The 288358-nt window shown below is 40.7% G+C and overlaps 1 protein-coding gene across 1 annotated transcript; it reads right to left on the bottom strand.

The window, feature by feature from the left end:
• Window positions 1-21604: 21604 nt before the first annotated feature.
• Window positions 21605-194430, bottom strand: DAAM1 (dishevelled associated activator of morphogenesis 1). The gene is made up of 25 exons (XM_068544676.1): window positions 194317-194430; window positions 134939-135157; window positions 115529-115618; window positions 90053-90124; window positions 84196-84290; window positions 81888-82221; window positions 80811-80921; window positions 80585-80688; window positions 79347-79413; window positions 79005-79122; window positions 78445-78583; window positions 78098-78156; window positions 74657-74844; window positions 73851-74150; window positions 73439-73546; window positions 65411-65517; window positions 52583-52667; window positions 47498-47604; window positions 45607-45695; window positions 44589-44757; window positions 40753-40860; window positions 38742-38802; window positions 28160-28291; window positions 25305-25475; window positions 21605-24311 (listed from the first exon to the last, which is right to left on the bottom strand). The coding sequence occupies exons 2-25, from the start codon at window positions 135119-135121 to the stop codon at window positions 24102-24104; spliced, it is 3207 nt and encodes a 1068-aa protein (XP_068400777.1). The 5' UTR covers window positions 135122-135157; window positions 194317-194430; the 3' UTR covers window positions 21605-24101.
• Between the last annotated feature and the right edge of the window lie 93928 nt (window positions 194431-288358).

Here is a 288358-nt window from a genome sequence, read left to right on the forward strand (position 1 = left end):
CACGACTCGGCACCAAACCATCTTAGTGCTCGTGCATGAGGCTGGAGAGGGGAGAGATGACCAGCTAACGTCTCTGTACCATCCTGACGAACTACAATTGTGAACACTTAAAGACATCCACCCCGGTGCTGGACCGAAAGCTAGGCAGGTCGGAGCAGCACATCATTCAAGTGTAGGTGTCCCTTTTAAAATAGAGCAAAATAATCATTATAATATAGTGAAACTGCTCAGAGTGGATTCCTCTTGGAAAGAGCAATACTGGAGTACTTTCCTGAGATAAGATAAGCTTGGGTTTATAGGGTTGGCCCTCCAGAGATGCTCTTCCCCTGCTTTAGTTAACTATTTCCCCAAGTGAGGTCCTAGGCCACTGATGGTGGACTCACATGGGGTTCTTTTGTTTTTTAATTTATTTATTTATTTTTGGTTGCACTAGGTCTTGGTTGCTGTGCACGGGCTTCTCATTGTGGTGGCTTCTCTTGTGGCAGAGCACGGGCTCTAGGCAAGTGGGCTTCAGTAGTTGTGGCTCACTGGCTTCAGTAGTTGTGGCTCGCAGGCTCTAGAGCACAGGCTCAGTAGTTGTGGCACATGGGCTTAGTTGCTCCACGGCATGTGGGATCTTCCCAGACCAGGGATTGAACCCATTCCCCTGCACTGGCAGGGGGATTCTTAACCACTGCGCCACCAGGGAAGCCCTCGCGTGGGGTTCTTAACTAAGCTCCTCTGCACCTCGTGATGACTGAATTGGGATCTCTGGGTGAACATAGGAAAAGGAATTTTAATTTTGCCTGTGTTATTCTTACCCAAACATGTGCAAACCACTGATTAACTGTGTGGAAATGTAGGAGAGGCACTGCAGGTGAGTGATTTCTGCTTGGACTGTGGCCTCGTGATCCCCTCAGCCTTTCCATGGGTGTGGTTCACGGAGACTCAGACTGACAGTCACAATGACCAGGTACCAAGGACCCAGCTCTTGACTCACACTCCAGGGCTCTGCCCACAACTCCAATTGCTCTGTCTTCCTTATCCCTTTATTCTTTGAAGTCACAGCTTGGATCGTCCCTAATTTAAAAAAGAAAAGTACTTGAAAGTTTCCTAATCCTGAAATGACTCAGTGTTGATGGTGGTGCAGTCAGTAGAAGGGAAATATCACACCCAACTCCTGGGAATGTAAACTGGTACCATCACTTCCAGAGGGCGTGTTAGCAATGTGTAGTGAGAAACTATGAATTCTATTTCCAGAAATGAACCCAAGGGCAAACTGATTCTGTCTAAGACTATACACAAGAATATTGATCAGAGCCTTGTTTGTAATAGTGATGAATGTTCAACAGATAGGATACTTGTCAAAAAACTTGTCATAAAATTAAAATATTAAGTAGTCACTTAAAACTCTGTTGTCACAAAATACCTAACATGTGGGGAAATACATTTTATTAAGTTAAAAAAAGTAGGGTAAAAATATCTCTATGAATATAATAATTCCAATTCTCCCTCCCCCTGCCATACACACACACAAATTTCTCTGTTTCTATCTGAAGAGAAATATACATAGTTGTTAAAGATGATTATCTTTAGGTCAGGGGCTTCCACAGGGAGTTAAAAGGGCAGAACCCTGAGGATGGCGTCACCCAAGTATTCCGTGAACTCGCATTAATCCATTGCCTTCATCTTCACTTGAGCTGATTTGGAGTGGAGGAGGAAGTAGGCAATTAGAAACCGAAACGGTTAGTGCAGTGGCTCTCAAACCTCACTGTGTAAAAGGATCACCTGGGGAGCTGGGTTAAAATGCATATTCCTTCTAGAAAGTCACCACTTACAGAAATTTCTATGTAAGAGATGGGGCTTAGTCATCTTCATTTTAATAAGTCCCTGATGTCATTTTGCTGCAGGTGACTTGAGGGTAGTAGTACCTGGAGGACGAATAAGCCAGAGAGAGAACCCCAGAGGAGGCCTAGGGAAGCAAAGCGTGCTGGGAAGCTAGGGTGAGGGGCAAAGAAAGAGGCATCAGGTTTTAACATGTTCCTTTCAGTTCCATATAAACCAGGACTATTTACTGTAGTGCCAGGGCTATTAGAACAGTCTGAAAGCCCTTTGTAGGCTAACCTTGAGGACGTGGTTATCATTTTAAACATGATTTCTAATGGAAAATGTGTTTCAAGTTTTCTAACTCCCATCTGAGCTTTTGGAACTCAATTTGTTCCGTTTCCTGAGGACTCTCTGTTGTAACCACCATTGCCATAAGCCTCCCAACCCCGATGTAACTCTTTAGATGCCCTTCCATTTTTCACATTGATTTTAGCTCATTTATCAAAACAGAAAAAAGGATAAATCTATTTTTGACAGAAAAAAAAAACCCCAGATATTCACTGTTAAATATAAGATTACATTCAATCCCAAGCCAAAAAACTGTGAGTTAGATTTGAGCCTCTATTTTTCCCTTTTGCAAAGAGCCTTAGATTTTTGCCTTTTTGGAAAGAGATAGTATGAGGAATAGGGAGGAATGTAGCTTAAAAATTCTGATCAGCTTCTTTAGATTTAGTCTTGAATTTGGAATCGTTCCTTAAAATTTTATAAATTTCAGATTCAATAACTCTAAAGAATAAATTATTGAACAAATCCCTTTTGACAGACATGGAGTAGGAAATAATAAAAACTGCCAACGCTGAATGTGTACACAAAGAATGTGCTGTTGTACAATTTGGTGGTAATAACAAGTTGTTTAAAGGAAAGTTCAGATGTGATTTGGAAACAGGTTTGAAGGTGCTGGCAATGGGGTGAGTTAGGACGGCAGTTGTTCCCACGTCTGTCTTGATTGTGTACAAATGGTGGTGAGATTAAAGAGGCTCCTAAGGTGCCACCCTCTCCTCACGTTTTAATTCATTTGCAGAATAAATGAGTATAAAAATCAAAATTATAGGCTCCAAGAGCTGAACTAGATGGTCACAGTTTGAACTACCAAGGACAAAGGGAGCTTAGATGACATTTATGATGCTTCAAACTTTAAAAACACAAAACCCTTGGTTCAAACAACCCTTTGCTGAAGCAGAAGCAGAGTCCTGGCCCCTCAGTCCTTTGAACACACCCAATTAGACATTTGTATCAGGATTCTTCAGTTCCAAGCAACAGAATCTGACTCTGGCCAGTTTTCAGAATTGCTGGGAAAGCTGAAGAGCTAAGCTTCAGAAAGGACTGGACCCAGGGAAGCTCCTGAGTTCTGGGAAGCAAGGACTAATGGCAGTCTCTTCAGGGATTGTCACTGGAACCAGGCTTGGTGTTCCTCAGCTCTGATTTGCCTTGCTTGGGTCACATGACCATCCCTTGAACTAGGGGTATGGGAACATTCTGATTGACCTTCTGGTGGAAGAGGATGGTTAGCAGAAGAAAGGGGAGTTGATAGTAAGAAACTAAAATGTGTGTCCACTACAATAGTCCTTTGAGGTCTCCTCCAGTCACAGGATTCTAGGACTACTGTTCCATTATCAGAAAATTCCACTTGCAACAGTGAGCCAAAATGACCCCAGGGAGCTAGCTGCAGGCTCTGTTATAATTTCAATTTTTAATCTCAGAGAATAGCATCACCAACATAGGAAAAAAAAATTAGGTGGATAATAGCAGTGTCTTGCAAATTTTTTAAATGGAATATTTGTTAAGGTCTCAGACTTTTTGGTCAGATTATAGTTGAATTTTGTGTAACCTTGGGTAAATTTCTTTTCCTGAGCCTAGATTTCCTCCTCTGTAAAATATATGAGTCATTTATTGGGTTTTTATTGGGTTGTTTTTATGACAAGTGCTTATTACAGGGCCTAGCCTTAATAAATGGTATTTATTATTATTCTAAAATGAATTTCCTCTCAAATGTTAATCATGAAAATTTATACAGTCATATTTTAATGAGTTCATTTTCATAAATTCGTTAAAGCTTAGAGACATGGTAAACAGATATTCTTGATTCTCAACAACCAAGCCCAAGGGGACTAATGAAATGAATGGTAGCAATTCACTGATTCACTAAAGCTGCAGATTTGTTTTCCATGAACACAGACATGTCATAGGGATTGTGTCCAGGTATGTAGATGGTATTTATATTTGACAGCAACTCGGGCAACATGGTATAAATATTATAAATATTACAAATCCTCACTCCAGGCTTCGACATAATGGCATGGAGACCACATTTCTATAGAATTTTGATATAGAATCAAAATCCTGTCTATCCTCTGTCCTTTGGCAAATGGGAGAGGTTGCTGTGACTCTTTGGTACGTCACTGTGATGACTAAAGCACAGATGCTTTTCAAGCCAACCATGTGTCCTGGGAGTTATGAAACCACATGCTTCCGGAAGCAGCTCTCTAAGAAGGATTTTAAAACAAAGAGGTGCTGAAGTCTGGGGAGAGAATTCCACTCACTTAGTTCATCACAAGCACCTTATTAGGAATGGGAAATGGGGAAAGGAACTGTTTCTAATGCAGATTTACAAATTATCCTGGTGTGACTAGAATTATGTCTGAGAGAGAGAGATTCCTGCACCTCCACTGAACACACTTCCTTCCTCTGGAGAGTGTGAGTTGGAAAGTTTACCCTTCCCTCCCAGAAACAAATGCCAGTGTTCAAAAGCTCAGCATTAACCCTCCAGAATTGCCCCATCCTATTATTTCTAAAACCAATGAACCAAAAACATTTGTTGGCCATGTACCTACCTATCTTTTTATGTATCACCTTGCTGCCCACTTGAGCGCTCAGAAGAAAAGGGTGATTCAACACTTCTAGTCTCCTTGGGAAGACATGGAAACACATGAAATGGTAAGACCAAGCAAAAATCAGTATAAAATAAAACCTCATCTCTGCAGCTCACAGGCCCGGTGGGGCTAGACAACTTTGTGAATTTTGCTGCATGCGTGGCCAAACCCCTTGCTCAGCTGGAGGAGATTTCAATCAGCAAGCTTATCTGTGCCTAACGGAACAGTGTCCAAATTTGTCACCAGGCCGTGCTCAAAGGAACAGGCAATTTGTTGAAGTCATTTCGGATGCAGGAAATCCTGTGTTTACTACCTAGGAAATACTACACAAAGGTTGGGATTTTTTTCCCCTTGTAATGCTCTTTCGAATTGAAATTTGGCAACAGAGACTCTGCTGATAAGGAGAACGTTGCTCAGGAAATGACAATACGGTGATAGCCGATCATACACAATAGGCCTTACTTCTTTGTCCTGGTTCTCAAAGTTAGTTGATAGAATCGTTTCCTTCAGGGTGTCCAGTCACTCACACGTTCATGTTTTGAGTGCTGATGCCTTCAGGGAGGCACTGTCATCTCCCTAATCGTGTCTAAAAGGATGTAGGAGAGAAATGCCTTGAAAATACTGGACTCCTCTGCAAAGTTGATGGAGAATGTATAAGAGGGACAGTGAGAATCACTAGGTCTCAGTGAATCCAATTAAATCAACTAAATGGACATGAAGTAGGCCCTTTCTAAAGTCACCAGCTTATGCAATAACGTCTATACTTGTGACTGAAGAGCTTCCTCTAGTCAGAACATCGGGGGCTGCAGACAAAATCTGACAGACGTTACACAGCATGACAAAGATGTGTGGTAGTATATTTAAAGGAAAAAGACATCAATAGAAGCCAGAGATAGGGCACCCAGAAAAGGGGTGAGTAGATGTAGCGTCATTAGAGTGTATCCAGCACTACCCAGGAATTAAAGGTCTTGAAGATTATAGTCCCACCAGCAAGGCTGTAACTAGAGTGGGCAAGAGTTCCTCCTTTAATTAACTTAGCTGTGAGGCATCCCTTTAGATTGTTAATTTTGTTTTCTTTCGGTTTATTTTGTTGTTTTCTCATGTTTAAGTTAAACTTGTAGTTCATTTTTAGTCATTTCTGTTGTTAAGAAATGAAGGCATGGGACTTCCCTGGCGGTCCAGTGGTTAAGACTTTGCCTTCCAGTGCAGGGGGTGCGGGTTCAATCCCTGATGGTGGAGCTAGGATCCCACATGCCTCATGGCCAAAAAAACCAAAATGTAAAACAGAAGCAATATTGTAACAAATTCAATAAAGACAAAAAAAAAAGTCTACATCAAAAAAATCTTAAAAAAGAAATGAAGGCATCAACAGACATAACTTTGCCTTGGAGTACAGTTTGGGCTGTATTCCGTGTGTAGTAGCTATAGTTTTATATGTAGCAATGTTATCTTCATTATTTTATAGAGTTGCCACATTTAGCTAGTAGAATATTAATATCCCCAGTTAAATTTCAATTTCAGATAAACAGATAAATTTTTGGTGTGTGTCTCAAATATTGCATGGGATATACTTATACTAAAAAAATGATTATTATCTGAAATTATAATTTAACTGGGTATCCTGTATTTTATCTGGCAGCCCTATTATAAAGAGATCTTAGATGTAGTTTTGGTTAACTTTTGACCCAGTATTTCTTGGAAGATTTTCTCCCCAAATGATTGTGATATTTTTTGTTTTAACTTTTATTATTAAATTCTGCTCTTTTTGTGTATGTATGGCTTAATTTTAGGAATGTAACCATAGATGAGTGGGTCTCCACTGGGAGAGATTTTACTCCCCAGGGGACCCTTAGCAATGTCTGGAGACATTTTTGGTTGTCACAACTTGGGAAGGTGTGCTAATAGGTAGAGGCCGGGGATGCCGCTAAATATACTACAATGCACACAACAGTCCCCACGACGAAGAATTATTTGGCACAAAATGTAATAGTTGCTATTGAGAAACACTGTCAACTGTTTGAAAAGAGAGTTGATCTTTTCAAATATACCTTTGTTTAAAATATATCAATTAAATCATCCTCATCAATTGCATTATTCATGTCATCTCTATTTTTTGCATATTCAATCTATCAAAGAGAGTGGTATACTGAAGTCATTCATTCAATTTGAAATACATCATTGAGATCCTCTAGTATGTCAGAACTTGTTCCAGATGCTGGGAATCCTCAGTGAGCAAAACAGAGTAACATCTCTGACTTCATGGAGCTTTTATTCCAATGGGTGGGGTCAGATCAGGAGACATAATAAACAAATAGTATATAAAATATATGATGATAAATGTTATGAAGGAGAGCAGAGAATAGGGATGGGTGCTGGGATAGGCATAGGTTGCAATCGTAAATTGAGTGGCAAGAAGGTTACATTAGAAGAAAGACCTCAAGAAGATGACAGAGAAAGTGATGTGATATCTTAGGAAAGAGTGTTTTAGGCAAAGGAAACAGAAGCGCAAAGACTCGGATGTAGGTCAGCGCTTGGTATGATCAAGGAAGAAGAGGAAGCAAAGGGAGGAATAAGGAAAGTAGTGGTGATGGATGAGGTCAGAGGCGTGATGGTGCTGGGCTGGCGTCCAGACCATTTAGGGCCAAAGATGCCACTGTGAGAACTGTTGCATTTATTTCTAAGTGAGATAGGAAGTCAGAGCTTCGGTAGACTTGCTAGAATTTTACATACATTTTGAAAGCATCACTTCGGCTGTTGTGTTGAGAATAGATTATGGGGTGAAAATGCTGAAGCAAAGAGACTAGTTAGGAGGCTACTGCCATAATCCAGGAGAGAGATGAAGGTGTTTGTTGTGAGGTGGAGGGAGCGGGGGAGAGGGGTGGGTAACAGTGAAGATTGTGAGAACTGATTGAATCCATTAGGCACACCTACACGCAGCTGGAGAGAATGCAAAATGGTACAACCCCTATGAGGGGAATTTAACAGTCTTTAATAAAGTGACCTAGGTGTCTACTCTTCAACCCAGTGATACCACTTCTAGGAATTTATACTGGAAATATACCTCCAACAATAATTAATAGAGATGCATAAGGTTATTTATTGCAATGTTATATGTAACTGGAGGGTATTGGAGATTGGTTGAATAAACTATGTTTATTCAGTACACACAATGAATGCTATGCAGCTGTAAAAAAACAATGCGGCTGAAAATCTGTATGAATCAATATGGAGTAATTTCCAGCAGATATTAAGTGTAAAAGGCTCACTGCAAAAGAGCATATGTAGTTTGCTACCTTTTGTGCAAAAAAGAAGGAAAAATATATTTATCATTATAAAAGGAAATGTTAAAGTTGGGTACCTACAAGATAGCGTGGGGTGAAAGGGACACAGGGAAGAGTGACACTTCCAAGTGTACCTTTTTGTAGAGTTTTGACTTTGAAAGTATGTGAGTGACTACATATTCAAAAAACAAAATTAAATCAAGAAGAATGGGAAGGGGACAAAACCTAACTAAAACTGAAAGAAAATGGAAGCAAATGAATCTAAGTGTATTTCAAATGATTACTATAACTATACCGAAGGGGGAGAAAAAGCCAATCCAAGTTATTTATGAACACAGTTTTTGATTATCTTTCTCAGTCTGGAACAGAGTAGGATGTGGGGAGGGGAAGTAGAAGAGAGAAGTATATACAAATTCTGTACTCTTTAGTAGGTTTGTTTTTGGTAGTGTTATGTAAGAAGCAATTTTGAAGCTCTTTTATATTCAATATAGGATTGAATAAATGTGTTGGTATGGTTGGGAGTTAAGGTTCACACTGTGGAAGCAGGGACATAGAAATACAGAACAGGAGGGAAGGAGGACCCTGTGGGGATGGAGTAGAACTTGAGGTGTTGGTGTGAAGTCATCATTTCTAAAACATCTTATGTATATACTTGTTTTTGTGCACATGTATATTTGTGTATATGTGTGTTATATGGGTATATACATGTATACATTTCCTCACCCTGTCTGTGGAAAGGGTCAAGAAGCAAAATAAATCTTGGTCTCTAATACTATTCCCACTAAAAGGCACCAGAGTTCCTTGGAGAAATGTCTCACTCCAAGGCTGGGGCAGGGTAGGTAGAAGATAAACCTGGAAACTGTGGTTTTGTTAGAAAATTAAGAATTTTTTTTAAAAATAGGATATATTACAAGGACACAGGAGCAAGCTTGAGGGGGCTCCCCTTGGTCAAATCTAGAACAATTTGAGCATAAAAAATTATAAACCACCAGGCAAAATAGGACTTTATGAGTCCATATTGATCACAAAAAATTAACAACGGAGGAGGTGGGAGGGATCTTGCTTACAGTAGAATACTGAGGCCAACTGGTAAATGTGGAAAGAGTATTGGAGCTGAACTATATAATCATTTTGCAATTATTGTAGTAAAGATTGGTTCAGCCAAAAATCATTGAAGAATGCTAAACCTATGGGGATATTTTGATGAGGAGCAGACTGCTTATTAATTGCAAGAGAGAACAAAACACTGTACTTACACAGAGAAGAAACTGGGTGACACGTTGGCTGGGTGATCAAAATTTATGTCACTTATGAGGGATGGACAAACATTGTGTGCCTCCAGATGTGATTTCTTGATACCACCTATGATATATTCCAGCTGAGAATGTATAACTTCATTCTAAAAAAAAAATCAGTCAAACACAAAAAAGGGAAAACTATAGTTAAAAGAAGTAGGTGGGGGGATGTGTATTCCTTGGCTGGTGGCCCCCTTCCATCTTCAAAGACAGAAGTCACATAACTCTAACCTCTGCTTCTGTCCTCACATCTTCTCTGATCCTCCTGCATCTTTCTTATGACCCTTGTGATTACATTGGCCCCACCTGGATGACCCAGGATAAACTTCCTATCTCAAGATCCTTAATCACATCTGCAAAGCCCTCTTTGCCATGTAAGGTAACATATTCATAGGTTCTGGGGACTAGAACATGGCCATCTTTGTGGCAGCCATTATTCTGCCATCCACAGGACTATTGTTCAAAAACATCAATGTCATAAAAGACAAAGGCTGAAGAGTGTAAGAGGCTAAAGAGATATGACAACTACATGCAATATATGAATCTTGGACTAGATCCTTTTCCGGAGGGGAGTAATGCTATAAAGGGCATTCATTATTATGTCAGCTGACAAAACTGGAACATGGATGGTTGATTAGATATAAGTATCAGTATAAATTTATAAAGTTGACAAATGTAGTGAAGTAATGTAAGAATATATCTCTATTCTTAGGAAATGCACACTTGAGTATGTAAGAATTAAGGGCCATGATACCTGCAATTTACCCTCAAATGGTTCAGGGAAAAACACATGTGTACACACCACACATACAAAGAGCAAGAGAACAAACGAAGCAAAATGGGGCAAAATGTTAACGATAAGTGAATCTGGGAAAAAGGGGAAAGGGTGTTCTCCATGATATTTTTATTCTTGCAGTTAGGTGTGAAATTATTTCCAAATAAAAAAAATTTTTAAATCATTTTTCTAACCTGCCATTTGATCCTAAACTTCTGACAACTTCCCTCATGGGATGAATGGTCATTCAGTCTAGAGATTTGAATGCCTCTAAGGATAGTTGGACTCAGTATCTAATGAGGCAGCCTGTCCAATTGCTGTTAAAGGAGCTTTGAGGTTCTCTATAGGTTAGGAAAAGTGAAATCAGTGTGTGGGTGACTTTCACCTGTTGGTTGCAGCCCTGTCTTCTGGTGAAATACAGAATGTCTTCTCCCTCTTCAAATATTTGAGGCCAGCTGTTGTATCTCCTTCATAATTTGTTTTGCGAGCTAAAAGGTTCTTGTCAGTGGATGCTTCTGAGCCAGTTTTTAAACCTCCTTACCGGGATGTGTTTTTGTTGCGTGTATGTATGTATGTATTTATTTATTTATTTTTGGTTGTGTTGGGTCTTCGTTTCTGTGCGAGGGCTTTCTCTAGTTGCGGCAAGTGGGGGCCACTCTTCATCGCGGTGCGCGGGCCTCTCACTATCGCGGCCTCTCTTGTTGCGGAGCACAGGCTCCAGACGCACAGGCTCAGTAACTGTGGCTCACGGGCCTAGTTGCTCCGCGGCATGTGGGATCCTCCCAGACCAGGGCTCGAACCCGTGTCCCCTGCATTAGCAGGCAGATTCTCAACCACTGCGCCACCAGGGAAGCCCCTTTGTTGCATTTAAAATGCAGTGTCTGGGCAAACACAGCACTCCAGCTGTGGCCACTCCCGTGAAGAGAGCAGTGGGCCCATCCAGTGAGTTTGATTTGTTCCTTCCTCCTCTTCCACTTCACTCTTCCTAGATCACCGAAACCTGTACAGGGAAAAGCCACGTCAATGGTATAGACTGACTTCATGACTAAATCAATGCATGTGGTTTTGGTGTAGCCCTGATGGGGCTCTGAGGATCCGCGTTACCATGGTTGCCTGTAAAACAAAAGGAAACCCTGGAATGAGCCTTTTTGCTACTGAAACGTAATCTGCTCTAAGCAATTGCGTGACTGCTGGACAGTGCAATCAGGACAGTGTGTTTAATTCTAGTTAGTAAGTCGGTGGCATTGAATCCCCGGCACACAGGGACAAGGCTTTCTGAGGCAGGACCACGCGTCCCGCTATGGGAAGTTGTAGAACTGCTCTGCCTAGCTCCCGAAAAGGGAAGTGAAGGCGTTGAGGAGGTTCATGAGGCTCCTAGCTCATGGACGCTGGCAACGGACAACTCAGAGTGATCAGGTTCCAGAGTGTCGCTTAGAAATCGGGGCAAGGAAGCTTGGGAGCAGCCTTCTGTGGGGCGTACTTTAATGTTTAAATTTTAACTGTCGCAGGAATGATCAGGGTCACCTGCGCCACATGCTAGTGAGGGCAAGTCAACGCCAGGTGCCCTCGAAGCATCATTTCTCCAGATCGTGGGGTAGAGGCTTCTCTTCCCTGTTGCATTCATCCTTTAGCAGCGACCCAGTGAGACAGGGCCGGCCTGACCCCTCCTAGCTGTGCCTCTAGCCATAGAACTCACCAGCCATAAAAATGTCAGGTCACTAAACAGCTGCTGCATTTCAGGGTTAAATATCTCACATTCAAGGCGATAGGAGAGGAGTGTTTTCTGCAAAAGGCTTTTAAGAGAATTCCAAATAATGAGGCCTTTATGGTGGTGGAGTGACTAATGAAACTGGTTTGAGGGAAGGAAGAAAGGGAACGAGGCAGGGCAGGCTCTTCCTGTGAGCCTTCTAATGACAGTCAACCTGAAGAAACGGTCTTAATCTGGAAATCCTGTTTATGGTCTAAACTGCCTAAGCGTGACTAGTTCACTAGTGACCAACCCTTCCTTTTGTTTCTTCCCCCCTCCACCCCTGGCTTCTAAGGAGCTGAGACATGGACAGCAAGGTCCTATTGGTCTAAGAGTTAATCCCGAGCTTTTAGAGACTGGGCTGAAGTCTCAAAAGGTGTTTTTTTGGAGATACACCCAGACGTGAATAAACTGGGGAAGTCAGAGGGCACCATAAGTTAACCAAGGGAGTTTAGCTGAGGGGGTGTGTTCAAGGGAGGAGGGCAGCCTCAGCCGGTTTGGTAGGGAAATGTGTGGCCAGGCATACAGGGGCTTTTCTCTTTTTAAGCAGTTGGTAGAGACACCTCCTTCTCTCCCCTGTCCTGTCTTCCTGAGTCATTGCTCGGCATCACAATCGCCGAGTCTCCAGGCACCCCTCCCATCCCTGGAGAGTCAGGGTTGCCCCCTAATCTCATTAGACTTAGGAAGGTTTCTTTACACTGCAGGCAGAGTGGGAGGTTGGGGACAAGGACACTAAGAGATGCTCACCACTAGGGGATTGCCACTTCCTTTGCCACAGAAATGTCCCCACATGACCATAATGGGTGTAAATGAAATGGGAGATGGTACCGAAGGTCAGTATAGAACCATTGCCTTTTTTCCACCTCCCAGTGAAAGGAACCACAGGCAGAGAAGCAGAGAGAACACATGCTTTATTTAAGTGACATGGGAAAATTATACTTTGGAATCTTTCTCTTTCTCATGGAAAACAAAAACATATCAAGGTTTGATTAAAATAATGATCTCCATTGTCAAAACCCCCTAGTGTGCAATCTTGTGTTCATGTTGTTTGTTTGATACCATGGAAACACACAGTTGATTGCAGTGGACAAAAAGCATGTCAGGGAAGAGGCCAAAAGGTTAGATCTGATGTTTTCCGGACAAGTTGAATGAAAAGTAATTGACTGGTCTTCGCTATGGAAAACATGAAATCCTTATAAATTTCCTTCCTCCAGGGGTTCCAAGCTTTCTCCAAGATAAAGAATTTATAGATTTTAAGCCATTTCTTAATAATGGACTCAAAAGTTTTTAGACTTCAGTAGAGTTCCTATTAATAGGGGGAACAGGGATATAGAGATATAAGCCAATATACAGACCACATGGAGAAAATGAGCACGTAACTCAACATAGTGATGGTCCATGAATGACCCCAATGCAAAAAGAACCCTGACTTTAAATCTCTCCATACAAAGTTCAATGGTTCTAGAAGCTAGTGCTTATGGAAATGAATGGTATCAAGTAGCTGTTAAACCTTGGGAGGTCTTTTTTTAACATCTTTATTGGAGTATAATTGCTTTACAATGGTGTGTTAGTTTCTGCTTTATAACAAAGTGAATCAGCTATACATATACATACATCCCCATATCCCCTCCCTCTTGCATCTCCCTGCCTCCCACGCTCCCTATCCCACCCCTCTGGGTAGTCACAAAGCACCGAGCTGATATCCCTGTGCTATGCAGCTGCTTCCCACTAGCTATCAGTTTTATATTTGGTAATGCATATATGTCCATGCCACTCTCTCACTTTGTCCCAGCTTACCCTTACCCCTCCCTGTGTCCTCAAGTCCATTCTCTAGTAGGGCTGTGTCTTTATTCCCGTCCTGCCCCTAGGTTCTTCATGACTACTTTTTTTTCCTTTAGATTCCATACATATGTGTTAGCATATGGTATTTGTTTTTCTGACTTACTTCACTCTGTATGACAGACTCTAGGTCCATCCACCTCACTACAAATAACTCAATTTCGTTTCTTTTTATGGCTGAGTAATATTCCATTTTATATATGTGCCACATCTTCGTTATCCATTCGTCTGTCGATGGACACTTAGGTTGCTTCCATGTCCCGGCTATTGTAAATAGTGCTGCAATGAACATTGTGGTACATGACACTTTTTGAATTATGGTTTTCTCAGGGTATATGCCCAGTAGTGGGATTGCTGGGTCGTATGGTAGTTCTGTTTTTAGTTTTTTAAGGAACCTCCATACTGTTCTCCATAGTGGCTGTATCAATTTGCATTCCCACCAGCAGTGCAAGAGGGTTCCCTTTTCTCCACACCCTCTCTAGCATTTATTGTTTGTAGATTTTTTGATGATGGCCATTCTGACCAGTGTGAGATGATATCTCATTGTAGTTTTGATTTGCATTTCTCTAATGATTACTGATGTTGAACATTCTTTCCTGTGTTTGTTGGGAATCTGTATATCTTCTTTGGAGAAATGTCTATTTAGATCTTGTGCCCATTTTTGGATTGGGTTGTTTGTTTCTTTGATATTGAGCTGCATAAGCTGCTTATAAATTTTGGATATTAATCCTTTGTCAGTTGCTTCATTTGCAAATATTTTCTCCCATTCTGAGGGTTGTCTTTTGGTCTTGTTTATGGTTTCCTTTGCTGTGCAAAAGCTTTTAAGTTTCATTAGGTCCCATTTGTTTATTTCCATTTCTCTAGGAGGTGGGTCAAAAAGAATCTTACTGTGATTTATGTCATAGAGTGTTCTGCCTAAGTTTTCCTCTAAGAGTTTTATAGTGTCTGGCCTTACATTTAGGACTTTAATCCATTTTGAGTTTATTTTTGTGTATGGTGTTAGGGAGTGTTCAAATTGCATTCTTTTACATGTAGCTGACCAGTTTTCCCAGCACCACTTATTGAAGAGGCTGTCTTTTCTCCATTGTATACTCTTGCCTCCTTTATCAAAGATAAGATGACCATACGTGTGTGGGTTTATCTCTGGGCTTTCTATCCTGTTCCATTGATCTATATTTCTGTTTTTGTGCCAGTATCATACTGTCTTGATTACTGTAACTTTGTAGTATAGTCTGAAGTCAGGGAGCCTGATTCCTCCAGCTCCGTTTTTCTTTCTCAAGATTGCTTTGGCTATTCGGGGTCTTTTGTGTTTCCATGCAAATTGTGAAATTTTTTGTTCTAGTTCTGTGAAAAATGCCAGTGGTAGTTTGATAGGGATTGCATTGAATCTGTAGATTGCTTTGTGTATTAGAGTCATTTTCACAATGTTGAATTTTCCAATCCAAGAACATGGTACATCTCTCCATCTGTTTGTATCATCTTTAATTCCTTTCATCAGTGTCTTATAGTTTTCTGCATACAGGTCCCTTGTCTCCTTAGGTAGGTTTATTCCTAGATATTTTATTCTTTTTGTTGCAATGGTAAATGGGAGTGTTTCCTTAATTTCAATTTCAGATTTTTCATCATTAGTGTATAGGAATGCTAGAGATTTCTGTGCATTAATTTTGTATCCTGCTACTTTACCAAATTCATTGATTAGCTTTAGTAGTTTTCTGGTGGCATCTTTAGGATTCTCTATGTATAGTGTCATGTCATCTGCAAACAGTGACAGCTTTACTTCTTCTTTTCCGATTTGGATTCCTTTGATTTCATTTTCTTCTCTGATTGCTGTGGCTAAAACTTCCAAAACAATGTTGAATAATAGTGGTGAGAGTGGGCAACCTTGTCTTGTTCCTGATCTTACTGGAAATGGTTTCAGTTTTTCACCATTGAGGATGATGTTGGCTGTGGGTTTTTCACATATGGCGTTTATTATGTTAAGTTCCCTCTATGCCTACTTTCTGCAGAGTTTTTATCATAAATGGGTGTTGAATTTCATCAAAAGCTTATTCTGCATCTATTGAGATGATCATATGGTTTTTCTCCTTCAATTTGTTAATATGGTGTATCACATTGATTGATTTGTGTATATTGAAGAATACTTGCATTTCTGGGATAAACCCCACTTGATCATGGTGTATGATCCTTTTACTGTGCTGTTGGATTCTGTTTGCTAGTATTTTGCTGAGGATTTTGGTATCCATGTTCATCAGTGATATTGGCCTGTAGTTTTCTTTCTTTGTGACATCTTTGTCTGGTTTTGGTATCAGGGTGATGGTGGCCTTGTAGAATGAGTTTGGGAGTGTTCCTCCCTCTGCTATATTTTGCAAGAGTTAGAGAAGGATAGGTGTTAGCTCTTCTCTAAATGTTTGGTAGAATTCACCTGTGAAACCACCTGGTCCTGGGCTTTTGTTTGTTGGAAGATTTTTAATCACAGTTTCAATTTCAGTGCTTGTGATTGGTCTGTTTATATTTTCTATTTCTTTCTGGTTCAGTCTCAGAAGGTTGTGCTTTTCTAAGAATTTGTGCATTTGTTCCAGGTTGTCTATTTTATTGGCATACAGTTGCTTGTAGTAATCTCTCATGATCCTTTGTATTTCTGCAGTGCCAGTTGTTACTTCTCCTTTTTCATTTCTAATTCTATTGATTAGTCTTCTCCCTTCTTTTTTTTGATGAGTCTGGCTAATGGTGTATCAATTTTGTTTATCTTCTCAAAGAACCAGCTTTTAGTTTTACTGATCTTTGCTATTGTTTCCTTCATTTCTCTTTCATTTATTTCTGATCTGATCTTTATGATTTCTTTCCTTCTGCTAACTTTGGGGTTTTTTGGTTCTTCTTTCTCTAATTGCTTTAGGTGTAAGGTTAGGTTGTTTATTTGAGATGTTTCTTGTTTCTTAAGGTAGGACTGTATTGCTATAAACTTCCTTCTTAGAACTGCTTTTGCTGCATCCCTTAGTTTTGGGTCGTCGTGTTTTCATTGTCATCTGTTCCTACGTATTTTTTGATTTCTTCAGTGATCTCTTGCTTATTAAGTAGTGTATTGTTTAGCCTCCATGTGTTTGTAATTTTTACAGATGTTTTTCTGTAATTGATATCTAGTCTCATAGCGTTGTGGTCAGAAAAGATACTTGATACGATTTCAATTTTCTGAAATTTACCAAGGCTTGATTTGTGACCCTAGATGTGATCTATTCTGGAGAATGTTCCATGAGCACTTGAGAAGAAAGTGTATTCTGTTGTTTTGGGATGGAATGTCCTATAAATATCAGTTAAGTCCATCTTGTTTAATGTATTATTTAAAGCTTGTGTTTCCTTATTTATTTTCATTTTGGATGATCTTTCCACTGGTGAAAGAGGGGTGTTGAAGTCCCCTACTATGATTGTGTTACTGTCGATTTCCCCTTCTATGGCAGTTAACATTTACCTTATGTATTGAGGTGCTCCTATGTTGGGTGCATAAATATTTACAATTGTTATATCTTCTTCTTGGATTGATCCCTTGATCATTATGTAGTGTCCTTCTTTGTTTCTTGTAATAGTCTTTGTTTTAAAGTCTATTTTGTTTGATATGAAAATTGCTACTCCAGCTTTCTTTTGACTTCCATTTGCATGGAATATCTTTTTCCATCCCCTCACTTTCAGTCTGTACGTGTCCCTAGGTCTGAAGTGGGCCTCTTGTAGACTGCATATATATGGGTCTTGTTTTTGTATCCATTCAGCCAGTCCATGTCTTTTGGTTGGAGCATTTAAACCATTTACCTTTACGGTAATTATCGATATGTATATTCCTATTACCATTTTCTTAATTGTTTTGGGTTTGTTATTGTAGGTCTTTTCCTTCTCTTGTGTTTCCTGCCTGGAGAAGTTCCTTTAGCATTTGTTGTAAAGCTGGTTTGGTGGTGCTGAATTCTCTTCGCATTTGCTTCTCTGTAAAGGTTTTAATTTCTCTGTGGAATCTGAATGAGATCCTTGCTGGGTAATCTTGGTTGTAGGTTTTTCCCTTTCTTCACTGTAAATATGTCCTGCCACTCCCTTTTGGCTTGCAGAGTTTCTGCTGAAAGATCAGCTCTTAACCTTATGGGGATTCCCTTGTATGTTATTTGTTGTTTTTCCCTTGCTGCTTTTAATATTTTTTCTTTGTATTTAATTTTTGATAGTTTGATTAATATGTGGCTTGGCGTGTGTGTTCTTGGATTTATCCTGTATGGGGCTCTCTGTGCTTCCTGGGCTTGATTAACTATTTCCTTTCCCATATTAGGGAAGTTTTCAACTATAATCTCTTCAAATATTTTCTCAGTCCCTTTCTTTTTCTCTTCTTCTGGGACCCCTATAATTTGAATGTTGGTGTGTTTAATGTTTTCCCAGAGGTCTCTGAGACTGTCCTCAATTCTTTTCATTCTTTTTTCTTTATTCTGCTCTGCTGTAGTTATTTCCACTATTTTATCTTCCAGGTCACTTATCCGTTCTTCTGCATCAGTTATTCTGCTATTGATCCCTTCTAGAGAATTTTTAACTTCATTTATTGTGTTGTTCATCATTGTTTGTTTGCTCTTTAGTTCTTCTAGGTCCTTGTTAAACGTTTCTTGTATTTTCTCTATTCTATTTCCAAGATTTTGGATCATCTTTACTATCATTATTCTGAATTCTTTTTCAGGTAGACTGCCTATTTCCTCTTCATTTGTTAGGTCTGGTGGGTTTTTACCTTGCTCCTTCATCTGCTGCATGTTTCTCTGTCTTCTCATTTTGCTTAACTTACTGTGTTTGGGCTCTCCTTTTCGCAGGCTGCAGGTTCATAGTTCCCGTTGTTTTTGGTGTCTGCCCCCAGTGGCTAAGGTTGGTTCAGTGGGTTGTGTAGGCTTCCTGGTGGAGGGGACTAGTGCCTGTGTTCTGGTGGATGAGGCTGGATCTTTTCTCTCTGGTGGGCAGGGCCGAGTCCAGTGGTGTGTTTTGGGATGTCTGTAAACTTATTATGATTTTAGGCAGCCTCTCTGCTAATGGGTGGGGTTGTGTTCCTGTCTTGCTAGTTGTTTGGCATAGGGTGTCCAGCACTGTAGCTTGCTGGTCGTTGGGTGGAGCTGGGTCTTGGCGTTGAGATGGAGATCTCTGGGAGATTTTTGCTGTCTGATGTTGCGTGGAGCTGGGAGGTCTCTGGTGGACCAATGTCCTGAACTCGACTCTCCCACCTCAGAGGCACAGGCCTGACGCCCAGCTGGAGCACCAAGACCCTGTCATCCACATGGCTCAGAATAAAAGGGAGAAAAAAAGAAAGAAAAAAAAATAGAATACAGTTATTAAAATAAAAAGTAATTATTAAAAATAAAAAAATTTTTTTAAAGTAATAAAAAAAAAAGAAAGAATAGAGCAACCAAACAAAAAAACAAATCCACCAATGATAACAAGCGATAAAAACTATACTAAAAAACAAAAAGCAAAAAAACTGACAGAACCCTAGGACAAATGGTAAAAGCAAAGCTATACAGACAAAATCATACACGGAAGCATACACATACACACTCACAAAAAGAGAAAAAGGAAAAAAAAAAATATATCTTTGATCCCAAAGTCCACTGCCTCAATTTAGGGATGATTTGTTGTCTATTCAAGTATTCCACAGATGCAGGGTACATCAAGTTGATTGTGGGGATTTAATCTGCTGCTCCTGAAGCTGCTGGGAGAGATTTCCCTTTCTCTTCTTTGTTCGCACAGCTCCCGGGGTTCAGCTTTGGATTTGGACTCGCCTCTGCGTGTAGGTTGCCTGAGGGCGTCTTTTCTTCCCTCAGACAGGACGGGGTTAAAGGAGCAGCTGATTTGGGGGCTCTGGCTCACTCAGGCCGGGGGGGAGGGAGGGGTACAAAATGTGGGGCGAGCCTGCAGCGGCAGAGGCTGGCATGACATTGCAACAGCCTGAGGTGCACCGTGTGTTCTCCCGGGGAAGTTGTCCCTGGATCACAGGACCCGGGCAGTGGCAGGCTGCACAGGCTCCCAGGAGGGGAGGTGTGGAGAGTGACCTGTGCTTGCACACAGGCTTCTTGGTGGTGGCAGCAGCAGCCTTAGCGTCTTGCGCCCGTCTCTGGGGTCCGTGCTGATAGCCACAGCTTGCGCCCGTCTCTGGAGCTCGTTTAGGCGGCGCTCTTAATCCCCTCTCCTTGCACACCCCGAAACAAAGAGGCATGAAAAAGTCTCTTGCCTCTTCGGCAGCTCCAGACTTTTTCCCGGACTCCCTCCTGGCTAGCTGTGGTGCACTAGCCCCCTTCAGGCAGTGTCCACGCCGCCAACCCCAGTCCTCTCCCTGCGATCCGACCGAAGCCCGAGCCTCAGCTCCCAGCCCCGCCCGCCCTGGCGGGTGAGCAGACAAGCCTCTCAGGCTGGTGAGTGCTGCTCAGCGCCGAGCCTCTGTGAGGGAATCTCTCCTCTTTGCCCTCTGCACCCCTGTTGCTGCACTCCCCTCAATGGCTCCGAAGCTCCCCCCTCCACCACCTGCAGTCTCCACCCGTGAAGGGGCTTCCTAGTGTGTGGAAACCTTTCCTCCTTCATAGTTCCCTCCCAGAGGTGCAGGTCCCGTCCCTATTCTTTCGTCCCTGTTTTTTCTTTTTACTTTTGCCCTACCCAGGTACGTGGGGAGTTTCTTGCCTTTTGGGGTGTCTCAGGTATTCTGCCAGCTTTCAGTAGGTGTTCTGTAGGAGTTGTTCCACATGTAGATGTATTTCTGATGTATTTGTGGGGAGGAAGGTGATCTCCACGTCTTACTCTTCCGCCATCTTGAAGCTCCTCCAAACCGTGGGGGGGCGGTGTCTTAAGTTAGGTTTTCTATATGATTAGGAAACAGGTGGTGTTTGTTGTTTAAAAAAAAGTCACAGAAAATTCCCCCTTTCAGAGCTTGACCTTTTAAAGAATTGTGTCCAAACTAGTTTATTAAAGATTATCCTTTTGCCTGACAAACCTGTGTTAAGCGTAGGAAAGGGGCAGAATCCTGGAGGGTTTGAACAGCTTTACTGCCTGACAGAAGCACATTTTCCCCAGTGATGATTTTCTGGGGAAAAGTGAAGACGTACAAATAAGCATAATGATCTGCAAGTTTCAGGTTTTACCCTGTTTCTATCAATACACCAAGGGCTGCTGAGGGTCTAGATGGTTCTGTATGTAGGTCCCCATGTTTGTAGGGAGGAATATAAAATTTGCTGACCATGCAGCAGGCTCTCTCCCTTCTGGATGCCAGTGTAAAAGAACAAAGTAGCCTTTGGATACTATGTAGTATCCAGGGACTAGATAGAAAAAAACAAGATGGTTAGCAATTGTAAGAACATTATGAGTCCACTCTCAAGATCAGAAGTGCTTGGATTCTCAAGCAACCACTAGGATAATTTGTTTTCAGCTTGACTTCGAATTGGGTAGAGGATGGCCAGGAAACTGAAGTGATGTGGGGCTGAGAGAGAGTCCCAATTTTCAGAGAACAGAATACGCATTCCTTCTTCCATATGGTGACGCTTCCCATATTGACCTATATCATAAATTAATTTTTTTAAAAGGAAATGCTTCAAAATGAAACAGATTTTGATTGTAGAGATTAGAGATTCTTTTCTGTATCCCCAGTTGAATAATTTCACCAGTAGCTCCACCATGAAACTGTTCAATGCATACAGAGTTATAACAAAAACATGTTACAGAAGGAGGTAGTATATGGTAGTCTGTGGACGTGCTGAACACTGCCATAGCAGAAAACTATACTTCTCTAGGCCCAGTATGTACAGGTTTAAAAAAATGTATCATTTCTGATTTAGTAAACAACTTGCAATATTTCAATTTAATGGTGGAAAGTGCAAAGAAGTTTGATAATGCTGTTTTAATAACTCATAGAAAGCATATACATAACACCTAATGAATTCATCTCTTTATTGCATGTTGCTATTTAAAAAAAATTTACAGTCTCATAACACAACATTTTTTCTTGGTACTATAACAACAGTCTCGCGCCTAAAGACTAAGTGGTTCCAACTACTAAGCTAATAAGATACAAGACATACAATTAAGTTTACAAATTATAATGCTTTTTCTTTTTGGCATTAATTTAAAAAAACAAACAAACAAAAAACTTTTAAAATACACATCCAAGAGAGGAAAAAGTGGCTACTTACACCAGCACCAATCTAAAAAGTAGGGTTTTTTTTTCAACAATGGCACACGGAATTACCTGCACACAGCTTTCGGGGAAAGAAACGAAAAATGGAAATGGCAAAGAAGGCCTACCAGGATGGCCATATCAAAATGAGGATGATGAAAAAGGGCGAGAGGAACATGCTACACAAACTTGCTCCTTTATGTGACTCTCCCTCCACTTGTCCATTCCTTAAACTGTAAAACAAAGCCATTTTCAAAAGACAGTTCCAAACTTGAGCCAGATCAAATTTCCCCTGCTCTAAATAGAAAGGAATATATATAGAGGCACTTTAGTTAAGGAATAGACAAACCCACTAGCACATCCCACTCCTCCTCACCGCCAAGCTTTTTTGAGCAAAGTCTCGTCTGCACCTTTAATGTGGTGTACTTGCAGACCTTGGTACATAGGAGCTGGGGGAGCGCGACGTCTGCTGTGTATTTGTGACTGTTTTATTTGCTAGAGTCATCCATATAATGTGTAGAAAGTTGCTAAGTTTGCAGTGAGGGGGGGAAAAAACGTAAAACCATGGCTCTTGCCAACTCTTAGAGCACTATTTCACAGCTTTCATGTAGCGCAGAGACCTTGCCATCTGCGCTAGGCATTATAGTTTATACAAATTATTTTTAAATAGCACGATTCCTGTACAGCACACGCATCGGTATTCTGTTTGCCCCTTAACTGTCCCCATTAAAGCATAAGCTCCTTGGGGGCAGGGGCTCTGTCTTGCTTACCACTGTAGCCCTACTATGCCTGGCACATAGTAGGTGTTTCAATAAATATTTGTTAATTAATTGACTGAAAAACTCAATTTAGTGAGTAAGTAACGTTCTAGTGCAATAGGACAAACTACTCTCTCCACAGGAAACCCAACCACAACAGGATCGATGGAAAGAAAACAGAGAACCTTAGCTCCCCTCCCCAACTACTAATAAATAAAGCAAAGCAAAAAAAAAAAAGTAACAGTCCTCTTTATATATCATATAATTTAAGGATATTAAGAGTTGGTAGGTTAATGGTAAGCATCTATATTTTATTTTCTAATGTTCATTGTTTTTATTCATTTCTCCCTGAGAGCTTTATCTTTTGGACTGAAATTTTACAGGTAGCGTTACTGACACACAATTTAAAATGACAACATATAAACAGCAAACCACATCAAACATACTTAGAGATAAATAGCTCTTGGCATCTCTGTTGGTGGTATTGACATTTTGTGCATTCACTAAATGTCCTTTAGTCCAGACCTATATTTACAGAAGATGCAGCTTGTCCTACAAAACAGAAAATACCAAAAAAAAAAAAAAATGCACCCCATAAAATTTTTTTAAAAATAATTTTTATCCCTTCAGAGAATTCCTCCTTGTAGGTCTTGGGTGGGAAATTTTATTTTTAAAGTTTATAGGTCTATGTTGTTAGGAAAACAAGCACATTATGGTAATTTTGTTCTTTAACAAGAGCATGGATTGCATTTAGATAGTGTTCTTTCCAAAAGCAATGTAAAGAAATCATCAAGAGTGCTTGGCAGAGAACTCGATGAAATTAGGGGGGAAAAAATTGATGTCCAAGTTTTAAACGTATAAAAGAACTCTGATTGATTGACATTCTACATAATTCAGATTGTGCCAGATGTTCTCAATAAACATTTACAGACTGCATCCCCACACCAATGTCAGAAATTCTAAGCTGGTCCTATCAACCACTGATGCGATGCGCCAGCATCATACTGTCTGTCAACTATCAAAAACCATTTTAAATCTATATTTTTCCTACACCAGTTTCACCAGTGAAAATAATTTCAAAGTATATATCAAGCTTGGAAACCATAAAATATTTCTCAAGCTTTATTTTTTTTCTTTTGTTTTTCTTTTTACTCTAGGGAATGTCTCTGTATCTCTTTGAGGAGATAGTATTGTGCTTCTGAACAGTCATGGTGTTCAGGGGAAGAAGATGAGCCACACTCAATATGAATGCATACACAAATGGGTTCTGAGCACATACATAAACATAGATTTTTTTTTTTAACCAGACATATAGGTCTCCAGACAACGCTCAGATTTCTATATACATTTCTTCATATATACACACACATACATTTACATACACACACATTCACGCATTCACTCGCAGATGAAAGGAGAAATTGCCACTGTTTGGATTGCAAGGCAGTGTAATGAAAAGTTCTAGTCACTTCAAAGGGCCGCTAATGAGCTTTCTAAAAAAGTATTCAAGGGAAATTAGAAATTAAGTTTTGTGACCGGTCTCTCCCGGCTGCTGTCCGTCATCTGGTTGGTAATGCGCTTGCGATTCCGTTTCAGTTTAGAAAGGTCTTTGTCAAACACTTCTCCTGACCGCAAAGCGGAAACCAGGTCATCAAACTCTCCGCCTTCTTCACTGTTCTCTTTCGCTTTCCTCATTTTCCGTTCCCTTTCACGTTGTTCCTTGAGCTGCAAATGGAAAGTGACCTCTTAGAGAAGTGTCAAAATAATATTGTATTTTGTATTGAGTGGAGATGAATTCTGTGGAACATGATGGTGCGTCAGTCACACTGAGCCACGTTTGTTGACAGCTGCCAGCCCCCTTGGATGTCATGAGAGAGCATGACTGGGACATGAGGGCTCATCAGAGAAGCAAGGAACAATGAAAAAAATGACCACCGCTTTGTGATTAGACTCTTGCCGTCTAGAATCTGGGTAAACCCCATGATATTCTAGTTAAAAAGCGAGCAATTAAGGCTACTCATATTTCTGATGGAATAAGAAAGTTATCACTATTAAATAGACCCCAAATATTGGTTTCTTTGATAGTATAGAGACACTAAAGCAAAATGCTCATTAGGCCACGTTCCTGACATCAAAGGCTAAGCCTGTATCTACTGTGGACGCCTGGAACCTGCTATGCAAAAGTTACTATTATTAAGAGCCAAATAATATACACACATTATAGAAAATTTAGATATCCTTAAATAATTAAGGATAATTTTTCCCCTTTTGTTTATCAAGAGATAACCATTGTTATCTAAGCTTTCTCACATCATTAAATATTCTTTAAAGACATGACTTTTAAGGACTGCATAAACAGTCCACTATGTAGCTATTACATCATTTAGAACTAATGCCCAGTCGGTAAACGTTTAGGTTGTTCCAGGTTAGGGCTTATCATAAAGACTGCTGCTCTCTTTGTGCGCATGTATGATTATTTCTTTAGAATGATTTCTAAGAAGTGGAACTCCAGATCAAAGGAAGGGGATATATTTTTTTAGGCTTTGGATATAGACTGCCACATTGCCCAAGAGAAACTTTCTACCGAATGAAACTCCCAGCAGCCTTCTAGAGAGGACTTTGATGCCCTCCTTCTTGCCAGCATGGCAGAGCACTTCCTAAAAACCAAGGAGATGCAGCAGCAGAACTTTCCGGGGGTGGAACTGGCCACCCACTTACCTGAGCCTCCATTCGAGCTCGGCGCTCTTCTTCCTCCTTCTTCTTTCTCATGTTTTCATTCTCTTGTTTGGCTTCTGACACAGCCTGAAGAAACTGATCAAAAATGCCAAAGAACTCATCTGGCTGTATTTTGCCAGCCTCTTCCCCAAAGTGTTTCACTGCTTTAGTAAACTGGAAAAAAGAAGGTTTTAAGAAGTTCAGTCTTCCAAGAGAACGCCATGATCACATAAATATCAATCTCTCTCTCAAGGGGCTAAAGGTCAAACTGAGTCAAATAAAACTCGCTGGATTTATCTTTGGCTGCTGAACATGTCTATCAATTGCTTCTAAAGGAAAAAATGTAATACTCCACGACTTGCGAAACCATTTATCCTTGTCCACCTCATTTCAGCTTAACATCTATGATTACATCCTATGACTCTTTATTAACTAAACAGTGGTAAAAACAAGAAAGCAGAATATCACAGGGCAGAGCACTCAGGACATAAAACTAAGAGCAAACTCAGCAGGGGTAAGGAAACTTGTACTTTTAACTTTTCTTTGAAGTAGTTTAGTATCATTTATTGGTGCCATGTGGTTAGTATCAAAAGCAAATAGGATACAGTGTTTCTTAGCTGCTTTTACTAATCATAAATAATATTGGTATTACTGTACTTCCTGGGCCTCGATTAGCAAACACTCACTGATTATGGAATCATTAAGGCAACCCAAAATTCATAACTGAGAATACAATTTTATTCTAAATCCTTTGTTTTAGAACCCCTTTCAAGCCAAATCTTTTAAAAACAGATAAAATGCAAAATATTAAGGGCGAATTTTTAAAAATTAAATTAAAAAATGTATAGGGTAACAAAATAGCACAGCCAGTCTTTTTAGTTTAACATTTCTGTTTTTAGTTCTTCTGGTTGTTATCTTCACAACTCGAGATAGTATGCTTTCAAGTGTCTTAGCATTATTATGACCATCCAAATACTGTTCAATGCCAGTCAAGTTGTTTTTTTAGAACTATATCTCCTTCTGTAAGGATCTAATGCTCTTACGTCTAAGCTACAACGGACGGTGTTTCTAACTTCAAGGTCAAACAAATTCTTACTCCCTATGCCTAATCAACTACTTCAAAATTTCCAGGTCTTTCATTTTCTTCACAGTTTGAAACTCTTAGGTTGGGGAGGACGGCATAAATACTTCATGGTCTAATTGCTTTTATCTTTCTTGCACTACTTGTCTTTAGTATATTGTTAAGTTTTCCTGACATTTTGGCAATCCCATCTCTGTAAAGGAAATATTTTCAACATTTATTCTTAAATAAGACAATTTTCAATTGTTTTACATATATATTTCATATCTTTAAATTTATAATAATGCTTTTTTACCATTTTTCTCTTCATCGAGGCGTTCTCAATCTTTTACTTATTTGGAAATATTTTATTAGAAACTAAGCTCTTTAGGGAAAAATACGACATTCTTCATACACCACATGCAGCGCTTCAGTTGCTCCATGGTTTTATAAGCTAATTTCTAAAAGTTCTGGTATGAACAAAACAGCAACAGATAGCCTACAATTGAGTTTCTAAAACATTCAAGTTCAGGCACTTCAAAGCCATCCTGAATGATCTTTTTATCTAGGAATTCTAGTGATGATGAAGTCATGTATATTTTAGTGTTAGAAATCTGAACAAAACTAGTCCCAGACTAAAGTTCCCACACTAAAATTGAAGAAAAAAAAAAAAAAAGTAGAGTGTGTATAAATCAAAAATTAACTATTCAGTTGATTCTTAGAAAAATGTTTGAGCCCGTGATGAAGTAGGTACTGTATTGCCTGGATTGAGGTGGCGGCCATCACAGGGGAGGCTGCTGACATCAGTTCACTGATTTCAATCAGGGGTACCAGGGGCTGGACCTCTACCAGCGGTCATTCAAACATATCTTGTCTTCCATTTATTTAGTAACATTGGAGGTGGGGTTTCATGTTGAGATTAGCTAGTGTATCTTAACACAGTCCACTTCTGAACTTTGAGTATGTGTGTACACTTACATATACAATCATCCATATCTACAACTGAACAGGGGACCACAGAAAAATGAGATTCATTACTCAAGTTTCAAAGGAAAGATTCAAGTTAAAGCAAAAGAGTGTTGTCACAACTGAGAGATGGGCAGTGTGGAGGAACTCAGTAGGGTGGATAGCAGCTTAATGACATTTGTTAACAATGAGAAGGGGATAAGAGAATGTGCACATGTATATGAATGTGTATGAATTTTGGAAGAGGAAATAACCAGAGAGAGACACAGAGAGATGGGGCAGGGGGATTTTAAGGTGTTTGTTGGTTATTTGCCAATGAAAACTCTTCCCTTACAGGAAAACAAGATTTTGTAATAGCAAAATTCATTTTTAAAAAAAGTCTTATTAAAAATATGCCTCTTGCAATGAGGCTCTGAATTAAAGTGCCTATCATTTAGTAAGTTCTTCTAGAGATTTAAAGAGGGAATATCCTGCCCTCCTAAGTCTCTATCTCAGGTGAGCACCTTACAAGTTTCTGAAGCACAAGGCCTCAGTCATACCTTGATCTCACATTTCATCCTGCCCTTGGTTTTCATAATCTATTCTTTTCTGTTTCCCAGAGATAATTACTTTGATCCAATAACAATCAAGAGAAAAACTATCGAAGTATTTAAAACTGTCAAAGTATTTACTTGTTTTACACCATTCAGATACTTCAAGGTCTTACTAACCTAAAGGCCAGTTAGAGAGCATGTGTTTCAACTGATCACAGCCCTAGAAATGAAAGTATACTTGTAACATCTGAAAGTACCAGCTCTGTCAAGCAACATTCAGTGCGCAAGGGGAAATTTACCAGGTCTTTAGCTTCTGCTAGAAGATCTTCAACGTCAGAGAAGCTGAAGCTGGCTACCGTGATGAACTGGCTGACAACAGACACAAACTTATCTCCAGGCCGTGAGGGCTGAGACTTCTGATATTCCAGCTCCTTAAACACAGGAAATGGATAATGTCAATGTAGGCTTCAAACACAGACACCCCTTTGTCTCATTTTCCTTATGCCTCAAATTTAATAAGTCAGAATGGCAAACCCATCAAAATTAGTGTGAAACATTTTATGATAGTCCAGTTCCCCCTGCCCTTCCACCAACCCTGCCAGAGCCAAGCCCATGTGCCCACACACAGTTGCAAAATGCAATTTAACCAGTCATCTGAGTACTTTATTGGTGTGATTTTGTATACTGGCTTTAGAATGTAAGGAGATTAGCATTTGGATAAAATTAAGAGAAGTTAAACAAATAATGGAGAGCAAATTGGATTCAAAAGGTGTGTGACTGAAAGCAAGAGAATTTGATTGTTGATATTCTGTGCTCAGATCTCTGGTACTTTTGATTTTTTCCTTCTCTCCATCTCTGCCAAGTCTACTTATTTCCTAAACTGTAATATCTAGGTCAGTAGAATTTCAACTGCAGCGTTTGGCACCATAACGCCATTTTTCTTCTCATCCATACCATTTGGATGTTGTGAGCAGACAGGTAGGAGTATTAGTGTCTCATTAATCATCCATATTCTCCATTACCATGGTGATGAACACAGATTATTCAAATCAATTTCAGTAATAATTTCAACCATTGCCAGATGCATTTTCTTATTTCATCCCACAAAGCCTCTATGAGTGAGGCATTATTATCCCAATTGTACAGACACATAAATTGAGGTTCAGAGGGATTAAATTCTTTGCTCAAAGTCAAGTAGCTGATAAGTGATAGAACCAAAATTTGAACTCACGTCTGCCTGACTCCAGGGTCTCAGTGACAACTATTCTGTGTACCTACTGACCTAATCTGGATCTCTATTTTCTTCCATACCTGAATTGGCAGAGATTCTAACAAGCAGGGCAGTAGAGGTCACAGGCTAGGGGTTCTGATTCAGTTCTACCACTGATTTGGTACTTATCCATGGCAAGTAGCCTGGGCCTTAGTTTCTTCACTCATAAAAGGAGGGCAGGGAGCTTCAAGATGGCTGAAGAGTAAGACGCAGAGATCACCTTCCTCCCCACAAATACAGGAGAAATACATCTACATGTGGAACAGCTCCTACAGAACACCTATTGAACGCTGGCAGAAGACCTCAGACCTCCCAAAAGGCAAGAAACTCCCCACATACCTGGGTAGGGCAAAAGAAAAAAGAAAAAACAGACAAAAGAATAGGGACAGGACCTGCACCTCTGGGAGGGAGCTGTGAAGGAGGAAAGGTTTCCACACACTAGGAAGCCCCTTCACGGGCAGAGACGGGGGGCCGGCGGGGGGGAAGCTTCAGAGCCACGGAGGAAAGCGCAGCCACAGGGGTGCGCAGGGCAAAGCGGAGAGATTCCTGCACAGAGGATTGGTGCCGAGCAGCCCTCACCAGCCCGAGAGGCTTGTCTGCTCACCCGCTGGGGTGGGCGGGGGCTGGGAGCTGAGGCTCCGGCTTCGGTCGGATCCCAGGGAGAGGACTGGGGTTGGCGGCATGAACACAGCCTGAAGGGGTTAGCGCACCACAGCTAGCCGGGAGGGAGTCCGGGGAAAAGTCTGGAGCTGCCAAAGAGGCAAGAGACTTTTTCTTCCCTCTTTGTTTTGGGGTGCGCGAGGAGAGGGGATTAAGAGCGCCGCTTAAAGGAGCTCCAGACATGGGCGCGAGCCACGGCTATCAGCACGGACCCCAGAGATGGGCATGAGACACTAAGGCTGCTGCTGCTGCCACCAAGAAGCCTGTGTGCAAGCACAGGTCACTCTCCACACCTCCCCTCCCGGGAGCCTGTGCAGCCCGCCACTGCCAGGGTCCCGTGATCCAGGGACAACTTCCCCGGGAGAACACACTGCACGCCTCAGGCTGGTGCAACATCACGTGGGCCTCTGCCGCCGGAGGCTTGCCACGCATCCGTACCCCTCCCTCCCCCCGGCCTGAGTGAGTCAGAGCCCCCAAATCAGCTGCTCCTTTAACCCCGTCCTTTCTGAGCAAAGAACAGACGCCCTCAGGTGACCTACACACAGAGGCGGGTCCAAATCCAAAGCTGAACCCAGGAGCTGTGCGAACAAAGAAGAGAAAGGAAAATTTCTCCCAGCAGCCTCAGGAGCAGCGGATTAAATCTCCACAATCAACTTAACGTACCCTGCATCTGTGGAATACCTGAATAGACAACGAATCATCCCAAATTGAAGAGGTGGGCTTTGCAAGCAAAGGATATATTTTTTTCCACCTTTTTCTCTTTTTGTGAGTGTGTACGTGTATGCTTCTGTGTGTGATTTTGTCTGTATAGCTTTGCTTTTACCATTTGTCCTAGGGTTCTGTCCATCCGCTTTTTTTTTTTTTAACTTTAAAAAATTTATTTCTTAATAATTATTTTTTATTTTAATTACTTTTTTAAATTTTAGTTTATCTCCTTCCTTCCTTCCCTCCTTCCTTCCTCTCTTTCTTTCTTTCTTCCCTCCTTCCTCTCTTTCTCTCTTTCCTTCCTTCCTTCTTCCTTTCTTCCTTTCTTTTTCTTTCTCTCTTTCTACTTTCTCCCTTTTATTCTGAGCCATGTGGATGAAAGGCTCTTGGTGCTCCAGCCAGGCGTCACAGCTGTGCCTCTGAGGTGGGAGAGCCAACTTCAGAACACTGGTCCACAGAGACCTCCCAGCTCCACGTAATACCAAACAGAAAAAATCTCCCAGAGATCTCAATCTCAATGCCAAGACCCAGCTTCACTCAACGACCAGCAAGCTACAGTGCTGGACAACCTATGCCAAACAACTAGCAAGACAGGAACACAGACCCATCCATTAGCGGAGAGGCTGCCTAAAATCATAATAAGGCCAGACACCCCAAAACACACCACCAGATGTGGACGTGCCCACCAGAGAGAAAAGATCCAGCCTCATCCACCAGAACACAGGCACTAGTGCCCTCCACCAGGAAGCCTACACAACCCACTGAACCAACCTTAGCCACTGGGGACAGACACCAAAAACAACGGGAACTATGAACCTGCAGCCTGCGAAAAGGAGACCCCAAACACAGTAAGCTAAGCAAAATGAGAAGAAAAACACGCAGCAGATGAAGGCGCAAGGTAAAAACCCACCAGACCTAACAAATGAAGAGGAAATAGGCAATACCTGAAAAAGAATTCAGAATAATGATAGTAAAGATGATCCAAAATCTTGGAAATAGAGTAAATACAAGAAACGTTTAACAAGGACTTAGAAGAACTAAAGAGCAAACAAACAATGATGAACAACACAATAAATGGAATTAAAAATTCTCTACAAGGGGTGAATAGCAGAATAACTGAGGCAGAAGAACAGATAAGTGGGCTGGAAGATAAAATAGTGGAAATAACTACTGCAGAGCAGAATAAAGAAAAAAGAATGAAAAGAATTGAGGACAGCCTCAGAGACCTCTGGGACAACATTAAATGCAACAACATTCGGATTATAGGGGTCCCAGAAGAAGAAGAGAAAAAGAAAGGGTCTGAGAAAATATTTGAAGAGCTTATAGTTGAAAACTTCCCTAATATGGGAAAGGAAAAAGTTAATCAAACCCAGGAAGCACAGAGAATCCCATACAAGATAAATCCAAGGAGAAACATGCCAAGACACATATTAACCAAACTATCAAAAATTAAATACAAAGAAAAAATAATAAAAGCAGCAGGGGAAAAACAACAAATAACACATAAGGGAATTCCCATAAGTTTAACAGCTGATCTTTCAGCAGAAACTCTGCAAGCCAGAAGGGAGTGGCAGCACATATTTAAAGTGATGAAGGAGAAAAACCTACAACCAAGATTACTCTACCCAGCAAGGATCTCATTCAGATTTGAAGGAGAAATTAAAACCTTTACAGACAAGCAATAGCTAAGAGAATTCAGCACCACCAAACCAGCTCTACAACAAATGCTAAAGGAAATTCTCTAGGCAGGAAACACAACAGAAGGAAAAGACCTACAATAACAAACCCAAAACAATTAAGAAACTGGGAATAGGAACATATGTATTGATAATTACCTTAAATGTAAATGGATTAAATGCTCCAACCAAAAGACACAGACTGGCTGAATGGATACAAAAACAATACCTGTATATATGCTGTCTACAAGAGACCCACTTCAGACCTAGGGACACATACAGACTGAAAGTGAGGGGATGGAAAAAGATACTCCATGCAAATGGAAATCAAAAGAAAGCTGGAGTAGTAATTCTCATATCAGACAAAATAGACTTTAAAATAAAGACTATTACAAGAGACAAAGAAGGACACTACATAATGATCAAGGGAACAATCCAAGAAGAAGATATAACAATTGTAAACATTTATGCACCCAACATAGGAGCACCTCAATACCTAAGGCAAATACTAACAGACATAAAAGGGGAAATCGACAGTAACACAATCATAGTAGGGGACTTTAACACCCCACTTTCACCAATGGACAGATCATCCAAAATGAAAATAAATAAGGAAACACAAGCTTTAAATGATACATTAAAGAAGATGGACTTAATTGATATTTATAGGACATTCCATCCAAAAACAACAGAATACACATTCTTCTCAAGTGCTCATGGAACATTCTCCAGGATAGATCATATCTTGGGTCACAAATCAAGCCTTGGTAAATTTAAGAAAATTGAAATCGTATCAAGTATCTATTCTGACCACAACACTATGAGACTAGGTATCGATTACAGGAAAAAATCTGTAAAAAATACAAGCACATGGAGGCTAAACAATACACTACTTAATAACCAAGAGATCACTGAAGAAATCAAAGAGGAAATCAAAAAATACCTAGAAACAAATGACAATGAAAACACGACGACCCAAAACCTACGGGACACAGCAAAAGCAGTTCTAAGAGGGAAGTTTATAGCCATACAATTCTACCTTAAGAAACAAGAAACATCTCAAATAAACAACCTACCCTTACACCTAAAGCAATTAGAGAAGGAAGAACAAAAAAACCCCAAAGTTAGCAGAAGGAAAGAAATCATAAAGATCAGATCAGAAATAAATGAAAAAGAAATGAAGGAAACGATACCAAAGATCAATAAAACTAAAAGCTGGTTCTTTGAGAAGATAAACAAAATTGATAAACCATTAGCCAGACTCATCAAGAAAAAAAAGGAGAAGACTCTAATCAATAGAATTAGAAATGAAAAAGGAGAAGTAACAACTGACACTGCAGAAATACAAAGGATCATGAGAGATTACTACAAGCAAGTATATGCCAATAAAATGGACAACCTGGAAGAAATGGGCAAATTCTTAGAAAAGCACAGCCTTCTGAGACTGAACCAGGAAGAAATAGAAAATATGAACAGACCAATCACAAGCACTGAAACTGCAACTGTGATTAAAAATCTTGCAACAAACAAAAGCCCAGGACCAGATGGCTTCACAGGTGAATTCTATCAAACACTTAGAGATGAGCTAACAACTATCCTTCTCAAACTCTTCCAAAATATAGCAGAGGGAGGAACACCCCCAAACTCATTCTATGAGGCCACCATCAACACCCTGATACCAAAACCAGACAAAGATGCCACAAAAAAAAAAAAAACTACAGGCCAATATCACTGATGAACATAGATACAAAAATCCTCAACAAAATACTAGCAAACAGAATCCAACAGCACAGTAAAAGGATCAAACACCATGATCAAGTGGGGTTTATCCCAGGAATGCAAGGATTCTTCAATATATGCAAAACAATCAATGTGATACAGCATACTAACAAATTGAAGAATGAAAACCATATGATCATCGATTCAGAGAAAGCTTTCGACAATTCAACACCCATTTATGATAAAAACTCTGCAGAAAGTAGGCATAGAGGGAAATTTCCTCAACATAATAAAGGCCATATATGACAAACCCACAGCCAACATCGTCCTCAATGGTGAAAAACTGAAACCATTTCCACTAAGATCAGAAACAAGACAAGGTTGCCCACTCTCACCACTATTATTCAACATTGTTTTGGAAGTTTTAGCCACAGCAATCAGAGAAGAAAAAGAAATAAAAGGAATCCAAATCGGAAAAGAAGAAGTAAAGCTGTCACTGTTTGCAGATGACGTGATCCTATACATGGAGAATCCTAAAGATGCCACCAGAAAACTACTAGAGCTAATCAATGAATTTGGTAGAGTAGCGGGATATAAAATTAATGCACAGAAATCTCTAGCATTCCTATACACTAATGATGAAAAATCTGAAAGTGAAATTAAGAAAACACTCCCATTTACCATTGCAACAAAAAGAATAAAATATCTAGGAATAAACCTGCCTAAGGAGACAAAAGACCTGTATGCAGAAAAGTATAAGACACTGATGAAAGAAATTAAAGATGATACAAATAGGTGGAGAGATATACCATGTTCTTGGATTGGAAGAATCAACATTGTGAAAATGACTCTACTACACAAAGCAATCTACAGATTCAGTGCAATCCCTATCAAACTACCACTGGCATTTTTCACAGAACTAGAACAAAAAATTTCACAATTTGTATGGAAACGCAAAAGACCCTGAATAGCCAAAGCAATCTTGAGGAAAAAAACGGAGCTGGAGGAATCAGGCACCCCGACTTCAGACTATACTACAAAGATACAGTAATGAAGACAGTATGGTACTGGCACAAAACAGAAATATAGATCAATGGAACAGGATAGAAAGCCCAGAGAGAAACCCACGCACATATGGTCACCTTATCTTTGATAAAGGAGGCAAGAATATACAGTTGAGAAAAGACAGCCTCTTCAATAAGTGGTGCTGGGAAAACTGGACAGGTACATGTAAAAGTATGAAATTAGAACACTCCCTAACACCATACACAAAAATAAACTCAAAATGGATTAAAGACCTAAATGTAAGGCCAGACACTATCAAACTCTTAGAGGAAAACATAGGCAGAACACTCTATGACATAAATCACAGCAAGATCTTTTTTGACCCACTTCCTAGAGAAATGGAAATAAAAACAAAAATAAACAAATGGGACCTAATGAAACTTAAAAGCTTTTGCACAGCAAAGGAAACCATAAACAAGACCAAAAGACAACCCTCAGAATGGGAAAAAATATTTGCAAATGAAGCAACTGACAAAGGATTAATCTCCAAAATTTACAAGCAGCTCATGCAGCTCAATATCAAAAAAACAAACAACCCAATCCAAAAATGGGCAGAAGACCTAAATAGACATTTCTCCAAAGAAGATGTACAGACTGTCAGCAAACACATGAAAGAATGCTCAACATCACTAATCATTAGTGAAAGGCAAATCAAAACTACAATGAGATATCATCTCACACCGGTCAGAATGGCCATCATCAAAAAATCTACAAACAGTAAATGCTGGAGAGGGTGTGGAGAAAAGGGAACACTCTTGCACTGTTGGTGGGAACGTAAATTGATACAGCCACTATGGAGAACAGTATGGAGGTTCCTGAAAAAACTAAAAATAGAACTACCATACGACCCAGCAATCCCACTACTGGGCGTATACCCTGAGAAAACCATAATTCAAAAAGAGTCATGTACCAAAATGTTCATTGCAGCTCTATTTACAATCGCCAGGACATGGAAGCAACCTAAGTGTCCATCATCGGATGAATGGATAAAGAAGATGTGGCACATATATACAATGGAATATTACTCAGCCATAAAAAGAAACGAAATGGAGTTATTTGTAGTGAGGTGGATGGACCTAGAGTCTGTCACACAGAGTGAAGTAAGGCAGAAAGAGAAAAACAATTACCGTATGCTAACACATAGATATGGAATCTAAGGGGAAAAAAATAAAAAGGTCATGAAGGACCTAGGGGCAAGACAGGAATAAAGACACAGACTTACTAGAGAATGGACTTGAGGATATGGGGATGGGGAAGGGTAAGCTGTGACAAAGTGAGAGAGTGGCATGGACATATATACACTACCAAATGTAAAATAGATAGCTAGTGGGAAGCAGCCGCATAGCACAGGGAGATCAGCTTGGTGCTTTGTGACCACCTAGAGGGGTGGGATAGGGAGAGTGGGAGGGAGGGAGACTCAAGAGGGAAGAGATATGGGAACATATGTATATGTATAACTGATTCACTTTTTTATAAAACAGAAACTAACACACCATTGTAAAGCAATTATACTCCAATAAAGATGTTTAAAAATAAACAAACAAACAAACAAACAAATAAATAAATAAATATAGGAGGGTAATATACACATCATCATGGGAATCAAATGAAAGAAAAGAAGTGGAAACTCTTATAAATCATGAGACTTGCTCTGATTAAAAGAAATTGCCACAATCCTAGTTCTCTGACCTGGAAAGGGAGTGTATGTATGTGTGTGAGGTACAGAGATGTGAAAGCAATTTTAAAGTGTTTCATGAATGTATAATTCCATAAGAATTCTGTCTTTGATACCTTCAAGCAATGTAATCGATTTGTGCAAAGCACAACTGGGACACACGAATGTTTGGATGGATTCAAGTCTGCCTCCCAATATTTCCTTCCTCTTAACATTTAAGCTGCCAGAGGGAGGGGGAGGCCTCTGTAGCCCCTTTCCTGTGAAGAGTGTGTTACGTTGTACGTGACCCAGGGGCTGGAGAGATTTCAGCAACACAACCTTTAATAAACCCCCCAAACACATAACTTCCTTGGGACCCCTCTCTCATGCCTTGCTCTGAACTAGCTCAGATGCAGGGGTCAGAGCCTCCATTGTCAGGCTTTAGGACTGTCAGTCACTGCCATGCTAGTCTCAAGAAAGCTTTCCACTGGGAGGCAATGGCCTCAGAGTGAAGGCTGTAACACAAGCCTCGTCCCAAACTGCCCTTATCCAGTTTGGCCTCTGAAAGCCGAGGACCGTCCTCCACGCGCACTCACAGTCTCTCAGCCCACAGGGGCTGGAAAAAAGAATATCTCTTGCTCTTTTTAAACAGCGACCCACCCCTACCCCCCTCCCCCAAAATAAGGAAAAAAAGAAAACCTTACATGCTCCTTAATTTATTAAAAATAGAAAAGGTTAGACACTGTGACTCTAACTTTTATTAGAGCTATTTCTTTAATGAAGTCAACTACTTTCTATGGCACAGTTTTACGATTATAAGAAGGAGGAGGTGGGACCTCCCTGGAGGCGCAGTGGTTAAGAATCTGCCTGCCAATGCAGGGGTCATGGGTTTGAGCCCTGGTCCGGGAAGATCCCACATGCCGTGGAGCAACTAAGCCCACGAGCCACAACTACTGAAGCCCACGTGCCACAACCACTGAAGCCCGGGTGCCACAACTACTGAAGCCCGCGCACTTAGAGCCCGTGCTCCGCAACAAGATAAGCCACCGCACTGAGAAGCCTGCGCACCTCAACTAGAGAAAGCCGGCAAGTGGCAACGAAGACCCAATGCAAACAAAATAAAAAATAAATAGATAAATTTATTTTAAAAAAAGGAGGAGGGTCCTCCTGGCGTTACTAATAAATGATCTGTGGGGCACCTTCCCGACCTGCCTGCAGACCAGCCTCCTTCACCAAGTGCCAGGCCAGAGTTCTGCTCTCCCGAGCGAGGCTTCTCCCCCTGACCCGCCCCCGTCCTGTCAGCAGCCCTCGTGCAGTACCCACGGGGCACTGCGCCCTCACAGTCTGCGTTAGTTCCACCGGCTCCTCTGCCTCCGGCACGCTGACCTGCTTTCCTTCCATGGAGCCCGGGCCCAGGTCATCTCGTATAGCTGGGACAGCCTCCCTCCTCTGTACCTAAGTTCACCCTACCCTCCTTCTAAGCCACAGCTCAAAGTTCATCTCGTCCAGAGGAGAAGCTTCCTCTCACACACGCCAGCCATTCCCAAAGCCTCGGGCTAACCTAAATCCCCGATCCTCCTCAAGGCACCTTTGTCATCACTTAGGAGGTGAACTGGACTGACTGCTCCTGGCCACTGTAACACCTGGAGGGTAAGGATTCTGAGTCATCGTGATCCCCTCGCCTTGAGAATGGACTGTACCCCCAACGTGCTCAAAAACTACTCCCCAAGCGACCGACTCAAAGACAACAGAGAAGTTCCATTGCTCTGAGAATAAACGTCATTTATAAAGAGAACAGAAACACCGAGAAGACCTTGAAGACTCTCTAGCCAATCCACTTTCATGAGTCCTGCCTCACAGGTAGGAAAGTGGTGGAACTCTGGGTCCAATTTCCCAGTTCCTGCTCCCATGATGCCCCCATGACATCCAGCTGCCTGCCACTGCATCGCCAGGCTAAACACAGCCTGCCTTTGCTTCTTCGTTGTTGCATTTTTTTTTCTTTTTTTTCAACAATAAATGTTTATCCTGAGCATATGAGCATGCCAAGGCAACCAGCAACTCCTCCGCTGGACACCATCACCAGCACCAGAGAGAGTGAAGGGACCGGGAATTAGAACAGTAAACATACTCACCATCTCTACTGCTTTCAGGCCACTTCTCAAGGTGCTTATTTCTTTGTCCAGCTCAGTCATGCTGTTGTAAATGGCAACATTTTAGTAACCAACGTGGGACTTACGCTTATTGTATTAAATATACGATGAGTTTAAATATTTCATGCTTGGAAGTCCACACTACTTCATTTTAAATGTTTAAAATTCCCTTCAGTGTTCATATCTCACAGAAAGACAGCAACATTTTAAACTTATGAAATTTAGGTATGGAATTATGTTTTTTTTTGTTTTCCACAGCCAGCAGGTATAATTTTTATAGGTTAAAAAGGGCAGAATAGAAATATGTCATGTTTCAATCTCACAAAAATCTCACTTAAGCAAATTACGGTATGTGGAAATGAATTTCTTGCCATGCGTGGCTCCCTTTGGACAAGGAAAAGAAACAGCTGATCCACAATCGTGTGTGTTGTGCTCTTCATTATTATTATACTGCTTTTCATGAATGCTCTGGCAGTATGAATATTACAAGGTGATGGCCTACATTTCAATCAACGATTGTTCTTAAAGTTTTACTAATTAGTTTTCATTTTCATTGACTGTTTTTTTTAAACAGAGAAAGTTTCCTGAGCTTCTCCCATAATGCTTTTTGTCTGACAGCTTTGAAACATTAGAGATTACAACTTAATTCTCGCAGAGAATTCACATGTAAACAAATTCACTGACACTTCATTTACGTCAACATTTTAATTTCATGTCTTACATGGTACATTTCTACCAAACTCTACAGAGGGAAAAAATTAGCCTGCTCGTCAGGCTTTTTAAAATCACTGCAAAAAGATGCAGTTTAAATATGTTTTTAAAAAAGGGGAGGGGGGTATTTCCCTGGTGGCACAGTGGTTAAGAATCCGCCTGCCAATGCAGGGGACACGGGTTCGAGCCCTGGTTGGGGAAGATCCCACGTGCCGCGGAGCAACTAAGCCCGTGCGCCACAACTACTGAGCCTGTGCTCTAGAGCCCGCGAGCCACAACTACTGAGCCCACGCACCTGGAACCCGTGCTCCACCACTGCAATGAGAAGCCTGCGTACCGCAACGAAGGGTAGTCCCCTATTGCCACAACTAGAGAAAGCCTGCGCGGGACAACCAAGACCCAACGCAGCCAAAAATAAATAAATAAATAAACTTTTAAAAAAGGCGGGGTGGGGGCAAAAGGAAGCAGGAAGAACAGCAAGGAAAAGTGCCTGCCCCTCATGAGGTCTCTGAAAAGTGGTGTGAAGTTTGTGGGGAAAGTTTAGTGACTTTCCACTTTATTTTTAGTTCCTTCATTTGCATAAAGACTGCTTTCTATTAAAAGGTTGCTTGGTTTCTGGGAGTGTGTACACATGGGAAAATTACTAGCAACACCCTGACCTGCAGGACTTCCATTTGCTTAACGACGTATCCTCATATCCTCATTTACCTAAGGGTGCTCCCACCTGTATTTTAAGAGAACCACCCTTTCCAACTACTAGTGAAACCACACTGCTTCCCTAGACTCGTCGTAACTCAGAAAATTAGGTTTTGTAGAAGTTAGAAACTGCATCCAGGAATATTCCGAAACAGCTAGAACAAGTATACAGTGACCCTTGAACAACACAGGTGTGAACTGTGCGGGTCCACTTATACGCAGATTTTTTTTCAATAATTATGTACTACATGATCTGTGGTTGACTGAATCCTCAGATGTGGGACCATGGGTATTGAGGAACCCCGCACAGGAAGGGTCAGTTAGGAAGTTATACGTTGGATTTTCAGCTGTGCAGTGGGGATTCGGGGGGTGTCGGCACCCTTAACTCCCCCGTTCAAGAGTCAACCATATATTCAAACTCATGTAACACATCTGAGTGACTTGGATACGATTCAAACTTTACTTCATACACTGTTCAGGGGAAAGCAAACAGAAGGACCCTCTTCATGCAACGCTAACTATCTCAACGGCTAAACCACAGTCCAATGGATTAAAAAAACTGAAACAATTCACTCTAAGTACTTACTTTACTTTTGCTGCTTGAGGAATGTCCCGCAGCTCCTCATTTAGATTGAGAACCTTGGGGTATTTATTTTCCACAATAGTTATGAGATAGTGCAAAAGTGTAATGTTCCTACAATTACAGAAGGAGAGAGTATTAAACATGGTTAATATCTGCATATGATTTGTATATTCAAGTGATTCCTTCCACAAGAATGCTATATCCCTGCATTACTTTCAAAATGTGTAGGTTCCTGAAAGGCAGGCATTCTTAAGAGAAAGGGAGAAGAGGAGAGCCTTCATGGGATTTACAAAAATATATGTCAAAAGAAGCATACATCTTCTGAAAGGGAAGGGCAGGGGATAAGAATTACGTTTTTGGCCCATAATGGGGATCCTTCAAAATGCGATGGGTGATGGAAATGAGTCTGAACCATTGCCAAAGGGGACATCCCTTCACAGTGCATCCACCCAAAGACGAGGCCTTCCCTGCAAGTTCCTAACAAGCAGGGTGGGGTGGGGAGTGAGGGATGTTTAATCCACTAGAGAGGACAGCTAATTTTCAAGTCTGAAAGTACAGAGCAGCAACTCACTGATGAAAATTACTGACAATTCTCATTTAAGGGTTTCTTTCGACTGGGTGATAACATTTTTCCCTTCTGACTCATTTGTTTTGCTGTGGCAGCAAAGGATGGCTGGAAAGTTAGAAGGCCCCCTATTTCAGGGCAGGGCCTGGAAATGGGCCAGGACTGTGCCATCATGGATATGATACCCTCGCAGCCTAATTTTAGCAACACTTCAGCTCCTAACTGCACAACCAGCTCCCTCTTTGGTGGTGACAGGGCTGAACCCTGACTGACCTGGGTTGAAAACGCGGGCATCTGATAACACTATCTATGAGGCCACGCTGTGGTAGTCTGGTCCCCTGGTCCCCTGGTCCCCGACTCTGATGCACATTACAATCACCTGGACCCCAGATGCCTGGGCCAACCTGAGATTTAGTCATTGGAATGAGGTGGGACCAGGTGTGGGTGTTTTTTAAAACTCCCCACTGAGACAAACAGCCAAGATCAAGAACCACTTATGCTACTGAAAGTTAGCATAATCAGGAGGACACAAATGCATTTCTTTAAAAACATTTCCATAATTTTTAGGCAGTTTGCTAATTCACAAGGCTAAGTACCCACCCTCCCAACAAAAGTAAAGCAGAGCTGCCAAACAATTTTTTCCCCATAGCAATGCAAACCATTTCTGGTTACCCTTGCAGCTTTCTAGAAGTCAATGCAATCCTATTCCTCTGAGCCAACTGGCCCACACGGAAAAAAATTTCCCCTTATTTTTCTTGCGCTAATAATTAGAAAACCATTGCTCAGCAAAGTAAAACAGTGGCTAATAGTTCTGGCCACTTATTTTGCAGGTGTTCAGCTGTATTGTTCCACTTCAATTTTGCCTTTCACAGAATCTATGTGTCTGCCATGTGCCGGCTGCATGAGAGGCAAAATCCCAGCGACCATCGCGAGAAAGAGTAATGCCATTTTCCTTCATTATTTCAGAGAAATGCTTTGTTAGTCAGAGAAATTTATTTAATTAACCATATATGCCTTTTTTAGTGTAGAAAGACTTAAAACCAGATCACATTTTGATAGCAAACCACATTTGTTTGCTATCCAAATAACACCTCATATGAGTGAATATAAATTCCTGAATAATAAAAACAACTAAACAGCCTCACATTTGACTACTCTCTGGTCATTACCAGAAACAAGCCTTTAATGCAGAGTGAAGAGGGAAAAGAAGAAGATCAGAAATGTTTTTAATTTATTGTTTTGAAAAGGCTTATTGTGTATTGGAAAAATTTTATATCATTAACTAGCAGATAATCATGTAGTAAGTGCCAGATTATCAGTAAGTTGGAAGGTGGGGGGCAAATGTGTGTGTGTGAGTGTGTGTGAGTGAGTGAGGGGAGGGAGAGAGAGAGAGAGAGAGAAAGAGAATAGGACTGACTGGTGGTGAGGATTTCCTTCCTCCCCAACCTGCAAGCCCAGTTGAAGAGAATACCCTTCCTTAAAAGATGGCTGCTCTTTATATGCAAGTAAGATGCTGCAGTTACCTACTGCAACCTCCAAATAAAATCAGTCTGTTGGTAGAGGAGAGCTGTGGGCAGACCACTAGAACAACTGTCAAATACCTGTAAGGCCAAACACCTTGCTGGTTGTGACCTCAGACAAGCTAAATGAGCCACCTGACCCTGCCTCAGTTTTTTTTCTGACAACAGGCGATACAACACTTGGCCTGGGGACTTCACAGGTTGTTGTGACAATGAAATGTGAACGGGCTCTGAAAGGATCAAGTACTTACATTAAAAATAAGGTGGTGTTCAGAGAAAACCATAATTCAAAAAGACACATGCACCCCAATGTTCACTGCAGCACTATTTACAATAGCCAGGTCATGGAAGCAACCTAAATGCCCATCGACAGACGAATGGATAAAGAAGATGTGGTACGTATATACAATGGAATATTACTCAGCCATAAAACGGAATGAAATTGGGTCATTTGTAGAGACGCAGATGGACCTAGAGACATACAGAGTGAAGTAAGAAAAAGAAAAACAAATATCATATATTAACACATATATGTGGAATCTAGAAAAATGGTACAGGTGAACTGCTTTGCAGGGCAGAAAGTGAGACACAGATGTAGAGAACAAACGTATGGACACCAAGGGGGGAAAGTGGGGGTGGGGGGGTGGGGGGGGGTGGTGTGATGAATTGGGCGATTGGAATTGACATATATACACTGATGTGTATAAAACAGATAACTAATAAGAACCTGCTGTATAAAAAATAAGAAAATTCAAAAAAAAATAAGGTGGTGTTGATAGAACGTATCAGCTGTGCTTTGTTAATCTATTTCTACACAATGCAAAAATAAGGTTTAGCCCCACAACTGAACACACTGCTTGTTTCTTATATGATGGATTCAGGGTTGCCATAATGCTATGCTTCACTAACCCTATAGAAAATATAGAGTAAAAAGTCTCACTGGTTGGGAATAATTAGGGTGAACAGCCTATACTTCTAAAAATAATTCGGGTTACAGAGAAGTTTACCTTAGAAACAAATTCCTTCCAAGTCAGGGGGAAACACAGCTCTCAGGGAAGCTAGAGTTAATACGCCTAATGTCCTTACCTGGAAATGACACTAGCACATTTTCACCGTCTGGTGTCTCTAACAGGAATCTGTTCACCTAAAACACACTTTCTAGGAAGCATTTTAATGAGTCTTGGGGTGATCAGCTGAATACCAACAGCCAAAATGCATTTATACACTGTCATTTTTTCATATAGCTGCTAGCTTCCAGGTACCAAGGAAACCATAACCTAAAAAGCCAACACACTTCACATTCTATCATCAGCTGTCAGTTTTTTATCTCTGTGGAGGAGCAGCAATTAGGTGAGGTCGTGAGGAGGCTACTAGGATGTTGGTAAGGTTCTGTTTCTTGAACTGGGCACTAGTTATACAGATGTGTTCAATTTGTGAAAAGTCATCAAGCTGTACCTTTACGGTGAGTGAACTTGTCTTTCATGTATTACACTGTAATAAGTTTACCCGCGAAAACCCCAAACACAAAAAACTTGGACTAGATGATATCTTTGTGGAATGAAAATGAAGGATAACTGGCCCAGTGGGAACTTGGGGATACGTGTGGTCATGAGACAGGAAGCGGGGGTCAATGGAGAAGGAAAGAGCGGGAGAAGGAGAAGCGCAGACCAGACACTTCGGGATGAGGAGGCCCAGGAGGACCAGAGGGTACAAAGTTGAGCCCCGACCTAAGCGCCCAGATCTTCCATACTTACTTATCAATACTGGATTTTGTGTCAGCAATCTTATTTAGGCTGGATATCTTGAATCCATATGCATTGCCTCTTTGGCCTTTATTCATGTAATTTCCAAATGCCAAAACCACTTCTAGCAACTGCTTCAGGGCACTGCTCCTAAACACCTCTTCTGAACCAGAACGAATGGCTTCAAAACAAAATACATAAGACTATTACAACAAGACTTTTCAATGATACCCATCCTAAATCCACACACCTGATAACAGATACTGAAGATGTAAGATAGGGCTGTTAGACTACCAGGGAGCACTTTCCGAACACCTTTACCAGAAGCCAAGAGCAAGGGGGCAAGGAGAGCCAGCTCAAGTTGTTCAAGAGACCCAGAGATAGGTGCACAATCCTAGCCTTTCTCAGTCTTTCTCTTGGCTGACTCACCGACCATAAGCAGTTAGGAATATATAGAGCAGCAATTGCATTTTCCACATTCCTTTGCAAACCCTTTCTTGCCTGGTGTGAGTCAGATCACAGGACAATTGATCAATTCCACTGATAGAAAAACTGGGCAAACGTGTGACATGTCACAGCTGGCAGGTGTCATCAGGATCCCAAAGTCAGCCTGCACTCTGTGGCTGTGCTCTTCAGTTGCCCACATTTCAAACACCTAAAAGTTTAGCAGCCTCAAAATCAAACCATATATCAGCCTCAAATCTTCCCTCAGAAAAATCCAGTAAGGCCCCGTTACAAGAAAGCTAACTGTAGGTTTAATGCCAGTAGTGATCAAATAAATTCCTCACCAACACCCAGATAGCAAAAGCCCAGTTCTGCAGAGGAGTCCAGGGAGTGTGCTGTGAGTTCCAGAACCCAGGCTAGGCCATCAAGCCAAGGACAGACCTTAAGTAATTATCTGCCAGAATTCCAACAGATTTCAAGCAAAAAAATCACCAAAGGGATCCAGTTTACTATATGCACTTGCATTGCACTTGTAAATGGGCACTTGAGATGAACATCATTGCCAGTCTGGGCAGCTTGACTTTACCTTCTACTTTGGGTTTCACTTCTGCCACACGCTCTGCAAACTTCTTTTTGAAGTACAGCGACTGCAATCTTTGCTGATAATGATTAATTCTGTAAGAGCAAGCATCAACCAATGAACATGTACTTAATACACCTACGTTCACTCAATGAATATGGAGGTGATGGTACCTTAGAGCACTCCCACCCCAACACGCACACGCACGCAGAGTTCCTCTCCTGGACAGGAGCACAGGGCCTGAGGCCAACTGCACCTGGAGAGCCCGTTTCCCGGTGCCCTACAGGGAGTGTTCGGGCAAGTGCAGCAGGGCCTCAGCTCCAATCAGCTTATGCAATTGCTAAAAGAAAGTGAGATCTAACTGCCGTTGACTAAAGCCCCCTTCACTTCCTCAGAGTCCTAGTAGCTCTTGAGAACAGAAAAGCGATAAAAAGGAAAATGTAAAGACTCCCCGCTTCTGCTGCAAATGAAGGGCAGTTGCCTGCACTCCTGCCGTGGTACTTCACTTGCCACAGAGTCTGCCTTGCAGAACTGTAGGGTAAAACTTGTCTCCAGCATTCTCTCCTCACACCACCCTCTCCCCACTCACATCCCCAAAGCTTCCTCTTTCTTCACAGTTAGGTCCCTAGCTGCACCCCTCAGGGCTGGAAAGCTCTGCCTTCCAGGATAGCGACTAGTGACTAGAGATAACAGGGAACTGGCCTGTGATCACCACCAAGACAGGCTGCTTGGTGTTTCTGAGCGGGTGAGGGTGGGCATACCTGCCCAGGCCTTCTGAAATCGCTGCCTAACCTGCTCTCTGGTGGAAACTTCAGTCCAGTAGGACTAGCGATCAGCCCTCATCCAAAACTATACCATATGATCAGACAGATGCAGGCCAGGTTCTGCTCTTATTAGGTGACCTTGGGCAGGAACCTTAACTCCTCCAGTTGCTGGCAGAGAATACCTCCCTGCCTGACAGCCCTCCTGGCAGGGCTGATAGCAGGATTAAGATGCATGCAAAGATCTAGACAGTTACTAAGGGGCAGTTATTGCAGGTGGTCATGTATTTGTCCACACGAAGGGTTGCTGGGCACACGTGTCAAAATTTCAAAACCATCCTTTGTTCTACAGTAGTATACAAAATGGCAAGTTGAGGTGAAACAACAAAAATAAGTCCAGATATGGCAGAAATGTAGAGTGGCATGTTCACCTTGGTCACCATGTAGGTCATTGGCACTCAGGGGAGGAGCTCTGCCCTGGGGTTGACTGAGAGTTTCAGGATCACTGGTCCTTGTCTAATGCAGAATCAATTCGCTAGGCCTGGGATGGCAAAGCAACTCAGCTCACATGCCAAACTCAATTACAGAGCGGCAGCTGCTGCGGGGCTTTCTGGAGAAGGGTTGAGAAAGTTTGACAAGGTTCCGTGGGAAGAGTGCCACGATTGATTAGTGATGTCTGCGTGTGTCGTGATTTGACATCCAGACCCTGGCTATTTCGTTATGTGGGCTCTACGTTGATACCTCTGAGTCTGCCCATTTTTTTCTATTTTACAACAACCTTGAGATGTTGAGGTATAAGGAGGAGTGAGCTAGAATCCCAAGGGATCAAAGTGCTGAGGAGAATGACACTGACTGGAACCCAGAAAAGTTATGACTTGATTAGGTACATGAGCCAAAGAGGCCCAGAAATAGAGATAACTGCGAAGAAACTCTGACCCTGGCTCACCCATGGGCGAAAACTCACATGAACAAAACAATCAAGTTCCACACAACTCAGACTTGAGGAGATTTGGGGATTTAAAAAGGCTTCAAGTTAAGGCAGGTTAACTGGCCCAGATAATTCAACAGGAATCAAAAGATTCACTTCCTTAGAAAGGCCAGGGGCATCTTTGCTCTTTAAACATTTTCAAACTCACCTGCTCATCTCGAAAAGGAATCTGTCAGCCTTGGCCATCCGATCCAGTTCATGTTTATGTTCCTCCAACAGATCAATGTCACCTTTTTCAGGAACAAATTTCAAGAGCTAAAAAGTACATGCAAATATTAAAACCGAGGTTTATAATTTAAATTCTTGTCCTCATTTTTCACGCTTTCAGTTAAATTTGTCCCAAGATGAAATTTTAACTTTTAATTTATAAGCTCTCCTCACAGGTGACTGTTCAGATACAATGAAGTGATTAAATCTTTCCATTTAGGTGGCCAAAAGGTACAAACTTCCAGTTACAAGATAAATCGGTAACGGGGATGTAGTGTACAACATCATGGTTATAATTAACACTGCTGCTTGATATATATGAAAGTTATTAAGACAGTAAATCCTAAGAGTTCTCATCAGAAAGGAAAAAAAAGGTTGTTTTGGTTTTTTGCCTTTAAAAAACTTTTATCTGTATGAGATGACGGGTGCTAACTAAACTTATTGTGGAAATCATTTCACATTTGTAAGTCAAACCATTCTGCCACACACCTTAAATTTATAGTGATGTATGTCAATTATATTTCAATAAAATGGGAAAAAAACCTTTCTATTTTTACTTGAAAGTAGTTAAACTGGTGTAAGATTCATTTCTGGTACCTATCTGTTCTATAGTGCCCCTAGGACCCACTTTACATAGTCCATTAGAGAGGCCTTGGAGATTCAACCTTCTCATGAGAAGATGCTACAACTGAGGTCCAGAGAGATTAGGTCACTCACCCAGGATTATAAAGCAAGTGTGTGTGATCTTCAGAAATAGAACCTGGGTCTCGACTTCCAGCTCTCTGTTTTTTTCCTATTACATCATGCTGAAATGAGTACTTTTATGTGTATTTTCTAATCAATTTGCTTATTTCTTTGGCTTATCTAATTCCATCTCATTTTTTGCTCCATGTAGAGTTAGGTGAGAGGAAAACAATGGGATGTGAAGTTTTTGATTCCATATTTTATTTTGGAGGAAGAAATGAGCATGGAATGTGGAAGAGATAGCAATAATACTTAAAGTAGAAAAAGCACTTCTGTATGTGTCTAATTTTCTTTAAAGGCACAAACGTGTATGTGTATGCCCAGGGCTGTGCTTGTGTGCAATTTTCTAGATCAAATATTCTTGGACTTTTTAAAAAAAAATTACACTGAGCCTCTGGACCCTGAGATCCTCCCTATAAACTTGATGCTGGCATTGGGTGGTCCATTTAGCAGGTTTTCAAATGTTTGTTGGATTTAATTAAGGGACCTCAGAAAAGGTAGTCAGTCTGGGTACCACCAGCAGAGAAAGAGAATTGGAACTACAGGGAAGGAGATGAACGGTTTGAGGTTGGAAATATATTCCAGGCAGAGTGCTTATCATGCTGGGTTCTGGAAGGGGCAGGGCAGCACTTACACAGGAGGAAGAGCGGCCATCACAGCAGTGGGGGAGGGCAGCAGTGGGCAAGGTCAGGGAGGAGCAAGGCCCTTGTAAAAAATTCAGTCTTTATTTTGAGGGCATGGGATGTAACTTAAAATCTCAAGTAGGGGAATGAGTTTGCACTTTAAAAAGATCACTCTGCCTGCAGAATGGAGAAAGACTTAGAAAGGATCAAAAGTATTGGGGGTTGTGATTAGATTGTTGATGCAGTAATCCAGGTGAGAGACGGTGGTGGCCTGGAACGGGTAGTGGACAGGTTCTAGAGCTATTTATGGGGTTTGAACTGGCCTGACTTGTCAACTGTGGTAGATGAGGGTCAAAAGGCTGAGGTCCAGGCTTCCGGCTTAGGCAATGATGTACGCAGAGTGTAACAGGGAACCCTGTTCCCTGAAGGTTGGAGGAGGGTGGGTGAGGAGAAGGTGAACTTAGTGTTTGAAATACTGGCAAGAGAACCAAGTCGTGATTTCTAGTAGGCAGGTGGACAAATGGGTCTGAAATCCCAAAGAAATCTGGAAGACAAAGCTTTGGTGTGGGTTACAACATGCATGGATGTGAGTAAGGTAATCAGGGGGCCCATCAAGAGAAAAAAGCAGGGCTGGAGAGAAGCTGGCATTGACGGGATGAGAACAAGAAGAGGAACCTTCCTAGAAGGCAGCGGAGGGGCCTATGTGGAATCACAGGGCCAAGGGAAGAAGTGTTTCACCATGGGGCAAGTGGCAATCAGTGTCACATGCCACCAATACATCAAGGAAGATAAGGACTGCAGAGTACTCCCTGGCTTTGTCAACAAGAAAGTTCGTACCCTTAGTGAGAACAGCTTAAGGGAGGTGAGGAGGACGGACTGCAGTGAGGTGAGGAAGAGTGAACAAGCTTTCAAGAACTGGCTGTGTCAAAAAAGAGAGAGGACAGTAGCACATGGGGATGTGCGGTCTTAAGAGGTGTGTGTGGGAAGGGCTGGGACCTGAACAAGTTACATGTCGAGAGGGCAAGGTGGAAGACCTTGAGGAGAGGGGCAGGGCCCTCTGGGCGAGGTCCCTGAGCACAAGGAAAGGATGGGCCAGAGCAGAAGCCCGGACACCCCTCTCTCCTAATGGGGTGGAAGGCGGAAAGACAGAAGTAGATGCCAGGGGATTCACAGGTCTGGTGGCCTGAGAGCTTCTAGGCATGGATGTTCCCATGTTCAAATGGTAACACTGGACAAGTGTCCTCTTGTTCGTCCTCAGTGCTGCAGGGAAGGTAGTAGGGCAAGGGAAGGAAAGAGGAAGAGAGAGGACAAGGCTTATTTTTTCCCCCGAGTTTGGATTTTTACCTTCCGGACAAGGAAATTCAGTTCTAGTTTCAGGGGTCCCCCCATACCTGCGCTGCTGAGCCTACAGGCCCCTGTTCAGGATAACACAGACACCATCTGTCTCTCGTTACTCACAAGAGCACAGTGAGAGGCACAGGCTAAAGGCTCAGGCCGTCTCAAGTCAGAGTCAAGAACAGACTGTGTTTGGACAGTTTTGAGAGGAATGAAGAGCCAGACAAACACCTGGAGATAAGGAGAAAGGTGTGCAGCCCAAGAAAGAGGAGTGTATGGATCTCATCTGAGATCTGATCTCAGTGGCTAAAAGCAGCAGGAGAGGAGGGGTGGAATGTGGCTCAAATGCAGATCATAACGAGTAGTAAAGGACGCTGTGTGAAGGCACAGGAAGCAGAGGAAGGGGGGTAGAATAAGGAGGAAAAGAAAGAGCCTGGGAGATGAGCAGAGAGCAAGACACTCAGAACTATGGGGAGAGGCCAGGTCGGAAGTATCCCACTCGGCCAGATTCTGCTTCAGTAGACTGATTTTCGTACTTGTATTTACTTGAAGTACGTTCTATGTGCACTACAAGCCCTTTTGGCAAGATTCTGAAATCCTTTCCCTCAAGGAGGAATTTTGCTGGTTGCAATTTCACAGTAAACAGATCTTGTGGAATTTTAAGCATACGACCTTATCGATAGAGGCTGAAGACCTAAGGACTAAAGCAGCTTTCTGCTTAGTTCTTCACTCTGGGTGAAGCAATTTTTGATGCAGGCATTTGGAGCGCAGGGTCACCTGGGGGCCAGGGAGGGACAGAGGGCAGCTGGGCTCCACTCTCTTGGGGCAGAGGCTCTATTTTGACTGGTATTCAGCGAGGGAGGGAAGAGCGGGCAGAGGAGCTAAAAATGCTCGAAAAAAGGAATACGTTTAAACTATTTATACACAGAGCATCCTAACAGACTTGGAAACATAGTCATTAGCTATTTTGGGAACTAAATCAAAACTTAAAAGGACAGCAAGATAAGTTTCTCCACTGCTAAGTGTGACGGTTTTCACCCGGGATGACTGCAGCTGCAGAGGTTTCAGGGAGGGGCGGGTCCGTGGAGGTGTGGTGATACCACACACATCACTCCTCCCTGCCCGGTATCTGAGGCCTTCTGGGAAATCAGTGAGAACCGTGGAAAATGCACACACATACAGGCACTCCACTGGGATCCTGTTAGCGGAGCAAAATATCCATTTCTTCTTCTCCTGGGAGCTGAGCGTGCCTACAGGTGACACCTCAAGTTCAGCCTGGAATCATGATCACCTGTGTCCACTGTTGACCTTAAGTGGTCCTGGCTCTAACAAATGGAGGCCTCCTGACCAAAATCTCTCAAAATATGATTCTGTTGCAGGGACAAGGAGACAGAACAGGCTTAGAGCATTCAGAGACTGTCCCCACAATGCACAGAAAAATTTAGGGCCAGACTGAGAGATAGGTAACCATCCCTGGGGCATCTGCTAGTACAGTATCATCAACAGTATCATTTGGGAGATAACTGAACCAAGCTGCTGACAACACACAACACAGCTGGAGTGGCTGCACGGAGCATGTTATGGAAACACCGCATGACGAGAGGCTAGGGCACCACATCCAACTTGTGGCCTGGACATAAAAAATACAAATTATCTTCAAATACCACGGACAAGGATGTATACTGATTGTGTATAAATCTACGCCATACTTACGATCCCCAGCATTTGAATTTCCTGCCATTTACAATGCAAGAAGAGTGTCATACAACTTACGGAGACAAGGCCCAGCCCCAAGAAGTTTACACCCCACCTTATGACACATACGAGTGTTTTGATGAAGATGACAGTGCTAGGGGGTTAACAGTGGCTTTTGTGGTTGTGGGAACAGTGAGCCAAGACCAAGACACAAATTGTGTCAGGGATTAAGCAATGACTCAGTTTATGCAGTGCAGCCTGTGACCTCACAGCGCTGAGATTCTCAATATTCCAGTGAAACAGACATTTTCTACTAAAGCTAGTAGATTTCTATGACCGGCTAAGGAGTAACAACTTGATGGCAGGCAGCATGAGAGACAGATGCCAGCATCGAGGGTCCCAGGCATTTGACAAATTCTGGACCGTCCTTCTCGCCCATCATTTTGGAAACAAGGGAAGAATCAAGTCCTAGAGGCTTCTGACAGAGCTGTGTGGAAGCTTGGTTCAACCTCCTCAATTCAGAGATGAGGAAATCATCTACCAGCAACAACCAGATTTCTTTCCTCAGTACCCGCTCCCTGCTGAGAGTCCGGTGTCACCTGCGCTCTGAGCGTTGCCCGGCAGCTCACCTGTTCCAACATGTCCTTGGGCAGGTCCTCCTGCTCATCCATGGTTAGAATTGCTCGTTTGATTTCATCGTTGGATAATTTCAACCTGGAGAAAGAGTATTTTACTTGTTGTTAACGATATTGGCTTGAGCCATAAAAATTTAATACAAGGTAACTCATTTTGCTATCCCAGCTGCTGATCTTCAAGTGCCGTTTTTCTCCAAATCTCTCAGTGAAAGCTTATTTCCTGACAATGTTGCACCTAAAAATAGTATTTTGAAAGGGCCTTAACATTCTTCCAGGGCTTTCTAATGCTCTGCTGACACAGAGAACAAAGCTGTTATGTTCTACCATTTAGTTTCCTTAAACAAGGGATTGGAAGATGAGAAATAGGGAAAACACCCACACACACCTGTTTTCTTTAATATACAGTATCCACAAATTAAAGGTGAAAGGGGAAAAGTAACTTTTTGACTTATGTGTCAGGAGTGTTTAAAGTTCGCTCTCATATTAAAAATGGATTTTGAGAAGGTTAGCAGGATCTATGTTATTGTTAAAAAACGGAATAGTTGATATACAAAATAAAATGTATAGCTGAGGAGTTTTCATGTGTATTATTTCATTTGGCATTCAAATTAACTGTGATGATTTTTTTTAATTGAGGGAGAAACTGAGGCTCAGAATGGCTAAGTGATTTGCCCAAGGTCAAACATATACAAAGGGGCAGTATCTAACACAAATCCAAGACTTTTGATTGCTAATCCCAAATTCTTTTTACAAATAATGCTTATCTAGTTAATATCTCATAGGGAAGGATTTAAGCAAAAACCCAAATCTGTTTTCTGTTTTTCTGTCTACCATTAATTCATATGATTTACTAATTTATATTAAGGATTTATGTCTTGATTCTGGCAGGACAACAAAGTACTGACTGTGAAAAGAGTTGAAATTAAAACATACTTGTAAAAATATGTTTTTATTACATACAACCAAAAGTCTTAAGCAGGGCAAAAAATCTTAATCAGATTATTAGCTGTAACAATAGGGTCATTCTTTTGTTCTACTTGTAAGCATCAGACCCAGACTTATTTAAAAAATCTTACTTCCTTATAAGCTACCACTAACGTGTTATAGTACAATTATTCGATCTGTTCTTCTAGTTTATGATCTTCAAGAAGAATGACATTTAGGACTGGGAATAAAGACATGAACACACAAATATAGAGCAAGGCATACAGCCTTCATGTGTAACATTTGAAGGAAGGGACTTTGGCATCAGACAGGCTGTGCCTGGCTCTGACACTTCTTGGTCAGTGTCAGAAAAATTGGAAAAATTTTTTTCTTCAGCCTCAGTTTCTTCATCTATAAAATAGAGATAATGACAACCTATGTAAACAAAAAAGATTTTTGTATGTGTATAAAGTGAAATAATGCATGAGACATGTGTAGCATAGTGTCTGGCCATAGAAAGGGCTCAATAAACTATATGTATACTCTGCAAGGCAGACTTTTCCACCCAGAAAAAAAAAAGCAGCAGTACTTATGTAACATTAATATTCAAGGGCAGCTATTTGATAAATAAACAGCGTTAAGTAGGGTTATCATGAAACTTCCCAAAGTGCTCTCATACCCATTGTTTCATCAGAGTTTCCTCTCTGTATAGAGCACCCATTAGACCTGGGAGAATTAAAAAATAATTAGAAGACATGGTGCTTATTTTAAAGGTGGTTATAATGTTTGAGAGAATCTAATGATAAGCTGAAACACTCCACACAAGGGTACATGAAGCGTACATGGTCAGCTGTGCTCTCCCAGGTAAACGAGAGGGTTGGATGAGTGCAGGGGTGGCCACAAAGCCCATGAAGGAGGCAAGAACCCACTCTGGACACCTCTGGCTTGTCCTGTTTCTCCAGATTTTGACACGATCTTGTTAAAACCATCCATCCTGCTATTGAAACTGAATGTTGTTTCATGTACCAATAAGTAGGCCAGGGAAGGAACAGATTTGGGAATCCTATTGTACAAATATCATTCTCTTCTGTTTCATGCTTTCAAACCCAAACAGAGCACCTAGGCAACATGCCAAATTGTCCATGTTCTAGAATAAGACCCATTCTCTTCCCTAGTCCAAGCTGTAGCACCATAATAACTCCTGGGCTGTGGAGAGCGACTCTGGATCTGGGCAGACGTCTCTAGATTGATTTAGTCATTCTGGAGTCAGTCATTTCCCATGAATATGTTCACTAGAACATCATAATGGAAAACTCCCAAACTTAAATGGAACAATTTAGCCAAGTTGGCATGGGTAAAAACATATGACGGGAAAAACTGTATCCCGGCATCAAGGTCTCTACCATATGGGCCCTGGGTAGCCCTAGATTCCAGGACACTAAAGGCTCTAGAGTCAAGTAAGGGCAAACACCATGGTGTAGCCATGCAAGGCCAGAGAAGTGGGACATTAAGTAAGGTTGAAACTGCCACTGATGAAAACCAGCTGGCTGTGGAAATGTCTAGTTACCACGAGAAAAGCTCCACGTATTTAAAAAAAAAAAAAAAGATTAGTTCTGTGTCCTTTTCACATGGAGTTGAAGAAACCACTTTATGGTGTCTTTCTGCTGAGTCCTTCTGTTTTGCATTTAAGAGAAAAGGAGTTGAACATCAGAGTGAGAACAATACTTGAAGTATCAGATTTGCATTTCATTAGCTCCCCATATGGAGTGCAGAACTTCTTGCTTTTGAAATTGTATATATTTATGCTGCTCAATCCCCAGAGGCTGTCTGGACCAAACACTAGCTCTAATTCATAACAATTTTGGTTTCTCTTCATGTGGCCCACAAAGAGACTTGAGACTTTAATGGCTAGTACTTAAGAAAATCTACCTGTCAACATCCCGCCTTGCACGTGGTCTGCGGGAGCAGACAAAAAAGCTGTACCTTTGGGGAAAGAGGAGAAGGGTACACGGCCCTCTGGGAGGCTTCTATAGGTTGCCAAAGAGTTCTTAGTATCGTCTGTCATCCACAGATTGAGTCACTAATCTCTGTAATTTAAGGACCCTACCAATCCTAACCTTTTAATTGCTTTTAAAGCTTGGCAGTGTTCTGGTGTGCAGGAGGGTGGCAACTTGTGAGACATCCACTTCGACTTTCTTTGCAAGGCAGGAAACAAACCAGCCATTTAAAACCAGTATTTAACTCCACCTTGCTCTACTCAGGTATTTCAAAAATTTGCCCAGAGAACTGGAACATCCAGGCGTAATTAAACTAAGTTAAGGATGGATGGCTAGATCAGCTTTAGCTCTGCTTCAGTGGATTTAAGCCAAATCCCTCTCCTTTAAAGTAGCCTTTTGTGGTTTACTACACCCCGGCTGTCATGTTAAGTGAGCATCTGGAAAAAAAGAATGGCAGAACACTTCATAAAAGTGTATTTTAGGTGGGTTCATTTTGCAATATAAGCCAGCTTCCAAATTTCTTTCTCTCTTTCTTTTTCTTTTTTTTTTTAACAGAAGGGAGAGGTCTGTTTTAGGGAATAAAGCAGAGTGAATCTTAAGTTGCCCCATGTCGCCCACATACACACAGCAGAGAAGTTGTTGCTGGCTCTTCCAGGGGCCTGACGAACGGGTCTCATTCTCGGGTACCTTGTGTCCATTCTACTCACTTCTCAAGTCTGTAAAAGGCAGGGTCCCTGGTGGCTTGGAGTGTCACACCTTCCAGACAGCCTCTTTTCTGGGCGCTGTGAGGGACGCTGGCCTCTTATGCTGTGAGCACATGAAAAGGGCCTGTACTTCCTCCCCTGCTCGGCCCCTGGGTTGAGAAGGCCTTTCCTTCCGGCTGCCTTCTCGGCTCCAGGCAAGGCTGTGGCAGGTGCCCCTGGCCAAAGGGTCTGCGAACTTTCGCGGTATGGGGGTAAGAAAGAGCTTTTAAAGATAACCAAGCGCTGCAGACACGTGTGCATCACAATACCGCCCATGGAACATGCCACGGGCTTTCACCGGGGTGGAATCTGGTGTAATGACTGCGTGGCTGGTAATTAAATTCCTAGTCAGCAAGGTAAGACACAGAGAGGGTCGCCAGTCTTTGGGAATGAAATAAGCAGAAAAGAAGAAAGACACTAAGTGTGGAAAGGTAGGAAATCTTGACTTCAACTTGGAAATATTCCTACTCATTGTCCCCAGGCAGAAAATCAGTCTCCAAACGCTAGTGACAGGTTTTGTCTCTCTCCAGTCTGTCCCTCATCAGGTCTGAGCTGGGCAATAGAAAGAGCTCCCTATCTGAGAGCAGCCTGTGCCTCCAGCTCCGACCCCTCCAGCCTATCCTGCGAACCTGTCAGAGATCAAACTCAAAACCTCATTAAGACAGTACTGTTCTCTGGAACAAATGGCACCAATTCCGGATCCCCCGGGTACACAAACGGGCCATTAACTGAGCAGCTGCCACATACAGGCACTCTGTCAATGCTTCTCACACGCTGGGTCTCATTCTTACAAGCCCACTGCTTTCATTACCTCCATTTTATAGACTGACCCTGGGCTGACTCGGGCCCTGACAAAGGCACCAGGCCTGGATCTCAGGCCCTCCTGCCTGGTCTCATTTAATCCAAGTGATAATCATCTGCTGCAATTACAGGGCTCTCTCTATAGCTCCGCCTGTACCCACTCCGGTGCCTCTGCTCCTGCTGCACCCTTGGAACTGCCTCCACTCCCCTGCCGGTGTAACTGTTAATGGCCCTCGAGGCCCACTTTCTCAGGGACACCCTGCTGCTGCCCCCTCGCCCCCTTGGCTGGGCTCCCCATCCCCTTCCATCCAGACCAGTCTAAGGCCTGAATTGTTCACAGGTCATCTCTCCTGTGTCACTGTTCTCCAATTAGCCATGCGCTGCTAAAGGCAACAGTGCTACCTTAAGTCTTGGGACATCCTATGGCACCCAGCACAGTGCCAGGCAAACAAACACTCCAAAGCGATAACTCTAAGCAAAAAGTATCAAAGCAAAGTATCACAGCTCTCCCCTCCTTTAAGCCCCTGGCTCCTTTTGTGTGTACTCATGCACTGCCAACGAAAAGGGGAGAGTGAAAGCAAGGTAAACCAACCGCTGACTGGTTAAACAACTAAATAAAAACAAATTAGTTCTGCTTAATTTCTTTTACCTTTAGCCCTGTGCTTTCCTGATGAGAGAGTAAAACCACTGACCACTGAGCAGACAAGCATGTGGTACTGAATCCTCTGTGGCAGAGAAGGTTTTAGACCCTGATCAATAAGGCCCAATTACCATAAGGTTAACTGCATCTCAAAATCACCTTGTTATACATAATACATTTTTAAATTATGCTCATTGTAATACTTATCCATTAAATTGGATATTAATAGATAATTTAACAGATACGAGGCAAATTCTTAAAATTATCTTCTAGAGAGTTTGGACACATTCACATTCTAAGTCACCTTAGCCTCTGACACTTTTGATGTAATGAGGGAATGATATACCACAATATGAAACAATTCCTCCAATAATGGGATGGGAAATTTGCCAGAAGAAGTTGTAACCTTATCTATAACTAGTGTAATTACCCTTGGTGGCATCTTGTACTGAGAATAATCTGTCTATGAGAAACTGGGTCACAGCTAGAGCACTTAAATTACTATAGAAATTCAGAGTGATAGCTCCCTTTGCCAAGTTGTTTTTAAAGTGCTCCTCTAGACTGCAAAAGTGCAAAATAGAGGGGGAAATTCTAGGGTTTTAAAAGAAAAACTGCCCAAATTTTCATTTAATTTTGCTATTAAGTAAAAACATTATTTGTAAAAAGAAGTTTTAACAAAACAATTTGTATAGACTATAGAAAAAAAATATGTAGCCCTTCAAAACTATTTTCAGTGGTGTCTTCTTGAACAAAAGCAGGGATAAACACAGGGCCTGGCCACTTACACAGCTTCCAGCCAGAGGCAGAAATTAAATGCTAACAGGATGGTTCATGTTACCTTACTAAGTTGTATTAAAATTCAGGAGTCTTGACAAATTTCAATTTCTCTTTCACTAAAAGAAACATTTGCTCCATAAAGTAATATATGTCTGGCTATCAATCAAACTTCTATGCTGCAAACCAAGCAGCAGTGCTGTGTGTTAAACTCTAAGACCATGTGAAAAATAAGAACTACTACAACTACTACTTTCCGTCTTCACTCTCCCTGAAAGTCACCTTATGCCAGCCTTGATACATATATAACATTCTTTCCAGAATGTAACCAATGTGACTTATACATAATGCCTCAAAATTCAGAATTCTTTATATTTTCCTTCCCTTCGTCAGCACGAGGTATCTGTCTAATGTGAAAGTCCCTTTTAGAGAAAGAAGAAACTAGATTCAGAAAAACTACTTGAAATGCCCAGGACGACCTGACACATTGCCTGAAGCTATAATCAGATTCCAGGTTCCCGAATTTTCTTTCTTCTTTTCAAGCTCCAAGGCCATGATGGTTCACTAATTATGAGAAATACTTCTGAAAGGGCTGGACTGGATGAATTAGCATTTCACTGAGGTTTGAGTTTTACATATTTTTTAGTCATAAAAATGTTCACAAACAGCATGAAATAATATAATCTTGAAGTATAAAAAGGTGACTTTGGAAAGCAAAATGAAACAAAGAGCCTTCATGCCTTCAGCGTGGATGCTGATTCTGTGACAGTGTTACTTCAATGGCTAAAGAATCTCTAAAGCTGAGAGGTATAAATAACAGTAAAGTCCATTTTATAGGCTCTCTGGAAAAACAAAACAAAACATTGATTTGAGATGTTCTGCTCTTTATGATTTAAGAGTCTGTGGAAATTAAACTGCAAGAAATAGGCATCCAGCTGTGACATATTCCACGAGGGAAAGGAGGCACTAACGGTCCTCTTCACGTCAGACAAAAGAAACTCGGAGAACTGACCCTCAGCAGAGTCCAGGTAAAAGGACGAGTCCAAACATGTGGTTTGGAGCCACATGATAGAAAAGTTGGTCCTGATAGCCTCATCCATCAGAGGGCAGAGAGCAGAAGCAAGAAGAACTACAATTCTGCAGCCTGTGGGACGAAAACCATGTTCACAGAAAGACAGACAAAATGAAAAGGCAGAGGGCTATGTACCAGATGAAGGAACAAGATGAAACCCCAGAAAAACAATTAAATGAAGTGGAGATAGGCAACCTTCCAGAGAGAGAATTCAGAATAATGATAGTGAAGATGATCCAGGACCTCGGAAAAAGAACGGAGGCAAAGATTGAGAAGATGCAAGAAATGTTTAAAAAAGACCTAGAAGAATTAAAGAACAAACAAACAGAGATGAACAATACAATAACTGAAATGAAAAAATACACTAGAAGGAATCAGTCGCAGCATAACTGAGGCGGAAGAACAGATAAGTGACCTGGAAGACAGAATGGTGGAATTCACTGCCATGGAACAGAATAAAGAAAAAAGAATGAAAAGAAATGAAGACAGCCTAAGAGACCTCTGAGACAACATTAAATGCAACAACATTCGCATTATAGGGGTGCCAGAAGGAGAAGAGAGAAAGGACCTGAGAAAATATGTGAAGAGATTACAGTCAAAAACTTCCCTAACGTGGGAAAGGAAATAGCTACCCAAGTCCAGGAAGTGCAGAGAGTCCCAGGCAGAATAAGCCCAAGGAGAAACATGCCGAGACACATAGTAATCAAATTGACTTTAGTAATCAAAAGACAAAGAAAAATTAGTAATCAAAAGACAAAGAAAAATTACTAAAAGCAACAAGGGAAAAATGACAAATGACATACAAGGGAACTCCTATAACATTAACAGCTTATTTCTCAGCAGAAACTCTACAAGCTAGAAGGGAGTGGCACGATATATTTAAAGTGATGAAAGGGAAGAAACTACAACCAAGATTACTCTACCTGGCAAGGATCTCATTCAGATTTGACAGAGAAATCAAAAGCTTTACAGACAAGCAAAAGCTAAGAGAATTCAGCACCACCAAACCAGCTCTACAACAAATGGTAAAGGAACTTCTTTAGGCAGGAAACACAAGAGAAGAAAAGGACCTACAAAAACAAACCCAAAACAATTAAGGAAATGGTAATAGGGGGTTTTCCTGGTGGCGCAGTGGATAGGAATCTGCCTGCCAATGCAGGGGACACGGGTTTGATCCCTGGTCTGGAAGGATCCCACATGCCGTGGAGCAACTACTGAGCCTGTGCTCTGGAGCCTGCGAGCCACAACTACTGAAGCCCATGCATCTAGAGCCCGTGCTCCACGGCAAGAGAGGCCACTGCAGTGAGAAGCCCGTGCACAGCAACAAAGAGTGGCCCCCGCTTGCTGCAATTAGAGAAAGCCCATGTGCAGCAACAAAGACCCAACACAGCCAAAAATAAATAAAATAAAAATAAAAATAAATTTTTTAAGAAAATAGTAATAGGAACATACATATCAATAATTACCTTAAATGTGAATGGATTAAATGCTCCAACCAAAAGACACAGGCTTGCTGAATGGATATAAAAACAAGACCCATATATATGCTGTCTACAAGAGACCCACTTCAGACCTAGGGACACATACAGACTGAAAGTGAGGGGATGGAAAAAGATATTCCATGCAAATGGAAATCCAAAGAAAGCTGGAGTAGCTATACTCATATCAGACAAAATAGACTTTAAAATAAAGAATGTTACAAGAGACAAGGAAGGACACTACATAATGATCAAGGGATCAATCCAAGAAGAAGATATAACAATTATAAATATATATGCACCCAACATAGGAGCACCTCAATACATAAGGCAAATGCTAACAGCTATAAAAGAGTAAATCAACAGTAACGCAATAATAGTGGGGGACTTTAACACCTCACTTACACTAATGGACAGATCATCCAAAATGAAAATAAATAAGGAAACAGAAGCTTTAAATGACACAATAGACCAGAGAGATTTAATTGATATTAATAGGACATTCCATCCGAAAACAGCAGATTACACTTTCTTCTCAAGTGCACATGGAACATTCTCCAGGATAGATCACATCTAGGGTCACAAATCAAGCCTCAGTAAATTTAAGAAAATTGAAATCATATCAAGCATCCTTTCTGATCACAGTGCTATGAGATCAGAAATCAATTACAGGGAAGAAAACGTAAAAAACACAAACACATGGAGGTTAAACAATACGTTACTAAATAACCAAGAGATCACTGAAGAAATCAAAGAGGAAATCAAAAAATACCTAGAGACAAATGACAACGAAAACACGACGACCCAAAACCTATGGGACGCAGCAAAAGCAGTTCTAAGAGGGAAGTTTATATCAATACAATCCCACCTCAGGAAACAAGAAAAATCTCAAATAAACATTCTAACCTTACACCTAAAGGAACTAGAGAAAGAAAAACAAACAAAATGCAAAGTTAGTAGAAGGAAAGAAATCATAAAGATCAGAGCAGAAATAAATGAAATAGAAATGAAGAAAACAATAGCAAAGATCAATAAAACTAAAAGCTGGTTCTTTGAGAAGATAAACAAAATTGATAAACCTTTAGCCAGACTCATCGAGAAAAAGAGGGAGAGGACTCAAATCAATAAAATTAGATATGAAAAAGGAGAAGTTATAACAGACACTGCAGAAATACAAAGCATCCTAAGAGACTACTACAAGCAACTCTATGCCAATAAAATGGACAACCTGGAATAAATGGACAAATTCTTAGAAAAGCACAACCTTCCAAGACTGAACCAGGAAGAAATAGAACACATGAACAGACGAATCACAAGTAATGAGATTGAAACTGTGATTTAAAATCTTCCAACAAACAAAAGTTCAGGACCAGATGGCTTCACAGGTGAATTTTATCAAACATTTAAAGAAAAGCTAACACCCATCCTTCTCAAACTCTTCCAAAAAATATCAGAGGAAGGAACACTCCCAAACTCATTCTACGAGGCCACCATTACCCTGATACCAAAACCAGAGAAAGATACTACAAGAAAAGAAAATTACAGACCAATATTACTGATGAAAATAGATGCAAAAATCCTCAACAAAATCCTGGCAAACAGAATCCAACAACGCATTAAAAGGATCATACACCATGATCAAGTGGGATTTAACCCAGGGATGCAAGGATTCTTCAATATAGGCAAATCAATCAATGTGATACATGATAATAACAAATTGAAGGATAAAAACCATATGATCATTTCAATAGATGCAGAAAAAGCTTTTGCCAAAATTCAACACCCATTTATGATAAAAACCTCCAGAAAGTGAGCATAGAGGGAATCTACCTCAACATAATAAAGGCCATATACAACAAACCCCACAGCAAACCTCATTCTCAATGGTGAAAAACTGAAAGCATTTCCTCTAAGATCAGGAACAAGACAAGGATGTCCACTCTCGCCACTATTATTCAACATAGTTTTGAAGGTCCTAGCCACAGCAATCAGAGAAGAAAAAGAAATAAAAGGAATACAAATTGGAAAAAAAGAAGTAAAACTGTCACTGTTTGCAGATTACTGTACATAGATAATCCTAAAGATGACACTGGAAAACTACTAGAGCTGATCAATGAATTTGGTAAAGTTGCAGGATACAAAATTAATGCACAGACATCTCTTGCATTCCTATACACTAACAATGAAAGATCAGAAAGAGAAATTAAGGAAACAGTCCCATTCACCATTGCAACAAAAAGAATAAAATACCTAGGAATTTTACCTAAAGAGACAAAAGACCTGTACCCAGAAAACTATAAGACAACTGATGAAAGAAATCAAAGATGACACAAACAGATGGAGAGATATACCATGTTCTTGGATTGGAAGAATCAATATTGTGAAAATGGCTATACTACCCAAAGCAAACTACAGATTCAATGCAATCCCTATCAAATTACCAATGGCATTTTTCACAGAACTAGAACAAAAAAAATCTTAAAATTTGTATGGAGACACGAAAGACCCCAAATAGCTAAAGCAATCTTGAGGGGAAAAAACGGAGCTGGAGGAATCAGGCTCCCAGACCTCAGACTATACTACAAAGCTACAGTAAACAAGACAATATGATACTGGCACAAAAACAGAAATATAGATTAATGGAACAGGATAGAAAGTGCAGAGATAAACCCACACACCTATGGTCAACTAATCTATGACAAAGGAGGCAAGGATATGCAATGGAGAAAAGACAGCCTCTTCAATAAGAGTGCTGGGAAAACTGGACAGCTACATGTAAAAGAATGAAATTAGAACACTCCCTAGCACCATACACAAAAATAAACTCAAAATGGATTTGAGACCTAAGTGTAAGACTGGACACTATAAAACTCTTAGAGGAAAACAGGAAGAACATGCTTTGGCATAAATCACAGCAAGATCTTTTTTGACCCACCTCCTAGAGTAATGGAAATAAAAACAAAAATAAACAAGTGGGACCTAATGAAACTTAAAAGCTTTTGCACAGTAAAGGAAACTATAAACAGGATGAAAGGACAACCCTCAGAATGGGAGAAAATATTTGCAAATGAATCAATGGACAAAGGATTAATCTCCAAAATATATAAACAGCTCATGAAGCTCAATATTAAAGAAACAAACAACCCAATCAAAAAATGGGCAGAAGACCTAAATAGACATTTCTCCGAAGAAGACATACAGATGGCCAAGAAGCACATGAAAAGCTGCTCAACATCACTAATTATTAGAGAAATGCAAATCAAAACTACAATGAGGTGCCACCTCACATCAGTTAGAATGGGCTTCATCAGAAAATCTACAAACAACAAATGCTGGAGAGGGTGTGGAGAAAAGGGAACCCTCTTGCACTGTTGGTGGGAATGTAAACTGATACAGCCACTATGGAGAACAGTATGGAGGTTCCTTAAAAAACTAAGAATAGAATTACCATATGATCCAGCAATCCTACTACTGGGCATATACCCTGAGAAAACCATAATTCAAAAAGACACACGCAGGACTTCCCTGGTGGTGCAGTGGTTAAGAATCCACCTGCCAATACAGGGGACACAGGTTCACGCCCCGGTCTGGGAAGATCCCACATGCCGCAGAGCAACTAAGCCCGTGTGCCACAACTACTGAGCCTGCACTCTAGAGCCCATGAGCCACAACTACTGAAGCCCGTGTGCGTAGAGCCTGTGCTCTGCAACAAGAAAAGCCACCGCAATGAGAAGCCCATGCACCACAACGAAGAGTAGTCCCTGCTCGCCACAACTAGAGAAAGCCCACGTGCAGCAGCGAAGACCCAACACAGCCAAAAATAAAAAATATAAATAAATACAATTTATAAAAAAAAAAAAAACACACAAAAAGACACATGCACTCCAATGTTCATTGCAGCACTATTTACAATAGCCAGGCCATGGAAGCAACCTCAATATCCATCAACAGATGAATGGATAAAGAAGATGTGGTACATATATACAATGGAATATTACTCAGCCATAGAAAGGAATAAAATTGGGTCATTTGTAGAGATGCGGATGGACCTAGAAACTTCACTCATACAGAGTGAAGTAAGTCAGAAAGAGAAAAACAAATATCATATATTAACGCATATATGTGGAATCTAGAAAAATGGTACAGATGAACTGGTTTGCAAGGCAGAAATAGAGACACAGATGTAGAGAACAAACGTATAGACACCAAGGGGGGAAAGCGGGGGCGAGGGGTGGTGAGATGAATTGGCAGATTGGGATTGACATATATACACTAATATGTTTAAAACAGATAACTAATAAGAACCTGCTGTATGAAAATATAAAATTAAATTTAAAAAAAAAAAAAAGGAAAGTTGGTCCTAGCAGAAATGTTTAGACAACATCAACAATACCTCGATAGAAGGATGTTGCAATTCTGAGCTCTCCGACCATCAATCACCGAAAGCTCTCTGACTTTAAGTTTGGAGCCCAGTGTGTCATCAATGGCATCTGCTTCTTTCTATAAAGAGCATGAAAGAAATCCATCAAAGTCAAACAAGGACATTCTGACTTCGGATACACAGTTTTCCTTTATATTTGCTGTACACACACACACACACACACACAGATGCAAAGCCGAGGCAGTAAGCAGGGGAATGTATGGAGGTGGTGGAATTGAAACAAAGGCTAAAATCTAGTTGACAAAGGAAAATAAGAAAAGCTGACCACCCACATTTGAAAAAGCATTATCTGGAAGAACAAAGTGCTTCTAAGTTGAAGATGCATAAATTATCAACGAACGGTACCCTCCTTTTGTCCCCCAAATCCCGATGGAGAGCAGACAGAAGGACTGTCACTATGAATCAAGCTCAGCTGAAACGTGCCACTGCTGGTCCAGCCATTTACAGGGCCCATTCACCCCAGAACCATTTGCATCCTGAACACTCAGAAAGCTGAACAATAAAACCTCCCAAACGTCTTCATGTGCAACAGGAAGCTCCCAAGCCCAGATGGTACCTTTCATTACCCTGGAGCCTGATGGACAACGGGGAGGGCGCAGTTCAAGGCATTGGTTCGATTTACCTCAATTAACAATAAAACACTACTTGCACACTCTACTGCTGTACAGAGAGCTGTAAGCAATGAGGGCCAGTCATAATTTATGGAGGAAGAGGCATAAAACAATCATACATAAAATACTGTTTGAGTAAACTGGGCATCAAGGTGAAAACATAGATTGACTTGATAAATAGCAAGTTTGATTTTGTTAAAGGTCAGGATCAATTTAAAAAACAGATCATGCCATTTAAAAAATGAAAGAAGGGAAAGCAGACGTAGAGAATGGACGTGCAAGATTGGGACTGACATATGTGCTCTGCCATGTGTAAAACAGATAGCTAGTGGGAACCTGCTGTATAGCGCAGGGAGCTCAGCTCGGTGCCCTGTGGTGACCTAGATGGGCAGGATGGGATCGCAGGGGCGGGGTAGGGGGGTGGTGGAAGGCAGGTCCAAGGTGGGGGGATATGGGGATATATGTATATGTATAGCTAATTCACTTCGTTATACAGCAGAAACTAACACAACATTGTAAAGCAACTATACCCCAATTTAAAAAATAAAAAAGATTAAAAAATAGGGAACTCTGGCCAAAAAAAAAAAAAAAGTAAGGAAACCAAAGAGTTCTAGAACTGGATAACAGTTTAGGAAACAAAGACAACATGGAGTTTATAATAAGAGGCACCGTGTGACCAAACTTTAACTGTTTCGTATTATGCTGAGATTTCAGGCATACCTCTCAATATTCAGTTAAGAGTTGAAACCCAATGTGAAATTAAGTAGGCATTGCATTACACTATCAGAAAAAAAAAAAACCCAGGAAAACCAAGACATTTTGAGCTTATAGTAAGCCAAGGAGTTACATTAAGCAAGGTGTGGGTTTTAGCTCACTTACCTGCTTGGAGTTACTGTTCACAAAGAAATCCTACAGCCATGGCAGAGGCATGGAAAAGGCAAATCAGATACATGCAGTTCAGAAATCACAGCAACCAACAGGGGAAGGTCAAGGAGATCAGTGACACAGGGTAAGAGATGATTTATGCTCCCAGGAGCAGCAATGAGAGTTGATGAAGATGAGAGTCTGGCTGAAGATACACTGAAGAGCAGGGTACTAAGCGTTCAGGGTAGAGAGAGAAGATGGCATGTGCTGTACACAATTTTCAATGGTGGCAAATCAAATTCAGAAACGAAAGGGCTTAAAACACCCCCGAAAGACTCAAAGTGGTGAAGGAACAAACCCTCTTTGAAAGGACCACTGGGCTCCACGTATTCAACATGAAACAGATTTCACGGTTTTCCCTTGAAGCAGAAAATATCAATCAACTCTACTAACTTGAGGGAACTACTCCCATTGTCATGTGCTACCAGCAAAATATGCTTTTTTGAGGGGATGGAATAATCTCCTATCTTCTTGTGTCATTAGGAAGGATTAAGAAAAGAAAAATGACAAGTTCAACAATATAGGTCAGTAAAACCAACACTCAGTACTCCCCGAGAGTCCAAACAATGTCTGTGGGCGCTCTGGGTAGGTATGAGGAAAAACAACTTGCAATTAAGAGACAATAAGTGATTCATGTGCTGTGCAGCCATTGGTGGTCCTGTCCCCACTGCCCTGGGGCTGTTCATGCATACAAGGTCAACAGCCTCTGTTGAAAATAGCTCATAGAAAAGACCTGGAGTGAGGAAGGGAAAGAGGAAGCAGTAATTGACATGTTATGAGAAAGTCACAGCTTTCTTTGCATATTTTTGCCGTGATGGCAGGAATAAAGCTTCAGTGTGCAAAACACACCCCAGCTTTCGGGCCAACTACTTACACAATCAGCGTTTACTTAGCAGATTCCTTAAGGCCTCACTGGTCCCGGCAGCACTGCCAAGGCCAAGTTTACACAGATGAGCTGTTTCACATCATTCTTCGAATGGGAAACAAAACGTATCCTCCCCTTGCTCCACCCATACAAGGGGGGATTACTTTTCTGGAATGGCTTTTAAAAAATAAAGTGATAACCACATGAAACTTTTCTTTCCTCTGATGTCACAGTTTTCTTTTGTCCCTGTTGTAACTGTCAAGTTTTTTACCCTGAAACTCCTTAGCACTCTTCCCCTGTAAAAGCAGTTTCTCCTTTCAAGGGCAGAAAAAACTTTGGTGAAGTGAACTCCATGAGGTCATCTTACCCTACTTTTCTCTCTTAAAGAGACAAGTTGCAAGTTGAATTTAGACCCTGCTCTCCCTGTCTGGCCTTCAAGGAAGAAACTTGTACGAAGGTGTCTGGCAACTCATTCTCCCTAAGTTCCCACTGTGTGGAAATTAATCTCTACTGTAGTGGTCTATGGAACCAGGCCACAAGCATTTACTAGGGATGTGACTTGGGGCTCAGTTTCACTATCTGTAAAATGAAGTAAACAACCAGATTTTTATTGTGAGTATTAAATGTGATATGCATGTAAAGCATTTTGTACAGTACCTGTCACATATTTATGAGCTCCATACTTGGAAGCTATCACACATTACAATCATTGTATCTTTCAAGCCAATGATCAAGTCCATTTTTTTGCCTATTGCCCTGCTTTTCAGTTGAGTTGAAGCACAGCTGGTCAAGATCTCCCATTTGTAACCAGCAGCAGCACTAAGTGTAACAGTTAATAGCTAAGTAATGTATCTTATCTTTTGAGAGGTGAGGATGAGGAATGCCATGTGAGAGTTAGGTTAATTGGAGATCTTGAGATTCCCCTATTTTAAGAGTCCTTTAATCATCACATTTTAAATAAAATCACAAAGCTTATTAGATGGGGAATGTTAAAAACACTGATGCTTCCAGGTCTATTTCAAATAAGTTAACATTCTTTTTGAAACTTTAAATTATTCACTAATTGGCTTGGGCCAAACATGATAGAATTGCCTACATCTGGCTCCACCTAACAGGATGTCTGATTTTTCCAGATGATTTTTGGTGTAGGGCTTAGGGTTTGGAAAATAAATAGGAAGTTGGGGCTTGCATTTTCAGGAGCCAGGGCTGATAAATTCCTATAGATAGGGTTTCACCATGAAATAATGACTCAACATTTCATAGACAATGACAACCTTTATATGGACGGTTCTTAATCTTTTTGAGGTTGAGATCCCATTGTAAATCTGATAAAAGCTGGAGATCCCTCTCCAGAGAAATGCACGCACTAATATTTATATAAAACCCTGTATTTGATTAACTATTACCATGTTGTCCAGCTATATAGAACCTGTACGTTATACTTTGGTACTAAGAAAAACCACTATTTACAATTTTTATCTCCTGTCTTCATATGCCATGACTAAGGACAAAGCTTATTGAAATCAATGTCCTAAATCACATAATTGTTCAATGTAAAAACTAGATATACAGAATAACAAAAAACATAAAAAGAATAAAAAAAGAAATTTCTTTGGCCATTCATTAAAATTCAGAAGAGACCATTGACTATTCCAAATGGGACGCCAAGAATGACTTGTATATGACATGTTAGCAGAGAGTTGGATTCTGGAGCCTAGGATAGTTATCCTTTGTAACTATTTCAAAGCAGAGAGGCTTTGAAATGTTCTATCACGTGCTGATAATAGGACCTAAAAAGAAGGGGTGTCCCCAGGCAAAGAGTGGGGAAGAGGAATGGAGATAACCAGCTGTTCATTTGTTGCTACAGAGATATGTGTGCCTTTAGGTAAATGTAGTACCTTTAGTTCATTTTCTCTCTGTCCAAATTGCATGTATAGGGAGAATGAATTTATAACATCTTGAGATGAAAATTTCCCACAAAACAAATATGAATGTTGTTTAATTGTAACTGAGATAGTACTACTATGCAACGTGCTACATTATGTATTAAAATAAGTCTCTTGTGGCTGGCCTAGAGATCATGTATAGTACAGTTTCAATGAGGAAAAGAGGTTCTGAGATTCAAAACACTGACTTTCAAATGAACTTTTGTAATGTGTGCAGGGGAATAACTGTATGCTATTAAATTCCATTTCTTGTGGCACATAAGCTTACATAATCAGCTCTGCACACCTTTGATATCCACACTGGAAAAAAAAAAAGAATCCCGAATAGAAATGATCTTGTTCTTAAAACTGGAGTTAAAGAAAATCCTTTACAAAGTCTAACCTTCATAATCAATAAAGCCATCAATAAGAACAAAGTGAAACTGAGAATTATGCCACTTGTACATCTGTCTGGACACTGAGTACATACTGAGCCATATTTTTATTATCTGTGACATAGGAATACTACTCACCTCAAAGAGTTGGTGTGAAGATTAAATGAACAAATAAGTATCAGTTCCTTGAGAACTAAAAATTAGGGTTGATGAGATTGGGGCTGTATATATTATATTCAGCACCAAAAATGTAATGGATACTTAATATTGATTATCATCTTTTAGTCTATATTCTGGTTATCTGCAGATTTTCCTCATCTCTGCTTTAATACTATAAGCTGCATTATAGACCTGTGCAATAGTTGAACACATTTGTGTCCTTTGACATACTGTATATGCAAAGCAGACAGTAAAAATATCTGTTGTTTTTAATGATTCAATATTTCTCATATCAACAGGGCACATCTTGTGTGTGTGTACATTTACTTATATCAAATCTCTCCTACATGTCATTAATCAGTGTTCACCTAAATTATACTAATCTGAAGCTTGAAATTTTTTTCAAAATCTTACTCTGTGTAGTGTTCCTGTTGCATGCACACAGACAATGGTATTCATGGGTTCTTTGCCTCTCTGAGAAATTTACTTGGCCACACAACTGGCTGAAATCCAGAGAGTTTGACCAGGGTTTTATAACTATGGAGGGAAGAAAGAGGAGAAATCATTGAAATGAAGGGTTCCTGGTATTCATTTGGGAGTAGAAAAGAGAGCAATTCAAGTGTAACAATAATTATATAGAGCATTGCCAAGACTAAAATGAAAATGCATAGGTCTTGACGATGCCATTAGTTACGAGACTAGCGGACACAATGACAGGCACCCCGTTTCCTTTAGTCTATCCTATATGTTCCTACTAGTCTGTCTTCATCTTTCGATTTTCTGTCTCAAAACTCAATAAATTCAATGGAATGGCTCAAATTACCTTCATTTGGGAAACACCTTTATGGTTTAAAAATTCTCATCTCACGTTCTTACACCAAGAGGGGAGACACACTTGAGTCAAGCTGAGCGGGTGTGCTGAAATTTTTCTCCGGGAAGTACTACTGCAAATGTCACAAATGATTCTACTTACCAGTCTACTACTTAGTGTTAAGTGCGACCGAAATGTTCTGGTTTATCCTGACTGGCATGACTACTGATTACTTAAACAGCAATTGGTTGCTAGGAGACAATTACCCAGTTGCTAGGCTTTCTGCAACCCTGTCTCCTGGAGCTCTTGAGAACTGTCCACATGTTTGTCCCAGAGCATTTTGGCAGCATCCTTCTGCACCTTCTACTGAAAGCCAGTTAATTATGAGTCTTGTAAACCTGGGTCTTTCAACCATCTGCCTTCATAATAAATGTAACCCACAAGCTCAGACTTGAATAGCATCATTTGGAATAACTGCTGTTTTCTCTTCCTTTTATTTACTTCTCTAAGTTCCCAAACCTTCATCTTAGGCAACTAGAATGGACCAGTATTAGTGACTGAAACTGAAGTAGGAAATCAGCAGGACGTGTAATTAGGTCAGAAGATTATTTGAATCTACCAGGAAACTGGCTAAAATGTCCTACTTCACGTTAAGGCCCAGAGGAAACTTTCGTGGGACAGGAGAGAGAGGAGGCCTGTTGTGGCCATCCAGGAATGAATCTGGTCCAAGTACTTGCCATACAAGAGCTCTCAACACATCTTTTGTTTGTCCTTTGAAAGATAAGGTATCTTGCTTTCAACTGGACAACGTCCTACCTTCTTTTTCTTCATTTTCCTTTATTTGGTATTTATGACATTGTACAAGTTTGCCGTCATACTTTTGGGGGGGGGGGTCCCAGCTGAGTGCTCCTATCTTACAGTCATTCTGCCACGGCAGGTAACCACCTGCATTTTTGTACTTTATTAAAATAGCGTTAAGGGCACTGCGGAGAAATATTCTCTCACTTAAGGGAAAATATTCTGGCTAAAAGATGTACTACTTTTTCTTTTCAATTTTAGTTGCATCAAAGGCCATTTTGAAAAAGAAAACCCTCAGCTGTTTTTTCTCCCCAGCCTCAGTCCATCTTCTCCCTTGGTGCCTGGCAGTTCTGTTCTGAGACACTCTTTCTTGGGAACCAAGCCAAGCCTAAGCAGACTAGGAAGTCTGCTGCTTGTCTGAGGATGCTCCACCCTGGGAATGATTCACACGGGAGTTAAGGGCCTCCCAGCAAAACCCAAGGAAAGCCCCTACGCAGATGCCTGGCATCTGCCTGTTCCTGTTCCTTAAGACACACTCTGCTCTCATCATTTCTCTCCCTCAGTCACCCTTTGAACTTTTCCCCTTACTCTCTGAGACTCACTTTTTCCCTCCCAGACCTCCGATTGACTGTTGAACACCCCACTCCACCTCTTCCTTGTTCTTCTGAGACTCTCTGCACCAAGCCACTTTGCTGTGAACTCTACTAAGATGCCCTCTCGAGGGGTGAGAGGTACCGCACCGATGTGACCAAGCTCACAAAGTGACGCTGACTGCTTGGCCAGGTTAGCAAGCACCAAATCAAACCGCATGTTCTCATACTATCATGTTGCTCACTTTTCAGAAGCTCCTCGGGTCCTATTTGTTCCACTGCCATCCCCACACTTGCCCAGCCTTCACAGCCCCACTTCTGAGTCGATCATGTTCAGGACAGAGCAAAAACTTCTTTCTAGGTTCTATCTAGCTGCCAACTTATAGTAATTTACCAACCCCCATACTTCAAAAGGTTCCATTTACTTCAAATAAGCAGTCCACGTCTGATAATAACCATCTGAGATATAAATATTATAACTAAAATAGCTTCAGAAACAAACACTGTGGGGTGACAGTACAAGTTAGGTAACTCTCCTACTATTTTCCCCTGGTGGCCCCTTTGACTAAGCACAAGTGACAATAAGATACAGAGCTCCTTCCACCAGCGGAGACGGTGTTGTGGAAAGACACCAGAGCATGAAGCTCCCTAACAAGGAGCTTGTATACCTTCAACATGTACACACACACACACGCGTGCGCACGCACACACACACACAGACAGGAACCTAAACACACATGCAGACCCACACGCCATGCTGTTTGCAGGAACATAATAGGCTAGACCAGACAGCCTAGAATTAAGATGCCTATCATATCATGGTTATGGCAGATGGCCCAGGGATCCTGCACAAGAACATGACTCCTTAATTATTTTAGCATCTGGAGGGCACATGCTCTTACCTGCTGTCTTTGGTAAGCAGAGAAAGTTCTTTCCAGGTCTTCAAGATCTAGAACTTTGAAGACTTTTGTATCATCAATTTCGGTCCACACTGTTCCTTCCAGTTTGTTCTGCAAACATCAAGTTAAGAAGCGCTGGGGTTTATAGTTAGACACAAAAAGCACAGATGTAGTTATTTTTTACAAAGTGCTGCTATCCCAAATTTTTCACTCTACCAGATGCTCAGAATGAGCTGGCTTCAAAAATTGGGCCCCTTGTTTCAGAAGCTTTATCATTTGAATATCTGAGCTAGTGAGAATCCTGAGTCCACACTAGAAAATGAAATCACTGGACAGCCAGGGCGGCCCGGTCAGAGACAACACAGTGGGCTGCTAATGCTATCCGTTACAGGGAAAGTTGGAACAAATGGCTCACCTCAGGCAGCTTAGACCAGTTGAAGGATTTCAGGGCGTTCGTGGGCTGAGGAATGTTCTTCTTCTTGAGTGCCAGACCCAGGGGGGCACCAGGAGGTGGCATGACTCCTCCCAAGGGAGGAGGCCCTGGGGGAGGGGGGGGCCCCCCCGGGGGGAGGGGAGGGGGTGGAGGAGGAAGCGCTCCACCAGGCAGAGGCGGGGGTGGTGGGGGAGGGAGGAGGGGCCCGGGCACAGAGGAAGGAAAGGGCCCCCCGGGGGCTCCAGGCGAGGCTCCACCGGGGAGTGAAGAGCAGACGGCCCTCTGAAAAATAAAAATAGGAAAAGAGGACATGAACGGAAGAAGTAAATGCACTGGATGATTTTTAGGGTCTGAAACTTTGCCTAACATGTGTATTATAGAGAAATTCACACATCTGAGAATGTGGGCTTAAAGGCGCAGTAAGTTGAGTGGCCTCGTGTGTGGCACTCCAGTGCTCGTTTGCAAAGGGCTCACGTGTCTCTCACTTCTGGTACCATCCTCCAGTTTGGTTTTCATGAAATCAGTTTTCATGTTAAGAAGCTAATGTGATTTCCTTGCTCTTGTGAGAGGATCTGCATTGGAGAACAAACACACACCTCCAACCACCCCTGCTAACGTGCACGGTAAGCAGAGGGAACAGGTCGCACAACCACCGTGATGGGTCAGGAGACGGTTCAGGCTCTACTGCCCCCAGCAGAGCTGTCTACTTAAGGATGGGGGCTCCGGGATAAGGAGGCCTCGGCAGCTGCCCAGCAATGGGAGACCCAGCCCGGGGCTCGTGAGCTCACCCTGCTGAGCTCGTGGAGCTGGGCCGTGAGGTCCGCCACCTGCTGCTTCACTTGCTTGTGCTCAGTGGTCTCCTTTTCAAGTTTCTCTTTCATTTTATTCAAGGTCTGCATCATCTCTTCCTTCTCCTGGGTCTTGGCATCGCATTCTCGCTCTTTCTTTTCCAACTTCTGTTGTAACTCATTGTGCTCTACACAGGAAAACAACTGGACATGAAAACGGTGAACTCTTCAAAGCTGAAGCATGTTCTCTAAACAGAAGATCGACTGAGGGTGATTGTGAGGCTCTTTATTAGGTAAATATCATTCCTCTTCTCCATCAAAGGGAGCAACTCATGGGCTCAACGGTGCTTGTGCTTGGAGGGGGCTTCAGATGAACAACTTTATCAACTACATTCTGTAAAAGGCTGAAGAGGCCCTCCAGTCGCAGTTCCAAAGCTGGAACACAGGCGTGAGCAACGATTTGTGGAGGTGAATGGTGCCTGCTTGGTATGTAATTCAGAATCCTGTCCTAGAAATGGCCCTTTAGCCACACTAGGGAAAATGACTATTAACAGGGCCTCTTTTCACAACTTAGAAATGAGAACTAGGCAAGTCCAGCGTTCATTAGCTAGGTTTGCTGGCTCAGGTCCCACTAGCAGAGGGGCTGAAAGGGAGGACCCTGCCCTGGGAGGAAGTGCTGCTGCCGGACCCAGGGTTTGTCCCAGTGTGGAGCCATTGCTCCCACTCCCCTCAGAGGGCCCCTTGGACTTGAAGTGTTTTATGCGCTGGCAAACAATTATTAAAACTTGCGAAAGCAAATGTTATTATCTCAGCATTAAACACCTTAAGGGCAGTAGTACCTGCTGAGCATGAGAATCACGATAATACGAGGTGAAAAATATTAGCTCTCAGCTGTAGTTGCACTCACTCCCCCAATCCTGCTATAACGGAAAAAGGCATCCCATTTAGCATAATGCTTACTTATGTTGCCAACACATCTGCTGACTCTAGCACTTACAGGAGTAATACTCTTTGGAAAAGAGGACTAATGAAGTTTAGCCTGCAGATTTTCATTTCAAATACTTGGCCCCAATCCCTAGTCTTTTTATACCAATAAACCCACTAGAGATAGAACCTACTGGGGCAGAGCTATACAGAGTTGGTCTCTATTTCTGAATTTGATAACATTTAAATTCTAGCTTTCTCTGTCTTTTACTCTCTTCTGAGCTCTCCAAAATCAGAGTTTGCAGAGAAGGGTTCAAGTCACTAAAATCCTTGGATTTTACCAGCCTTGGAGTTAAGACAACCGTCAACCCGCTTCTACCACTCTGTGGATGCTTCCCTGACTTCTTCAGAGACATCTAAAAACTACCCCACTGCCTCCCACTTTCTTTCTTCTATCTCCGTTTCATTCCTCTTTGACAATGTAAGACCTGACTTCCTATTATCGGTCATTAGACTTTGACAAATCTGGCCAAGCCTCAGAACCACCTGAGAAATTCTGACATTCCAGGACTCACAGACCACATTGCAGGGAGTCTGTGCTATAGATCAGGGGCAGGGTTCAGGAACCTGTGGCTTTCAAATGCTCCTTAGAGGATTCTGATAAAGTGCCCGGTATGGGAAGCTCCAGCCTAAAGGGTTATCTCCACAAATGGTCTCCATGTGCTAAGCTTTTATTTAGTACTCACTGGGTATGTGAAACTAGAGAGAATTCTCCCCAGATATTCTCCACTTTTCAGGTCCATAGTACTTCCTGTCTCCTCACAGCCTCCACCCTCTGAGAAATTCATCAACAGGTACCCTATTTCATAGAACTTTGCTACTTGACACTCCCAGAGAAGAATTAATTTTACCGACAATATCTCCTTTTTTGCACTCTATGCATGACCTCACTTTAAACCATCCTATTCCTCCAGCTGATCTCGGCCATTTCCTCTTGTACCACCTCAACTGCCTAAATGCTACAAAACTTTCTACCATTTACTAGGCAGCTAATAAATGCCAGGTACTATGCTAAAGTCCTAATATTTGTCATCTACTCTTCACAACAACCCTGTGAGTTAGATGTAATCTTCACTTTGCAGAGGCAAAGACTGGAGGGGTAAAGGACATGACTTAGCCTACCCACACAGTCAGACAGGGGCAGAGCTGAGACCCAGACCCAGGCCCAGCACCGTGCCTGCCCCATGCAGCCATTCAGTACATACCCACTGCATGAAGGACTGAAATGACCACCAAAGCTTATGTCCTAAGTACTCTCTTCAACTTGCACACCTGAGTCTCCATGCTCTAGGGTATATCCCTAAAGTACCACTCATTGACCATCTTCTCGGGTATAATTCTCTCTTTACCCTAACTTGTTGTCAGTGTCTCTATTCTTTCTATAGCAGTTTCTGGAATTAATTTATAAAAATGTATGTGCAACCTCACTTATTTGAGACCTATCTGAATTCATACGAGGAACCCATAATATAACAGAACTTCATTTTCGGTATTTTCCGGTATCAGTGGTGAGCCTGCTTTTCTGCTCAATGGACAAAATGTGATGAGAGGAAAGGAAATGCTTCAGCATCTCTTGGACCATCTTTTCAACACACTGAATACTATGGTGAGTGCTACTGTACGTCACTGGCTGTGACTGAGTCACTTGGACAGGGAAAAGGAAGTCAGTTAACCAGCATAGTGAAAGAGTAGTGGCCGGGAGTATGACTGTTTTCTCAAAGGGTCCAACTTTAATTTGCTAATATTTTGAAGGAGGGGAAGAGTTATACTTATTCTGTGAGTGGTTTGGCATGGTGACAGGCACAAATGACCCCCCCCCCAAGTCATTTGATGCTGAGTGTTGATATCAAAGACATACTGAGATACTCACCAATGGCTGGTCTGTTAATGTTTTATAACATGTACATCTCCAATGGTCAGTGATTTTCTGCATGATTTCTCTTTTTATAACTGGTGCCAAATTAAGGTCACGTGGAGAATTGGGCTGCTGAAGCCAAGTTGCCTGTGCTTCTCTTTTAAAATTCTGGGTAATCCCTGGTGTCCCTGATTATAGTTCTTAAAATCTAGTGTGCTTTAAAGAGCACTTATGGGGAAGGCTGGGATGAACGGTAGTTAAGAAAATTTGAATTAATGAATATTGAACAGCAAATGCTTCAAAAATGCTTCAAAAAATGAACGGTGGTTTAGAAAATTTGAATTAATGAACATTGAACAGCAAATGCTTCAAAAAATGATTATAATGAAAGGATAAAATATTTGGGAATCAACATGACAACTAAGATAGTCTGATTCAAGAAAAACCAGGCAAAATGCCCTGAAAACATGGGGGAGGGGAAAGGCTGTTTATACACCAAAGTCAATGAGAAGCATCAATGCAAATTTCTAAAATATACAGTAAGGAGAGTTGTCCAATAACAGTAACATGACCTCTTCTCTTGTCAGGACCTCATCATTTACCTTTTCTCATTTTTTCTGCTTGTTCTTTCCACTGCTTAACTTCATTTTCATTAACCAACCTGTATAATAGTTAAAGGAGTATTCATTACAAAAAGTGTAAAAGACCCACTGCTAAATGCATGCTCTCTAGGTAGAAAAATTGTTTAATGCAGACAAAGTCCTCAGCATGCTTGAAACCCATTTTAAACCCAGATGTTACATACATATATTACATGTATACATATAGGAACTCATATCTGACCTCTAGAACATTTCAGTTATCCCAGCTGCTACTTTGAAGTAGGATAATACAAATGTCTTATATTGGTGCTATTATCTCAAGGGTAGCAAAATAAGAAGAAACTTACATCCGTACGACATTTTTAATATTAAAGTTTTCCAAGGGCGTGGAGTCAGGGTCCTGACCTTTGTCATTCTGAATAACTATTTGCTGTATAATTCTATCTAGGAGTAGCCAGTACTGAACGGTGTTGCCACTTCTCTTGTCTAAAAAAGAAAAGAACAGTGGAGATACTTCAACTGGTTTCAAAACTTGAACGAATATTTTTGAACAGTGCTCACCCGCCAGAGCCACAAAACCAGACAGATGTTTACAACCCTTCCCAACGTTTCTGGAATTCTGACACACGACGATCATTTACGTGACTGACAGGCACTTTCTACCCCCTTCTAAATGTGTTGTAAGGCATATATTTATTTTTAAAATCAAAGCGAGTTATAATTCATTTCATTTTGAGAACTTCACAACACCCCTTAAGCTGTGCAGAGACACACTGGGCTGTCACAAAACTAAGGTTTGGAATCCCTGGTGTGCACCCAACCTAAGCCACACTGTTCAGAAGAGAGAGCCCTTTGGATGATGTCCAAACATTCACAAACACACGCGTTAAGTCACAAACACACTCACAAGGCATTTGGAGGCAGTGGTGCAGGATGGACATGAAGTGAGGGTAAGCTTCACTGTGGGTCAGCCTCTTCCTGGTCAGCTCAAACATCTGAGTAGCACTTTTTGTGTCTATGTGAACCTGTTTCATATGAAAAAGAAATCTAAGTCAAACATCCAAGTTCTTCAATTCTTGCAAGGTAAGGTAAGCAATTCCAAGGCAAATAGAAGCTAACCCTGCCACTTAGATAGCAAAACAGAAATCTGACTTTGCTCTTAGGTTACATGTCATCTCTATGACACACATTACAACAGGGACATTCGTGAGCTGCTGAGTCAAATTAGAATAATTGTAAGCACACGTACCAGTTCAAATCTTTTGGCAAATTCTAGTTCATCTTCATTTCGGAGCATTTCAAAAAAATCTAAATGCCTGAAAGACAATTTAAGAAAAGCTATTAAAAGTTGAACATCCTACAAACACAGGCACGTAGGAATCAGGACATAAATTCTAAGGCCTTTCCTAAAATTTCAGAGAAATCTCTAAAGGAAGTGCAACAACAAAATTTGAATGCCTTCTCTTAACTATGTTCTAAGGAAAAAAGACATCATCTGACTGAAATGACATCACTACAAGAGACATATCTGAAAGCCTAGGATGCGCAGCACATAGAAGACAATTCATGAAAGTTTATCAAATCCGAACACAAGCAAATCCAGATTCTACTCATGGAATCGCTTTATGGAAAAACAAGCCCATATAACTAACTTGACTGACCACTGAATTAAAGATTACAAAAGAAATGTTCATGCCTTTCACTTATTCATTCAAATACTTATTGAGCCCCTATTATTGACTGGGGAATGATAAGTTCTGTGAAGACAAATCCAACTGCATAAAGGGGATAGAGAATGATGGGAGGTGAGGTGAGGTGAAGAGTATGAACACAGTGGCTGGAAAAGGTCTCTGCATGGGAAGAAGGGAACAAGCGATTTGGACATCTGTGGGAAGATCTTTTAATGTTGAGGAAATAGCAGGTGCAAAGGCTCTGAGGCAAGTGTATTTTGACATGTTCATAGACTATCAATGAGAAAAGCATGGTGGAGTGTGTGAATGAGTGAGAAGCGTGGTAGAAGGAAAGATCTGAAAGCTGGTAGGATATGTTAGAAATCGTAAAATGACTGCAGACAAGAGCAAATGAACAGGAAAGTGGAAATTAACATTCATGGAATGTCTATCAAAGGTGTCATGTGATTCCACATGTTTTATAGTCAGCTTTCATAACAGCCCTGCAGAATAGTGTTATCATCATCATCACTATTTCTTTATGTATAAAAACAGTAAGGTTAAGAAAAATTGAGTAACTTGACCAGAACACATAGCAGGTAAGCGGCAGGACTAGGATATGGATTCAAGTCTAATGCCAAAACCTACACTAAGTTCTCTACACAAGTGCTGCTTCTTTCATCGAGAAAGTCTTACTATAAAAACATCATTACCTGGTCTAACATTTTGGTACAAGTTCCTTAGGTCACAAGTAGTTCATAGACGGGCACTATACACATGGAAAACACATGAACTATCTCATAATAGTGTGACTTACCTATCTAATGTTGAATTTTCATGTTCCCTTAATTTATCTATTACAGGTTGAATTCCCAACATCAGAAATTCATAGCGAAGATGAAGTCTAAAGTCCAAACTTTCCTGAAAGTAAAAGGGTGATGGAATACATTTTTAAGCTCTTTAGACTACACAGTTGGTAATCTTTTTAAAAAAATTATTCTTTAATAATATATGTTTTAAATTGTGGTACAGAAGGCTCTTACCACTCCTGCGCCTTGGCTTAGCACTGCATTGATGAAGGACATGATGGCAGTCTTGAGACTCACTTCATCTCGATACCGCCCCGTGCTTTTATCCAAGTCATTAATTAACGTCTACCAAGGATACAGATGTAAAAACAAAGGACTGAATAGTTACTAACCTTACACTCATTTTATTAATTTTTTAATACTCAGAAGTTAATTTTTAAAAGCTTGTGTTTAGTCAGAATTACACTGATCCATAGAAAGCTACCTTTTTTTCCTTAAGATTAGTCCTAAAAACTCTACTTTCAAAATTCTTACATCATACATGTTTACATACACATGTATACAAAGTACAAAAGACTGTGCTTCGTTAACTCTGCTTACTTTTTATATTTGAGAAAAACAATGTGGTGACATAATCTCACTGTTTATATTGATCCTAAATCAAGACTGGCAATCTATAAAATTTTCAGGGACCACCCATTTAGTGGATCGAAAAGTGTTTTATATAATGTGTACGAAGCAGAGCTACATTTTTAAGTTCAGTACAATAGTCTCCCCTTATTCACAGGGGATATGTTCCAACATCCCCAGTGGATGCCTGAGACCATGGATAGTACTGAATCCTATACATACTCCTATGTAGACTATATTTTTCCTACATTAATGGCTGGGTGTTGTATACAGTGTGGGTATCTAGAGAAAGGGATGATTCACATCCTGGGAGGTACTGAGCAGGATGGCACGAGATTTCATCATGTTACTCAGAACAGCTGCACAATTTAAAGCTTATGAATTGTTTATTTCTGGAATTTTCCATTTAATATTTTTTAACCCCAGTTGACCTCGGGTAATTAGCACTGTGGAAAGCAAAACTGCAGTTAAGGGGGGGGGGGCACTACTGTAAATCCACAACCCCAGATTGATCAACTACAGAAAGAACATTCTACTCTCTACCTAAGAAGAAGGAAATGCTTGAAGTCCCACCGTGAATGCTCACCACAGGGGGAAATCTCAAGTTAACATTCCCCCTTCGGGGCCAGCAAAGGCACTGGTCTGAAGGCAGGAATGAAGAAGTGGCGAGGAAGCACCCACCTGAAAGCGGGTTCTCTCGCTGGCGTACTTCTGGTAGTGCAGCATGGCCTGCAGAACCTTCTTGTGGCCCCCGGGAACCAGGCACACAGCGCCCAAGATTTCCAGCACAGCCACCTTCGTCTTAATGTTCTCTGTGCTCAGACTCTGAGCAATTACATTAATACTCTCAGAATGAGCCAGGACGTGAGCCCGACCTTGAGAGTTGTTCATTAGCGCCTTTATACATCCAATGAGAGAGGTATGTATTCGAGACTCCGAGGTCTCGTAGTCCATGGTCTTTAGAAAGTTGAGAATACATGACAGGCCATCCAAGTCAATGAATCGGGTTACAAACCTGTCACGAGGAGAAGGTTAAAATGTATCAGACTTAAGTCTTTTTGGAATATTTTAATAGCCCCTAACAGAAAAGTTTAGGGAGCTGGTGGGCAGGAGAAAGTAAGAAGACGTAGTTCCTAAAGTACCCAAAGGCTTACATGAAGTCTTCTTAATTGGGGGCCTCCTCCTTGGCCCAGACCCAACGGTCAGGTCTAACCAGAAGTGTGAAAAAAATCTCCATTTGAGTTAAAAAGATCTTAACTGATATGAATAACCAATTAACAGATCTTATAACCACAGAAAACCAGGAACAAGAAGAAGTTCAGAATATCCACCTTAGGTTAAAGTCGTCTGCTGATCCTGTGTTATGATAGCATCCAGTCCCCATGCATGTTTAAGTGTTGACCACTGACCCAGGCATGCCCCAAACCAATGAAAGTCAAAGAGCATCCTTAAACACCAGGATATTTACTTGCCAAACAAATGATAATCTATCTCCTTAGTTTTATAGCAAAAACCTTCTTTTGTATGGCATGCTATATGGAATCCCAATATATAAAACAAATAAAAGCAATACTTTATTACTGTACATTAATTTTTTGGATATTTATAGCACTTATTTACTGTAAAGTCAATCAATGAGAATAATTCACAATACGTATCTGTAGGTTAAGACTCTGAAAAGTTCAGAAGTAACATAACCTGTTGATGTGACTACTCCAGAATTTTCCAAACTTATTTAGCCTTGGATAACCATTAACATCTGAGAATGCAGAACACACATACAGAGGGAAACAGTGATCTCGTTAGGATAGACTAGAAAACTTCTGATATACAACTGTATATGATTTTTGAGGAATCAGTACATTTTTTCCTAGCATTTTATAGTCAAATATAGGGAATTTTATTTCCCAGCTATTTCATCCAACCACATCACCCAGATCTAGCCAAGCTTCATTCATAGCACTAGTGCTGATGAAATGCACCTGAAAGCACCCCCATATCCCACCAAACCTTAGAGGATTAATGGAAAATGAAGGTGTGGGAGGCACACAGTAGAAGCTGATTGCTCATCCATTTCTTTTACAACAGTTTTATTGAGATATAACTCACATGCCATAAAATTCACACTTTCAAATGTGTAATTCAGTGATTTTTAATATATTCACAGAGTTGTGCAACCATGGTCACTATCTGATTTTAGAACACTTTAATTATCCCCAAAAGACCATTTTCCTCTCTCCCTAACCCCAGGCAACCACTTATCTTTCTGTTTCTATGGATTGGCCTTTTCTGGATATTTCATATAAATGGAATCATACAATACATGGTCCCCTGTGTCTGGCTTCTTTCGCTCTGCATAAATATTTTCAAGGCTCATCCATGTTGTAGCATGTATCAGTACTCCATTCCTTTTTAGGGTTGAAAAATATTCTGTTTTATAGATATGTCACATTTTATTTATCAATTCATCAGTTGATAGAATTTGGGTGTTTCCTGTTTCTGGCTATTATAAATAATGCTAATATTCGCACACAAGGTTTTAGGGACATGTTTTCATTTCCCTTGGGCTATATATCGAGAAGTAGAATTGTTGGGTCATATGGCAACACTGTGTTTAATATTCTGCGGAAATGTCCAACTGTTTTCCAAAATGGTTGCACCATTTTACATTCCCCCCAGCAATGAATGAGGGTTACAATCTCTCCACATCTGCACCAACACTTATTAGTTTCTGCCTTTTTGTATTTTAGCCACCTTCATGGATGTCCGCATATCTTTTAACTGAAGAAAAACAATTTATTGAATGTTCAATGATTAAAGTATTTCATCCTCGGTTCAATTACATGTTTTTAATTTAAGACTTCCTCAAGAGTTTGGCTATTGCAGAAAAATAAAGAAGAAAGGAAGGGAAAAGAGAAGGGAAGAAGAAAGTAGAAAAGAAGAAAAAGAAAAGAGACAAGTAGTACACGCTCCCCAGTATAAAAATTACCTCATTGGTTTCGTCCTTAGTGCTGTCTTCAAACTCTCTATAGTTTTACTTCTCTCTTCTTCCTCTTCCTTCTCTAAAGCCAGCAGAGATTTTCTCTATGCAAAGAAAACTAAAGTTACTTCTTCAATTTTTGTTTTAATTAGAGTACAAGCAAGACAAGCCCACAGATTCCATGCTATCACTTTTAATACAAATAATCAATAACATTATGACCAAGATTTACTACAAGCCAAAATGTAGACCAAAAGCACCAAGAATTCCACAAATTCATTCTCTGTACTACAAGTTCGTTCTTTTGAATTTAAATAAAGTTTTAAGAAAATGTTGAGAAATCTTAGTAGAGATTAAGTGGTCCAAACACTTGTGTAACTACTCTATAACTACACTCTGATGAAGATTACTATTTATATTTGATAGAAAGAAGATTAGACCTATAGTTAAATACAACAATCTGACAATTAACGTTAACATTATCACACTATCAAAGAGAGGCAGGCAGCAATCTTCCCATGCTATCTCTTCCATTTCTCAGTCAAAAAGTGTAATCTTAAAAAAAAAAAGTGTAATTTTTTACATTTTTTGTTACATCAAATTATTTTTTAAGAGGAACGATTAAATTGGACCTGATACAAAGATAGACAATTCCTTTGGAGTAAATGCTTAAGTTTTAGAAATGATTCAATGTCATTTGGAAATCAGGATATGGAATGTATGGGTATGTGTGTGTGTGTGCGCGTGTGTGTGTACGTGCCCGTGTGTGCTTTCCCTACCCAGGGATCTACTAGAGCAGTGCTTCTCAAACTTTAATGTGGATACGAATCGCCTGGGGATCTTGTTAAAATTCAGGTCCTGATTTGGCATGTCTGCGGTGAAGCCTAAGAGCCTAAGATGATGCGCTTCTGATGGGTTTCCACGTGACGCTGATGCCGCAGTCTGTGGACCTCACTTCAAAGAGCAAGGCCCTAAGGAAGCAGATCTCGGTTGATATCATAAAGTTATGAATGCTAGTAAGGTTCACAGACTTGTTCAAAAGTCTTTTCCATTCCTTTTATGCCATGATCACCTAAACGTACTAAAAGTATCGCCAAGTCTTATGGCCCCAGGTGCTTCCACCCACGGAACCACAGGTCCCTTGCCTTCCTCTTACTCTTAACATGTGCTTGTCCAGTCTCAGTCTTTTTACTTGTTACCCATTCTGATAAAATGCATGGTTGGGAAACAGATTGGGGTACAGAAAAAAACATTTGGCTCTTATCCACGTGTCTCAATGGTCCAGTCTCTCCCTTTCTTTCAGGTCCACACATCATCAAGGGGTGACTTTACTTAATTTTTTTCAAGTTAACAGTACAAGCATTAAGTAACTAAATGCTAACTAAAACCTAAATTTGACTTCACACTTAGGAGGGTAAAGCCCAAAGCAAACATATATCAGTATCATTTATGGCAAGTGAAATAAAAATCAGTAAAGTCTTGTTTTGTAAACTTGAATTGTTTCTGCTAAAGCTGCCCTCTTGCTGGTGATACGCCCGGACAGCTGTCACCAGAGGATGGTAGGGGAAGAGGCTGCGTGCAGAAATAGCCAATGAATTTCTTCACAGCTCCGTGAGACCCATATCCTGGAAAATTTAGCACAAATCCAGCCAAGTACATTTAATCTCCTGTGGCACAGCTGAACTTGTTCAGACTCTTAAGCAATCACTTTGACTCTGCAGCCCAGAATCAAGACTTTTATGAACATCATTTCTTGTTCCTAAGCTTAGTCACCCAAACCTCCCAAATTAAAACTACACACGTTTCTTATTGTGGTTCATTAATACTAAATAAAGATGCACATATTTATCCTTTTAACAATCTTGGACAGGGTGTAACGTCCAAATAAAGGCAGACTACATTAAGATTCTCCCTAGCAGAGTTAGGAGATTTATGAAAAGTCAAGAAATTTAAATTGGAATTTCCTTCCCCAATATAAGGACTATTACTTTCCTCTCAAAACAGAAGACAGTATACTCTTTTCTGTGTGTAGTACAATGAGAATTGAATCTAAGATTGTTTATTGTATTGAGAAAATCGAGGTTATGGAGATGAACCTGACATTCTAATGTGACTTTTCGAAATAAAATAATTTATGTGGAGTCTCAAGTTTTCAAGCTTCACATTTATGGAGAAGTCTAAATTTGCAGCTTTTCGACAGAAAAGGGGATCTGCCTACATTTCTGAAGATGGCTGCTAGGCCAAACATCCAGTATGCACCTTGCCATACACTGGACTGGCTTGTGGCGGCCTCCTTGGGTGCTCTATGCACTTACTAAATCCCTGCTCACATGAGGAGTGGGCAAAGGACAAAGTGCATCCTGGCAGAGGATCTTCCAGTCAAAGCTGCTAAGGTTTACACTGGAACATGCAGGGCCGAGAGAGATGCGCAAACCAGGCACAGAAATCATTCCTGGTATGGAGTCTGGAACTAAGCTCCTGTTTGAAATATCTCATTGGTGTGAAATCAATAAGCCAACCCGCTAAGCACACTGAACTTCACCTCACATCCTTGCTCCCTGAGACTGCATGCAGAAGCCACACACCAAGAAAGCCCAGGTCCCTCTGGAACACGCACTCTTTTATTATATTGTTTTCCACTCTTTAAAAGCCAGCAGATCACTCAGGGGTCCTTTAAAGAACAAAGCATTCTTGGGCTTCCCTGGTGGCGCAGTGGTTAAGAATCCACCTGCTAATGCAGGGGACACGGGTTCGAGCCCTGGTCCGGGAAGATCCCACATAAAAAAAAAAAAAAAAGAACAAAGCATTCTTGTTACGAAGCTTCCGTAAAGTAACTGAACTTGTTCCACAAAGGGCTTCACAGACCAGTAAGCACTGCGGTTCTCAACCTGGACTGCTTATCAGACTCTCCAGATGCCTGTCCCACCTCAGAAAAGCTGGGGGTGGAGGCATGGGTGGGATTACCAGGCCTCTTTCACGTGCCAAAGGATTTAAAAAACTGAGTTAGTGAGAGGCAAACTGGAAAGGAGTCTTTGAGCTTAGACTGATAGGTTTAAATTCCAGCTCTACCACTTCCAAATGAGATGACCTTGGGCAAGGTAACCTTTCTCTGAGTCTCAGACTCCTTATCTATAAATAGCACTTAGAGCATAGGGTGCTTGTAAGGATTTAAAACAGCATGTAGAGTGCCTGTTACATGAGGCACACTCAACAGCAGTAGCCGCTGCTGATGCTGAAGACAGTAGATGATGACAATGTGGATAAACGCCCCTTCGACAATTCCCAAAGCAGACAGCCAGAGAGCTTAGCTGCCAGGCCAGGAAAGGATCTGGAGGAATCATGTGCCTTTCCAGTCCCCAGGGATAATGTCTTAGGATTTCCGCTGTGTGCTGTCAGGAATTCTCCAGAGAGATTGGCTAGAACTATGGGGAGGATGTGGTGGCCACAGATAGGGTGAAAAAACCAGAAAACTCAGCATAGGGTTTCTGGTGTCATCAGGCCTCCTTGTTCCTTTACAGATGCAGGAGTGGTGAGGCCTCATTATTTCATCACCTGTTGTAATGCCTTCTACCCTTAACCCTGGAAAGGTGCTGGCTCTGTCCTTCAAGGAGCATTAGAAAGCTCTGTGAGGTGTTTAACCCATAAAGAAGAGCAAAGTGACAATGTAAGAGCCTGGAAATGATACTCTTAGAGAGGGCTTTCGATTAGGAAGCAAATATAATTAAAATGTAGACGACTCATGAATGTAGCAAAACGTTGTCCAAGGAGCTAGATGAAGGAGAAAGGGAGGCTCTTGAAGAAGTGCCACATACCAGCACATCACACACCCTCTAGTGCAGGAAACGAGTCAGGCTGACTCCGGAAAAGGCATGGAGTAAGTCACTAAAGGACAAATTAACCTAACTGTCCCAAAATTTGAAGACAGGAAAAATCCATATTATTTAGTACTTCTCCATTGATAGAAGTGAATTCATTAACAAAGGAGCAACTTCCCTTGTTAGACATCAAATAAGGCTGAGTTAATTAGAAAGAGAGACAGCCTGCCTGATAGCTTGTTTTTTCCCTAACAGCCAAGAACAAGAATTCAGAAAATAGGGACTTCCCCGGTGGCGCAGTGGTTAAGAATCCGCCTGCCAATGCAGGGGACATGGGTTTGATCCCTGGTCTGGGAAGATCCCACGTGCCGTGGAGTAACTAAGCCTGTGCACCACAACTGTTGAGCCTGCGCTCTAGAGCCCGCGAGCCACAACTACTGAAGCCCGCGCTCCACAACTGCTGAAGCCCGCACGCCTAGAGCCCGTGCTCTGCAACAAGAGAAGCCACTGCAATGAGAAGCCCACGCACCACAACGAAGAGTAGCCCCCGCTCACCACAACTAGAGAAAGCCGGCGCGCAGCAATGAAGACCCAACACAGCCAAAAATAAGTAAATTAAAAAAAAAAAATTCAGAAAATAAACTTTATGTGCAGGAATTGTAAATGACTCTATATTATAATTGCTTAGGCCGATGTAGAAAAATCCCTGATGGTTATCACAAGCCTCATGTTCTGATAACATATTCATACAAATGCTGAGATCACCCTTTTCTCATCTTTGCTGTTGTGTAGAATGCCTGGTATAAGGATTTGGTGGTTATTTTCTGTTCTTTTCTGCTGTGCTTTCAGAGAAACCCTTGGGGCAAAAGCTTATGCAGTTTCTTCTATAATTTATACAGCCCTGTTTACCATGGTGCTTATTATTCATCATGTGACAGCAGAAGAAGCATCTTCAAAGAAAAAGCTAGAAAAGAGGAAGTTACTAAAAGTCAAGGCCTCTGAAAATTTAGCAAAAGTGTGAATGCTTCACATATAGTAGTCAGTTTTTAACTGTTGCAGCAGCAGCAGCAAAATATTAGACAATCTAGAATGTTTGTTCTAAGTGATAAGAAACGAATTCTCCACAAGGGCTCTGTGGATGGTAGGAAAGGGAGAGGTAGAGAAAGTATTATGGAAGCTATCATCTGCTTGAATATAATAAACTCAAAGTTGAGCCTAACAGATTAACTCTTAAAATCGTGTGTCCACGGAGGCAAAGACTGCTCTCCTGTGAGCAGCCTCCAATTTTTATCAATGTGAACAAGATTTAGGCTATTAAGGCTCAAATGTTGATGACACGTTTTCTGCTGTGCATTTTTGCTGGATCGACAGATGCCCCTCAAGCAGCTCAAAACTCTGACATCACACAGACATCCAAGTGATCAGAATGCATTATTTTAGACATTGAGCATGCATTTTCATCAATTACTGAACCAAAAATCCACATACTGAAGATTTCCCAAGGATATCTCAGCATTATCATTATTACGCCTTTCCATTAAACCACGTATTCCATGAAATTTTTTCTTATTTGTACGAGTAAAAGAGTACCTTCGTACCCTGTAAGATCAAGAACCCAGGAACTAAGTCCTCCGTTTAAAAAAAAAAAAAAGGATGAGAACAGTGAAGGGATAGTTTCATTGTACTATTCTTAAATGGTATTAACTTTTAGAATGGTGCTGTCCTATCAAAGTTCCAAATGATTGGTAGGAACAATTGCAAGTTAAAGTTGAACAGAGGCCAGATTTATGATTACATTTCCTCTAATAACATTAAACTCACTTATATTTTAGTATGTGCTGATTTTATTTAAAACATACTGGAAAAAAATCATTTTGCCAAATACCACTCCTGCCTCCCCTTTCTCCCCAACACTGAGCATTTGGAATGGAGTTTGGAAAGATAATGACATTTGGTAGTTCTTACTCAAGTGAATATTTATTGTGCAACTGTGTGCTTTCTACTAAACTTGCATTTTAAACTGTGAGCTGAAGAACAGAAAGGATACCTACAGCAGCCATGGAATTGAGCTGATCAATGTAGAATTCAGGCCAACTTGTTGCTCCCTTGTTTTCTTCCTGGTCCTAAAGAGAAAGGAAAAAAAAAAAGTGATATACCACCAGATGTATATACACAACAGTCACAAGCACATCTGACTTCCAGAGCCTCTAGACGATGGGCCACACAAACCATTAGAAGACACTGAGATACAAGATATTTGTCTTTTAATGTTAGCTTTAAATCATCAGACTGTCCCCTTGATCAGGGTGGTCTTCCTGATCCAATTTCCACAGAGAGTGCTGAAGTCAGAATTAGGTGTGACAAAGGGGATATTTTCTGAACCAGCGTTCAAGGGGAGTTGACATGGGAACTTAGCCACACATGGTATGATGCTGTTTTCCTTCAGGGGTGCAATAACATTGGGAAGGGCTCTGTGTTTGTTGCAAGGACAAAGGATCTCTAGGTCCTGTGTCGCACTGAGGACGGTACTGCTGCACTACACGTCTGGATGAAGTCCACAAAAGAGGGAAAGCTGCCTTTAACCATGACCACAGGGGGCTTCCCTGGCAGCGCAGTGGTTAAGAATCCGCCCGCCAATGCAGGGGACACGGGTTCGAGCCCTGGTCCGGGAAGATCCCACATGCTGCGGAGCAACTAAGCCCGTGCGCCACAACTACTGAGCCTGCACTCTAGAGCCCGCGAGCCACAACTACTGAGCCAGCATGCTATAACTACTGAAGCCCACGCGCCTAGAGCCTGTGCTCTGCAACAAGAGAAGCCACCACAATGAGAAGCCTGCGCACCACAACGAAGAGTTGCCCCCGCTCGCCGCAACTAGAGAAAGCCCATGCACAGCAACGAAGACCCAATGCAGCCAAAAATAAATAAATAAAATAAATAAATTTAAAAATGACCACTGGACTTGGCCAATTGTTAACTGGACTTTTTTCCGTTAGTTTGTTCAGACTCCAGCAGACAGTAAAAATTTTGAAGAAAGGTCTCATTTGATGTTACCAAAAGTAGATGATACTGCTTCAGATGAGGAGGTAAAATAAAGCCCGACATTGGATGGAAGGTAACAAAATGAACACACATTAGTCCCAGGTCCAGCCCTCATGCCATGACAGCTTGTAAGTTTGAGAAAATGTAATATATCTGAACTGAAGAGAACTGAAACCCAAGGAATTCAGGAACCCATTCCTAAACCGCTCCAGTCAGTTCTGCATCTTACAAACCAGGGTGACTTGAAGCCAGCACCAGAGCCCCCAGGGCTTCTGTGGATGGGCGCTCTGTGCCAGCCTGAGCTCACACCTCCCCCCAAAATCAGGTGGCTCTGGCCTCTGCTCCATTGGAGCACTGAGTCCACTTGAAGATGGCATTGTGGTGGGAGATTTCCATGCATGTTTGCAAACCTGTGTGGCTCCAAGTCATTTGTGTGACCAAACAAACTTGAAGGGGAAAATTTCAGCTCTTCTCTAGCTTCACATTCAGAGAACACCTTAGTATAATCGGCATCTCCTGTCCCCTTGGAGACCTATTTACCTATTTACTGTGTCAGGATCCCCGTCCTTGGGATAACGGCTTCAAGGTAGGGCTATTAATTTCAGTCCTACACTTTACTTAAAAGAAACAAACTTTCTCTAAACAAATCTTTCTAGGCAGGTCTACTCTGGTGAGATAAAAGAAACAATTTCAAAACTATTCTTTAAGTAGTCACGAAAAGGGGGCAAAGTAACTGTTGCTTACTGTGCCTTGAAAGCTGGCAGTAACTGATACCTGAACTCAGGGAGTTGCATGAATTTCATCTGGAGACTGAACATCCCAGATGATGGGGACAAAGGCTACAGCAGCAGCTTTGAAGTTGGACTGGATTACACTTCCGTGGCTTTAAAAAGCTTAGGAAATCTGATGAGTTTTTAGAACAGCCCCTGATTATTATTTAACATGTTAATAAAATAGCTACAATGGCAGCGTAAATGTTGAACACTTCTCTCCTATTAAAATGGAGTATTAAAGTTAGCAAAACCCCACTATTACCAATGTTTTCAGCAAGCCAAAACCCACAGTGATATTCAATGGTATTTGAACCTATAAAATGAAACAGAAGGTGCCAGATCTTTCTAGTCCCTCAATCTAGGGCAAATTTCCAAAATTATGACAAAATCACATCCCATGTCTGGGGTCCCATGAGAGCCTGATGTAAGCTATTAAGTCCTGGTTACTGGAAAGAGATCATTTTAGAAGCTTAAGATTAGTATACAGAGAGAAATCTCTACACTCTGAAAATGCTTTTAAAATAATGTAAACATATTAAGAGTAGATCTAGATACTGCCTTCAAAATAAGGGGAAGAAAGCTTCATTTTTATTTTACATGCCCCCAGTGCTGAGAAAATCAAATGAGCTAACATATGTGAAAGCTTCTCGTAAAAATACTAAGTGTTATCACTACATCCCTGAGGGGGGGAGGTGGTCCTCAGAGTTCTTCATTTTAGCAGTGCATTTCCCTGGTCCTTCCATACAGATGTGTGCTACAGTAGCCAAGAGAAGCTCATCCCTGTGAACCAAATCTCCCCCTCCTTTGTGTGGCTTTTGGAGTCTGCAGTGATACACAGACACAGGCCAGAAGGATCTTAACGCAATTGTTCTCCGAGGTCCCTGAAAGAGCACCAGACACAGAGACTTGCCAAGGGGGAGACTTTCTCCTAAAAAGTCCATGAAAGAGGTGGCTGATGGAAGGGTAACATGTATAATATTCCTGGAAGGTTGGGTCCTCTGTATTACTAACCTCAAACACGTATTATTCTTTGAGTCATCTGTCTTGGTTCTATTTACTTGTTCTAGAGAAACAAGTGGAAAAATACACAAGCTTGTATAAACTGTATTACTGTAGGTGTAATAGAAGCAACTGTAATATCCAGCACATACAGAGCTTACCACGCGTCAAACGCTGTTCTAATCACTGCGCTCTTCATTTAATCTACCCTGTGAGGTAGGTGCTGTCATTATACTCATTTTACCGAAGAGGAAACAGAGGTAAAGGGAGGACAGATGTGTTGCTAAAGGTCATCCTGCTGGAAATTCAGAGGCAGTGGGAAAGAATCATGGCAACCTCTTTCCTAAGATTAGACCTCAGGTTAACCACAAGCAATACACATTGAGTGCAAAGCTGGCTTTTCACTCTTCACCACTTCACTATAAGAGACTCAAACATGGTTAGCGGCCAAAAATGAGTTCACCTCTCCCTAAACCCTTAGTGCTACTTTTGCTACATTCAACATTTCTGAATATTATTCTAAGGCCTGATGTCTTACCCGGGCTACCTCTGAACCCTCTCTCTAGACTTTCTGTGGGAACTCTTCTGCCCCACTATCAACACCTCGTCTATCTTTGTAATGTGTGCATGCAGACAGCACTTAAGAAGCTTTTCCCTAACCTGTTCTCCCGTTCTGTTATACACCTCATGTTATCGGCTGTCTTCATGGGGATTTCTCAAGAGCCCCTGAAGATGAGCCCATAGCACTGACCAGCTGTGGACACTGAAATTGTAAACAAAACCCTCCCTAAACCATACACATCTAACCCTATTTTTGGCTACCTATTTCAGTGATTCCGTTAGAACTTTTCTCTGATAAGCAAGAATATTGCCTTCATTCTGTTCTTTTAAAAAGTTGCTTTTTCCCTCTCTTTTAAAACAGATTGTAGGTAAGCCTTAAAGACACCTAGAGGAGGTTGTCCTATGGGAATACAAGTTCTAGCAATCACATTAAATGCTCTTTTCGTTCTACCTACAGAATGGATAATTCATATTAATATCTAGTTTTGTTTCTTCTTGAAATGTAATAAGCATTTAAGATATATGCCTATCTTTAGAGGGTCTATTAGATTAATTAGAATTGAATTGATATACATATTTTATGTTATTAAATTCTCCACTGATAACTGGTTTTTGAGAATATGTGTAAACATCACTTATAGTCAGAGAGATGGTATGATGGAAAAATGACCAGATAGGCCATGCAAAGATGAGGTTCCAGAACTTACTTGTTGGTTTATTCAATCAGCATCTCTTGCTAAGCTTGAATATCTTTGGGCCTTGTTTTTCTTCTGTTCAAAATAAGAGGTGAGACTAGACCATTTCTAAAGTCCCTACAAGCTCTAAGAGTCTACATGCCTCTAATAGTGAGATGCCATGGAAAACACAGTTTGTTACTATATTTAGTTTGAGGGCCCAATTTCTAAAATCAGTAATTAAAAAAAAAAGTTATGTTGTTCAGTGACTAAGTTACAAAACCCTTAACTTTCAACAGCTAATTCCTTTACAAGGTAATTAGAGGGGGAAAAAAACTCCTCAACGTTAATTATTTTATTATTTCTCTAATCCAACTCATCCTGTTTTCTTAGTAGCTTGATAGTCATCAATAAGAGAGTATTCATGGACAAAATTTCCTGCTGGATGGGCACTTTGACACTGCCTTTGCTTTCAACCTGCACTGACTACAGCTTTAACCTCTTTTCTTGGTTTTCCACTTTGCTCCTACAATCTCAAACTCTGAAAAAACAAAACAACAAAACAAAAAAACTCTTTGCTAGTAAGGGAACTTGTACAGTGCAAGGGACCTTCAAGAATGTTGATTTTGTTTTTGTTTTTGTTTTTTTAAATCAGGCTCTAATCAACCAACTCACTTAGAAGGTAAAGAAATACATAGTTTATTTCTAACCTCACTTCATTTCCGACTGACACATTATTCACTCCATATCTCTGGTCAGTGGCTACTAAAAAAAAAATCCAAGAGATCCTCCCCCATTCTCTTTAAATGTTCGACAGTACATTTGTTTTTCTCAGCATCAGTTTGCCCATAAGAATAAATTTTGCATTATTCATTTGTTTGCACTCTTTCTGAAGTAAGCATTCACAGCTCTATCCCAGACTTCTGTCTCTCGCTTCACTATCCTCTCTCTTTCAATCCAAGCTGACTGTATTCCACTTCTTCTACCACCATCAACAGACAGGCATTTGAATCCTCAGCTACTCACTACCTTAAGTGACTTCTAGGCAGGCAAGGTAAGAAACCTCTGCATGTGACTCAGTTTTAGTTTCCTTTTCTGTAAAAGGGGTGCCTACCTCATAGGGTCATTGTGAGGATTTAATAAGTTAATACAAGTAAATAAAGCTCTGGGAACACTACACACAGAAGTGCTCAATAAATGTTAGCTAGGATGATAATGATACCCTTTAAGGATCTCCAGCTATGGCTATTCTAAGTCCCTGTTACTAGGACTGAAAAAATTGGAGCAGTTTGGAGGTAAATTTTGTCAGTAATTGTTCACATTTAAAACACACACAGCCTTTGTCAGTCTACTTTCAGGAATTTAGCCCATGATTACACTTGCACAGATACATATTACAAAGATTTGTTTCACTGCAGTGCTGTTTGAATTAGCATATAATAAAGTTAACAAGTATATGGAAAGGGGAATGGTTGAATAAACTACTTTGTAGCAGTAGCAAAGAATGAAGTAGAGTTGTGTAATGATATTAAAAATGATCAAGTATACTATGAAGGGAAAAAAATGCTTCAAAATATTATTTTCCATCTATAGAAAAAATATGTACAGTACAGACAAACATTTCTGGAAACAGACATAATAAAATTTAACAGTGGCTACCCCCTGGGTAGCAGTAGGAAAAGTCTTTTACTTATAAACTTCTGTATGATTCAAACTGTCATTGTACTAAGAACATGCACTATTTTCACAATTAAAATAGAAGTAAGTTTGAAAGCATTACGTGTTCTGTTAGGACAAGAGCTTTGCTTTTTCTAATATTCTGTGTGACATGAACAACATCAGGTCGAGACTCTGCAACATTTGCGGTGTTTCTGTTCTCTATCCCTGGGGCACCCCTCTGCTCCCTACAGCAAATTATTTTAAAACATTTCTCTAATTATCTTCTCTTACTGGATTTTCTATTTCTAAAACAGACTATTAACCCTAATATCAGCTGTTTATGCAGACAAAGAAATTGAATGATCTGGGCTAATATTTATGTACCCAAAGCAGGCTAACATTTTCTAAAATTTCCACACTTACATATTTGTGTTGCAAACAATTTCTTGGTAGCAGCTGAAGTCTTTCAGTGACCTAAGTGGGTCTCAAAGTGCAGTTTAAACATTAAGTCTTTTTTTAAAAAATTAATTAATTAATTAATTTTTAAATTTATGGCTGTGTTGGGTCTTCGTTTCTGTGCGAGGGCTTTCTCTAGTTGTGGCAAGCGGGGGCAACTCTTCATCGTGGTGCGCGGGCCTCTCACTATCGTGGCCTCTCCTGTTGCGGAGCACAGGCTCCAGACGCACAGGCTCAGTAATTGTGGCTCACGGGCCCAGTTGCTCCGTGGCATGTGGGATCTTCCCAGACCAGGGCTTGAACCCGTGTCCCCTGCATTGGCAGGCAGATTCTCAACCACTGCGCCACCAGGGAAGCCCCTAAACATTAAGTCTTAATGTAAAGAATACTTCTTTTGAAATTACCACAGGGAAAATTTCCAGTAGGATCAAGTAATAATATGTAAGACCTGGTACAGTTTTTCTTTAGTTTAAGATGCTCTTAGAAGGCCCAAAATAGGCTGTGCAAAGGTCAATCAATTGTAAAGGACACGTTCTGTGGTTGTTCACTAGACCACAAATCACAGGCAGAAGCAACATGCACTTGGCCAACAAAGGCCATAAATATCCATTCAGTTACAAACCCATGAGGTTCTTAGATAATACTTGTTAGGAAATAAAGACACACTATTTAACCGTCTAGATCGGCTAAAAATCTTCTATAGTGATATATAATAGTACCATTAACTCAAAAACAGTAGAGACAAACTAAGGTTTAACTAAATGAATTTCAACAGCAGAAAGGTACTATTTCAGTATGATACAAAGTAAACTTCATTCTGATAATGTTCATTACAGGACAAAGGCAGCTAAACACTAATAAAAACCTGTTCCGTTTTTAAAGAAGATTCTCTTAGAAAACATGTAAACAATGATCATATAGGCTCAAGAAATGCTACACCTTGTTAATGATCAAAATAGTCACCTGTCGCATTAAACTGTTATTCATATTCTGGATTTCATGGGTTCAGCCCCATATACTAATGAACACAACAGATGTTAAATAAATTCACTCTATACCTAGAATTTTTGTAGAATACTAGGCAGAAAGGGCCAGACAGGTTAAAATATTTTATTCTATTAGGTATGTCTCCATGATGTGTGTGGCATCTAATAAACTCAAGTGAATGATAGGAAACGGATGACAATGTGGGTGAGACCAGGTCCAAGGAACAGGGAAGGAAGAGCAGGTAGGATGGAAGATGGAAAAATATTTTGCAGAAGGCCTTGCTAATGACTTCTGCTAACTTTCCCTTCTAGCTCAATAGTAGTATAATTAGCATCTTCTTGAAAGATGGCCATGATGAAGTATGGTACAGCCAGCTTCTTCTGTAAAGGGCCTGATCATACATATTTTAGGCTTTGTAGACCACAGTCTGTTGCAACTACTCAGTTCAACTCTGCCCTTGTACAGCGTGAAAGCAGCTATAGATAACACTTAAAGAGTGAGCCCTGCCATGTTTCAGTAACACTTTATTTACAAAAACAGGTTATTGGCCAGATTTGACCCACGAGCCATAGTTTGCCAAACCCTGTGCTATATTAAGCTTGGCTCTCAAGAGAGCGGGAGTACATCAAAATTCTTACTTGATCACCAAATATTTTCCATGCTTTCTCCTCTCCTCGAAGCCACTCTATGTCCAATAGCCCCAGTTAAAAGTTAGGATGAGCACATAAGTGTGTGGAACTTGCCCAGTAATGTGCACTTTTGCAAGAGAAGGAGCAGGACCTGCCATGCCTGAAAAGTCTACCTTCTTACCAAGCTCGCTGCTTCCTGAAATCTCATTTTTAAAAACAGCACAGAATCATTAGGTCCTTTAAATCCTGATATTTGCCTCCAACTCTTTCCCTCTTGTTCTTCTTTCATCGGGAAGAGAAAACCCTGTAGGGTCCACAAACCTGAATTCCTGAGACAGTAGCTTTACTCAGTCCTTCCAGCACTTACCTCTGACCCCTAGCAGTGGGCTGAAACCATATCCTATAACCGAAGTTTGCCAAAGGCAGGCAGTTGGTTTCAAAAAATACTTCCTATGTTGTCACATTTCAAGATAGTCATGTGGTTCCTGGGACTGCCAAGCCTGGTTACATTTTTTGGCCACCGCCACAATTACACATCAAATGCATCTGCTGCCCAAATCCGGTTGGGCCCACACAAGGACTGATTACAGAACAGCAGTTTCTGCGTCTGCCAGGAAATCCAATACCTCCTCCTAAGCCTAGAATGTCAGTCATTTTCTGGAAAGACTGGAGGGTGACTCGAAATAACAATGGCTTTCACATTTAGCATTTAGAATCACAGAAGAAGAGCAAACTTCCTTCCCCATTTTTCCTAATGCTACAAAACATCTGTATGTTTTTAAGGCAAGCCATCACGGAATTATATAGCTAGGTCTTTGACCCTAGAGACACCCTAGTTTGAGTTTCTCCTCACAGGGATCCCTTATAGAAGGTCACCGGCAGGTGATCGATCATATGTTCTCTGAAAGAAGGCTTCAAGGGTACACAATTGTTTGGAACCAGCACTCTCACCGACTGTCAGAAAATTCACCTCATAACTGAATTGACAGATGTCTTCTTGTAACTTCAAGCACTTGTTGGCCTTAGTTTTGCCCCTGGGAACTACATGGAATAAGTCTAATTTCTCCTATGAACAATAACCCAGCAAATATAGAAATGATTTGAATAAAGCTATGATGTCCTCCCAAAGTCATCTCCTAACCAGGCCAAAAATTCTCCACTGACTGAATAGCAAATGTTTATCTTCCTCAATTCATAAATAAATCTCAAATTTTCCATAAGGTCATCACACCCTCATGTCTACTACTTGAAAAAATAACCCCAATACATCCATCTGAATTCCTATGAAAGGCTCTTCTCACATGGTTGTCGGTGATGTTCAACTCTACATGGTCTCTACTGAGAGGGCACTGGGAAGATATCCGACCAGAATGTCTCTCCAAGGGCAAACAGAACAAGTTCTTGCTTTCCTGATGGTCCACAAAAAATAACATTTATGATTTAGAATAAAAGATACATGAAACAGAGGTCAACACGGATAGTCCTTGTTTTATCAAGCATACATATTTTAACAAAGTTAGACATAAACTCAATAGTAAAATTGGGTTTCTTACTCTAAGATTGAGGACACTATCTCTAAAACATAAATATAAGTTAACAGAAATGAAATAGAACCTAGGCTCACTAGCCGCCAAGAAACTTTAGGGAAGCTTAGGCTCCTTTAGGGCACTGTTTTTCAGGTCTCTGGATTATACATCTGCTGTCCCTGTTTCCCTGCCTGTACGTGCATCCCTTCAACATCATAGGAGCTTCTTCCACGTATGAAGCCTGACACCTCTTCTGACCTCCTGAGCTCTGCTTCTTCCCCTTCTTTGGTGGATGCAGATACAAAGTTCAGTAAAACTGATATACAATGCATGTTTTCTCATAGAGGGCTTCCCACTATCATACGATGTACTCGTTTAAAATTTGATTAAAGATCTCAGATTACTTAAAATAAGGTAGCCCCTCTATCAGTTCTCCCTGAGTTAAAATTCTGTACTGATAAAGGATAATTTTTTTTAAAGGTAAAATCATGGCATGAACTCAGGTCAAAGATTTTGTTGAACTCATTAATAAATGAGAGAGAACCAGTAAGATGTTACAACAGGTTCAAAAGAAAATTCAAAGAGCAAAGATACGTATCAACATTGGTTTACAAATAGATGCAAAACTGGTCAATACGGCAATAATCAATTGCATCAGACACAAGTCACTTCAATGGACAAGAATCATTTGCGTTGCTATCAGTTTTTTTTAAACAATTTGCAGATTTGTTAAATAGCTCAAAGATAGTGAAAAGTGGAGATCACTCTGAAGAGTGCTATAGACAGAACATTCAGCATTTTTTTCTGGCATTTCAATATAACTACAGTTTAGCAAAATAAAATATGTATGACTAGTACTGCCTGGTTGAAGAGGACACAGTCTACAAAGGTGTTAAGGTGGAAGCCAAGCTGTATGACTAACACCTTGCACCAGACTCTCACACCTAAATTACACAAATGCTCAGGCTTGCCCAAAGCTCTTGCTGAAGAACACCTACCCCATCCTGACCACTTCACCTCAATTCTACCTGTTTCCGTTGCCTTGTCTAGTCTGTGTGGCATGGTTTCTATTTGTGCATCCCTGAGTCTCTGACTTGAAACCACGGAGACTATTCTACTCTATCCCCCTTATACCCACAGATGCACCTGGTCTTCTATCCTCTCCAGAAATTTGCTGGGCAAATAGCTGGAGTACTTCTAAGAGACTTCTTGTACTGCTCACCAAAAAAAGCAGTGAACTCAGTGAGTTTAGACCCTCTCCCCACCTCCCCTAACCCCACCCCCAGCCAGAAAGAAAACTACACTTGACCACTGTTCCCTTAAAAAAAAAAAATCAGGCTTGTGCTACTTCTCAGCCAGCTATCATTTTTGTTCTCCCCAAAATCACCTACACCAGAAAAGCAAGAAAAGAGTGCCACTTTAAAGACATCTAGTCTCTCTGTGGGAACCCCAGCAGTGAAACAAAGAGTAACAATGTGACTCTGAGAGTAAAGAAGCCAGCTGCATTTCTTAAACAGCTCAGAGGCCCAGCCTGTTTCAACACCCTCTTCTTTCCTGAAAAAGCCTTGGCTGACTTTACAGAATTGAAATCTTAAAAGTTGTATGCTACAGGATCCTGGGGGAAAATGCATTTCATGTGCTAATATAGTTAAGAAAATAGCCACAATCCTTACCTAGAACTAAAAGCTGAGACTTTACAGTCCACTTTCCAAACTACAAGACATTTATTTTATTTATTTTAATAAGTCACTTCTTTGGCAAAGCATTTCACGGCACGGAATATGACTGGAGCCTAAACATCTCAATCAGTGTAACTCCAACATCTGAAGCCAATTTTAGATGACAATTTCCCTTCATTTTCACGGCAAAGAAAAAGAAACAGGCTCCAATTATTGTTTTCAGAAATGATACAAGTCCACATCCCCCTGTTGCCTATGACACAAAGGTGTGTAATGACATAAAACAAATTACTTCTATGTAGCTTGTTAAGAGTCAAGTCTTTGACCCATGTGTCATCTGGGAGTGCTACAGACCCAGGTACAATTTAGTCCAGCTGGTTGGTAAATTAACATGTTTGGACACACACCACTAAACCCTCACGCAGTGTGGAAATCCAATCAGTGGTGTCAATGGCCTTTGTTGCCTCACATCTTGCTACCAGATTTGCTACCAGACCAGCCTTTCAGAATGTTGTAAAGCGGGTTTTGATGTTCTGTAACCTGCTCTTGGGAAAACAATCAAAGTGTGTTTATGATTTGCAATATAATGCTTAACACGAGGCCATAAAGAGAGGACTTTGGAAAATAGTAATTAAACTATGAAGAGAATCAGGGGAAACAGTGAGCCCGTAAAGGCATATTCCATTCAGGGAAGCATTCTCAGGATGCCTGTGAAAAATGCTACGGCAGGGTTAACTGCCCCCTAGAAGGAGAGTCATAACCATATTTCTGATTTTAAGCCATCATTGGCTCTACAGAATACTACTGAATTAATGACAGCATTTTTTGGCAAAAGAAAGAAAAAAGAAAAGCATCAGTTGGAAGATGTCACTGTCTCAGAAATGTCTAAATGTGAGAACGTGGGGGAGTACATCTTAGAAACTGAGGAGACATAAACTGCTTTTCCTGACATACGGGGACAGATGAAAGGATGCCATCTTAAGACTGCTCCAGTCAAATGCTGTTCCATAGTGCACTGAAGAATAACAAGAGAGTTTAAGACACTAATTTAAAGTTGGTATTCTTTGGTAGACTTTGTACTGTAACCCGTTTCTAGTTCCACACATTACTTGGTTCCCGGAGTGTAAGGAATCTGGAGAACTCTGCATAGAAGTAATTAGTGGCACATTCTAACTTACACTGGAAGCTCAAAGCTTCTTCCTACTTCCCAAAAGGGAGAGGCTCTGAAATGCACCAACCGTAATGTGGATTCAATAACATTAGGTGTGCTAGAGCTATTAGTGAAAAGAGTGAAATGAATATATATAGAAAAAGCTCAGGAAAAGTGGCTTTTTTCCTTCTTTGATCTCTCTTACAAAGTGGATACTTCCTTCTACTGATGTCTTTCATAAACCTATCTCCTGGAGATGGTGAAGTCAGGCAGGCTTTGGGTGGTCTTTTTATGAAAGTAAGTGCCATAGCATCTAGAGAATCTGAGAGAACCAGGGAGAGACGCAAAGGCAAGAAGCATGGAATGTGATACTTATGTACAACCATAATCTAGGCACAAGAGTAGCCTTCAAGGGCAAAGGAGGGTACATATCTGCTACAAATACCACATTCTCCCACCATGTGTCAGGGCAGACAGTGCTATTCAATTACCACACTATCTGTACTGAGATCCTTCATAACCTCCAAATGCTTCTCACAGTGCTCCAGGCTTCAACCCCTACTTGTTTAGAGTTAGTAATCAACATAAATCTTTTTGCCATCTCTGCTTGGAGTTATTCATAGTGCACTCAGTTAACCAGGGAAGGAAGCCACAGTCCAAAGGAAAACTGAAACAAAGGATGTGCGTTGGTCTGGAGTGTCTCATGAGCTACATGTCCCTGGGCTGGTGTTAACTGGGACAGGCAGCCAGTCCTGAATTCTCATATGTGAGCCACAGTGATACCCCTTTCCAGAGATATAGTGATAGCTCAGAACACTCATTTAACGTGCAATTCTACACCTGCAGATTGCAGAATTTTGGAAATGCAATGGAGCTGTGCCTATGGGCTTCGACACACAGGCAAGGGGCTCAAAGGGCCTCACATAGTTGCATTTGGAACCTTGGTCCACAATAGCACTGTCGACAAGTACTCTATGGCAAAGACTGAGAGCTCCAAGATTGTCATGTACTCCAAACTCTGCAATCAACACCTGAGGGAATCTGTCCTGTAGCCGAGCTGTCAAAAGGAATCTGCTTAAGAATTAAGATTTGGAAGCCAAAGATAGCTGCTCTGCGGTAGCTGACAACTACTGCCCTCCCAGGGCCTCCATTCAAACCCACAGCTCCAAGTCTCTTCCAGTGACTGGAGCTGAAGCAGGAGTGTTTTCCCCACAGTGGGGCACCGATGCAGGCATCAGTGACAAGTACAGAGTGAACGCTGTGGTGTCTGCTTCTCTAGCCCCCATTCCAGAGGGGAAAATAGAGCTCCACGGGACACACAACCCCCATACTCCCCATGACTCCGTATTAATTGGTTTGTCCAACTAAGATAACTTACTTTGTCTCAGCTGTATTTTGCTTATTTATTTTTATTGTTCTCTGAAAGACTGTAAGTGAACGTAAAACACAGGGTCATTCTCTTCCACCCTCTTCCACCCTGGTGTTCCCTAATTAGAGGGAAAGCAAGGCCTTGGCTAAAGGGTGCTACTCACTGAAGAAATGCAAGTATGAAGAAGCACAAAAGAGAGGTGGCATCCACAAAGCAGATGCATGGAGGATGGACAGACAGTGAGTTACCCATCTCAGTTACTCAATATCTGAAGGAATCAAGGAGTACAAGAAAGGGGAGAGGCATTCATAATTTGTATAAAGAGATGACCGAGATAAAGGTGCTCTGGTTAGAGGAGAAGAAAGAGACCAATTGTGTGCTTTCCCAGCCACCGCCAACATGCCTGTTTCTGCAGACGTGCCGATTCTGCACCTGCACTTTAGTCACCCACCAGGGAGGTGGCGGATACCTCAGAGGAACTTCCTGTGTTTGGTGATGGCATATATCAGTCAAAAGCTGGCTAAAGATGGAAACACAGTTTGCCTGGGTCTGGACCTGAGGGTGCAAAGAGGTCTAGAGGAGAGGAAGAGTGAACCACACACAGAGCAGTTTCCTTTGTAGACAAACCAAATAAACATAATGCTGAGTGAATTGTCCATTTTTAGGTACTTGTAACATTTTGTACTTTGGTCCGGCTTTAAAGATATTTGAATGGAATGCTTTCATTTTCTAAACCTTGGGTTTTTCTTTTTTAAACGAAATGTTTACTTCCTATTCCAGGAATTTTTACTTTAATTTGATTGGCTAAGGTATATGGGAGAAAACTGAAGAACTTTAATGACAGTGTCCTGTACCTGAAACATTCAAACTTACATAAAATGATTGATCAGGGCAACCAGACACTAGTTCCATCCCCTCAGACAATACCAAGCCCTCAGATGGTTGGCAACTAATTCATTGCAGGTATAAACTATTACAATGACTTTGGAGAGCAATTAAAGGTAAAAATGTTCAAACCAAATGACCCAGTAATTACATGTCTAGGTGCCTATCCTAGAGAAATTCTTGAACACATACACAAGGATGTTCACTGCAATTTTTTTTAAACAATGAAAACTTGGAAATAGACATTATCCAAAGGGGGGATAAAAATAATTAAACTGTGGCATGTTCATATAATGGAACATTATATCGTAGTTAAAATGAAGAGATACCATATATTGTCTATGAATATACACATTCAGAGTAAGATAATATATATATGGGCAAAGAAAAAAATATATATCACCTTCAGAATAGAGGTCACCTTTCGGCTTCAACTATATTTATAATGTTTTATTTCTTTCTTAAAAATCCACGGTGAGTATGATAAAATGTTAGCATTTGTTAAATGTGGGCGTTTCTTACATTCTGTACTTTTTTGTGTACATAAAAACTTCACACACAGAAAAAATAATCAACCAGGAAATACTAGTTTATTGCATGATTGAGTAGAAAGTTATCAGAAGTTTGTTAGTTTTCTTTTTTAGAAATTTTAGAGAATGCCAATTTATTGGAACCCAGAATGTCCGCTCTGGTAATTAGGTTTAAGACTCCTAACAGTAGCAGCCACTGTGAAAAACAGCATGGAGGCTTCTCAAAAAACTAAAAAGAGAACTACCATATGACCCAGCAATTCCACTCCTGGCTATATATCAAAAAAAACCAAAAACACTAATTTGAAAAGATACATGCAGCCCAATGTTCATAGCCACATTATTTACAATTGCTAAGATATGGAAGCAACCCAAGTGTCCATCGACAGATGAATGGATAAAGAAGATGTGGTACATATACACAATGGAATACTACTCAGCCATAAAAAAGAATGAAATTTTGCCATTTGCAGCAACATGGATGGACTTGGAGGGCATTATGCTAAGTGAAATAAGTCAGACAGAGAAGACAAATACTGTATGATATCACTTATACATGGAATCTAAAAAATACAACAAACTAGTGAATATAACAAAAAAGCAGCAGACTCACAGATAAAGAGAACAAATTAGTGGTTACCAGTGGGGAGAGGGGCCAGGTGGGGTAGGGGAGTAAGAGATACAAACTACTAGGTATAAAACAAGCTACAAGGATATATTGTACAACACAGGGAATATAGCCAATATTTTATAATAACTATAAATGGAGTATAATCTTTAAAAATTTTGAATCACTATATTGTACGCCTGTAACTTCTGTAGTATCGTACATCAACTATACTTCAATAAAAAGACTCCTAACAATAACAGTATCTTCAACTGTGTTGAAACGTTCTTTTATTATTTCCTCAAGAGTGACATTTTGTTTTTTTAGCTTAATTTCAGAAATCATACAGCTAGAATGCACTATTGGATTACAATGCTGCAACTCTGAACAAGTTTTGTTGCTGAGAAGAGAGCCTGTAAACCCGGTTCATTTTGCCCTAGTAAGTTACTCATTTGTGAAAATTGACTTGTTTAATGGAACCTCTTGGTGTTGTGTCCTACAAAGGGACTTTCCCCCATTGCAAAAATAGCAGTTGCAATGTTTTCATCTAAAAATATTCTTTCATTGTCTTATTTTGAAAACTGAAGATATTTATCAACCACTTACCTTTCCTAGGCCACAAAGAAGGAATTTTAATGTTGTTTGCAAACCCAATGAAGTGAGCGTCTCCACGGGCTGCCGTGGGAAGCAGGGACTGAGTGCTGCGGTGGCACGTGGGTGAAAGGAAGAAAGAAGGGGACTGGAGTCTGACTTCCTCTTGGCCTCCATCGTCCAAGACGTAAATTAAGGGTGCTCCTGAAATCAGATTCAGAGCTCTACCCAGAAGTTAAGGGACTGCCCGTTGACTACCATTGCCCTAGAACTGTTGAATTAAATGGGGCCCCTTTTTTCTGATGCTCACAATAAAGACTTTCTTGGTTTCTTCCCTTATTTTACACAATGTATCCTCCCATCTTACTATTTCCACCTCTGAAATGTCCTGTGAACAACTAAGGGAGAGGTGCTTTTGAACTCCTCACTACTGTTCTGAGAAAAGCAGGTATCATTATTTACCAATATGGAGCTGAATCCCAGGCTAGCATGAACGTGAACAAGCAGAAACTCAGTCCATACCACTGTTTCAATTATTGTCACCATCACTGACATTGCCAGTGATCACAGCTAACACTGACATGTCCCAAGTTCTCTGACAACTTCGAAATCATATTTTCTCAGTTTTCACAACAAGCTTACGAAACTGACCTCATTGTACAGACCAGAAGAGAGAAATGAGAGGGGTTAAGAAATACGTCCCAGGTCACGCAGCTAGAGAATCAATGGGGTATCCTGCCTTCTCAGCTTACCCTCTGGATGGCCTTTGACTATGCAAAGTCTTTCTCATAGCTATTACTCGGCTTCTATTTATCTTAGAAAAAATAGTGTCAGACACATTACGCTACAGTTTAGAACAACTGTGAGGGATAAACATAATTTAGGAAACCTGCAGGCAGATCCATTAATGGAAAGACATTTGGAGACAATCCACCCCAAGGGGAGGTTCTCTCACTGGCAGTATCTCAAGCCTGAAAAACAGAGAACTCTACAGAACCAGAGTATAACACCCCAACAGAAGAATCCAGAAGATGTCCGCTCACTTCACCAAGCACCAAAGAAGAAAGGTAGATATGTTTTGGTTCATTCTATGGGCAAGTTTGCTCACTGCTTCTTCATTAATGAAGCTGAGTCAACATTAATGAAAACACAAACTGTGAGTTCAGGACCACCTGGACACTCCATGGCAGGGGTGGCAGTAGGCACAGCTGGAATGATAGAACTGGTAACACTGGGAGGAAAAAATGCCCCCAAACTGGTATTATTAAACAAAGGGATTATAGGAAGAGGAGACAAATAAATATTCATGAACCAACTGCCCCCTTTTTTAAAAAAAATAAATTTATTTTACTTATTTATTTTTGGCCGCATTGGGTCTTCGTTGTTGCGCGCGGGCTTTCTCTAGTTGCGGCGAGCGGGGGCTACTCTTCGTTGCAGTGCGTGGGCTTCTTATTGCAGTGGCTTCTCTTGTTGTGGAGCACGGGCTCTAGAGTGCAGTAGTTGTGGCTCACGGGCTTAGCTGCTCTGCAGCATGTGGGGTCTTCCCGGACCAGGGCTCGAACCCGTGACCCCTGCATTGGCAGGCAGATTCTTAACCACTGCGCCACCAGGGAAGCCCCCAACTGCCCTTTATTGGGGTACAACTTTGGTTTAAGGGCTGCCAGAGGCAGAGAATCCTCGAATTTTGTACTCCAATTCTAAAATCTGGTGCTTTTTGATAGTACTGGCTTTTGTAACAAAAAGAAAATAAAGACAGAAAATGGGTCACTGGCTATTAGATCATGCTACTTAGCAGGGAAAGGGCCATGAGAAACATGCCTTTAGTGGATTTCTGGGCAGAAAGCTGAGGCCATCTCATCAGGTCCAAGAATCACCAAGTTTTCACAGTTACTGCCTAAAGAGATCAATGGTATTGAAAAACTCTGGGTGGTTTACAGATTCACCTTTGTTTTAATCCTCCCAGGGAAGAGTAAATAGAGAAAGTAAAGGGCCCCTGAGCTAAAGAAAAAAAAAAAAAAAATGCTAGGGTTGTCTCTACAGCACAAGCACTGGTTGCATTTTAAATAATATTTATTTTTCCTCCTAATTTCAAAGAGCAATATGTGGTTGTTTTGTAATGTTCAAGTTGGCTAGGCTGAACCAACTTGCCTACATCCTTTCTTGTATCTTTCTGCGTAGGGTGAGCCACAAGAGACACTCAAGGGAGACGCGGAGGGTGGCAATGAAGCAGCAGCCATTTTGTAGTCCAGAGGCATTGTTCTTTATCTGCTGGCTCACCTCACTGGTGTGGAACAGCAGGCAGGTTTGCAACCGCTCCACCTTCCCCTGGCTCCTCCTCCAGCTTCTCCTGGGCCAGGGGTGTGTGTGTGTGTGTGTGTGTGTGTGTGTGTGTACTGAGCTCCATGACTAATGGCTCAGGCTTCTGCAGGACACCCACTCCAGGGTCAGGCAGTGAGAACTACCACAGGCTTCAGTCTGTCCCTGTGGGCTCCAGCCTGTCCTTGCTCCATCCCCACTTTACATCCACCCTCCTTCCCAACTGCCTACTCCAGGGACATGAAGCAAAGACAGCAGCTTTAGGGGGAGTGCTTAGCTAGCTTGCATGATTATATAAGGGTTAATCTCTTTGCTTTGTGTGTGTGTTTCCCCCAGTAGTCCTGCTTTTCTGACTGAAACTGACAGATAAAAAATATACTCTACACATTTTTTTTAAAAGAGCAGTTTTATTTTTATAATCAGAAAAAAACAAAACAACCTTATCCCAAGGTAGGATGGAGAACAATGCACTGTGGAAAATTGGGGAAATATTTGTATAAAGAAAAAAATATAAACCACCCACAATCCCACCAAACAATGGTTTCTGTCTGCCTACTTCTATATCTACTCTTTGCAAACTCTTGATCGTACTGATTATACAGTTTTATATCTTTTTCTAAACCTTATCATTACATGCTGAGCAGTTTCCCATGTCATCAAAATTTCTTTGAAAGCATGACTTTTCAGTGGGAGCAAGATACTGTTATGGTTGTGTACGATAATACAACCATCCCCCTTTAAATTGTTTACCATCACTGGCTTTCAGAGACAACACTGCAAAGAACACCTCACACATAGTTCTTCGCCTGCATCTTTTATCATTTCCATGGGATCGACTCCTGGAAGACGCATGTTTCAGGCTCTGGGTACGTATTATCAAATGGTTTTGGCCACCATCTTTAGGTCCATCAGCATCTCATACTTAGGCCAATGTTCAAAATATTTATCAACAGTGTAACATGGGCATCAATGAATCAGAACTAATGATGCAATATGGGAACAGGGTCCTGGCGTCCCCTGCTTGTCATGCCAGGAGTTAACCCTTGAGTCCCTGAATCATGAAGGAAGACTGGTGGGCCCTTGGGGGAAAGGTCAGATTGTCAGGGCAGTTTTTATTGGGAGGGCTTGAGGCAGCTGCTCTTTACCACTGGAATTGGCAATATTTTGACAGATACCACAGTTTCACTGGGGTATGCACACCCAGTGAACATACTGAGTTGGTGTCTTCACCTGACTTCTCTTCTCTGGGCTGAACAAACCTCAGTTATTTCAGTCTTCCCCTCAGTGTCTTCATGTTTCAAAAGTTTAAGCCTCTCTATAGATTTCCTAACAAGCCCTAGAAATTGTGTTTAGTAAAGATCAGATTACCCAACAGTCTAAACTTGACCTTTTAAGCACTGGCAAAAAGGAAAAAGAACAAAGTACAAATCAAGAGGGAAAGTGTACAGCACTGTGAACATAGCTCAGCTGCTGGAAAAGGAGCCCATTTCTAGATGATGGGATGAAAGCATGATGACAACAACAGGTCCCTCCCTGGCATAACCCTGGGAGGGGTCAAAGTGGTGAAGGAACAAACTGCTGTCTCAAACACACACACACACACACACACACACACACACACACACACACACACACACACACACACACCCCAAAGCTTGGAGGCTCCTTCCTCTGTGCCCCAGAGCCTGTCTGCTTACCCTAGTATGGAGCTCATGGAAAGACTTGTCAGTTATTTGATTTTATCTGCTTCCTCTACCTGGACCATCCACTCCAGGAAATTTGACTTACTTGTTTAATCATCCTCAGAATCTAGCCAATAGTCTGCCCCAGAGAAGGTACTCAGTACACGTCGGGGTGAATCACACACCAACTAGTCCTTTACCAACTGCATTGCTTCATTGACTGAAGCACCAGATCCATAAAGCTTGTTGTTTTTCTACTGCTTCAATCTGGGATTAAACACACATCCTCATCTCTCACAGCCAGGGAACATGCAGACAAGGCAGCGAGTTTCAGAGCCTGGAGATACCCATTATCCTCCAGCTGTGCTTCCCTCATCTGTTCTTCAGAGAAGTAGAAGGGGAAAGACAGCCCGATCTCATTTCTAATCTTTTTTATGTCTGCCACATTCTGTAACCCCTTAGCACTTAGGAGCACAAAGGCCAACTGGAATCCATTATCAGGGTGAAAACTCAATGACAGGAGACCAAACCAGGTACTTCTAAAGAAGTCTAGAAATATAGTTACGGATATCTAGTTTTCTAGATATCTAGAAATATAGTTACGGATATCTAGTTTTCTCCCTTTTACTGGCTCCCTCTCCCAAACCTCAACATCTAGCAAAGTGGGCACCTGAAAACCTAACGCTCACTCTATTGCATATTCAAACAACTACAGTAACGAAGGAAGAGGAGACCTAACTTCTCTTCCCTCTTCCCTTCCCATTAGGAGACTCTGAACAACCAGAGGATTAATGTATCAACATCCCACTTCCTTGTTGTTCAGATGGTTTGTTTGACAGTCGTGTAGAAGACCGATGGTTCCTTTTGTCTCTAATTCCACTACTTTAGCATATGTTCTTTTAAATCCCTGTTTTGATCAAACCACTTCCTCCCCATGCTCCAAACACAGGAGGGCCTCGACTCTCCAGGATCTAAAAGATCCTGATGACCATTCACCATACATCTTTTTGTGTTTGTGGTGAAGGAGAATTCCTCCTTGTGGAGAGGAGTGGGGAGGTGATTCAGTTAGGATATGCGAACCAAATAAAGGGAGTGAATGAAAGGTATCAGGAGAATTTTCAGCCACTTTTCCTAGATGTCTTCAGAACATGCCTATCACCAGATCAGCACTTCCCACAAAGCTTAACGGCTCAACTGCAGCCAGGTTAGACAAGATTCTAGAGTGATTTAATTAAACTAGAGTCAAACTCAGCAGCAGAGTAAAAACTCACCTTCTCCAAAGTAGACCTCAAAAGATACAGAAATGGGGACTTCCCTGGTGGTACAGTGGTTAAGACTCCGTGCTCCCAATGCAGGGGGCCCGGGTTCGATCGCTGGTCTGGGAACTAGATCCCACATGTATGCCGCAACTAAGAGTTCGCAGGCCACAACTAAGGAGCCCGCCTGCCGCAACTAAGGAGCCTGCGAGCCACAACTAGACCTGATGCAACCAAATAAATAAATAAATAAATAAATAAATATATATATATATATATATATATATATATATATATAAAAGATACAGAAATGTAATATGGAGAATCTAGAGCCATTTACTTAAGCCTTGGCTTAGGGATCAGAAATGGAAGGAGGAAAAATTAGGTGCAGTCATCAAATTCTGATCTTTGCCTCAAATATCTGATGTTACTACAGCTAACAGCTTCTAACCCCATTCACTGACTTTGTGAACTCTGAAGCTCATGGAGGGGGAACAAGTATTTTCTGGACACTTACAAGGACTGGTTAAGTGACACAACTATTGCAACTGCTCCTGTGAAGAAGTGTGATTAAAGAAGCTTTCTGCCTGTGCTGATAAGATTGCTGTTGCCATAATATAGCTCGTATGCTATCTTAGTTTCTCCTCTCTGAAGACCTACTCCTTACTTTTCCCAGGGTTTAAAAATCTTGTTAACAATAAGCAAATACAGCATGGCCAGATGCCTTTGGTGGTCAGATGGTTCATTGTTTAAAAGGCTTCAGTTTAAAATCCAAAAGATTGTTAACAGATGCAGTTTCTGGCTGAAGACTGGGAAAAACCTCACTTAAACAAAAGAGCATGTTGTGATTGGAACTAAAAAGGGAATTACCTTTAAAGATAAGAACCACAAACATTTCCTATTTGAAAATACCCCCAGCCCCACCAACAGAACCTTTTTTTGGGCCTTTCGTAAAAGTTGAAAAAATTGACAGCGGATGGCTGCATAGGACGAACCACGGCTGACCAACCAGCTCAGTCATTTTTACAGATTTGGTTGGACTTTCAAGGCTGCGACATCCATCTCCTGCTCTCCCCCGGATTACTCAATTAGGCAAAATTCCAATTAATTTCTTTCCAATTCTTTTAGCCCCAGAAATACTTTTGCAGTTTTCATTTTGGCTCTGGAAATGGGTTTTCAACCAGAGGACTCAGAGCCGTTTGAGAAATGAACACAGAGCTTGATAAGCAGATAGCCACTGCTGGGACTCAAGTCTCTATTGGATGGAAAAGAGCCACTTGGCCAAGGAAGGCCTGGCCCCATCTTCAGTTCCCAGTCCCGTTTGTCTCCACAACTGCTGTGCACTTTTACACAGAAAGCCTGCTTTTCACCAACTCTGTTTCTGTTGGCGTTCGTGGGCCCTTACTCTATGGCTTCACTATGTGTGAGAACATCTACGATGCCCTGGGTTCTAATCTTGAAAGATGGAAAGTCTGAAGGAGCCATAGGGGTGTAGCTTTCCCTCGGCCTGAGAAATAGATGTGGTCAGGCTTGCTGGTGACATGTCTGATTTGAAAAGGTTACTCAAGAGATGGTCCAAGGAAAACAGTCTGTTCTCGGTGTTAAGGACGGTCACCATGGGTTTCCTTCAGAGAATGGGCAACCTGTCCCGAAGGAGATCACCTTCTCGGAAGAAACGCAAACATCGTGCCCTTTTTGTGCTTAGGGTTTTGTGTTCTCTTATTCATTGTGCTATTTCCCGATTTATTACGGGGCCCCAAAAGGTCAGTTTCAGACCAAAGGCACAGCATAGTTTTAACAGGCTAAGAAGCTCTAATCAAGAAAATCCTTAGTCAAGCCATTTTAATGTGAGGCAGATCTATAAACCCATGGGATTCCCCAAAGAGTTAAGACGGCTTTCCCACTCAGCCACACCACTGCTAAGTCATAAAAGGAATCCAAGCTGCTGGAATGAAGCTAGCAGGAGAACTGCATTTCCAAAGATCTGTGCAATCCGGCCAGGTACTCGCAGGAAGAGCCCATCTGTCAGGAAATGGGATTTTGAGGCCAGTGGCCACAACCATATCCATCCTCCTACAAAAAGCCAACCTGCCACGCACACAGGAGACAAGGTTTGCAAGGGGATTTGATAGGCCTGGAAATTGAAAAATGAGCAGCAGCTGTGAGCCTGAGGTCATTACTATCCTCCAGGGTTTGCCTTTTCTAATCTAAGGGGCAGTAGTTTCCATGATTAACTTTCAATTGCCGTCAAGGGTGTAATAAAATCTGGGAAAGAAGAAAACTTTCCCTTCGGTAAGCTGCTCCCATTTTCCTGCCCTTTCCTTTCCTCTAGTGCATATTCTCAATCTCCGCTTCATGTTGTTTCCTAATTTTGAGAAAAAAATCTGCGCTCGGATGAGCCAAAATAGACAATGTCCTGTGTGTACTCAGGCACTTAAGGACTTTTCTTTCCCAGTTCTAGGGGCCAGGTCTTGAAGACAGCTGCAGGAGAAGTTCTCTTATTTTCAAGACCATACACTAACATCACTTTCAGAACAGGACATGACACATTTTTATTTTCATTTTAACATTCTTTCATTTTAAAACCTGTTTCCTGAGCCACTGACCATCAGTTCCACAGAAGAGAGGTTTTCTAGGTGGTAAGATGTGCACAGAGAGAAAGAGAAGAGGATATACTCATTCACAAACACATCTTACTGGTTACCACGGGGTTAGGAACCCTTAATGCTCCAACTTGATCTGATCTGATAGTGGCTCAGAAATCATCTTGAAAGGCTACAGCTGGACACATGTCTCAGCAAAGGCCCCCGGAACCAAACCCCACACATGGTTTTATCAATTACAATGGCTCAGGTGGAAAATTAAATGTGCTTTAGATTGTTTGAGAGTTAAGTATAACACTCATGACAACTCAGTGGTTCATTCATCCTACCTTTGCTTCCAAGTATCAGATGCTGGCGTTACAAAGGTTATAAAGCCTGGCGGGAAAGGCGCACACGCAGGCTCACTGCTGGAGAGATGCCCCCGGGCGGGGGGCATGCCAATTACACAAGGCGGCAAAGGGTGGGGGGCAGCCATGGGGGTAAATGGAGGTCCCCAAATGCATCCTAGTCCCCTAAGAAAAGGTTTCCCTGGCTGACACCGTGTCTTGACAAGATACTGGATTGTTATATTTCGTTCCTGTTTCCCTGCTTCCAGAGGTTAGTAATTGAGTGCCCACTCCTGTTGGAGAGGTAACATTTTTCTTAGGTGCTAGCCCTGCCCTTCCCACTTCCCCGTCTTGATTTAAGTCTCTCCTAGAACAGAAGGAAAAGTGGCAAAAGGTGGCCATGAACAGAACTGGTTCCAAAAATGGGTGAGAGAACAGTCTAAGAATTTGCCACAGGGGTTTAAAAGATGGCAGAGTGCACTTTACTGAAGGAGATACAGTCCATAGGGTGATGCCTAGTGCTAGGCCAGGGAATAGTTAGGTGTTTTTGCTGCCCCCGATACCCTTTCTCTCCTCCTCCAAAGGTACTAGAACCCCCAGCTTTTATGTGTGGATGACTGCCCAGAATAAGACTGCATTCCTGGCAGGGGAGTGTGGCCATGTAGCTAACAGTGCGATGTGAGGGGAATTCAGGTCTGTAACTCCCGGATGTGGCCCTAAGAGTGGGGGCGTGGGGAGCCTGTGCCTCCCCCTTTCCTCCACCCCTAGTCTGGAATGTGAAATGGCTGGAGAGTAACCCCACAGCACGAGGACGGGCCACACCTTAGAGACAGCAAAATGGAAAGTTGTTAGAAGGGAGTCACAGAGGGCTGTAAAGACTACGATTGTGAAACCACAGTGTTAGTTCTCACCTACCTACACACAAACTTTCATGTAAAGGACAAGGGACAAACGCTTCAATCTTCTGTAAGCTGATGTTATTTTGGGTCTCATTTACACAGCGTTATGAATAATGGTGTGAGGTGCGGGGTGCAATGAAGTGTTGATAAAAACAACATCCAAGGAGCTGGCCCTTTACTGCATGTAGCACCGAGGCCACAACAGGACACATTCAATCTGGTTTTTACCTTATAAAGAGCTGCCTGAATTCTGGTGGTGAAATGGGAGAGCAAAGGGCATCCAAAATGATCATTTTCCAGTTAACCATAATCATAATGAATAGCTTACCTTTTTCTTGCTACAGTATATTTGCCATTTTTTCTCTGCTGGAAGTGCAAACATGGCTTCCCTGTGTTTGTCTGTGAGGTCAAGTTCATCCTGAGAAGAAAAATAATAATAATTATTTCACAGGTTAAATGTTATTCCTATAAGGGAAGTTATCAGCATTATCAGGGTGAGAAAACAACACCAACACATATTTAAATGAACTTGGGAAAAACCAAGAAGCTAAGTATAGGTGTATGTTACCAGCACTAAGAAAGCAGGTCCTTGGCCTGGGGCTAGGCACCAAGCACAGTAAGAGGGACAGGCACAGCCCTACATTTACCGAAGGGTGGGGAAAGGGGGCTGAACACGGGCAGAACTGTTCTGGGCCACCTTGTACCGCTGCAGAGGGTCCATCGAGCATTAAAGGCCTTTAAAGCTCCAGAGGGTCCATCGAACATTAAAGGCCTTTAAAGCTCCAGAGCTTGGAAGGATTTAATCATATTGCAGAGGAGGGTTTGGTAAGGATGGCTCCACAAACACTGAATAGCGGGATGGGCCCTGAGGGACATGATGAGAGGGGTGGAGGGACAGAACCAAAGGCTGGGATATGGTAATGGATTGGAGTGTTTGCGGGGGACACTGACCAGCTTAGCTGAAGCACTGGGTTTATGCAAAGAATCATCAGATGAAAGGTTTGAGAGGTAAGGAGTGACTTGTTTGTGGAAAATCTTAAATGCCAGATTAAGGAGCTTATTTTCTTGACCGAGAAGAGCCACTGAAGGTTCTGAGCAAGGGAGTGACATCTGCATGCCCATAAGCATCACCAAAGCATCATCAATATTTATTAAGTACTTTAAGTGTCAAGCCTCGTGCAGGCATTTTCTCATTTAGCTCTCACAGCAACACTAAGAGTTCCACTCATGATTACATCCTCGTTGTAATAATAATACCTGTTGTAATACAGCTGGGGGAAATTATGGAAGAAGGTTGGGTAAGTAACCGCCTCAAAGACCACACACTTGGTAAATGATGGGGCTGGGGTTTCGGCCTGGAGCCATCTGACTCCAGAGCCCAGACTCAGCCTCTCAGATCAGTGTCTGGAACATTAATATTATAGTGGTGTGCAGCTTAGATTGGACACTAACAGAAGGCAATTTATGAGCATCCATAACTAATGAACAACAATGGGATAATCACTATACAGTGCATAGAGAATAGTTCTTGGCATTTGATAACTCAATCCATGGTCAACCTTATTATTGGTACTGAGCGTCTGGTACATTTTTATCCCTATAGGGAAAGTTAAATCTAGTTAAGGGCAGCAGATTGATGGGTGTGAGACATATTTTAAATTAAGGCACAATAATAAGGTTCAACTACCTGAGGCGTGTAATGCCTTTGGGGTGTATCTGCAGCTCTGCCACTCGTGAACAACGGCCTCCCATTTTATACTCCTACCTTCACTGGGTCATCAAGTCCTATCATTTCTTCCTTGAAAAATCTCCCAATTTTCCCTTTGTTTTGTTTCCAATGAAACTACCCAAACTTACGCCCTAATCACCTCTCCTTTGGCTCTGGCACCAGCCTTCCCACTGTTCCTCCTTGCCCTTCCCATCCTTCCTACAGCATGGCCACAGATACATTACAGCAGCGGTTCTCAGACTTGAGTGAGCAACAGAATCACCTGGAAGGCTCCTTACATCACTGATCGCCCAGCGCTGAGGACTGAGCAGGTGGGAGGAAGTGCAAAATGTCATTAGTTCCACACTGCCTGCAAAATTAATTGTACATCCCTCAGCCTGTCTTTTGAGGTCTTCTATTTATAACCCCAACTTAATTTACCAGGCTTGCTTCTGGTTATCCCCTTATGCCCTATCCTGTTAACACCTGCACCTCCAGGGCCTAGCCACGCAAGGTCTGACACATGCTGGCTACCGGGGGAAATTCTTCATCTCATTAAGCCTCTGCTTCCTCACCTCCAGGATGGGCGTGTCATTTCTCTGGCAGAGCCCGGTGAAGATTTGCAACATCAAATTACTACCTACTCAGCAGGTAGTAATGCCTGGCACAGGCAGGGGCAACCGTACTGCAGTTAGTTCTCTCATCATTTAAATACAAATCAGCGGCTATTTTCTTTTAAGAGCAAGGTAAACAGTTAAGTCACTAAAACACACACCCACACACTATTACACCCTAACCACAAGAAATTAGTTAAGAATTTCAACAATAGAAAACCAGGGAAGGAATGAAAAATATTTACAGAAAATTGCATTATAAGGGAACATGTTAAAAATGTTAAAATTTTGGCGTGCAACTGTTATACATGTGAAGTAATTATTTTTCTTCCTTTCTTCCTTTTTTAATTTCCTGTAAGTTACACCTGCTCTCACGTATTAATGAATGGGGGGAAAATGGTGACATAAATCACTTCCCAACAATTAGGGTTTTCTGGGGGTGGGGGTCAGGTCAGTTATTCAAAGAGCTTGATGATATGGTGCTTAATCTGGGGCAAAGGATTGTGACTGGTGAGAGAGAACAGTGCTATTAATACTGCATCCTTTACTACACTTCAGCACTGTGTTTTTCCTAACTGAACAGAGGTGTGAAGAAATATGTAAATCCTAAAAACCTAGAAATCACAGCAAAGAGGATTAATATTACCACATTTTGCTGTTAGAAACCTTCTGCTTCTGCTGAGACACAGAAATGACCAAGTGTGAATTGAGAGGACTCAGTTGAACTAGGACTTAAGGGCAGATGGTTCCATGCAAGGAGAGAATTTCCATAAAATAAAAAAATTAAAAACTGCTGTAGGTCCTCTGGATATAATTTGGGATTACAGTAAGAAAATGGGAAGGAATACATGGGCAGTGATAATAGTAATAGCTAACAATTATTGAGCACTTTCTGTGTGCTTAATAGTAGCATTTTATATGGATTAATCTAGTTTATCCTCACAATAATCCTATAAAGTGGGTAATATTACCCCACTTTCCAGGAAGCTGAATGAGAGAGATTAAATAGCCTGCTCAAGGTAACAAAGCTAGTAAATGGTGGAGGAGGAACTTGAGGCTAGACTGTCTGGGTCCAGAGCCATGTTCTTAACCACTAGCCTATTATTCTATTGATCATTCAACAGGTGGGTAGAACCATGACACTGATGCTAATAGGAAAATGCATCCGTGAGCTGCACTCACGGCCTGCTGGGCCTGCTGACTGTTTGCACGAAGAGGAGGATTTTGTTGTCAGACATCCCTGAGTTCCAGGTCTGGCTCTTATAGATTATGTAACCTTCAACAAGTGACTTAACCTCTGAACTTCAATTTCTTCACCTCAAAAATGAGAATAATATATATCTGATAGCCTTCTCTCAAGCAACCAAATTCATGCAACCAAAACATTTTTTTGAGTGTCTACTAAATTTTAGGCATTGTAGATGCAGGGGGTAGAAAGGTATCACAGAGCTCATGTGCTCGAGGCGGCAGAAGGGAAATCAAATAATCACACAGTCCGAGGGACGATCACACGGAGATGAGCTGTGAGAACCCACTTACTGCGGGGAGAGGTGGGGCAGTGAAGGCTGTGAGTGAACTGAAGGGAGATCTGAGAAATGAATAGGAATTAAACAGGTAAAAAGCACTGCAGACAGTGAGTGAACAGCAGCCTTGCAGGCCACTGTGAGCTTTGGTCTTTATCTTGAGAGCAATCAGAGGTCACTGGTAGATCTGAGTAAGGAGAGTGACACAGATTAAATAATAATTGGGAGTGCCTAGGCACAATGCCCAGAGTGTAATGAGACCCCCATCCCTCCATTCCAAAAGTATCTCTGCTCTGACTCATTCCGTTTTAATAATATGGCTGAAACAAGCATGCAAGATTCTAAGAGACTATCACACAGCCTTAGAGATCAATCAACACCTACTCGATGTCCTACCCATTCCAGGACCATGGCCAGACATTACAAAGGATGCAAAGATGAATAACAGACCTGGATCTCATGGAATTCAGATTCTAGTTAGGAAGACAAGATGACAGAAGGCTTCAACAGCTCCTCTTCTTAGGATAAAGTCCAAATTCCTTAGCTGGTAGGTAGGGCCCTTCATGGTATGGCCTTTGCTGACTTGCTCCACCTTGCTGCCCCGGCTGCCACCTCCTCCTCCTCCTCCTCCTCCCCCTCCGCTCCCCTCCCCTCCCCTCCTCCACCACCAGCAGCCACCTTTCAGCACGTGGGATCACAAGTTGCCCATTTCTGAATCTTTTGCACATGCTGTTCCCTTTTCCCAGAGAGCCCTTCTCACCATGTCTAAGAATCAATCCTGTTTATCTAAGCTTTTTCAAGGGATCTGCTATTCCCTCCAGGCAGCCTACCCTGACTTTCCTGGGGTGGGCAGCCCCTCTCTGCTCTCCTAACCTTATGGCATTTATCACATTGCTGCAGTTATGTTATCAGCATGTATGACTCCCTTTCTAGACGCATCCCCAGGGGGCAGGAATGAAATTTGTTCCGTTCATTTTTGCATTAATTGCCAGTCCCCAAAACAATATCTGACATAGCTGGATTGCAAAAAAAAAAAAAAAAAAAAAAAAAAGTAAGGTGAGGGAAGCTGGGGCAGCTGGGAAGGAGGGAAAGGGGATTATTGTGGGACATAGTGAAGATCAATGAGTTTCGATGATTAAAACCCATTCTTTTCTCTTTTTTGCAGTAAGATGTACATACAGTAAATGTACACTCTTAAGTATACAATTTTCAAGTTTGGCAAAGGTATACACTGAAGTGGTTTTTGCACTTTATGCGTCAGAAACTGGTTGTACCATTGTACTCTCCCACCAGCAATATATGGCAGTTCCAGTTACTCCACATTCGCACAAACATTTGGTGCTGCATCTTTTTAATTTTAGCCATCCTAGTTTATGTGAAGTGGTATCTCAATGCAGTTTTAATTTGCATTTTCCTGATGACAACTGATGTTGAATATACCTTTTCACAAGTTCACATGCCATTCATACGTATTCTTTTATGAGGTATCTACTCAAATCTTTTGCCCATTTCTGAGTTGTCGGTCTTATTGTTGCAAAACATGTCCTTTGTCAGAGGTATGTACTGAGAGTATTTTGCCTCACCTGTGTCTTTTCATTTTGTTAACAGTCTATTTTGATCACTGTGTTTTTTTATGAAATATAACTTATTAATATTATTTCTTTTAGAGTTAGTGCTTTTCGTCTTCTGCAAGAAATCTTTGCAAGTTGCAGATCAAAAAAAAAATTCTATGGTTTCTTATGGAAGCTGCTAGCTTTAGTTTTACCTTCTGTGTTTGAAGCTACACCCCATCTCACAGACACCACTCTTGGGGTCATTCTCTGGTTACAAAATGGATGGATTGATTTTGCCTTCTTTCTTTTCCAGCTACTTGCACTCATTTAGATAACGTTGCTGGGCAAGTTGCGGAATGAAAGCACAATTAATGCAAGGAGGAAAAATAACAGAGTACAAACTAATTTGAAATCATCTCACACATTAGTTTCTTCAAAGCTATGAAATTACTTCAACGTAATATTACAAGAGAATTTTTCATTTTGATAATTAATTCAAATACTGAAAGAGGCAATCATGGAAAACAAAACAATTAGGATCACTGTACCTCAGATAGTATCTCTTTACATGAATTTTTTGAGAAAAAAAAGTCAATCTGTAGAGGCAGAAAGCAGATCAGTGGTTGCTTGGGGCTACAGGCAGGAGCAGAGACAGACTGCAAATGGACACAAGAAGGGATGAGGTGATGGAATTGTTCTAGAACTGGATTGTGGTGATGGTTGCAAAACTGTATAAATTTATAAAAATGCACTGAACCGTACACTTACAATGGGTCCATTCTATGGCTTGTAAATTATATCTCAATAAAGTTCTAAAAAAAAAATCAAGCCTGGTTGTTGGAGCCCCAGGAAAACAAAGAATTCAGAGTAGAGAAAATAGAGCCTTGTGTACACAGTAAGGAAAGAAAATTCTGGTTGAACGTTAGATAAACCGAGGAATTGCTTTAGAAGAGAAACTGATTGAAAACAAATGTATGAAGAGGAGGGAAAGGGAAAAAGCGGAGCTCTTTAGTGTAAGTAGTTCAGTCTGGGAAATGTGACAACTTCAGATACAATTTTTGTTTGAAACCGTGATCACTTCCATGAAATATTCCTGTCCTTTCCTTGGAAATTACATAGATTCTATTAGTATGCCTTCCATTTAGGCCAAGAGATAGGCAATGTTTCCCCCAATGTCCCTTAACATTAAATTAGGTGATAGGTTAATATTAATGACTGAAGTCCTGAAGAACATTTTCAGTGTTTTTTGTTTTACCTGAGTGGTGGACTAGAGAAGAGTATTGGCTCCTCTGCGGGTTAATAGCCCAGTTTTTCACTAAGATTAACAAACAAATGTAGTTAGCCCAACCTCAATCCCGGTTGCTTCTAGATCACCTTACTTTTACTTTTTACCTCTCACTTTACTTTTTTTTTTTTTTTTTCCTTTTTGCAATCCAGCTATGTCAGATACTGTTCTGGGGATTGGCAATTAATGCAAAGATGAATAGAATAAATAAATTTAGTTCCTGCTACTATACCTCAGACTGGGATGGCCTAGCTCCTTTCATCGGCCAAAGAATTTTGTTTTTTTCATATTATTCTTTCTTGGACAAAGTTTTAAAAGTTAAAGGAAAATGATTTAGCAAATGAAAAAAAAAAGAAACATCTGCACCAAGCATCACTCCTCTCCACGGAAAGCTCAAGTTTCTTAAAAACTGAAAGCAACGAACAAAACCCTAAAGGCTTTTCTTCTTGGGGAAGATATCAATTATGTTTTTCATAGCTTTGTAAAATATTTATTTCATATAGTTATAATATCTTGGAGAAAAGGTAATAATTAGACACTTTTTTATTAAGAAGAAAAGAACTCTGAAGGAAGCCCAGCTGCAGGAACTAAAGTTCTAGGTTTCATCCCTAACAAAGCATATTATCAAGCCCCACTTCTAAAAGATTCTGTACAAAGAAACCCCACCAGTCCTACACTCTAGAGTAAGCAGGCAGCTCTATAGAGAAATCTATTTAAATCAGAAAACAATTGGCACAGTACAAATCTAAGGAAATGGATTGATTTGCTAAATAAAGCAAGGGAAGGAATTTTGAGATAATATACAATAAGGGTCTTTTGAATGAGTTGAAAAGCTCTTGTCAGAGATGTGAGCTAAACTGCAATATGGGATTATTTATGACACCTTCAGTCCAATATTTAAAGCATTTATTCTTTGAAAATCTACCAAGTCAATAGATTTCAGTGAGCCAACAACAAGTGAGTTTCCAACTAACAAGAGAAATCTCTAATAAAGGAATTCAGGATTTCTATTTCTAATGAGTTAAGCTAACTCTATATTCACACAGAAGTAGGAAGACATATGATGAACGCTGGGAGAAATGGAGATTAAAAAAATGAGGAGAGGGAGAAGCTAAGACAGGTCCTTGGGGTCACCCTGCCAATCAACCCATTGTTTTGTATGTGTTTCTGTTTTGGGTTGTTTGGGTGTTTTGTTTTGCCTTTGTTTGTTTGGTTTTGGTTTTGGTTTTCAAACAGTCCCTGACAAGGTAATCGTCCATCTGACTCACTGTATAGAGCTCACAGAATTTTCAACATTTTATTATTCACACAAGGCTAACTTTTCTCCTTCAAATTAAATACACCAGGTATTTACCCACAGCAAACGGGCCCAAGTCACCCATCCTAACCCCACCCACCAAAGGTTTCCCACATACCCAGCAAGCAGCAACCCCCTGGTTCACCTCACACACACCCAACATCAGCAGTGCCTTCCCTGGATTTTGCCCTCTCCCTCGTCCACCCTCGCCTCCCATCCCACAACTCAACACCACCAGATATAAGTCAAACCCTCTCAGAGGGACAAGTGAACAGACCTGAAGTCACAAGACATGGTGATAAGTACCACATCACGGGGAAAAGGCCAGGCAAAGCAGTGGAGGGCTGAAGGGTGACACTGTGGCAACAAAAAAATTACCCTTTTATAAACGGATGGAGAAAATGTACTATTCAGCTGTAATAAATCATTAAATTTATGAACATCCAGCCTTCCCACAGCAAACGACCATCGCATCAAGGAGTCATGAACTGCCATCACACCTCTTAAAATTTAACCACGATGACCCTGAGAACAGTATTTTATTTTCACAGAGGTGGTTTGGAAACCTGAAAGTTAGATACGACTTTTGTTTGTTTAAATAGAGGTGCATTCAGTGAATTATTACCTGTTCCTAACCAGTCAGGAAAGACATAAATGGAAAACAACGGAGAGTGCTAAGCCCCAAAAGGGATGTGTACACACAGAGAACAAACCTTGAAGGTTTTCAGCTTGTACGATTTCTGCCAACGTTCTTAGTCATTACACAAAATACCACAATGTGACTCACCACCACCTACACAGCAATGTTCTCTGTGTCTGATAGACGTGTTTTCATTCAATATATAAAAAAAAGAAGTGAGAAATCCCACAAGCAAAGGGTGACTAATAAAAATAATTTTTAGTACCTCACTACCCATGGTTAATCGTTTTATACTATTTCTTTTCCTACTTTTAATAGTAGGCAATGCAAACTATCCAGTTTGCTAGACAAAGTCTGCTGCTAAACCTGTAGGCTTCTTGTTTGGCTTCCTTGTGTTATTTCAACTAGAAACTCATTAGAGTAACTTTAACTTTTTTATTTTATTTTTGGCTGTGCTGGGTCTTCGTTTCTGTGTGAGGGCTTTCTCTAGTTGTGGCAAGCGGGGGCCACTCTTCATCGCGGTGCGCGGGCCTCACTATCGCGGCCTCTCTTGTTGCGGAGCACAGGCTCCAGACGCGCAGGCTCAGTAGTTGTGGCTCGCGGGCCCAGTTGCTCCGTGGCATGTGGGATCTTCCCAGACCAGGGCTCGAACCCGTGTCCCCTGCATTGGCAGGCAGACTCTCAACCACTGCACCACCAGGGAAGCCCTAACTTTTAATTAGTCTGCATCACCAGCAGTTTTCCAGTAATCTAAAATAAATAACTCTGTTCTAAACATATGTTAAAATCATCTCCCAATACCCATCCAGCCACCCAAATTTCCAATTTTTATATTTATAATCTAATACAACTTCTGCTGACAAGGCTTAATTGAGAGAATTTCTAAGCAATGTTTTCCTAAGTGAATGGAGGGACTTTGTCTCCTGAGACACAGAATCAGCTTATAGAGTGACAGATGAGAGAGGCACCCTAAGGCCCTGTGGGCAACTGTGAAGCCAAGTTCCATACACGTCCCCCTCCCTCAGTGACACCAGCACTGCTACCGCCCAGACTCCTCCCCACCAGCTCAGCGTGTCCTCCAGAGACTTGTTGGGCAGCTCAGCTGACCCTTTTAAGTTTTAATTGGGTCAAAAGATATCTAGCACAATGAGTCTCTTCCCACACTGCAGCTATTTATTTATTTCACCATGTAATATAGGGTAGAGAGACTGTTAAGGACAGAAAATATTTCTTAGACATTATCACCCTTAGCCTTTTAATCTGCTATCCTTCATGCCAACCACTGTGGTGCTCACACAGTAACTGACAACCAAATGAAGAAGATGAGTAAACAGAATGACAATGGGTGGGCAGGGATGCAGGAAGAGTGCAGGAATCAGCCCAAATCTATCACGACTACTTCAAGAATAATTCAAAATAGGAACCCAACTGCTGGATGATTCAGCCGTCATTAATTCCTGCACACACACACACACACACACACACACACATACATTCACTCAAATACATCCTGAGCATCTCATGTGTAATCCTTCAGTAGTAAGTTACTCATCCAGGCCACAAGCATTTACTGAGCATTGATTCTGGGCCAGATACTGCTCTGGGGATCCTGAGAGTGAAAAAGCCAGATAGGATGCCTGTACCATTCTGCTCTCTGAACGCAAAGATACATGTTCACAGTGGATTTAACATAATGAGTGTCCATATGTGAATAAACTCAAACCAATTGTTTAAAAGATGGCAAAGGACTTGCTTTTTCTTCTATATCCGAGAAATACCCATCTTTCCTGAAAACAACCCATGCATATATTCTAAGTGAGCTTCCAGTCATTTGGTTTAGTTTAGTTCTTAAATATTATATTGTGTAATGAAATAAACATCTAGCAGCTGTAGGCTGTTTCCAGTAGATTCATTTAAAATTGGACAAGAGGGGGAAAATTCCAACTTTTTTAGGAATCTGGTTTTTAAGAATATATATTATATATTATATATATTACATATATATATATTTTTTCCTTCATCCATGAGCCAGAAAATCATAACTAAAAGATGTAGCTGGTACTGAGCTCCTACAACGCGAATCAAGAAACAGTTTGAAATGCCAGAGGAATTCTGGGAATTGAAGGTGGAGGATAGGGGATTCCAATCACAGCGGATAAAAGAAGAGTTGAGGACAGTTTAGAACTGAAATACACGATCCATGTATTGGGCATTCACCTCCCGCAGGCCATGTGACATATGTTTTGTGAGAGCAAATGGTGTTTAAATGATTCCCAGTGCATCAATAGATATTCTCAAGTGCAGTTATTTGTACAAACTAGCCATTACTGAAACACATTTTCAAAATTACACTTGAAAGCTTACCTAAACCACACTATTTATGGAGATCAAATTATCCTCCCAGTCTTTAAAACCTATATTGGTTTGTATGGGGACACGTAAAGAGTTGGCAAGTAGTGCAGTTTGCTGACTTTGTGTAATTCGCACATGGTAGCCTGAGGATTAAGTTAAACAATCAGATATTAAGTTGTAGCCAAAAGCTAAGTAGATACAAACCGCTCAGCGTCTCTTTAGGACTCCTAATAATGAAAATCATCAAGGCCAAGGGGACTCATAACCATTTTCTCAATAACGTTATCAGTTCAGAGATGGTTTTGCAGTATTTGTATTAAAAAAATAAAGGTTTCATGTTTCTTTCCTCCATCTCTCCCTGCGTCCCCACCCCCATTTCAGTCCCTAATCTAAATTAAGAAGCACCCAGAAATAAACGGACTGATAACAAACTATCTAACATGAAGTAAAAAATGTAAGTGGAGAAAACGACATTTGGAATGGTCTTGATGAGATAAGATATAAATTTAGGGCTAGAAGGAGTAAAATGGTTTTGTGGTTTTATCTTAAGCTTTCCTGGATTTGTTTTTGTGAATCAGAAGGTATGAAGAAAACTTTGAAAACCATCTTGACCATCTTGTCTCTAAGCAGACAGGACCTCAACCAGTACAAAGGGGTGTATACTGTCCATTGGGATGAAGATCTACTGCCAAACCTACTTGATTCCTGGATGTATTACAAAGTTCTGCTCAAAAGTACAATAGAGGGGCTTCCCTGGTGGTGCAGTGGTTAAGAATCCGCCTGGCAATGCAGGGGACACGGGTTCGAGCCCTGGTCTGGGAAGATCCCACATGCCACGGAGCAACAAAGCCCGTGAGCCACAACTACTGAGCCTGTGCTCTAGAGCCTGCGAGCCACAACTACTGAGCCCACGTGCCACAACTACTGAAGCCCGCCCGCCTAGAGCCTGTGCTCCGCAACAAGAGAAGCCACCGCAATGAGAAGCCCGTGCACCACAACGAAGAGTAGCCCCCGCTCGCTGCAACTAGAGAAAGCCCGCGCACAGCAATGAGGACCCAAAGCAGGCAAAAAATAAATAAAATAAAATAAAATAATTAAAAAAAAAAAAAGTACAATAGAGAAAAGCAAGCAAAACCACCTATATCCACATCCCCTGTATCACAAATCATCAGGTGTTCTCAGGGCCTAAATAATTTGTTTATAAAGTTCTGGGTTTAGGATTGTTTTTGGGTCACCTTTAAATTGACTGTATATTGGCAGTAGTTCACATCTACCCCATAGGAATTTTAGCACTGAACACATTTAAGCCCATATCTACACTCCCACTTCCCTTTGTGATGTACTACATGTTTTCATGCTGTTCCAAACATTTTTCTATGAACCCATCAAGTTGATTTATCCAAAAATGCCACAGTGTCAAGGGAATATCTACTCAATATTTTTTTTCTTCTCTGTCAACTAACCATGTGCTTTAGATAAACAGGATTTTCTCTTTTGACTTTTATAGGTTTGTCAATTGGACAAAAAAAATTAACCTCATGGAAATTGAACAATTTTGATACCAATTCCTTCATTAGACTACGATTTTTGGCTTCCAGACAACTGAACACTTTGAGACTATTCTAGATATATCTTTGAAGTCTTTATATAGTCTGATTTCCTCTGCTTAATTACCAAGCAATCCTTTACACTCCAATTAAGAACAACAGATTAAAACTATGACTTCTTACATGCAGTTTTTTGGTACTTCCATCAGGTTAATATCAAATGTTCCTGCTACCCAATTTTTTCATCTTTCTTGGAGACAAGGAACTGAATAGCTCCTGCAAGAAACTTTCTATTCTTAGTCATGGTCTTCATATAAAAGGCAAGTTTTAAAAATAAACGGATAAAAAGTGTTGAAACTTTTCATCAATTCTGGTGATAATGGAAGAATTTTATTATTAAAGAGGGCTTAAAATAGCCCTAGTAATAAAAGAAATTATGCTGATAGTCTGAGAAGATGGGTACCAGTTCACATGGCTAGTAAAAGAACAAAATCTGTACACTGGTAAACCATAAGACTAACTTTGATTCCTGTAGCTCCTTTCATACCAAAGTGACTTCAGAACATAATGAAAAATGAAGAGATTACTGATGTACGTTCCCAAGGGAATTCATCTGGCACAGCTTACCTTGACTGTGAATTCATCTAACTCTGATACATCAACTAAATCCTCTCATTCCTACTTTCTTCATTTCTCAAAGTCTATGCTGGTTACTAATGTTGAGAGTGTCCTCAGGACTTAATAAAGATAAAACTGACCCATACTAAGTTATTATATTTATGAACATACAAATCTTCTCATTATCCACCAACACTATCTTCCCCATTGAGACGTTAACTTTTGTTGACAGTCCTCAATTGCATAAAAGGTGATCATTAATAAATTTCTCAATAAGTTTCTTTAAAATATTTTATGTTTCCTGGAAGGCACAGCACTGTATAACAAATTATCCCAGAACATTAGACCCATTGGCCAAATAAATGGTAGACTAAACACTGAATTTGAAAGAAGGCAGATTAATCAGGAAACAGTATAAATGGAATTGGTAACATTTCAGGCTTAGGAAAACTTGGGTCCATACTGCCTATTATTCCCAACTAGCTATAAATTCACAGTGATGTACTATATTAGAAAGGAAAGTTTTCCTCTGGTCCGTCTGTGAAACTGATTCCAAGTACAATTCTAAAATAATGACCATACTTGTCATAAACCTGGTTTCGCACCTAAAACCTCACCCAGGCAAAGCAGTTGTACGTTCTGATGTTTCACAAGGCAAGAGAACTGAGGGAACCTGTGAGGAGATACCAGTTCCAATGTGGCTGTTCCTGTGAAATATTCTGCAGGATACCCTTAGCCCACCAACTCTTGGCATATTCAAGAGTCTACGTATTTGGATAGAAAATTGGAAGGGAACTCTTAGTAAATTCCCTTTCCTTTCCATTTCAAAATTAAAGTAGCCAGAGGAGGTAAGCATTGAAACAACGCATCTCACCTCAACAACTGGACTCAATGGAAAACATACTCAGAATCTACCCAAGGAGACATGACACTTTTTGCTAAAACTTACTGATACCGCACAGAGACTGCAATGAGCAAGGGTTATTTTTGTAAATATAACCAGACAGCAAAATATTTTTACGTACTTTGGTATATTTAGTTCATTGAGAGAACCTGTAAGAAAGCAGAGGTACTGTCCTTTGGTTCAAATAAGAATCTGAGATATATAATTAAATCAACACAACCATCCCCATCCTCTTTTCCTGGCTCTCAGAACCCCAATCTGCTCAGGCTCCTATTTCACACTCCATCTACACTGAACTTTCAGTTCCTTGAGCCTTCCACATTTTGTCTCTCACCTCCAAGTCCCATACATGCTGTTTCACTGTCTGTAACACTCTTTTCTCTCCTCTTCGCCTGGATAAGTCCTTCTAGTTTTTCACGTCTTACATTAAATATCGCTTCCTCCAGGAAGGCTTCCAAGATCCTTCCACACTAGGTACCTGTGAGGCTTGGGGGTAGGTGTAAGCAGCATCCTCCTTCCCCAACAAGAATGGAATTAAATGACAGCTAGGTTAAGAAATCAAGCAAATGGAGATCAAAATACCTTCCTTTTCACTCCTGAAAGCTGGGTTGGAGAACCCAACTTTCATCTGTAGACAAGTGGGCTTGTTGAGATTTCAGTGCTGAATTAAGACACTTAGCCACTCATCATGGAGACAGCTGGACAATTGCAGAACTCCCCAAGGGGGTTCAAACCTATGAAGTTTATAGCACCAAGGGTCACAGAATGTATGCTTTCTGAAGGCAGGTTGATTTGCAGAGAATTACAGAAAGGGAGAGAGACTAAACTATGCATATTCCAAAGAGGAGTTGGAAGAGAAGCTGAGAATATTACTTCCCGGCAAGAGAGCTAAGAGTGATGGAAATAGAACCTGTGAATCAACTCTTACCTTGTGAAAAAAGAGGGGAATAAAGGTTCTTCCCCAAGAAAATGTACTGCTGGAGCAGCCCCTCTCATAGCCCTCGGTCACAGTGGATAAGAAAGAGTGCCTGTTTTGTTGCCTGTTTCCCCTGCTAGACCTTCCGCCCCACAAAGTCACTAAGGACCAGCTGCCTCAGGGCCTGGCACAGAGCAGGCACTTAACACACACACATACATCAAAAGAATCGATCTGTCAATTAATAACACATTCTTCTGTTTATCCCCAAGGAAATCTTCCACTGCTAACGTTAAGATGGAAGAAGTTACTTGAACAAGGACAGTGCACAGAGCTATCATCCCCAGCACTCTTCAAATATGTTGGTGGGGATAATCTAAGACCTAAAAACCCTGTAGGAAAGACAAGACTTTAGCTGAATCTTATTTTCAGGGAAAAATGCTGAATCTCAGATGGGCTACATTCTTGATTTGTGGCTGAGGCAAAGGACAAAGCAGAAGTGGAGAGGGGAGGAGGAGGCGGTAATACAGAAAAAGGACTGATGCTCAAAGGCATAAAATATATGCAGACATCACACTAATGCTCAATATTTTATTTTTAAATATCCCAAATCATTTTAAAATTGTGGGCAAGAAGACTTTATTTCTATTTGGCAATTCTCTCTCTCTCACACACACACACACACACACACCACACATTCCCAAGTTATACATCCTCAGTTCTCCAGGAGGTATAGAACCGCTTTAAAAGTAGCTGGTCGACTGGTAGGGAGTGGAAACTAACAAGAGTTGGCAAAGATGCGAAAAAATTGGAACTCTCATACACTGCTGGTGGAAATGTAAGATGGTGCAGCGCAGCCACTTTGGAAAACAGTCTGGAAGTTCCTCAAAAGTTATATACAGTGTTATATATGACCCAGAAATCCCGCTCTCAGGTATATACCCATGAGAACTGAAACTATATTTCCACACGAAAAAACTTGTATATGAATGTTTAGAGCAGCAAAACTCATAATAGCTAAAGACCGGCAACAACCCAAATGTCCATCAGCAATGAGCGGATAAACAAAATGTGGTATGTCCATACAACGGAATTTATTCAACAATAACAAGAAATGAAGTACTGATACATACTACAACTTGGAAAAACCTTGAAAAGATTACGCTAACTGAAAGGAGGCAGTTACAAAGGACCACATATTATCTGATTCTATTTATATGAAATGACCAGAATAGGCAGACTCACAAAAACAGAGACTAGATTAGTGGCTGCCTGGGGATGGTAGGGTTGAGGAGAAGTGGCAAGTGGTGGCTAATGGGTAAGGGAGTTGCTTTTGGGGGTGATGAAAATGTTCTCAAATGTATTGTAGTGATGGGGGCACTACTCTGTGAATATACCAAAACCCAGTGAATTGTACACTTTACACAGGTGAATTATAGGGTATGCGAATTGTACCTCTACAAAGCTGTTACTAAAAACAAAGCGGGGGGTGGGGGGTGGTATGGGGCAGAGTGTGGGTCTGGGACCTCCAGAAATCACTACATCCTGAGGTTGGACTGCTCCGGACTGCCCCGCCTGTGGCAGGGAGACTGTTAGAGTATGAGGCACTGCTCAGGGCCCCCATTCTTTAAAGATTCACAAGGCCGACCTCCCACCCACGCCTGCTTTATTTATGAGATGATAAGGGTGCAGTAAGTAATTCTGAAACCAACCTATTTGGTATCACTTTTAAATACATCAAAATGAGTGACTCATCAGATGAGACAAAGGAAACTAGTTTATAACAACCGGCTCTGATGAGATGCTTTCCACCAGATAGAGACAGAATGGTCTGCAAGTTAGGACCCACACTGGCGTGCTCACAGCAGCCAGATCAGCTTTCAAGAAAAGGAAAAGCCTGAGATATCTGCCTGGGTGTTGTGTCCAGAAAATACCTGAACTATCTCCTATCCTTCTCGTTGTACTAGGATGTGGGGTATAAAGCACCCATGACTAGATGCCAGCCTTTTAAAAGAAGCTGTCTTCTTTAATCTTCACACCAACCTTAGCAGAGAGATGGCATTATCCCCATTTTGTAGGTGAGGAAATAAACTCAAATTCCAATAGAAACCATTTCAGAGGAAGTTACCCTAGGTTGCAGCGTGCTCTGACTCCAGAGGGCACGTGGCCTCCCTCTCCTAAGCGTGGGCACAGACAGAACTGCTCCCGCGACTAGTCAAGAGAACCCAGGGCAGAGGTTCCCAGTGGCTTTGAGCCCACCTCCTTTGTCCCAGGATACCCTTGGCAGTTGGATGGATCCGTGGTCTAAGTCCCTGAAGTCAAGAGTAGACAAAAATCCATCCATCACTCACCAGGACAGATACAAACCTCAAGATAATTTGTTTTCCAATGGTTTTGGCTTAAAGTTCTGGTTTGGCATTGGCTTTTTAGCAACTAACAGCTGTAGGCAATTTTCACACAGAATAAAGACATCAATAAGGCAGAGAGTGGAATTTTCTCCTTTATGAATACAGAACAATGAGCTGTCTTCAAGATGTACATGGAGCTGCCACCACAAAGGCTCTGGCTTGGGTCTCATTTTGGGAGGCTGACAGAATACAATTGAAAGGACACTGGAGGTGGATGCTTTGAGTGGTACTCGCTCTGCCCACCAGCTCCACTACCACTGAGGAGGCCTTCATCTATCAGCAATATCTGTCTCCTTAGGTTGACTTTTGGTTTTAAAATACTTTAACTGGGCAATAACACCAAGCACATCAGTGCATCATTACTGTTCTTCTTGATAGCCATCCTGATACATGATTCTCTGCCCATCCCTGGGAAAGGACTGTGTCCTCCACCCATCCCAATGACCTCAGGCTTGGCCATGTGACTTGTGGTGCCAGTCTCTACAGAAGGATGATATGTCCTTACCCTGCGTGATTTGCATTGGCCAAAGAAATGTGGGCTAAAGTGACACGTGTCATTTCCAAGCATAAGCTTAGAGCCTGCTAGCAGTTCACCATGTCTCTCTTTCCTATTCCATCAGGCCTGGGTCTTGGTCTTGAGCAGAATATGGCACAGAGCAGAACCACAGCTGACTCACACTAGACATGCAGCATTAGCAAGAGATAAGCCTCTGCTGTTGTAACCACTGAGATTTTGCTATCACAGGATACACTAGCTGCAGATGACCGAGACGGCCGTTAACAATGATCCCCTCCACTTCTCTTCTCACTTTCTATCCCTCCTCACAACTCACCTCCTCCAGAAAGCCTTCCCTGACCACCCTCCTCATCATTGTGTCCTACACCCCAAAACACATTTACACAGAGGTGTGTGTGCTTCTTCCTTTGGTGGCATCATACCTCTTGTTATACTGCTGAAACTGTCAGCTCTTTGGGAGCAGGTTCTAGTTTTCCATTTTGAACCACCTCACTAACATCTAGAACAGAGTTCTGCATGCAGTGGAAATGGGAGAGGGTAGAGAGAGATTCCTGAAACGCTGAAAATATTCAACGTCATCAAGTGTAAACATGCTGCCGGGAGTCATCTCTTTTCCCCACCAATTCTGGTTGGTAATCAGCCCATTAATCCACTCAGGAGGCCAGAACTCAAACATCAGCTTCATAGTACTCTCTCTTCTTGGCTTATCTCGTAAGAGAAGCTTATAGGTGAATCCTGGTCCATCAAAGCTGGAGTGACAATCAGTTCAGTTATTAGCCCTTGAGGGCAGTAACATAGCCTACGTTACTTTTTTGACCTAAGTTTCATGTAAAATGATAGCAGTCTCTAGTATCTGTTGAATAATATAAATGGTCTGATTAGAACTAACTCCATTACAAAATGCCAGTGGTGATCAAGGGAGGATAGAGTCCTCGTGTAACATCTATTGAACCCCTAAGAAGGGGCAGGCTTTGGGCCATTCCCACTCTGCATTATTCTCATTTAAACATTACATCAAACCTAGGAGAAGGTGTTTTTTTTTTTTTCCTTCCGCTTTCCGGAATGTAGACTCGGAAAAGTCATATGCTTTTTCCATACTGATACAGATAATAAAGTCAGAGCAGTAATTTGAACCAAGGTCTTCCTAATGCCCGTGCCAGTGCCCTTGACTGTGCCATAATACCCTCCGGAACACAGAATGGAAAGAAACACTACTTCGCAGGTGCTTGACAAACTAAGTTGAAGACAGCGCCTACATCTCTTGATGAATGGGTCTTACACTAGATACATCCCTCACTTCAGTATAGTGGATTCTAAAATATGATAGTGTCTATAAAAAGCTTCCCACAACAGTTATTATTGCAGTCCTATCATTAGGCTAAATAATTATACTCTACTTAAGTAATAATGTCTTTCATCCAAGGATCAAGGACAGGAGGGACAGTATGACTAATTTTTTAAAAGACACTATTACTACACACTGGGAGTGGCGGGAAGCATGGCAGTAATCCCAGCAGGTGTGAAGCAGATGAAGGAAATATTTGCGCACACAAGCATCTCAGGTTGGGATGGGGAGGAATTAGAAAGGGCAACTTAGGAAGCAGTCGTGCCACATATCTGAAGACCTAAAGGTCTAAATCCCTCCACTTAAAGCACCAGCAAAGCCCTCTGATGCTACCCTTTTCTTTCTCCTTCTCCACAGGCTCAGTGCTGACAGTTGGGGTGCAGATCGAAGGGACGGATGGGGGCCATTTCACTGAAGAAAGGCAAGCCTGTGTCTAACCAAACTGTCCACATCCTCTCCCCTCCCTCTTGGATAGCCCCGACTACCCCTGGGATGGAAGTCTGAGACTCACCACAAGTTCACTGAACATGACGTCCAGCTCCTCCACAGGGGGCATGGGTAACGCTGGCTCCATGGTCTGAAGCGCAAAGTTGCTATCATTTCGCAGCCGATACGTGATTTCTGGGTGATCATTATTTCGGAAACAGCAGAAGATGAATGAAATCCCCCGTCCACCTCTCTTCCTCGGGGCCATAGCTGAATTCTGTTCTATTTCTTGACCGATTAAACTCTGCGAAAAGAGGACATGGCATGTTAAGAATACAAAAATGGATAAGATATATATAGTTTTCAAGTCAGACCAATTCAAGAAAGAGCCCGGGGAGCCAGAGGCAGTGTCAGTGGAGCCAACACCTGGAGGCAACGTCTGCAGGGCATAGGGGACAAGCCCGAGAGGCTGGGGTCCACCAGGGCAGAGAGCACATGCCCGTCTAGGCACTTGTTCAGTGTTTCCTATGACCCACTGCTGAGCAAGCAGTAACACTCCAGCCACCGCACGCCACGGCATACGCTCCAATCCCATTGGGCTCCTGGCCATTCTCTGCGCATCGTGTGCTCTTTCTTGCCAACCCATATTGTTCTTGTTACTCCCCTGCAAGAATGATCTTCTCTTCCTTGCCACCTAGAGGATCTCTTATTTATCCTCTAGGGTTCGACTGCAATTTCTCCTTTGCTTTCCCCAAGCAGAATTAATAATATATATGCTAAGACATATCTATCCATTCCAGCTCATGTCACAGTCGAAGTTCCTTAGAAAGTGTCTTCCTATTAGACTGGGATAACTCAAAGCAGGGGGAAGGGGCTGTGTATCAAGCAACTTGGTGGCCCTAGTGCCCCGCACAGCACCAGGAAGTCAGAAGACACTCAGTTAATGTTTATTGTGTTGAATAAATTCATAACAAAGGAGGAGTGACTTAACACGAGCTAGAAGGGTCCGAGATTTTCAAACAGAAAAGATCAAATGAATTCACTGATAGAGAGATGGTTAAATAAATGATAGTATATTCACATAATGGAACATTACACACTCACTAAAAAGAACGAGGCATCTGTGCATGTAGATATGGAAAAATGTTCAAGATACTATGTGATATGTATACTATATACTACAGGATTACATGTTTTAAAGCATTTATGAATATATGTCAGGAAGTGTTATCGGCAGTAACCTCCAAAAAGAGGAGATGGGAGAACTACTCCTTTTCACTTTATACCCTTTTGAATTTGAATTTTTACCATAAAAATACATTTTTAATGACTGCATGGTTTTTTTTAAGTTACAGCTGCATGTATTGTCTTAGAAAAATTTCTAAGTTATACTGTCAAGTGAAAAAAGCAACTCAAAGAATAATGTGTATAACATGTGCCATAATGTCTTTTAAAAACAATCTTACACAAAAACCTAAATAATTTACGTGGGACTGCATAGCAAAAGGCCTAGAAAGATACACAGCAATTTCCTAACTCTGAGAGAGGAAGGGGTTAGGGAAAAGGCAAGAAAGGAAACACACTTTTTATGAGATATATATATATATATATATATATATAATGATGAGAGCATATTCCTGTATAACTTCTGTAGATTGTCAATTTTTAAAAAGAGATGGGATTGAAAGGAAAAAGAAAGGTGGATTATGAATTGGCCCTTGGTGAGCTGGAAGGGCAGAGGAGGAGAGCCACATCTGTGCCAGGAAGATGGCAGGAACAAGGGCATGAATTCCAGGGAGGAGCCAGGGGGAGTCAGCGTAGAGAGGAGGGCTGGTGTGAAGAAGCTGCAACCCAGGCTGAGGAGTCTGGATTTATCCCACAGAAACTGGCAGTCACACTTAAAAGCCTCCCCTACACTTCTCTCTTTAAAAAAAAAAAAAAAATTAGAGAAAGCAGATGTGGTTGGGTCTTGACTACTCTTATCCTTTAGAGCTGTGGGCACATGACTTTGATGGAGAAGCTACAGTGACCGCTGAGCACCACAGAGAGTGCACAACAGATGATCAGACAATGTATTAATGTCCTCGTCCTGACAAACACAGCACGTGCAGAGACACAGGGCTAACACTACAGCAGGCACTTCCTGAGACAGAAGAGAAGACTGAGGGGGAGGCAGAGGCCCGCAATTACCCTCGAACTGATTTCTATGGGCGACTCCATAGAAACAGGGTCAGAGCTGTGTCACCCCCCAGGATGAATTTAAAACCAATGGGTAGGGCTTCCCTGGTAGTGCAGTGGTTAAGAATCCGCCTGCCAATGCAGGAGACACGGGTTCAAGCCCTGGTCAGGAAGATCCCACATGCCGCGGAGCAACTAAGCCCGTGCACCACAACTACTGAGCCTGCACTCTACAGCCCGGAAGCCACAACTACTGAGCCCACGTGCCACAACTACTGAAGCCCGTGCGCCCAGAGCCCGTGCTCCGCAACAAGAGAAGCCACCGCAATGAGAAGCCCATGCACCTCAACGAAGAGTAGCCTCCACTCTCTGCAGCTAGAAAAAGCCCGCATGCAGCAACGAAGACCCAATGCAGCCATAAATTAAATAAATAAATTTATTAAAAAACAAAACAATGGGTAGAAGCTGTAAGGAGACATAAGGAAGAATTTTCTAATGTCTATGATTGGGATAGGATGCAGGTGAGGAGTCCCTGGCTTCACTGTCTTCAGACTAAAGTTAGCTGTTAGAAATGCCTAAGGTGTGTAAGGTACCCCAGCTCTTAGATGGGAGATGGGAGAGAGATTAGAGATTTTCAGCAAGTGCTGACTTGAGCTTTTCACTCCAGCTTCAATTCCAGCAGCTCTGCTTTTATCCTTTTTTGGATATTGACATATTAGGTATCAATCTTATTTTATAAAAATGTCCTGAGGCTACTCACTGCAATTATAAGAACACGCAAAGGCCACGCAACAGCCTCCAAGGGCATCACAATCTGGCTCCTGCCTGCCTCCCCACCTCACCCTGTAGCTTTCTTCGTATGGGTCACTGCACTTCAACTACACTGGCCATGCTGGGTCCTGCCTCAGGGCCTTTGCATCAGCCATGTCCTTGACTGGCATGTTCTGGCCACATCTGTGCACGGCTGGTTCTTTTCATCATTAAGGCCTCAGCACGAATTTCACTTTCTCAGGAAGCCATCCCCAACCACTGTATCTGCCCCAGTCCTGTTCCATGCTCCAGTCACTCTCTATCCCTTTACCCTGTCTGAAGTTCTTCAGGGCAAGTACCACTATTTCAAATTATCCACTGTGATTATTTCATGGGGTCAGGGGCCTTGCATATATTGCTCATTGCTGTGCCCCCAGCACATGATAGTACATGGGACACATGTACATGGGATACTCACATATTTAATAGCAGACTTTTACATAAAGTCTCATTTAAACAAAGGACTTTACTTCAAAAAAATTTTAGACTATGGGGCATGGGGATGAAAGTCAAGGGGTCTTTAAGCTTTATCTGTACGATTTAAATTTTTAAAGAACAATGTATCCATACATCATTTATGCATTTAAAAATAAAAGTATACACACAGAAGAGAGACCAGAAGCAAGTGTGTCAACATTTAACAATGGTTAATTCTGCATAGTGAGGAAATGGATGTCTTCGTTGAACTTTGCTCTTGTTCTTAAGATTTTTATAAGTAAAATCCAACTTATGGACTTTCAGCATCTCTTCCAAATCAGAGAATCCAATTCCAAAATCTGTCACCAGTTTCTTGATTGTGTAATGATGCAAACTCGGGTAAAAATTCTCATAAACAACTATGTTTTGCAAACACTTCTAGAGACAAGCTCTCCACTCACTTTAAGGGATAGTGGCCTTCGAAAGCCAGCAACTGGAAGTCCCGAGTTGGGAAGGGAGAAAAGAGGTTAAGAGCAAGGTATCGGTCATGGAGCCCTCTGTGATGACCTAACTGACTCTGGGATAAAGACTTAGCCGAGATACCAATATCCCATTCTGTTGAAGCATACATCTCCTGACCTAGGGAGTACTTATGCAAGGTCATATGAGACATATGCAGTACCTGGGATTCCTTTGGTAAATGTGTATTAATATCTACTATATGCCAGGCATGATAGTAGATACCTAAGGATACAGAAAGGAGTGGGTCACTAGGAGCTTATAATCTGGGGGGAGAGAGTAGCGCACCAAATAATTATTACAAAAGTAATATGACACGTTATACAGTGAAGTGCTATGTAATCAAGCAGGAACTATGAAGGGAAGAATCTGGTCCCTGATGCTTGTGTGGAATTTTGACAGATGTTAGAAAGCAGGGCACTTAGGCAGAGGGACCAGTGCAAACAAAGGCATGAGCTGGGAAGGGGCATGGAGTACACGGGGAGTGAGGGGTGGTACGGTACAGGTGGTGCTGTATAACATCTCCCGGTAGCTGAGCCCTGGAGGGTCTCATCTCCCTACTTAAAATCTACCAGTGGCTCCCCAACACCATTCTAAATTGGCTTTCAGTGTGCCATCAAATCCAATTCCAACTCACTGTTTCTGTCTTTTCTATTTCCTTAAAAGTGTCCAACACTTAGCCAACAGACCGTTTTTCCATGCCCCCTAAACATCTTGCACTCCCATCATCTTCCATCCAGGTGGTCCACTCATTTCTTCTGCCCTTATCTTTGTCAACAGTGTCCCCACCCTGACAGTACCAATCCTGAGAGTACACAATGAAGTAAGCCTCATCTACTGGTGGTAGATGAAATTTGGTTCAACATTTCTGAAGGGCAATTTATTAAGGCCTTAAAATAGTCACAATTTTGACCTAGAATTTCAACTTCTGGAAATATATTCCACGGATATATTCAGAGACACTATCAAAGGTGTTTTTATAAAAATTTTCAAAGCTATGAGAGCTTTGAAAAAAGGGGATGCAAGAACAAAGCTATAAGAGCAAATAAACAAGGGCATAAAATAGGTGTTAGTAATAGAGAACTATATGAAAAGGGTAAATAAATTATGGTACAACTAGATCATAGACCACCATGCAATCCTTTGAAAAAGAATATTTAATACAAGGATATATCGTACGGCACAGGGAATATAGCCAGTATTTTATAAAAACTATAAATGGAATATAATCTGCAAAAATTTTGAATCACTATGTTATACACCTGAAACTAATATAATATGGTAAATCAACTATAACTTAATAAAAAAATTAAAAAGAATATTTAATGACATGCAAATACTTATGATATATGAAATAAAAAATAGGTACACAATGTCCCATTTATGTACGAAAAAAATGTATATATTGATACATGGGCAGAAAAGAAGGACAAGAGAAATACATTAAAATATGAGCAGCGTTTAGCTCATGTCAGCTGTATGGATTACTTTTAAAAAACCCCAAAACTCTTGTACTTTCCAAGTTGTTCTCACAATACTACTTTCACAATTAATAAAACGAGATAAGATTTTTAAAAAACACTTCATATGATTATTTGTTTATGTGACAGAGGAGGGGGAAATGTGTACGCAAAACTGTTCCTATCAAAAATTTCTAAGTTATGGTGATCTACACACCAGCTTCTCAAACTATCTGTGGTGAAGGACGGTTTTCCCACCAATCTGTTACAAACGTATTTTTGTAAATACGTTTGTAAAATACAGTACAAATATCTCAGTAATGTCAAATTGCTATAAGGCTTTCTCTAAGTGTACAATTCTTGCACTCTGTTAACCAGCAGGTAGGCAGCAATGGCACTGATGTACACCAGGAGATGGGAGATAAGACTTATCTCATTAAACTATAACTGTTCATGTTTGTCTCCGGTGTGTGTCCTCAGGGCAGGAACCACCTCCCACTCAAGTGTCCCACATACCCTACCACTGCTGGTCCGTCAACTGAAGAGAGACTGTTCAGAGGCAAGGTCCGACTGCACGCGCATGTGTGTGGAAGGGGGCAGGGGAGGAAGTGTTCAGGCTGCTCGGAGATGAGGTCAAGGAAACAAAGCAGGCGAAGGCCAGCTCATGGAGGGTCCATGCTCAGCCTTCAAGTTCACTAGCAGACAGTCTTGCTAACCTACCCACCCATCTGAACATGACCTGGGCCTGTTAGCATTTTGAGACCCCCTACAATGCACAGCCAACAGGTACGGTAATCTGTGGTCTGGGTCTTTCTTCCCCCACTGAAAAGTCAACTCCATAGGGAAAAGTGCCCACGGCATGTGTTGCACAGTGCCTCACACATATAGGAGGGCAATCAATGTATTTGAGAAACTAATAAAGAGAGTAATTACTTTACTTTTGCATTTTACAAGTTGTTTCGCTTAAACACAAGTTATACTACGTTCTGGCGGTATAGAAGAGGGGCGCAGAGGAGACATTAAGATCTAAGAAAAATCAGTCCAAAGCATTTTTCAGGTCTTAAAAATATGCCAACAGTTCTATAAACAGAAGAATACTAAGGGGTCTTGGCTAATTTCTAAGATGGGTAATAAGATATAGAGCCTATTACATTTAAGGACCTAATTGAAATCATTTTAATAAGGACAAATACTGCCTTTGATAGGTGATTTGTGTTTAAAAGCCTCAGTAAATCCCAAAGACCAAGTTTTTATTCTGGCTCCTCTGTGGAACCCCAAATACAAGGTCCTCCACTAAGCCCATCCTTAAACTGTAGATGATGGCAAAACTTTGAGATTTCCAACAAGCAACCATTTTTAATGCACTTACTTGGAGCTCCACTGTTCAGAGCCTAGTTTCCTAGATATAGACCAAAACAGGAAGCAAAAGTAATCATCCCACTTGACCCCTTAGTGGCAGCAGGCACTTCTGGCCAGCTCTCTTAACTGCTCTAGCACTTCACTAATGAGTGATCCCAACAACTGCCTGTGTACAAGATTCTAGAAGCACATTCACACCCATCACTTCTTTCCATCATCCCCATTTGACACATGAGATTTAAGAGGAGACTTGGCAGGGAGTGGGGCAATTAGGAAGAGTAATTTGAGAGAGACTTGATTTGCTGGTGAAGGCAAAGAGATGTTTATTCAGAACAGCCTAATTGTTGGGAGTGGGGTTTGCAGAGGTCACAGAGGGAGGCTTGCAGAGGTCAGAGAACCTGCTTGCTTAGTTCAGCCTCCTCTCATCTCTCATGTGAATGACTACAACAGCTTCTTAACTCCTCTTCCTGACTCCAGTCTAGGGGTTGACAAAGCTTTTCTGAAGAGGGCCAGATAGTAAATATCTCAGGCTCTGTAGGCCATTAAGCCTCTATCACAACTGCTCAAGCCTGCCACATCATGAAAGCAACCACAGACATCTGTGAACAAGGGTGTGTGCCTGTGTGCCAATAAAACTTTATTTGTGGACACTAAAGTTGAATTTTATATAACTTTCTCATGTCACAAATATTTATTTTAAACCATTTTAAAATGTGGAAACCATTCTTAGCTCATGGAACATACAAGAATAGGTGGCGTGCCCACGTGGGTCCGTGGGCTGAAGGCTGCCAACAGCTGCCCTAGTCCATCACATTTATCCATTTAATTCATTGTGTCCAAGGTTTATCAAGTATCAATTAGGTGCCAAACACTGTGCTAGGTACTAAAGAAAAAAGGCTGAAAATAAGAGAATGTGTCTTTAGGGAGCTTATTTGATTTGAAGAAGGCAGGTAAAAGAATCAAGTAAACTATAACATAAGTACTGATTTTAGTTAGTGTTACAGGGGACGCAAGAAGAAAATGAAAGAAAATGGTGGTGATGGTGGTGGTGGGAGGGGACAGCTACTTTAGATAGCGTGATCTGAGAGGGGGCATTTAAAGTGAGGACTGATGCATAAATGGGACCAGCTGTGCAGAACGTCAGGGAAGAGGACTCCAGGCGGCAGGAGTGTGTGCAGGAGCCCAGGGCAGGTGGGGACCTCGGCACGTTTGAGTTGGGGAGGAAGACTAGTGGGGCTGGAGCACAGCGAGTGACGGGAGTGCTGTTAAGAGAGATGAGGTTGCAGGGGGCAGGGGCCCAGACCCCAGGGCCTTGGACACCGGAGTGAGGAATCTGGGGTTTATTCTCAGCACGTCATAAATCCGACTGTGTCACTCGGCTCTGCAGTGTCTCCTGGATATGGTCCAACTTCCCAGCCTGGACCAAATAAAGACCCTCCTTTATTTTCTACCCTCTTCTCCCACACCCTAAATGCTGTGCACCCTGTGCCCGCCCCATACACACATGCCCGCAGCAGTAGTGGCACCTCTGAGCCCATCCCTCTGCAGTCCCCTCAGCCTAGGTGCTCCTTTCCATCTTTACCTGACTATCTTCCACTTACCAGTCAAGACCCCACTCCAATACTGCTGCTTTTATGACCCTTAAATGTCCCAGAGATGGTCACACATTTCTTTCCACACTCCTGGCACCATATACATAGTTGAGTCTTTTTTTGGTTTTGGGGTTTTTTAAAATTCATGTCTGTTTCCCCTACTAAACTATGAGATCCTAAAGGCAGGGACCAAGTTTCATTCAGTGCCTGGCACACAGTATATTTGCAATAAATGTTTGTTGAATGCAAAAGCACAAATGCCTAAGTGAACAGATGGTCTCATCTCTGAACTTCAGGGTGGTGCGACTCGGTGTTCTTCCCACAGTTGCCTGTAGATCTGTTTTTCACAACTGCCAAAACATTTGAAGGCAATCAGATCGCCAAGTGCTCTTTAGCCACTTGTCAAGATTTCTGATGCTGACAGTAGCCTCACAAACAGACTTCATCCTGGGGGTATCTGCAGCTTCCCTACAGTGAGAAATTTCTCTCTGGCCAAACTGGCTGGTACTTGGTTTTTCCACCCATCCTCAAGTAAACTCCATTGGAAACAAATCCGCTGATAGAATCTTTTAGACATTTTCCCCACTCCTTACATTCAGTGAACACTTCGCTCAAGATGTATTCACTTACTCAGCTATCATACCTGAGCCTCCTCAATAGGCCAGACTCAGTGCTAGGTGCTAGAGAAACAGATGAAGAAAACTCACAGATTAGGGATGTCACACCTAGTGGGGACATTTAGGGAGCAGTGAAGTTGGTCCTTTTGGCCACTGAAGAGGAAATGTGTAGTTACTGAAACCAGCGGCCGATGTTTCCACATCTCGGCCCCCTTTTCAATCAGATCGGCCTGAGGGAAAGGACTAATTCCACCAGGACAGCTGGGCCCTCAACCAGAACACATCTCCTCATCTAAGCTTCTGGCCCTGCTGCAGAGGGGAGAAGGTGCTTCTGGGACACCCAAACTGCAATCCACCTATAGCATTATGGATGACTATTGCTATGCCGTGCACAAGGAAGCAATTAAAAAGCTACTTAAGATTCTGGAGCAGGTGCATTTTGCTTAGCAAAGAATCAGAAATTTAATCCATCTGTGGCCTAGCTCGAAGTCAGAGTCATCTGTATTGCTCTTTACCAAAACAAACAAGAGTCTCAATGTGATAACAGTCAAAAAATGAGGACCAAATTTGCGGGAATGTTGTTTACGATTATGATGAGCAAAAAAAAAAAACAAAACAAAACTAGAGAACAAAAAAAGTCCACAAGAAAACCCCCTTTAATACTTTTCCTTTGATAAAGCCAAGTCACAATACATACGTAATATGGAAAGCTACACATGAGCAGTACCTAACATATGGGGGAAACTGGAAGGTCGTGTTGACAAAATAGATTTGCACTGATACATACATCAGTCTCACTGGCTCATCAGGGACTTATGGCACACATTTATAAGATGGCTGAGGGATACACTCACTGGCTAAGTTACCAAGGTCTTCCTCTAACCAAAGTGGTTACAGGGGAAACAACAGCTTACATGCTGAAAGAAGGCAAAGAAGGAGACGGTGAGTCCCTTCCTGCCACCAACTTGGTTAAACAGTTGAGAATTTCTGCATGGACACACAAAACAGTGGGCATCATGTATGTCGAGCCCCACGTCTATTATTTTAATCAAGATAGTATTTCGCATTATATTCTCCAATTATCATTTTACCACTAAAATATCGTCATTGTTTATTATAAATGGTCTCTGGAATTTCTGAAACAATGTCACAGACACGAAAAGAAGGGCAAGGAAAAAAAAATTATGCCACAAGTGCAATTTTAAAGAGAAAGGTTAAGAGAACCCTCAGTTTTAATTACCGAACCTATTGTTTTCAGAGCTGCAGTTTACCTCACATTTTGCAGAGGGCCCTGACATACGACTTGGGTTTCAACATGTTAATGTTAACCCAAATTCTCTTATCAAGAAGAATGTGAAAGGAAAAAATTGCTTTGCTTCTTTCCTTGGCCATCTCTCTCCCATCTCACATTCCTCATGTCTGGTTTCATTTCAAGAACACCAGATGCCAAATACTATTTGGAGCTTTAAAAAATGATGGGTTGCAGTCTAAAGGTTGTAGGAGAAACGTCTGAAACGGAATGTGTTTTCCCCGTAAGTTTCAACATCCTCTCCATCAGGAAACGGAAAGGGCGTTTCTCAGTAAGTGAGTCCAGTGGGGGGACAGCCCTTCCCACACACTTGGTCCCAAAAGGATGTTCTAATAGGGCATTTCTTGGAGTGGCTCCTGGAAATTCACTCAGCAGTCAATCCTCTCAACCCAGTGACTTTTCTGAGACAAGAGAAAAACAATGAGGGCATCCCACCATGGATGGGGAAACCAAAATCCAAACATTCAAATAAGCCTCTGGCACCCTGAAAACACTTCCTGCTCCACTGTGTACGCAGCATAGCAAAAGCAAAGCACACTCCCTCCTCTGGGTCCGCCTGCATCAGCGTAGGCGGGGGGCGTGCAAAGTGGAAGCCAGAACCAGTCCCCTTCCTTCCCTACTTCCTCCCGAGATAAGGGAGGAAGGAACCCAAATGAAGTGCATGCACACCCTCAAGCCAGACCAAGCCTCAACCAGCACATAATCAACAGTCTTGTTCCGGGCCCAAGCCATGGACTCCTGCCAGAAAACAGCCCCTCCTCACATAAAGAGCAAAGGAGGGGACCTCCAGGTCTTTACCCTGAAAAGCTGGCAACGACGATTCTGTCATGACTCAATACTTTAACCGTGGGTTTAGGGCATAAATCCCTAAAGCCAATGTAACACAGATCTCGAGTTAGGAAGTTTGTGCTGTTCACGTGACAGAAACCAGTCTGGAAGCCAGGACATCTAGTCTAGATCATCTGGGAGAAGAGCCAAACCAAGTGTCATTGGAGCTCCCCACCAAACAAAGCGCAACCTCGCCAGAGGGCCTGTTACTAGTCTGTGAGGGAAGTCAATAAACAAATTTAAACCCACGCTGAAAGAAATGCAAATCATTTTCCCCCTTTGAGTTTTCTACCTCCCTGACTCTAGGGGACCCACTCAGAGTCTATAAAGACAAATTGAGACAAACTCCCTATAACTGGGGGTTATACAAACATAAGAAGCTACACCACTCAAACGGCCAGTTTTGTCACATCGAAGCTCTCACTCTTCCAAGAGGCCAAGTTTTGTTCTTCAACGAATATGTAAAAGAATGCAACTTTCCTGAATCACCTAATAGCCCTTTTCAGAAAGGGTAAGACAGTAAGATAGCACAGCCACCAGAAAAGAGTACTTGTACATTTTAGGACACCAGCAATCACCTGTAGTCTATATGCTCTGGTCCTCTGCTGATCCAACTGAAATAACCCCTAAAGGTCAGAGTCTTCACCACTTCAGGTCAACGTGCTGCGTCTTAAAATGTCTCCCCACCGAAATGACCACACTTGAGGTACTTAAGGTTTCAGACCTTCCCAAACAAGCGGCCAACCCTCTGGTGCCATCCACAGAGAATATGCAAATGACATTAAAAAGACATTGTCTAGGGGCTTCGCTGGTGGCGCAGTGGTTGAGAGTCTGCCTGCTAGTGTAGGGGACACGGGCTCGAGCCCTGGTCTGGGAAGATCCCACATGCCGCGGAGCAACTAGGCCCGTGAGCCACAACTACTGAGCCTGCGCATCTGGTGCCTGTGCTCCGCAACAAGAGAGGCCGCGATAGTGAGAGGCCCGCGCACCGCGATGAAGGGTGGCCCCCGCTTGCTGCAACTAGAGAAAGCCCTCGCACAGAAACGAAGACCCAACACAGCCATAATTAATTAATTAATTAGTTAATTAATTAATTAATTTTTAAAAAAGACATTGTCTAAAAAGAAACACAGTATTAGGCATTTTTTGGAACCTCCTAACTGAAATGATTCTGGCAAATTCTGAGAGAAAAGAGGGTGAGCAGATAAATACAGTTGACCCTTGAACAACAAGGGGGTTAAGGGCTCTGATCCTCCACGCAGTAGAAAATCTGAGTGTAATTTACAGTTGGCCCACTGCATACTCGGTTCCTCCTGTATCCACGGTTCTGCAAACGAGGATTCGACCAAGTGCGGATCATGTAGCACTGTAGTATTTACTGTTGAGAAAACTCCAGGTACAAGTGGACCATCACAGTTCAAACCCGTGTTGTTCGAGGGTCAACTGTACTTGGTTTGAACAACTATGTTTTCCAAATCTTCAAGCAAAGTTTAGTGTGATTTAGAAAAGATAAACTGGGGGGTACTCTAGGCCGAGGACTCACGACGCATCCTCCCAGTAATATTATCAGCAGAGGACCAGAGCATATAGACTACAGGTGATTGCTGGTGTCCTAAAATGTACAAGTACTCTTTTCTTATCTCCCCAGTAAGGCCATAAGACGTGGTCCCCTGGAAAAGTGAGTACTGCTGCTGACCCTCACAGCCCCAAACCAGACACTGTTCAATCTTACTCCTTCTCAAACAATATAATTACATTTTATCAAGGCCAAGTAGGTATAATTTCTATTTCTACACAAGCCTCCATGGAAAATAATGTCTCCGTCTCCTGGTATCGTAGGGAAACTACTGGTCTCTGGACTGAAAATAAAAACTTGCCTAGAGGATTTATATGTTTTCATGTTTACTGAAAGCAAATTTTAAAACTCACTGATTACCTTCGTCTTTTCATGTTCTTCTAACTACTTTTATGCCAAGATTACTTTATTACAATTGCAACAGGAGAAAATAAAATAAAATACCATGTAGAACAAAAGTTCTTGGTTAAAATCAGCCTCACTCTCTGATAACTGTTAAGAAACTCCTCCCATCTTTCTCATGGCAAATGTAGCTTTTCAGTTAGGGAAAAACGGATGAGCAGATATAATATGACAGGCAGCCGTGGAGTCGTGACCTGGGTTCAAATACCAGCTCAAACACTTTTTTTTGGTGAGTGACTTTAAAAAAGACTTCAGCATCCTGAAGTCCTCTATAAGTGTTTGATAGATTTTAAGTGGACGTTACAAAGGGAAGTGAGAACTACATAAAAAAGTTGGAAGGGGGATTTATATTTGTTAGCTACTGTTTGGTGGAAATATGTTAACCAGATTCCTTTCCCTGACATTCCTGTGTGTATCAGCAGAACAAATTCCTGGAATGAGGCTGGTTTAATCTCTATAGGGCAGTTGTCACCACTAAATCAAGGGCTCTGCAGGTTAGTCAGCTTATCTGCAAATTGTGGGAAATTCTCTGAGGGTTTTGGGGCAGTGTGGAAAAGGCATTAAAAAAGAAACTTAGCCTTCCTGTATATTTTGAAGCATTCAACAGGTTTAATATTTCGATCCAACCACTTACACGAAAACTACCACAGAGCACACCCACTGCAACGACGCTGACATTTGCAACACTGACCTGATTCCCCTTCACATTTTCCTCAGTGATCTCATCTGTTTATTATTCTCCTTTCGACATCTGAAGGCATCTTGTCTGCCCAGGTAAGTAACTGTGAATTGGTCACCAAGGTAGAAAACCTACTGCAAGGTTTTACCAACTGGCTTTCCCAGTTTTGCCTCAGAAAGAGCAGTCTGAACAAGTGTGAACACAGCCATGGTTTGCCATGGATGTAGATGTGAAAAATGTTTATGGAAAGCTAAGTACATGGTGATCCTGGGTTCCAAATTACAGTGTGGTGAACTGTTTACTAGATAGATGCTGCGTCTCTCCACACCCCTGCTGCTCTGAGGGGCTCATCTGGGGCAAGGCCAGCACCACACCTACGCTCGGGCTGTTCCTAATGAGTCCTGCTCAAGAGGCGGAGAGAGCAGCCACCCAGAAACAACTAGGACCAGACGATGGAGTCACATTATGAAAGCTGAAACTCCCTTCGGAAGAGGCACCCTACCCTTCATAAAAATTCTACCTATAAATTTTACATAATAATTTTTCAAGAGAGGCTTATGGAAAGATGATAGTAAAAGCTTCCGTTGAAGGCAAGTTCAGCTGTAGAAAGAAGGCAGTAAAGAGGCACTCTGGCCTCCACCTGTTCAGGTCTCGTGTGGCTCTGGGAGCTGCTGCTTTTAAATCAGAACCACCCAGCCCTGCAAGAGATGCACATTCCTCTAATGATTAGAAGTGAAGTCAGGACTGTCCTGTCGGCTTATGAAACTAATTTCCAAAGACACAGTACTAAAAACACCTAGAGAAATAAAGCTTTGACATGAGATTTCCCCGATCTCCCTTCATGCTGGGAACCTCCATAAGCACTCAGATGTACAACCCTCCAAAATCTGAACAAACTTTTTTATAACTGGGGTAGGAACAAGGCAGGCAGGGGAGAAGACCAGTTTAAAAAAAAAAAAAAAAAAAAAAAAAGGCACCAAAAATCCTCTGCCCCACAATGGGCCATCTAATAACCAGTGGATGGGAGTCAATTGTATCGCAATCTGGCAGTATCTATTGTTGTTTATAATGCACTGGCCCATTGACCCACATCTAAGAATTCCTAGATTCCATATCTAGGAATTAACCTACCGACATACTTATACGTGAACACAGAGATATATTAACAAGAATGTGCACTACAACATTGTAATAGAAAGAAAACAGGATTCATTATTTGTAATAGAGAATATCTAAGTGTCCTTCAAAAGGGGAATCTTTTAAAGACTGTTGGGGCACCCATAGTATAAAACCCTGGTTCTCATACTCTGACACCCAGGCTTTACACCACACCAATCATATAAGACTCTCTAGTACTGAGGGCCCAGGCTTGGGTAATTTTCCAAATTCCACAGGTGATTCCAATGTGGAGGCAAGTTTGAGAACTAGTGCTATAGAATCCTATGCCTGGTTTCAAAGAATGTGCTAGGTCCATGGATACTGACAGGGAAAGATCTAACACATTCAGAGTGGAAAAAGAAAAGAAAAAAAGAAATCAAGTTGCATGATAATACATATCTATCACCATTTATGTTAAAACTCAAACAAAACCGTATTTGTAGCTACACACAAGTGCACACACACGCACACACACTTACACCCCTATATGTGTGAATGCATAGAAATGCTTCCAGAATTGGAAGTATTAACTGTAAAGTCGCTAAAGTATTTAGCCAAATGCTTGGCACATGGAAGATTCTCAATAAATGGTGGCTATTACTTCCATGTGTGTCCAAGTTTGGGGGAGCCTATTGGAATAGTTTCACGTAGATGATGAACTCTCATAAGTGCATGATGCAGATGCAAGTTTTCTACTGAAACTAGAAATTTTGCAAGACTTCTCAATAAAACTCCATCAAAGCTCTAAGTATATACCTGAATAACTCGTTAATCATTATACTGATTCTTTTATTTAAAATTACAGCTTGCTTTCTTCATACTTGAATCCCACGCCCCAAAATGCAGACAGCTTCACTGTCAATATTATACTGATTAGTAGATCCACCAAAATGACCCATTTAAAAGTTGTTGTAAGTCAGCCAACAAATCTAAAAACTTCAATTGTAATGCTAGACACAACCTTGATGAACACATAGAGGAAGAATATTCCCAAGGCTGCAAGTACCAGCTATAGGGATAACAACATGACAAACTTTAAAAAAATGTTTTGTTGTTATAAATTCTGCATGTTTCAAGAGGCAATTATTGGAGAATTTCTGGTTCACTAAAGCCATTATGTTGGAAGTTCTTCAGATGGCCACAGGGCTGCTTAGATGAGAGGCTGGGCAGTTCTATTATTTTTTCCTTTTATTTGGCTCTGTTTCAATTATACTTCTATTGTGGATCAGAAATCATAAGGGCATCACAAATATAACCAGAACAGGAGATTTCAGGATGCTCTTACATGAAGAAAATTTAGTACTTGGTATGTTTTTAAGATGCAATCAAATATACTTTAAAATTGTGTTTTTATAAAGGTAAATTCAGTACAATTTTCAAAATTCTTCTCTACCTTTAGGTACTTTGAAAAAAGGTATGCATAATCCATATTTACTTGGATGCCAAATGTTTGGCTACAACAACTTTAAAGTTGTTTTCCAGCAATTTTCTCTCAAGTACATATTCCTGAGGTTCCATCTTTAAAAGGTGAAATGTTTGGGGTCCTCCTTATCAATCAATAAAAATGTAATCACACTGCTTGTAGAACCAAATGAAAACATGGTGATTGTATGAATTTATGAGGCAAGAGATGGTCTTTCCAGGGTCACATTAAGATTTTATCACGGAATTTTATGAAATTGAGGTCTGAATGCTGACAACAGTCCTATGAGACAAGATTCTAATTATTTCCTGGCCATACCTCCCAAAAGTTTATGCCATTGAAACCTGATTCCTTCAAATATCACTAAATATTCATTGCAAACAGCTGGGAAGAAAGTCAATGGTTCTAAGAACGGCAAAATGATCACCAGTATACTTGTATCAGTCTCAATGAAACAAAGCTACCATTACTTTGGAAGCCAATGCCTATTGTAAATGGGAGAGTAAAATGGATTTTTCTGAGATCGTTAGAAGACACTAGAACATAAGCATGCACAGCTCACAGACAATGATGACAGGGTCTGAACAAATCAGCATCAGTCAATGCGACATGCCTATCAAGCTTTGGGAAAATATGGAAGACACCAGAAACTTATCTGTTAATAAGCTCCTCTGGAAATTGAGTTCCAAGCCACTTCCAGAAATCCCAGCTGGCCTGGGGAAAACTGGATAATGACGCCATTTCTGGGTGCTCAGAACTCATACAAAAGTAGAGCCTTGAAGAAGTACAAAGATGAAGCACGTGCTCTCAAGAAAACAGAGTGTTTTCCTTTTAATACACACTTCAAAACTGCCTAACCTGTACAAGATCAAAGCAATGAATAGACCTTGAGGATGGGGGAAAAGGTAAAGTTGTGAGAGCTAAGTGGGCACACACCAAGGACAAAAGAGCACGTGCGTTGAGTGGGTGAACTGATAAACATATATCATCTCTTTTCATTAAACAAAGCTAACAGTCAACCCAAATAGAAACTACCAGCAGCTACAATAAAGAGTGTGTTTTCTCATTGGTGATTTCTCTCCATGTGATAAGTATCCTTGGGAAGTGATTCACATAGCCTTATAAACGATTCTGAAACTGCAGGAGCCAAACAAATAGTGAGGAAGGATCCTTACTAAATTTTCATCATTAATTACTATACATGGATTACCATACTCTTGATTTAAAGCCAGGCCAAAAAAAAAGTCCTTTCACCATCATCAAAAGGAAAGTGTGAAGGAAGCTGATACTATCCAGTATGCCCACTCCACCCAACTCTGTAATTTTCTATATAATTGGGTGAGAGCAGTAATTGCCTTATTGGGTAATTCAAGAAGACTAGACACTAAAGAGACTGCCTGTCTTGCAAAATCTGTTCTAAATGAGATAAGAAAAGCTCTGTTTTAAATTGCTACTTTGACTCACTGACCACGCCTGGAGTAGTTGGACTAGGGTTAATATTTGGACTTCATATTCTGAGGAATATTGCTAAACAGCCAAAAGATATCATGTGGCTAAATATGGGAAGCTATCAATACAAGACTGGTTAAATGATTTAGGGTACTTCTGTGTAATGAAATACCACACAGCCATTAAAAAGAATGAGCCATCTTTTCTGATGTTCAGAGGTCTAAAGTATATTAAATAAAAAGTCCAATTTGCATAATAACCATGGTACACCATAAACAAAAGAAGGATATACTTATTTAAATATGCAAAGAAATTGTTGAGCATGTGACAAAATAGCAGATACAAAAGCCCAGGAAGAGTGGCTCCTTCTGGAGAATAAAATGGAGATTGGAGAAGGAAGGGATCTTGCTTGCATTTAGTTCCTTCTATTGTATTTTTTTCTTTTTTTTTTTAAGTAGGGGCTTGGACTACATTTTTTCACCTTAATTATCAAGCTGTTTCTGAAAGTTTAGAAAGGTTTGGCAATATTTGTTTGTAAACTCATCTTTTTAAAAATTAAATAACTCTCTGTTATCAATCTTCTTTAACATGCCAGGCACTTTCAATTCCCTTTACATCCATTCATTATCTTGGTTAATCAAAGAGATAAGCCATGAGTCCTTAAGTGTCTCTTTTCGTCCTTTTGGGACTGCAGCCCACTGTCAATGAATATCTATGCTCTGGCTCTGGTTCACAGAATGCTTTCATTTCTGCACTTTTCCATTTCACCACACCCACCCCTACAATTGTTAGTTCTCAAAATGAAAACAATCTGTTCAACTGTAAAACACCAATATGAGCAATGACTTTTTTCCTTTAAACTTATAATTAATTTAGAATGGTGGGGGGAGTGAAGGGGAAACTACCAAAGACAAGGCTGTATATCACTGCAGTTGCATCTAATCACCATAGCAACAGAATGCATAGCTGTTCACTCACCAAAATTGTACAATTCAGAATCTTCTTAAACCCACTATATTTTTTGCTACAGAAGTAAATATTGCTACCTTTATCTTTAGAACATATACTCTCCAGAAGGCAGGTCCAGGAACATTACATAAGAAACTAGAAGTGTCTAATTAAGGAATTTTTTGTTAGGTATTTATTGGCAAATTTGATCCAAAAGGAAAGAATTTGCTTAGTAATCCAAAACCCTACCTCCTAAAGCCCAGTTCTAAAGCTATTGAAAGAGCAGTACAGTGTATCCTGTTACATTCATGGCTTCTAACCAACCTTAAATAAGCAAGCGAATACAGTAATGGAAAGAATAAATTACAAAAGGGCACCCATGGAAGCATAACAGCCGATCCCTAAAAGATGAAGGCAAATATTGGTAACTACTTTTTAAAGAAGGATGAGAAAATTAATGCCAAAACAAGAGGCAGTATAACATTAAAAGAGATCTCAAAGTAGTCCAGAAAGTTAGGCTTTGCATTTCAAGGGATCATTCAATCCACTTGAAGATATGACAGAAAAATGCTTAACCCTTACTTATTCATGATTGCTACATACATACCACCATCACCTTTCCCCTGCACCCTATGTCTCTTTTTTTTCCTCCTAAAATCAGCGTTTACCTTACAGGTATCACTCTCCATTTCATGAAAGTAATCAACCAAGACAGTCTGTTTTTGTTAGATCTCCCTCCTATTCATCAGCGGTAACCAGAGCCGTGGTCAGCGTTCTTGCTAAGCTGGCTACTGGCTCCTCCGTGGTTACTCCCCCCCCACCGTCCCACCTCACTGGGTAGTGGCAAGTGTAAGGTAACAGGCAGCTCCTTTGTGGAAAGACATGCTGGTTAACAACCATACTTGCTCATACTGGAAAAGCCACCAGCACAGAGATGCCCACAGATAATCAACCTACACACACACACAGACACAGACACACACACACACACGTCAAACTGGTTTTTCCACATAGACAATTCACAGGTAGTCAGAACCACCCCTCCCCACACAGGTACACACCAATCCCAAATTCACAATTCTGCGTGTGTGATCATTTATACATTTTTATTCATTGATTCATGGACCTAGAGTGTGCCCACTCCCCTGTTCTGTGTTGGGATACAAGCATGAACAAAGCAGATGTGCACCTTGCCCTTGCAGAGCTAGTTCACAGGCACACCTGAGCCCTGGCTGCTCAAGCCATTGCAACATTCCAGGCTCTGGCTCAGAGAAGACAGATGGTGAGTGAGTGGAGGGAGTGGTCAATTTGTCAGCCCATCTTCGAGAGGCAAGAACAAATATCTTGCTTGCTTCAAATAGCAATACGTTTTTACTAGTAACTTCCATGTTCCCTGGAATATGGAGCACCCAGGAGAGGAAGGAAAAGGAAGGAGAGGGTGACGTGTGTGTTCTTGAGAAACAGGGGATGTAGAGTTACCCCTGAGAGGCTAACATTCGGAACTTCAAACAAGACACTGGACTCCCACTTCTGTCCATGAAGGATTAACTGCTATGGGAATTGCACTACAGATAACTACAAAAATGGACAAAATACATGCAACTGAGAGAAGGAAACTCCAGGTGAGGTGAGCCCTACTGTCTCCCCACCTTACTCCAGGCAGTAGTGCGAGAAGAGGAAACCCAAGCCAAGTTCAGGGGTCTTGCTGAGATGCAGAGTCAGAGATAAAGTTCAGGGAGGCTGAGGCAGCCAGTGTTCTGGAAATCTGCAGAGGGGTCCCCTCAAATCTTCAGCTGAGTACTGCTTTGCACATGGACCTAGGATCCACACAGGGCCGGAAATGATTTGCATTCCCACCAGCCTGATGAGAAAGAGATCAGACTACATAAAATATCAGGAAGAGTCTCCAAAAGGGTCGGTCCTAGACTCAGGCTGCTCTGGAAAAAGCTTAAAAGCAACCTCAAAAGGATCTCAGTGATCCCAAGGAACTTAACTGTGTGCCAGAACAAAGGCCAACGCTCTTCAAAGGAAGTCCTTCAGGCAGAAAGAAATTGATACCAGATAGAAATGTGGATCCACACAGAGCAATGCAGAATGCTGGAAATGGCCAACCTTGGGGTAAAAAGAAAACCAGACGCTACCTCAGAGTTTCCCGAGCCACTGACCTGTAGGATGTGCTTTTGTAGAAATCCACCGATGACAACAACAGGGTCAGAAGGTCAGGATCAAAGCATTTCCCAAGTCTACTACTAACTATCCCCCTAACCTCAGTCAGGCTCCTTACGCTGTCCGGGCTACTATTCCCTCAGAATGATACTCTCCCTTGAACTGTCATCACATTATATAATGACTACGAAAGTGCTTTGGAAATTTTGAGGATTCAGCAAGTATTTACTGAGTGCTTTCTATGCATGTTTCTAAGCCCTATATGTCTGGGCCTCAGTTTGCTCATCTGAAAAATAAAAATAATAATAGTAGCCAGCCCGCAGGGTTGATGTTCGGATTAAATAAGTAAATATATGTAAAGTACAAAGAATAATGTCTGGCCATAGTAAGCTCTTATAGATGTATTTTTTAGTATCATTATTATTACTATTATTATACTACTACTGCTACTACTAATTAATGCTACTACCAGGCATATGATGATAAAAAGGACCAACTTGGTTCTTGCCCTCCAAGTTCATATTTGAGCTGTGTCATAAGGAAAACAATGCTCTGGAGATAATTTGTTACAATTTTGCCTGAGAAAACTGTGAGGATACCTGGGGGGGAAAAAAGATACTAGTCTGAGGGGAGATGTAGACTTAATCCCAGCTCTGCCCCTTAAGTTGCTCTGTGACCCTGGTTATTTAGCCTGTTGGAGCCCTAGTTCATCCTTAAAGAGGTAGGATGAGAATCTTTAAGATCACTTCCAGTTCTAACATCCGATGAAGTGAACCAGAGGATCCATTTTAGACGCATATTTTTCCTGTCTTTTGAGCAATTTAATCCTCAGAGTGTCAAATCCCCATATAGAAAACAATTAATTTTGAGGAAGGGAAGTTTATGATTTAAGAAAGCCGGAAGAAATAAGCTCTAGATCTAGGATTAATATAAACGTCTACACATAAAGAACCCAAATCAAGAACTAGGACTACCTGATTTATCCCTCTAAAAATGGGAAGGAGTGCACTGTTTCCACCCATTGCTGGGTAAGCCGTTGTTTTGATCTTTAAGAAGCTAAAGAGTATAATTAGAGGAAGTAGGGAACTCTTCCTTCTGGTTCCAATTTTTGAATTGGTTCCAATAAAACAGAGAAGTCTCTCTCCTGTCTATGATTCTATAACTGAGAAGAAACATGGTAGTATACTGTAGAAGTTCCTTATGCCTGAGAAACAAGAAGAAATCTGTAAACAGCTAACTTCTTCTACCCACTGTTTATACCAGCATGCACCACAATTGGTAAGCTATCAACTACAAACATAAAAGCTCTCACAAAATTAACTGGTTCTAAACCTTACAAAGCACAGATAATTTTAGCAAAGTCTCAGAAATCAATGTTGTCGTTTTTGGTGAATGTCATACAAGATAAAGGTTCCACTGGAAGCAATAGGAAATGGCAGAACCCTAAGAGAATGAATCTATGGCTGATCTTCCAAAAATAGTTGTGAAAGGACCTTCCCTAAAGTTTTCCCAACATTTTGCAGAGGACAAGCCAGAGATTTTGCAGAGTCTTTAAAGTAAAACACCCCTATTAACTTTATTGGAGAGAACATGTGCAACAGTAAAAAATTTTCTTTGTTCATATACACAAAATGCTGTACATGATTTCAGGCAGGAACCAGATCCCCTGTAGCTCACCACATGGGCCTCAGCCCAAGAACTCTAGTTTAAAGTAACACACAACCAAAACACACTGAAGGAGTCCTTAAAGCACATGCATGTGCATGCACACACAGGTACAGAGTAAAATTTGAGTACATTGTGTCTGTCTTTGGGACATCTACTCGATCACTACCCCTAATGGGCATGTCTCTAACCTATCTGTCTACCTCGCACATCTTTGGGAACTTCTTCATCTCCTTCTCATATGATTCTAATGGAGTAATCAACCAAGTGGTCCTGCCTCTCTATCTGTAGAGGTGGGCACGTGGCACTGTCTTGGCCAATCAAGGCACTCCACCCCCTGGACTGAGTGACTGATCTAGGATGGGCACATAACACAAAGAAAACCAGAGGTTTTTATGTGGATGGATGCTGCAGATGAGAGGGTTGCTCTCTTTTTCCTGGAATCACGAGATATAAGGACCATTTACCTCTGGAATTTACAATAGCTGCTTTTTCCACCATGTGTTGGAAACTGCCCAAGAATGAAGCCAGCATAGACAAAAGCAGAAATGAGAGATGGGACAAGGGGGCTAGGGAGACAGGGAGGCTTTCATGACATCATTTAACTACTAGATCCAGCTGAGCTTCAACTCAAATATCCTTTGAACTTCCCATTGCATGATTCAATGAAGGGTTTTTTTTTCCCCCCTTAGGCCATTTTAACTGGGATTTCTGTCCCTAAACAATGCAAAGAACACTGATTCATGCTCCACTTGACTAAATGAGATGGAAACAGCCACTTACTGAGGGCCTCCCAAGTGTCAGAGATCATGTGGGACATCAATGTGCATCATTTCAGCTCATTTTTATAGTCATGTTGGGAAGCAGGTATCACAGTTTTATAATAAAGAAAGATACGAACAGCATCCATAGAACTAGGAGATGTCAGCCAGGGTTTAAACCCTGCCTGTCTCACGTCAAAGCCCATTCTCTTTCTACATACCACACCCCCTCAAACGACAAACTCTTTCAAGCTACTATTATTATTTTCCAAGAATCAACCTAATAGTCAACCTAACAATCAAGCCACAAATCCAAACACAAATGTCTCATTTTAGACAAGGCTCTAAAGATTTTGCTGCTCACAAATCAGTATGACTAATGTAACACCTCTTTTCTCAAAGGATTCCTATTTTGGAAACAAATTTTACAAGGCTGACTTTCCAGGAATCTTAAATAAGCCTATGGGGGACTTGCTCCTTGAAGCTGGGAAGTAACAGAAGTTTTGGTATATACAGTGCTAAAAAGACAGAGTTACTAGAATGTAAAAGTCATCATCATTGCTAGACAGGGAGCATTCAGAAATCACCACCAGTCTTTCTCTTTCTGAAAGACAGGCCACAATCCAAGATTTTAGGCATTCATCTCTTAACTCTGTTCCCAGCAGTAGAGTTTGAGAGAGAAGCTGTGTGGCAGAGAAGGAATATAACAAGGGCAGGGAGGGAAAAAAAGCATACAACGAGGCAAAATTTAAGAAAAGTGTCAAGAATCTGAAAAGTCTTATTGAGCCTGCAAAAGAAAGTGTCACAGGGAAAGGTATCAAACCCGTTGGGGGCGATGAGAAAGAGACTGGAGAAACTGGAAAAGGCAAGAGGTGGTGAGTAAAATTTAGTGTTCTGCACTGGGCATAAAATTCAGTAGCTATCTCTCTCTCTTTTTCTACCTAGAAAAAGAACTAGCAAGGCAATAAGGAAACTGTGTTTAACTAATTGGGTATTACCATCCTTTTTGCAGGACTTGGGTGTAACAGGTAGAACTTGAGGACCCTATAGCCAACTGTCCTAATTATAGGTTGGATTACTTATTTCATAGAATCACAAAGAACCTAAGTGTTAAAACCATAGGGTGTAACCCTCCTTTATAATAAGTAAGAGTCCCTTCGTAAATTAATTTATGGTTTTCTAAGTACTTGTGTATGCGCTGTATCATTTGATTTTCCTAACAAATTTTTCCTGAGAGAGGAAGAGAGAGGCACAGGCAATCAGATATTGTCTTTATTTCTGCTTCACAGATGAGAAACTTCTTTGAGCACTAACGTGACCGCCACAAGGTCAAAATACTCCTAAGCAGCAAAGCAGGGACTTGAATTCAGGCCTCCTTTTCCCAGTATCCTGCACTGCCATCCTGCCCATCCTAGAATCATCTCATAAAGTAGCCTGAGGCTATTTCACTAAAAGGCTCTGATGGAAGAAACATCATATAAATTATGTGTGAAATAGATGATTACTATGTGTCATCAACACATTCGATGTTTTAGAGGCTAAGACATTATACTTCCAGGAGGTGTCTAGATCAGCAAAAATCATACAAATGTAGATATTCCAGTGTTTTATTGGGTCAACTGCAGCTTTACTCCCTCTTCCATTAAGCAGCTATTTGTCAGGGGTTATACGTGAAGGATTAGGAATACAAAATTGAACACGCCATCCTCTGTGCCTTTTAGAAGTCAAGTAGATAAAAGGGAGAGGCTGCCCTGCAGATGTGCGAAGAGAACACAGGGGAAGGAAAAACTATACCCGTGACTGTCTCGATAGGGTGGGAGACAGTGAGAGAAATCACACTTGGTTCCAGTCATTCAGGAGCTTACAGTCTAACAGAGACTGATGAACACAGCAAAACACACAGCACTAGATATAAATGCCACAAAAGAGGTACTAAGTACTATAGGGATTCAGAGGACATAAACTGCACTTCCACATTAGGATGACCTCAGAAATGTTTGAAACAGATGAAATATGAATGGGCCTTCAGAAAACTGCTACATCTTAGCAGAACAGAAGGAAGGGGCTACAAACACCAGCTGCCTGCTCCCTGTAGAGAGACGTCCTGAGAAACTCTGGCTTCCACATGGGTCTGTCACAGCCATCTAGCTGAGGACAGGGGTCCTGCTGGACCCCTCTGAGCTTTCTCTCAGTCACAAGGTCATAAAGGCATCTCATAAAACAGACAGACAAAACTGATAAAAGACAACCAAGACACACCTTACTAGGACCTGAGCCATTATGTTAAGAATATGAATTATTTGTACTTCCAATACTTCTCTCTAAATAGCCTTCGTGTCCACGGATGGAAAGATCACAACGTAAAGAACAAATAGCCTACTCTGCAAAATTGTCAATTATATCCTCACAAGTCATTCCAAACAGACCATTTCATTTTAAAGGAGAAGCAAAGCTGTGAATGTATCATCTAAAAGCATGCTAATAGCTTCAAAGGGATATATGGGCTTCACTAATTTTCCCAGTTCCAGCAAAACTGGAGCTAGCATATGTGCTCAACTAAAAATCACCCCAGATTATAGAAGAGGCTTGAGAGATCATCTTCATTTTATAGATACTGAGGCTTTGGGAGATTAAAAAACTTCCTCAAGGCCACACAGTAATTAAGTAAGACTCAAGGAGTGATTCTAAATAGATTCTTGATTACCAGACAGCCTGACCTAGCAAATGAATCTCAAAATTCTGTATGACTGTGTTTTTTACCAAAATTAAAAACAAACTAACCAACAAACAAAAAACCTGTATGAATGTTTCTGGTTTATAATGATGCTGTTTTAAACATTGTTTGAAATTTTATCAAGATTTGTACACTCTACTCAGTAGAATGAGTCAACTTTGATTGCATTCTTTTAAACACTTTCAAAGAAAACTAGAAACCAGCTCCACAGGCAAATTATGTGGCATATCACTTGTGAATCTGTGATCCTTCAAATAACTGAATGAGCCAGTTCAGAGACACTTCCCACTAACCAGCTGGTTCCTGCCTTGGGGAGCAGTGTGGGAAGGAGGGAGAAAGTCCAGGGACTAAGAGTCTCCTCAGCTTCTAGGAGCGCTCAGCCATGTGGTAGTGTCTTACTAGAGACAACAGGGCCTGTATCAATCCTGGTACAAAACGTTTTATAGATTCAAGTTTTCTAAAGGGTGCTTGATGGCATTTAAGTATCCTTGAGTTTATTCCTCCTTCAGAAGAAAAGTACATCAAGTGCTCCTTAATTTCCGATCAATCCATTTCCTAAATTTGCTGCATTAGCCTCAACTAAATCCTATATTGGCTTAGGTGAGCCAGAGGTGGTCAAAATAAACTTTTTCAACTTCTAATTCTTATAAATATTTCTCCTGGTATTTCCACCGCAATGCTAGATCAGTAGTTAACTTTTCTGTCACAACACTCTCTAATGTGTATTCCACCACATACATACGGGATATCTCTCTTTTGGAATGTTCCTATCATGCTACAGATAATTTTCACTACACGTTCCCTTCTAACGTAACAGGAATAGATGTTCACACTTTCCTAGTTGTAAACCAGCTGAACTGAGCCTCTGATTAAGACAGCTATTCTTCAAATCCCACACTCTTTCACATACATTCCAGAATGTGTAGGTTAAAACTGATGGACCCTACATGAGGGATGGACCCAGAGGCCAAATGCGGCACCCCTCCCCTCCCCAACAGTTTTTGTAAAGTTTTATTGGATCACAGCGACACCCATGTCTACAGACTGGCTATGGTTGCTTCCTGAGTAGTTGCCAGGGAGGTATTTTGGGCCCCAAAACCTAGAACATTTACTAACACCTTACAGAAAAAGTTTGCTGACCTCTGGTATATACTAATCACATGAAACAAAAGAATTTGGGGGGAGGTTTTCAAAAACACTTATATTAAAAATAAATTCATTCATTTAACAAGCATATACTGAGCACCTTTGGAGACTGTTCTAGGTGCTGGAGACCCATCAATGAACCAGAAAGATGTGGCCCTCATCTTCATGGAGATCATATTCTAGTGAGAGGAGACAAACATAAGTATTCTAATTTCGGATAGATAAAACAGGATATTTAGAGAGAGTGGCCAAGGATTCTGAAGAGGCAGTGATTCCTTAGAAGATGCAAAGTCATGAAGATGACAGCTGAGAATATGCCTTTGGAACTGATATTTGAAAGATGAGAAGAAGCCAGCCATGCAAAAATCTAAAGAAAGACTGTCCCAGGCAGGGAGAACAGCAAAGGCTGGAGGGGAGGAAACGCAAAGCCGCTTGACAAACAAAAAGGTGGCTGATGTGCCTGCAGCAAGGACAAGAGGAAGAGGCACAAGGCGAGGACAGAGGGCTCGGCAGGGACCAGACCATGTGTGATGAGTAATGAGCGGAGTCATGATTCGAAGAAGTTTCCATCTTCAGGTCCTTAGCTACTGAAAAACACGACTAGATAGAAAACTAATCATAGTGAAAGCACCACTTTGGCAATTCCATTTTGCCACAACTTCTTTCTTTCGGTCTGCTGAAAGTTACCTGAAGCTTCAAATGCCTAGAAGCTCAAGAAAGAACACTTTGTTAGAGAGTTTCTGCTAAGGAAATGATTACCCACTCCCTGCAAAAAAAACTGACTGCCTTCCTCCTTGTAAAGACCATTTTATGTCATTTCAAATGGAACTTTTTTTTTTTAAGGAAGGGAATTTCCCACTATTAAGCACAATTAAGCCTATTTTCCTAAGTCTACCAGGCTATTCATTGGAAGAAGTGAGTTCTGCTTCCTCGTCACCTCTGCGTACCAGCTTCGCACATGTCCCAACAGAAATCTTTCAAAGCAGTTAGCTGGTTTGGACAAAATGCAGTATTCCTCGAAAGCCTGTAAAGATGTACCATATGGCTTGGTCTACCATCTCCAAACTAAATGGGGGGCTGTTTCAAGGGTAGAGAGCTTCAATATGTTGGTGAACAGCTACCAAATCAGTCTCCTTTGTCAATGCCCGTCTCCCTCCAATTTTTCAGACAATTTCCGAATCTGAAAAGACAACTTTCTCCTTTTAGATCCAAGCATAAAAGAAATCAAGAGCATTCAGAAGAAAGGCCGAGTCAGAGGTGCTCTGATGAAACCATGACTCTGAGCGAACAATGTAAATTTATGAAGAATGAGTAGCTATGGAATATTCTAGCGATATGACATCCAACTGGCTTTCCTAAGACGTGACAATGCGCAGATCTGCAGAACAAGCTTTCCTCGTGCTGAACGCTGTGAGCTGACAGGTATGGATGTTCATGAGCACGGCTGAACAGGCTACGGAAGAACAATGGGAAAAAGTATGCAGGAGCGTGAACCTTCCAGAAGCACTGCTGGAGAAAAGCCAGTGCACAACTTCCCAAAGGAATTAACTTGCAGTCAGTTTCCTCCCCTGCAAAGTGGGGATAAAACAATACTAACCCTCAGGCTGGTGGAGACTTTACCAAGTGCTCAATAAATAGTATCTTTATCAAATGCGCCAATCACTTCACATGCCTTACCTCAATGAACCCTCATTAAGCCCGGAAGTTGGTACTACTGTGCCACACTTACAACTGATTAAAAACAAAGGCTCAGAAGGGTCACATAAGTTGCCCAAAGATACTCAGCTAGTACATGGTAGCACCTAGATTCAAAGCTGGCTGGCTCCAAAGTCTGTGCTCTTAAACACAAGTTGCATATTGGTGGTTCATTTAAACACTTTCGTAGACCCACTCAGTGTTGACTAATAATATAGTAGCTGCTGGTGTTTCTTAAGCACTTAACTACTATATACAGGTCAGGCACTGAGTTCTTCTAATGGACTTTCTCATCAAGTTCTAACCATAAGCCTATAACGAGGTTTTTATTATTGGCATTGTTTTTCAGTGAGGATCTGGGGCTCAAGGATTAAGTATAACTGTCCAAGGTCACACAGCTAATAAATGGCACAGCTGAGATTTGAACCCTGGCTCTCTGGCTCCAGAGCCAAACTCTTTAATCATTAGACCAAACAGCCTCCTTAAAAAATAATGTTTTTAAATGTAGTTTGGGGCTTCCCTGGTGGCGCAGGTGTTAAGAATCCGCCTGCCATTGCAGGGGACACAGGTTCGAGCCCTGGTCAGGGAAGATCCCACATGCTGCGGAGCAACTAAGCCCGTGCACCACAACTACTGAGCCTGCGCTCTAGAGCCCGAGAGCCACAACTACTGAAACCTGCACGTCTAGAGCCCGTGCTCTGCAACAAGAGAAGCCACCGCAATGAGAAGCCCGTGCACCACAACGAAGAGTAGCCCCCGCTCGCCACAACCAGAGAAAAGCTCGCGCCCAGCAACGAAGACCCAATGCAGCCAAAAATCAAATAAATTAAATAAATTTATCTTAAAAACTGTGGTTTTATTAATTGTCAAATAGTTGGGCATTCTATTAACATAGGACTTTCATTCCCAAGCAGAAGCAATTTGATGCACAAGTTTGCCAAGGTCCCACCACTCCCTACTCTTTCTCCAACACCAAGGCCAGGAGTCAGTTGCCATTTTTCATCATTATCACTTGCACTTAATTGGGAGGATGGTAAAATAATTCCTGCACTTGCATTTCTATCAAAAGTGGGAAAACAGACGACAGTGTGCCACATGTCCGAAGAAAAATGGGAGATGAGTGGAAATGAATATTCTTGTGTGTTTAATAGGCAAAATGAATAACTGCTTTCCTTCCCATGCTGAGTTACATTACCCACCTGCTGAAACATTTGAATTTAATCCGTCTTAACCTCTACATCACTGTAAGCAGCAAAAGACATGCTGACAGCACGTATACGGTTGTTCAACAGAGAAAGCTTTTAATTCTGACGACAGGATGATGAAGGGAGTCCCACGTGCCATGGAACAATGTTTCTTAAATTCAAATGGTCAATTTAATTAATAACTTTTGTGTTTTTTAAGTGTTTAATTTGCTTGGATAGAAGGAGACTCAGGCCCAGGAAGAGGCCCGATGGTGTCCTGTGGAACACTACTGCCTCCCTGGGTAAGGGGACCCCTGTTTGTAAGAAAACGCCTCTGAGTGTCCCTGTCCACCAAACCACCACCATCACCACCATCACCACCATCGCCATTGCCCTGCTTGCTCAGCTGCAATGTCTGCTTCCCGTTACACCAGTCTCTGTGCTACCCTAGTCACACTTCCAGTTGGCGAGGGCTCCGTGAGTCAAGTTCCACTACGGCCACCTGTGGGGACCTATTTGAAAGGAAACGGCAAAAGGCTCACCCAGATACCCACTGTTTCATAGAGAAACAATGGACTTGTCATGTGGTTTGCTTCACAGCTGAAATTCCATTTGTAAGGGAAAGAGAGCTAATGACAGGCCTTGAATTTAAAATCAACTAAGGTTTACACCGGTAAGTTGACAGTGCTATCACTGTTCCATTATTTCAAACATTCTACTCTTAAAACAGGTTTTGTGGGGAGAAACTTATTTGGCATTCATTGCAACCCAGTGAACTATTTTTAGGTAGGAAAATAGCCCTGGCCACCCATCAGGATGGAAACACCATCCAGAGCCATGGCTTCCCCGAAGAGCCTCTGAGAGCTTGCTAAGAACAGAAGCCGACCCACAGGGTGGGGGAAGCCTCCTTCCTTTGAATTTCAACTAAGAAGTATATCAAGCAGGTTTTATACCACCTATTTACTTTTACCAAGTTGTTAGAACTTAGGACTACACTGTTGACCACCTGTTACACAGTAAATGAATGGAGAAATATTTCAACTGTATTTACTTCAAAATTGAGAGCAGAATGAATATACAAAGGGCCAGGATAAATTACAAGTAAATCTGATTCTTCCTTTTAATCTTATTTGTATATTTTAAATCTTGGTTTTATCTCTCTTTAAGAACCATGTGAAGTGAATTTCTAAATCAAACTCAATGAAAAAAAAAACAAACGCTAAATGATACACTGGTGTCAGGAAGATCTCCTCCAAACGTAATGGAAACCAAACTACAAAAAGCATCCCCTGCTCAGTGAAAACTAGGAGTGTCTTTGGCAAACATGCTAAATCAATACCCTCCACTGCTGATGTGTAACGTTGTGCAAAATGACACACACAGAGGAAACACCCACAGAGGACATTTTCCAAATCAGCCCACTAAACTAAGCTTCTTAGTTTCAATACTTGCTGGCTAATCAGAGCTACAAATATTCAGTCAAATCCTCATAAAAAAGGAATTCATTAGACTACTTCTCTAACATTTTCTAAATATCATATAACTTTAAAAAAATCAATTGAAAATTAAGGTGTTTGAGAACTCAGGGGGAAAAAAAATGGAGAGCATTTGTTCTACCAAGGGAGGGTCACTGGAGAAATAAATTACTTGAAACCAGAGGTAAATCTGAAACAAGTAACCTTTTGATCTGCAACACTTGGGGGAAGGGTGGAAGGAAGAGGTAGGCAAGGAAGACACACGGCTTATTCAGATTACAGACTGACGTGTACAGTGCGTGCTGGCTTCCAGGTGGTTCTGGGCAAAGTGAAGAATAAGGAAAAGCCATCAAGCACAGTACACATAAATATGACCCCAGCCCTGGGGGAAAAAATTTGAGTAATGAAGCCCAAATATAGGAGTGCAATCTAAAAATAACCCTTCTGCTTCTACAGAGTTATTTCCCTTTTAGCATCCGTTCAAAATGTGTGGGAAGACAAAACAGTTTAAGTGAATTTCCAGATATCATCAAATCAAGTGATGCTCTAAACCACTTTCAACCAATAGTAAAAATGCAATTTCTCCTTCCTTTAGTTTTCTCTTCTAAGTGGGGGGAAGGGGAAGGGGACAAAGAATGATGCTGGGCAAGAATGTCATTTCTAAATTCTATGAGAGGCTGATATTATCTCTAGGTAAAATATCTTAATATCCAACTTATGTCATGGGAAACCATTAGCTCCTTGGAATTGTGTCAGTGAGAACCACTGTAATTATTTTTTTTCCATAAAGAATGATGAATAGAGGATGACAGAATGTCGACACTGTAATTACATTTTCCTATCATGCCACAAATTTAAAAGATTTCAGTATCACTGGTAGGGTGTTTTCTGTCCCTTAAGATTAAAAAAAGAAAGAAGAAGAAGAAGAATATGGTAAGAAAGGCCAAAATATGTTGTAATTCCAGCACTTCTTCAAAAAATATTTAAAGGGTATCTACTAGAACCAGGTTCTATGCTCCATGCTGCCCCCAGTTGAGGTAACAGCCTTACTTCTTTTCTCCCCACTATTTAAAATTATATAACTACAATGGTAAAGCAAAAAAGAAAAAGAAAATAATGGAGTTCCAAAGGATCCCACTGCACTATATAAGAGTGCCTGCCTTTGGAGAGTTAAGGACCACCCATTCCATAGCTCTGGGTGTGCACTGTGGTGCCCAGCAGTGAAGATCCTTCCCTCTTTAATCTTTCTCAACTTCTACTTCTCTTGTTAATAAAAGGGGAAGGGAGGTTTAACCCAGGCTGGCAGATACATGGAGAGAGCATGTTAAGTTGCCCCCTAATTTCAGAGAACTGAGAACTTGCTGAAATCTACTGTTATTTTTGCCTGTCTAGCATACCGATTTTATAGGGAATGACCCACCCTTGCTCCTTACACTCTTGGTGTCTCGTCCCCACCCCTCCAATCCTGCCAAAAATGTGCCAATGCTGAGCAAAGACCTAAAATAGGCCAAGTAGACTTTCTCCCTGGAATTCTAGATCTCCAGAGCCGCCTGTGCTTTCCAGCTTTCATTAGGGCTACCCCATATTCTTCTGGCAAAATTTTTTTTTTTTTGGCTTAAGCTTAATTTCTTTTGCTTGCAATCAAAATAATTCTGACGCATCAACTAAAAGGAAAAGAACAGAGAAATAGCCACTTTGGTGCTACTTGGTGCCTTCTCTATGATCTTACAGAGGTACAAACCAAGTCAGCCCAGAGAACAGCACACAAGAAAGTAGACATCAGTTCAATCCCCCTCTACTTAGTTGAATGTTCCAGGGAACAGTCCACCACCAAATGGATTCCACAGGAAAATGTCCTGCACTCCATTCTCAAACTACTTGAAAATAATAAGAGGTACCAAGTTGACCTTTCAAACGCAAAAAAAAAAAGAATCATCCTCAGGCAACAAAAATATATTTTGCGCATATATTCCATTAGATTCCTTGCAGTTGTTCTTAGTTGCCCCAACGTCATAAGGCTTGAGTTTCTTGAACATAAATAAGAGGGTTCAATGAGTATAAATATCAATGCACAGATACACATGAGTAATGTATTACTCTTTTAGTAGCAAGATCTTACATTTTATAGTACTGTGCAAAATGATTCCATGTACTCTTTCTCCTTTGATCTTCACAAGCCCCCTCTAAGTAGACAGGGAAGCCAGGCATCATAATACTCATTTTATCAAAAGGGAAATTAGAGCAAAACTCCCCAGACTCAGAGCTAGTAGTGGCAAAGCTGACCCAAGGATAGGCTCAGATCAAGATATCTGCCCAACACACCCAGCATTCTACTGCATCCAGAATCCTAGAGCCATATTCTATTTAGTTCCAGGCGTCCTCACTGCCTAATGGAATAAATGGGGCTATACAAATTTGTGGAATAAGGTGCAGGGAGGAAGCAAAGGCAAAGAACGAAGCCCAAGTCCTATTCTGTGTTAGAGGAAAAAACATTGTTTCATGAGTGTTGCCTCACTAACCACATTCATTTTTTGGCTTCATCAAGAGAGCTATTAATTATCACTAACAGATTCATAGTAAGTATTGTTGGAAGCAATAATGAGTGTGGTTCAAGAGGAAACCATGTAATAAACTAGTTCATTGTTCAAAACTAGGCAAGCTTATTTTCAATAGAGAATATTCCATTTTAGCACCTTTAAATGTTAACAAAAATTAAAACAAACAAAAAACCACATTGAGCACGTCTTCTCTAGAGTTAATCAATCAGCCAATTACAGTTTAAGTTCTACAGGTTAAGTACTTCAGGTTAAATATAGGTGATAAAGTAAAATATATTGCTTTTGCCTTTCAAGAGCTTAGAATTTAGTTACGTTCCATAACATTTAAAGGAGAGAGACACCTCCATTAATCTCTTCCTCAGATCATTCTACCTCCTGCCAGAAGCTTCTGGTAAAACAAAATCTCAGGAGGAGAGGCCTTGAAACTTTGGTCAAATGCTTAAAATGAAGAAATTAAGTGAAGACAATACTTTTCCTTGTGGTTCAGTGATTGACAATGGATGCCATTCTGGAAAATCCATAGCAGGAACCACTCTTGGATCCAAACACAATCTATGGCTAACACCCAGACAAGGTAAGTGTACACATTTGGAGCAAGATGTTAGACCATAGTTAAGAATGAATAAAGGCATGGCTAAATGCAGTTCCACAGTCCCTGAGGCAAAGGAGTGGGCACCAAAGGAATACTAGAAAGGCAGGATCCTGAGAACAAGAAGCCAGAGTAATAAGTAAGGACAGGATGAATCAGAATGCATTCCAGCCAAGTTCATGGTCAAACCAAACCTTATATGTTTATATGTTCACAAACATATAAAAGCCATTGGCACTAAGTCTTAGGTAGATCTAAGATCCAGTTCTGGCAAGCAGAAATTCCAATTTCCTAGACTTTAGTCTGAGTTTTACTCTTGGAGGAAAGAGTATTATATAATAGTCTGCATACAAACTTACTGTGGACTAAAAAGAAGCCAACAGCCAACCTTCTGTGACAATGGATATGTTCTATCTCTGCAATGGCCAACAGAGCAGTCACTAGCCACATGTGGCTACCAAGGATCTGAAATGTGGCTACTGTAACTGTGTTCTTTTTAATGTTGGCATTTGGTAGCGATGGTGCATACATCAAAATTACAACTAAATTCCTCTCCAAACTTAGGCCAAGTGTGTAATGCTGAAGAGGAACTTAACACACTACACTAGCACCAGCCTATCTTCAGAAACTTTGTAGGTGAGGCTGTGGGAGTTTGGTGTTTTGTTTTGTTTTGTTTTCAGTTGTTTTTTCTTTTAAATGATCTTTTCTGCAGGCTGGAAAAACTTACTCCATAGCACTTAAGACAGTTCGTGGCATAAGCCCCTGGGGAGACCGCTGGCATGCTGTGGGAGAGTCCTGGTCCTTGTTCTCTCCTGTCTTCTGGGACAAGCAAGAACACTTTCAGTTCTTCTTACAGCACTTCAAGAAGTGGCTTTACATTTTCTCCTTCGTGAAGGATCACTCGTTCTTTGTTCTTTCGTTATGTTTCACACCTGCTTATCAATAGCCACATACAGCTGGTCACTACTTTACTGGACAGCACAGGACATGTTTATTTAGAAGAATCGGATCTCAGACTTCCACTCATGACTAAAGTTATAAGCCACGCTGATACAGTCAGAAGCCCATCAAAGGTGCAAATGTCACAAAGAGATAAAAGGACGATGTTCTGTGGGTAAGCTGTAATGCAGATAAATCCACTCGCACTACTGAAGATGAAGGTAGCTGTATGAAGTGCTATGGTGACTGATGGTTGATCAATCCCTACTGCCTTAGAAATCGGTCAAACACATTCACAGGGAGCTGGTCCTGAGGCCTGGCATGTCACACAGGCTACCTCTCTGGGTCCACTGTGGTCAGTAACAAAAAAGGCACATATACAGATTAGGAAGAGCCAGTTTTCCTCCCCCTACCTGCATGAGAGGCAGCCTTTTTTTAGACACTTCTCTTTCTCCCAAGACCAAGTCAAACACAATGTCAGACGAACTAATGTATATCAAAGATCTGTTTTAAAAAAATTTTAACTGCTGGAAACTCCTATCTGGGGGAGTTTGGGAAGGCATCATAAACTCTGAATCCAGTCAAAGCACTGGCTGGGCCAAAAACAAGTCAAAAGAATATATATGTATTGTATATAAACTCAATTTTTTATACCTCCAATTGAAGTCATTAAGCCAGATACATTAATTACTACAGAAATTACACCATGGGCTAGCCAACAGAAAATACATCAACTGTTACTCTAACATTAAAGTATTCTAATGCTTCATGGAGATGTGAAATTGACCCCTGAAATGGATGTACTTAAAAAACTTTTTTTGCCTAATCTATGACATATAGGCTTAATGAAATGGGTAGACATTTGCATGGGTGTAATAAATAGACAGCTGTCCAAAAACCACATACCCACACTTACACATATACATTCATACCCCCAACATCATTTTAATGGAAGCAAGATATTGATTTGACAGAGGTAATACAGGATGTTGGAAGAATGTGCTGAGATGGACAGTTTTTAATGGGAAGGAGAAAGGAACATGGGGTCCTCTCCTGATCTGGGCAAGGCATTTCAGGGAGGGACTCTGGGAAGTCAAAGGAGGTATGGCTCGAGAGTGCTCAAGGAGGAGATTGCCAGCTAAAACAGGCCTGGAGAGGCCCTAGGGACAAACACTCACCTTCTAGACACTACCTGTGTGTAGTGAGCCTCACCCAAAAGGAGAGTGACAGAGGCACACAATGAGTGCGTTAATGAAAATCTGTAGGGAATCTACCCTTGCAACCATCATTCATAAAGTTCTGCTCTGCAAGAAGATAAACGGCAGGGGAGGGGGGGAGCCATTATTTGTCCCAGCCTAGGGCCCCCCTCTAGCTTCTAGTTTTGCAGTTACTTGAATTAAAAAAATATATCCTTTTCTGGAAAAATAAAAATAGGGGGAACCTGAGAAAGGTGGTCGTAAGAGGCGAGTCTTTGTTACAGTTTGGTTTCAGCAGGCAAAATAATCTGATTGCTTACTGCCAATATATGACCAAAAGTAACCAAGATAGTGCGAGTTCTCAGATCTACATACCAGAACTAAGAAACGACATTTCTTGTTGTTCTCTTCCCTGCCTACTCCTGAAGTCGGCCAGACAGGGCAAAGGAGCTGGGATCTTGTCTTTGGCTGGTGTCCTGGGCCATTTTCAAGATCTCTGGACTTGCCTGCTCACTGACCTGGTGGATTATGAAAGGCCTTGTTACCCTTAGCTCGGACAGGGCAAATGCAAACACCACTGCCTGGTGCAGGCCTGTAACAACTGAGAGGCTGCAGCCTGCAGGAATCCCGGTCCGGGGTAGGCCTGCCAACAGCTCGAGCCAGCTGACCAGCATCCAGTCATCGCTTCTTTTCCAAATACCAACTCAACAAACCTTGATTCAGCCCTGTGTCACACTCCGGTGGAGAACAGCACAGAGGAAGCACCAAGAGAATGATTTTAGAGAAACTAGTCTGGGCATAGACCAAGTACATGTTCCCATGGAATTGTTAATAACTCAGGGGTCCTTTATGTTTGTTTGAACCTTCCATGTCTAGCTGAGGAAAAGACATATTTCTTTTCTCTCTTCAGGGAGAATAAAAGCCGGACAGTAAAATTCCTGGTAATGTCATATCCAGTCAAACAGGAAGGTTTATAGGCTAGGGGCTGAAAGGCTTCCAGAACTACATTCAGCCTATCTGAAAATAATTTATTTCATTTTCATTTGTTTCATTTCCTCCAAAGTCACCATTCAGTTCCCTACTCTTACACCCACCAAGACAAGAGGAAACATTTAGTAAACACAACAAAAACAAAGTGTTTAAGAAACACCTGAGCTGTGGAAAACTGGAAGCTTCATTCACTGCTGGTAGGAATATAAAATGGTACAGCCCCTTTGGAAAACTGTTTGGCAGTTCCTCAAAATGTTAATCATAGAGTCTCCGTATGACCTAGCAATTTCATATTTAGGTATTTACCCAAGAGAACTGAAAACATATGTTCACACAAAAACTTATACATTAATGCTGACAGAAGCATTGTTCATAATAACCACAGAATGGAAATAGCCTAAATGTCCATGAATATACAAATGTGGTGTATCCATAAAATGGAATATTATTTGGCAATAAAAAAGAATTAAGTCCTGATATATGCTATGACATGGATGAAGTCTTGAAAACATTATACTAAATGAAAGAAGCCAGTCACACAAGACCACATATTTTATGACCCCATTTATATTAAGCGTCCAGAAGAGGCCAATCCATACAGACAGAAAGCAGATTAAGGGTTGCCTGGGATGAAGATGGGGGTGGGGGAAGGAAAGGTACACAGATGACTGCTAATGCCTATGGAGTTCCTTTCTGGAGAGTTGAAAATGTTCTAGGATTAGACTGTGGTGATGGTTACACAACTCTGTGGATAAACAATGAACTGTGAAAAAAACCAATTAACTGTACTCTAAAATAGGTGATTTATATATGTGAAATATATCCCAGTAAAGCTGAGGAAAGAAGGAGGGAGGAAGGGAAGGAGGGAAGGAAGGAAGGAGGGAGGGAGGAAGGGAGGGAAGAAGGAAGGAATGAAAGATAACAGATCTGAAGTGAAGTGTCTCACCTGGAATGGTAATTCTTCTCAGGGTATTTTTCTTTTAACTTTTCAATCTTGTCATAACCTTAGACGCATAAGAAATTGGAAACAAAAAAGAAGAGAAGAAGGAGAGGAAAGTCCCCAGCTTCCCCCATTGGTAATATCTTACATAACTATGATACATTATCAAACCCAGGAAATTGATATTGACACATTACAGTTAGCTAGACTACAGATTTACTCAGATTTCTAGGGATGCCTTTAAGAAAAAGTTTCTGGATAATAATCCTTCAGGTTACATTCCTACTCTTTTTACCTGAAACAGCAGTCACTCTAGATGTGATTACAGCAGACTAATCAATAATTCCAGTGACACAGATATGAACGGTGGACATTTTAACACCTCCGAGATCCCAATTTGCCTTGAGAAGAAAATGAAGTTACAATTAATGAACCATTTCCACCAAAGCACATTAACTTTGTATATACTTTGAGGGCCCTTCAAACATCATGTTACTCACCACGCTCTCCCCGACCCCCCACAAGGGAATCTGGTGAGCCTCTAGTGCATTGGTGATGAGCTATGATAACTAAAGCTCTCATACAGTCTTCCCTTAGGTGGGCAATGAACTTGCAGCAAGCCATCCTAACTTATTCTGAAAGAAAACAGACTTGTTAAAGGGCTGACGGATGAGAGGGAAATATCTCCTGTTAAAGACAACAGATAGGGCTTCCCTGGTGGTGCAGTGGTTAAGAATCCGCCTGCCAATGCAGAAGACACGGGTTCAAGTCCTGGTCAGGGAAGATCCCACATGCCGCGGAGCAACTAAGCCCGTGCGCCACGACTACTGAGCCTGCACTCTACAGCCCGCAAGCCACAACTACTGAGCCTGCATGCCACAACTACTGAAGCCCATGTGCCTAGAGCCCGTGCTCTGCAACAAGAGAAGCCGCCACAATGAGAAGCCCGTGCACCGCAACTAGAGAAAAGCCCACATGCAGCAATGAAGACCCAATGCAGCCAAAAATTAATTAATCAATTAATTTAAAAAAATCAGAGCAGAAACCAAAATTAAAAAAAAAAAGAAGACAACAGATAGTTTCAGTTTTCCAACATAAGACTCTCTGACAGTTTTTTTTCTTTCTTCCTTTTATTTCCTAATTCTGGACACTTCCACTTTAAGTAAAAAGTGAACTGGTCCAGAGAAAGTCACTTCAGTTTCTCAGCATCAGGCCTGTTAAAACATATGGGAAAGGAGCAGTTTGAAACTGTTGACTTAAGTGAAATGGCTGGCTTTGCCACAGTTACCAGAAAAGCACCTCTGCTCGGGAGATGACCTTCCCCAGGAAGGCAAGGAAGCAAGCAGTCTGTCAAGGGTCTGTGGGAGCAGCCAACCCAGAAGAATCTGAACAGAAACACTTAACACCCCACACCCAGGCATGGTGCTGGGATCAACACAGCACCCTCTGCAAACTGTCACCAGACACTTATTCCAGCTATTCTGGATCACCTACAGCCTCAAATGTGTAAGGTAAGCTGAGGTAAGCAAGTAAGCAAGTCCTAAAATCATACTGAGCTTTAGAGGGACATTCAGCTTCAGACTAACATCCCAGGCAAAAAAAAAAAAAAAGGTAGCCCAGACCAGGCATGTTAAGTATCATATTTGGCTGATATCTTGAGGTCATGTTGATTTAATAATGATAATAGGTGACCAATGCAGAGAAATGAGCCCCGAGGTTGTCCTCTGATAGACAGCAAAATCTAGGAAAGAGACCAGAGATTCTGCTTAGACAATGGTTAAAATCAGGACAAGGTAAAGCATGCCACAAACACAGAGTGGGGAGAAGGCACCGCACAGCACAGGAAGAAGAGAAAGGAAACTGTCTTCTGCCCAAAGCATCACTCGTTACTGTTTTAAAATAAAATTAAGTTAAAAAAAAAAAAGCCTCACCATCCCTCCACCCGTCCCAAACAGTAAAAGAAGCCCACACCCAAACAAGACAAATATTTACAAATATGTACACCATATAACCTTTTATTCAAGGGTGGAAATAGATTTGAGTTCCCTGGTATTACAATGTGAACAATTTTTCTTTCCATATAAGTATCTGTTGAACTCAGAGCTGGTGGTGGTGTCAGCTTACATCCTCCACTGTCCTATGAATAGCAGCTCGGGTAAGGGGATGAAGAGTGGCCTGCAAGTTGCACAATAGTGGTCCTTATCTTGGCTCCAGTGTTAACTAATAGGGTAACCTCGAAACACTGTGTTAAAAATGGGCAGGTAGGATTATCGGTGGTTTTCAACTTTAAAAATCTGTGAAACCCTTTATCTAAATGAAAGCTCATGGAGAACCGCAGAATATAGAAGAGTTTGAAGTAGACAGGCTGGTTAAAGCTGGAAGGGCTGTGGAACAGGGGGGGTTCCCCTTGAGGCACCTCCTGGAATTGGGACTCCACAGCACACAGAATGGAAACCACTGATGAGGTCCCTTAAAACAAAAATTCGATCCTACTTAAACTAAAACCAAGAAAAAAAAGACAAAGTAATATAGAATAATGATTTCTAATACCTGACTCTTGGTGGCTGGGGATTGGGGATGGGGTGGGGGAGGGGGGAGGGGGCTGGAAGTATTACAAGTCTTTCATTCATAAGCATGTAAATGTTTCACATGTATGTATGCCCACTTCTCCAAATGAATTTATATACTGTGATTAATAAAACTGAAATTCATTGAAAGTGTTACTGAATTCACGGTCATTATAATACGGAATCTATAATTTTTTTTTAATTAAAAAGGAACCATCACGTTGGGAACCACCGCTAAAAAGAAGGCAACAATATTCCACTTGAATTAAACAATATAAGTAAACTTCCTTAAAAAAAACTTAGAGTGGCCTTTTATATTTTAATGACTCTACTACCCACAATGTCAAACTAGTTAGAATTCCTTGTCTGTTAGCTGTGGCTACTAGAATGTTGCTTTGAGATGGATTCTGAAGCCATGTCCAGGCTGGGTAGGAAAGAAATGTCACATTAGATAAGCATTAGATAAACACTGTCTGCCATGACTGTGGGGAAGGGGAAGGGACATGTGTATCTGATGTCCAGGGCTGTGTCAGATAATCATCTAGGATGTGATTGATGGCAGTAGAGACCCGAGTTATAACTCCGATTCTGTCATTACACTAAACTTATTACTAGGCAAATTACTCGTTCCAGTAATTTTGCCAGATCTAAAAAGGAGTCATCCTGACTTCTGATGCAGAGCTCTTAGGGTCAACTCAGACAGTGAATGCTACACCCCTTTAAAAGCCACTAGAGACAAAACTGTCACAGAACTGGTGAGCTAATCCAAACCTCACATTTTACATGTGAGGAAATTGAAACCCAAGAAACTGTGGGCCAAAATGACACAGTAGATAGCAGGCTAAAGAATCCGCATTTCCCCGCTGGAGAGTTTTCTACAATGTGAGCCATAATATACCGTTTGAAACTTTGACTTAATTACTTGTATTAGTTCTCCTTGGGACAATTGATAATTTAAAGGCTTTCTGTCTGATATTACTTTTAAAAATTCTCACTTCAAAAAAGTTCACGCCTCTCAACTAGATGATTGTACTAAATAAACTATAGCATTATTGCTATAATATGGACACATACTTTGTCACTTTTAAGCCTAGGTATTAAAACTGTTTCTTCAAAAGAACAAAACAAGATAAATAATACATTTGAAAATCTCAGTAAACACAAATCAAATAACAGTTGAGAATTAATGATGTTATATCTTACAAACTGTCAAAGCTTTACCCACTTAGGACCAGCCCCTTTAAAAAATAAAACCTACATAAAGAAAGTTACAAAATGTGAGTCCATCAATCATATAGTCCACCCAAAACTTTTATACGAAGAATTAACAGGGAATGGCTGAATCAGAAAATGACAGAGCAGTCTTTTATATATATATTTTTTAATAAATTTATTTATTTATTTATTTTGGCTGTGTTGGGTCTTTGTTGCTGCACGTGGGCTTTTCTCTAGTTGCAGCGAGTGGGGGCTACTCTTCGTTGATGTGCGTGGGCTTCTCATTGGGTGGCTTGTCTTGTTGCAGAGCACGGGCTCTAGGCGCGTGGGCTTCAGTAGTTGTAGCACTCGGGCTCAGTGGTTGTGGCTCGCGGGCTCTAGAGCGCAGGCTCAGTAGTTGTGGCGCACGGGCTTAGTTGCTCCGTGGCATGTGGGATCTTCCCGGACCAGGGCTTGAACCCGTGTCTCCTGCATTGGCAAGCGGATTCTTAACCACTGCACCACCACGGAAGCCCTATACTTTTAAACATTAACTATTGATAGAAAAGTATGTTTGAATAATTTTAGCCTAGGATTTTATCAGCCACAGAATAAAAGATTTTATAAACTCTACTCTGTTTCATATTAAAGATATTTCACAAGATTTTGCCATTGCAAATCAATAAAACATGATAGAAAATTAAGACAAAACATCTCATGGTCCATTTTACATTAGAGGTGTCATTTGTCCACCGAATGTGCAAATGAAGTGTCTCATTCTTTACTTAGAAAGGCTTTGGTACTCTTGGAAATTCTGTTCCATCGGTCAATTTATAATGAATCAAACCACTTGTGATCTGAATGGTGCCTAGGAACTAACTAATGAGCTGGGGATAAATATCTTTTTCTAGGCTAGGAAGTCATGAATTGATGTTTCAAGGAGGAGAATGCAAAAGTGACCTTCTCCCCTAGATCTTGGTCCTTACTCCAGCGAATCCTTTCATAATAACCTCTACACCACTGGGTCAAACCATGTTTCCCAAACAAACACACAGGGACTACCTGCCAACACTTGCCTTACCAGAAAGCTCCATAGAATGTGCTGTGCATTTTGTTTGCTTGTTACTTCTTGAACAAAGATGGACAGCCACAGTGCCTCAAAGCAGAGTTCCAGAAAAACTACGTCAACAGAACCATGATAATTCTGAATAGGTGGTCTTCTCTAAAATGTGCTGGGATGTGCTGGGAAACACAGCGCTATATTCTATCACGGGTTACCATAACTATCTAAAATTAGTTTCAAAACACGAACCTTTCTTGGAAGAGATTTTTTTTTTCTGTTTAAATTAAAACAAACCTAAAGTGCTTAAATGTAGGAGAAAAGCCACATTCCCACAATACTGATTTATGATATATCGACATCAAGACAATCAGACTGTGATAAGTATAGCATTATTGTAATATTAGGTGCTGTATAGGCAATGCCTTAAACATTGTAGCTAAGCAGCTGAGTATCTGTTTTGCGACACCATATATAAACAAAAAGAACTGGGTATAACATTTCTTTAATCGCGTAAACCATTCTAATGTAAACTTCTGCCTCCCTCCTCATAATATTTGGATTATTTCATTGTTCTACCTCCTATTCTTCCAAACATCTTCAGTCCAATGGAAAAACTACACATCATCTCCCTTGTGCTCTCTGCCTTCAGAAAAGCCTTCTGTATTAGTCTCACTATCAGCAGAAAAACCACTTACAGTAAGAAACCACTGAGCCAAACTCCAGAAAATGCAAATTGGCCACAAAATGGCAGGCGTTGACCTAAGGTTTCCCTTCAGATAATGACGAAAGGGCTTGTTAACATAATTAATTATGCAAATCTGTAGCCAGAGACAGTTAATCACAGAGAAATACTTCAGGTCACTTTAAAATGCGCCTAGAGATCTCGTAAGTTTTTTGCTAAGGGGTTCCATGATTATTTATACATTTGTGAAAAGTCCTGGTGGCTTCATATTTGCATTGCTAATTAATCTCTTTTATGATCTCTTTAAAACACTGGGATTTAAATAGATAAATGGGCAAATAGACCATTTGAGAAAGGAAAAATACAAATAGCCTAGAGAAAAAAGTTCTGTTTAATGAATTTTTAAAAATGCAAATTAAAATACAATGTGATAGCATCTGTCAGTTGCTGAATCACAGATAATTGTAAGATAATGATATTCACAGCATAGACATGAAATGAACGACACTTTAATATCCTGATTCAGCGTCAACCGGCAAAACCTTTCTTGAGGACAATTTGGCAGTACTTAATAAAAAACTTTAAAATTATATACCTTTTGACCCATTTATTTCATTTCTAAGAAATATATCCTAAGAAAATAATCTGAAAAAGAAAAAAAATGTTCATAATAGTTTTTAATGGGAAAACATTAGGAAAATGATTACCCTATACTGCACATAAAATGGAAATAAATGCTGTCATCTAAGAAGTTTATTGAAAATTTTAATAACCTCACACCCATTAGGATGGCGATTCAAAAAAAAAAAACAAAACAGAAAATAAATATTGCAAGGATGTGCACTTTTGTTGGTGGGAATGTAAAATGGTAGAGCTGCTAGGGAAGAGAGTTAGAACTACCATATGATTCAGGCCCTGGGTATATCCCATCTCTGGGTATATATCCAAAAAAAATTGAAACATGGTCTCAAAGTGATATTTGCACACCCATGTTCATAGCAGCATTATTAACAATAGCCAAAAGTTGGAAGCAATAAATAAATAAAGTGTTTCAATTCTGATTTCCAATATGATTTGTATATTAAACAAATTTCGTTGGAGTCTTCAATATTTAATAGGGTCAAAATGTCCTGAAATGGAAAAGTTTTAGAATATGCTGGGCCAGACTATTTCACAACTCTGTAGGGGTAGGAATTAACTTGTAAAAAACACACAGCAATGTAATGGATTTTATCTATAAGGAAGCAAATGGATTTTGTCTGGCAGAGATAAAATTGATTTACGTAAATGTATAAAAGAAAACATTACATTGTATATAGCCCTTTAGGATATTAATCAGTTTTGTATCCACTAGCAAAATTATTCCAGCATTTCTGATTGTGGCTGTTTGGATGGATTGATAGACAGACAGACAGACATATATGTGCTCTTCAAATTCTCCTTTGAACTGGTCTTGACAGCTTACTGATTCCTTCACTAATTAATAAGTTAAATAAAAATTGTTGACATGTTTATTTTATAATTGTGAGAATCTTACTTTTTAAACTCTTTGAAAATTATTCTTTTAACATCAACTATCTACAAACAGATCAGTTTCTGCATTACAGGCCATAAGACTAACCAAACCAGAGAGTTTAATAATTAATAACCTTCTAAAACAGAAAGCACCAGGCCCAGATGGGTTCACTGGTAAATTCTACCAAATATTTAAGGAAAAAATTACACCAATTCTCTACAATCTCTTTCAGAGGATATAAGCAGAGGGAATACTTCCTAACTCTTTTTATGAGACCAGCATTACACTAATAGCAAAACCAAAGATAATAAAAAAAAGATAATTACAGACCAATATTGCTCATAAATGCAAAAATCCTCAACAAAATATTAGCAGACTGAATCCAACATGTATAAAGAATTATACACCAAAAGGAAGTGGGATTTATCCCAGGTAAGCAAATCACATGATAATATCAATAGATGCAGGAAAAGTATTTGACCAAATTCAACACTCATTCACGACAAAAACTTGCAGTGAACGAGGGATAGAGGAGAACTTTCTCAACTTGATAAAAACTATCTACAAAAAAACAGTCTGCAAGATATAAGGTTAATAATAAAAGTAAATTGCTTTCCTATATACCAACAATGAATGAGTAGAAAGTGAAATTAAAAACAACACTATTTACATTAGTATCCCCAAAATGAAATATTTAGGTATTCATGTACAAAAAATGTACAAGATCTATATGGGGAAACTACAAAACTCTAGTGAATGAAATGAGAGAAGAATTAAATAAATGGAGAGATACTCCATGTTCATGGATAAGACTCAATATTGTCAAGATGTCAGTTCTTCCCAACTTGCCACACCCATTTGTTTACATATTGTCTATCCTGATGGAAAGTAGTTGGCAGCAGAAACGAAAGATTAGTCACGAACTGATAACTGGTGAAGCTGTGGGTATATGGAGGATTCTCATATTAGCTATATTAGTCATTCTTTGTGTTTGTGTGTAGGAACTTTTAATAACAAAACTTTTTTTTAATCTTCATTTTCACTCTACTTGAAATAAGAAAAGCAGGAATGGAAAGCAATAAATCTGAGGGGGAGGTATCTTAAAAAGACAGAGGGGGTCCTGAAGCATACTTGTGAAGTGTCATCCATTTTGGGATTTTGGATTTTCCACCTTAATAATCATCAGCAGCATATTAGCATAATTTCTGTTATCTGGTATGGAAGGCAGAACTTTAAATGATGCCCCATAACCTTTTGAGGGTGAGTGGAACCTATGAATATGATGAGCTATCACTCTTGTGATTATGTTACATTATATGGTCAAAGGGAGATTATCTTGGGTGGGCCTGACCAAATCAGGTGAGACCTTAAAATCAACCACTTCTCTAGCTGATTGAAGAAGACACCTAGAAGAAGAAACCAAACATCCTAGAAGAAACCAAACATCCTTGTGTGAACTTCCAGTGTAGGCCATGTGGCATAAAATGTAGGTTGCCCCTTGGAGCTAAAAGCAGTCTCTGGCCAACAGCTAGGAGTATTCAGTCCTATAGTCACAAGGAAATAAATTCTGCCAACAACCAGAGAGCTTGGAGGAATCCTCTGAACCCCAGATGAGAACTGCAGCCTTGGCTGACCCGTGAGTTTTACCCTGGGCGAGACCCTGAGCAGAGAACCTAGCCACAGCATGCCTAGACTTCTGACCTGGTGGTGTTTTAAGCCGCTAAATTTGTGGTAATTCATTATGCAGCAATAAAACTAATATGTCTGGAAAAGCACCTTATACCCGAATAGTACCTCAAAGTCTACCTCTACACGAGTTTATGATCCCAGTGGCACCAAGTGAATACCTAAACATTCAGCAACTTAACATTTAATGCAGTGTTTCTCAAAGGATCATGAATCCAAATTTGAGAAACCTTGAGCTACATAATCCCTTATAAATGAAATATTCTTTGTCCAACACACACGGTTAGCTTTACAGGCAAGATTATATACCTGAGTGCTTTTTACAGTGTGAAGGCTTCTACAGCAGAAAAATCCTGCAAAATAATCAAATGGAGCAAGTTTAAAGCAAATTGTGACTAAGCCAAACATATCACCAAAACCTTAGCTTATCATCACAGCAGGTATAAAACAGTGCAAAGCTTTCTATCCTTTAATGCCCTAGCTCACAATTAGGAGGTATGAGAAGAATATGAGCCAGATTCCATTACAACAAAATTTCATTATAACAAAGTTTCCCATGGCTCAGGTGGTCCTGAGGAATTATCACAGCTATTCTTTGTCCATGTTATACATCTATTTATTTAAAGAAAACATTGAGATGTACATGAAGAAATAGAAAAGTAAGTCAAAGATATTATCCCCCAGGTCTAAAATTCTGTTTCCAAGGTTTTACTTAGTCCAATTCTTTTTAGCCTTTTTTTTTTTTTTGGAATAACAGCTTTGTTTCAACATAATTCACACACCATAAAATTCATTCATTTAAAATGTATAGTTTAGGGGGTTTTAGTATATTTACAAACTGGTAACCATTACTAGTAATTTTAGAACATTTTCATCATCCTTAAAAAAAAAAAAAACCCTATATTCTGCTTTTTTTTTTTTTTAACTGTCATTCTTTAACACCATGTCATACTAACAAATTTTTCTCTAGTACTAGAAAACACTGGCCATCTGAGACTCAAAATCAGCATTTAGGGGAGAAAAGAGCTGAGGGTAAAAGATTTGATCTGCAGGAATAACAGATATTGGAACAACTGATTTGGGATTGTAGAGCATTGCTTCCTATAAGTGACGCTGGGAACATTCCTTTGAAAACGTGGACATGATCCAAATAAGCAAAACATGAAATTACTTGCCAGTGAAAAGCAAAGAATCTTTCACTGGGGAGAGTCTTCTATTGCACAATGTAATTTGTTTATTTCAGAAGCTGAAGACAGAGGATAATCTGAGCTTTATTTAGTAAAACAAGAGTTCTGTATTCCAAAGGGAAAAATCTGGGATTTAAAACAGCATTCTGATATGCTCACACCCAGTGTAAAAACATTCTTTACCTGCCAAGTGAGTAAACAAATGATGCTTTAAGGTGTCACTTCCATAGCTTATGAGATAGTCCATAAAATGCTCAATATAATATTTTCCCCTTAACTTAGTTATTCACTTACCTCTGCTATGCTTGATAGGAATTTGGATCTAATCTGATTATTCTAAGTGAAATCCAAGTAAAAGGAGCCATTTTATTGTGTTTCCCACCTTTGGTAGTTATAACTCGAGACTCTGAAATCCTCCATGATGGCCCATGGCATAGGCCAAGTTAGGAAACTTGTAACAAACAAATCTGCCTCATGTTTATGAAGCCAGAGATGAGTCTGATCGGAAACTCACTCTGAGTGACAAGGCAAGTTTGAGTGCTGCCAAAGCCCAAGTTTTTCAGTCAAGTTTCACAGACATTCTTTTTTGAGGGAGAGAAAAAAAGGCGGACATCAGTCTGCTGCGAATCCTTTACAGAGTTCTTCCCTCACTGCTGATTTGAGATAAACTGTCATTTTTAAAGGTAAATGACTTTTTCTTTTTTTTAAGCATTTTGGCGTTTGATAATAACAACAGAGATGATCTTTTCTTTCCCCAAAGCCTCATCTTCTTTATCCACAGATAACTTTACTGACCTACCAACACAGGCTATGGGCTTCAAAGTTGTTTTCCCGCTAGCGCTGGTGGGCTCGCCCTGACCCAGCGTCAGTATCTCACAGAGTCCCCTGCTGTGACCAAGGACATGTCCTTAAACTATGCCTGGCCTCCCAGGCAGTGGTCATGGAAAAATGGAGAAGTGACCCTGAAGAGTCTAATCCACTGACCTTCACTTTGCTCTAACCAACTACCCAAATAAATAAAAACAGCAGGATAGCTTGGTCTCCCAGATGAATTCCAATTTACCCCTAAATATCCAAGCCTGGTCCAATGTTTAAAATTTCCAGGCCATCCAAAATCTGTCAACTGGCTTTCAAGGGCCCAATTTTGCTCCCCAGGGGACATTTGGCAATGTCTGGAGACATTTTGGTTGTCACAGCTGGGGGAAAGTTTGCTACTAGCATCTAGAGGGTAGAGGCCCAGGATGCCAACGAACATCATACATGCACAGCACAGACCCCAACAACAAACAGAGAACCATCCCGCCTAAAATGCCTAAAATGCTGAGATTAAGAAACCCTGGATTGGGTCATTTGCCAGCCCAGAGCTGGATAAGCGTTTGAAGAAACTCTTATTGCAATTTAATTTAGTTTAAAACGGGGATTGAAAACTCAAATGCCTTAAGGGCCAAGGAGGTAAAGAAATATCACATAAACAAAGTGGCTGTGTATGAGGCACTAGGGTGTTGTGAGGTCAGTGACAAATCAGAGTGTAAATGCTCACTAAAACCATTCCCTTTTTAAAAATAACACTGTGTTGGCCAAATAAAACATGACTGTTGGCTACATCCATCCTGTGTGGCAATGGTGGTAATCAAATTCTGGTTTAAAGAGATGATCAATTTAAAGAGAACTGGATGGTCACTCAAAGACACCATCTAGCCTCATCCCTTACTTCTATCCTACAGAATTTCCTAAGCCCCAGGACTGGAGAACGTGACTAGAAGCTGTTTAGTTAAGGAGATTAGAGATCAGATCTTGAGGGTTTAGCTCCAGCCAAGAGCAGGGTCTCAGAAACCTTGTGCAGAGACCAATGTTGGAAATTTTGAAGGTGAAAAAATAGAATTCCCCCTCACTGATCTCCATTCTAGGGAAACTCAGTGGATATTACATCAACGTTACACAGCGCCATATAAGTGAGGTCATTATGTTAAGATGAAACCATTCTCATAAAATTTTAGAATTTCCACATTGTTTCACAGATGAGGAAACAGAGGCCCAGGAAAGTTTAAAGGAACTGCCAAGATTACCCAAATCTAAACCTAAAATCAAATGGTGTTTCTTTTTCCTCTGTGCAATTGCCAAGCAGCAACCAAAAGGCAAAGGGATTTTATTCAAGGTGTCAAATATTCGTGTCTAAACTCTCGACCAACATAAAGAACTTATACGTAGATGTTAAATACTCAGCATCATCCCCTTTCCCTGTCAGAAAAATCATTAATCCATTTGCCCCAAGTCGTTGTTTTAGGATCTCTTTTTCACATAACAGAAAAATTTAAAGCAGGTTAAATATTTCCAGCCCTCCTTTCAGATTAAGCTGGAGAGAGGAAAGCCAAGTCAGCAATTGGAGCACAAGGAGAAGGAAGCCCCAATCTGAACATCCCCGTGTGGATGCATGCTTTCTGTTGGAGGAATTCCTGGCCTGTATAAACAAAGGCAATCCAGAGGGAAACAAATGATAAGATAAGTGAAACCCAATAACTCCCTCTGTCCTCCCTTCCACCTACTTCCCCCAACTTGTTCCATCAGAAAAACAATCTGAGCTTGGGAGAATTAAAATGTAAGCCATCCCCTCTCTGCTGCCACACAGCTCCCTATTCTAAGTAGGAGGTTAGGGGGGAAGACCATTTGTAAGGTCGGTGAGTGTGGCTCCCCTGGTATGGAACCTGGCCACAGGGGACCACGGTCTCCCTTTGCCCACAGAGAGGTTCCTGGCAACGAAGTAGGTCACTGGTCCTTCAGACTCAAATTACAATCCAAGGAGTATAGTAGGAAAAGGTGAGGTATGGAAGAAAGGTACCTTCCATCACAGGAAAAGAAAAGAAATTGGGTCAAACTAAAAATTTTATATACTTTAAAAAAAAATTTTTTTTTAATCACTTCCTTAGCATAAAATATGAAGCAAGGCAGTCTCTTGCCATGGTTTCTGGAACTGTAGTTGAAGTGTCACCTACTCATTGAGTGTCAAGCCCTAAATGGGTCACAGAAGTTTTCTAGTCCAATCTAATCTCTATTCTTGATTTTAAAAATACAAAAATATAATAACATGCCTTTCATTTAACCTTCTGAGGACATAATGAAGTCTCAGCTATCAGCTTCAATTCCAGCAAGATTCATTCCACACCCTCTCTGACTTTTAGTCTGAATGACCATTGAGCGCTGAGCAGGGAGGGGGGTGTGGGGAGGAGAACCTCTAATGCAAACAAGATTGCCACACACAAACAGAGTGGGAAACAAACAGAAATGTTATTGTTGTTTCTTTTGCCACCATCATCCTAACTCAAATAGCCACCGCTAATATGGGGTAACTGTGGCAGCATTTTTTTTTTTTAATTCCTAAATCATTTACCTTGGCCAAAACCATATGACATTTTCTATATTCAAAATTTCACCAACTTTCAAGAGTAGAGAATGCAGCAAGGACCTTTAAATGGTCTGATTTGTCCATTTCATTTCCTTTAACTTTTTACAATAAGTTTTGTAGTAAATTCTCAGGATTTAGAAGGGTCCCTAGTCTAACCCTCTTGTCACAGAACTGTAGTTTCTAACTTAACTCGTGTCTAGGCATTTCACTGCTCAGTTTTACCAAATCTCTATGAATCAAATACAAATTTAAGCCTAGACACATGTGAATAACCTAACTCACCTGGTGAATGATGTTGGGCACGATCCTTCACTCTTCTTCCAGGGTGCAAATCTGCAGAATTTTATGGGAGAAGGAAGAGTGAAGCCTAGAATGGGCACCAAAACACACACTAATGACTGTGGTCACACCCCCAAGAAAGGGAAGGAAAAGACCAAGGCTATGTTTTAGGAAGCTGACCCTGGTCCTGACCCACACTCTTCACAGGACACCTGTCAGAAGCATAAACATAGTTCCTAGGCAAACTGCTGGTGAAGCCCTACCTCTAACTTATGGGGTCTGAAAAAACTAAGACCCTCATCAGTTCATTTTATAATATGGCAACATCTTTTGCCCTTAGTGATGATGGCTATGCACTGATATATCCACAGGGTCTATCCTCCACTGTCTAGTGTCCTTTGTGACCAAGAGCATGATGAGTTAAAAAAAAAAAAAAAGTTACTAGGATTACAGGTGCAGTTGGTGACTCCAAGACAAGGCAAAGCTAACCCATGCCCTTGACCTGGTTTGTACGTCACTAACAAACTGAGCTTAGCCAGTAAGCCAGAATATAAGAACTCATCTCAAAAAAACAAAAGATGGGCATCTGTATTGCCCAGACAATGCCCAAAGCTCGGATCTAGGCTATCTACACTTGGAAGTCTAAATTCAGACAGTCCATCAGATGGGCAATGTCTGCCAATCGTACAGAAGGTATTTTTTTCAGAAATGAAGAGGACAAAGACCAGTTTAATACATGTCCCTAAATGTATGCCTGGCAGAAATACAAGGAACCTTCAACTCCGATCCTGGTGCAATTTATAGAACAGAATGAGCTCAGGTTATTACTAAAGGTGAATGACATACTTAGGAAATGTAACAAGCTGAATTTAAAAAAGCTTCTGAAACTAATGTCTGTTAAATGAATATTATGTTTGAGCAGCCTAAGGTCTAAGAAGTCTTTTGTTTTCATTTTCCCTTCCTGGCAATATGCTGTTAGGGCATAACTTTCCTATTATTTCTCTAAATGACACAGTTTGTGTTTTATTCAATTGTCTTCATTAAATATTGTCAAAGTGGCACAATATCCAGTGTTAAGCCAAAAGTAAAAGATCTATTGTAAGTCAGGAAATCACACCAACTACACTGGAAATTGAACTTGCTTGCCTAGTTTTCCACATTTAATTCACAATAGTGGCTATGGTTTAAAAGAACTGCAATTGTATATTTGGTGCCAAATTTGCTCCACTGTAAAAGTAAGTCTCTCTTCTAAGGTGAGGGGGGGAAAAAGCTTATTTTAATACGTAAGGATACCCAGTATTAGATTATGTGTTTGACTACTACTCAAGTTTTCATTTTCTTTTCAAAAGAGCTTTCACAATTTATGTTAAAAGACAACAGGGAGTTGGGAAGCTAAGAAGTTATGGAAGTCTTAACTCTCAAGACAGGCTTCTGTGGCCCTGTTCTGGGTGAGAAGGGCTTTCTTCAGGTAAGGGATTCAACCTACTGAAAAGTTATCTCAGTTAACAAGAGGGTCTAATGCTGGACAAACTCCACATAGATTCAGAGATGGCATTTAAGAACATTTCCTTTTTCGAATAATTTGCCTATCATTCACAAAGCAAAAGGGAGGGAGTTCAAAACTTCTTAACATTCAAATAAACAAATGCAACATTTTAAATCTCATACAACATTTTCTGTTCCAGAAAATCAGACTCTAAGAAACCATTAAGTGAAGAAGCAGTTTTACTCTTAATCAACTCAGCACTTGTTGACCCAGCACTGTTTCAGAATCAAGAGACACAAAGGAAGTTGTGATTCCCCCAACTCAATGGAGAGAAAAGAATAACATATAGGAAAACCAGACGCAAGGCAATAGTGGGGGAGTGTAAAGAACTAGAAGCCTGGGTCCCTAACAGGGTCTGCCAGTTACTAGCTGTGTGACCTGAGCTCGGTGAGTTCCTTAAGTTCTTCATGCCTCAGTTTCCTCAGCTGTAAAATGGTGATAACAGTACCTACCTCATGCAGCTGTGGAGGAGTCCATGGTTAAGCTCATGTAAAGTATTAGGAAAGGCCTGACCCAAGCTTAGCACCTCACATCCCTTGATTGTTGGCATCACATTAGGTATGAGTGTTTGGTTGTGTGGTCAGGCTGAGGGCGCTAAGGAGCAAGGACCCGGGCGGGGTGGTGAAAGCGGAGGGATAGGCAGGGAAGGCTTCCCAGAAGCTATGGCACTCAAGCTGGATCTGAGAGCACAAGGAGAATTCAGATGCTCAGAAGAGTGCTCATTCCAGATGAGGGGAGCCATTACTGCAGAAAGTCACAGACAGGGGTAAAAACCAGGTGTGCTTAAACATCAGCAGGGAAAATAAGCTCACCAAGGCTGAGGGTATATTTGGTAACCTCAGATTAATGGATTAATGGGCAGGGGAGGGGGGGTGCTCAGGCTCTGTGTGCTTGTTGCTATGCTCCTAGGACTTAACATTTAAATCATTTTTAGATATGTGTACTATGAATGCAAACTCACTCTGAAATGCTCATTTCTCTGTTTTTGGAACAGTGGAAAGGATGCCAGAAAATACAAAGGTAAATTTTTTTTTGCTGTGGAAATAGTCTGCTGGAGTGGAATGTAGGTCACCAAAATCAACTTGCATCTCATCTTCATCTGTCCCTCTTTCAGTGGAGGCAATAAGTGGTAGCCTGAAGGAAGGGGGAGGAGGGGCACTTCAGATCCATCCTTCAATTCCAATCTCTATCAGCCACTCAGCCACTCCAAGCACAACCCTCAATAGAGGTATCCTAGGACAGCCCCAGCCTGCCCCCCCCACCAGCCCTGCCAATCTACTGAAAAAGCCCTCCTTACCAAGTTCTGATATATTACCTGTGCTAGCAGTTGCCTCTAAACCGAGCTCTCAGGGAAACCACTATCATCTGATGCGGTAAGTGTTTAAGACATACATTCACTTAAAAGATTCCTTCCATTACCAAGTTAGAAATTATGGTGCCAAAATAAGTGACAGTGGTCCACATTCCTTGTCCAAAGAAGAAAAATCACAAAACAGAAGAATTCTCATTTTGACTGGTGCCCCCTCTAGAGATTCAACAAGTTTGCTAAACTAAGTTGGCAAAGTTGCTTTGTTTCCTGAAATGTAAGGATAGACTTAACACTTGGAAATACCAGGAGCATGACACGAAGCCAGGGAGGGCCCCACAGAAGTTACAGGCTCTGTGATTATTTCCTGAACCAAACACCTAAGGCTCTCAGTGGTACCAAACTCTGTTGGAAAAGCTTGTTTCCCCTGATCCAACAGCTGTAAGTTTTTAAGTAATTTCACAGAAGACCTCAAGATTCTCAAGCCAAAGCCACTCTTTATACTATCCCCCAAATATTTACAAAATGAAACACTTTCAGTCTTAACTATGTTTTGTTTGTAAACACCTTATTTGTTCTGATGACCACAGTCTCAACACTAAAAGCAGCCTTTTAAAGTAGCTCAAATAAAACCACACGCAGACACCCACGAATTCTTAACACCCAGAGGCGTGTCCACAAAGCAAGAAAGCCAGGGTTCAAATTCCTTGGCACCTCTTCACTGAGCTCCTGTAAGCACCACCCAAGGACATGACCCACTGCACCCTCTTTACTATCACACCTCCTCACTAATTTACACTTCGGAAAACGCACAGAATGCAACTTACTGGATGATAACTGAATGCTACAAATATCGGACAAATGTCTTTTACCCTGTTCCCCGCTCACGTCAGCCAGGCTGAACAACTTACCCCTGCTTATAGAACAAGCCCACCCCAAATGAGAGAGCTACTGCCCACTCTTCTACCCACATGGTGCCTCTGGGACCATTGGCAGCCTGGCAAAAGTCTCTAGGTATCTTTGCCTTGGTCTCTCTCCCTGTTCCCCTGTCATATACCTCCTGGGAAAGTTATCTGGGCCAAGGACAGTACAACAGAGAGAAATCTAGAAATGTCTGGTTTGGGGTAATAAGAATTGTATTAAGAATTAATTATAGGGGGAAAAAGTCTCTGTGAGTGAATATATTCCAAAAGCAAATAGTTACAATTCAACGATTTCAAACACATGGAAGGCCGTTTATACCTCGTCACATGCTACACAGGAGTTTTGGTTTATGCTGAGATGAAACGGCTTGACAGAAAACTAAGAGGAATATTACAACTGATGACAAAACTATCAGTGGAAAGAATACAGATCTTGGATCTCCAATCATGGTTCTACTAGTCAGTAGTGATTTAACAAATATTTATAAAATACCTACCAATGGCCAAACACTGCTTTAAATGCTGGATAGACAGGGATAGACAAGACAAAGACTCTGCTCTCAAAGACCTTCACGGAGTGGGAAAAATCCACACACATTGGAATTGTTATCAGAATTATAGCGAGTCAGAAGTAAGGAGATAACTGAAGGAGATTTCAGTCAGTGCTAACTTCTACGACAAAAATAGTGAGTGAAATTTCTGATCCTGTTTCCTCGTGGGGATGTAACCACCTATTTAAAACAAGATGATGAATGTCAACCGCCTGGCACACAGAAACCCCAAGCATTTACCTGCACACGAATGTACACGCATAGATGTTAGCAGATATACACCTTCCCCCCTTAAATGCAATATCTGTGATAATCCATTTTGGTATGAAATGAAAGCAGAAGGTAGGCAAAATGTTTGCATAATTCAATTACTCTTAATGCAATTAAATTACAAATAACTGCATTCGACAAGAATCTATAAAAAGTCAAAATCTAAACAATTCTACGATAAAAGGATAAATAGAAGTCCAGATACTGGGATAATAGTAGTAGTAGTAGTAGTAGAACTAATATTATAAATACTAATATAGCTGCCTTGCCCACTTTGAGGGATTACCATGAAAAGTCAGGCTATTTTGCCATACAAGTAAGGCTCAGAGATATTAACCCAATGCCACAGTGTCAGAAGCTGGGCTTAAACTCTCATCTTCAGATTTCTTTGAGAAAAATAAAAGACAATGAACACCTTCTTGGAGTCACAAGATTTTATACCGAAAATCAACTTTAGGAAAACCACTGTGCCTCTCTTCCCACATCACCAATGACTGAGGTCCCCAGAGGCAGAGGGTTCACCCCAGAATGGGGAAGCCAGTAATGACAGATCCAGAGAAGGACCCAGGCTTCCTAGATCCCAACCCTCTCAAGGATCTGCATCCTCTAGACAGGTCTTTAGATTTCATGAGAACCACAAGGGATAGCCGTGGCTTCCAGAATTCAATTTCAGTTATTACTTGTCCCTAAAAACTTCCAGTGAATTGAACCTAGGGCAAATTGAGGACTTTTACTGGTGGCCAGGGAGCTCTCTTCACGCATAACAGAGAACTCCCTCCTGGAGAAAGCTGCCTACAGCACTATAACATACGTTATTAGGAAAACGTATGTTTTCATTTTCTTGAAATGAGAGATCAGCCTGAAAGGAGAGAGATCTTTTGATTGTAATTTTCAGAGTTTGCCTCAGGACAAAGGCTCTTAACAGCTTTTTCTGGGGAGGGAGGTGGAGAGACCAGGTATGGGGACGCGAGAGGGAAGGGGGTCTAAAAATTGCGTCCAAGCTATTTACAAGAGAATGGAGAGAGCCCGGGGCTGCGAAACCGGTGACTAGGAGAGAACAGCTGGGCCCAGGGAGAGCATCTGACCACACCTACTGGCCACGCCCTCCCAGCTGCCCGCAAGCCACACTGAATTGAAACAGCAGTGGGAGCAGTTAAGATTCCGACGGCAGGAGTCGCCATGGCAACGGGATTCATCTTGCAGGCAAACCCCGCTTCAATTCACCAGGTCCTTCTCGAGCCTCAAGAAACTACGAACTCAAGAGGAGCAAAACGGTCACGGGTGGCATTTACTCTTGATGCTCTCCTGCGGGTGAAGATGGGAGGCGGGGTGGGGAACGGGGGTTGGAGTGTATTCTATTCCTGGGTCCCCTAAAATATTTTATGGGCGCAAGAGACAGAACATCCCAATCGCAGGCTGCGAGCAACTTGAGAACAGAGCCTTTAGCAAGGGTTTGATGAACAAGTAAGAGAAAGGAAGGATAAGAGTGCTAGGGAAAGTAAATCCAGAGGACTTTATATAGTTCTCGGGCGCCGCGCACGTCTCCAAGCGGATCACAAGCAGTTGGATTTTCACCGCCAGCTGGGAAAAGCGATTACCCAGCCCTCCTGCCCCACTGCGAGTCGTATCGTTAGATTATTCGACACTCCCTACCGCTTTACCACCTCCCAGCCCAGCGCTCCGGGCAGACGCTTTGTCCCAGCTCAGGTGCTCTTTGTCGAGGGAGCCATCAGTGCAAGGGGCACCAAGATGCGCCCTACCCAGAGGGACGGGAGGCGGGAGCGCTCTTTGGCGCCTCGAACCCGGTCCGCAGGCGGCGCAGCCGCCCCTCGCTGCTGTCCGCCAACACCCCTCGCTCCTTCCGCAACGCGGGTTTCCCTCCTCTTTCTGGTTTGAGACCTTTAGCTTCCAACTTTGCCTAAATTACAGTCACCCCATCCCTTTCGAATGAGTCTTGAGGTGAGGGTGCCCGGGATGGTGGGGGTTCTGCTGGGACGCGAACGAGTAAACGAGTCCCTCCTCTTCGGTCCACACCTCCGAGTCTACCAAGCCTGCCTCGGGATTGTCCCTCCCGGAGCCTCCCGGACCAGCAGCTCCCGACAGCAGCAGTGCCCGCAGCACTCAGCCAAGGCCACGACCCCCAGCGCCCCAGCCCCGGGGTGGCAGCAGCAAGGCGGCGAGTGGTACCCTGCCGGCTCTCTTGGCATCCGAGCACCTCAGAAAGAAAGAAGGGAGGCACCCCCGTCCTCGGGGGCGCCTTCCCCCGGTCTCGCCTTGCTTTGCACCGCGCTTGCAGCCATTTTCCCAAACCCTACTTGGCAGCCGGGAGCTGTCTAGGTCCTGTTCCCACCCAGACCCAACCTGAAGGACGGGTTTAATATTTACCTACTGGCCCGGGAGCTCCGGGGAAGCAGCGGGAGGGCGCGCCGCTAACCCAGCACCGGGCCCGAAGAAGCACGCCCACCCCCGCGCCACCTCGCGGTGCCACTTAATGAAGGAGTGCGGCGGGCGACGCGGCACGTCCCCCTTACCTGAGCAGCCCCCGCATGCTGAAAAGACGGCTCTGCGCTCCGGGTACAATGGGATCCGGTTAAACAGTTTCCTTCACAGCCGCTCGTAGGTTACCAACTCGCAGGTGACATCACCCTCTCCTCGCCTGATAGGATACAATGCGGCGCCCACTGCGCATGTACTCCCGGGCAAGGCCCGTACTCTCCTGGGAGTTGTAGTTCACATTCCACAAGCAGAGCCTGGGTAGCTACGCTACTGAGGGTGTTGAAACTACACTTCCCGACGCATTCCTGGGGCACTTCTTCCCCGCCCCCAGCCCCGCCCCCGCCGAGACCCGCCCCCTCCCCGCCCTCCAGCCTTGCAGTGTTAGTGTTGGTCTTTCAAAAACCGAGCTGCGGACTCAGCGGGCGAGAGTGGGGGCTGGCACCCTTCGGTCATGCCCTTTGACTTGACCTCCACTCGGTCCCATGCGGGCTCTGAGGGACCAGAGGGGTCCGGGGCTAGTGTACACTAGCCAGGCAGCTCTGACCAACCGGGCTCTGCTGGCCCCAGCTGGAAAGAGAGGATGAAGCCTTTCACTGCCTTCCCTACGCGTAGCAACTAATTAATAGGATGCATTGGTTTTATTGGTTAAATACGGTCCTGGAATTCCCCCACGGCCCGGAGGATGAGGGACGCCGACCCCGAAGGAGAGAAATCCCCCTTTGCCCCACTTGGTACAAATTACCCTTCTGTCTTCTCTTTCCTTCTCCCATTTAATGGAGTCAGGGTGACCAGCCAGAGCTCGGAGAATAGCTTAGTCGGCTGAGCTGACCGAATAACGGAGGGTGTCACTAATAAAAATGCAGTGTAACAGACTAGATAGTTGCCTCAACCCTCCGTCCGGGAGCCAGCTGCTGCTGCAGAGATAATACTATCGCGCAGCCATGCTTTTGTTCTTCCCTGCAGCAGACTTCCCGCTCTCATGGCTCTCAACTCCCAGGAAGACAACATCCTTGCCTAAAGTTTTAATAAATGACGTATATGTATACATGTACTTTTAAATCCACAACACTCTCCTCTCAACTTACATACCTCACTCTTCAAGTTTTTTAAATGACCTAAACCAAAAAACACTGTGCTGTTCAAGAAGTGCTGTGATAGTAATACACCTAAATGTTTAAAGATACGCAAAAGGTGTGTAGCAGAATTCTGAACCTTCAGGACAAATTTATTTTTAATATGTAAAATTTTTGCGTGGCACTTTTCATTACTCAATGAGTACCAAATATTATGAAAAATTAACATTGAGAGCAAATCTCTAGGTGTCTTTTTAAACGAAAAAAAAAAATCAATACATCTAGTTATTCCAGTTGTAAAGGTAGAGTAAATTATAATGGCATTCGAGGTCTTAATCACATATAAGGATCAGTTCACACCCCCATTTCCACTAGCAAAATCTAAGAAGACTACATCTTGTGAAAGTAAGTTCACAATTAAAATTTCAAACAACTCTCCACCTAACTGTTGGTGACAGTCTCCTTATCACTCTTATTTTCTCACGTGTTTGTGCAACAATAACTTGGGTTCAAGAGAAAAATATTCATGGAACTAGAGGATCTCAGGGGAGAGGGAAATGCTTTGTTTTGCTGAGAGAGGGATTGTAGTACTGAATTCTGCTTTTCTTTTGTCAAACCAATTCCTTATAGCCCAAACATATTTTTCTCTACTGAAGGAAGATAACTTTGAATGTTGCTCTCCTGTTTTGAGCCATTCTGTCCATTCCAAATATTGTCTTAAATGGAACCTAGACAATACAAATGTTCCACTGGCCAACAGATCAAGAGTACAATCAGTGATATTCTAGCTAATGGGTAGACAATGTATTGCAGTTCACTGTGAGAAAATATTCAGAAAGAAACTTGACCTGGGATGATTCTAAAAGCTCTCCCAGTTTTGTAACTGTGTAAAGCTTTTAGATGGAAATATAATCAGTGAGCTCAAATTTTATTGAGTCAAATTGGATGTGGAGATTCTTTATAAGGCAGGACTTAGCCTTACAGATAAAAGTATATTACAATATTGAGGTACACTCTGAGGAGTAACTCTATAGGATAAATCACCCTACAGCAAGTTCTCTTGGGTCTTCGGTAATGAAGGAGAGGATGAAACCTGCCTGAAGAAGAAATTCCATTCTCTACAGCAATTAATATTATAGGGATGTGCCATGTTACATAGCTCATTTTTATATGTAAAGGACATCATACACACTAGATTATAAGTACAGAAATGTGTGGATGTACGCATGTGAGCTGCCCTTCCTATTAAATAGATATAAATTTAGATAATAAATATTGAAAGCAAGGCATTGTGTTTGGAAGCATTTTGTTATGCATGATGGATCTGAACTGATCCTGCACACTATTTCATTGGTAACCAAGGGAAACAAAGATGGCTCTTCAGCATCAGAAATGCAGTCCATGGACCTGGGACCAGAGGAAACTTAACAACTTCTATGCAGACAGAAAGAAACTCTCTCTCTCTCTCTCTCTCTCTCTCTCTCTCACACACACACACACACACACACGCATTCACGTACACTCGTGTGTGTTTGTATTTCTTTCTAGGTGACTAAGTAGTCTCATGCGCCATCGAAAACACCCATTCTGTCTAGCTTAATTTATGTTCTCAGTCAAAGGATTTTGTTACTTTTTTTCTTTTCTTTTTAAAGGACTGCTGCTGTTCTAGAATGATCTTAAGAAAGGCCTTGTCTTTTCCCATAATCATTGCCTGTTAATTAGGAACCCACAGAACCACTGAGGATAGATTTAACTGACCATCTACGGGTGAAGGAGGAGGAAAGGCACCATGGGATATTTTGCTGATCTTTCAAAATAATCTCTCTCAGTTCTGGTTACAAGGTTTTACTCTAGATGTTGGGTTTTAGATAAGGACGGAAGTGAGATATCAACAGAGAAAGAATTTTAAGTTTGTAGCCCTGCATGGGTTTTCACACTATTGCTTGGTGTTTTGCAACAATTAAGGTTGTGTGCTGAGCCCAGGTTTGGGATCATGACATTTTCCCACTTCCAAGCAATGTGACTTTGCTTATTTCGTGTTGCTTATTTTCTCTGAGCTTCAGTTTCCTTATTTTTCAAATGGAGCTAACCATAAACCTACTTCATAAGGTTTTTTAGGATTAAATTAGGTGAGACATATAAAAACCCTTTTCAAATTTAAAAGAACTGTACAAATGCTAGTTCTTGTTATTATTTGCAATTTTCCCCTGAAGATTATCTCAGAAATTTCAGCCCTAATTATGGAACAAGTTAATAAAAACCTAGTTAAATAAAAAATCTTATTCTTAAGAAATTATACAGTGCACATATTATCTCAGTAATTTGTAAGTTGGCAAAATGTTCTTTGAGGAAAAGAAATGAGAAATCCAAATTAAACAGTGCTGGTCCTCAGCTTGTTTTCTTATCCATGCCTTGTTCTTCCACAGCCCCAAGCTGTCCTCAGTATCCCAGGTCATCTTCCCCCAGCTTCACAGCCTGGCAAGGCACTGCTGGGAGATTGGAGGTAGGAGGAAGGGAGAAGCCAGGGTGTTTCTTTACCTCCACAGAATTGCACTGGGAGATGTTTCCGGCAGCAGCAGCATTTTCCCCGTTGAACTGGTTCTTCGTGGTTCCAGCTTCTTCCAGGTCACCCTGGCCTCTGTCAATGCCATCTTCTCCGACTGTCCCTCCAGCCTACAGGTGGAGGTAGCTTCCTGCTGTTGCTAATCTTTTGTTGCATGTTTGTTTTCTCAGACCTTCTATCACCTGTGTGACCAATTCCCTGTCCTATATTATATCTGTTTTAAATACTTAGAATGGTTTTTGTTTTTGTGGTGGAACACTTAACTAATATACTCACGTCTTAGTTCAAGTTCTTTTAGGGGCAAGCAGCAGAAACTTTCTGTGGCCAGTTTATGCAAAATAATGAAAGTATTAAGATTTATTCAAAGGATTGAACAACCAAGGCTCCACCTAAGAGCAGGAGGCAGACCAGCCCTGGGAACCCAAACAGTGGTAGGTTTTGGACCTTCTCTCTAGAGCATTGCTCTAATAGCCTTCAGTTTCTGTGTCTCTTTGTTCCAAATTTCAAATTCCTGAGAGAAACTGATTACCCCATCTCAGAGCGACTATCTGTAACATTTATCTACAGCAGTGATTCTTTTTTTAATTAATTTATTTATATTTTATTTTTGGCTGTGTTGGGTCTTCGTTGCTGTGCTCAGGCTTTCTCTAGTTGTGGTGTGCAGGCTTCTCATTGCAGTGTCTTCTCTTGTTGCGGAGCACGGGCTCTAGGTGCGCAGGCTTCAGTAGTTGTGGCACGTGGGCTCAGTAGTTGTGGCTTCCAGGCTCTAGAGCTCAGGCTCAGTAGGTGTGGCGCACGGGCTTAGTTGCTCCGCGGCACGTGGGATCTTCCTGGACCAGGGCTCAAACCCGTGTCCCCTGCATCGGCAGGTGGATTCTTAACCACTGCTCTGCCAGGGAAGCCCTACAGGAGTGATTCTTAAAGTATGGGCCCCAGATCAGCAGCATTAATGTCACCTGAGCACTTATTAGAAATGCAAATGCTGGGGCCCCACCCACAGACCTACTGGAAAAGAAACTTTAGGGCTGGGACCCACAGTCTTGTTTTGACAAATCCTCAAGCTTGTTCTGACACTCATGAAAGTTTTTGAACCACTTGTCTATAGCAGAGATTACAATATCGTGTGGCTCAGATATGATCACTCAGGACCTATCCCTGTGTGTCTGGGAGTCTTCCCAGAGAGGAAGAAGTGCTGTGAACTTGGCAGCCACCCCTAAGAGGTGTCAGGTAAAGCTGGTAAATCTGTCAGGATCTTAATGGTAAAATTTGGTTCTTCCTGAGGGAGAAGACTTTGTAGCATTCTGAACCAACTAAATCAATTTAGTCACTGCAAAGGCATCTGGAAAAGATTCATTTCACTGTATTTAATTGAGAACACAGAAAAGCTGAAAAACCAGCATTGGGGCAGGACAAGGGAGATGGAATCTTATAGAAATCTAAGAACAGTAACAATACCGTCAGGCCACAGTAACAGAGGATGTGAAAATAGCTCCAGCCACTCAAACTCTCTCCAGACCAGTCTCATCTGAACAGCTTCTGGGAATTTAGAAACAGAAATTCTTCTTTGACTATCTTAGCTAGAATCCCTGTATCAGCCTATTTATAACTGGCTTACCCTTAGCCTGTCTATGAGACCTGCACATTTTTTTTTTTAATAAATTTATTTATTTATTTATTTTTGGCTGCATTGGGTCTTCGTTGCTGCGCGCGGGCTTCTTTTGTTGCGGAGCATGAGCTCTAGGCGCGCAGGCTTCAGTAGTTGTGGCTCACAGGCTCTAGAGCGCAGGCTCAGTAGTTGTGGTGCACGGGCTTAGTTGCTCTGCAGCATGTGGGATCTTCCTGGACCAGGGCTCAAGCCCATGTCCCCCGCATTGGCAGGCGGATTCTTAACCACTGCACCACCAGGGAAGTCCTGAGACCTGCACTTTTCAATCCTGTACCAATGGCCCCATGTGGCTGTTTAAGTTTAAATTAATTAAAATTAAATAAAATGTAAACGCGCAGTTCCTCAGTTACAATAGCCACATTTCAAGCAATGAAGCCACACAAGGCTAATGGATATCGTATTGGACATCTCAGAAATACAGTATTCTCATCATTTCAGAAAGTTTTATTGGACACTGCTGCCCTAGACTTTTACCTCATGAATTTTCATCCCACCATGCTGAAACCTACCCTTCCCCCCCACCCCGCCATCTTTTCCAGGTCAAATTCCAGGGAGAAAGAAAGAATGAAAGAGAGAAAGAGAGAGAGGGGAAAAAAATCTGATTGTTCCAGTTCACCATTTTAAGGCAATTCATACTATAAATCACCAGCCACCATGAAAAAATACATATAGCCAAACCAAAAAATGGCCAAAAATCTTGAATAGGCACCACACACAACCGGGCCACCCCCAACATCCAAATGGTCAATGAACATATGAAAAGATACTCAAATGAATTAGTCCTCAGTGAAATATAAATAAAGGCCACAATGGGATGCTACTATACACTCATCAGATTGGTTAAAATTAAAAGGACTAACTATATTAAGGATTGGCAAAGATGAGAAGCAACTTAAATCCTACACTGCCAGTGAAAGTATAAGTTTGTGTAACTGCTTTGGAAAACTCTTTGTTAGTATCCACTAAGAGTGAACATTCACATACTTTATATAGCCCAGCAATCCGCTCCTAGAAATATACCCAACAGAATTGTGTATATACACACGTTCACCAAAAGACAAATATTTGAATGTTCGCAGCTATGCTATTCAGCCCATGGTTGCCATGCAATATTTGGGATATACTTATATTAAAAATATTCTTTGTTGTTTGTCTGAAATTCAAATTTAACTGAGAGTTCTGTATTTTTATTTGCTAAATCTGGCAACCCTATTATACTCTCAAACTAGAAACAACACAATTGTTCATCAAAAGCAGAATGCATAAATCGATTGTGGCATAGACACATAATTAATACTATATAATCAGAGTCAGCAAACTTTTTCTGTAAAGGGCTACATAGTAAATACTTCAGGCTTTGTGGGCCATATGATCTCTGTTACAACTACTCAACTCTGCCACTGTAGCATGAAAGCAGCCATTGATGTAAATGAATGAGCAGGCTATGTTTCAATAAAACTTTCTTTACAAAAACAGTCAGCTGGACTGTAGGAAATAGTTTTACAGGCTATCCAGCAATGATAATATATGAGTCGTATCTACATGTAAGAATATGAATGAACCTCACAAAATAACATTGAGTGAAAAAGTGTATATGGTGTGATTACATAAAATTCAGAAACAGGTGCAACTAATGGTGGTGTTAGAGACAAAATAGTACCTTCAGGGGATAGTAATAGGAAAGAGCATGAAGAAAGTCTCTGGGGTGCTGGTATTGTTCAAATTTTTTATCTGAGTTATACAGGTATTTCACTTTGTGAAAATTCATCATGCTGTACACAATGATTTGTGTGATTTTATGTATGTACATTATATGAAAATAAAATATTTATATAAATTAAAAACTAGGTCAAATTATCTCAACATCATGCCCATAAGAAATTATTTTATGAATTCTGGTACCCAAGTTTTTTCCTTTTCCTAATTATAACAGGAATTCATGTTCTTTGTAGAGAATTTAGAAAATCTTGCTACTTAACGTGATAAAATCTTGCATAAGTCCACAAACCAGTGAGAAAGATTAACATTTCTTTCTCCTGCCCTCCTTCTCTTTCAAACTCAGGATCATTTTATGGCTTATTTTATTTAAAAATATACCTTGGGAATTTTCTATGTCATTGATTTTTTTTTTAACATTTTTTTACATTTAATGGCTGCATGATGTTTTATCATGTGAAGGTAATCATTTTTTATTTAATCAATCATCTATTATAGAATAAGTCATTTCCAATTTTTTGATATTATCAATAACTGATGTACATCCTAGTTCAGTTGTGCCCATTCATGATTATATCTTTAGGAGTATAAATATAGCATAGGAGAACATAAAGGCTTTTAATGCTTTTGATACAGATTGCCAAATTGACCAGATACTTGTTTTCATTATTTGTTGATATTATGGTTGATGTTTCCTGTGAGCCCACGTAGGTCTAGTAACCTCTCTGAGAGAATTGAATCACGTCCTGAAAGCAACTTAAACTGTTTGAGACAAAGTCTAATCATGCTAATGGGGTGGTTGAGGGAACTACCATAAGAATGAATGTCCAAGGGAAAGGGAAGTACTCCTGCTGTCCATAGTTATCTGGCCTCTAGGATACGCTAGGTGTATTCATTTGTAAGGGATACATAACAGGGTACCACAGACTGGGTGGCTTAAACAACAAAAATTCATTATCTCACAGTTCTAAAGGCTGGAAGTTAAAAATCAAGGTGTGGGCAGGTTTGGTTCCTTCAGAGAGTTGTGAGGGAAGGATCCACTCCAGGCCTCTCTCCTTGGCTTGTAGATGGCCATCTTCTCCCCATGTTTCTTCATTTCATTCTCCCTCTATGTGTGTCTGTCCCTGTGTCCAAATTTCCCCTTTTTATAAAGACACCAGTCATATTGGATTATGAGGTCACTTTAATGACATCTCTTTAGCTTGATTACCTCTGTAAAGACCCTATTTCCAAATAAGGCTACATTCTAAGGTACTGGGGGTTAGGATCTCAACGCAAGAATTTTTTGTGCTCGGGGAGGGGAGAACACAATTCAACCCTTAACACTAGGTAAACCCAAATAAGAGAAAACGCTTTCTTGCTCTCAGCACCAGTGTTATACACCAGCATGCTATAGTCACATAAATTTTAAAGCAGTTGAACATCTGATTAGAAGATATAGACAGGATCAAAAATCTGAAGACAGCAAACTGAAACTTCTCAAGAATAACAGAAACAGAAATACGGAGTGCTTCCTGCATTATATGTGAAAGCCTTGATTCTGACTCTTTCTAGTTTTGAAGGCTGACATCTTGCCTCCAGGTACACAGTCCTGTCACTCTTGATCAAGAATTCTCAGATGAAGACTCCACAGACTTTCCATTGGTAAAAATTCTCTGGCCATACATACATTTTAGACAAACCATCCCAAGTTAGCTTTCAAAATATCCCCTACTGAGTGTGTCATACAATTTTCATTTTCTTTTTCTCTTTAAACATCAAATCTCTGCATGGGCTCTTAAACACTCAAACGGGTAGTTCATGTGTGGCAAAACCTAGTCTATAAGTAAAAGATGGGTTGGGTGTTCCTCGGAGAGAAAGAATTCTGTTTACTTTTTTCGGTTTTGTAACTTTCCTCGTTGGGAATTATCCTGGCAGATATATTCTCCTTTGTAGCTGAAATATTACAGCTTGTAGGATTTATGTAAGAGCCTTGTAGCACAGCAGGTTGTGCTAGCACTTAGGCACTGGATTTGGAGATTAGGGATGACTTTAGTCCTGTATTACATGAGAACCTTGTGATGTGGAATTTCTCATGGAAAGCCACACTTCAGTACAATGTGTCATGGCACATTACCTTTGTGAGAATATTTTCTCTTCACCAAACTGTGATTGTAACCTTTTCTCTTGGGTTGTCTGTGCCCTCTCCCTGTGTCTCAAGCTCCTAAGATAATATTTTGGGTTGTCAGAAGACTAGCCACCCAGTTAAAGGGGAAAAGGAGATATTGGAATGCTTTATTCTGGCTTTGCTTTCCTGCAAGTGACAGGTTTTCTTCTCTGGGGTTTATGTTATTGTTTTAGAAAATTATATTCATTTAAATCTAAACATAGTTAAAGCAAGTAAAATATGACCCTGTTACTTTTCAGTCATGTAACAGTAATTCTGAATAACAGTATAATCTTCCTCATATGCATGTTAAGCTAACTATATTGGAAATTCACCTCTGACTATAAACCCACTAGATTTTGCAAGTTGACTAGCTTTGAGTAAGGTCAATGCTAGGATGGGAACTTCTAAAGAAAACCCAGATGTCTCAGAGATGAATACAGGATTTAAAGTAAGTTTCATTGTATCCCTAATACTAGATGCAGATCTCCACAATCATCATTTCAGGAAGCCTTTTCACTATGCATATCCCTTCTTAAAATGTGCAGGGGAAGTGTCCCCTGCTCAAGGCGGCTCTACATTGGAGCCCATGACATTGCCTCACAAAAACCCATTGTGAAATTTCAGGAATTTTGTTAGCCAGTTGTTATACACAGTTAATATTAAAAATTAAAGTATGTAAATTACAAATAAATTATATTAAAAACAAAGGCGATAAATACTCAGAACTCATCACTTAGTAATTGCTACATTTTACTATTATCCGATCTTGAGGTTCCACCTGAATCTGAATGGCAGAAATACTACATCATGGTTTACTGCTGCACTTCTCTTCCCAAATCCACGTTCAGTGACATCACATTGGTAGCCTGAAATCAGTCATGGTGGAGTAGTTACATCATGGAAACCTGCAAATGCTACAAAGTAGGGCTTTCCCCACCGATCCAGTTGTTGAAGGGTTACTGGCATCTTCCTCCCCCTGCATTTGTTGCAGAAGAGAAGAACCCTCCTCTAACTGCTATGCAATGTTCTGTACTTTCCTCTCCTGACTTCTCTCTGCTGTTGGGTCCTAGAAGTGGAGTACGTGTGTCATCACACTCAACTTGGGCAGAAGTGTGGTGTCAGATCCTGAGCTGAGAAGAGCCCAGTTCCTGACTGGGTTCAGGGAGCTGAGCATTTTTGCTCCAACACGAAAGAGGAACTTGGTGATAGGTTTAGTAGGGGGGTAGTTGTTTTGAACCCAGAAGAGAAGGAAGTCAACCTGGGGCTATTGTAGGTATCAGAGAGAATGCAGAGAGAATTCTAGAATAACGGCACCAGCACTGAGGCTGCATGACTACACAGCAGCTTAGAACAGAGTCCCACATGCTGTCTTTAAAAACATTTTCACGAGTCTACAAAATAGTGATAAAAATAATCTTAAAAAGACAATGTGTAGAGTTTTTATGAAATGAAATTTTTTTCATACAAGGACTGTTCTTTATTCAGGGATCATAGGTTAACATCTCAAGAGTAATAAAGACAATTTTATTAGAAGCATGAAACTATTATCCAAAATATATACATAGGTAGTTTATATCTTATGAATTATTTTGTCCCCAAAGTCCATTTTGTACCCATTTTCCCTGCTTGCACTAGAGAATACTTGTTTTTTCTTAAGAAAATTTAATATTATAAATGGTGATCAGGTTTCCAGGCTAGACCAAAAAAAGCAAATACATCCCAGTATTCTGGGAGTTGAGTCATACCATTCATCTTGTTAGCCTGAAGTCTGAATGGCAGGGAAAGAGGTAGTCTTCGCAGCAATAAGAGGTAGTCTTCTCTTCGCACAGGAAGTGCAGAAAAGAAAAAAGCATAGCTTTTCCTTCTCCTGAGCCAATGGATGGTGAACTAGGAAAATCTGAACCAGTAAAGTTTGTTCTCATCCACACCCTCACCTCACTTTATGCCTTGCTCTCCTAGTATCTGATATCCCTTCTCATCAGGCTCCCATTCCCTCACGACACTCTGTATTCTCCACCACAGTACCTTCAAAGGTCTGTCTGAATTGCTAAAGTGCTCCAAGTTCCCAAACTTACTTGCTCTCTCCTACCCTCAGTCATAGCCCATCCATCCATTTTTCCAGCACAGCTGGTCTCAAGTGTCATTGGACAAGTTTATACATATGTGTGAATGGCTGATAGTCCCTAATTTTCCAGAGCCATTTGAATTTTTAGGAACAGATTTTGCAAACATAAGTTATTTCTAATTGGCAGTATATTGTGAAATATAAAAAACAAACAAAAATTACAAAAAACCAAGAGAATAGGAGTCGGGGAAGAGTGTTGGAACAGGAAGGAACAGGGCACAGAGCACACTGCAAACTAGCTGCTTAATCCTTTAAAATGTGTTTGTGATTTTCACAAACTCTTCCCTTTGACCTACAGATTTTCCTGAACTGGCCAAACTTGGATTTGAACTAATCCTTGTTTTGCTAATTACCCACTGGTACAAGCAGAATAACAAATGTTTCAAGATTAAACATTACAATTCTCTACATTTTTTCACCTTCATACTTGAAAAATTGACACATTTCTCACCAGGGTTTTTTTTAATGGGAACTGTGACGTTTCCAGCTATAGAAGGGGGATGGTGTGTGTGAGTGTGTGTGCATGTGTGTGTGTGCACGTGCACTCACATGTGTGCTGGAGTAGGTTGCAGATGTATGGATGCATACACAAGCTATTTATCATTTTGCAAGAAGAGCTCAATATATAATTAAACACGCAGCAGACTCTAGCCTTGCCCAGTTTAGGAGACGTCTTAATCAGCTCTAAAATCCAAACTCACATCTATAATTTCTTCTGTCCAGCTATTCCCGTCTCAGACCAAGGTCCTCCTGCTGTGGTTACTGTGCAAATTCTATTTACAATTATAATCTCATTGCTGCTTTTTTCCTAGTTAAAAGTATACTTACTCCCCTATGCTTTGCAAAAAACAGGTGTCCTCTGGTGCTTAAATTGCCTTTTGATCTATCGTTCAGAGTTAACCAGAACTCTCCATTCTCATCTCTCAGTCAGCCATTACTCATTAACAATAAATGCTCATCAATTAGCTATAGTTATTCATCTATAAACCTAAACATTAATGAACAACTGCAAATGTTGATAAACAACTACCAGGTGTAAACAATAGAAGGGAGCTTGCACAGATGGTGATCATTGTGGGTCAAATCTTTGTCTTGCATTTATAGTGGGTGAGGAGCCATGCAAAACACAAAGCAACATGGCCTCTGGCCTCGAGGGACTGAGAAATAAAAAAAAATAAGAATGCATCTCTCATTTCACCACAGGGAAATTCACCAGAGAAAGGGGGAAAACCTCAGCAATTTGAGCCAAAGTCAGAGAGAAGTGTTTTTGAAATGGAAATTGTGCTTCTCTTTGGACTGAGCTGAAAGGCAAGAGAGTAACTACTTGTCACTGACATTTTCGGCTAGGACGCACCTGCCTACTTTTTTGTCCTAGAGTACCACTGTCTGATAGAAATATTACATGAGCCACATATGTACTTCAAGATGTTCTAGTACCCACATTAAAAAAGTACAAAGAAATATTGAATTTTAATTATATATTTAACCAAATACATTCAAAATACCTTTTCAACGGGTAATCAAATAAAAATTATTAATTGGCTAGTTTACATCCTTGTTTTCCACACTAAGTCTTCAAAATCAGTGTGTATTTTACACGGACAGCACACCCCAATTCAGACTAGCCACATTTCAAGGGCTCAATAGCCACACGTGACCAGTGGCTACCTACCGGCCAGCGCAGGGCTAGAACATTCCACTCCAGAGAGCGCTCCATGTGAACTAAAGCTCATATTTAGTGAGGAAGGGACACTTCACTTTCTCATTCTGTCTCCATTTCCTACAGTCAGAAATTGGTTGGAGGGAGGAAAGGAATAGGGCAAATCATTTTTTTTTTAATTTTATTTATTTATTATTATTATTTTTATTTTTCGGCTGTGTTGGGTCTTCGTTTCTGTGCGAGGGCTTTCTCCAGTTGCGGCAAGCGGGGGCCACTCTTCATCGCGGTGCGCGGGCCTCTCACTATCGCGGCCTCTCTTGTTGCGGAGCACAGGCTCCAGACGCGCAGGCTCAGTAGTTGTGGCTCACCGGCCCAGTTGCTCCGCGGCATGTGGGATCTTCCCAGACCAGGGCTCGAACCCGTGTCCCCAGCATTGGCAGGCAGATTCTCAACCACTGCGCCACCAGGGAAGCCCGCAAATCATTTTTAAAGTTTTCCAAGGAGCAGTTTAGCAATGCTTGTTATCATCCCGAGGTACTTAGGGACTGAAAAGCGTCCTTGGGCAAAAGCAGACTTTCCTTGTGATGAATCAGAAGAATTCCCTGCATTCTCGGGAGTCTGATTTATGTCCCTGCACGCTCACCACCCATAGGCCTGGCGCTGGCTTTTAGCGCAGTCTGCTCTGTGGTTTGGGTTGAGAGGAATTCCCTGATCCATACTATCTTTCCTATCTGGGACTATCCAAAGATAATTCACCCTGGAAGCATTTCCTTCTGTCTCTGGTCCTCTTTAAAATGCCAAGGCTCTGTCTCCAAGGGAGTGTAACTGATACCAATAGCTCCCACCTCTCTGGTGTTTGGATCTTTCAAAGCAATCTCAAGGGTGCTATGGTGTTTTATCCTCATGTACCTTTGTTAGGATTGGCACTTTGATAAAGAACCCACATTTCTGAAAAAATCCCAGTGACTTCATGATTAATCTCTGGCAAAGGTTTTCAAATTTTAGTGTGCATAGGAAGCTTTGAGGATGTTCGTTACTGTTGATGCCAGGGCTCTTTGACCTGAGGGTCAGGTCTGTGCAGAGCTCCATTTTTAAGAAGCACTGCAAGTAATTCTGAGTCATGTGGCTTGGTGCTCTACAGTTTAGAAATACTAGTGGGTATTAGAACCCAGGTTCCTATACATGGAAGTCATTGCTTTGTGTCCTCAGCTGTACCATATCAGGTGGCAACACAGTAAATCACTTGCATTTCCATATGAAATTATGTTGCAAATCCTTTTTGCTCATCAGAAGGTTTCCCTGGCATCATAAAATTCTGTGTCCTTTTGGGAAAAGGAGCTGCCCGACAGCTGTAGTTGTTTTTTTTTTCCAGATAATGAAAGGGATGTATAGAAGCTGAATAAAAATCGAATATCACTTAGGGTGATACTAGGTTTGACACTGACTTATTTTTCTTCCCTATCCTTGTTAGGCTTTTTTTTTTTTTCTTTAATCAATTTAATTACTTAATTAGTAAGGCTCTCTTTAGATAAGTGTCAATATACAGATAAAATGAAAAGAAAGCTACCCACAGATCCATCATTCAAAAATGTTTGCTTCTTTTTTACAAAATGGATTCCTAAATAAACATAAATTCTGTTGTATCTGCCTTTTTTCCCTCCATTTTAACCTTATAATTCATTTTATGTTTAAAAATGTCTTCGTCCATATTACTATTGTTTTTAATGTTAGTTTCTACTCCAGTATACCATAATTTCATCAACCCTCTATGTTGGAACTTCTACTTTTTTTTTTTTTAATAGACCTTATTTTTTTAAGAACAGTTTTAGGTTCATAGCTAAATTCAGAGGAAGGAACAGAGACTTCCCATATGCTCCCTGCCCTCACACACGCAAAGCCTGCCCGATTAGCAACATTCCTCCCAGTGGTACATTTGTTACAACTGATGAACCTACACTGACACATAATAATCACCCAAAGTCCATAGTTTACATTAGGTTCACACTTGCAGTTGTATATTATATAGGTTTGAGCAAATGTATAATACTATTACAGTATCATACAGAGTGGTTTCACTGCCCTAAAAATCCTCTATGCTCTCGTATTCATCCCTCCCTCCCCCAGTCCTTAGCAATCACTGATTTTTTTTTTTACTGTCTCCAGAGTTTTGATTTTTCCAGAATGTCATATAATTGGAATCATACACTATGTAGCCTTTCAGATTTCTTTTTTCTTTTCTTCTTCTACTTCTCCTTCTTCTTCTTCTTTTTCTTCCCCTTTTCTCTTTTAACAAAGCTAAGGTAAAGATTCTTTATATACTTCTTTTTGGGAGAAGGGCTTAATTTTTAATAAATGAAAACATACAAAGCAGAAACTAACACCCATTTTCCACCTCCCAGAATTAACCACTATTAATGTTTCAATACATTATTTCCCAGCCTTTCCACGTGTATAAATATCTGAAAAGTATGCAAATATTCTTCTTTTAAAAAAAGATGAGAGTTTCAAGTAAAATGAAAATTCCCTTTGGCTGTAATCTAATCTTGTCCCCTTCATCCTCTACAGATGAAATAACAGTGATGAGTTTGGTGTATATTGTAATCCATTTTTATACATAACATATATATCTAAAAGCATCTAGTAACATCTTGTTGTGCTTTTTTACATAAATAACATTGTTCCACATATATCGTTCTGCAGTTGGCTTTTCTCATGCAGCAATATGTTTTTGACATCTGTTCCCATGTAGTTATACATAAATCTAATTCAGTCCTTCATATTATGACTTCACCATCTCTTATTTATCTTTTCCCTATGTATGGAAATTTAGGCTCTTCCCCCCTCTTTCTTTTTTTTGTCTATTATGAAGAGTTTGTGAACATGTCCTTATGTGTTTCTCTTTGTGGATGTGTATCTTTTTCTCTAGATTAGATACCAAAAATTAGAATCATTGGGTCACGGAGTAAACACACAGTAGTATTTTTTTAAATAGACAGTGTCAAATTTGTCTTCCAAAGTGGGTATGCCAAGTTAGTTTCCTATCAGCAGTACGTATCTGTATTTTCAGAAACTTGACAATGTTTAACATTAGAAAAATTAAAAAATTTTCAGTATCATGGATGAAAAATAGCATATTGTTTTGAGTTTCTCAGATAAGTAGTAAGGTTAAGCATCTTTTCAATGTTTATTAGCTAAACATATATTTATGTACAACTATTTTATTATATTCCCAGGAAAAATTCCTGTCTGGTCTAAGACTGTATTTTAAGGCTTTCAAAACATATTTTGAAATTTCCATCTAAAATTTTTGTAAATATTTATATTCTTGGCAAAACCACGATAAAATATCTATTTTCCACACTCTCACAAAACTCGATTATTCATTTGAATCTTTGCCAATCAGATAAACAAAAAGTGTACCTTGTTTTAATTTTTCATTTCTTTGATTACTGGCAATGTTAAATATTTTTTCTTTTTAAAAAATACATCCATATTTCTTTTATAGACCACATTTTATGACTTTAGCCAACTTTTATATTGGGCATTCTTTTTTTTATTAACCCACTGTCATATACTTTGCAAATATCTTCCCAGTTAGACATCTCTTTTAACTTTGTTTATAGTAATTTAGTTATATGCACATATTTTTAAAATTTTAAGTATTTGAACATTAACATATTTTCACTATATTTTCTGCTTTCTCTTTTAAGTAATAGCTTTAACTTCTTATCTCAAAATGCATGTTCATTATGAGAAATTGTTAAAGTGCAAATACATTAAAGGAAGAAAGTAAAACCCATGTAATTTTACCACCTAGAGATAAGAATTACTAATATTTTGAAGTATATCCTTCCAAATTATTTCTATGCATATAAAATGTTCACATAATTTTAAAAAACAATCATTTAGAACATAGCATTGTAATTAAAAAATTTAAATGACATTAAATGTTCTTAAGAATTATAAGTTATAATGCTATAAAGTATTACATTTGAGGATGTACACTCATTTATTTAGCCAATCTTCTATTTTTAAATATTTAGATTGTTTCCAAATATGATTACTTTCAAAAGAGAATCTGTCTGATTCCTTCATAGGATAAGCAATCTTTCATACAGTCTCCTTCCAAGGGGAGAAATCACACTCTTTCCACAAGCATCAGTTTATTCTAGGACTGAAGATTTACATTATCCTGTTATATAGGATTATTACACTTCCTTCCCTAATGGTCCAATGGAGGAAAAAATAACCAGAACTCAGCGAGAGCTGCAGCTGTAGGAAAGAACCCAGTCGGTTTGAGCAAATGTAGGCTCAGGCTTACTTCTGGAAATCCTAATCAGTAAGGTAAATGTGTGGGATGTCTTACTTCCTCCACCTCTCCAAGTCCTCAGCGGGGTCCCAGCCATCTACCTGAATGGTGGCTCTAGAAATGTGCACTGCCAACCAACCTGCACAGTCATAAGTGGTGGCCCTGCTTAGGTGTGGCTTGGCCATTGGACCATTAGGCCTAGGGATCAAAACAGGTGGGATTTGCACCTTTCCGGTAAACCTGCTGAGCATGTGATTCAGGGATAACGTTCTAGGCCCCTGGTTCTCCAACTTCAGCACACATCAGAATCGCCTGAAGGCGCTTGTTAAAATACAGGCGGCTGGACCCTACTCCCACAATTTCTGATTCAGTAGGTCTGTGAGGAGACCTGAGAAGTTGCATTTCTGACAAGTTCCCAGGTGATGTGGAATGCTGCTGTTCTGGAGACCACACTTTGAGAAGCAGTCTTAGGCTCTCTCTCTCCAAACCATCACATGGCAGTCACTTCCCTACTTAAACCCCTTTTATGGTTTCCTTCTGTCTGCAGGACAAAGTCCAGACGGCTTGGCAAGGCACGCATCTTTTTTTTTTTTTTTTTAATTTGTGTTTTGTTTAATTAAGTAATTTATTTTTGGCTGCGTTGGGTCTTTGTTGGTGCGCGTGGGCTTTCTCTAGTTGTGACGAGCGGGGGCTACTCTTCATCGCGGTGCGCAGGCTTCTCATTGCGGTGGCTTCTCTTGTTGCGGAGCACGGGCTCTAGGCATGTGGGCTTCAGTAGTTGTGGCACGCGGGCTCAGTAGTTGTGGCACCTGGGCTTAGTTGCTCTGCAGCATGTGGGATCTTCCAGGACCAGGGCTCGAACCCGTGTCCCATGCATTGGCAGGCGGATTCTTAACCACTGCGCCACCAGGGAAGTCCCAAGGCACACGAGTATTTTATGATCTGGCCCTGAGCTGCTGCTTCTCCAGACTCACTCTTCACCCTTGGCCCAGCTCTCTGCCCCAGGGAGCTGACCTGTGTGGACTATACCAATAGGTTTTGTGCTCTCTACCTTCTGTGTCAGCGGACAGGAGACTGGAGGGTGGGAAGAGAAAGTCACAATATTTCCCCCCTGGGGTTCTTTCCTCCAAGGTTTGGCAGTGGCTGCATTCCTCTACTTAAAGTCCAAACCGACTGGGTTCTTTCCTACAGCTGCAGCTCTTGCTGAGTTCTCGTTATTTTTTCCTCCATTGGACCATTAGGCCCAGGGATCATAATGACCTCCTACTATAGTTGGCCCCAGGGAAGTTTCACCTTCCCTTTTGGGTTCCTTTAACTTTGCACACACTTCTAGGGACAATCTCTTCGTCACATTCTCCATAACTACCCCCTTTTGATCGTTCCTTCTCTTTCCTGCTGAGACTCTGGCTAATTCAGACTCTCCTTTAACTTTCCAGTCTCCTTTCCCACTAACCTCTTTCTAGGCATGCGCTGACCACACATTTACCAAATACCATGTAGTTCACAATTCCTTGCTTGTCCCTCTGGCTGAAAAGTCCTTTTACCTTTCTTTATGTGGAAAACTACTCTTCATCCTTTAATCCATAAATCTTCATAAAGCTTTTCCCTTCTCATTCAAACTTACTCCATGTTTCTGAGACTTTAAAAAAATATACAGGTATACTGAGAGATAAACTTTACATACCATAAAATTCACTCATTTAAAGTGTATAATTCAGTGGCTTTTAGGATTTTCCCAGAGTTATGCAACCATCGCCACAACCTGATTTTAGAACATTTCAACACCCCTGAAAGAAACCATGTGCCTGTCCATTAGCAGTCACTCCCCATTCCTCTCAGCCCACTAATCTACTTTCTTTCTCTATGGTTTTTCCTATTCTGGACATTTCACGTAAATGGAATCATACAATAAGTGATCTTGGGTGGTTACCAAAGGGGAGAGGGAAAGGGGGAGGGACAAATTAGGGGTATGGAATTAACAGACACAAACTACTATATATAAAATATATAAGCAGTGCAGATATACTGTATGGCACAGGGAATTATACCCACTATCTTGTAATAACCTATAAGGAGTATAATCTGCAAAAATACTGAATCGCTATGCTATACACCTGAAACTACCATAGTATTGTAAATCAGCTATACTTCAATAAAATAAATTTTAAAATAAATGTATAAAATAACACAAAAAGAACCATATCTCTATCATAAATGAGGAACCCTTTTTTTGGCCTTGAATAATAAAGGATATAATAAAGTTAACATGAAGCACAAAAATTTTTCTGGTAAGGCACAGGATTTTTATTATCCAGGCAGATTACACTTAAAGAATGACCCTTCATGTTGTAGGCAAAGGCATTAATCAGTTTAAAAAAAAAACGATAGCAAGGCCATCAAAACTGAGCAATTATTACTAAGATTTTTAACACACTTCATAGCTTTTTTTAGACTCAGGTATTAAAAACTAAGGCAAGGGCTTCCCTGGTGGCGCAGTGGTTGAGAATCTGCCTGCCAATGCAGGGGACACAGATTCGAGGCCTGGTCTGGGAAGATCCCACATGCCACGGAGTAACTAGGCCCGTGAGCCACAGCTACTGAGCCTGCGCGTCTGGAGCCTGTGCTCTGCAACAAGAGAGGCCACGACAGTGAGAGGCCCGCGCACCAAGATGAAGAGTGGCCCCCGCTCGCCACAACTAGAGAAAGCCCTCGCACAGAAACGAAGACCCAACACGGCCAAAAATAAATAAATAAATAAATAAATAAATAAAATTTAAAAAAAAAAAAAAAAACTAAGGCAAATAAAATACAGTTTCTAAGTTTTGTCCTTCAAATTCATTCCAGCATTCATTTTCTCACTATAAATGTGTGGTACTTTGAGTTCTCTTCTGAACCAATTATAATATCTTACTGGTTCCCTCATTATTAGTAAGTTAAATAGAATTTTTCATATGTGTTTATTTTATATTTGTATGAGAGTCGTTATTTTATTCTCTTGTAAACATAATTCTTTAACAGATGAGACACTAAGAACAGAGTCTCACCACTTTTTGCCATGTGATTGTGTGACCAATAGCTCTCACAGGATGGGAGACAGCAATTTTCCTCTCTAGACTGAAGAATAGGAATTAAATCTTTTCATTCTTCTCCGTGTCCCCCTCACACTTAGCCTATCATCAGCTATCTCAGAGTCAGCTGTTTTGGGTATTAGAAACAATTCTAGTATAGACTTTCATGGAGGAAATGAAAATCTGTGACATAGTAACAGGCTTCTGCTTCGTCCATCTTAAAAGTCAGGTTATTTTATTTTTTCTCTTTTTAGTTTTTTCTCTACATCTCAATTACCTTGATCTTGCTTTCAAGATTTTCATTTCCAAGAGCTTTTTTTTTTTTTTTGGTCCTTTAATTTTTTATAGTATTTTGTTCTTGTTTTATGGGTACAATATCTTCCCTCATCTCGATGATGATATTAATACTAATTTTTTAAAAAAGAGTTCTCCTTGCCTTATTTTTATTTCCTCAAAGCATTGCCGTTTTTTTTTTTTTTAATTTCGGGGTTCAGTCTTTCATTTTCATGTTAGGAGCTTTCACCAGAGAGTGGCATTCCCCGGCTGCTCAGGTCTGAGGGTAGGAACCTGAAAAATGCCCTGGAAGCTCTAGGTGTGTTGTATTTACCTGGCACTTCTTCCCTCTGCATTCCCCGCTTTCTAACACACCCTCTCTACTCTCTCCTGTTCCCAGTCTGGCTGCCTCCCTCTTTCAAGATTCGATTCAAGCATTACCTTCTTTTGGAAGTGGTTTTGTGTCCCATTCTGCCCCAATACTTTCCCATACTCCTAGACCACCCCACCCAGATGGGGGACAATCTGGCTCCCGTGCCTGGTGCAGTCACACACGGCAAGCACTGGTGAAAAGAATGAACATATGAATCCCACCTCCAACATGCACTTTATATGCGTTACTTCTTTTTATCCTCATGATAACTTTGTGCCATTCTGCTTTTTTCGTGGTTCTCTTCAATTGTGGAAAAATCAGAAGACTGACAACAGATAAGATGTTGAGCAAATTAACATATCTGCAAGCAAAAGAACAGCCTTCCTATTGCCATGTAGGTTTAAAGCAGAGAAGTAAATGGTGAGGGAATGAGATTGACAAGGAAGAGGGAAGGCCTAATATGTACCTGGCACTGTGCTGAGTAAGCATTTGTATACTTTAAATTATTTCTCAAAACAATTCATTGATTTATAGACAAGAAGTTGAGGCTCAGAGAGACTAAATAATTTGCCCAAGATCACACATCTATTATTTAAAATCATGTCCCTCAGGTCCCTCTAAGCCTAGCTCCAGGGTGTCTCTAGGGGAATCCAGACAGGTAGGGTGCTGGCTTTGGTGGGACTTTTGGTACATTGATTGGATGAGCCCTGTCCCAGCCCACTCAACTCCCTGTGCCTGTCCTTAGTGCCCCTGTATACTCTTTATTTAGAAGGTTGCTGTGCTTTTGGACTGAGGCTTTCAAAAGAGCCAGGCAAGCAGCCTTACTAAGTCACTTGTAACTGAAACCCTTGGTTTCCTGTGTCCAGCCCAGCGAATGTCTGAACTGCTCAGGGCAAAACGCCTTATATATGTCAACTTTGTATTTATCAGCACAGTTCTTAGTTATAGCAATCAATAAGACATACCTTTCTTTTGCTAATGGCTGCATTAAATGGCATCTCTCCCTTTGCATTAAGAAATCACGTTATACTGGTCTGCCAATTGACTGAAATGAAAACAGCATTTCCAACAGCTGTACCTTTTTAACTGCTGCTGCTTTTCTTTTGGGCTTAGCACTAAAAAGGCAGATGAGATGAACAGAATGGGACTCCTAGTTTCCTCGCCTTGCCCACCCCTTACATGGGCACTGACCATGAAACTAAACTAATAAATGAGCTTTTCAGGCTTAACTGTCATATGCAGCACTTAAGACACACAGGAAAGTTCTAGAACTCTTTTCCACAAGCCATTTCTCCACTTAGTAGTGTCAGAGAACTCACCCAACAGATGTGACTGAGCCCAGCACGCTGAGGAAATGGAGCATTTGTATTATGGGTCATCATTCTTTATATTTTTTTATTTCCAGATCATTGGATTTAGGTCCAACCTAATTTGGGTAGGTCCAAGGCCGGATGACACAGTGATAATCTTCATTAGCAAAGCAATAGTGTGTATTTTTCCCACATCTGATTAATGGATTATTTCCTTATATATGTTGTAACTTTCTCTATGTTTTTCAAGCCATTAATCATTTAATCTTTCCCTCAGGCATGCAACCAGGCCTTATTTTTGTGCTTTTTAAGAGTATTCTTTCAACAGAGTAAGTCATAAAAGCTAAAATGTATTCATTCTCTTCTCAATTTGTGGATCTGAGCCACCATAAAGCATTCTGACTACATAAAGAAAGGAACTGTGTAAAAAGCAAGTATTATTAATGTATTACTTCCCCTGGGCACATTTGCCAACCAAAATATTAAGCTCCCTTTAAAGAAATGCTTGGGAATTATTAGTTTATCACTCAGTTAAAGGTTTATGTGTCTAAAAATATTCCAACCAAGCTTAATGTGCCTGGTAATGTAATGTCATATGTAGTCTTCCAAAAGGGATGTTTTGAGGTCTGCAATTTCTCCTGTTTGGGTTGTGATCTAATTTTTCTTAATTACTGGAATGCCAGAAAAGTGAGTTTTAGCATATAGGACAGTCCTGGATATAATTGTCAGTGTCCCTCTATGTTGAAATTATAAATGCCCAAATGGAAGAGTTTCTATTTACCACTTTTCTGTTTAAACATGTTGCCCATGTCTGCTACAAAAATAGATGAAATAAACCAAAATGTTCATTTAAATCCAAATAAAAATCACTGGCCCAATTTGTTTACCATAAATGATCAGAGGATTAATTCTAGCTTAGCTTCCTTCTTCTATACTGCTCCCTTCCTCTTTGCTTTGAACTCAACACTTGAAAAATCATCTGTTCATTTTTGGTGTAGAATTGGAAGCCACGCTCCCACCCCACCCCCTGCCCAAGCAAGATTACGGTGAGTTTGTGGAAGGGCAACGCACAGCCTGACCCCATCTGTGCCCCTGGAGGGGCTGGACAAACACCGCTCACAACAATGCAACAGCTGTCGCAGACCAGCCTCTTTTTTTCCCAGTAGAGCAAGCAGGGGGCTGAGTCTCTCTAACTGCACTGGACATCTACTTTTTTTTTCTCTGAAAGGGCAGGTGGCCCTAAGGCAGCCTGTCTCCAGCCTACCCTTTCCCCCCTGGCTTGCCCATCCACAAGCAGTAAGTTAGTCAGTTGAGGCTCTGGAGGTGAAATATGATGCAAGAGCAGACAGGGAAATCTTAGACATGGAACAAAGCCATTTGAGAACGGTCGCATCAGCCTAGCACTTTGATTTTGTGTGTTTGCCTCTTAAATGCTAGTTACTATAGCGACCACGAGCAACAGATAGGAAGGAGATAATGGAAACAGTCAGTGGCTTTTCAGGAGGAATGTGTATCACATTTTTTTTTGAGCTTTACTTGCACTGACTGTTCAGTCAAGGATACCTACTTTAATGAATGGTTAAATTGGAATAGAAAATGAATTGTAATTAGCCACCTGACACTGATCATCTGAAACCTCAGAGTAAGATTTCCAGTATTCCAGGTTTCTGCCAGCTGTAGAAGTATGCACGTTATAGAGCTAATCAGGAAAAGAGTCTCAGAAACCCACTTTAAGGCTTATTAATGTCGTTCTTTATTCTGATATAAATGCCCAATGCCAGATTTATCCTGGTAAGTTTAAATTGTAGAAACAATTGATAGCAATTCCCCTTCTCTCTGCTCTTCTTCAATGATTAGATGAGCATTTCCCCATATCATTAGACATTGCAAAGATTCAAGCATATGAACCACAGAGTCTCACACACAAGTAATAAAGACGCTATAAAAGCTGAAGACCAACCTGCACAACTTTATGGTATTTCTCTGTCTTATAATCTATTTTCTCTTCAGTGGGCTGCATGTTGTCTAAACAGCCATTGGAAATTCTTACTTTCCCTTGCACCGAATTACCAGCTTTATAGTCAGAGGCGAAATTCTGCTTTGGTAAAGCCTGCACTGCAAAACCAAACAATACAGAGACTTACAAAAGATCTCCTCGAACTTAACAGAAAAGCAAAATGTAAAACCGCTTCTCTGCTCCTGATGGAAGTGATTATCAATTCAAGATTGCCCACAGAGAAGCCTCTCTCCATGATGCATGGAAAAGTTTCCAGAACATAATCTAATAAAAGCAAAATAAATAGAAATACTAAATGAATAGACCGACAAACCCACGGCTCACATCACTAATGGAAATCCAGAGTGCTAACAGTATGTGGGTTTTTCCTGTGACCCAGAGCATGTAAGGGGTATGCACCCAACCTAGGTGATATCATATCGAGGTGTGGAATGTCATTGTGCTTTTCCATGTAGAAAAAGTGATGTACAGAAAAGGGATATGGCTCGCCTAAGGTTATGTTGCACAGAGGTGAGCTTATTATGGACTCAAGCATCCTACTGTTCAGCTGAGGCTTGGTCTTCTAATTCATTGCCTTTTCTAGCACCTAAGCTCTCTTTTCACCATGAAGTCTTATACTTTCCTTACATCTCATGGAGCCTAGTGTGGTGATCAGAAAATAATTACTTTAACAATAACTTTTAAAATGTATGCAAGTGATGCATGTTCATTCATTATGGAAATACTGAAACTATAGTCAAGAGAAAAGAAGGAAATAAAATCAACTGTAATTCTATCACTTGCATTTTAGACACTTGCATATTACCCTTTTAGACATTTTCCTTAGCATATTCATAGTATACACATAATACATATAATAAATATCTAGTCTTATTTTCAGTAGGATTGTATAGTACATAATTTTATAATTTCGTTACACATGGAGGTTGCTAACATATAAATATGTTAAGAAATATTCTTCTACCACTTCATTTTCAATGGCTAAATAGTGTTCTATTATATAGAACTCCATAATTGTGAACTTTATGGGTTGGGCATTTAGTTTTTTTCCCACTTTTAAATGAAAAATTTTATTAAGTAGAAACACTGAAAAACATGGGGGTGAATATTTTTATAATTAATATTTGTACACATCCTTAATTACAAATACATAATTATTCCGTGATTAGTATTACTCTAATGATGTTTTTAAGTCCAGCAAGTTATAGATCATGTGCACCATAAAAGCATATTCCTTCTGAAGGATCCATATCCTACCTCCCTAGGGTACCACACAAATAGTTATCTGTTGAAAGTGACCTTGAACTTTACAGTCATTGCTACCCTGGCAATATAGGCAGGCAGGATTTTAGCACTGGGGAAAGAGGAGAGATGATGAAGAGTTGAAAGTTCTGATTAAATAAAGAGATTCTTCGTTAGTGGAAGAGTTCAGTGCCATCCCATATGGCAAATTCTGAATAGAAATATTCCTTGAACGCCAAGGGGATAGAAAATACTATCCATGCAAAGGGACAAATCGTGGGGAATAAACTGTGAAGGTCAGATTATTTTCTAAGAAGCCACATGGAGAAAGAAAACTCCTGATGACAGAATCCCATCAACCAGCAGGCCAGCCTTGAAATATGAACTTTCATGGGATATCATGAATCCTTCTAGGAACTGCAAATCTCCTTGATCTTTCTGCCTGCAGTGTTTTGGAGATGTTTACAAGTAAAACTGTAATCTAAGACTTGCCTTTCAGGAAAAGAATAACGGGTAATCTGATCCTAGAAAGCTTTCTGCACTGGGTTTTTTAAATAGTCAGCGAATGGAAGGATTTCTCTCCCACCATGCCCACAAAGGGAAATGGGATGGGACCCAACACGTACTCAGTCGCTTCTATGAGCCGGGTGCTACAGTAAATACGTGCATCATCTCATTGCTTCCTCCCAACAGCCTCAATAATGACTCATTATTTTTCCATTTTATATGAGAGGGAAACTGAGATTCAGAGAGATTAAAAAATTTACTCCCAGTCATACAGTTGGTTAGTGGCAAAGACTAAATTTGAACATAGTTCTGCTAAACTGCAAATCACATGTTTTTTCTACCACACTGATGTATTTAAAAAGTCTTTACCACGTCTCACCCAGATCTTGGTCCTTTTTGCTGTAAAGCTCAGTCAGTTCGATGGGTGCGGTCTTGGAGGTTACAGTCTCACTGGAACCAGTGTCCTGGACATTTGCTTAGATCTCCTCTGTATAGGCTCAGATATACTGAAAAATAGGACTTAACCCAACGTGTCCCATTGGAAAAGAAATAAGATGTGTGTGTAAAGAACACCAGTTCACAATTTCAAAATTTATAAAATCTGCAACTACTAAAAAAAAAAAAAATCCCCCTACCTTGGCCTTTTAAAACTCAACTTTATGTTTGTCCCAACGAGTTCCTTTGTAGATGCACATTAAAAACAAATGCTAACAACACACTCTGGGGCTGGTTTTGAATTGTGTTCAACAAAAAGCTGACACACATTTTCAAAGCTGGCCTCTGCTTTCCAAAAAGTCTTTTAAGGAAGTAGTTTAATTTATGTATAACTGAAACTTAGAGAAGGGTGTGGTTATTTACATAGATTGGGATTCCCAAATTACCAACAATATCTAAAAACAGAAAAATTATTTTCTGTAAAGAGAAGACAACATGAAGTAAAAATCAAAGCTTTCTTCTTATATTCTGTTTGGGTTTCTGACGGTGGTAGGGGAAAAAGTAATTCTTTCTGAGGTCTACATAAGCTCATCAAAGCATAGTCATATTTATATTTGAAAAGCTAAGACTAACCACTCAGAGAAAAGTGGAATGGAAGGTATAGAGTAAACAGGAAGATGGAGAGGTTTCCTTTCAAAGATGGAGTACCCAGGTGTTCCTCCTGGTCACCTGTCACAGAGAAGTAGACAGCCATGGAGAAGGCCACTGAGAACCCTACTTCATTCTCTGTCTTTCCACATTTAATCTAACACGTTCCTCTTTTACAATTTAACGTAGTTACATTTTCTTAATTCCTAGCTAAGGAAGAATTTTGAAATGGAGTGAAGAAAATAAGAATGGCAGTATTTTATATCTTTTATTTTACAGGGTACTTGGTGATGGTGCTGGGTTGTGAAACCTAAGAGGGATTTGAATAAGAGTTTGCAGAGGACAACAGAGGACAACTTGGGGAGGCTCAGGGTTGAGGGTGCTGTGAAGATGGCAGGCCCAGGGTTGAAAAGGAGACGAAAAGGCAGCAAAGACAAGCTTCCTCTTACTCAAGTAAGATTTGCTAGGTCTCTAGTATTGGAGGTTCAACAATCCCCCGCTTTGTCTGTTACTATAAAACACCTTCACCCTTAGCATCAGCTCTTTACAGAACATACCTGTAAAAAGGTGGAAAGAAATAATCATGAAAAGTGTTTGTTTTTTGAATTATGAAAGCAAGATTAAAGACAGATGAACAAGACATAGCAAATGTTGGTTACATACAGGTTGGCTATTGTTGATGGTAGAAATACAAGGTTACTGCATTTAAAAAAATTAAATGGAAGTATTTTTTCCTTTAAGTGTAAATATGTAAATATTTAGTGTAAATATGGTGGGTTCATTTTTATAAAATGAGCAAATGGAGTGAATAACATCCTAATTTGACTGAAATATCCAGGAAATATAATTGAGGTCCAAATCAGTTTATTTAGACTTAATCTATTTAAATAATTACTTTAATTCTTCCTCTACTTTAATTGTTAGATCAGTCCCATGCATTATTTTGGAGTTTCTTAACCCTATTATGCATATGAATGTTTTACTTACAAATACCTGGTAGGCATCTGTGCTTAGAAAACTCCTCTATCATTATAACATACAACATTATTAACAGGTAAAAATCTGATATGAGTTCTACGTACAAATAAGACCGAACCACTTGAGGGATGATCATCTATTCCTCTCTTGGTGACAATCTCTCAGCCTTGGGCAAGAATGTGATCAACATCATCAAATATTTCTTTGGTACATGCAGGAGTGCTGTTTCTGCACTGGGCTCCATGCCTGCTCTCTTCTGGTGGTTAAATAGAGTTGAAACTTCAACCCCTCAAAGAAAGTTCTAAGAATTCACTTGTGAACTGAGCCCTAAAAATTAGTATTTTTATATGCTTACATCTACTGTATAACTCACTTACACTGGAGCCAAATCACAAAAGTCTAAAAGTCTAAATCCTTAAAAGCACCAAGAAGAAGGTAGACTTGCTCTTTTAAACTAAATATCAGGTGATTGAGAGCTTTCAGACTATGAGTTTTTTTTTTTTTGAGTAGAACAGGGATGAGTATTTGGGCTTAAGGGAAGCAATCAGGGCTCTGAATAGCCTATCTCTACTTTCAATTATAAATATATATATATATGTATATATATGTACATTTTATACATACATAAATATATACAATCTATTTAACATTTATATTATTCTGTTGTAGTTACTTTACCTATCAGGATTTTAATTTGGGGGGCATCCTTAGAGTCCTTCAAAAAATAGTTTTATTCTCATATTATTTTCATCAGTAGTATGTAATTACACATCTTCACTAGGCTAAGTGAAATCCCGATACTTGGGTCTTTTCTTCATAAGAATAGTTTATTTCAGTATGTACGTCTCCCTCTGGTTGTGAGATAAAAATTGGTGGCTTGGAATGGTTGTTTAACCATGATAGCATGGGGCTAACTGGAAAGGGAGGAGGACTTAGAAGGAGATCCATCTCCAGAAATAGTGCCAGCACTGAGAGGTAAACCTTGCAGCAGGGGCTGGCAGGAAATCCAGGTAAGCAGAATGCATAGTCTAGTGGTCTTCAAACATGAGTGTTTGTGAAAACCACTAGGAGAGCTTGTTATAAACATGGAATTTTGGACCCCACAGCTAGAGGTTCTGATTCAGTGGGGTAGGGTGGGTCAAAATAAATGATATTTTAAAACAATACTCCTGAGTGATTCTGCTTCAGGTGATCTGTGGACCACACTTTGAGAAACACTGCTCTAGGGGGTTGCAAAATGGGTAACAGGTGAGAGTCAGGGATAGTAATTGGCAACAGGAATATTGCATCCTGGGAGTGGGCTGTCATGGAAGATGAATAGAGCCTTGGCTGAGGAATTCAGATGCAGAAAATATTCTGAGAGCTGAACTGGCAAGCAGTGGTAGTAGGAAAGTCCCAAAGATTCCATTTCCCAACTGAGACCAGTCTCTAGCCTTTGGAAGGAGGACTATTAAGAATAAGGCAGTGCTCTATCCTGGAGAACAGGGGCTCAGACCAAGGGAACTAGGCACCCATCTGACCCAGGGCATCAGGAGAGACTGGGGCTTAGGAAAAATCTCTGTAATGAGTTGAATTGGGCCCCTCAAAAAAGATATGTTGAAGTCCAAATCCCCAGTACCTCAGAATGTGACCTTTCTTGGAAATAGGGTCTTTACAGAAGTAATCATGTTAAAATGAGGTCATTAGGATGGCTTTAATCCAACATAACTGGTATTATAAAAAGGGAAAATTTGGACAGAGAGACAGAAACTCACAGAGGGAGGAAGTTGTGATGATGTGACTGGGACAGTGCGTCTGCAAGCCGGGATTGCTGGCAAATGCCAGAAGTTACAAGAGTCAGGGAGGATTCTCTGCTAGAGGTGTCTGAAGAGGCAGGGCCCTGCCAACACCCAGATTTCAAACTTCTAGCACCCCCTGCCAAACTGTGAGAGAATAAATATCTGTTGTTTTAAGCCAGCCAGTTTATGGTACTTTGTTACGGCAGCCCTGGAAAGTTAATACAACCTTATACTTCTTCCCATCCCCATCGCTCCTCCCCTGGCTCCAGCCACATGACCATCTGTTGCCTGGATGCCTCCAGCAGCTTCCTGATACAGCCCTCCTCTCCAAATTTGCTTCTATCCCCTCCATTCTCAACTCTTGGCCAGAGCAATGTTTCTAAACACAAACCTATCAGTTCACTTGCTTGCTTCAAATGCATTGGCTTTTCCTTTCTTTTAGGATAGAGTGCTAACCTCACGTCATGGCTTATAGCCTTCTTCCATCTGGCCCTGCCCACTTCCCCATCCTCATATCTTGTTATTTACTCTGTTTCTCTTATCCTTCGCCCACTCTACCCTCAAAACTAATGCTTAGTTCTGAGAATATGTCGTCTTTTCTTTCCTTTTAGGCATTGTAGATACTGAATCCTCTGTTTAGGACTCTTTCCCCTGACTCTTTTGCTAAGTCACAACCATGCTTGAAGTCATATCTTGGATGTCATTCCTGTGACACTTGGGTTTGATGTCCTTCTTGGTATCCACAGCACCAATTAGTGCCCCCATCAGAGCACTTATGGTACTTGGATGTCACTGACTTCTTACTTGTTGGTGTTTGATCCGCTAAATGTAAGTTCCATGAGGGCAGGGGCCAGACCAGTGGTGGCTTCAGAATTTCCATTATGAAAGGATTTGAGTGGCAATCTGGTTATAAGAAGGGTTAGGAATTTATTTGGGGTGGGGTGGGGGGCTAACGGAGAATATGGGGTATCTAAAGTCTCCCCAAACTATTTGTTGTATTGCCTTTGGCAGGCATCATGCTTATCTTGTTCAGTACTGTGCTTGGCACATAATAGGTACTCAAACATGTTGACTAAGTGAATGAATGACTGAATATGTGGGAAGATCCATGATTATTTCTTGTGCTCAAGGTCAGAGCCAGATGTACTGAATCTCAAATGGAACTAGAACATCTTAAAATCCTTCCTGCCTAAGATCAGGATTGGTTGTCAGTGGCTCAAGCTGTTCGAAGAGGAGAGATGCAGAGACTGGGAACCAGGCTAAGCTCCATTCTGGGAAAGGCTGACTAGTCATTCCATCCTCACTTCCTCTGGACTGGTCCTTCCTGCTGCTCATCAAAAGTGAAGCTCTCATTATCAGCTCCTCACCAGCTGCTTCCTTCTTTTGCAGCAAAATAAAAGGGTAACATTTCTCCAAGATGGACGGTCTACATAAGAATGATTTTACTGACTTCTAAAGACACCACAAAGCAGCCACCCTCTTATATTTTTATTGAATCGACATGGCCATTCAGGATCCCATAACATTATGTCAATTTAGGGAATGGTAAGAGCTGCATTAAAAAGGGACATTTACAAAAAAAAAAAAAAAAAAAAAGGGACATTAAAATAGAAAGTGATAACACAAAAACTACTGTAATTGATAAACAAATTCAGCAAGGTAGCAGAATACAAGATTAACATATAGAAATTAGTTGCGTTTCTTTACACTAACAATGAAATATCAGAAAGGGAATGTAAAAAAACAATCCTTTTAAAAATTACATCAAAAAAATACTTAGGAATAAACCTGACCAAGGAGGTGAAAGACTTATATGCTGAGAACTATAAAACATTAATAAAGGAAATTGAAGATGATTTCAAAGAAATGGAAAGATATCCCATGCTCTTGAATTGGAAGAATTAATATTGTTAAAAAGGCAATACTACCCAGAGCAATCTACAGACTTAATGTGGTCTCTATCAAATTACCCATGACATTTTTCACAGAACTAGAACAAATAATCTTAAAATTTATGTGGAACCATAAACGACCCAGAATTGCCAAAGCAATCCTGAGAAAAAGAGCAAAGCAGGTGGCATAACCCTCCCAGACTTCGGACAATACTACAAAGCTACAGTAATCAAAACAGCATGGAACAGACATATGGCTCAGTGGAACAGAATAGAGAGCCCAGAAATAAACCCACACACCTATGACCAATTAATCTTCGACAAAGGAAGCAAGAATATACAATGGAGAAAAGACAGTCTCTTCAGCAAGTGGTGTTGAGAAAGCTGGACAGCCACATGTAAATCAATGAAGTTTGAACACATTCTCACACCATACACAAAAATAAACTCAAAATGGCTTAAAAACTTAAATATAAGATCTGATACCATAAAACTCCTAGAGGAGAACATAAGCAAAACATTCTCTGACATAAAGCATACAAATGTTTTCTTAGGTCAGTCTCCCAAGGCAATAGAAATAAAAGCAAAAATAAACAAATGGGACCTAATCAAACTTATAAGCTTTTGTACAGCAAAGGAAACCATAAACAAAATGAAAAGACAACCTACGGACTAGGAGAAAATATTTGCAAACAGTGCGACTGACAAGGGCTTAATTTCCAAAATATACAAAAAGCTCATACAACTCAATAACAAAAAACTAAACAACCCAATTGAAAAATGGGCAGAACACCTAGACATTTCTCCAAAGAAGACATACAGATAGCCAATAGGCACATGAAAAGATGTTCAAAATCACTAATTATTAGAGAAATGCAAATCAAAACTACAATGAGGTACCACCTCACACCAGTCAGAATGGCCGTTATTAAAAAGTCTACAAAAAACATGCTGGAGAGGGTGTGGAGAAATGGGAACACTCCTATACTCTTGGTGGCAATGTAAAGTGGCAATGCAGCCACTATGGAAAATAGTATGGAGGTTCCTCAAAAAACTAAAAATAGAGTTGCCATATGATCCAGCAATCCCACTCCTGGGCATATATCCAGACAAAACTATAATTCCAAAAGATACATGTACCCATATGTTCATAGCAGCACTATTCACAATAGCTAAGACATGGAAACTACCTAAATGTCCACCAACAGATACATGGATAAAGAAGATGTGGTACATATATACAATTAAATATTACTCAGCCATAAAAAAGAATGAAATAATGCCATTTGCAGCAACATGGGTGGACCTAGAGATTATCATACTAAGTGAAGTGAGTCAGAAAGAGAAAGACAAATACCATATGATATCACTTATATGTGGAATCTAAAATATGACACAGATGAACTTATCTACGGAACAGAAACAGACTCACAGACATAGAGAACAGACTTGTGGTTGCCAAGGAGGAGAGGGGGTGGGGAGGGATGGGTTGGGAGTTTGGGATTAGTAGATGCAAACTATTATATATAGAATGGGTAAACAACAAGGTCCTACTGTATAGCACAGGGAACTATACTTAATATCCTGTAATAAACCATGATGGAAAAGAATATGAAAAAGAATGTATATGTGTATGTATAACTGAATCACTTTTCTGTACAGCAGAAATTAACACAACATTGTAAATCAACTATAGTTCAATAAAATAAATTTTAGAAAATAGGAAGAGATAGGGAGAAGAAACATAACTGAATGTTGGGCAGTGAAGGCAAACTTTGGAGGAAGAATATATACTGAGGTTGAAGAGACCGTGGAAGAATCCTGACAATCACATTGTTAGACAGCCAACAGCTATTTATTGAGTACCTTCAAGGAGTACTGTTCTAGAACTAAAGAGGACATGGAAAAGGGGCCATAACTTCCACAAGTACGTTGTATGCATTAATGGAGTATGTACAATAGAACGTTTGTGTGTAGCTAACACTGCATTTCTATGATACATATTTGCAAGAGGACTAGAGCAGAGGAAGAATCCAGCAGCCATGTAACATTGTAGGTTCCCCACCTTCATCTTTTCTAATGTAATTGTAGGCTACACTCCGAGCCAAAAAGGCAAAGTGCTTTCATTTCAAGCACAAACCAAGAGGGAATAACTCAGAATGAGAGCAGCTGGGGTTGAGAAGAATTCTGAGAGTATCTAGATTCAATGAGAAGAGTGCCATGATCAGTTAGGGGTGTCTGCCAATTAATGGGGTTGGGGGGAGAACAAAGGCATCATATATTTGCATAAATTTTCCACCCCTGTTCTATCAATAGGTCATTGGCAGATATCTGAGTATCCTCGGGGGCTTTCAGTTTCAACTTCCTTCCTAACTGTAAGCTGGAAGTTTGCACTTCTAGACATTCTTTTAATGAGATGGTAGATTTTGTCTTCTCGGTTGAAAAATAAGAGATTCAATTAAAAATGCACAGATACTTAACCTACTTCAATAAGATGGCTCATTAATAATCAAAGAAATTAAAACAAGTAAAATACTCTTTTAAAAACCTATTAAACAGTAAAGATGAAAGAAAAAAGAAAATTCAGGAAATTGTACACTCTCATATAACACTGAACAGAGTGCAATTTGTTGTAACCTTTCTGGAAAGTCATTAGAGAATATATAATCAAGAGCCCAAATGTTCATATTCCTTTACTCAGTGATTTTAATGCCCCAAATTTATCTTAATCATATCATCAATTAGCTACAAGGTTCAGTTTAAAGATATTTAATGCAGCATGTTTTTAAACAGCAAAAAGTTAAAAATAACCTAAATATCTAACAAGACGGGATTGATTAAATAAATAATGTTAAGTGCATTAAATAGAATAATATGGGAGCCACCCAAAATCCTCACTGATTACTAAAAATAAATTATCTAGTCAGTGAAAAATGCAGGCTACAAAGCACTATATGTAGTATGATTGTAATTTACTGAAAACATTTTTTCCTCTTTAATAGTGTGTACTAATTATATTAAGAGTGTGTCATAAGCACACATACACAAGACTAAAAGGTAATACACCAAATGTCAACAGTGATGATTTCTGGATCTATGGGTGAATTTCAATTATTTTTATTTTTCTGCGCTTTCCAATATTTTTCACACTGAAATGTAAAACAGAGAAAGAAGATAATTGCTTGTTAAAAATTTACCCATGCTCTAAGTTGCCTCTGGGTGGTCGTGGTCTAGCCAATCTACTCATCTCCAGCTAGAACTGAACAGAATTCTCTATCATAGTTTGTTACTTTGGCATGTATCGTACGAAGCATACTACAAGTGACACTTTCTATAGGCAAAGAGATTGAAAACATTGGAGTGAAAGAGGGGACATAAATAATTAGGGTAAAGTCAGGCTGCAAGTCATTGGCAAGACCTTAAAGAAAATTAGACTCCCGTTTCCTAGACCCACACTTAAATCCCTCCACCACACTCTGTCCCATTGTTCAGACCCATTTGCCTGTCACGTGCCTGCTAATCAGTTAGAATTCAGTCTTTGCTGAATTGGATTATGAATAAAAAGTTTTTTTTTTCTTTTATCTCAACTGCTGTTGAAGTCTTCTCTGAGGCCTTCAGACTAAATGTCTTTCCAACCTCAAAGAGCCCTTCCTATTTTTGTGACTATAGGATGTTTGCAGCTGGAGGTATTTTATGGAGCCATTCTTTCCCAGGCAACATCAATGTTAACTTTATTAACATGTTAATATTGACCTATTATATATTATTTATCATTGGTATTTGTAATTTTGAGGTAACAGATACTTCTAGATATTGTAAGATTGTTATCTCACTGGTTACTACAAATGAAAATGACAAAACCAGGGATTTTTTTTTAAAAATCCAAACAACACAATTGATTCCATCAGATTGGTAGAACTGGGTAAGGGGTATAGAAGCAGCCTATTTGTGATGTAACAAAGAAGGAAAGAATAGGCCTAGAAGCACAGAAATCTGTCCATTCTTTGTCTGACTTAATCTCCAACTTGCTCATAACTCAAACTGTTTTTTTCACTTTCTCAGAGTCCCAGCGTCTCAGCTGTAAAACAGAATAATTTATGCCCGTCACATAAAACACAGGGTTGGGGGAGGCGGCCCACTCAAAGTGGAGATTAGTTCAAAGTGATACAAATACCTTACAAGCTCCATCAGCTTCTTAAAGAAGTATTTCAAATAGTAAGATATTATTAAACTACTTTAATACTTGATTAAAGGTAATACCTTTACACTTGTATAGAACTTTTTAATGAAGTAATATGGTAAAGTAAAAATATATTCTCAGTTAAATGTGTCACATATTAACTTCTAAAAAGCCCTTTTAGGTATTTAATATATAAAGTAACATTATTTAATATAAACATTGTGAGTGTATTTTGTGTGAATTTGAATTATCTGCATTTAAATAGCACAATATAAATATAAAAATAAAGTTTTCTTTAATGCACAGAACTTGAGATGAGAGTCCCCAAATTAAAAAAAAAAAATGTATCACAAATCACGTGACTTCAAAAGTGGTGGGCCCAGTGGATTATTGATACTGTTGCCTGGAATGTGAGAGCTTCATTTTAACCATTTAGGGAAACAGAAATACATGCTTTCTCTCAACAGGACTCATCCTGAATAACACAGGTCTTGAAATAATTGTGAGCCCTGAATTAATCAAGTCTCTGGGCATCTATCCTTCGTAAAACATGGTCCTGTTCCTCACATAAAAACAATTATGGGATATCAGCATTTATTACCTTGAATGCCTCTCATTTTGATTTTGAATTTAGATAAAAAATTAGATCAAATAATGTCAGCATTTTGAATCCAGTTAAACATGCCATCTGTATTTGCAGGAACACCAAATAGCTGGCCCATAATCTTCAAAGCCATAGTAAGACTCCTACAACTTCCATCAGGAAAGTAGTTTATTCCTAATCCCAAACCGGCTCTGATGACTCAAAATGACAATGACTTGCCTGCTCAATTTCCACTGTGCTAATGGCTTTTCAATGGCTAAATCCATAGATCTATATTTGGACCTCTTTTGCTTGGCTTCCCTGTATTATTTGCTTCTTGAAACCCTTCCCTTTGCTTCCTGAATATGACTCTCTACAGTTCTCTTACCACTCAGCACTCTGCTTCTGTCTTCTGCTTGTTCCTCCTTTTCTGCCCATAAATGCTGGTGTTTCACAGGCTTCCAGCTATTCGTCTTTTTCTCTTCTAACTCTATATAAACTCTCCCTAAGTGATGTCACCTGTTCCCTTGACTTTAGCCTCCATATATACAGTCATGACTCCTACTATGACTATTTTTAGCTCTGCACATCTAATTGAATAGCCTCAGGCACCCAAATTGAATGCATTATCTCCACTGTCCTCATCAACTTCTTCTTGGCCTTTTTATCTTCCTATATTCCATCTTTCATCAAGGTCATCACTCAGGCTCCAAGCTAGAAGACAAAGCCATCCCCAATCACTCCTTCTCCCTCACCTCTTACTATCCAGTTTCTCATCCATCATTAATAATTCTATTATAAAACAATATTTTAAGTTTGATTCCTCTTCTCCATTTCCACTGCTACTACATTAAGCAGGCTTCCTCGTGTCCTGCTCAGCCTACTGCAATAGCATCCTAAACTGTATCCCTGCCACTAGCCTCTTCCTCCACATAGCTCACTGCCTACGCCACTGCCAGAGTGAGCTTCCTAAAAATCAAGGCTGCTCATGCTTTAAAACTTCCATTGGCTCTCTGATCAATAGAAGTGTTTGAATAAATGAACAATGGATTTCTTTAATAGAAAGTTAATATTGCATAATGATTAAGAGGCCCGATTCAGGAGTCAGGCATAGTTTGATTCAGGAGTTTATTATCTGAGTGACCTTGGGCAACATCTCTAAGCTTTAGTTTCGGCACTGCCTAACCAGAGGAGTTGCAGAGGTGAAAGACGATTTCCAAATGAATGAAATTAATTGAAAGATGCAATAATTCTGCTTTCATGAGTACTCGCTCTGTCTTTCCAGTCACAATATGTACTCACTTCCAAAAGGTTGATTAAGATTAGAAATGTTCACATATTTGGTTATAACCTTTACAAGGGCTTAGCTATTTCTCAGAGGATTGCAAGCACTTATTGAGATTCTAGCTCATCTTTCTTTACTCCACTTCCAAAAAAATTTCTTGCACATAGTTCTGTAGTCATAAATCATCTCGAGTATCCCAGGCCTGGACTCTCCAGAACTGTAGATCATCATCTGAACGTAATTCTCAAATCTCTGGGTGCCACTCTGCATATTCCAGCCCTGCATTACTTTGGCCTCTTCTTTGATGTTCAGAAGTTGGTGTCTTCACATGTACATTCTCAATGATCCCTTGTTTTCATTTTTGGAGAGAGATTTCTTAGTGTAGACCAATAGCATTTCTTTTTCAGTACTTTTTATTCATAAGATATTCTGAGGCATCCACAGTTCTGGCGTAATCTTTCAATGAACTTAAATTAGAATCATAAAATAGCAGAGCTAGAAGGGGTCTTAAGAGACCATCAGATCTAGCCCTTTGCCCTTTAGCAGTTGTCATAGCCTTTTCTCTTTGGGGCAAATTGGATGATTTATTTGTTTTTGTCACACCTGAGCAGCATGAGTTTAGTGTAAAAAGGGTTTAAACTAGTTTAAGATGAGATGGGTTTGGTCAAAGAAAAGGCCATACTCTTTATGTCAGAGGAAATGGATGTTGGGAGTAGGTGAGCATATATCACAGAGTCTGAACAACAAGTTTCCCCAGGGTGGACAGGAATTCCAGTGGTTCATGATCCTGTCAAAATCAAGTGGTGGAGAGAAATGGGCTCCAGATTTCCTCCACCGCAGCTGAAACTTACAGATGCTAGTCAGTGCTAAAATGAGAAATATCAGGACCTTTATTTTCTCTCATATAAATTATTTATACAGGAAGGAAAATAAAGATTATTGATCATTGGGTTACAACGTCAAAAGGAACAAGCGTTCTGTGGAGAAATCAGTTTGGTTTTGTGTGGAAAAACAGACCATCCTGGGAGCAATGGTGATTATACCTGTTAAGCCACATGGTAAAAGAAAGCAAATTTGTTAGCCATATGGGATCAGTCAAGGGAATCTGATTGTTTTGTAAAGGTCTTGGTGTCAGTCCAGGACTATTTGATAGGGGCTCTGGTACCTGAAGCTGAGGTCTTTTATGTGTTTCTTGCACATTTACCATCTGCTTGAGCCTGTGTGTTTAGAGTTAATTTATTTCACATGTTATCAGACCTGGAAGAAACCTTACAGATCATCTGGCTTCTTGGTGGCCAATTCACGTGCACTCACGGGCCAGGTACTAAGGTAAGTGTGTGTGCTGCTGGCCACGGGTGAGAGAGAGTGGTGGGGACTAGGTTGGACTGGGGAGTGGAATAAACACTACCACCTCCCCCCCCCACACACACAAACACTATGCCTGTCAAAGGATATTTGGGGCTAGAATTGACCCATGGGCCACAACTTTGCAACTGCTATGTCTCTAACCCCCTTATTTTGTAGAGGAAGAAACTGAGGCCCCCTGTATGACTGATGGCAAAGCTATGAATAGAATCTGGGTCTCTGTTTCTTAACCCGATGGCTTGGGGAAATGTGTCCCCAGATGTGCAAGAAATGCCATATCACTAAGAAATGCCATTACTTGTTGTGGCTGGAGCGCGGGCTTCAGAGAGAGAGGGTGGAAAGTGATAGGAGATGGGGGCTGGACCATGAAGAGCATCCTCTGCCACTCCAATGAAATGAGACCCAATCTTGCAAAAATAGAAAACAAGCCCAAAACTTGGGGAGCCGCTAAGTTACAACAACTTATTGAGAGCACGTTGTACGGAGGGATCGCGTCTTCACTGCGGGAGAACCCCAGAGAGTGTGTCAGGCCAAGTCACACGAGGCCAGGCCAGGAGGCCAGTATTTGGGGGTGTTCTCTGCTCTTCACAGACTTTGCTCAGCCCCCAGGCCAGTGCACAGCTCAGTTCCATCCTGTGGCAGTTGAGTCAGATATGGAACCCGTCCCACAAATAATCTCCCTTGTTGATAGAGTTGGGCAGAAGTGTTGCTGGGGGATGAGAATATCAGTGATCATATTCTCGAAATTAGAAGCAGACAACTTTAAAGATTCATTGGTCTTAAAGAGATGATCTGTATAAATAATTTATGGATCAGGGGTAATAATTCTCCTAAATTCATTTCCTAAGGCCCTTATTATCCAAAGTCTTCTTTCTGCCTCCATCCTAAAATAATGTTCTCTTTTTAGCAATCACTTTATCTACTCTAAAAAAAATTATAAAATGGAAACACATGAATTGCATAAGAAAGTCACAACTTTTCCTCTTAGTGTTCCTGTCTTACAGTATGGAAGGCAAGAAACCGTGAAGGTTCATGGTGAAATGACTGCAGGGCCTCAGCAGGTCCAGTCGTCAGTATAGGGACAGCCTTCTCATCATCCTCTTTCAATGCTTAAAATGTGTTGTCTCTTCGTTCTTCATCTCCTGTGGGAAGACATCTGTGAGGAATGGGGGAAGATGCTTATAACCCCTATGGGCAGCATCATGTGACATAATCCGTCTTTGGCAACTTCAGTGTTTAATTAGCATCAAAGAAATGATGAGCATTTCTGGACATTTCTGAGCGTTTCACTTACAAAAAATGCAGCTTTCTGGGAGATTACAAGTTATTTTTTTCTCCTCTACAGAAAGTTATGGTGGGAATGAAAATGTACTCTAAATTTGCTAAATTCGAACCTGCTATCAGCACTCTTCTACATAGGACATGTTATTTGACTTTTTTGGGACCTCCTATATATTGATCTCTCTACAGACAGTCCTCAACTTATGATGGTTCAACTTGTGATTTTTCAGTTTTATGATAGTGCAAAAGCAATATGCATTCAGTAGAAACTGTCCTTCAAATTTTCGATTTTGATCTTTTCCCAGGCTAGTGATATGCAGTACGATTCTCTCTCCTGATGCTGAGCAGAGGCAACTCCCAGGCAGCCACGCAATCACGGGGGTAAACGACCCATATACCTACAACCATTCTGTGTTTCACTTTCACTACAGTATTCAATAAATTACACGAGGTATTCAACACTTTATAGTAGGCTTTGTGTCAGATGATTTTGCTCAACTGTAGACTAATTCAAGTGTTCTGAGCACGTTTAAGGTGGGCGAGGCTGCGCTATGATGCTCAGTAGGTTAGATATATTATAAAGGCATTTTCGACTTACTATATTTTCAACTTACTATGGGCTTATTGGGACATAACCTCATCGTAATTTGAGGAAGATCCACTTTATCCCTATCTGTGAGACTCTGTGTCTTTACTTCCTTCTCTAATCTGGTTTAGATTTTACTGCCCATCATTTTAACCCCTCTCTTGTTAACTCCCTGGCCAGTCTGTCTGTAGTTGCACCAAGTAGACGAATGTTCGCTAACTGGGGGATACACATCACTGAAGACTTCCTATAAACTAGAGGGATGTACAGACCAACCATCAGGATTATACAGCCAGAACTCTGAGATATAGTCTACGCATGTACGTGAGTGCTTCTAAAAAATTTCAGTGTGATTCTGACACAAACTCTAATTAAGAACCACTGCTCCTACCAAAACCCCATGCTGGCTAGTCTAGCTATCTGTCTTTTCTGTACATCCCTCTGTGCATCCCTCTTTTCATCAGGCAGCTGAAAAGTGCTAGGGAAATATCACATAACATGCTGATCATTATCACTACAATTTCATGATCACCGCCTCAACTGGGCGCTCAACCCTGCCCATGCATCCTGCCAAGTTGCCCTTGACTGACCCACCTACTCTCCATGGTTACCATTTCAAAGCTTCCACACTCTTTGGCTTCTCTTCTCTTCTTCTCTCAGTTTTAGCAGATTATTTTGCCTCTGATGTAGGAAATTCACAATTTATTTGCAATAAAATTTACAAACCTACCTATATCTGCACCCATTCTCATTTTCTCCGTCCTGTTGCAGAGGAGGAAGAATCTCTTCTCCTACCCAAAGCTAATCCTTTCACATGTCCTCTGGATCTCATCCCTTCCCAAGTAGGCAGGAGGCGGAATTCAATTGACATATTTTTTCCTAGTTACCTTGACCTCTTGGAGTGTCCTTCTTGAGCTTCTCTTTCCCTTAGCTTTTGTGATACTACATACTCTCTTGGTTTCTTCTGTACCTCGCTGCCTCTTCCTGAAATCGTCTTTACTGGTTTCTCCTATCTAATTTTAAATGTTGAAGGTCCTCAGGGATATACCCTACCATTTTGTGTTCCACTCACCATTTTCTTCAAGTCTCCATCTTTGTATTGTAGTGTGTGTGTGTGTGTCCGTTCAGTCATAGAAAGTCAGGTGTGCAAAAATATAACTTTTCAAAAACATTTCTCATGTTTTTATTTCTGTTGATGGGGGTAACTTGGTCACTTTGGCTCAGGGTTTCTCACCCTCAATACTACTCATTTGGGGCAGGATAATTCTTTGCTGGGAGAGCTGTTCTTTGTATTGTAGGATGTTTAGCAGTATCACTGGCCTCAGACAACTGGATGCCAGTAGGTACGTCCCCTCCCCCTCTGCACCGACCAAAAAACATCTCCAGACGTTTTCAAATGTCTCTCAAGGAACAAAATTAACTCCTGGTTGAGAACCATGGCATTTAGGGGTACCTAATCATTTCCTATTTCATCTCTTCTCCCTTCTCCTTCCGCTCTCCCCAGGAGCAGTCAGAGGCTCTGGGGAATTTATGTAGAATCTTGGCATTGAGAGAGAAACCTTGGCTGCAATCACTTTTCTGCTGGCATCCACTGTTGATGTAACTCAAAGACTGTTATCTCAGCAGGCTCACCTCAGGGCAATTGCTCTGCTGGGTTCAGCCTTCTACCCTGTTGACAGGGCTCCAGACTCAGCTCTGGCTGGGGTCCGTTGAGCTTCTGAAACTCAGCAACATTTTCCATGTCATCTCTGACTCTGGCTGCCCACCCCCAGCCTCTGCTTTGAGAGTCCCTCTCCCTCCTCTGCAATCCTATACTTTAGTTCTCTCTGTGCTCACTCAAGTCCCTCCTTCAGGCACTGCAGTTACAAACGGAGACTTAAGGTGCCATATGTGTGATGTGGGTCTTCCTCACATCCTTTTCCTCCTGCACTTGCCCTGTCCTTCCCCTTCTACTGTGGCTTCTCCACTTTGGTGTGGGGTACCCAGGAAGGCCCTTTCCTCCCACCATTCCAGACAGGACACAGGGCACAAGTCCCCTCCTGTCTTGTCTTCCCACATCTTTCCGGGGGTTTCCATCACCCTTTCCCTCCTGGGGGTTTGGACCCAGAGGCAACAGCATTAAGAGGCCCTTTTACAAAGGCCTTCAACACTCACTCCCTTTAAGTCTTTTCACTCTCCCACATCTCTCTAGCTCTCTCCCTCAAGTGTTCTTATTTCTTCTTTGTGTTTCAGGAAAACAACACAGGACTTTATCATATAAACACCATGTTCTGAGCACTTCATGTTCTTTTCCTTCTGGAGCTCAAGAAAACATTTTTTTTTTTTTTGTTTTCCCCCTTTGAATCTGCCTCTGTCATAGGTTGAAGAACCTATTTTGAAATTCAATACAGGTGTTTGAGCCTACGGACTTGATTCTTTTGTTCTTCCTGGGATTTTTGGTGCTTTCTCTTCACTGGGGCAATAAGCCTCAGCATTAATGTTCAGTATAAATGATATAAGGACTGGAGAATAAAAAGACGTTACCAAGAAGAAGAGATAAAAAACATTATTCTCACTACATATGTCTGATTTTTTAACTTTTACACTTCACTTTGTAAAAGAATTTTGCAGGGCTCATCTTCTTGGAGGAGGAGGATGACGTTACCAGTTGCTGGCCTTGAATGGGACACATGGGGTTACAAAGAGCTGACCACTATCCCCTTTCTCCAAACTCTGGAGTGGATCAGCCACAAAATAGTTTGAGTCATCAGGGATCAGCTTTGAGAGGTATCACTGGTATAGAACCTTCATTCTACATGGACATAACCAATAAAAAATTTGAAAGGAGTGTAAAGTGTGTATATATGTGCTTCAAAAGTTATTGGCAATGCCTGGTTGTTTTGCTGCCAGTAATGGTCATTCATTCTTTTTCCCCCATAATTCTATTCAGCTTCATTCTGGACTCATTCGAATAGGAAGCCGACACGATGTCTACCAAAAATCATTTTAATCTCCAACTTCCATAAAACAATACAAGACACTCGTATAACTCATTTTCCTGGAATGAAGGTTGTAGCAACTAAAGTGCTTCCAATTTTATTTTTAGAAACTGGTTCATGCATTTTACATCGAATTCAGTCTCGTTCCTTTCTGTGACAGTTGGGGAGTTGTTTTAAATCGCAGCCAGTGGGTAAAGGACAATTTGTTTCTGATTTAGATTTTTGCTTTGAAGAGACCATCAGCTCTATTAGTAAAACAAATGCTGTTTTTGTTTCCTTGAGAAGCCGCAACCTATATAGTCTCTGCCGACAATCTGAGAAAAAATGAATTTTGATCAAATAGATTTTATGTTCCAGTGAGTCAACCTGACACGGAGCTAAGGGACTGGTCCTGAAGAGTGACAATCACATTTACTGCACTGCAGAGCCAAAAATGCTTCGTGACCCCTGCCCGCAAGTGCTTCTTCATGGAATTCCCAAGCCCTTGCAGATCCATATGCAACCTTTCAAGATAATCTATACCTCAGCTGGTTCCTAAACCTCAAAATTACTGCCCACAGACAAAAGCATAATTTAGAAAAAAACTTTCATAAAAATACACAGATGAAATATGGGTTGAGAATTGTGTATAATTACTGGTACGTTACTGATCATTACTGATGCATTAGGAGTTTGCTCTGATTAAACAGATAATAAATCTTCGAGGAATTAAATAATTTCTAAAAGGCAAAGTGACAGTTAATGATGGATTTCTATGTCCCACTAGGAAAAACTAAAAAGTACATTTATGTGGGAGGTAACTTTTTTAGTTTCTCAAAAGACAGGATAAACACTGACTATCATTTTTGGTTCGAATGTAGAGATTGAATAACAAGTAAATCTTTGGTAAACCCCTTGCAGTCTGGAACTGGCTCAGAAAAAACAGACAGGAGAATTCAGAAAAGCCACGAGGATGAGAGCCGTTGGCTGATAGATGACAACCCCCCCAGCATAACTGCTGAAGAGGTTTATGTGCAAACCTCAAACCACTTGTATTAACTGATCGGCCCTCAGCATATGTTACCGATCGATCATTTGTATCCTGCCTAGCGACTTCTTTTAAAATTAATATTGTTTTTAGGTTTATATTTATTATTTTCCCCAACTTTTTATTTGAAAACTTCAAATAATGTTGAAATGAATAGTAGGATATCATTCACCTAGATTCACTAATTGGTAACACTTTACCACATTTGTGATAAATTTGTGCGCTCTTTGTATACATCTCCCCCAGCTATTTGCAAGTAAGTTGCAGCCCTATATCCCTCCTCAGAGCAAGGGCATTCTTCCACATAAACAACCACAACACCATGATCACACCAGGAAATTTAACATGGTTATAAAAATATTATCTGATTACACAGAACATACTCACATTTTCCAAATTGTTTCCAAAATGTCCTTTATAGCATTTTTTTTCTGATATAGGTCCAATCAAGAATAATGTATTATATTTGGTTGTCTGATGTCCTTTGTCTCCTTAAATCTAGAACAAGGGTCAGCATTTTCTGTAAAAGATCGTATATAAATACAAATATTTATGTATAAGTAATATATGATAATAATAATATATATTATATTATATATAATATAAAATATAAATAATATATAATGTATTATATATAGTATATATAATATATGATATATATAATATAATAATTATATAATAATATAAATATAAATATTTTAGGCTTTGCAGGTCATACTGTTTCTTTCCCAGCTAGTCAACTCGTTGTAGCACCAAAACAGCCATAGGCAATATGTAAAGGAAAGGATGTGGCTATTTCCATAAAACCTTATTTATGGACACCGAAATTTGAAATTCATGTAAAACCCACATACACAAAATATTATTTTTTTTGTTCTTTTTCAACCATTTAAAAATATACAAGCCATTCATAGCTCATAGGTCGTACAACAACAGTAGGTGGCAGGATTTGGTCCAGGGACCATAATTTGCTGACCCCATATCCAGAACAATCCTCCGCCTTTTTTTTTTAAGCAAACATTTTATTGAAGTATGTGGAAATATATACAATTTTAGGTGGACTGCTTCGTGATTTTTCACATAGTGAACACACTCAATAAAACTCAGAGTAAGAAATACCTGTGACTTTATTTTATTTTAAAACACACTTATTGGGCTCACATAGGTTGACCCACTGGTGGTTAGTACCAAGGCTTTGTGCCCAACTATAGATTCCTCCTAGAAATGTATTTGCCTGTTATCAGAGTCCTTAGATTCTGTCTACACAGCAAGGGGATCTGCAGTGATCCAAATGTTTCAGTCTTGACAATTAGCTGGCCTCTTGGGCCAGCCTAGCTAATCCTCACATTTGGAGCCATTTCAGCAGGCGTGATAGCTCCTCTAATTTCCATTAACCGCTTCATCCTCTCTTCCCTGGCTCTCTTCCAGCTCTAGGTATCACCTCAGAGGGCGCCCAGGCAGGAAGGTACTATTTTAAGAATGAGCTCAACAAAAGGTAGAGATCAGCATGATCCATAGTCTGCCAGGTCTGGGCTAAGTGAAGTTCACCTTTATCAGCAAACCTGCTGTGAAAATTTAGAACCATGTCATAGTCTGGCTGGAGGGAAACCATCATTCCTGACTGTTAACAGGCTGATGAAACCACTTAAGGCAGTTATTGTGTCCTGTTTGCTACATTTTATTTACCATGGGGTGCAAAAATCTCTTGGCTTCATAAAAACAGAACTTGAAAAGGCTCCTTTAGACATGGGAATGGTCATGGGTGACACACGGGATCTCCTCCTGAAACAGAAATAAGCTGCCTCACAAGTTCCCTCTGGTGGGTCCCAGCTCTCCTATTTACTTCGGGCATTTTAAGTCTGTTTACAATATTTCCAGGGATTATTCTCAGTGTGAAGTGGGGATTAATGCATTCTTTCAGGACACAGAACCTAGCGTCAGTCTCAGCTCCTCTGAAGATGCTAGAATTGTGTGGATGGCTGTTTAGGAAACATGTCTAAATTTGAGAGATATACATATATATGATGGTCCAGCCTTGAGCCTCAGCACGTAGGCTCAGTTACTCAGTTTTACAGTAGCAAATTTGTTTGCAGAAGCTTAATCCCAGGGCTACATCCACCGCAGAACTTTAATCATCTCCTAGGGAATCTCACACTCACATTCCAAAGTAAAGACTGCATTTGAGAGGCCCGGCATCAACCCTAAAGAATTGAACAGACTAGGGGGCCAGTTTCACTCCTGAGGTTCTCAAGTCCTTCCTTTTTTTCTACTCTCAGACCTAATTTTATGTTACTCTCCTTCATCCCCCTCCCCCCCCCCAGCTATTTTCATTTGGCTGAAGTTATTTAATTATTAAGCTCTTCAATTTTATTAAAACTTTTTTCTATGTTCACATTCTAAATAATAACATGGCACAATTAAACTAAACAACATGGCAGAGAATCCCTAATAGAGAAAATAAACCAATCAGATATTATGTATTAGGGAATTCCACATTGGGAAGAAAAAATAGATGTGATGAATCCTGGTAGCTTTTTCTTCTTAGGTTTGTTTATCATGATGCAACTTGAAGAGATGATGGGCTTTCTTCTTTTTATTTATGTTCGGACAGAGTTGTGGTTGTTAAGTAAATCCCATTTTCTGACTTTCCCACTTAGCTCATGTTTCCAGCTCAAAGAATCATAAATAACCAATGAAGAAAAATACTGCCTAAACACTGAGACGATTTCTATAAACGTTCACATTAAAAATGCATGATTGGTATGAAGACTTAATTTTAGCCAAAGTGCAGTTTCTGTGTTTTGCCGTGGTCATATTTTTCTTTGCATTGTCTGTCTTAGCTGTTAAACTCTGAAGCCCACTAAAGATGAAAAATGGGCATTTATGGAGCAGGCACATATGGCTTTAGCAGTTCAGTTGCTGACCTGGCATTTCCCCCTCTGTAGCATCAGCCATTGCATTCTCAGCAATGAGCTTTAACTAGCAAAACAATCTCAAACCTGAGAGGTGGTGGAGAGAAGAGGGAGCAGTAGATGTTCAGTGATGGTATAGAAGTTGACTATATTATTTCTTTTGCCTGTAAATAAACTAAGACACAGCTCATTTCTCCTTCTACCCCACCTATGGGAATTCTAGAGCTGTGCAGTTTTGCCAGAGACACTCACTGAGATTAATGAGCTTTCTGAGTCAGAGCCTAGTAACACAGATGCAGTGCCCATACAGTGATTTTCATTTCATTGAAACCAAATAAGAGTCTTAGCATGATACACAGAAGGACCTAGGACAGGCTATTAATTACTATTATGGCCGTTGTTGTTTAAGCAAGCTGAGGAGCTTCGGGTTCATTATTATTCTTTGTCATAACATGCTAGTAAATATCCTGAAATGCAGATTGTGAAATGGTTAAATTTGGGAATATAAGCAATATAAGTCCTTTTTTTTAAAAAAAATTCTTGGCTACTAAACTTTTGTTAAGTGTGGGTAGGCTGCTGAGGTTTCTGTGGGAAATATCATGTTGGCCTTGGGAGGATTGCAAGGCTCAAGTTGGGCATAATCCAGGATCTTAGAGTTTGGAGCTGTTTGCCTGTCTGGGGAGAAGGGGTGAGAAAAGTCCCCCTTACTTCCACTGGTAAGGGGCCACGCCAAGACTTATTTTCTTTGCCTTTCAGCACCAAAAATGTAAGGGGCTGAGATATTTCAAGTCAAACAAGTAAAAGTGGTGAAGAAAACATGGCCATGATAGGCTAAGGATAAAGAAAGACCCTACGGTTAGACAGGAATCAGTAAGCTTAGTGTCTCTGAGGAGAAAAGATCCAGGAGCATCTAGTTAGATTGGGGCCAGAATTTTAAAAGAGAAATTCTGATGATTTTATGAATAAAGTTCTTCCAAAGTATATTCCAAACTTCTTAAGGGTTGAGGTCCTTTGCTTTTCTGTGTCTTCCACATAGAACTTTCAGCAGGGAACCTTCCACATTGTAATGGTTCAATACATGTCTGTGGACTCATATGCTACTTAAAAAAATATCCTAGGACTTCCCTGGTGGCACAGTGGTTAAGAATCCACCTGCCAATGCAGGGGACACGGGTTCGAGCCCTGGTCCAGGAAGATCCCACATGCCGTGGAGCAACTAAGCCCGTGCGCCACAACTACTGAGCCTGCGCTCTAGAGCCCGTGAGCCACAACTACTGAGCCCACGTGCCACGACTACTGAAGCCCGCGCACCTAGAGCCCATGCTCCACAACAAGAAGCCACCGCAATGAGAAGCCTGCGCACCGCAATGAAGAGTAGCCCCCGCTCGCTGCAACTACAGAAAGCCCACGTGCAGCAATGAAGACCCAACGCAGCCAAAAATAATAAATAAATTAATTAATTAATTAAAAAATATCCTTATTGTGTTTTGCCTCTGTGTATATTTTGAATATTATGGTGATGGTGAACTTTGAAGTAGAGCTAAGTCGCATTCTGTTCTGTAAAGGATGCCTCAAATTAAATGTAAAGTGAGTCAAGAAACAGCCACACCCAGCTTCTGTCCTTCCATTCAAGAGCCTTTCTGATCTGAGATGTTAGGAGAGTCTCCACTGCCACCTTCTGGTAGATATGTGTCAGTTTTCTTTCAGCCCACTGATGGCACTCCCGCCCATTCATAGTTTGTGTTTATGTCAGTAAAGATTTGCTTTGAAGTTTTGCAAACTTTAAATCAAGCGTAAATAATATCTTAGATAAGACAGATGAATATTAAAGGCCTGGAAATAAGGCCCTTGACTTGGAGAGGGATACGATTTTGATGTCAAAGAAAATTTTACCCCAGGCTCACTGTGATGTCAGTTTTAAGACCCACTACTTTACTGGGGGTATTCTAATAGACCTTTAACATGACCAATAATGTTCTGGCACTAGGGTTGGGGATGATGAGAGTGGATGAAGGGAGAGTATGGTGAAAAGTTCACAGACAAGTTGTAGAGGCATGAAAAAAATGGATGCGTAAGGTGGTCAGACAGTGTGCCTAAGTGGAGAGCAGGTGAACAGGATTTTCCACACCGTGTTTCTAGACTTGCAGCTCACCTTACTCACGGTTAAATATTTTCAGTTACAGGAGTAACTGTGACTGTAACTTCCAGGGATTAGTTCCCTGGAACCTCACCTGGACCCACAGCTTCCCTAGAGCGGGACATATAGTAGGTATCAACAAGAATTAGTAGGTATCAACAAGAATTAGTTGCTTGAACGAATGAATGTGAAAATGTCTTTGCTTTTATAATTCATCTCTGAAATACTCTGCTGGTTCTGATGCTGAAGAGTAAATAGTTAATTTTCCTAATCTTTCTTGCTGATTCTCCAATCCAAGCCCAATGGCACCTCATAAGGGAAGGAAAGTACTCATGGATCAATCCTATTCATTTTTATTCCACTTGATCCACATAAGGAAACACTGGAGACATTGGAATAAGCATATAAGATTAATATCTTTTCAAGGGAATGCTATAACCACTGGGGATTATTTGCCTATAGGAATATATGCACCTTTGTCTTTGACTAGGCTGTTTTATAATTCTGCAGAGATTAAAGTTAACTTGCAGAAAACTGAGAGCAATGCAAATATGTCAATAAACATACAGATAAATTCTGTCCAGTAGAGAGTTGATTGACTCTCTTCCCCTCTCCCAGCAAAAAGCACCAGTTTTTTTTTGTTTGTTTTTGTTTCCATTTGCAAATTCTTTTCAATATTCCTGACTTATAAATGTCTCTACCTTTTGGCTTCTCCTTGGAACTGGTTGTTGTTGGAGCTGTACTCTCTCAACCACCAAGCAATTGTACTCTATCTATTTAATGGGATACCCTGTTGAGTTGTTTGAGGCCTCATTTTACCAGTTCCCTCATTTAATTAATGAGTCAAATGAAAGCTTTGACATATTTGTTTTGTATTTGTATGAGAGTCATGACTGTGCTTTTTTTTTTTTTCTTTAAGTTCCTTTAACACTCAATATTAAGAAACAAATGGAGCAGTAGTATGGGGCCCTTCCCGCTTACCTGTGGAGGTGCACCACAGGTAATCCAAAGTTTAGCTCCCTTGCCCTCCTTGGAGTAGGGGGTGCGACTGAAAGTGACCGAGACTATATGAAAACAAAGGTAAGAGACTGTCTCCATCTCGATGTGTTCCCCCTGTTGGGTGGCTCCATGCTCTTCCTAGTGATCCTGCCTCTGTGTAAACCACTTCTGAAGCTCCTCTGCTGGAAGTACTTGCAGAGCCAGTTGCATATTCTTTTCGACTGTCCTTGGGTTTGCAGCATTGGGTGAATTTCACTAGTTATCTGGCTTTGGTATTGGTCAGATCTGCTTCATAGTCTAGCTCTCCCAAGCACCATCCGAGGGATCTTGTGGAAGTTACTACAGATCTTCCTATACTTACAGTGGGGTTACGTACTGATAAACCTATCATAAGTTGAAAATATCATAAGTCAAGAGTGCATTTACTACTCCTAGCCTAACTTGAATGTGCTCAGCACACTTAACATTAGCCTACAGTTGGGCAAATTCATCTAATACAAAGTCTATTTTATAATGAAGTGTTGAATACCTCATGTAATTTATTGAATACTGTGCTGAAAGTGAAAAACAGAATGGCTGTGTGGGTGCAGAATGGTTGTAAGTGTAGGGGTTGTTTACTCTCCTGACCGTGTGGCTGACTGGGAGCTGAGGCTCAGCATTGCTGCTGCCCAGCATCACGGGAGAGGATCGTACTGCCCATCGCTAGCCTGGGAAATTCAAAATTCAAAGTATGGTTTCTACTGAATGGGTATCGCTTTCACGTCATCATAAAGTCAAAATATCATGTCGAATCGTCATAAGTCAGGAACCATCTGTAGATGTTTCTGGTTTACTCATCTGTAAAATAAGGCTGTTGTAAAGAGTGAATGAAATAATGCATAGTGTGCCTGGCATATAAGTGCTCCCTAAATCTTAACCTATTTTCGCTACGTAGAGAGAAAAGTATAGCCCTGCTTTCTTCCTTGACCCTGCTGAATTGTAGTTGTGCAATATCATTATGGGAGTGATGTTTGGAGGTCATAGTTAAGTCAGACAGGACTGCACCCAAGTGGGCCTGCAAAGGGCCTGAAGGCTCCAGATGGCTGGGTGGACTGGATCAGGCAATTTCCTGGAGTGTGTAGACAAGGTCTAGACCTTTCAATTACTTGATTTTGGGGAAGTCCAAGGAGTCCCAGGGTAGGGCCCAGAGGTCAGAATACAGTGAGTGGCATGTGGTAGCCAAGGACAGTGTCTGTGTACCAACTGTTATGGAATACTTCAATATTTAATAACTAGTATGGCTCTGTTGAGTAAAATTCAGCTCTTGGGAGAGAGTGGATGAGCTGAATTGAGGTTGGGGGATATCTTCCCAGACACCCCCAAGGTATTCTGTAGGGATGGTCATAGGCGACCGGATGATCAAGTAAAGTACTGCTGTGCCCTCCTTCTGATGGATTCTAATTGTGCAATGGAGCAACTAATATGGAGAAGCTCTTCAGTCATGGGCTTGTTCTACCATGCTGCCCTTCTAATACAAGCTTCAACTGTCAGTAGATATTACTGTTGAACCAGGACCACAATAAAATAGAGGCTTCCTAAATATCACAATGGTACAGTCACTCTAGAGATGCCTCAAAGGTGGCAGTGATAGAAACCTTACATCTATTCACTCCCTTCCCCTCAACCAATAATTTTTATGCAGTAGGAAAAGCTGATGCTGAAATTTGCATTTTAGGCACAGAAAAAGGAATTCTGACATTCATGAACCAATGTAGCTGAATTTTAATTTTAAAACGCTATAAAAGAAGGTTTTGATGATCATGTGTATTATTATTTTGGTTACCTTCCAGTGTTATCGATGTTTAACTTCCAATATCCAGTAGAGGGCATGAAAGGAATTGTTTGGCTCATTATTAGAAGACAGGATTTGAAGAGCGAAATGGAAAAGCACATGGATTATATATTGCAATTTTCAGACAGGGAACAATAAATAATCTTTAAACATCAACCTGAAATACATCGCAACTTCTACTTTTTCTTATTTCCTATCTATGTCCTTCATTTAATATAAAATACTTGTCTCATTTCTCTAGAATTAGATCTCCTATTATATTTATAAAGCACATATGAAATCATTAAATAAAATATCAATGATTTAGGATGGATAAACAACAAGGTCCTACTGTATAGCACAGGGAACTATATTTAATATCCTGTGATAAACCATAATGGAAAAGAATATGAAAAAGAATATATATATGTATAACTGAATCACTTTGCTGTACAGCAGAAATTAACACATTGTAAATCAACTATACGTCAATAAAATTAAAAAATATATACCAGTGATTTGTATTCAGATCTGTCAGAGACATACCAGAAAAGTACACAAAATTTTAGTCCATGATGATGTGGTATCCACAACAAGCAAAGTTTCACCTTCTGGCAGAAACTGTTCTTTAGAATACTGCATTACTCCCAGGGTCCATAAACTCAGGACCCCTGTCCTGAAATCCAATCAATGGTACACAGGCTTCCTTCTGGGCCCATCTGCGTCATACCTGTGCAACCTGGGAGCAAGGACAACTGATGCAAATGTGCAGATGCTTATGCTGTTTGCTAGGTCATGATAATAAAGTCCTTGGTCTCTGATCCAGGAATCTCATGGTTTTTTTTTTTTACCAGCATCCACAAAATTATGGCAGACTAACTTGTTATATTTTAAGTAAGCTACAATCTCAGACCCTTCACAGTTCTTGACACTATTAAAAGCACCTTTATCACAGGTTCAGTACTTTTTTTTCCTTAGCCCAAGTGCTTGCCTGGTGGATTCAACAACGACAATTGAAAGAAGTAGGCAACTTGGCCAGGATCACAGAGCTAGTTTTAAGCTGAGTCTAGAACCCTGGATTCAGGACTTCTAGCCCTCTGCTCTTTTCTTTAGGCTTTGGCACTTGGCTAAACATCCCAGGCAAAGTATATGCAAAGAGAACATCATTTTAACAGGATAGTTAGACAATCTGTCTTGCAAAAGAAATGCTTTCTATTGGGCTATTGGGACTTGACCCAAGTAAGTCATCCTTAGGCTATCTCCTCTAGTAGTTTCTCCATGTAAAGATTCACGGGCTGTGCTTCCTCAGCAGCATTTTCATAGACAATTTGAGTTTACGGATTGTCCGATGATGTGCAGCATGTATGAAGGAAAGCAGAGTAGAAACTACATCACCAACAAGCCTTGGGATAGATGGATGTGCTGAGCTGGTGCATAAGTGAGGAATTCTGCACAGGAATTTAAGGTGATGGAATTCACAGGTAGCTATTGGATGGACCATGTGAGAGAGGCTAGATTATGTTTGCGGCAGATGGTGGCAGGGGAGCAAAATTGGGAGGGAAATAGGAGAAGTAATTCCATTCAAAATACTATTTCCTTATAAGCTGTTCAGTGCCTTTTGGTCAGTGAAAGGAAAATTTAAAAGCTTGGAAGTGAAAACAGCTGCAGAGCATTAAGCAATCATCAAGAGTTAGACAGAGGGAGCAAGAGGTTGGGATAGATTCTCAAAAACAGAGAACACTTGATTTAAAGTCCTGTTAGGAAACTTGGCTTTGTTTTGGACATTGCTCCTACTTAGGCATCAGAGTTGTAGTCAATAAAATACATATTCTTTACTTTGGCTTAGAGTATTCCTGTGCCAGTAACATCTCTGGGAGGACACAGAGAGTCCTTTTTTAGTTAAGTTTAGTATAGTTAGTTCATCAGGCAACTTTAGGGTCAAGCCTGAGCAGACACAGAGAGGACAAATGGTGCAAAGTGTCTCTGTCCTTAAATAGCTTACAATCCTGTAGGGGAGACAGATACATAAACAAATAATCACAGTGGAGTGAGATATGTGTGATAATATAAATATGCAGGAGAAGGTCATAGGAGCATGAATTCTATCCTGATGTAGAGCGTAATGAAAAGGTTCACAGAAGAGATGACATCTATGTCACTGGTAGACTCTTTGGTTCATTCTTTTAATATGATCTAAAATGGTCTGGTTTTCCCTGTTAACAGTATGTCCTCCTCAAAAAATTTAAACGGGTGGTTTCTTTCTTCACCCCACCCCACAGAGAATTAATTTAAAGGCCATAATAAGTTGTCTACCTCTTTGAAATGTTTTTCAACTATAGAGGTATAGATCAGATCCTTTATGCAGACGGTGTCAGAATTAGTGAATGATGGTGCAATAAGAGATTACTGATTTTGTCACAACTATGCTGAGGACCAGTTCACTTACTTACTTCAGGTATGAGTTGAGCTTAACAGACTAGCCACTGAAGACTTGGTGACAGTGAAGAAGTTGCAACGTCTTTCAGCCCTAAAGGCTCATGTCGTGAGCACCTCTGATCCCGATGAGAAATGCTAATTTGGAGCATTTAACACAGGAACGTAGTAGTTGCTAGCTTTTCTTGCCATTTTAGTCATTCCAGTTTCATCTACTAGGTTCTGTGTGACAGTGTTTAGTATTGTCTTGGTAATCTTCCCCTTGCTTTTAGGAGTGTCCTGTGAGCAAAACGCTCAGACACTTGGACTTCATGTCTTCCAAGTTCTTTTACTTTTTCCTAAGGACTTTAAACATAGCAGGAACTTTTTTTCCTCTTCAACTTCTTTCATCATTCTTTCCGGAAGAGAGGGTTTGTCCATTTAGTGTTTAAAGGTTGACTGGTTCTCCTGGGAGTTTAAGGCTACCATGGGTGGCTGGGAAAGGCATTCCAAGTGGAGGAAACAGGATGCACATAAATATAGGAGTTTTCAAAGAATAAGGCATTCAGTATCACAGGAGAACAATGGGCAAGGGCAGGAGAAAAGAGTGGGAAATGTGCAAGAGAGGGAGGAAGGGATCAGCTATGAGACCAGGGAGGGGAGAGTGAATTTGAAAGCTATTTAAAAAGGGAAAGTAAAAATAATTTCAGAAGAGAATTGATTTAAGGGGTAAATAATGGGCAGGTACAAAGGATGACTATGAGGTTTCTGATTTCGGTGAGCAGTTAAGTGGGGAAAACATAAGAATGAAGGAACACGGAAGGGGGTGCAGGGTTGTGAGACCAGTGTAAGCCTGACATCAATGAGGAATGTCTAGTTGAAGATATTCAGAGGAATGGAAATTCAGATCAGAAATCAGGACTAGAACTTTGATAATATATAGTCAGTGGAAAACAGCAGTAGAGAACATGGGAGGAGATGCTCTCAGCCAATGAGCTAGATATCAGTAAGTATCTTTTCCCTCCCACACTCCCTGCCTTAGGCAGCTGTGTGTCTACCATTAGCTCAACATTCACTTGACAAACACTTTGAGTCCCCATTGTCTTTGACATTGTGCCAAGCATGAGTGATTATATGGTGAATAGGACACACAAGGTCTCTGTCTCATGGAGCTCCCATTCTAGTCATGAATGGGCAGCGGGAGGAGCATATACAGTAGCGCTTAGGCAGGAAAAAAGCCCTGATATGGTTTACATCCTGAAATGAAGTTAGAGAGGCAGGCAAGGCCAGATCATGTGGGGCCTTGTAGGTTATGGTGAAGAGAACAGAGTTCTTTCTAAGCCTCTGTGGATTTATAAACAGGGGGTTATCAACATCTGATTTATCATGTTCCACTCCCAGCCACAGTGGGTTGGATTGGGAGTGGGGTCCATTCTGAGGCTGAGAAAGCCTAGTGCAAAAAGATTAGCTGGACCAATCACGATTCTTTCCTTCAGGAGCTGGTGTTGACAAACATGGAGGAAATGTGGGCATGAGTGATGTGGCAGAGGAAAACAGAGCACACCCTGTTGTTTTTTTCCATTCAGAAACCTTTGTCCTTTATTGCCCCATGTGTGTAATCATAATAACTCTCCCCTGTTTGAATCTGCTTGTGTGAACCTCTCTCTCTTATAATGAAAGGGTCCAACTAAGACACCCAGAAGAGCAGGGAAAGAGAGAAGACGACAAGGTTCACTAGTCTCTCCTCTGAGGCCCTGTGGGGGAGTCATTTGTACACATCTTTATTGTAGCACTTAAGTAAAGATTAGGTTATACTTGTTTGTTTATATGCCTCTCTCATGATTTGCACGTCTTAGTCATCTTTGCATGTACAGCATTGATCATTATGCATAGTACATTAGTTGGTACTCAGAAACCCTTGTTGAATTGAACTGAGGATGGAACCTTGAAAAATATTTGAAGGTTGAACTCAGTTGGGGCGGGGGGTTGGGAGGTGGGCAGGGAATAAGTCCACAGAGCAGATTTAGAAAAAGGAACTACAGCAGTAGATGGGGAACCAGAAAGATGTGGTGTCTGGAAGGACAGTGGGGATACATAAGAAGGAGTGAACAAGGGACCCAAGGCTTTACAGAGTTTAATAATATGAGGGTACAAATAGGTACCAAATAGGTTTACCAACAGTTTTATCACAGAGGTGGAAGAAAAGGTCATATTGCTATCCACTGAGGAGGCAGAGTCCACATGGGTGGATGGTGTTCAATACATTATCACAGCATATACTGATCTTACTGATTTCCTGCAATCAGATGTTACAAACTTCCATTCATATATCACTATGAACCAAAGGATAATTCCTTGGTCATTGAAAAGAGATGAGTAATGCTTTCTATCATAAACAAATAAAACATTAAAGCTTTAATACACTCCAGTTGATATATATACTCATAATTTTTTAAAAAACAAGAATAATAATTTGGTCTCTCACTTCATAAAATGGAAATCTGAAATTTCTCCTGCTAGTATGAAGACATCAGTCTGTAAGTGCAGAGTGTTACACATAAAGTTTCATTTAGAGAGGTGTGTAACTGACACGCCATAAGTGAATTCGTGAAATATACAAATCAATGTATTAATCATGCATGTTTCAAATAGAAGGCAGCCTCAGGTTTTCATATCAAGTAGAGTTTGCATTATTTTTCATGTTCTTATAGATTAACATTACATATAACATACTTGGATTAAATTTATACTTTATAATTCTGAAGTTAAAAAGAAGCAAATGATAGTTGCTTAAAACTGTTTTTCCAGGTAACAATTTTCATTGGAAGAGATTAAACACCTAGGAGATTAGTCTGCTAGTTAATTCTAGTCACTTAGTCATATGTGTTTTAAATGTCACAGTGACAGTCTCCTAATCCTGGCAACCCCTCTGCTCCCAGGGAACTATGTGATGATAGCCCTATTAGAGCACACAGGTTTGCTTTCTTTTTTTTCCCCTGTTTTTTCCCCCCTTCTCTTCTCCTTTCCTTTCTGTGCTATCTGAATCTCCACTCATTTGGTTTCCTTTTTAATTATTCATAATTTCCTTCTGAATGCCATCAGAGAGTTCTGGGGGGAGAAAGTTCTGGACATGAACAGTCTATGGGCAGAAGATTGGACATTGAAAATCTGACTTTCTGTGTGTTTTCTGCAGACTTCCATCCTAACATTAAGCAGGGTGTGGCTGTGTCAGAATGCGGGAGGAGCCCTGTGGCTCTGACCTCACTCCAGAGTCACCGTCTATAATGAGTCTCTTCCCTTGGACCTTATTGGAGTCTGACTTTTCAGCTTTTCATTGTTTGCTTGCTTTTTTTCCCTCCTTCACTGTCAGCCACAAGGAATGCTACATCCTCTGTAGAACTGCAGTTTTGGTGCCCTTTCTTCTCTTTTATTGTTTTGCTATCTTTGGGGGCTTTGCATCCAAAACACAGCTCTGTTGAATTTTTCTTTTTCTAATGTTAAAATGCTCAAGCACTTGGGTTCCTGTTAAGGACACCCTGAAATCTTGGCAGGTGCTATTTTCCCCTGAAGGCTGTGCTGTGAGAGAAATGGCCCTCAGCCATCAACGTCCTTTGCAGAAGGTTCAGGTCTGTCGTCAGGTGACTCTAGCCTTACTTGTGTTCTGCTTGGCCTTTAACATTTTTTCTACATTGCTCTATCTCCCATCAGGTGGATAAGCAGAAGTGGTCTATCTCACCTCACTTGGATAAGAGGTAGTGACCTCCCTTGGCTACTTTTTGTAACTAGATAGATAAGGCTGCCCAACTTCACACCTTCAGAAAGTTTTCCTCTGCCTTTTTACGACAAGAAGTGGACTTTTGTCCTTCCCAGCTTTTTTTTTCTCTCTCTTCATAAGCCAGGCTAAAAGATAAAGAATCTTCCACCATTTCAGTGGACCCCCATAGCCTGGTATAGGAGTGGGAGTTGAATGACAGTGACAGAGGTGACCTTTGCAGCCAAGTTCCTTCTCCTGTCCCCAAGGACAAATCTGACACCATCGTCCACAGCCATCAGCATTTCAGCAAGTTTAGCTGTGAGCAGTTGCCAGAGTGGGTGCAGGGTTAAGGGAGAATATTACAATGAGGAAGATTTGAACTTATCTGCAAACTGAAAGAATCCAGTAGAGAGGGAGAAGCTGAAGACAGTAGAGTCCTATCAAAAGGGTCACTTTTGAATCCTCCTACACTGTTGGTGGGAATGTAAATTGGTGCAGCCACTATGGAGAACTGTATGGAGTTTCCTTAAAAAAACTAAAAATAGAACTACCATATGACTCAGCAATCCCACTCCTGGGCATATACTCAGAGAAAACCATGATTCAAAAAGATACATGCACCCCGATGTTCATTGCAACACTATTTACAATAGCCAGGACATGGAAGCAACCTAAATGTCCATCAACAGAGGAATGGACAAAGAAGATGTGGTACATATATACAATGGAATATTACTCAGCCATAAAAAAGAACAAAGTAATGCCATTTGCAACAACATGGATGGACCCAGAGATGGTCATACTGAGTGGAGTAAGTCAGACACAGAAAGACAAATATATGATATCGCTCATATGTGGAATCTTAAAAAAAAGGGTACAGATGAACTTATTTACAAAACAGAAGTAGAGTCACAGATGTATCAATAGAAAACAAACTTATGGTTACCAGGGGATAAGGGTGGGGATAAATTGGGAGAGTGGGATTGATATAAACACACTACTATAAATAAAATAGATAATAAGAGCCTGGTATATAGCACAGGGAACTCTACTCAATACTCTTTAATGGCCTATGTGGGAAAAGAATCTAAAAAAGAGTGGATATATGTACATGTATAACTGATTCACTTTGCTGTACTGCTGAAACTAACACAACATTGTAAATCAACTATACTCCAATAAACATTTTTAAAAAAAGGGTCCCTTCCCCAGGCATCAACCTGATCTAGCAGTTGACACATAACTTCCCGCCCCACCACAGAACAAATGATCTCTTGCCCATATTGATATGTTTGCTACCATGACTACTACTACTATTTGGCTGACTTTGGGAGGTTTGATGGGGATTATGGGGTGGGAAATAAAATCTCTCCAGCCACTCCTTGGTACCATGATTGAAACTTTTAATCATCTGCTGAAGACTCTGGCACCCATCCCCTCTTTGACTGGGTGTCTGCAATCATCATTGTTCATATGGATGCCCATACAACTCCTTGATGTCTTCGTTCCTTGGTACCCTCATCTCCAGTGACCTTGTTCACTCTCCCCAGCCACCCCACTCATGCGCTTGCCTACAAGACTCTGATGGGGTGATCTAGCTCTTGAATACCTCCTCAGCTGCATCTTGCACCTCTCTCCCCGTCACTCTCTGTGCTTCTGTCTTGAACATCTTTCAGTTCTTCTAAGCCATGTTGCTTCCCGGCTCAAGGCAATACTTGAGAGAACACATACATTTTCTCCTCCTGAAACAGTTTCTCCCCCCAAGCTGGATCCTAGCTATTTACCTAGCTTCTGCTTACTCATCCATTAAGTTTTAGCTTAAGCAATGCTTTCTCTCTCGGGAAAGACTTCACTGACACAAATGACAGAGTGAGGTCTCCCTGTTTTACATTTTGAAGGCATTGGACATTTTTCCATTGTAACATATCTCACAACTTTGATGAATTAGTTTGACCACATAGTGGCTGGCATACAGTATACTCAGCAAATAGCTGTTGAATGAACAAATGAATCAATGAATGAATGAAAACTCTGAAATAAAGAGGGAATTCAACTGGTTTTTTTAAAAACATTAATACTGTCTATCAACTTTATTCAAATCTCACTAGTTTTACATGCACTTGTTTGTGTGTGTGTATGTTTAGTTCTATTCAATTTTATCACATGTTTAGATTTGTGTGGCCACTGCTGACACAGAACGGTTTCATCACGAGGATCCCTCAGGCCGTCTTTCATGGCCAAAGTCATCCTCCTTGCCCCCTTACTCCTTTTTAACCCCTGGTAACCACTAATCTGTTCTCTTGTTATTTCAAGGATGCTATATTAATGGAATATAAAATGCAAACTTTTGAGATTGGCTTTATTCACACAGCATAATTCTCTTGCAATCCATACAAGTTGTTATGTTTATCAATAGGTTTTTTTAATTGGTAAGTAGTATTCTGTGGTATAGATGTGCCACAGTTTGTTTAATTATTTACCTGTTGGAGGCATATAGTTTGTTTCTGGGTTTTGGCTATTACAAATAAAGTTGCAGTGAACATTAATGTACAGGTTTGGTGTAAGCCTAACTTTTCATTTATCTGGGATAATTGCCTAAAAGTGAAATTGCCAAATCAGATGGTAAGCACATATTTAGTTTTTTTTTAAGAAACTGCTTAATCACAGATACACGTATAGTTGATATTTTGCTTAATCTTGCTAGCATTTGTGTCCTATAAAAATAAAATTGTACCATATGCAGTCTTCTGGGACTTACTTTCTTTTCCTCAACATTAGATTACCAAGGTTTCTCCGTGTTGTTGCACGTAGCCATAATTCATTCATTTTCATTGCTGTATAAACATTTCCCTTTGAGACTGTGTCACATTGTCTAATCAATGGTGGAACATGTTGCACCATATTGTGAACAAAATGCATCATTTTATGAATAAGGTGTTCATGTGCAAAATTTCTTTGGGCATATTCCTAGAAATGGGGTTGCTGAGTGTTAAGGAATTTGAATATTTACCTTTTAGATGAAAAACTATATTAGTTTCCTAGGGCTGCTTTAACAAGTAATCACAAACTTACTAGCTTAGAACAACCATGTGTGAGGTCTGGCCTCTCACATTTTGGAGGCCAGAAGTCGAAAATCAAGGTGTCTGCAGTGGTAGTTTCTTCTAGAGGATCGGACAGAAAATTCTGTTTCATGCCTCTCTCCCAGCTTCTGGTTGTGGCCAGCAATCAGTCTTCCTTGGCTGGTAAGACACATCACTCCAATCTCTGTCTCCATCTTTACATGGCATTCTCCTTTGTGTGTGTCGGGAATTCTTTATGGAACAAAAACCTAGTGGAGGTGGAAAGGATATGACCTAGAAACAGGTAAGTGGGGATGGAGGACACAGTGCACAGTGTGCCATGGTTTACAAAATGTTCACATTATCTCAAATGATCCTCAAATCAACCCTGTGCAATATACATTAATTTTATTTCTATGATTAAAAGCTGGAAATTTTCCAGAGCTGGGATTGGAACCTAGGTTGTCAGAGTCTAAATCTGAGCTTTTTCCAAGTTGGATAACTTCCATGTACATGAAACTTAGACCAGTCCTGCTGAATTGCCATCTGGATAGTTGGATGTGTGAAATATCTGGTAATATTAACTGTTTAAAATATATTTTGCCCATTTCCCCCCCTTGGGTTAGAAACCTAACAGTCCTTTGACTCTGTTTGCTGATAATCGTGAAAGCAATGGCAGTATGCACACTTTAAATTAAAAATGGCAGAGACTTGAAACCGAGATCATACCAGGGAGACTGTAGAGCTTTAGAGAGCTGAGCCTTCCTGCTGGGAGGCCTTGTTTTTCTCAGATTTTCCATGGATGGTACTTCTAAATTTTCTCACCCAGGACTTGATTTATCTCACAGCTTTTGCCAAATGTGTGATTCATCTTGTACTTCCTGAATTTTGTTGCCAGGTAGGTGAGGAGCAAAAGCAATTGCCAACCTTGAAGAACTTCTCAAGTTTCCTCCAAAACAACACCAGTCTTTAAATGATCAGGTTTCATTGATTCAGTGAATTTCTGCCACTGTTACTTAAAATACATCATTTTAAACATATTTTGCAAAATACTGTAGATTGCAGTATATAATTTCAAATTGTCAAATGAAGCTGACAAAATATTCAAACACTTCTGAAGTCTTTATAGGAAATACCTCTGGTTTCTTCTACTTTAGAGATGGGTGACAAACTAGTGTCATGATGCAACACAACAGTAGTAGAAGGAGCACAGGTTAGTTTCGTATCTGGCTTGGGATTTAGCATTTATTGCTTTAAAAAGATGGAATCATTGAAAAGGACACTCTGTTCACATATTTACTTTCACTTTACGGAAAGCAGAGAAACTTCCATTAATAGAGTTTATATGACATTTTCTTAGGAACAACTGAAATTTTTATATGGTTAACCATGGCCTGAATTCCAGGGACAGGGTCTTGCCCTCCCTCTTTGTTTCCCTGCTATCTTGTTACGATTTTCTTCAGCTTAGCACTTCTATATTATTTTCTTCACTGGGACTTTGAAGGCACAGAAAGCCAAAGCTTTGCTCACTTAATATTAAACGTGATATCTATCTTAAAAATTTTAAAGATAACATATTTATACTTTTATTTCTAGTCCCATCGATTTCAAGCCTCTCTGTATAAATGGGACATTAACTACCCTTACCATCCTTGATCTTCCCTCCCCACTTCCCCCTTCCACCTGCTGGAAGTGATGCCTTTATATTGATAATATATAGGCTTAAAAATTTTATGTTACAAGTCTCCACAGATGTTCACATCATTTGGAAAGGAAAAATAAAGAAGCAAATGATTGGTGAAGTGAAAAGAGACTAGATTGCTTGTCAGGTACCTTGGGCTGGGTTTTTTTTTTTTTTTCCTCACTTGTTTCTACTTGCTGTTTCTTTCTACTATTGCCTGGCTATTTTCTACTCATCTTTCTGGTCTGAGCTGATCTGCATTTCTTCAAGACGGCCATTTCTAATACCATATCTTTTTTTTTCTTTAACACCTTTATTGGAGTATAATTGCTTTACAATGGTGTGTTAGTTTCTGCTTTATAACAAAGCGAAATCAGTTATACATATACATATATCCCCATATCTCTTCCCTCTTGCGTCTCCCTCCCTCCCACCCTCCCTATCCCACCCCTCTAGGTGGTCACAAAGCACCGAGCTGATCTCCCTGTGCTATGCGGCTGCTTCCCACTAGCTATCTATTTTACATTTGGTAGCTAACACCGTATCTTAATTTTTTTTTTTTTTAATAAATTTATTTATTTATTTATTTATTTTTGGCTGTGTTGGGTCTTCGTTTCTGTGCAAGGGCTTTCTCCAGTTGCGGCGAGCGGGGGCCACTCTTCATTGCGGTGCGCGGGCCTCTCACTGTCGTGGCCTCTCCTGTTGCGGAGCACAGGCTCCAGACGCGCAGGCTCAGTAGTTGTGGCTCACGGGCCTAGCCGCTCCACGGCACGTGGGACCTTCCCGGACCGGGGCACGAACCCGTGTTCCCTGCATTGGCAGGCGGATTCCTAACTACTGCACCACCAGGGAAGCCCCCATATCTTAATTTTATTTTATTTTATTTTTATTTTTTTTATTTCTGCTCTGATCTTTATGATTTCTTTCCTTCTGCTAACTTTGGGTTTTGTTTGTTCTTCTTTCTCTAGTTTCTTTAGGTGTAAGGTTAGATTGTTTACTTGAGATTTTTCTTGTTTCTTTAGGTAGGCTTGTATAGCTATAAACTTCCCTCTTAGAACTGCTTTTGCTGCATCCCATAGGTTTTGGGTCGTCGTGTTTTCATTGTCATTTGTCTCTAGGTATTTTTTTATTTCCTCTTTGATTTCTTCAGTGATCTATTGGTTACTTAGTAACGTATTGTTTAGCCTCCATGTGTTTGTCTTTTTTACGTTTTTTTCCCTGTAATTCATTTCTAATCTCATAGCGTTGTGGTCAGAAAAGATGCTTGATATGATTTCAATTTTCTTAAATTTACTGAGGCTTGATTTGTGACCCAAGATGTGATCTATCCTGGAGAATGTTCCGTGCGCACTTGAGAAGAACGTGTAATCTGCTGTTTTTGGATGGAATGTCCTATATATATCAATTAAATCTATCTGGTCTATTGTGTCATTTAAAGCTTCTGTTTCCTTATTTATTTTCATTTTGGATGATCTGTCCATTGGTGTAAGTGAGGTGTTAAAGTCCCCCACTATTATTGTGTTACTGTCGATTTCCTCTTTTATAGCTGTTAGCAGTTGCCTTATGTATTGAGGTGCTCCTATGTTGGGTGCACATATATTTATAATTGTTATATCTTCTTCTTGGATTGATCCCTGGATCATTATGTAGTGTCCTTCCTTGTCTCTTGTAACATTCTTTATTTTAAAGTCTATTTTATCTGATATGAGTATAGCTACTCCAGCTTTCTTTTGATTTCCATTTGCATGGAATATCTTTTTCCATCCCCTCACTTTCAGTCTGTATGTGTCCCTAGGTCTAAAGTGGGTCTCTTATAGACAGCATATATATGGGTCTTGTTTTTGTATCCATTCAGCCAGTCTATGTCTTTTGGTTGGGGCATTTAATCCATTCACGTTTAAGGTAATTATCGGTATGTATGTTCCTATGACCATTTTCTTAATTGTTTTGGGTTTGTTTTTGTAGGTCCTTTTCTTCTCTTGTGTTTCCCACTTAGAGAAGTTCCTTTAGCATTTGTTGTAGAGCTGGTTTGGTGGTGCTGAATTCTCTTAGCTTGTGCTTGTCTGTAAAGCTTTTGATTTCTCCATCAAATCTGAGTGAGATCCTTGCTGGGTAGAGTAATCTTGGTTGTAGGTTCTTCCCTTTCATCACTTTAAGTATATCATGCCACTCCCTTCTCGCTTGCAGAGTTTCTGCTGAGAAATCAGCTGTTAACCTTATGGGAGTTCCCTTGTATGTTATTTGTCGTTTTTCCCTTGCTGCTTTCAATAATTTTTCTTTGTCTTTAATTTTTGCCACTTTGATTACTATGTGTCTCGGCGTGTTTCTCCTTGGGTTTATTCTGTATGGGACTCTCTGCGCTTCCTGGACTTGGGTGGCTATTTCCTTTCCCATGTTAGGGAAGTTTTTGACTATAATCTCTTCAAATATTTTCTCTGGTCCTTTCTCTCTCTCTTCTCCTTCTGGGACCCCTATAATGCGAATGTTGTTGCGTTTAATGTTGTCCCAGAGGTCTCTTAGGCTGTCTTCATTTCTTTTCATTCTTTTTTCTTTATTCTGTTCCGCAGCAGTGAATTCCACCATTCTGTCTTCCAGGTCACTTATCCGTTCTTCTGCCTCAGTTATTCTGCTATTGATTCCTTCTAGTGTAGTTTTCATTTCAGTTATTGTATTGGTCATCTCTGTTTGTTTGTTCTTTAATTCTTCTAGGTCTTTGTTAATCATTTCTTGCATCTTCTCAATCTTTGCCTCCATTCTTATTCCGAGGTCCTGGATCATCTTCACTATCATTATTCTGAATTCTTTTTCTGGAAGGTTGCCTATCTCCACTTCATTTAGTTGTTTTTCTGGGGTTTTTTCTTGTTCCTTCATCTGGTACATAGCCCTCTGCCTTTTCATCTTCTCTATCTTTCTGTAACTGTGGTTTTTGGTCCACAGGCTGCAGGATTGTAGTTTTTCTTGCTTCTGCTGTCTGCCCTCTGGTGGTTGAGGCTATCACCCTATATCTTAATTTTGACCGCTACTCTTACACTAATTGTTCTCCCTTAGAGCACCCACCACACATTGTCATTACATGTTTGCTTGGGTTCAGTTTCTTCTATCCTTCCCCCTAAACTGTAAGCTCCACAAGACAGGGATCCTGTGTATTCTGCTCACCATTGTAAACCTAGTGCCTAGCTTAATGTCTAGCATCCAGAAAATATGCATTGAATGAATTAATTTTTAGTCTCAGTTTAAAACTGAGACTTGAAATATTAATGGTACTTAGCTGGTTTAGGGTTGATATTGAGAACATTACAGCTGATGCAACAATGTCTACTCCATCCCCTTGGTCACCGTGTCACAGCAATACAGTTTGGGAAATTGGCCTCTGCTTCCAGGATACATACTAATTGGTCTAAGCCACATTAGTAATCCCACACCCCTTGTCACAGATGACATACTTCTAGTGCCAATTACTTGTTCAGCAGTAGAGAGCCCATGGCCTAAGTTGGTCTCAGTTTTGAGGGGGAAGAAATGTTGTTCCATAGTTGGGTAAAAACAGTTACTCTCTCTTCGGCCAGATGTAAAAGAGGAAAGCATGTTGCCATATCTTACACCTATGAAAGTTTATAGAATTTTTAAAAAAATCGTATAATATAAATTTATTCTATGGCATTTTCCTCATTGAAGGTATTTTAAATAGGTTAAAATATATCAATATTTTATGAAAAATAAACACCTAGTAGAAGAATTTAGATAATAGCAGTAATATGCATGATTTGATGCTGAATATTCATTCTTTTTCATTTCAAACATCATTTTTTAAAAAGTAACATAAAAAAGATAAGGATTGCTGCATTCTTCACATATCCTGTGTCTTACAAATTTTAAATCAACTTGTTCTTTTCTTAACTATACATGGTAGCAGTATTTGCTCCTGGTTTCTTGAATGAGAATAGTATCAATTTTCTGTTTCTTAGCAGTGATATTTAGGTCTTCTTTCTCTGATTCTTCAAGAAAATCCTTCATGCTGAGTTTGAATAGTAATCGAGGGTCTGGTCCAGAAAGTGGTGGGCAATTACAGATCTCTCTAATTTTGAAAGCCTGAGGGATAAGTCTATGGAAGTGCTCAGCTCGATTTCCATGAGAAGGGTGCGTGGATGGATAATGACCATGGAGGCTATCTGCAAATTCCACCTGCTGTCAAACACTGAACTGGGGGCTTCCCTGGTGGCGCAGTGGTTGAGAATCTGCCTGCCAATGCAGGGGACACGGGTTCGCGCCCTGGTCTGGGAAGATCCCATGTGCCGCGGAGCAACTAGGCCCGTGAGCCACAATTACTGAGCCTGCGTGTCTGGAGCCTGTGCTCCGCAACAAGAGAGGCCACGATAGTGAGAGGCCCGCGCACCGCGATGAAGAGTGGCCCCTGCTTGCCGCAACTTGAGAAAGCCCTAGCACAGAAACGAAGACCCAACATAGCAATCAATCAATCAATCAATCAATAAATCTTTAAAAAAAAAAACAACTCTATTCAAAAAATAAAAAAAAAACAAAAAAGAAAACACTGAACTGGTTCTCAGGTCCACACAAGCCTTTGCAGCAAGCTGTGGTCCAGTTTTGTCAGCTTCAGCCTCTAATGTTGTACTATACGGTCTATCAAAAATATACTCCTGCAATTTAAACTATATCCACTGGCCCCAAAGTGTCAAACTATCCCAAGGACAAATGGCCCAAATCATTGTGAGAAAAAATCAGACCTAGGAAATCCCATAAGTGAACCAAACAGCCTTTTCTACTGCTTGCCTAAATACTGCATGTGCTAGTTCATGGCCCAGAAGGATGAGACAGAGGCTGTGGATGTCACAGCAGAGAGCACAAAGAACCTGGGTCTTTGATGATATCTATGAGACACCACATCAGCAAGTTCTGATACCTGGCCTGTTTCAGAGAAGGGAGAGACTATTCCAGACATAGGGAACTGGTGAGGAAGGGCCACATATTTGAGAGACAGGAAGAGACTGTTGTGACTGGATTATTAAGCTGTGAAGAGTTTCCTGAGATGAAGCTAGAATGGTGAGGAGGGACCAAGTCATACAGAGGCTTGTGGTCATACTAAGGACCAGTTAAGAACTCAACCACTGGAACTGAGCAAATTCCAACTCTCCTATTTCCAGCCGGGTAACCTTGGGAAAGCTACTTAATCTCCTCTCTGAACCTCAGTTTCCTCCCTTGTAAATGAATGGCAACATATAAGCTTCTCCACAGTGTTCTTGGGAAGAGTAAATGAAATATTGCAAAGAACTTAGGAGTTTGATAAATGACCCAAATAAATGACATAGAAAGCAATAACAGTTATTATTATTTTGGGGAAGAACTTATGTGAGATTATGATATTAACTATAATGATTTTGGGCACTAAGTTTTAAGCAGAGAACTTCATGATAAATTTCCATTTTACAAAGTTCCTTCAGCCTGCAAGGTGGGTACACTAGAGAGTGGCAGGTGTAGAGGTGGGAGACCAGATAGGAGAGGTTACTGCATATTTCAGGCAAAGATATCGGAGGTTTAGACTAAGATAGAGGAAGTAAAGCTGGAGAAAAATAGGTTAGAAATACTCAGGAGTAGAACTGGCAGAATGTGAAAATTGATTGAATATGAGGGGTGAGGTAGAGGGAAGAGATATAGCTGACTCAAAAGTTTCAGACTTGGTGCATTTATTAAGCCAAGGAACCCTGTAGGAGGAATGGGTTGCATGTGAGTGCCTCGGTGAGGGGAGGAGTAGATAACTTTAGTTTTGGACTTGATGAGTATAAGCTACCTATGAGCCATGCAGAGGGAGATACTTAGTCAGCAGTTGAATATATATAGCTAGGCTTTAGAGGAGAGGTCTGGTCTAGAGATATAATTTTGATTGTCAACATATAAATGGTTACTGGCGCCATGGGGATGGATGAAAATTGGGAAGAGAAAAAACGACCAGATACTAGAGGAAATCCAAAGATTAAAGGCCAGTGAGTCAGAAATGAGTTTGGCTGCAAATATTAGACCAACCCAGACTGGCCTGAACAATAGAGGGTTATGACATAAGAACAACCAGTGGCAACGTGGGCTTTAATTAGATTCAGCAGTTTAATTGCGTCACCAAGTTCTCACTTTTCTCCCACTTCTGGGTGCTGCCTCATGTGGTGTTAGCTTCCTTCTAAGGCTGAGTCCTTCTGCAGTCTCAGGATGGCTGCCTATAATTTCAAAGGCTACATGCATCTTTTTCCACACTGAAGAAGGAGAGTGGGTCTGCTACTTTCTCAGAGAAGGAGGAGGCTTCCCCCTCTGAAATCCCTAGGGAAAGCTCTCCTTTCATTGGCTAGAGTTGGGTCACATGCCTATCTCTGAGCCAAAATTTGGTAAACTTGAGAATGGGATTATGGTGATTAATTTGAACCATGTACAACCCAAACAAACGTTGAGAGTGAAGTTAGGTTCTCTACTGCTCATTGGTTGTGAGCAGTAGAGAACCTAACCTGAGGCTTGCCTATCTGGACAACACTGGTTCAGTTATCAAAATAAAGGAGGCTGGATATTAAGGAGGTAATCATAGTGCCCACCAGAATCAAGGAGTGAAACAGACTGAGAGACAGATGGCTTGGGGATTCTGAAGGAACTGAGGAGAGGACAACATCATCTTCATGTTTTAGGATGGAAGGGATGGTCTTCTGGGATGGATACTGCTGAGACACCAAGTAAGGTGAGAAGAGAAAGGGAACTTTCTCTGGTGAGCTTAGTAAGGGGTGGTTATAGGGGAAGGTGGGGAGAAAAATAGATGAGAGTGAAGAGAGGTGAGGAAATGGAAGGAGAAAGTGCAGACATCCTTTTGAGAAGATAAGGTAGGAGAGGCATAAAGAAGAATGGAGGGAGCATTTCTGTCCACTGCTCATACATTTTCTTGTTTTGAAGATGATAGAGTCTCCAGCATATTTAAGTGCTTATTGAAGTAATCTATCACACAGGGATAGGCTTTATATGAGTGGGATGGCGCACTTTAAATATGTGCTAGAATACTTCAGGTTGCTGGACAAGTATCCCTTGATATTTTGTCTGACAGATTCTTCAATGACTGTGAGGGTCCTTAGTCATAGCAAAGATACATTTGTCTGACAGGTGTGTGAAGAGTCCAAGAATCTCATGTGTGCTCTGGCACATTGGGAGAGAAACACCTGTGTAGGGTATTCAGGAGGTGAGAGAGAGGGGCTCCTAGCATGGGTGAAGGAATTGACTTTGGGAAGGAGGCATGCCTCCTCCTTTGTGATGGGAAGAGAAGAAAATGAGTTTGATCATGCAAAGTTGAGGAGTTCTCACCTGGTGATTTATATTTTATCTAAACAAGGAGGCAACTGCTGTTGAGAGATGAGGGAGAAAGGGACTCAGAGGTTTGAGGAACATGGACAAGGTTTGAGAATATGAGAATGAGATGACTGGAGAAACAGAGTAAGATTCTTGGGCTATGGTACCTTCACATGAGAAGTTAGAGACCTTGAATTTATAACACGACAGATTTTCCTGGCTGTGTGATTTTCTTCAGCAATATTCATTTGCCTGTGTTCAGGAACGGGGAAGTTGAATAGTTAGATTCATCCCAGGTTGTTTGGTTAGGGTCTAGTGAAAGGATGAAGGGTCAGTGGGATTAGGGAAATAAATAAGAAGAGTGATGGAAATGAAGGGCCCTGGAATCTAAGCTTGATATTGAGAAAGTGAAAACAAGGAGGAGAAACTAGAGAGTCAATTGATGGAGGTCTCAGTGTAGTTAAAACATAGTTGCAATGGTAGTGATTTATGAGCAAGCAGGAAGGATGGGCAAGAGGATAAGAAGAAAATAAAAGTACTTAAATTCATGATTTTGGTGGTAGAGAAACTTCAGCTATTGACAGTATTCTCTGCATGACTCTTACAGCGATTGGCTCAAGCGAGCTGGTGACAAAGGTTCATTGGAGATGAGGAATGTCAGAAAAGACCTGGTTGCTAAAGGGCCATCTTTGGATGTTAAAGTCCCCCAAGAGGATGGCACGGAGACAGACACAAATATTTCAAGTGCTCATGACCAAGGCTGGCCCTGAATAACATAACAGTAATGGAACGATCACTGAATCCAAAGTCCAGAGAACTGAGTTTTCATCCCATCATGGTCGCTGACTACCTAAGTAACTTTGGGCAAGGAGCTTAATGCCCCCAGGTCTTCATTTCCTCACAGAACATGAAGGAATTATGATCTCTAAGATTACTTCCAGGGGTAAATATACTACTATTCTATGATTTCATTATATTAAACTGCTGGGCTTGAGTGATTCACTCTTCTCTCAAGTTCTGGGCAGACTGAGAAATAGATGTAGGAATAAGAAACATATTAAAATAACAGCATGATTACTGGTAAGGCCGGACTGGAGAATGTAGCTTGGACTAGGATCCAAGAGTTCCTTCTATTGCCTTGAATTACATCTACCCACCTGGTCCTGGTGAAGCAGCTGGACAAGCATTGGCCTTTAGCTGCAGGGACAGGTCCTTCCCCAGTGGGCTCACAACGTGGAAGGGAGGTGGGCACCAGCAGTGGCAGAGAGAACAAGAGGCCACAGGTGGGCAATGGTTGCTGCCCAACAGAGGGCAGGTCTGCTTATTAGTTTTGGTCACTTTCCTCCCTAGAAAGAATGAAGAGAGGAAATGAGGGTGAAAGCTTTCTTTGATTTAGTGGAATTGTCTCTTTTATCATCTGAGGCAGGAACTTGGGGAAAAGAAGAAAATGTTTCCTCCTTTATGACACATGGATTAACAACCAAAATTATAGTTTTAAGTTACATCTATGCAGTTGTCCTTATGTATAGGAGATATGCAGAGTTAACATGGAAAAACTTTTCTCGAATGATGCTAGAGTTCCAAGAACAATTTTCCACAGTTTTCCAAATGTTCCATTTGTAACTTGGAGTCAAGTCAGAATTATGAGGTTTCTAAGCAACATAACCAGAGACAGTAAACAGGGTTTGAGTCACTTTAAAATAAATTAAAACAAACAGCTCTCCTTCTGTCCTAGCTTTACCCAGGTCAGCTGAGATGTGGATTTAATTTCTGTGACCCACTTTGGTGATGTTAACAACTGCAACAAGCATGATAAAAAGTGGGCTGCAAGCCAGCGAGAAAAATGCAATGAGTGTTCAATCACACTTCTCTGGCCACCAAATCTCTCTTTTTTTTTTTACTTTTTGTTTTATATTGGAGTACAGTTGATTGACAATGTTGTGTTAGTTTCAGGTGTACAACAAAGTGATTCAGTTATACATATACATGCATCTCTTGTTTTTCCAATTCTTTTCTCAGTTAGGTTGTTACAGGCCACCAGCTCTCTTATGTGGTATTCTGTTAAGCTGACATCCTTGCTACTCCTGGTTCTGAGACTTTAGTAGGGGGACCCTGGAAAGCAACTAGCCAAATGGATCATAAATCCTAGAACAACAGCAGCTACCTCTGTACAATGGGGGATACCACACAGGCCCTGTCTCTGTCGTAGAAGTAGGCAGGCACTTTAAGGGTGACAACAGAGGGATGTCAGGAAAGTTCTATTTTTTCTTCAAACTTCTTCCCTATTGGTATTTCTAAAAGTCCACCATCAGATGCTTATATGGCGATGATGAAGGGAGGTTAAAACACTGTTTGAGGAATACTAGTTTAAATTTGACTTTGTTCTAAAAATAGAACTACCATATGGCCCAGCAATCCCACTACTGGGCATTTACCCTGAGAAAACCATAATTCAAAAAGAGTCATGTACCACAATGTTCACTGCAGCACTATTTACAATAGCCAGGACATGGAAGCAAACTAAATGTCCATCGACAGACGAATGGATAAAGAAGATGAGGCACATATATACAATGGAATTGTTACTCAGCCATAAAAAGAAACGAAACTGAGTTATTTGTAATGAGGTGGATGGACCTAGAGTCTGTCATACAGAGTGAAGTAAGTCAGAAAGAGAAAAACAAATACCGTATGCTAATGCACATATATGGAATCTAGAAAAACAGTACTGATGAATCTAGGGGCAGGGCAGGAATAAAGATGCAGACGTAGAGAACGGACTTCAGGACACGAAGGGGAAGGGGAAGCTGGGATGAAGTGAGAGTAGCATTGACATATATACTCTACCAAATGTAAAATAGATGGCTAGTGGGAAGCCGCTGCATAGCACAGGGAGATCAGCTTGATGATCTAGAGGGGTGGAATAGGGAGTGTGGGAGGGAAGCTCAAGAGAGAGGGGATATGGGGATATAGGTATACATATAGCAGATTCACTTTGTTGTACAGCAGAAACTAACACAACATTGTAAAGCAATTATACTCCAATAAAGACATGAAAAATTTTGAGTTTGCTACTTAGGAGAATTTACATATTAAGTTGTTAACCTCTAAAATCTTAGTGTGAATTAGCCTTGGCAAATCCCATCCCACAGGATAACTAGCTGAGAGCAGGCTCCCTAAGAAAGGGGCAGGACAACATGCATTTTGAACTGCTGGGGCATGGGAATGGCTGAGGCGGATGCGGAGCAAGGTTTAGGAATGACAGCCCTGAGGGAGGAAGCACCACAGGGAAACCAGGAGATGGGTACTAACCAAATAAGCGAAATGCTGCTGCTTGAGCAGCGAGGAGGACATCAGTGATCGCCTCCACTTTTCTCAACCTCTGCGTAAAGTCAGCTTAGCTCCCTGCAAACGCCCAGAAGAGCACCATGCCCACCCATGTTACAGATGGACAAGAGAGGTGGAAACTCTGCTCTGCCTTCCAGCAGCCTCCACCCCTACACCAGTGCTGGCCTCAGTACCGTTCAGAGGCTCAGTTTAAACACACACACACACACACACACACACACACAAACACACACACACACACACACACGCAAAGCAACAACCATGAGAACAAGTGAAATAGAAATAACAATGACCCCAATTTAAGTATTAATATAAAATGGAAGCTCCCTAGAATACCAAGTGGCAAATATGCCCCTCGATCATCATTGATTGAGTGATTTCAGAACCAAAGTACGAATTATTCTTTTTCACTAAAATCAGTGCATGCCCCCTCCTGGTACTCCCTTCTGACCACAACTTGGAGAAGCTGCCCTTTTTGTCTCGTTCTACAAAGTGCTGCCAAGTGGAGAGAACAGAGAGGGCTGGGAAACTGGAAAACCCCAGTTAACTGGAGCTCAAGTAATTAGAGCTTCCATGTAAATGGATACTTTTTTCAGTAGTTTTCAAAAAAATACAAAAGAGCCATGATACATGGATTTGAGCATTTCAAGAAAACATTCCCAGGGCAAGTAAAAAACTGGTGTGAATGAGTAGATGACTGTGCAACATATTTTCCGTGGAGTTGGAGGCATGAATCCCCTTCTTCATCAACACTCCTCTCCAGACGATATTCTGGGCTCTGCTGAGGGATAGTGGAAGCAGCAGGGTGAGACTAGCTCCCTTAATGCACTGAAACGTGACTCAGAGGCCATGTAAGTTTTAGAATTATTGTTACTTAAATTATTTAACTATATTAAGTTCCTTGACATATTATATATACATATATAATATTAAACTCCTTATAATTTAAAAGGGATTTTTAAAATTCACCATGCCCTGCTTACCGAGGCAGGAAAGTGGGCTCACTGAGTCTAATAATTTTTTTTTATAAATTTATTTATTCATTTATTTATTTTTGACTGCACTGAGTCTTCGTTGCTGTGCGCAGGCTTTCTCTAGTTGTGGCGAGCAGGGGCTACTCTTCGTTGCGGTGTGCAGGCTTCTCATTGCGGTGGCTTCTCTTGTTGCGGAGCACAGGCTCTAGGCACGTGGGCTTCAGAAGTTGTGGCACGAGGGCTCCAGTAGTTGTGGCACGAGGGCTCAGTAGTTGTGGCTCATGGGCTCTAGAGCGTTGGCTCAGTAGTTGTGGTGCACGGGCTTAGTTGCTCCGCGACATGTGGGATCTTCCCGGACCAGGGCTCGAACCCGTGTCCCCTGCACTGGCAGGCGGATGCTTAACCACTGCGCCACCAGGGAAGTCCGAGTCTAATGATTTTATAAAGTGTTCTCCATCTTTTTACATAAAGTCATGAGAGAGAGACAGAGAGAGAGAGAGGGAATTCGCCAGCATTTTCTAAAGCATCCTTTACCTAACCCTGAGGTAACCACGATATTCTATTCTCCAAGCACTTCAGCTAATTGTGGTTTTATTGTACAAATCAAACAAAATATTTCTTTTATTCAACTTAGCAGGGCTGCCGCACATGCATGATGTATTCATTTCTAGGACACTGGGAACTCTCAGGAGACTAAACTGGCAGGCTGCAGAGAGAAAAATTAGTGGTGCTGAATTTCGATGTCACTAAATTTTCTGAGTTATTAAATCTCATCTCTCAAATAGGCAAATCATCACTCTCTTTGGATGACTCATGCAGGAAATCAAACCTCTTTGCTTCAGTTCAGTTTGTATTTTCCTCAATTTAATTATCTTAGTCACATGTAGTCCTATTCCCAGACCAGCCCCTGTTGTAGTATTTAATTAACATGGTCATCGACAAGAAAGGTCTTGGCTGTGCTGGAGGTTTTCTGTTAGATTCTAAGTTCCCCAGAGAATGGGTTTGAGCCAAGCATGCAGGGTTGATTTCCATCTTTTTATTATTTTGACAACTTACTTTGTACTTTTATTTATATATACTTAAAGTGTGTTAAGGAAGTAGGAAGAGGACCTACAGCTACCGGCAGAAATTGTGGAAGCTTAATTAGTTGTAATATTTATTTATGTTTTCCCCCTGAACTGTTCTTTCTCCAAGATTTGTTAATATTACTCGCAGCTACTGGAAGTCCAGCCCAGGAATCTTTGTGGTGTCGAAAGCACAAGCCCCAGACGCTTTCCCTATCTTTCACAAAACTTCAAGCCCATTGATAAGGTGATGCTGGGTGTCCAGAAAGAGAGAATGTTCTTGAGAGATCATGTGGAGACACACAGGAGAGATTACTGGGGATTGGGAAGGGATGACGCACTGGGGATCTTGCACATTCCTCTCTGCCCATCTGTGGAGTCACAAGGGGACTGGTATGTGGCTTCCAAGAAGGGGTCCAGGGAAGTGGCCACCACGGGGAAGGCTGCATGGTGCATGCAGGGAGGCAGGCCCCAGATGGTGGACCAAGATTTAAACACCTTGCACTGTCAAGACAGGTTGTGGAGAACGTAAAGAGAGAAGGGATCTCCCTGCTGGTCCCCTTTTACTCCTGGCCCTGGCTCTTGTCCCCTGCCCCACCGGACTCTATGGAGAGCCTGCTACTTACAGGAATCTTATTCTGCCCTCATGGTCAGTTCAAGTCTTATCTCCTCTGCTAAGTCTGTTCCGTCCACTCTAGTCCACTTACTCAGCTCATCCTTAGAACTGCTCCCACATTTACAGATAGCCCCACACATCCGAGAAGCATTTGATGATCGATTGTCCTGCAGTCTTCTCTCATCCCTTCATGGCACAGATACTGCAGTCTTGCTGGGTGTGCCGTGGTCTGTTCTAGGGGATGAGACAGAACGACAGCTCTTGCTCTCTAATGTGTGTCAGGCTCTTGCCCCAGTCTATTGATAAGTCATGAGGAGGAAAGACTCACAGACACTTAGGCGGGCACAGCTCTCAGACCACTCTTCAAGGAGAAGTGGTACATTGCAAACCCCCCAGAACACACCGGAATATCTGGGTAATTAAGGAAGGATGGTCCACAGATGTCAGGCAGGATTCTATAAACCGCTAATCTCGGGCATAGTGAGATCTCAGGCTTTTTTCTATTTTAAAACTTGTACTTTGTTATAATTGCTAAAGACACATGCATGTAAATATTGACTTTTGATGTGTTTCCTTTGACCTTAGAGTTGAGTTTAGAATTCTCCTACGGCTCAGTAAAAAGGCTGGTAGTAATTTCTGAGGTGCTTATAGAACAGATGACCCTTCGTGTACAAGGAGTGTTCTTTCTTGCTCCAACCTGAATGTATCCAGTGGTTAAAGGAACTTTTTTATACTCAGGAGACAGGAGTTGGCATATCCATTAAGGCTAAATATCTTCCCAGGCCTAAATGAGATATTGGTTTGAAGATCTGGCTTTCCTGCCAATAGAAAGATAAAGCATAGAAGTAAATTAAGAGTGGGTGGTCTTTTTAAAATTACTTGCATTGTCAAAAAATTTTTCCCCACAATATTGAAAGCCAAACATGTCCCTGGAGAGAGGGGTCTTGGATCCACAAGGAATAGTGAAGAGAGAACAGCAGATTGATGGTTTCTAAGAAAAGCAATTATCTTACATTTGGTATTAGAATCACTAGTTCAGACCAATACTTATGAACCACTCTTCCTGTTGATTATCATTTTGTGAGGCAGAGATCACAACCATGGAATTAGGAATTGTCTTATTTATTTTTCTTACAATGGTGTGCCAGTAGTAAAGTCTGGAAGAAGCAGGGTATTGGGAAAGAGATATTTGTAATAATTTACATGGTAAAGAAATAATTATGGGTCTCAAATAGACCCTAGAGGGATACCAGATGTTACTAGTAATTGAGAGGAAACCTGACTGGGTATGTATGTGAAATAGGATCTCTCCTTGCCAATGCCACCCTTGGCAACTGAGGATTCAAAGAGAAAAGGCAGGGCTTTCAAAGCTTCATCTGCAAGTTGGCATGTAGTATTTTGTTTAAAAAAAAGGGAGAGGGAACTAAAGTATAAAAAGACTCTCTCTTCCATTGTGTCTGCATTTTATGTGGCAGAAAGTTTCCTACTAAGGAAATAAAGCTAGGATTGACATCCCATTCCAAAAAAAAAAAAGTCAATTGCTTAAGGCTATATGCAAAAAAAAAAAAAAAAAAAGAGATTTTTGTCCTTTCTTGGAAAGCTGACCCAAGACAAACTGCATCCTTCATTGACAGACACCAGATGAAAGGACCCTAGAAGAATGGCAAGGATGATTGTATTATGCCAATTTTATTCTAACTTTACAAAATAAGTGATATTTTATAGCCACATTTTGGGGTCCTTGTGCTTCCTTTGGTTCTATGTAAATTAAACCACATTAGAGAATTCATGGGACCCTCATTTTTACAGTGTTATCCTGTCATGTGTTTTTAGTTTTTCTCCATGCCATGAGAATTTGACTTGAAGAGGTACACTTTTCAGAATTTTGTTTCTCAAGTTATATATATCCTTGAAGATTTTGTTCCTTGATAGGGACAGAAATGGAGGTATTCTGGGTTTCCCTTTAAGCAGGATGAATGATAGGGCTGACACAGTCGATGCAGCAGAGTCAGGGAAATGCCAGCCCTTCTGGAATGTGCCATTCCTGTCCTGGCATAATAACACTAGGTTTTCTTGTGAGATCTTGTCACACTTCTGTCTCTGTTGGGTGGCATGATGATGTCTTAATCTTTGTAGATTTCCCACAGATGCTCCTCTTGTTTCAGCCAAAAGCCATTATTTAAGTTTAGTATGTTAATGACTGAGAACTAACTTCCAAAAATTGAACTAGACAATAATAAAAATTAGCACAAGACCAGATGATATTAATAAAAACAGTATGAGTCACAGAGTACAGAGGTAAATTAAGTTTTGTGAATTTGGAGACCCCAAATAGAAAACAAACACACTTCATTTGCTTGGGGAAAAAGAGGAGGAAAGAGAAAATTTTGCATTGTTGTAATTATTTGTTACTATGAAATAGTGGATTTCAACCATCATGGGATTGCTAACATCCCACACATAAGGCAAATTCCAAGACAGTCTGGTTAGGGACTGAAGACTTGCTGTCTTCAAAACATATTACAAACCATTTATTTCTATATGCTGCCCAATGCATGTTCACAACAGCTAATAATATAACCAGCTGGCCAAACAATAAAATACTTGTGTGCTACATAGTGTTCTCTAGGGACCTGTTTGGTCATTTGAGGTTTGTCCTTACCTGACATTGCTAACAAGTCTTCTATCCCCACATTGTGTCTTTGTGTACCAAGGTGGATTCTTACCTGGTTATTAATGATGAGTCTCACTATGGTCTATACTACATTATGAAATTATATTTTATTTTTAATCTTTCCTTCAAATCAATATTTGTAACCAATATGAGAAAATCTGTGATTTTTTTCCTCCATTTCAAATCTTGCTTTTAAGTAGCTGGTCAAAGGTAAACTATATACATTTATAAAACCATCAGATTCATTCAGCTCAATATTAAAGAAACAAACAACCCAATCCAAAAATGGGCAGAAGACTTAAATACACATTTCTCCAAAGAAGACATACAGATGGCCAAGAAGCACATGAAAAGATGCTCAACATCACTAATTATTAGAGAAATGCAAATCAAAACAACAATGAGGTATCACCTCACACCAGTTAGAATGGGCATCATCAGAAAATCTACAAACAACAAATGCTGGAGAGGGTGTGGAGAAAAGGGAACCCTCTTGCATTGTTGGTGGGAATGTAAATTGATACAGCCACTATGGAGAACAATGTGGAGGTTCCTTTAAAAACTAAAAATAGAATTACCATATGATCCAGCAATCCCACTACTGGGCATATACCCAGAGAAAACCGTAATTCAAAAAGACACATGCACCCCAATGTTCATTGCAGCACTATTTACAATAGCCAGGTCATGGAAGCAACCTAAATGCCCATCGACAGACAAATGGATAAAGAAGTTGTGGTACATATATACGATGGAATATTACTCAGCCATAAAAAGGAACGAAATTGAGTCATTTGTTGAGACGTGGATGGATCTAGAGACTGTCATACAGAGTGAAGTAAGTCAGAAAGAGAAAAACAAATATCGTATATTAACGCATGTATGTGGAACCTAGAAAAATGGTACAGATGAACCGGTTTGCAGGGCAGAAGTTGAGACACAGATACGTAGAGAACAAACATATGGACACCAAGGGGGTAAAACCGCGATGGGGTGGGGATGGTGGTGTGCTGAATTGGGCGATTGGTATTGACATGTATACACTGATGTGTATAAAATTGATGACTGATTAAAAATAAATAAATAAATAAATAAATAAATAAAATAAAATAAAATTATAAGACAAGTAAAACCATCAGATTATTCTTTCTCTTTCTATCATTTGTGGTCTTTTTGAAGTCTTGCTTTTATGAACAGTTGGTGAAACAGGCACAGAGCAGACTCCATGAACCTGGTTCTGTTGTTCATTATATACTACAAGCAGGGCTAGAAGACATGCCAAAATTAAATAAATAAAATGACGATCACCCCCAAACCAGTGGGCAAGGCATTAACTTAGGGAACCTATACAATAAGTTTCACTGTCCTCGAAATAATTCAGGTGAGATTGCCTGTCTCCTTCTATACCTCCTGGTTACCATTTTTTATCTTAAAATCCATTTTATCCTGTCTGCATGATCATGTTGCAGGACTAAACTGGTGGGCCTAAAGTCCGAGCCCGTGAAGGGAAGCTGTGCCTGGGAAACTGACCTTTCCTTCCCTTGTCTCACAGTAAACATTCAGAAATGTGCTGGGGTTGTTTTGTGTCTGTTCCTTCACCTGGTGAACAGGTTGTGCTCAGAGCAGTTGGCAGCAGGTGGGAAAGAATGGTGGGAGTGAGGGTGGGCAGAGGAATGAAGAGAAGCTTCCTCTGCCTGGTGGAATCCTCACTCAGTGCTGATGATAATCCTTGTGGGAATCTGGGAGCTGAACTTTTGTTTGAGAGCATGCTGGCTTGTCTCTGGCTTTGTGTAACCACCTGCATACATTTCTGTCCGCTTTGCCATTAAAACGCTTTACATGTTTTAACTGGGTCTGTTGGAATTTTCAGTTGGATGACAAGGGCATAGGTACTATCCTGGTACCCAAGGAAAAATCCCAAAGCATTACAGTTTGTATGAGATAATCTACTTAGTTGTATATTAGCCTGTGCTTCTGTACCCTGTCGTTTGACCCTAAGTTCTAAAGTACAATTGAATTGACTTATACCTGTATGTACCATATTAATAAATATAGGCGATGTGCCTTGTTACAAATGTTGATTAAAAACAAGACCATAATGTAGCACCATATGAGGCCTGAAAGTCTCTGCATGATTAGAATAATGTTAACAAACAAGAACGAACAATTTCACACCTAAAAGACCTTGCTCTATTACCATTTCTTTCCAGAAGAAGTATGGAACAAGGCAGGTGACCCTGTAAGTCATTGGACACTGGGTAAATATTGTTGCCTTTCAGGATAACCTATCTCTGTCTGAATTCTAGACTACCACAAGTGTAAAGCACACATTTATTTTAGTATTCTTCTGTATTCCAAATAAAGCTACTACAATCTGACTTACTCATGGCAATGGGTCAGGACAGAGCCATTCTCTAACACTCAGAACATGATAAGATCTGCCCATAGAATGTGCTCAATGAAATAAAGTCTGAGCTGAACTAGATGCAAGCATATGCAAAGTAAAATGTTATTGGCTTCATTATTAGCTTCAGCTAAGTGAATGGAACAAATTGAAGTTTTTAAAAAATTTTTAAAATAAATTTATTTATTTATTTATTTATTTTTAATTTATTTTTGGCTGTGTTGGGTCTTCGTTGCTGCACGCGGGCTTCCTATAGTTGTGGTGCGCGGGCTTCTCATTGCGGTGGCTTCTGTGGTTGCCGAGCATGGGCTCTAGGCGTGTGGGCTTCAGGAGTTGTGGCACGTGGGCTCAGCAGTTGTGGCTCGCGGGCTCTAGAGCACAGGCTCGGTAGTTGTGGTGCACAGGCCTAGTTGCTCCGCGGCATGTGGGATCTTCCCGGACCAGGGCTCAAACCTGTGTTCCCTGCATTGGCAGGCGGATGCTTAACCACTGCGCCACCAGGGAAGGGAAGTCCCCAAATTGAAGTTTTAAGACCTTTTTTTTTTTTTTTTAAAGCTTGCGAGTGCTTCAGCTATACTTGGATGGCTGCTTTCAGTTCCTTTTTCAGTGAACCAAATTTTTGTTTGATATAAACTTGTGGTTTGTTTATTTTTTTACCTCTTGTTTTTAAGCTTACAGGTTTTCTGAAATTATTTGGGGGCTACTTCATTTGGGAGTAGGGATGAATAGAATTTTAGGGGTGAACCCCCTACCTGGTTCTAACCAGAATGGCTTTGATCTTTCTCGTTTACTGAAGTTCCATGTAATGCTTTCCTGTTGGGGAGAGGGAGATTTTCACTGCTTAAAAATGTTCTTGAAAAGAGTTTGTAGAGAGCATTGTGCTTAAAAAAACCCCCAAAACCTGTGTAGTTAAAGTAAACCATCATACAATGCATTTTCATAAAGGGAGTTCATACTTCTTAAGGCCCATGGAGATGAACCAAAGTTAGTAAGGTGTATAACCAAGGGGCACAAAGCTGAGAGGACCCGAATGATGAAGGCAGCGAAGGTGTTAGGGAAAGCAGCTTACAGGTGGGGAAACCTGCCACTGTCATGTGTGGAAAGTCCACGGGGAGGTCTGAACACTGGCAATGATGATCTTGATTGACTGTCATCTCTAAAGAGATGACTGCGTGATTTCACTTGAAATCAGTCAAAATGTGATATAGAACCTGAAGCACTCTTTAAGTCCACCATTAGGTTTATGCCAGAATCTGATTTATTTGACCTGTAGATTACAATTCAAGGATTGCTGCTTTGGGGGAGGGTCTTTGTGTTAATGACAGAAAATATCAATTTGTATGCTTTATTCTCAGATTTAAAGGGAGTAAATTTGGGGTTGAAAAATACACTTTAAGAATGGATTTCTAGCTACTAATAGACTATCCTAGGGCAAACTGTTAGGCCACATATTTTTTTTAAAAGTCAAAACCAAAGGAACATCTTTGTTTATTGGATGATAAAGTGGTACATTCCCCTTTTATCTGTTCTTACAAGGAAGGCTATTAAATTGTTTTACAAATAGACTTGCCCAGCAGATTCCTATATGGGAACACACACTAAGAAATATTTAAATCATCACATGGAGAGAAAGAGGTAGCATGAAATGATTGCCAAGGAGGACTGATGTGTTGGGTCTAGTGGAGTGAAGACAGGAACCCATCCTGCCCCACAGGATAGCTTCCAGCTCTGGCCTGATGCCTTAGACCAAAAACAGGGTCCCAGGGACATATGGTGTCATCATCAAGGGGTCACTCTGCTAAGGGAAGATGTAGACTCAAACCATTTAGTTGAAACCTTAAAAGGAGAAGTGAACTTATTTTGTACTTCCAAGCTGGTAAAATGGGACCTAACAGTTGTCATTTCTTTTTTTTTTTACAAATAAGGGGACAAAATTAGCTAAGTACACATACAAAGAAGATGATGAGATAAAGTGTTATAAAATGAGATGAAGTGGTGTAATAAAAGTCAAGAATGATTAAGATTAGGAAAAAACCCTCAGTAATTATAAAAATAAAACAACCAGATTAAAAATATGGAGATTGTATGAATAGCAATAAAAATAATTAGTTTAAGGAATATTCCAGATAGTTAGTATTTCATTATATATCCTTCTAGATTCTCCATAAAAATGGTATAACACCACACATAGTTGTTTGCAAGTTGTTTAACTTAAAATTTTACCAGATGTATATTTTAACATCAACAAATATAGATCTACGTCATCTCTTTTAAAGGCTGTATAGGATTCCATTGTATGCTGTAGTGACAGATTTCACATCCTGATTGTAGGGATCTAATTTGGGGGCTGGGGCTATGATGGTAAACAGGAGTCTGTCTGTAAGTGGGAATTTTCCTCTACAGATGCTTTTCCTCTTGTTGTAAAAAAACAGTAACCAAGACCATACACATATTCAGAGTTAAGATCATGAGAACTCTCATGAATTAAAAGATAGTTTTGTGAAGGTCAGCAGGACCCAGGCAGAAGAAAATTCTAATTTATTAGACTTGTCTCCCTATGTTAGATAAAACAGTTGAGCCAATGTTAGTTTGACCTACTCCTCTCTTCCCGAGTCTTAAAGTGAAATATATACCAAAGAGAGTTAATGCCCCTGTTCCTTCTGACGTAATAGCTTTGAACTGGGATAAAAAGCTATCAGTTCTGGTGGACAGAAATCTGGGGAGTCACTATAAATGCTGCAAGCTCTGGATACACTGGGGCTGTTGCAGTCAGTATTATCTTTATCCTACTTGGATGAAACCCTGCTCAAACTTTTCCTTCTAGATCATTCTAAGTTGAAAATCTTGTGAACTTTCGTAGATGACCTATGACCCAGGAGGAGAAAAACACATTAATTCTGAAGGGGAATATATCTGAATCCATGAAAGTCTTTCACTAAAACAAAAGTGAGAGGGTTGGGAGGGGAGGGGAATGTCACTGGCAATAGCTGTAGCTTTCATTTTGTTCTAAAAAGAAGAAAATTAGAATTATTTTTCTTTTTAAATGTCTGATGGTAAAAAGACCTTAAAACAGTTGAATTATTCAGTGGGTCTAAAGAAAATTAAAACAGGCTGGATGCATCATAATTCATTTAGCCAATTCTTTATAAATAGACTTTTAGTTTATTTCTGGCTCTTTTTAGTTTCTAGGCCTGCAAGCACCCTTGTACATATATCTTGTCATATTTATTTGATTACACCCTTATGGTAATTGTCTTAAAAACGCAGTTGCTGAGTAAGAGTTTATAAAACTTTAAGGTTTTTTGATACATATTGTTAAGTTGCCTGCCAAAAAGATAATAATTTATACCTCCACAAAAGTATATGACAATAGTTGTTTTCTTAATATTGTCACCATTACTACCTATTACCATTATATTAAAAATAATTTTTAAAAACTTGTCTAATCTGAAATGTGAAAAATGGTATATCATTTTTTTTAAGATTACTCCTCAGAACATTGATTGTGATCATCATTATGCTAGCATTTATTTAGGACTTACTGTGTGGCCAACCACTGTGATAATCAAGCATCTTATTTTCTTCTCAGAATAGTGCAATGAGGTAGGTGCTATTAATTCATATATTCACTGACCAGTTATAATTTTTCTCGCTGAATCTCTGTTTGTGTCTTTTGCCTATTTTGGGGGGGGAGGGGTGTAGAAATGTACCTTAAACACCAAGGAAATCAACCTTTTCCATATAATCTTCTTTTCTGGGGGATATGTTTTCACTGGTATTTCTATTGGTCAAAAATAATTGATAACTCAGAAAGCATGGGAAAAACCCTGACAAGAAACAAATGAACCTCAACATGTATCAAAACAATAACATAACTGCACAGAGCAAAAATAATTAATCCAAGTGACTTTTGAATATAGTGCTTTGATGTACACCCTTAGTGGAATATATTCCAAGGACAAAAAGGACTTAAAGAAATATTAAACATTACTTAATAGTAGTAGAGATATTGATGTAGTCATTATGAAATTATTTGTGCATATTTTAGAACTGAACAAATGAGGATGGATGGATAGATAGATAGATACTTATATTGCTATTGATGGGAAGCAGGCTCTTATTGAAAGATTAAGGTGGTACAAACATAACGTGGGACAAGGAGATGAAGAATCTTGTAGTGTTTGATTGGAACTGGAAGTATGAGTATGAACTTATGATTCATATGTAGTAGTCTTGCTTCTCTAAGCCACCATCAAACTTGTAAACATGCTCCAACAGGAAGCAGGCTGCACAAACAAGCTGTTTGTTCCCTGAGAAACGTTTACTCTCCAGTGCCCTTCAGATGTGGCTGCAGGGGCCAGTGGGCAAAGAATTACCTCCCAGAACTAGGAGTCTTAGACACTAGGGGGTTCCTCTCAGAGCTAAATCAGGGACTTGCTCCATCACCAGGACAGGGGTCCTCATGATTGGTGAACAGAAGGACTTGATTACTGCTATGGAAATGGTGACTGTGCTGTGTTTCCTCCTTTTCCCTTTTCTGTTCCAAATCTATCACTGTTGGTAGGAATAGAACTTTTCTTAGACTGTAGGCAATCAGACCAAGAGGAGCCACATAATGGAGAGAAATGCTCATCGCCAAGAGATCTGGACTATGAACTTGATGATATCTTGGATGGGACTTTGGGAGTATCTTCTGTGGGAAAAAGGAAAGTAAGTCATGTGCACTTGGATATTTGGGTGGCTAAAGGGGTAGTCTGTGGAAGAGACTGCCTTCTAGCTGTCCCTAATACCAATTCTCTTCTTCCTCTATAATAAGAGAGATCTTGAATTTTCTCGAAGTCCCAGCATCCCTTGCACCTAGATACGGCCATGAGACTAAGTTCTGGGCAATGGTATATAAATGGTGGTGGTGTGTGTAAATTTAGGCTTATGCCTTTAAAGTGGAGGAGGTGTGCTCTACTCTGCCCTTTTTTTTCTACCTTGCTTCAACTGTGGATAAGGTGGTGAGCCATCATGGGCCATGAGAATAAGTGGAGCATCCTAGAGGTGGTACAACCATGTAGAAGGAGTCTGGGTCCCTGAATGACCTCATGGAGTAAATCTGTTAATCCAGTATTGCACCATTTACTTCCAGTCTGGTGAACAAGAGAAAAATTAACTTCTAACTAACTTATTCAAGGTACTCTTATTTTGGATCTCTGTTATGTACAGCTGAACCTATATTCCAATTTACATATGTAAGATTATATATTAGTGATTTTGCCATGCTACAGTTCTGAAATGTATAGAAATAAAACTATTTTTTTGTATAAATTTTTTGTTGAGAAACAAAAGTATTAGTTAAAACACAGTTTCTCAGCTCACAAGTTAATCACCCTAGTCACTAAAAAAAAAAAAAACCCACAGTTTAATTTATAATAACATCTTAGATGAACTGATTAGGAATTCATCTCAAAATGAGAAACATATATATCTTTTCATTTTTCATGCAAAAACAGTTATGCATATTCTTTCAAACAGAAGTTTGAAAAAATGTTTGTTTGTACTCCTTTTATAAATGGAAGCTTTATATTCTCAAGTATTTTAATTGGTGACTTGGAAGGTATCTTTTCCAAACAGAAACATTTTTTGAAGCCTAGAGACATTCAAACACCTTCTAAAAACCCAAATGGTTTACATTAAAGCCACAAATTCAGAGTTACAAGTTCAGAGTTCTTTTAGAAAGCTCAAGAACTTACTTTTAAAAGGAAACAAACAACATAACATACACATAGAAAATATAAATTATTAAAATTATTAAAATTATTGAAGCATACATATAACTAATGAAGACATGGAACTTTTCCCCCTTAATCGTGAGATTTAAAAATCAACCTTTTCTGTCATATCTTGAACAAACTGACATTCTTCTAATTGTATATATAAAGCAGCTCTTTGGCATCAGGCTGGGACAGCTTCACTTTTTTGCCAAGGAACTCTGAACAATCTTTTAGATTCAACTGAGAATCCCTACAATTTCTCAGCTTTTTTTTAAAGGGCTTTGTTATTTTCTCATACAGCAAAAATAAGAAATCCATTGGATTTCAGTTAATGTACTCCCTTGGCTCTCAAGTTCATGCCTAAAAATGAACAACCAAAATTATTACTGGAATACCAATTTTTACTTTTGAGGATCCATAATATTTACAGTCACATCAAATAGGTTAGAGTATGGATGTGTACTTCCTATTCACAAAGGAGTAGAAAAACACAGTCAGACAGATGACTCAAACTAAACATTAAGCTTTCTTGGCCAGGGGTGGGGTGCATTGGGTGTGTGTGTGTGTGTGTGTGTGTGTGGATGTGTGTGTGATCAATTCAAACACAGAAAGAAGACAATCAAAATGGGGGCTTTGTCAAGGATTTCACTGTATACAGACCAAGTCCCTACCTAAGGTTTCATTTCTAGTCAGTAGGTCCACTTGAGTGTGTGTGTGTGTGATCAATTCAAACACAGAAAGAAGACAATCAAAATGGGAGCTTTGTCAAGGATTTCACTGTGTACAGACCAAGTCCCTACCTAAGGTTTCATTTCTAGTCACTAGGTCCACTTGAGAAGGTGACTCAGGGCTGGCAGACAGGTACACAGGTCTAGAGAATTCAGAAATTGGGCATCAGTTATTGTGCAGATATGATCCTAATTCCCAGCTGACTTCACAGAGCACGACTGGCTATATCTCATTTCACGTGGTAAGATACACTCAACACTGTGCATTTATATTTAATCTTTACCCTATTCATCTTTTTTTCCTGGGGCTGTGTCTCGCAGGTTTAGTTATACAAACATGGGCAGCATGATCCTGGACCTGAGTTAGACAGATGGCAGGCAGCTTCACTGAAAGCCTACATAAAGCTTTCAAAGGGCCTCTTATCTTGGAGTTCGGCATCAGGAGATGTAGCAATGAGAATTCTGTCCTAGGGCTCATATTTGTCACAGTCCTTCTGAGTCAATACCAAAACATACAGATGCATTTAAATACAAATGTAAATAAAAAATAAGCACAATTTTATACTCTTCCATTTCTACTTTACACATCCATATACCTTTCCACGTCTTATATAGATTTACCACATTTTTAAAAGTCTGCTAGATTCCATTTACTAACCAACATTATCGATTAGGCTGTTTCAATTTCTCACTATTATTAACAATGTTCCTGGTAAGAGCACCCCTTCCCAAGCTTTAACTATTTTACCAAAACATGAGAGATAGCCACAGATAAGGACTTTCTATATAGATGCAAATGTGGCATGGCACAACTCCAAGGGTTGCCGTTAACACTAGAGTCTCTGTAGATGGTGGGCTCTGGAGTCGAGTCATGCACAGTCTCCCAGGCTGTATGTGATGGCCTTGGCTACAGAATTCTATATCCTCTTAGGAAGATAACCTCTCCCCCAGCTCCTGGGGCAATGTCCCCACACCCACTTCTCCAACATTCTTCCTTTGACTCTTCCAAGATTCCTGATAGACTAGTATCAAGGAGGACACCAAAATTAAATTGATTTTCCACCTTCCCTAAGACTAAGGAAGACTAAGAAGATTAAGAGACCAAGAAATCACTAGGATGAATTCCATCATTTGTCAATTCCCTAAATCTCTGTTCCCTTCCAACTCTGACTCTGCGAGAGGCTCAACCCTCTGAGTTCGTTCCTCATCACTCTGACCCTTGCCTAGTAGAATGCTTATTAAGACCTAGGAATGACACCAGCTAGAGGCAATACTTGGCGGGGTTACAGTTGCTGTTCATATGTTGCGGTGATGCCATGAAATTGGGTGTAAGTAATTAAGTTGGGAAGTGAACACGGGAAATACTGGTAAGGAAGTGGAAAATTGAGATTGAGAATTGAAGGAAGACTGTCAAGGACACATTTTCAAGCATGTGGGCAACTGAGGCTCAATCCCACTGAGGAACTTGGGAGACCATACTGGCCATGTGTAAGGGTCATCCTCTCTGAGGGGTGAGGAAGCTGGAGGCTTTATTCACCAGCTCCCCATGTATCATTGTTTTGTTGTTGCTTTCAGGGACATTCACTCTTTGAGACTTCTGCCTTGCCACGCTTGATGGCTGGGCCTGTTCCCAAAGCCAGACAAAAGTCCTCAGAATTTTGCTACAGAGAGATACGTGTTTGGACAAGTCCCAGTGTCTGCCCCGTGGGTCATCCATGACTAGATTTTTCAGATATGTGAGCTAATACATTTCTTATTTTTGTTTGAGAACATTTGAGTTGGGCTTTTATCACTTTTAACCAAATGAATCCTGACTAATCAATCCATATAGCAGACATATACTGCATACCTATATATAATATACACAGTGATATATAATCACTAAGTATCACTGTAAAATTATTGTGAGAAATATCAGATGAATAAGATTCAGGAGCCATATCAAACATAATAATTCTGTGATTAATAATAGTTACCATTTATTAATAGTTACAGTTTGAATTTAGTGGTCATCTACAATATATCAGTCCCTATCTACGGTTTTGATATGCATTTCTCTGATGATGATGATGATGATGATGTTGAGTATCTTTTCATGTGCCTTTTTAGCCATTTGTGTATCTTCTTTAGAGAAACGTCTAATCAAGTCTGTTGCCCATATTTGAATTGGGGTTTTTGTTTTTTGGTTGTTGACCACTGGTCTTTTATTGTGTCCATTGTTTTGCCTTTTCCGCAACATCATGTAGTTCGAATCATATAGTATGTGGTCTTTTCAGATTGGCTTCTTTCACTTAGCAATATATATTTCCCTTATGTCTTAAATGGCTTGATAGCTCATTTCTTTGAAATGTTGAATAATATTCCATTGTATAAATTTATCACAGTTTGACTATATTCACCTATTGAAGAGTATATTGGTTGCTTCTAAGTTTTGGCAATTATGAATAAAGATGTAATAAACATTTATGTGCAGGTTTTTGTATAGACATAAGTCTTTAATTAATCTGGGTAAATAGGAAGGGACATAACTGCTGGATCATATGGTAAGAGTCTGTTTAGATTTGTAGAAAACTGCCAGACTGTATTCCAGAGTGGTGATGCATTTTGCACTCCCACCAGTAATGTATGAGAGCTCCTGTTGCCCCACATCCCTACCAGCATTTGGTGTTGGCAGTGACCACACTAATAGGTGTAATGGCATCTCATAATTGTTTTAATTTTCAGTTCTCTAAAGACATAGCTGAACTTGAGACAGGGAGATTACTCTGGATGATGAGAATAGGCACAATTTCACAAGGGTCCTTACATGTGAAAGAGGGAGGCAGTGAAGTTAGCATCAGAGGGAAATTTGAGATGCTGTACTGCTGACTTTGAAGATGGAGGGCAAGGCATGAGCCAAGGAAAGCAGACAGCCTCCATAAATTGGAAAGACAAGGAAACAGATTTTCCCCTAGTGCCTCCAGAGGGTGCAGTCCTGCCAACACCTTGACTTTAGCTCATGAGACCCAGTTTGAATTTATGACCTCCAAAATTGTAATCATAAATTTGTGCTCTTTAAGCCACTGAGGTTATGGTAAATTGTTACAGCAATCATGGGAAACTAGTACATTGTAACTAAGTGGAGGGGGACTGTTCACAGAACTAGCTCCTCCCAAGATTCCAGAAAGAATTATGATGTTGACATGAGATTACTCAAAGTGTTCTAAATCACCACTCAGATGCTGAAGGAGTATTACCTAAGCACACCATGAAAAATGAAGATAAAGAAAAATCTTCTTTTAAATGTAGGACTGCTTTAAGATGTTCTATTTTAGTGGAAGCTTAGCCTGATGAGCTCTAGCCTAGTCTTGGGTGAAGACTTCCCTGGGGGTTGTTTTCTCCTAATAGTATAATAAGTGTTTCTTGACAAATCATTGGATGCATTTTCATTTTTCATACTCTCATGGTGAATCTTAGAATTAATTTTTTACCTTATTTATAAATTAAAATATAAATAAAAATGAATTTGATAGATCCTACTTAACTCAGGTCTCTTTCTTTTGAAATCTAATATTATTCTTTAGTTTAAACACAGACTGGAAAACAATACTATCATACCAAAATCTGGAAGAAAATTAAAGTACCCACTTTTATTCTTTTTACATAAATTGAACTATTTGTATATAAAGAGATTAAATTTATTGTCCTTTGAAGAATATCTGTTTATTTATCTACCTATGTATCTATCATCTATCTATCTATCTGTTTCTATACTAATACACTTGGTATTTTAAAGTATTTACTCCAATTGGTGTATTGACTTCAATATTTAATACTTGAGGAAGCGTTTTTAATTGTTAGGACTACGACATTTCCATAATATAAGGCTATTTTTTAGTTTGTAAATCAAATAGTAACAAAGTTATCCCACAGTCCCAGGGGCTTACACTATTGAGATCTGATTCAGTTTCCGATGGAAGAGATTGGTAGGGAGGTAGGTTTGATCTGATGGGACCACTATATAAAAATCAAGGATATTTACAAAGAATTTCTCTGAGAATCAAGACAATCATTTGGCTGCCTTGTCTTTAATATTAAGAGTCAGATCTCATCAAGATAATGGTTATCTTTCTACTCAATAGGTAGTTTTTATTCCTTCATACTGAGCAGCACAGAGAGGAACAGGAAATGAGGATTAGAAAAAGAGACCTCTGGGTAAATAATCCATCCAAATTCATCTGGATTTGGCGAACTAAGTAACAGTACATATTTTTGAACCTACAATAACTATTTCCCTAAGAATAGCTGTATTGGACTCATCTGCCTCTAAATGCCAGCATGTGAGTGATTAAATAGCGGTATTTGATGAAGCCCCCTCCTCAACTTTTAAGTTAACTAACATCCCCAGAAACAGAATTTTTTCCCCCTAAGTTTTCACATATTTCATGTCAGGATACAACTGGAGGTCAAATTTCATTTTGCCATGAATATTTTGGGATTGTTTACTTTTGTATATTTGTTTAAATATAAGATTGCTCTTTTTCTTTATGGGGAAGAGACCTTTTAAATTTTGTTTTGTTTTGGTTTTGTTTTGGGGGAGGAGACATTTTATATTAAAGCAATCTGACCTCCTTTGTCATTGCACTGGTCTTTAGCTTTTTAACAGAGCCGTTTGCTTCCTTAAGTCTCTAGGTACATACTGTTGATTGCTTTTATGTGCTACTACTTGATAGGAGCAAAGATATTTCAAGCTTTGGAGACAGACATTCAGGAAGAGTTGAAAAATTCCTTTCTGGATGCTGAAACAGCCTTAATGCAGAACTATGTCAACATAACTTCAGAAGAACTTGAAATCTTTTTGCAGGTAAGAGATAAAGGGGTTTCGTTTGGAGAGTTATAAATTTGCCAATCGTGTGAAAGAGAGCTGTAGATAGAAGACTTTATAGAATGCCTTCCTGTGTGTTTTTACCTAAATAGCACTAATTTTCTGTCATCTGAAGAGTGATGGAAAAAAAAGACAAGGTCTTATAGTAATAGGAAACATAAAGACAACAGTAAAAGAATGTAAAGGGGTAAGACTGATACAGATAAGAGGAAAAATTACAGAGCAGACATCACAAGGGTATAGGAACTACATAAGATATCCTGAGGGTCAGGGGAGAAAAAATAGCGTTGGACTAAGTGTACCATTGATAACAATTATAAAACAAAACACTTATTACAAAGAGAATGGAAAACAGAGCAGGGTAAGCTAAGGAGGCAGAACCCAAAAGGGGATGACCATTTAAAGAAAGCACATAAATACACTACCATGTGTAAAACAGATAGCTAGTGGGAACCTGCTGTAAGGCACAGGGAGCTCAGCTCAGTGCCCTGTGAT

Source organism: Eschrichtius robustus, chromosome 1 (genome assembly GCF_028021215.1).
Source record: "Eschrichtius robustus isolate mEscRob2 chromosome 1, mEscRob2.pri, whole genome shotgun sequence".
NCBI classification, from domain to species: Eukaryota; Metazoa; Chordata; class Mammalia; order Artiodactyla; family Eschrichtiidae; genus Eschrichtius; species Eschrichtius robustus.

Excerpts from the sequence above, each read along its gene's own strand:
- DAAM1 (XM_068544676.1), bottom strand. The coding sequence starts at position 135,121 with ATGGCCCCGAGGAAGAGAGGTGGACGGGGGATTTCATTCATCTTCTGC. Across the intron at positions 78,584-79,004 it reads CCACTGCCTCCAAATGCCTT|ACAAGAGAAGTGGCAACACC; the intron begins GTGAGTGTGTTT and ends TTTCTTTTTTAG. Across the intron at positions 28,292-38,741 it reads GCCTGAAAGCAGTAGAGATG|GAGCTGGAATATCAGAAGTC; the intron begins GTGAGTATGTTT and ends CCTGTGTTTAAG.